We start from the raw sequence: 271,763 nt of genomic DNA, 5'->3' as shown, positions 1-271,763 counted from the left end.
TAGGAGGGAAACTGCTTTGTGTTGTCTTGGGACATTCCAGAGGCTGGGTACTCTTGTGAGTCTGGGTGTTAGCCCAGGACAAATGGTGACGAGTTTTCTCCTTTGCTGACATGTGTTAAATGCAGCAGAACTCATAGAGCAAGACACTGTGAGGCTGAGGTGGTTTCCAATGCTGTAGTTTACGGAGGGCAGGAATCAGCTGTGCCCTTCTATGTTGTAAAGCAAGGGGGTTGGGGAGGGAGTTGGTGTTGGGGTTTTGGAAGCACAGGCAGCATTTTTAAGAGTTGAGGGTGTTTCCTTACTGGAAATAATCTTTGTCATTTTCCTGGTGGTGCAGAATCTGGTACCAGTACCATAAAGTACTGATGGGCTCTTTTAATGAAGTAGTTTGACTCAAAGATCTTTCAGCCATTAACCTTCAATACAACCCAGCCCTTCCTGCCCCTGTGCCCTCCCAACCCCAAAGCAAAACAAACAGAAACAAATAAAAAAAGGAGGAACTTCCTCTCCTGTCAATCAGGGGGCACGGGCAGGTGAGGAAATGGGGACTTCATCTGCCCAAACACACACCTGAGGAATCTCCTGAGGAGCCCAGAAGCAAAGGTAAAGCAGAGGTAAGGCTACTACTTATAAAAACACAGGTGCTACATTTCTACCTAGCAATGATATGTATTTGTGAATGGAAATGCAGTGTTGAATTAATGCCAAATGGAGTTAAAAAGCTATAATTAGTATTCCTGATAGCCTGTTCCCTACATAACAAATTGGTGTCTGTTAACTTACAGTGTTGAAGACTTAAGGCATCAGCACTCCTGCAACTACTGTGGTTTAGACTTTAATCTCTGACGTTAATTAAGCTTTGGACCTGAACCAAGGAGAGGAACATGTGGATATGGGGAGACTTTAGTTTCCAGAGCACATGCGGGTGTCCTCGTGGCCCTTCCCCTCTGCAGGCTGTGGGGTGTGAACAACACGGCAGCACCGGGCGCTTTCTCCCTCAGGATAGGAGCTGCCTTGCAGGATGCGATACGAGTGCAGGCTGAAAGGGAAGGGATTCAGTGTTGGTGCTGTTTGTGCACTGAGATCTTAATCTGATCCCCAAGTATCAGCTTTATGAAATAAGACACTATAAGCATGGATTTTATTTCACAAACCACTCTCCAGTCTGAAAGATAGTGTGATGTTTGAGAGCTGGGTATCAAACCTATGATCTCATTCCCCTCTAAACCATGCTCTGTCTTATCCACCAAAATCCTCTTTGAACTAATAAAAGCAAATGTAATTTCTCATCTTGCTTTTAGTAAACACTAAACAAAATATGCCTGTATGTAAAAACAAACAAGTAAAAAAAACCCCAACCAACCAGCATCCCTCAAACCTGCTGCTGGGGTAGGAGGATTGTTTGCTTTTACTGTAGAAGGGCCAGGGACAGAATTGCTGTAAAATATTAAGGGAACCAGTTTCTGAAGCCATCAAGAGGGGAAATCTTGAGGACAGTAACATGCAGGAGGTCTGAGCTTTTATGAAAGATGGAGAAATCACCTGGAAGTTTCCCTGACTGAAAGGGGAGGTGTTTGCATGCAAGAAGGCTGCAGGCAGCCCAGAAAGGGCAGCAGAGGGCAAGGACTTGGAAGATGGGGAAAAACCATTGATCAGCCCAGGAGTTTACACTGAGATCAGAAAATGGGAGTAGGGAGAGAACTGACACATGTCATGCTGACTGCTGTTCCCAGCTGGAGGTGACGGTGAAGGAGAGCCAGGGGTGTTTGTTTGAATCCAGCTGGGCACTTTCCACTAAGGTAGCTGGGAACAGGAGGAGGTGTGTGGGATGATGGACATAAAATGTGCGTGGGTCAACTGGGAGGAACTTTCCCCATCTGCACACTTTGGGGAAGCAGATATAATTTTTCTGACATGTAGCATATGAAGCTCTATGGCTTAGCAAGTCCTGAATAAGCTTTTAAAATAGCAGATGATAGTATATGACTGACAAAACTGAACTGATTTCAAAAAGAAAATGATGAATAGGAGATCTAGGCAGCAGCAGACTTCTTGATACTGCTTTGCGTATTCAAGGTTTACAATAAATCATTATATAAAGAAGAATTCGGTGAATTAATAAAATAGAAGAATGGGTGCAATGGGTTTGCCAGAGAAAGACTTGTGCCTGACTAGTCAATCCCAAGGTGCGCGATTCATCACAGTGGATACGGATTATCACTGCCCGCGCTCGCTGTCCAGAATCCTTAGAGAGAGGTAAACTTTTCTAAGGTGAGATTAATTTAACCCTAAGCTAAATGTTGAAAACTGATCTAATGTATCACATCCTGTGAAAGAGCTTATTTTTCTTCTTATTATAGATTATAGACCAAGCCTGGAGCTGTAGAGCTGTGGGTTCTGGGGCTGACCCCAGGAGGGGCAAGGACACAGACCCCTCACTGCAGCACTAGGCATCATTGTACTTTCAGGTACAACAACAAGAAATGTTGATGCTGTCATACCAATGCTTTGGAAAGCTCTTCTGGGGTGCTGCCTGCAATCCTGGCTCATCCTCTGGGAGTCAGGTCTGCCCAAACAGATGGGAATGGGCTTGGCTTGCTCGGGCAGGTGGAGGAAGGGCTGGAGGGTTGTGCTTGTTTTGTGTAAGTGGCACCCAGGGGTCATGGGTTCACGTTTGAGGAAAGCTTTGCTGGATTTTAGTCCATAACCTTAGTGAGGTGATTCTTCTACGTTTGGGGACAAATCTCGCCATATAATCGTGAACTCTGAAAGTATGTAAGGGAGGTGCCGTGGTTGCTGAGCTAAACTCTATATGGCAGAAGATTCTTCCCCAGCTCCCTGTTCGTAGAATCAGAGAATCAGTTTGGTTGCAAAAGACCTTTAAGATGATTGAGTCCAACCATTAACCTAACACTGTCAAGTCCACATCTAAACCCTGTCCCTAAGAACCTCATCTACGCACCTTTAAACCCCTCCAGGGGTGGTGACTCCACCACTTCCCTGGACAGGCTGTTCCATTGCCCGACAACCCTTTCTGTGAAGGAATTTTTCTTGGTACAGAGGAGTATTGGGCAAGCTCCTGTTTGCCAGTTGGGTCCACACTTACTGGTCAGCTGGTTTTGTCCTTCCAGCAGCGCAGTGGTGTTGAGTCAGGGGATTTGTACTGTTGGCAGGGCAACAGCTTCTGGTGGAAAGGTGCTCCAGGAGACGTACCTATTTCTGATCGTATCTGTAGTCTTCCCCTGTTCTGGACACGTGGCTGCCTGCAGCTGGCCAGTGCTTTGCAGAGGTGCTGTGAGCGTGTAAGAGTGTGCTGGCTGTGGGTTTAGAGTCTGAGCTTGCACCAGGGTCAAGCTCTGGCTGACAGCTGTGCGGCTGAGAACAGGGAACGGAGGGCTCTCTAGAGCTGTCAGGTCCATGGCTGTGATCTGCGTGCTGCCTGTGGGGTGGGATAAATGGCTTTGGGACAGGGGGACACCAACAGAGATGCCCTTGGCCTAGTGGTGTTGTGGCAATTTGCTCTGCATTTTGTATGTGCTATTGTGGGTATAGAAGCTGGTTTGAAGAAGCCTTGAGTTGCTCCAGCTGCCTTGCCTGCCTTGGACTGCAGCAGTTGGGCCACTTGCCCCCGGGCTGTGGTAACTCCTCATTCTGGAACACAAACTGGAACACAAGAGGTTCCACTTAAATTTGAGAAGAAACTTCTTCTCAGTAAGGGTAACAGAGCATTGGAACAGGCTACCCAGGGGGGTTATGGAGTCTCCTGCTCTGGAGACATTCAAAACCCACCTGGACACCTTCCTCTGTAACCTGATCTGGGTGTTCCTTCTCCAGCAGAAGGATTGGACTGGATGATCTTTCGAGGTCCCTTCCAATTCCTGACATTCTGTGATTAACTCTCCCAGTGCCAGACCCAGCACCTTGCTGGGGGCGCGGGGAGGATTGGGAAGAGCTCTCAGGGAGCACCTGCGTGGCCTCTGCGTGTTCCCGGGGATTCCTGCTGGGGTGGATTGGGGATTTTGTGTCGGTTTTTCCTTTTCCGCATGTAAGATGAAGTGGGTTCCTTATTGCTCAAGACTGGGTTGAAGGATTCTCTTTATTTTAATTTCAGTAGCTACTGGATGTTGAGTTTCTCCAAACTGCAGAATGGCACATCCTGTAGATTTGTCTATCTCCATCATTAATAATTGAATTTCTTGTCCCGCTTTCCTGTAGGAAGGGTCCCTACTCCTGTCCTGTGCTCCTTCCTTGTGAAGGAGGATTAGATCTACTTCCTGCCAAGAGAAATATAGCAGGAAATCTGGGACAGAGCTGGAAACTTCTGGAGGTTCTAAACAAGTCTGTCCTCCTAGAGGTCCCAAATTTTGCGTGTTGAAATGTGCCTCTGATAACAGAACTGGCTCCCCCATGGCTTGGTACCTTTTCAGTACTCTCAAAGTGTACCTGTATTGGGCAGGGGCAATCTCATTGAACCCATTTTCCATTCATTTGGGCCCTGTGTCCCACCTCTCCCAAAGTGACAGCTCAGGCCAGAACTGTCATCATTCATGAAAGCCAAAAATGTTATTTATTTCCTACAATTTTTGGCCTTTCCAGTACAACTTCAGGGACAGCTTTTCTGATGCCAAAAGTAGCTTTGTACCTCTGATCAGCAGCTTTTGCTTTTAATGTTTTCCCTTAAAAAAAAAAAATAAACTATTAAAAAACCAAAATACAACACCAAAGTCAGCTAATTGGATGTTCTATTTAAGCTAATTCCCTTTTGCTGCATGGCTGGTTCTCTCCTCCTTGCATGATCAAGTCTCACTGGTACAAATATTCTGAGAAGATAACTTTTAAGCTTAATCAAATTCTCCTTTAAAAGTATTTGTATAAAGATTCCAGGTTTGGCAATTAGTCACGGGGGGCCCTGGGTTCAGCGCCATGCTGTACTCGGGAAGCAAACAATACCCTATGTCTGTGCTCCATCGCAAGCAGCCTCTTGCTTTGACTTTCAATGAGTGACCCAGAACCACAGTGGGATTTAGCAGCAGAAAAAATAATTTAAGAGAATTATGCTATGCACACAAGGAAGATAAACTAGTCAAGTAATTTGTTACCAACAATGCTTTTAGCCCTAGGCACGGATGGATAACTTCTCTTCCTCCTGGTTTTATTTTTGTTCATTGTTAGCAATGAGTAGTGGGGTCTGTGCAGGGCTCCAGATTTGCCATTCAGAATCCAGTGTCAAAAGAATAGATCCATAACAAATAACTGTGAACTGACTTGCATCTCCACTGCCCTCAAATGTGCGCTGCCTGGAGCCTCCATAATGTGAAATGCATTCGGTCCTCTTCTGCCAGCCTGTCTCTCAAGGAGCAGAGAAAATCTCTTACAATAAGAGGAGAAAACTTAATTTTTATATACATATACCTATATATATATATATATATATATATATATATATATATATATATAAAAATTTACTTGTGACTCCCTGACTTCTGCTGGATTTCCCAAGATATTTTTTTATTAATGCTTTAAATTGCAAGTGCCACATGTGAGGATGCCCCTGCTTTTGGCATTAAATAAATAGTAGGGAGCCTAATCCTAGCCTTGTTAGGTGTTTTTCCATAGTCTGCAGTAAGACTTGGACAAGGTGGATGGTAAATAACTTTATAACGTTATAGCAAATGCAGTTTTAAATGATTACCTGTCAGCTTCTCATTAGTGTCTGGGGCCAAGCAGAAACCTGACAAAGAAAGATGTGCCTTGCTAACAAAGGAACGTGTCAGCATGCTGGGAGAATCAGCAAGATTTTGGCAGTACTTTATCGACTCGAGAGAACATCCAGCACCTCGGAATTGCTTCCTTGTTGGTTGGTGAACCTGTTTTAAGGACTTGGATGAGGGAATTGTTTTGCATTCAGGAAACTCTTTTCTTTTTGCTTTGCCTGCTGGAGACGGCAGTTTCCTGGATCAAACTGGTTAATCTCAAGGATTTCACTAGTAGCGTGTGTTAAGGATAGGGCAGCCCCTTCAGACCTGGATGTGGTCCAGTTTTATGTCCATCTGCAATGTTTTGCTTTTGCTCTGCTACAAAAAGAAAAATCAATCTGTAAAATGAAGCAAAGAGACTTCATATCATTTTTTGTTGCTGTTTTTGCATTTGAAGGTTGCCAAAAGGCAGTGGAGTCATCTCTGCTTTTCTTGTAAAGGTGTGCTTTTTTCATTTAGTAAGTCTGTCTTGTTTCTACAGCCTCCTGAGACAGAGAGGTCACAGTGCTGTATAAATGAAAGCTGAATAATTGAGATAGTTTTCAATCTTCTTACATTTTAGTAAAAAGTTTAATGTTTACTTAATGCCATGAAAACACCCAGGAGAATACATCTTTGTTTAAAAATTCAGAACCTACTAAAGGCTTCAAACAACTGCTGGTCACTTGGGGGGACTCACAGCACTGCTGGGAGTCATTAACATGCTCACAGAGGGGGAGCAAACCTGTAATTTCTGCTAATTTCTGCCAAAACTGCATTGACATTAGCTCACCTGTGAGCTCAGGGTAGAGAGCAGTAATGTCAGTGTGAAGGTGTTGATGTTTCCAGATGGGAAGCATTAGGATGTGTCCTTCCTATGGATAAGTCCTAGAATAATGCCCAGTTAGGGCTTGTATTGCCAACCTGTGGGTACTTGGGAAGCAAAACCCTTAGTTAATGTTGCACAGGAGCAATCATGTACATAAGGAAGAAGGTATTTTCTAATCATTGCGATACATGGCTACTAAAGGCCCCAGAATGTCATTTTTAGACAGTGCACTCCAATAAGGTGTTGTACAAAATGTTTGTGGTAGGTGTTATCTAGTAGCAAAGGGTTATTTTTGCCTTATATAAAAGAAGCCCTGTGAAAATTCGATGCCGGTGGGAAGGGGGCCGACCTGAGGAGCTGTGTGTGGTTGTGAGTGTGACCTTATTGAAGGAACGTTGCAGTGGGTGAGCTTACGTGTTTGAGTAGCAGACTGGAGGGATGGGTCCTTGGTTGGATACAAGAAGCTTCTGGAGAGACATGCTGGTGAGGACTTGCTTTCTGAAGGCCAAAGTTCTCTGATGCTAGGAGGATATTGTCCGTGGTGTTGGGCTTGCTCCTTGGCAATTATAGTATTTATACCAGATTTTTCTGGAAACTCTTAACCAGGGATAATCGAAGTACAGAGGGAAGTTGGAGAGTATAAGAAGAATGTCTTGATATTATACACATCAAAAAGATTGCTGAGCTGTGGTCCAGCTACAGAACAGTGTGGGCATCTGGAATTCAACAAAAGGCACCTTGAACCTATATTGGGAATAGTGGGAGCACCATTGTAGTCTGTGGGGTAGGTGGGGCTTGGAACCTCTGCCATGGTCCCACAACCAAGAGCATTCCTGAGTAACGGATGAACAGTTTGGTTTGTTTTCCACATTGGCTCTGGCTGTACATCACAAGATTCATTTTTCATTACAACCTTTTATAGCAGGTTGTTTTCCTAGAATAGCTGAAGCTTTGGAGAGCACTGTCCAAATTTCTTCAGCGTGCAACTATTCTGATTCTAAATAGGTTGTTTGTAGGAAGACCCCAAGGGCCACTTGCTTGGGTGACTCTTGCTCGGCTTGGTTTATTTTTCCTGTACTAATTATTCCTATGAGATTCACTTTGTGATTTCTGTTCAGCTGTTTAGGTGTCTCTGTTGTGAAGACAAAGTAGCATGTCGTTTAAGTAAATTAGTATGTGAAAACTGCGTGTCCTGAGGTGTTTGATTAATTCCTGCAGAAGTCTCTGGAAGCCATGTGTTTGTGTCTGGAGCTGGGCAGTGCGTACGTGCTGCTGTCTTAAATATTGCCTACAGCAGAAGCTTGGGAAGAATCTGTGGAGCCTACAGGAGGAAGGGGCATGGATATGTCCTGGCATTTCTTTCTCTCCTACCCTCCTTGTAAGGAAAAAGATCTTTTGTGTGGGAAGCTTGGTGTAAGTCCAGATTGCTCCAGCCATGTGAAGGTACTGAAATCTACTGTTAGAAAATCCAGCTCTTGTCTGGCGGTGAAGCTGAGGCTGCAGAGGGGTGACGGCAGGAGGAACGAGGTGCCGGAGGGACAAGGGGCAGGTCCTCGGGGAAGGAGGCACTGGGTGCAGGCTACAACATGGGCGCACGGAGCAGCTCGGATCACTGAACCGACAGCATTTATTTCTGCAGGAGATGGTGAACAGGTGGATGCTTCAGCCAGGCTGTGTGGTAGGGCTAGAAATTAGCTCCTGATGAAGTCCTGGAAACGACGCGGCAAAGGGAATTAATCATTAGCAGAGCTGAGTGACGGATGTGCCGCGTTCTTTATTGCTGTGAAATTTTGAGTTTGGTTGTCTTTCTACACAAACTGTTTCTTGACAGCCTGCTTTCAGTGCAGGAGTGCCAGGTGGCACCTCCAGCCGGCCCTTTGCCAGAGCTGGTAAAGCTCTGAGGAGGACAGGACAGGGAAGGTGTTCCCAGTGACTCTGAAAAGTGATTAATCTTGCCAAATGACAACCTGAGCAATACCTAGTCCAAAGGACTGGAAGCTGCTTGAATAAATCATGAATCACAAATGATTCATTTGGGGGTTTTCTCTGAAGAGAAGTCTAGATGAGTATAATTTGAGGGGGAGGCACAAGCTGTGCTAGAAGGCACGATGGACCCATGTGTCCCATGAGAAATGATCAAGTGGGATGAATTCCTGTGGGTTTTGAAGGCCAGAAAGGCCCACAATCGTGTTTTGTGTGGCTTATCCCACCACTCAGACTTTAATAGCCCTAAAACATCTCACAACCTGCCTGATGATCTCTGCATTGAGACCCCATTTAGACCCTAAGACTGGCCATACTTGCAGCTCTTCTGTGGCTCCTTGGGGACTTCTCTATGTTTTCTGGTGTCTCTGTGCCACACTCATGTCTCTCCAGGGATGGATATTAAACCCACAGTGGCATTCTGATCTACCGTGGTGATTTCCATGTGTTGGATGTCGGCTTGGCCCCCCCCAGCTTTGCTTAGGGCAATAGGGACAGAGGGTCCCACAAAGCAAGTCCAAATGTGGTCAGGTCAGCAGGTGGGAGCAAGTGGTGCACGTGGGGCACATGTTCAGCATTTTGTACTGGAGAGAGGTGGTTCCTCCGAGCCCGGCAGCATTGGTCCAGCCTTCTGAGCCAAGTGGTGCTTTTTTCTTTGGGAGGTGACATCTCAAGAGGACAAGCCACCTATGCAGGCAATTGTGGGAGCTTGCCCTAATGATCGCTTCCTCCCCTTCTCTCTCCCCCACACCTCAGCAGTTCCCATCAGGTATGGAATACCAATTTATTCATAATGACTTCTGCTTGATGTGGCTGTTTCAACGGCCTTTATCATATCTCTGTGCTTCCAGAACATCAGCTCTGTCACACCTGTAATTTATTCTTGAGCTGTAACGTAGCTCTTGGAAAGATGCCCAGGTCTGACTTCAAGCAACAATGAATTTGCAAGGTCCCAAAGCAAGTAGATTCAATAGTAAGTTACCTTTGTTGCCTTAATTTGCCAAGCACTTCCCCCCCACCCCCCCTCAATTTGGTGTATCTCATCGCATCTCCTCCTGCTAGGTTAAAGACTATTATCAGACACTTCTTCCCAATGTGGTACTTGTGGATGAAGAGTTGCCTATATCATAGTCTCATTTTGGATAAACTGAGTAGTATGAGTTTTCTGCTGTTCTCATGAAAGGGCAAAGTTTATAGAGCTGAAATCATTCCTGTTACCCTCCCAAAACCATGTTGTTCGGCACTGGTAACACCTAGAGGTGAATCTCCCTTACCCTTTGTTTCCTGGCATAAATTGTCTGATAGGTACAATGTTAGATAGATTCCTGTTTTATGGTTTCACTGAAGATGCTCTGGAAGTCAGGGAGCCTGTTTAACCTGATCCCATTTACAAGGTTTCTGTCTTACAAAAGGCAATTTTCTCTCTTTGTGCCTGTCCTTGTGTGTTGGCCACAACTTGCATGGGAAATAAATGTATGCGTGTGGCGGTTTTGCCTGTTTGAGAAGCCTGGCAAGAGCCCATCTCCCAGCATGGCAGAGGATGCTGAGTGCAGAAAGTGATTAAATGTTTGTCTAGCAAGCAGAGAAGTGTGTTTGGCTGCCTGGAGGAACAGCAGGCTTGTGGGAATCGAGCTAAGCTCATTCATTTTCTGATACCTGGACTAAGCTAACTGAAAAAATGAAATACAAAATGAGAGCAATTCTGCAGCCTCTGCAACTCTGTCCCTAATTGGCAAAGTCCAGACATGAGGCCCCAGGTGTTCAAAGAAGTCCGTGAGAAAAAAAATAAAGTGCATTTTCCTATCGAGGCCTGTGGGTCACCAGCACCTTGGGGCAAAATTGATCCGTGGGGCAGGGAGCTGGGATCAGGCTCCTCTGGGAAGGGCATGGGGATGGGGGAGGCTCCAATCCCCGTGTCCCTTCCTGAGGATGCTGGGGGGGACAGTGTGGCTGGGGTGCTGCCTCCATCCTGCAGCCAGGAGCTTCCCAGCTGTTCCCTATAACTCAGAGGCTAAGGGGTTTGCATCCTTGCAGGGCTCGACCTTGCCGCCTCTCCACCGCCATGGGGAGACGGTTTGCTGTCGTTAAGTGCGGCAGCACATCAAAGAGCCTCATCAATATGCCGGGCATGTCGGCTTCGCCATTTGATTTGTGTTCCTCCTCCCCTGTTTATCTCTGGTACACACCTGTTGCAAGTTTGATAAAAAAAAAAATAGTGGGGAGTGGGGGGGGCGGGGTGTGGAGATGAGGTTCTCTGTGCCCAGGAAAAGGGAGTGAGAATCCCAGCAAATATTGAGCATGATGTGGGATTAATTATTAAGACCCCCATCATGTAGATTTGCTGGGCAGGGAATGCCAGCTGCAGAAGAGAGTTTAGTGTCACCTTAAGGACAGTTGTCTGTGTGTAGTAACTGTAGTAACTGACTGCACAAACGTAAACATGTTGCTAAATTGCTTGTAAATCTTACCCTGACCATGGGAGGGTGTTGGGTTCCAGCTTAAGCCAAGTTCCATAGGCCCAAGTGGGGAGAAAGCAGCGGGATGCTCGCTTCCCATTGGGAGCAGATGATAGTTCTGGGATTAGTGTTCCTAAAGGTGGCTTTCTACCCAAAGGTGACAGCATTCAAATCTCTCCTCCTGGAGCAATTGCTTTGTACCCAAGTTGAGGAAAGCATCTCCAGCATCAGAAACAATAAAAAAGCTCTGGGATCTGTGGAAGAGGCTAAAGGAAGGATAAATGCAAGTACTGAAATTGCCTCCTGCTAATGCAGTGCCGGCAGTGCTTCAGCCAGTCGGTTAGGAGGAATGATTATGTAGATATTCGATTCTGACCAAGTGGGATTTATCGGAGTCCGTTTGCTGCTGTTCGTCAGCAACCGAGAAAAATTATGTTCTGCACCGGGAGAGGAATTTGCAAACCCTGGTACAAAATGAGTAATAAGAATAAATCAATGGGAGATGTACTGTGCTTATTCTGGGGATGGCGGAGCGAGCAGCACAGCATTTGCTTCGGTTGGTAGTCTTAGATAAAATGCTACATTTCATATGTATGCATTTACTGGTATTTATTTTTAGAAATACTCTTGGCTTTTGTAATTAGGCTTCATTCCGGTGTTGCAACAGTACTACTGGGAAGAGAAATAGCAGTATGGATGCTGGGTTTCTTCTCGAGCACCGTCCCCATGTTTCTCCAGGTCTTGGTGGTAATTAGGGCCCAAAGACCCACCTGATTCGCTGCAGTCTGGTTGGGCTGCTCAGGGGTGAGGTGTCTGCATGCAGCGTTCCTCACCACGGCTGCTGCAGCCGTGACAGGAGCCTCCTGCACGTGCTTTTGAGCCGTCCCTTTGGGAATGTGCCCCTCTCACCATGGGAGCCCCTGGACCTCGCTTTCTGCAGAGAAAACTTGGAGCCACCTTTTTCCCAAGCCTGTCTCTTCACCTCCAGCATATTATTTCTCCCCTGAACTCCTCAAAGAAGCCCAGAAGTGTTGGACCCTCTTGCAGGCAGGTGCAACCAGCAGGTGCCCACAGAGGCACCGGGAGTTTTCTCAAAGTGGGACAATGTGTCTGAGTGCTGTATCATAAGTGCCTTTATATTGGGTTGGAAAAGTTAAGTCTTCCACTTTTCTTCTCTGGGTGCCGCTGTCGCAGGAGCTGCTGTTGGCCCATGGGTTGGTGTCACCCCATCACCTCTCAGCTTCGGTCATCAGCAGTACAGAAAGGAGACTTAAATGCCATGGGGAAGATGCTCTTGCTTTTCCACGCTTGTTGGAGATGGATTAAAATGATTATTGCTGCTTTTTTTTTTCCCCTCTAAGAAAGAACTGTAATTAAATGTCCGTTTCCTTAATGTCTTCTATGGTAATTTGAGAAAACTTATTAAAGGCTCAATGACGGTTGCTGCTGCATAGCACTGCCTCCTCATGCCCAGCACCCCAAGCAAGGTCAGGGGTCTGCTGTGTGAGTTGCTGCACTAATATACAGCAAGATGTGACTCTTGCTTTAATGACCTAATTCTCTGTAGTTAGCTGGGATCTGTGAACCCCTAAAGGAGGCCGTTTTTTTTTTCCCCAGAGATGTTCCCTGAAAAATAAGAACAAGCAGAACTCCATATTTCTCTGTGATTATTTTTAAAGAGGAAGGATAAACCATTGAAAATATTACATGTGCCTTTGCCAATCTGTGCTTGTAGCATGTTGATGTGATGGGCCAAAAGAGAAGCAGCTTTGTTCAGTGACATAGTGTTGCTCAGTAGGAAAGTTCCTATATGAAAATCATCCCAAGTAAGGGCAGCAGCACAGAGATGAAGTGTCAACATGAAGCTTCAGCTGTGGAAAGGAAAATATATCACAGCTCTGAGAAGAAAATGAAAAGAAATCCAGCATGCTTTAACACGCATACTTTGCTAGGACTTCCACACCTCAGTCAGACTTCGTCTCACTTAAAAAAAATAGAAAATTGCAGTCAATTAAAAATCAAACTGTCCCATGGGTATGAGTTCAAGTGACTGGGCTGGTTTTTTTAATGTTTACTTCATGCACTTACACTAATTGAAATGCTAGTTATATTGAATGAGTCTTTAAAAATGCCCTGGCCTCACCGTATCCCAGCAAATGTCACGGGAAAAGGACATTTAATTATAGCCTGCTTCAGGGAAAAAAAAATTAAATTAATACTAATGTCTGTTTGAAAAATATAATAAATGTTAGACTAGGTGAGGAAGCATGAACAATCATCTGCAGCTTTGCAGGATACTGTTTTTGCACATTCATGGAATATTAAAACCCATTAGCATCTGGAGTACTTTGCAGAGGAGTTTTAGCAGAAGTTGTAGCTATTTCCCTGCCCTGCTGGAGAGCCCTGGGTGGCTCAGCCCATGCTGTGAGCTCTGGGCGATGCTGCCCTGGGCTGGGTTAGCTGGAGCCTCCTCCTGACGGAGCCCGGTTGGGTAAGCGGTGGGTTGGCTGCAGCGTGTTGTCCTCTGCGGGGAAGCTGGGCCTTGGTGGAGCTGCTGTGAAGGTGGGTGCTGGGCTGGGGGCCTGGGGCAGCACTGGTGGATCGGCAGGGGATGTAGGGGGATACAGGGGGTCTTAAACCAGTTGAGAGGTGAGGCTGCAGGTTACACATGGCTCTCAGCCACCAGGGACACAAATTTGTTCCCTTCACAAGTGCTGAAGGAATAAAACATACTGAAACAACCAATCCAGCCAACCTGTCAGCCTTTGGATAAGTTTATACAGGAGCTGATACGCAGCCAAGGTAGGAGGACTTTTACTGCCATTAGCAGATGTTGGTGGCTGCCACTCTAAAAATGAGCTCGGCTGTAAATCAGCTTTTCTACCTCTGCAGGATTATTTTTTCCTTTCTCTACTTTTCACTGCGCTAAGAACAGCATCAAATTCTTCTCCATCCCCCTCTCCCTCCTCCATCCAGTCTTGTGCCTCTGCCAAGGGCTAAAAATTCCCAGTTTCTGAATGTGAAGGTCAAGCTTGCAGCAAGCCCCAGAGGTTGCAGAACTCGGGATGCAGAGGAAGCCCCGGCGACCCAGAGGTGGCTATAGCTCTGGCAGTGCTGATCCCACCAGACCAGTCGCTCGGTCACAGAGGTACAGCCAGAGCGCTGGGTGGAGATGTCCAGGTGTTGGTAACAGCTTCTTCACGCAGGCATGCATGTAGGTGGTAGTGGTGGTGGGGCAGTTGCCTGGCTGGGGTCATGACTTGGGTGCATCTCAGTGTGAGAGATAAATTAAGAAATATTCCTGCCAGCTGAAGAACAGCACTGCCTGCTGGTGTCTGGCTGCAAACTCTCTTACTCTTCCCAACACTGCTCTGACTGGGTTGCTCTGGGACACTGTGTTTCAGCCCCACTGTCTTAAAGGAGGTCTTGCAGACCGTGAAAAGGCAACTCAACTGGACCTGGTCATGTTCGGCCCTGGTCTTCTCACTCCTCTGCACCCCGAGTGTCTCTGTGCTGGCCCCACAGTCCCCTCCCTGGTGTGATGAGCCCAGTCCCAGCCAGACCTGCTCTGCAGCTTGGGGAGCTGGAGCTGCCATCTCTTCTTTCTCTGGATGAACATCATGAAGGGTTTGTCATTTCTCTCCGAGGTCTGGTCCCCTCTAATAACCCTTTCAGAGGCATTGGGAAGGCGGAATCACCCCCCAGCACCCAGAATAATATGTTATTATACATTTGTGTGATGGGCTGGGACTGTGAGCATCACTTCCCACGAAGTGGATAAGCTGGAGATCCCAGACAGGGCCAAATCGCTTTGAGCTCACAGGAGTTTCTTCAAAATAATTTCATTTTTCTCTTGAACTGCTTAAATTCCTAACACTCAGGCTGTGGTTTGTTATCTGTTGTTTCCATAGTTGTTGTGCTATGACTGGCAGATGGAGTTTTAGACAGGAGACCACATGGTTACTGGTCTGTAATCTTTAATAATGCTGTTTTTGGATTCTAAGAACAATGATCCAAAATCAATATCTATTTTCCCAGCATAAGAAAGCCTGTGCCAGCCTTGGCCTGTGAATCTGTTTTCCTTCAGTATGTTCAGAAACATTAGCTTAGTAGTTTTTTTAATTATTATTATTTTTTTTTCATTTGAATTTATGGGCATCCCTTTCTGCATTGCCTTCACCTACTACTGCAAACTGGAGTTTCATTTGGGGTTTTCTCCATTCTTTAGTTCTGCCTCTCTTTTTTTTTTCTCTGCAAGTTCCTGTTCAATGATATGAATTTTCATTCAGTAAGGAAAAATGAATCCCACTCTGGTTTAAGACAATGGTGACCAACCAGCTCATGTGTAGGCATTAGTGTTGTAAAGCCTCCCTTCCTATCTGATGGAAAAAAATATCCACTCCTAAGATGTGACTCATCTCCTCCTAAGATAGATCTAAGCTAGATCTCTAAACTAGCTGAGATGACCTGCATCCCAGAGGTGCCCATTCTCCTCCCTTGACCCATGAGGGACTCTGGACAGGCAGTGCAGATGCAGGTTTCCCTACTGGACATCCTGAAAGCTGGGGGAGATGAGCTCCAATGTTGAAGCTCAAGATGTTTTCAGCCCTGGAATAGGAACTCGTTGCTTGAACCAGATATCTTCAATATTTTGTTTTCCTCTAACATCTAGCTTGCTTCTGTCTATGACAGAAATTACTTTCCTACTCCAATAGCAGAGTTCAACAATGAGCACAATTACATTTTCTTTTCAACCCTTTTCTTGAAACCCCATTTACATACTCACAGAAATGTTCAATTTATAAGAGACCTTCATGCTCATGCTGATATTTCACTCGCTGGGTGCCTCGGCTTCTTGAGAAATCCCCGTGAGCGGTTCTCCTCCTCATCTTTGTGCTGAGGCCATCTGCTCCTGCAGGGATGGACCTTTGGGGTTTCTTTCAAGGTACGTTCACAGTATCACAGTATGTTTGGGATTGGAAGGGACCTCAGAAGATCACCTAGTCCAATCCCCCTGCCAGAGCAGGAACACCTAGATGAGGTCACACAGGAACATGTCCAGGTGGGTTTTCAGTGTCTCCAGGGAAGGAGACTCCACAACCTCCCTGGGCAGCCTGTTCCAGTGCTCTGTCACCCTCACTGAGAAGAAGTTTCCTCTCAAATTTAAGTGGAACCTCTTGTGTTCTGTGGGTCCTCACCATGCTCTTGTAAATTCAGCAGATTTGCTCACAGGACAAGCTGCCACAGAGGCCAGCGTGTACCTCCACATTGTACGGAAAACCCTTTGTGCCCCTTCTGCAAATTGGCTTTGCAAATCTTTTCTTGGGTCTTGCAATTCTGACTCTGCATCTCTGGTCCCTGGGCTGGGATTTGCTCATCCAGTCCACTGTGGCTTTCTGGGCAGGGTTTGCAGTTGTGATCTACAACAGCGGTGAATCCTTCCTGCGCTCTTCTAGCGGGCACTTTTCCAGCTTTGTGTCTCTGACAGCCCTTACAATCTAGCCTTAAACTACACATTTCACTGGGCTGTGGGTTTGATGTAAGCCTCCCATCTCAGACCTCAGAAACCTCTGTCTTTACATGAAAGTGATATCCCTCTTTTTTTTTTCTTTTTTTTTTTAAAGACTGCAGTGTTCTTCTATTTTTCTAGTGTTGCCTAATAACCAGCTCTTCCCACTTAGCTGTAGACTATTGAGCAAGACTAATCTTTTTGACTGTGAAAAATTATATTTGTTTTAGAGTCATGCTTTGCTTGTCTTCCTTTTGAACATGTCTTCATAAAAATAAAACCTTGCATGAGCCTTTTTTGATGGTATTTCTGGTGTTAGGCACCTTCCTGTCTCTTAATTTCCAAATTCTCACAGGCAAGAGACAAGTGTTATAATCAATTATTTAATTTCATATCTCGTTTCTCCTTTACTCACCTGCCTGTTTTATCCACTTGATGCCCTGTGCTCTCAAAGCTCCGTGTGTCAGTGGGTAACTTTCCTGCGATAAAGGCAAGATTTTTTTTGAGGAAAAGTAGTGATTTCAGTAAGTCTTATTGCCTTGGTCTTGCCTAAGGCACTGAGCCTTGCAGCCATAATACATCAGTGATACAAATCCTGCTTGCCACATCTGGTGTGGCTTTCTTGTGTCTGGCCCCAAACTGCAGCACAGGGCTTACAAAGGCAATGCTGTGGCTGGAAAAAGATGAGCCTGTGGCACCTTCAGATATTTAGGTGCTTGAGAAGGCCAGAGGATTGCTCTTGACTCAGGAACCTCAGACCCGATTCTGCATTTCCAGAACTACAGGCACACTGTTGTTTTGAAAAGCCCTCTTTTATGGCAACCCCCTTCTTACCTGTCCTACTGAAAACAATATACTTGCAATACTGGTATATGGTTTACCTACTAGATTATTTCTGTGAGCTGTCCTGATGGGAATGCAACGATTCAAGCCTGCAGCTGGATACTCTGGTATACAAAATCCTGAAATGACAAATTAAGCTCTCAGAAACAGGCAGAGTGTAATTCCAGAGCCGCTACAGAGCATTTTGTGTACACGCTGTTCCCCTGCCTGATCACCCATCATGGTTTACGATGCTTTTTCTTCCCCTTCCCTATTATGTGCAGTGAAAAAAATGGATTGTTCTGAGCATTTGAACAGACAGTTGCAGCCCTCCTAATCCACAGGAAAGAGATGCTGTAATATATATTAGTCTGTCAATAAGGATGCCTGGAGAGGAAAAAAAGGAGGTCTGAAATACCAACAGGGAAAACAAACAAACATATATATATCTGATATATACTCCTCACAAGCTAGCAAAGAGGAAGCAAACCAGTGTGTCCATGGGCCGCTACAGTGAAAGCGCTATCACCTAAACCCTCACAAAAACTGCAAATCAACATTTTCTGAGCTGAGCCACTATAAAAGAGGCACCTCTGCATTCCATTTCTAAATTAATTTATGTAAAAGCAAAAAACCCCAACCAACCCCAACCCACACATGCCAAAACCCTGACAAATATCCAGCCAGCTCCAGCTCGTGTTGCAGTTGGAGATCATTGCTAATTTTTCTGTAGAATGACTCGGTGCCAGACTGTTATCCTGATGCTTTTTACTTGGGCTAGAAATGTCCTGCAGCTCCTTTCTTCCCCTCTCCCAGAGTGGGGAGGAGCACTTTCACCCCCTTCCATGATAATTGTTTCACATCCTGGAAATTCCAGCCACTCCAGCCAGTAAGTCAGCTCCACTGGGGGCTCAGTTTAGATGCCTCAATGCAAATACACATAGCACAGCAGGGCTGTGATCTTATTGGCATTATGGAGATGTGGTGGGATGTCTCCTATGCCTGGAATGCTGGAATGGAAGGATACAGGCTCTTTAGGAAGGACAAGCAGGGGAGGCAAAGAGAGGGTGTTGCCCTTCATGTCAATGACTACCTGGAGTGCATGGAGCTCTGCCTGGGGATGGATGAGAAGCTGTGGCTTCACTAAGGGCAAATTGTGCCTGACAAATTTGGTGGCCTTCTATGACAGGGTTACAGCATTGGTGGAAAAGGGAAGAGACACTGACATCAGCTACCTGGACTTGTGCGAGCATTTGACGCCGTCCCACACAACATCCTTGTCTCTAAATTTGAGATACGTGGATTTGATGAATGGACCGCTTGGTAGATAAGGAGTTGACCACACTCAAACTGTTGCGGTCAATAGCCTGATGTTCAATTGGAGACCAGCGATGAGTGGCGCTCCTCGGGGGTTGGTGTTGGGACCAGCCCTGTTTCACGTCTATGTCAGTGACATGGATGAGTGCACCCTCAGCAAGTTTGCTGATGACACCAGGTTGTCTGGTACAGTTGACAACATGCTGGAGGGAAGGGATGCCACCCAGAGGGATCCTGACAGGCTTGAGAGGTAGACCCATGCAAACATCATGAAGTTCAAGAAGGCCAAGTGCAGGGTCCTGCACATGGGGCAGGGCAATCCCAAGCATAGATACAGGCTGGGTGGAGAATGGATTGAGAGTAGCCCGGAGAAGGACTTGCGGGTGTTGGTTATTGAGAAGCTCAACATGACCTGCTAATGTGCACTTGCAGTCCAGAAGGCTGACCAGATCCTGGACTGCATCAAAAGGAGTGTGGCCAGCAGGTCAAGGGAAGTGATTCTCTCCCTCTGCTCCACTCTGGTGAGACACCATCTGGTGTACTGCATCCAGCTCCGGGACCTCCAACATAAGAAGGACATGCCACTGTTGGGGCAAGTCCAGAGGAGGCCACAGAGATGATCAGAGGGCTGGAGCACCTCTCGTGTGAACACAGGCTGAGACAGTTGGGGGTGTTTAGCCTGGAGAAGAGAAGGCTCCAGGGAGACCTTATAGCAGACTTGCAGTACCTAAAGTGGACCTACAAGAAACCTGGAGAGAGACTTTTTGCAAGGGCATGTAGTGATGGGACTGGGCTAACAGCTTTAAACTGAAAGAAGTAGATTGAGATTAGCTACAAGGAAGACATTCTTCCCCATGAGGGTGGTGGGGCACCACAGGCTGCTCAGAGAAGTTGTGGATGCCCCATCCCTGCAAGTGTTCAAGGCCAGGCTGGATGGGGCTTTGAGCAACTTGGTCTAGTGGAAGATGTCCATGTCCATGGCAGGGGGATTGGACTAGATTATATTTAAGGACCCTTCCAACCCAAACCATTCTATGAGAATGGAAGAGAAGATGGCAGGTAAGGGGAAAACAGTAAATCTTTGTGATGCAGGAGACAAGGTAACAGATGCACCAGTGGCCAAGCATTTCCTCTTGTTTGTTAGCAACAAATCTGAATTTGCTGGTGGCTGCATGTTGGATTAATGCTGAGTCTTATGCTGTGTTAGCAGCATGGATAATGTGAGGGGTTTCTGGCAAGGACTTAATGAAAGAAATTATTGCAGTAAACTCAATCTGAAGAGTACCTGCTCACTGTTGCATGGTGAAATGCTGTGAATGAAGGATATAGGCACCTCCAATTGAATCACTGTGAATGCCATGTGATTCTGAGCAAGCGCTGGAGGCAGAGCACATGGTGATGAGGTGAGCAGAGATGCTGGCTTGGCAGGGGAGAACTGAGGGTGCAGACATAAGTGGGTACAGGGACACTCTGTGCCCATGTGCACCCACAAGGAACTCGGGGATTTGGCATTGAAGCTCAGTCACCCACAGTGCTCTGCTCCAGTGACCCAACAAAAGGCTGTCCTCTGCCACGGTGGGTGTCTGCTCCCAGTTTCCAAACCAAACATCACCCAGAGAGCTCATACCCTCTGGGACTGGTGGAGAAAAAGCTGTGGAGAGAAATGGGTGTACAGAGATTAGGGACCAGTTTTGGTGTGGGAGCTGATGTTCCTTCTCTGAAATAAAGCACAGCTTAGTTCAGTGCTGGGGCTGCAAATATCAGAGGCTGAACCCACCTGGCTTTGGTGGGAACCAAGGGAGGATTCATGACCAAGGAGAGAGGAGGAAGAAAGCAGCAGAAAAAGGTAAAGCAGGAAAGAAAGTGATAAAAGGTGAAAAGACAGAACAGAGAGCAAAGCAAAAGAAAGAGCCTCTCTCCTGCCTCTCCTGTGGTCCCCCTGGTTCAGCCCTTTCCCCTGACTGTGGGGCCATGTTCTGCAGCTGGTCTTGTGCTGCAGACGGCAGGGTGGACATGACTGTAGAACTGCTTTCTCTCAGCGGTGACAGCAGAGCACAATCAGTCACTTGAGCAAACACAGCAGTTCAGAGTGGTAAAAAAGAAAATGAGAACATCACATGGGTTTTGGGATTTTTATTTGGGGTCAAGTTGCAGCTCCAGCCTGGAGACCTTGGGCCTGGCAGGTGGCCGGTTCCTGGTGACAGCATGGTGCTTGAAAGAGCATCTCAGGCCACGGCAAGCACAGAGCTCTGTGTCTAACTCAGTAAATTGACCTATTACTTGGAATTTTAACATCCCAAGTTGAGATCCCCTAGGGCAGAAAACCCTCCACTGCTACTAACAGGACACTTACCAGGGCAGGCAGGATCCAGCCAGCTGACCGGTGGCATTAGCCTCCACCCTGCTTGCTTGTCCTTTGTAAGGAAGCCCACGGGGGACTGTGCAGAACAACCCCAGCCAAGAGGCTTTCAGCTGTGACTTGAGATGCAGCCAGATGCACCGGCCACTGCTGCCAACGAGAGTGACTTCGTGACCTGGATCGAGCAGTGCTCACTTTATGGGGGAGAGTGGTGCACAGTGGTCCATAGGTCCTAAGCACACCAGGGTTAGCAAGAGGCAGCCGGGTCTCTTGTTACGAGCTCCTGGACAGCTTGGCAGCTTGCGGGTGAGTCTTCTGCCAAGCAATGATCTACAGCTTATTGCAACGCATGCGGTGCAGAGTGCTATTGTCTGGCCTTCACAGGGAGTGCAAAGTGGGTATTTTAAAGGAACTTCTCCCCTCGTTCATCCAGCACATCCTTTAGGTCCAGGGAACAAGTGCACCTTTTCTACCTAAAGAATCAGTAGAGTTCTATAGATACACCTATAGTAAGTGTACCTACTCTAGTGGAACGGGGTCTGTGACTTGTTTTATAAGAGGACAATGTCAGCTTTACACAGTTAATACAATTCTCTGCAAATAGCAAGTGTCACCACTGTATCTGCAGCTGCACATCATCAGGTACTCTTTGTTATCTGGGTTCTCCAAACATTGCCTACAGTGGAAGAGAATGCAGGTAGTAGGCAGGAAAGGAAAATAAGATTCTTATTATCTGTGAGCCTGGAATGCATAATAGACATACCGGGTTTTTCCCCCTCCTGTATCTTAGCTAAGCCGCTGTTTATTTTTGTGCAACTGTAGAATATCTTTAACTTCTAGAGTGCTCTTAACTTCTGCATGTGTAACAGAAGTTGTGATTTTAAGCGAGGCAGCCCGTTAGTGAAATGCTCAAGCAGTGCTTGAGCTGGCTACATTTCATTTGGGTGTCTTTTGTTTCTCAGTTCTGGACCACCAGCCAACTGTGACCTGGGTTCCAGATAAGCAGCCAGAGACAACAAGCTGGTGCGGGCAGCTTCCCCAGCTCTCATGCTGCAGCTCTCGGATCAGATGGTCCCAATAAATGCATCTAACAATTTCACACGTTAGGGCGCAGTGATCCAAGGAGCTCTGCTCTTTGGGCAGGGCAGGAACCCCTGGCCTGCCATTACCGTCTAGAACCCTGGAAATTATTTCACACATTTTTAACCTAGGTGGCTGTGCTGTGTACAGTCCTGTATAACTCACAAGTAGGAATCAACCTGAGCAGCCTAATTCATAGGCATGATTAGCTGAGGTCGTTAAAGTTTCCTTGGGTTTGAAGCTACTATACAGTGAGCTTTTAGAGGGAAGTTTCAACTCTGCACTATCTAACCAGGCAATGCTCTGTTTTTTTCATACTGAGGTTGGGGTATGATTTTTGTTTTCTTTCATATAAACTTAATCTCTTCATTTTTAGTGATAGTAACTGGAAACAAAACCCGAGCATAACTAAAGGTGGCAGACCTGTTTTCCTCTGAGATTTGGGTAGTGATGGGAACTGGTGAGGGATGGAGATGCCAGGAAAGGCAAGGGCGAGTTTGAGGAGGCCATAGAGTGGTGGGGCAGAGCTGGGAAGTGGCCTGGGTGGGAGAAGGTGGCAAAGGAGCGATGCGACATTTCCTAGGAGGTCACTGTGAAATATTTAGAAAACAAAGAATGTATTGAAGCAGTTCCCAGGCTAGAAAGGAGGCAGGGAAAGCTGCCTGAGGACAGAAAAACAGCCATCCTACTCCCCTATTTTTGATGAAGGGAAACAATACGTGTGCTGAAGCCTTGCAGGCTGGAAGGCGGCGTGTTATGTTTAAGACCAGAGGTAACTTCATTAGAGCTGTTATATTTAGCCTGTCCTATAAAGACTCTTATTTCTGTGCAATATTACATAGAAACTGTTACTATGTACAACACACTAGAAAAATGTGGTTTCTGTCCCACAGAGCTCACAATCTGCCTCTGCAAATTAACTTTGCTGACAAAGGTTAAATGGCAAAAGGTAGAATATTTGAATATCTGAATTATCAAATACGTGGATGGTGAACTCAGAGGGGTGAGCAGGTCTGGCTGAGAGACCGAGTCTCCTGTGCTGATGTGTTCATACTTCTGGGGTGGTGAAGGTTCCCATAGGCATCGAGGAGCAAAACTGGACCAGGGGCCCTGTGAAAGATAGCAGTTTTACACAGAAAAGGAGGAGACCTGGACTGAGGGTGAAGGTCACGAGCTCTGCTCAAGCTTTGATGACATTTTCAGATGTAGACTGAGATTAAATCCTGGCCTGTTTGGATGTTACCAGTCATCAAACATGGGAAGAGGTTACCCAGAGAGGATATAGCATCTCCACTCATGGAGATATACAAAGCCAAGCTGACCCTCACCTTGGGCAGCAAGTGGACAGTCTCCAGAGGTCCCTGCCACCCTCAGCCATCCTGATACCACAAATCACTCAGTCTCATTGTTCCTTTTGCTCCCTCCTCTTGCCTGGAGACACAATTAGTGCATTGTAACTCTGTTGTAGAGCTCAAGGAGGATGTCCTGAGCTCCTGAAACACCAAGGAGAGAAGCACCAGGTTGGCCCAGCGTGTGCTGAGAAGCCAGAGGGTTAATTGTGAGAAGCATGTGCCTTTGAAACTGGCACTGAAACTCATCTCTCACACTCTCTGCTCCCCAGGGAAGGCGTGCAGCTGCACTTCCCCTTGCACCCCAGCCCTGTGCCCTGGGGATGCCCCAGAGCCCACTGCCACCAGCCTGGCCTGCACCCAGACCTCAGATCCTGTTTGCCTGAAGATGGTCCAAACGTGTTGGAGGCACCCATCAGATGAGCTCCAGGCTCAGGCTGGGGCAGAGTCAGCCTTCAGTGACCTGTGCATTCTTGAGGAGGTGGAAGCACTGAAGCATCCATCCATCCGTTCAAACAGGTGCAAAATGCATGCTCTGGGACAGAGGGAAGAGCCTTTTTCCCACCCCAGGGAAAAAGTTTTTTGGGAGAAAACACAAGCTCTTTGGAGGCCTCCTGCAGGGAAGATGCTCTGGGGAAGGTCCATGTCCAGGGGTCAAGTAACCACTTTCTATCCACTAGTGCTTCTGGACTGTGATGTGCCTCCACGCTGTGTGCAGAAAGCAAGAGCTGGGTGACCACCTTCAGTGAGGGCTCAGTGGATGCTGTTGCACATCCCACCTTGCCGGGGAGAGGGCTGTGGGTGGCTTGCTTTTAAAAAGCAAGCAAGCATCACCTGGAGAAGTGCCAGACAGCTGCGAGCTGAAGCAGCACCCCAGTCTGCTCACTGGAGGAAGGCTGGGTGGGTTGGCAGTCTGCCTCACATCCCATTGGAGCCACGCAGGGGTCCCCCAGCCTCTGTGCAGAGGGGATGCAGGCTGCTCTGGTGTCTCTCAGGGGGGATTTTGGGAAGCCTTCTGCACTGATGGGGTTGAGGAGATAGATGTGTGACTCGGAGACTGATTTCTGGGAACTGGGGGCTAAATAAAAGCTAGGTAAAAGTTGCTCCCGTTGCTTGTCCAAGGCAGGAGCACACCGAAGGAAGCATCACTGCTGTCCATTTTGGCAGCATATTGCTGCTCTGTCCATGCAGTGGGTGGGGAGGAGCCATTCAAGGTGTCAAATAACAACAAGGACCTAAGAAAAACTGCAGGGAAATTATTAACCTTGGCTATAAATACCCTGTTAAATTGCCATAAACTGCATGCAGTCATAGCTTAAGATGCTGCAAACAAATGGTCATTCATTCAACTACCAAGCAGGGCTCCTAGACCACAATTAACATTAAAAGGCTCTATCTCAAGAAGCCAGAGTTTTATCCTGTTGTTTTTCTATTCAGAGCAATATTACAAGACTGGAATGTACCTCAGCAGCTTTTTAGCCTTTGCCCATAACAAAGAGCAGGCATTTTCACCCTGTGTAAGAAAGAGCAGCTGCCTGGTTGTGTGTCCCCACCAGAATCTGAATACTGGGGAGGGAAACTCCTCTGCTAGCAGCATACCTATAAATGAGTGCAATCTACTCCAGGTGAACCTGCATTAGCAGGTGGGTTGGACTAGATGATCTCCAGAGGTCCCTTCCAACCCCAACCATTCTGTGATTCTGTGAAGTGGTTTTTGATTTCACTTGCTGAAAGGAAGAGGTTTGGAGAACTAGTTGCACTTTGCTTTCTGTCTGGCACATCTTTGTATTGTGACCCCTAATGAAGGGTAAGCCAGAGGAGGAAAGCCTGGTTAAGAGGGGCTCAGGGCTTTGTTCCTTGTGGAAGCAGAGCAGCAGCACATTAAGCTGTCACCACTGATATGCGTATGCAGCAGTGGGAGGTGTCAGGTATTTCTTAGCTGGTAACCTCAACTCTGGATGACTGATTTTGTTACCCCTCTCAAAAAAATCTGTCTTTTTTCAAGTCTTCCCTACAATCAGTCAGGTTTTGGTCATTGATACCTGGAACATGCTACAGATCACTACAGTTCTCTGCTTGCTCTAGCTTAATACTCTGAGTTTTCTGCTTCCCTGCTGCAGACTGTGGTCACTTACTGATAATTAGAAGGTGAAGCATGGACATTAAACAGAAGCCTCCACAGATTCAGTTTCCTACAGTATGTTTATCCAGTCTACAACTAGATCTGCACAATGAGTGGGATGCCCGCTTGGCTTATTTTATACCGAGAAGCACCTTTTCTGAGAGGAACCTTCTTTGACTGAATTCCAGCAAGTATCCAAACGCACCCAGGTTTGAGGAGGTCTTGATTTATGTGTGTTGACATGTGGTTAGCTGGCAGCTTGGGGCTTTGTGCAGAGAAGCACCTCATCCTAAAAATGATTGTTTTAATTTCATTCTCCTGCTAAAGGTAGAGGATATTAGAAACCGAAGTCTTAATGGCTCACGATAAAATATGGAATAGCAACTACCCATTACATTTGTTATTGTCTCTTTCTTTTGTAAATCAATGTAATTGGATTTCTCCTAACTTCTCCAGTATTGTATGCAGCCGTGTGCAATCACAGGGGACATTGCACAAAGATGAATAAGCACAACGCTATTTTAAATGAGCAAAGCACCAAGTAGCCTCTCCGTAAGATTTGTTTTGTAGCACAGTCACGTTCTCCTCAGCAGGCCTGGCTCTGTCCTAGGGGGAAGACGCCTTTCCCTGCAGCGTCCGGGACTTTCTGCAATATTTAGAAGCAGCACATGGACTTCCCACTGCCAGGATTGTCCCTGTCTCAGAAGTGGACAAGACCCTCTGCTGAAGATGGTTTTCAGTGTTAGTGAATTAATTCCCAACTGAAGCTTGTCTCTGCCTCAGTTTCCCCAGCTGTGTGACTTTGCCGGCTACCTGGCCTCTCACTAGACTTTGTTAATTCTTTTTCTTTGCCCAGGATTCTTGTTTTTTTTTAATCTGAGAAAAATCTGGTGCTAAGGCCAGCTACGCAGCCGGGACATCTACCTGCCCCCTTCCCCTTCTCTCCAGGACAGTGCCTGTGTGATAGCACTCACAGGGCTTCCCCGCCTTGCCTGTCAGAGAGCTTACCAGCAGGGTGGCTGCAAGCCCATTTTACAGAGGGGGAAACTGAGGCACAGAGCCAGATGTCTAGTACAGGATCATTGGCAGGCAAAGGTGGTGCTGGAAGAAGAGACTGTGTTTCCTGAGCTGTAGGTCTGTGCTCTCACCTCTGTTGTGTCTCTCTTGGGTGCCTTTTACCCACGTTAGTGCCGGCCAGAGGCAGGGGAGGTGCAGAGGTTCCCGGTGAGTGCGGCTCCTCCGGGCTGCTGAAAGCCCTTGGTGCAGGACCAGGCTGCCTTGTCTGTCCCAGGGAGAAGCCAGGATTTGTGCTCTGCTGCAGGCATTTGTAATTGCCCAGAAGCTCCTGAGGGACCCCAGGAGAAAGCAAACAGTGTCTGGCATGCTGGGAATTCCCCAAGTGGTGTCCAAAGCTATGAGCTAAAATGCTGGTGTTTCACTTTCCTCACTGTCTTCACAGCAAGGCTGCTGGTCTTTGCCTGTCCCTGCTGCTCCTGCCAGCAGACAGCTCATTTCTTCCTATTGGGACAGTGCACATGTCCCTCAAATAGCAGCTAGAGACCGAACCAGCTTTCCATCCAGAGCTAGTCTTTACTAAGGTGCAGGGCAAATATGTTTGGATCTGGAGCACCGGTCCATGCTCCAGAACTGTGAACCTCTCAAACCAGCTCTGACATGGAGCCTGTAGCTGAGCTCCATCTTTAATCACAGCAGTGGCAAAGATAGGACATCTGCGCTTGGCAAACACGGCTGGAGACTGCAGGAACCTACCCCTGGCTGTGGGGTCAGCCTTGCAGGGCAGTCAGGGGCAGGAGAGGCAGCTATTACACCTGGGACATGACAGCTAAAGCTCAGCTTTGCAGAGTCGCAAGAGAGAATGCAGCCTTGAATTTCGCTGGGCTGCAGTCATGCTAGCTTTTTTTGGGGAGTTAACCATGCTCCTAGGGTATGCACGGTAAAAATCCTGTGTGCATGGCCAGCGACGCTGCTGCCTCCAGATGTCACTGAAACAGGCACATCCCCCAGCTGGGGTGGGTTACAGCCAGTGCCTGTGGAGACGGCTTCCCGGGGACCTGATCCCTACCCGCTGCAGAAAGGCTTTTCTCACTTAGCACACACAGGGAGAGGGCACGAACTCTCCTCCTGGCTCGCTGTGAAGCAGGCTAGTATGCTTATCAGTCATTAACCTCCTCCCTCACCACCAAGAAACCCCCTAAAAATCCAAAACCACCATAAAAATGTGTTGGCAGAATAGGAGCGAGTCATGCAGTGATATTTGGAAAACACGATCTTGTTTTCAAAATAGATTAATGATGGGTTTGGTGCCGAGGAGTCTGCCCTCCCCAGCCTTCCCCTCCCCCCACCCCCAAAAAGCGTTACGGGCAGGTCTGCAGTCCAGCACTACAACTTCCTAAAAAATAAATAAAAGGCTAGCTAATAATAACAGCGCCACTACTATTACTACTAATAGTGCGCTTCTGGCTGGCAGCGTCTGCGCTTTTACGAGCCTGCTGTGAATGAGAGGAGCTGGGGAACGGGGAGGTCACCAGCCCCATACACTGGGCTCCACCCTGGCAGGGGATTGGCGTTGCTTGATGGAAGCTTAATGGTGAGGTTAAACATCTGTCCCCTCGGATCCTGATGCAGTCCACACCACTCTGAGCTGGAGCTATTTTGACAAATCTGAGGCTTTTGACTCACATCTTGCTTGAGACCAGGCTGCATGGGCTGGAGGTTGATGGGGTGCAGTAGGTGCTTGAGAGAGTCATGTTGGAAAAAGCCCCTTGGATATACCTTCAGCAGCTTTTTCTCTACTAGGGCTAGTTTGGGGCAAGGGGAGCAGAGGAGAGGTTGGGTACATTTATCTGGTAGTAATTCAGTTTTGCAGGTGACCAGTGCCTGCACCCAGACCACTTTGCTGGGGGCTGCTCTGGTCTAGTTATCCTGGTAAAACCCCACCAAGCACAACTCCAGCGCCTCCCCAGGATTTTTCTGGCTGCCCCCGCAAGGTTTTGCTCTGCGGCACAATCTGACTGGTCTGAACACAACCGCTACTTGGAGGGATTGATGCTGTGTCTTGCCGTGAAGGATTTCAGCGGCGGTTCCTGGGGACGCAGGGCAGAGCCGGGCTGTCGGCGGCAGCGCGGGGCCAGGGGATTGCAGTCACATGCTGCTACTGCAGGGCTGGAGGAGAATTAGTAAAATTTGCTGCAGGATTCCCACACCCTTGCAGCAGAGACTGGCACTGCATCCTGGGGGCCTCTGATTCAGCTCTTTCTCTCCTTGGTCTCGAGTGCCAGCACTACGGTTTTATCAGATACTATGGACTATAAAGTGATTTTCCTAAAAGCTGCTATTCAGAGCGATTGCCCCCACCCAATGCTATTATTTAATGAAGTCAATATACAGCGTTGTTACGTGTTATGTTGTTTGTAAGCTATAAGCTTTCAAGCTAGGAATTGGATCAACATTATTCAAAGCCTTTTCAATTTGCTGTGCCTGCCAACTTATATGTTGATTGTGGTATTTTGCCCAAACAGCATCAACTTGCTAAACTGTTGGAAGAAATCTATGTACATTAACAAGAAGGATTAGAGTCTGTCATCAGGATTTACCTGCTTGTCAGCAGAGATGTGGCTGCATGCACTCTGTATTTCCTATCTGTTGCTCAGTTTGCTTGCATGCAAGTGTAGCTAAGTCACAGCCTCCTTCAGGCACTGTCAGACTGCACCACACACCGTTTGCTGAAATGAAAGCAAAGGTGGGAGCCTGCAGGGGCACTGGAAGTTGCATTTGGGCTGTGCCAAGTCTCTCTGAGCTCTCTGCTGCACTGAAGCATCGAGATTGAAGCTGTAAAGCTCTCAGTGTTGCCCTTGCCCAGGGAAACCCACCTGGGCCACTGCAGCAAGGCTGGACTACGGCTGCTGCTAAAAGAGCCCCCCCAGCTTCCCCTTTTTGAGCTCTTTTTTAAACCATAATTTTGCAGTTGCGTTAGCACAGAGTTGGGTATTGAACTTCTATTTTCAGAGGCGGAAGGTGGGAGGGCAAATGAGCGTTGCTTAATAACGCTATTGATGAAGCGGTCCCAACTCACCCATGAAGTTCACTGCTCATCACACTGAATGGGCCGCAGCTTTGCTGCTGGCTGTTTGCTCCTTCCAGCAGTGCTCTGCAGACCGAGCGGCAGTGCTGCAGCTCTCATCACTGACACGGTGTCTTCTTTTGTACAAGATCATTCAAACCATTTTCCTTTGAAACAAAAGCTTTGTAGTTAGCAAGGAGATCTGAGGAGACGCTGTCAGGTTAGGGGCTCAATGAGGTGATGAGTGACTGAGTGAATGAATTGATTTGCAGCATATGGTCTGCATCTCCCACAGGCACTTCGGACTTCTTTATGCCAAACACTTTGGCTTTATCTGCGTGAGGACATAGCAATACAACCCTTCACTTCTCAGGCAGACCCAAAACTGGGTGTGTGGAGACCTTTGTGGTGGACCTTTGTGGTGGGAGAAAGTGATGCTGAAGAAGGGGGACAGAGGAGACAGGTGCTATTAGAGATGCAACGGCCCGTGCTTCTGTTTTGCCAGCTTTGTTCTGCTGGTCAGAGCAGTGGCTTTTTTACCCTTCTCTTGCCAAAAACTAGCTGTGCTGGCAAATGTCTCAGTGCTGATGCAGTCGTATCACTTGAAAAGGACTCTGCTGGCATTATTTGCTCTCTCTCCAGAGCCAGTCTGAATTATTCCAGGCAAAGGACATTGCAATAAAGCTTCTGGGAGATGTGACCTGTAGCTGGGGAAGATGGGGTTGCTCAGGAGGGAAAAGATATCCTTTTAAAAATGTGAATCAGCCACTTGTAATTTTATATGCATATCTGTTACAAAAAAAAAATCAAAACAAACAAAAAAAAAAAAACGAACAAAAAAACAAACAAAAAAAACCCACCAGGCTTTTGAGGTGCTCCCCTGCATGCTTTTGGAACCTATACAGTTACTGAGAGACCCAGATAAGCACAAGCAGGAGAAAGGGAGTAGTTTTATCCATATGTGCCACCATATGTGTCCATATGACAACTGCTATGCCATAAAACCCAAAGGCTTGGTCAGAGAAGCTCCAGGAGGTCCCATGTTGGCTGTTTGAAGCCTGATTGTCTCCATCTGACCACCCCAGCCTTTGCAGAATGTTACTGCTCCTGTAGCAGTCCATATCTTGGTTGTGAACAGTCCCCTCGCATTAGTGGTTCATCAGGGAAAAAAATAGTGATGGTTATGTGCCCATGTAGAGGTGTCCCATTCAAGGTGTGTGGCACAAACACATTTTGCTGTGCTCTTGTTCAACACAGAGGAAGATTTCACACAGTAAGAAGATCCAGGTGGCACATGTCCTTCTGCTGTCCTGCCCTCAGTTCCTGCACAGGCCTGGGGAGCTGCACGACAGGAGGATGAGATGTGGGCTAAATGGTTACTATGAAAGTGAGTTTATGTGCTCACTCTGTGTGTGTGTATATGTGTCCCTCTCCCCTGCCCCCCGATTTTGAACTTATTTGACCAAATTGGGCAAAATTTCAGGGACCTCAGAAGTATCAATCTCTTTCAGATCCATGAATATTTAGACAGGTAAGGACAGGTAAGGGGCAGCAACTCATCTTTCCCTGGGTATCTCAGAAGAATCCAGCGTCACCTTTAAGAAGTTGTTTGTAGAAAACAAAACATCATTTATTTTGCTATGCACAGTATTACTTGTTTCTTTGATTGATTGCACTTGTCTGTGGTACAGTATGAAGATCCCAGGTAGTGCTCCATGTTGCTGAGACTCAGGGTTTGTTTAAAGCAGGATGTCTCAATGATGTCTGTGTTGTACACATGGCATTGCACGTTGGAAGGTGAGGGGTGAACAGTGGAACAGCTGCTCTTCAGATGTCCCTTATGGACAAGTCTTTCAAGAGAGCCCTTGGTGTAACCTGAAGATGCTGAGCAGCACTGATGGTCTGCAGCATGAATAATCAGAGGATAAAGATGATGTCCCTGGCAGTCATCAGGTTTGGTTTGGCTTCCTAGGCCAAAATCCAGTGCTGCCACTTTCAGCGAGACCCTCGCCTGGACCTGGACCTGCCGATTTGCTTGGTGAGTAAGTCTGTTGAGCAGAAACGTAACAGCAACCTGGATGTACCTGGGGAAGGACACTAACCAAGTCAAATTTTGATGGTGACAGGGTGGTAGAAATGGGGGTGGTGTCAGACTGTAATTTCCTTCTTGCATTTCAGAAGGAGGATGGGTGCAGGAGCTTGAGACGTGGTTCATGCCAAGTTAGTGAGATACCTCAGGATCTCCATGAGCTGGCACAGTCCGGAGCATGCGTACACTGCATGGGTGGAGCATAACCACATGTACCTGAGCACTCTTCTGTAGGCTCTGAAGATAAAACTTGTTTCTTTCCTTGCTTCAGGATACAGACAAAGGAGAGAGGGACCACAGTATCACAGTATCACAGTATGTTTGGGATTGGAAGGGACCTCAAAAGATCACCTAGTCCAATCCCCCTGCTGGTGCAGGAACGCCTAGGTGAGGTCGCCCAGGAACATGTCCAGGCAGGTTTTGAATGTCTCCAGAGCAGGAGACTCCACAACCCCCCTGGGCAGCCTGTTCCAGTGTTCTGTCACCCTCACTGAGAAGAAGTTTTTTCTCAAATTTAAGTGGAACCTCTTGTGTTCCAGCTTGATCCCATTACCCCTTGTCCTATCATTGTTTGCCACCGAGAAGAGCCTGGCTCCATCCTCGTGGCACTCACCCTTTATATATTTATAAACATTAATAAGGTCACCCCTCAGTCTCCTCCAAGCTCAAGAGACCCAGCTCCCTCAGCCTTTCTTCATAAGGGAGGTGCTCCACTCCCTTCATCATCTTTGTTGCCCTACGCTGGACCCTCTCCAGCAGTTCCCTGTCCTTCTGGAACTGAGGGGCCCAGAACTGGACACAATATTCCAGGTTTGGTCTCACCAGGGCGGAGTAGAGGGGAAGGAGGACCTCTCTCGATCTACTAACCACCCCCCTTCTAATACACCCCAGGATGCCATTGGCCTTCCTGGCCACAAGGGCACAGTGCTGGCTCATGGTCATCCTGTTGTCCACCAGGACCCCCAGGTCCCTTTCCCCTACACTGCTCTCTAATATGTAATTTCCCAACCTATACTGGAACCTGGGGTTGTTCCTGCCCAGATGCAGGACTCTACACTTGCCCTTGTTAAATTTCATCAGGTTATTCCCCGCCCAACTCTCCAGCTTGTCCAGGTCTCGCTGGATGGCAGCACAGCCTTCTGGCGTGTCAGCCACTCCTCCCAGCTTAGTGTCATCAGCAAACTTGCTGATAGTACACTCTATTCCCTCATCTAAATCGTTAATGAATATATTGAATAATACTGGCCCCAGTACTGACCCCTGAGGCACTCCACTAGATACTGGCCTCCAACTAGACTCCACACCATTGACTACCACTCTCTGGCTTCTCTCCTTAAGCCAGTTTGCAACCCACCTCACTACTCTATTGTCTAGACCACACCTCCTCAACTTAGCTGTGAGGATGCTGTGGGAGACTGTCAAAGGCTTTACTGAAGTCAAGGTAGACAACATCCACCGCTCTGCCATCATCCATCCACCTTGTTACATTCTCATAAAAGGCTATGAGGTTGGTCAAGCATGACTTACCCTTGGTGAAGCCATGCTGACTGCCCCTAATAACCCTCTTATCCTTGATATGCCTTGAGATGGCACCAAGGACAAGCTGTTCCATTACTTTCCCAGGGACAGAGGTGAGGCTGACCGGTCTATAATTACCCGGGTCCTCCTTCTTGCCCTTTTTGAAGACTGGAGTGACATTTGCTTTCCTCCAATCCTCGGGCACCTCTCCCGTTTCCCAAGACTTGGCAAAGATGATGGAGAACGGCCCAGCAATGACTTCAGCCAGCTCCCTCAGCACCCGCGGATGCATCCCATCTGGACCCATGGATTTATGGATGTCCAGACTATTTAATTGCTCCCTAACCCAGTCCTCATCGACTAAAGCAAACTCCTCCATTGCCCTGGCTTCATCCGGGGTCTCAGGGGTACAGGGCTCCCCAGGACAGCCTCCGGCAGAGTAGACAGAGACAAAGAAGGCATTCAGTAATTCTGCCTTCTCTGTATCTTCTGCCACCAGGGCACCCACCCCATTCCTCAGTGGGCCTACATTGCCTCTGGTATTAGTTTTATCTGCTATGTATTTGAAAAAGTTCTTTTTGCTGTCCTTGACTCCTCTCGCCAGCTCTCCATGTCCTCTGGATCTTGTAGGAATTGCTTGGCAGATGAGCAATGGGTGAGGTACTCACATGGGAGCATCAGCTCTCAGCTCCTGGCAACAGAGAGAAGGGGAACCAAAGGGAAGGGCTCACCCTGAGGATGCTGGTAAGGGCAAAAGGGATGACTTCCTCTTTAGATATTGAAATTACAGAAGAAAAAAAAAAAAAAGATCTTTCTACACAGCAATTTTAAAGTAAGGAAAAAAAACCCTCTGTTCAAAAAAAACCAAATCCAGACACAAGCCCCAAGGTGGGAATTACAATACAAATGGTTTTCCTTTAGTAACATTCATGGCAGAATTCACTTTACTCACAGCACACAGTACATTGGCACAAATGACATTTTAGACAGAAATAAGATTTGTAGTTTGAATATCTTTTAAATTACTCCTTTGTTTTCATGCCAGGGGTTTTCTAATTTTTTATGTCAACTCCTGCAATCCCTAACAGAAGTAGAAAAAACCCAGCTCAGTGGCAGAGGGAGGTGTATTTACCTTCATTAAATGAGAAAACCCCATTACATAAAGAACTTTCTGACCCCCAGTGCAAACTGTCAGCCTTTGCTAATGCAGAAAGTATCACATGATCACAGTATGTTTGGGATTGGAAGGGACCTCAAAAGATCATCCAGTCCAATCCCCCTGCTGGAGCAGGAACACCTAGGTGAGGTCACACAGGGGCATGTCCAGGCGGGTTTTGAATGTCTCCAGAGAAGGAGACTCCACAACCCCCCTGGGCAGCCTGTTCCAGTGTCTGTCACCCTCACTGAGAAGAAATTTATTCTCAGATTTAAGTGGAACCTCTTGTGTTCCAGCTTGATCCCATTACCCCTTGTTCTATCATAGTTTGCCACCGAGAAGTATGCCGACAACTTTAGTATCACACTGCTTTTACCCCAAATAATTCAGATGTTTCTATCTTTCTGGTGTGTTCACAGGGTAAATTTGAGGATATGCTCTGTATAATCAATTTTGCTGCTATTTCATGTAAAATCAGCTGTTTTGTTTCCGTTGTGGTTCTGGGTGGCTCTTTTCTAGAATAAGAAGGAATCTCAAAAAGAAAGGAAAAAATATAGCCAGAAAAGCATTCAGTGGAGAGAAAAAGGTTGGGTGTGGGACATGATATTGTCTGTTTTTTTCTAATAGTTTCCCAACATCAGGCTGAAAGTATCCCATGGAATTCACAAGCATCTTAAAATGAAAGGCGAAAAAAAACCCATCCCAAACAAACCAACAGCACAACATGATTTTCTTGCCTGTGTTCAGACTCTGGTCAGGTTAGAGAACTGCCCGTTTGCACTATTCGTGTTTATTATTTTCCCTGAAAGAAAACCAGCACAGAACAATGTTGGGATTTTTTCTTCCCTTTTGGGCTGGCTTTTGTGGTGAACACCGTGTTTCCTCTATAGCACATTTTTCCATTTGTTTTCATGTATTATACTTTCATAACTCCTACAAGAAAACCCCAAACTTTTGAAGAATAACTTTGAAAAAGCCTCACTTACTGTAACAGTATTTTTCATGGCACAAGTAATATGCACAGATCATCCACTGATGCAGTCCTGTGGCTTGAAAGGTATTTGTTGTATTATCTCACTTAGATAATTATGTAGGCACTGGTGAACACCACTTCGAAATAGTCAATAAAGTAAGGTGAAAACCTGAACTGTCTTTGTTTTCACACATTTTGGAATGCCGATAGAAAACTCAATTAGCAACCCAAGGAGAAATATTGTTTGTGTGCGTTTAGCCCTAAAGAGTCCTCTCAGTCCAGCTCAATAGATCCCATAGAAGCAGTTATGAGACCAGATGTTTTCCTCATTCATGGCCAGCATATATTTCTGTACAGAAAAAAAAGTTGGGATTGATGTAGATACAAGACCACTTTGTGATCTGAGCTCTGACCTTACACCTGATGCTGCTGTCCGTGTGTGCTGCAGGGCTGCGGAACAGACACTCGAGGTGCGAGCTGTGAAGAAGCCACAAAGCCAAGCGGCACGACTGCTCATACCCATTAGCCACCAGGAGAAAGACGAGTTCCTCATCCTACTGAAGTTGGTAGGAGTTTTCTCATCGACTTTGGTGTGTTTTACTCTGACTGTCTGGTTCTTTGGCTCCAAAACACACATTTTTATCTCCTGAGCAAAATGAGAGTTCCTGCAGCTGTTGGTAGTAATAAGTCTCTTCAAATCAGTCACTGGGGAGGAACTTCACTCATCTGTACACACAAAGCTGGTGTAATGCAGGGATGTCAAAAAGTGACTATAGCCAGCACCTGCAGGCAGGCTGAAAAAGTCACTTCTCATTGACTTCAGAGTGGTAGTTCTGTTTTGACTTCCAAAGAGTTTTCCTTGCATGAGAACGGCGGGGTTTAGCCTGGAAAATGCTGGAGCCAGCTGAAGGAAAGTGCAATTATAGCTGCTGATTAGAGATGAGGAGTGTCTGCTGGGATCCCCCTTCCTTCCCTTTCCAGCCCAGAGGACCAGAGGAGTTGCTTGGACTGGAAAGCAACCAGCATGTGGAGTGTGACATGGCCTTGAACTTCAAGTGTCTTTTAAAGGTGGTCAGTTGTAATACTTCATAGAGAGGTGCCACAAGATCTGTTTGTGGGGCTTTTTTCCTTGTTTGGTTGGTTGTTTTAAGGAAAAAAAGGTGAACTTTACTTTTCTTGGAACAATTGAGTGTGGTAGCTTTTTAAAGGAAATTAAAACCAGGACTTTTTTCTGCATTTTTGAATAATAAGTAAACTAGTGTTGCTGGCAGTGAGAGGGCTACTGCTGAGTCAAAAGATGGCAAAGGTTCCTGTGCTTGCCAGCAAACCTCCTCCAGGCTGAGTCTGCCTTGGCAAAAAGAGTTCCATATGGTCCTGTATGTATGTGTGTATATGTATTTTCTCGTGTGTGTGTGTATACCTGTATGAAGACAGGAGTTTTTAAAAACTAAACTAAAATCAGGGAAATAAACTACCTATCAGATCCAAAAGGGCTCTGCTAATTTTAAAATATTCTTATTTTAAAATATCTACATAGTTTAAAAAGCTATTTTCCATGAGGCCAAGATTCAGAAGCATTGTCCCAATAAACTGTGTCTTCATTAGGAGTGTGAAGGAGATGGAGGGCAAGGCTGAGTTATCAGAAATATCAGCAATATGCTTCATGAGTATCACAGCAAATATCTGAAGAGTGAACTGAATTTTATGCTGAGTTCCTGTTCTGCTGAAGGGTTGGACCAGTACATTTTCACTGGTGCTATGATAGAAATCTGTCCCTCTGGCCATACTTTGAATGTGGGACAGAAAGAGCTCTATGAGCGTTTCTTGTCAATAGGGATAAATTCTGGTCTGAGAATAGAGATTTTTTCCTAGCACATGCTGTAGAAGGGATGGAGAGATAAGTTTACTAGCTTTGTGCACTTTGGCCCTCTTACACATACTTGATAGTAGTTTGAGGATAGTATTAGGATCATCTGTTAGTCAGACTTCGAGTTAATTAACCAGCCAACCCGCTCACACTGGAAGGGGCTCACGTATGATTATGAGTCACCCACTTGGGTAACTGATATTTGTCTATTTTTAGGTAGACTATGAGGCACCCAGACACTACAGCAATGGGTTCCAGATCAGTACTTTAAATATATGAAATATACTGGTGATTTGGACCTTGTGGATGAGAGGAGTGTCTGCTTGCTCACAACCTCTCCCTTTGTAGATGATGAGGTCAGGCTCATCACATGAAGATAAATTCCTTATCCTAAGTATAGTTAAGGCTCATTCCTGAAATATACAGAAAGCATTATTTTGGGATGGATCTGTATGTGCTCTTGCAGCCCTTAATTGGCCCTAAGTGAAAAAGTTGGTCTTATCCATGTAAGAGTATAAATATGTATGGTGCTACATTAGCAACTTCTAAATTTGTTTTGTGCCTTTGTCCTTTATTCTCGAAGCATGGTGCTGCTGGGTCCATGGGAGCAAACCAAGGCGCAGAAAGAACGGTGGGATTTGGGAACAGCGGTGGGGGTCTTTGGGACTGTTGAAATAAGTTGCCTTTCTTTGTAGGTGATCACACTGTATAATCCCTTTAATTAATGCATCAAACTCAATTTCATACTGACTTAAGCTCCTGCTCTTTGCCATCCCAGAGCCACATTTTCCCTGCCACCTTAAACACATTCGTGGGCAGCTCAGACCCATTTGTTTTTGTGCCAGAGTTGACTTTGCTTCAGTAGCTTTTGCTATAAGGCATGTCCCAGTTTGTTCCATCAGGAGCAGAAGGAAAATATTTCTTGTCCATATTTCTGTAAGGGGAATTTGGAAACAGGAGGAGGGCTTTGTCTAACTGGGAGTCTTCCAGGGGTCAGGGCCCCCTCCTCAAGTGGAGTAAGTACTTTTCTTTGTTCCCCCTTCCTTTCCTCAATTTTTGACTCCTCCATGCTTTTCTCTTTCATACATTTCTCCCACCATCCTCCTGTCTTGTTTCCTGTGGCACCTGGTACATGCATTCCCTGTCACTTCTGTCTCCATTTTGCTCCCTTTCATCTCCACTCTCACTTTGATGCTCAGGCCTCCTGGAGATTGGCTCCTTCACCCATGGCAGTTTGGGTTCCCTTTCCAGCTCAGGTCGGGCTCCTTTGCCTCCCAGCCAGGCACTGCTCTATCAAGGGCCAGGCACAACTTTTACAGTGGTGACTGAGAACTTCTATTGCTGGTAGCTCAGGTCAGTGCTCAACCCTTCAACAAGGGTGAGATATCACCCATCATGGCTCTTCAACTCTGTCTCTGTGAAACCATGGTGCTTGGGGTCCTTGGCTCATCCCTTCTCACTTGTTTCTCTCTTCAGGGTCTCCCATGGCGCTGTCATGGTGCATCTCCCATGGGTGGCCTTGCAGAGGGATCAGTGTCCATGTGGCTTTCTAGCTCAGCCATGAACCTTTGCTGTGGGTGGGCAATGAGGAGCCCCTGAGGTAAGGCAGCCACGTGGAGAGAAAGGTATCTCCATTGCTTGCTGTTTGCTTTAGGTTTTGGGGAAAACATGGAGTAGCGGGGCATAATTGTCACTGATTCCCCTGTGGAAGTGACTTTGGACCATGGTGTTGATGGGAAGAGAGACAGCCTCAGTGAAATGCAGTCCTGGTAGCATTGCTGGGTGCCTTGAGCCTCACACATTTATCTGTGAATGTGAGATTTGGAGCGTTACTCAAACTGTGTAAGTAATAGTTTATTCATTCCTAGTTTATGGCCTAATACACAGAAAAAAAATAAGTTGAGAATAAGGGATCTTTCTGGAAAAGTGTCATTTTAAAAATAATTGCATTAGGCAAGGAGCTGACAATTTAGAATTCCCCTTTTTTGGATTTATGTCTTAGTATTGTAATTTTAACATTGTTTTTGTTTAGTGTACTTTGTGTAAGCAGTCACTTAATTTGCAGTGACTTTATTTCATTATTACAAAGCTGATTTCCTTGTTTTCTGGTATTTGTTTTAGCATTGAAACTACCTAAGCACAGTCCTCCCTTCCGTTTCCAGATAGAAACCCCAGCATTTTCATTTTCCTGAAATGGGATCTTTCAAGATTTTTCCTTGAAATTGTTTTGCTGTATACATTTCATGTTTGGTCGCTTATGCAATGAAATGTAATGAGCTTTCCTTATCATAGTTTCCAGTGCGATAGTACTGCAGCACAAGTCCTATGATTTTGGTAAAGGCAGCAAAATGGTTTTTACCTGGAATCTTTCTACATTGTGATTATGATAGGATTTGGAAAACAATTTTCGTCGATAATGGTTAAAATAAAGATGGATCCTTTGTGCGTGAGTTCAGACTCTGAGACAACTTCTCGCAGCATTTTACCCCAGTTGGTGGTTGGGGGAGTGACATTGAGGAGGTTTAGCACTGGGTGATCGGAAAGGGATTTTCTGCAAGCCATGGAGGCCTGGCAGCGGCAGCGTGGCGGGGAGAGTTTTTCTGTGTGCCTTCTGGCTCTTGGCTCAAGCCAATGGCACAGTTCTCATGCTATTACAAACACTCAATTAAATCACCAGTGTATTTAATAAACAATTTAAAAATATCCGACGTAGCAAAACAAACATGGAGATGACAGGATCAGTTTTGTTTTTAGAGGTGGCGGAGAACAGAACGTCCTTTTCTTGGAAATGCTACGTGTCCAGGAGGGAAGCTGCTCCTTTGCAGCGTGTGTCTCAGCTTCTCCAGACGTTGTTTACAAAATCTCAGGCAATACTGGCCCATGGAAACACACGTGCCAATGTTTGTGGTAGCATGGGGTTCTCCATCTCTCCTGGGGATATTCGTTCTATCACTTAAATCAAAATCACTCTTGCAATTCTTGCATATGAGGGCTAAAAAGATTTGGTAAGAACCTAGGAAATAAGTAATTTGGGCAGAGAAAAAGAAGCGCTTTTACTGACCCAGAGCAGCTGTCTGTTTTGAAAACAGCGGCAAAAATCATACCTGGGCTTTGTCTTGAAAGCCGTTATTTCAGCTGATGACCAAGGAGGTAGCTCTCATGCATTCCATCTAGACAACTGCAGCTAAGGGCTGGGTTTGGTTGGCTGATGTGTGAGAAAGACAGACCAACCTCCCACTTTATGTCACAGGTTGTATTCCTGCTTGAGTAGTTTGAAAACATATTAATGGCTCCTTTTTAAATAAAGCAACAGATGGAACCTCACTTCAACATCCCGAATATCCCAAATACAACACAGTATTAAATCGTTTCTCCAAAGTAACCTTCCGAAGTTAAGCTGAAGATGAGTCTTCCTTTGTGTCAGTGTCCTAATACACCTGAAGTTCTCAGAATGTTGCCCGATTTTTGTTCTTTTTGGGTTGAAAGATGCATTTCTGAGCAGATTGGAGGTTTTAATGCAGGTTGCCCTGTTGCTCACATTTCATGCTCATCTATCATGTCTTGAGGAGCCACCGTGCTCCTGTCATTCCCCATTTGTTGGTGTGCTGGTAGAAAGGCTGGCGCAAGGTGAGAAGCTTACAACTGAGATCCTGAGGGTTCATTTAGCACGCAGACTGGATGCAGCAGCTCTGCAAAGCTGCCTTAGCTTGCACAGGTGTTATATCCCTAATGGGTGTTGCAGCAGCAGAGAAGTTACAGGATGCCTCACAGTGGTTTTGCTCCTTATTATTTCTGTGTCTGGCTCTATCAGGTCTCTTTGGGGTACAGATTTTCTCTGCTGGAGTCATCCTCTAGGAAAGCTTGATGTTCCTCCCACCCTGGCTTAGCAACTAAATGTCTTGCAGTACAGGAGAGTCCTGAGGTTTTTACATTTATAAGGTAGGGCTGTTCCTCCTGAATGGACTAGATAACCAGATGGATTAGATAACCTCTCAAGGGACCTTAAATTCCTTTCTTCTGTCATCACACTCCTCAAAGAGATCCTCCAAGTGCTGGGAATGGGACTAAGGGCTGCCTGAGGGGTCAGAAGCAAAGGGACTTGAAATGGGTATTTCCACAGAAGGGTAAAAAATGACCCTGAGGACTAAAATAGACTGGTATCCTTCTGTGAGTGTTTGCAGTTAAACTCCCAGTAACGTGTTGTCTCTGGGACTTGGGGAGAATCTAGAGAGACCAGTACATTTTAACTTCTAGATAACACTCAGTTCTTGGGCTGTATACCTTAAAAAAATTACATTTAAAAAATCTATTAAGATTAGGTTCTACTTCAGTAATGGTTTATTTTTGTCAAGGACTACTGGTTTAATTCTTGGGCCGGTGTGCTCTTTGGATACTTGGGTTCCTTACTTTTAACAATCGTTCGGCTCCTGAGGTTTCTCTTGAAGCAACACCTGGGTTATTAAAAAAAAATAATGGTCCTAAACTGATCCAGCTTGTGAAAATTTACCAGGAGTGAGGGGAAATATCTGTTTAGCTCTGTTTCAGTTTTGTTGGCATAAATTTAAGATGTATAAAATGTCGTGGAGTTTAAGATGTCCGTCCTTCAGGTGACTTCATGCTGGTGGGTCGCTGTGTGATGTGGAAAGCCTGTAGGGCTTGCTTTGCTCCTGTCCCTTCTCCCCACCAGACCCAGCAGCATTCTCTGTTGTCAGCTCCCTCAGCTGGACCCTGGTCTGAACAGGACCCTCCTGCCAAACCAGGGAGGTGTTTTTATCCTCCTTCCTTCATGGGGAAGTAAAGGGAGCAGTGGTAAGAGAAAAATAAAAATCAAAACTCTTCACTGGGGCCTGGACAAACAGTTGACTCTCCTACATCTCCAAGTTATTTTTGTTTAATAAAATGCAGCAGAGCGGCTTTCTCAGGAGACTGTCTTTATTTCACTCTGCACTTCAGGGTCAATATTTTAAAAACTTTTTTTTTCTCATGTTTGTACTTTCACAGCAAATATTTCTGCTGGCATGGATGAGGTGGGACTGGCCCCATTCAAGTGCAGGGAGAAGAGAATTAACAGCCTGTCACACTGCGACAGAATGAACAAAATGCCATAAATACAGGCACCAGGCACAGGCAGCGGCCTCTTTCTTGGGTGCTGCTACAATCACTGTGCAGAGAGAGCACACAGGCAGCGAGGGGCAAATTTGTACATGGGTAAGTGGAAAACTATGACCTTGAAAATCCCTCCTAAGCTAAAGCCTGACAAAAAGAAGCACCTTGGCTTTCAAAATGAAAATTCACTGCATACCTGAAATTTGTGTGCATGTGTGAAGACACTCCAGCCTGAAAGCCAAAAGACTGTGCCCATGCATCTCCCCATGGGGACAGCAGACAGAGGCGTCCAGCCCACCTCCAGCATATCAGCAGACGTGCTCTCTTGCAAATCAAGGTGATGGGACCCCCTTGCTCTCCAACATCTTTCTGGTCCATCCTTCTGCTGGGCCAAGGCTCTGCTCCGACGCAGCCACAGCAGCCTTGTGAGCAGCCCCGTGCCTCAGACCGTCTCCAGGGCTGGGAGAGACTGGGCTGGTTTCTCTCCTGCCTTAGTGCCTGGGCCACTGTGCTGCAGGAGACAGAGGGGAGCTGAGCTGCAGAGGGAGCGTCTGTCCGCCTGCCCTATCGCTGTGCGGGGCAGCTGGCAACAGCAGCCTGCTTTATTTCCTGGGGCCCTGCAACCCCTTCCTTGCTGTTTCTAGGGTAGGTGTTCGCTCGTGCACAGAGCACAGGGCTTCTCCCTCCACATATGGGGGAGAACAGTGGCTGGGGATGGCCATGGTGCCAGCCAGAGCAATAACTCTGTGGAGTCCCTGCCTGAGCCCCTGCGAAAGCGGGAAGCGGGATATGTGCAGTGCATGCTCCCTCCCTGCACGGCGCTCTGCCACAGCCGGGCCCGGCACAAGGAGAGCTCGTCCCATGAGAGGTGCCGGCTCTCTGGGAGCTCGCATGCTGCAGCTGATCAGAGTGTGACGGCTGAATCAGCTTGCCAGCAGCGCTGTGCCCACCCTCTCTCGCATCCCTACAGTGGAGCTCCTGAACTGCAGCACTTGTGATGGTCCGCTGCACTAAACTAAATCAGGACTGATTTTGGTTTAATAAAGCAGGGTGAAAATGTGGAAATCAACACCTTCAAGGTATTTGGGGTTGTACAGGGTTGAACCCAGTCCCTCACACAAGATTTTTTGTAAAACTAAAAGTAATGAAAATATTAAAAATACATGGAATTGATCGGAGAAAAAGGCCTATTGTCACAGGCTCAGGGTTCTGTGGAGTTCATGTGGCAAACTAGAAGGTCATTAGTAAAGGATAAAATGATGAGTGAGTGGGGTTTCTGCCCTTTTGAGGTCTGCAGTGGGCACTAGGTGAGGAGGACAGACCTCTGAGGAAGCTGTTACTGCTGTAGCTGCCCTGCCCAGGCTCTTCTCAAATCCCAGAAATGACTAAGTTATAAGATGGGTATCTTCTACTTGATCTTGGAAAAATTATGTAATCAGGGAAACTGAAGGAAAGGATCAGGCAGAAATCTTCATTTCCACCCAGCTGGGCTTTCTACTTATTTTCTTTCTTCCCTCTCACTGTTTCCCCTTCTCCGTCTGCTCGTGCCCCCATTTCAAAGTCTGGATTAGGCAGCCAAGATTGCATTTTTGTGAGAGTACTGCGAGGGTGCTCAGAAAAGCTGAGCAGTGCCCTGAACAGCTGAATGCTGGTACAAATAATCTCGGAGGAAATGATGAGAGTGTGTGCTGTGCCCTTTCTTTCACAATGAGACAGAGAGGAACAGTCAGCACCACAACAGCCGCTGTGTTTTCTGTCTCCACGGCTCTTCCCTCTCGCTCTCCATTTGCGTGCTCTTGTCTTTTTTTGCCTCTGAAGGAACAAAAGAAAACAACATCTGCTCTGGTCCATTTAAAATAACCTTTTCCCTTCTTGCCGAAATGGACAGTAGTTGTCTCCTCCAGTGCCTTACAAGAGCCAGCCGAAGAGTGGCTTTCCCTGATAGCAGGTCATTCTGCAAGCAGGAAAAATAATGAAGCCTGTTTCTCTGCAGATCTATGTTCCTATCAGGTAAAGGGCAGTATTGACTTTTAAGTTAATTATACTCAGATCTGCTGTTATCTCTGCATAAAGCATAAATGATACCGTGCTTTGCGGCTTCCACGTTCTTCAGCCACTCTGCCTCCCTCGCCTCCCCACAGCTGCTCCGCTGCCGTTAGCTGCCTGGCTTTCCTCCTCCTTTCCATCTTCTCTGCACGTTACAGCTGCTGTGTTTTTCTGCTGCTCCAGGTTTCTCTTGAGATCATCTTGCCATTTCCTCCTTCTTTCTAATCCATCCCTTCCCCTGATTGAACTGTTCTTCTCTTTGCGGGGCCGTGCGAGCTGTCATTGTGGCTGTAAATAACGGGAGGGCTGTGGCCAAGCAGTAAAGGCTCCAAATATGTGAGGAGCTCCAGGGAAGTTGGGGTGACACCTGACCCCACTCCCCCACAGCCAGTGATCTCTCAAGGTCTCTCACATCCCTGTTAACGACAACAGACCCTCCAGAACTAGCTGTGCTCCTGAGGTGGGACCCATCAATGGTCCTTCTCCACTGTTGACCACTGGCCATAATCCAGCTGGGGAATCTCTTTTTCCTGCTGTCCACCATTGCATTACAGGGACTACAGCTCTTTAATGCAGCTCAGGACAGCACAGGGTTCATCCCAGCACTTGGTATGGGGGTGGGACAGTAGTTGTCTTGCTGGTATCAGGGCCCATATGTCACAGAAAACGAAGGTGGAAGAATGGAGCTACAGCTACTCCTCCCTGGTACTCAATCAGCCCTTTGCACTGTGCACCGTACTTTCTCAGTGGCTGCTATCTCCTGTTATACATTTTTAATTGATCAATTTTTCATCCTTATCCCCAGGTCGCACGTTCACGGCAGTCATTGTCAGCACCCCGTGTTCATTTAATGTAAAGCTATATTTAGACATTTCCCGGATGACATATCCCTAATGTACAATATCCTTTTACAGCTCATGTTAAGTCAGGCTTCAGACCTTTAAACTAGGATTTGTTTAGTCCTTGTCTGGACCATAAGCTGTGCTGCTCTGGAGCAGCTTGTCAGTCGCTCTGGTGTGACTGCAGTTACACAGTTACATGAGGTGTTTTGTTTTTTTCATGATTTTTTTGACATTGCATTAGCCTGCCCTCTTCTCTCTACCACCTGCTCTCAGCATGCTCCGCGTCTGGCCAGGAGGGCTCCCATGTTTTGCCTTTACCACAATGGCACTGCAGTGGCTGTTGTGCACAGCATGAGTTGGAGCATCACATGTACTCGCCAGCACACAACGCTGCCCTTTTCCCTTACAACATTGCCTGAGTATTTTAAGGCCAAGTGGTATTCTAGAAATTGGGTAACAGTAGCAAAATCGTCTGAGGTCAATTTGGGAAGGTCCAAACCATGGTTTCTGCTTTCTGGCCACTGTTTTTTATAAATTCCTTGAGAATTTAATTAACTCTGAAGAACTTTACTTTCTCTATTACATTTTGTTGAGATTGGCTAATGGGGGAAAGAAAACAGGGGAGAGAAATGTGCATTAAAAGCTGATCTCATAAGCCTTATTTCTATAGAAAATTAGGGTAAAAGCTGATGGGAAAGGGAATAAGGAGTGTTAAAAATAACAGCCCTACTCAATCCTTTGCATACCCAATGCTTTTAATATTTTCTCTGTCTTTCAGTACGTTAAAGAGGATACAGAGGGCTGAGATGTCTCTGTCTGGAGCCTCAGACTTCATTTACCAAGCTGAAGTTGAGTTAGCACCTCCGAGCCTCTGGGGCTGTGTCTTGCATCAGAAACAACACAGCTTGTTATCATCCCTGAACTCTGCTCCTGTCAGTCGCCGTGCCAGGTGATGCTAGGTGACATGCAGAGGAAAACAGGATCTCTTCCAGAATATGTGAAAAGGTAGGTTTGACATAAGATTAAATCAATAAGAGGAAGATGGATGAGTATTCATTGCCTGTATTTACCGGGGAAACTGTTTTAAAAGAAGGGGAAGTTTATCTTAGGACATTTGTTCACCTCCCTTTTGTTGTACAGCTGCTTGTCTGTCAGCTCTTTGGCTGCCACAGCTGGGAGTATGTGTTTCAAGGTGAACTGTTGCTTTTTTCAGTTTGCCTTAAAATGTTGCTTGGAAAACCAAGGTAGTTCGGGATGTGATTGATGAGCAATGAGACAAGCACGCAGCAGGGACAGGCTGGACAGCTGGGATGACTTCAGTCACAGTCCAGAGCTGATCCCATCATGTAAAGGGCAGGATTGGGTGGAAGGGAAAAGGCATGCTAAGGGACAAAGGATGAATAAGGGAGAGAGAGTTTCAAAGCCTGGGAGACAGGCTGTGATACGGTAGTCACCATAGTGATGACGAGGGAGGAAGACAGGAGACAGGGCAAAACCAAAGTCGGTCGATAGTAAAAACATTCAAGATTCCAAAGGCCGCCTGCTGGATCTGTGCATGTCTGGGGATCCTGAAGATGGAGCAGGGACCAGCTGTCTTCTCTCTGCCTTTCTGCCACTGTTGGTTTTATTTTGCTAAAGGTATCTTTGAAGTTATTCTTTGGACCATCACATAACAGTGACAAGAATGTTTCAGCTAAAGGATATTCTCTTTCGATACAAGTGATTCTTGGCTAAGCTAGACTAACTTTGTGGTAAGATTGATAAGGGAAAAAATTCCTATCAGTTATTGTAAAAATGATATTTGTACACTTCTTTTTGTGGCATCCTTCCTTTTACTAGTGCCTTTGAATTGTTAGTGCATTTATTTGCTGTGAAGGGAGGATTGCCCTACAGATGGGGTAATCAGAACACAGCTACACAGCAGGATCTGCATACCTGTGGCAGACCCCTTGGTCTCCCAGTGCATGAAGATGACAAGGTAACATCAAAAAAGGATCCACAAAAGCTGCTATGCTGAAATGCCAGTTACCAAAAGTAGTCCAAAGGAAGCACCAAAAAGAGGAGACATCCTTGGATATACACTACCACTTTAGAAGAGGCTGCAGGAATTTATTATGATTGTCCTTTCAGATGTTTGAGTTCATTGTGTCTCTGCCTGAGGTTACCATTGTTCCAGCAGAACAGTGCTCCTCACCTGCTCCAGTGCAATGTCTGACCAGTTAGTTCTTGCACTGAAGCCAATGAGTTCAGTCATGAGCAACTCTGCCAGCCTTGCTAAAGAAAAGAGCAACAGTTTTCAGCCCAGGTGTTGTAGCTGAAGGACAAGGAGCCAGTTCCTTATGCTGCCACAGTTACATTTGCAAGAGCCCATCTGACCAAAGCTTTAAATCTGTCCCTTCCCATGACATAGACATCTTACCGCACACCACCAGGCAGTGCCTTTCTCCTTTCAAAATTGAGACTGGAGCTAGATGCCTGAAACTTTGCCTTATTGTGTTAGTCAGTTGTTGTTTTTGTTGTTTCTGTGTCAGCTGCCGGAGATGACACAAGAGGCAGGGGTTGGAGCACTTGACAAAGAGATCCATTCACCTCCCATCTATCAGCAGAGCACTCAGGCATAGCTGGAACTGTGCTGGAAGAGAAGACCCTGCAGACCTTTTGAAGCTTTTCTCTGCTGCCTGAAATAATTAGAGATTCTTTAGTGAGGAGAAAGGGGGAGAATGACTCTGTTTCAGATATGACAGCACCTATCTCTGAGTCTCACCATCCCAGGCCATCCCTAAGAATTTAGCTAGTCATGCCTAGTCTTGTTCTGTCTTTGTCCCCTCAAAACTTTACTCCAGACAGCAGGGTTTCTCTGACCTGTGGGAAGAGACACATACAAGTTTAGAGACAAAAATCAGTCTTATTCCTGTTATTACTGGAATACACCAAGGACATAAAAAATTGACACTGCTATATTAAATGTATTATTGCTATCACTTTGAAGGCTTCAGGATATGCCATATTTACTCTGACCCTTTTACTTTCAAGTGTGTTTCTTCTTAATGCTTCACAGTAAAATCATCTGTGTGGGTATTTTTTCTTTCTTTCTCCAGAAATTAGGTTAATTTTAGATTTCCAAACCTGTTCTCCTTGACCTTCAATGAGGAAAGGCCTTTGACTATGCTGTGAGAAATGTAGTGATTTTGTGATTTCTGCCTATTTTTTTTTTAAGGGTGTAGGATTGACTGAGTCTCTGGATTTACTAAACATTCAATAAGTATCCTCCCCAGATCGCTCCTCCCATTCCATTTGGGTTGTAGGAAAAAGTCTAGCCTTGCAGGGAAGAGGGTGTCAAACCTAATTAGCCCCCTTCCTTTGATCTCTTAAGCAGATCGGAGCACAAATTCAAGTTCTCGATTCTGGGACCCTGCAGTTCTAGACGGCTTTCAGGTTTCCTGGGCCCTCCTATAACTAAAAATGTGCACGTAGCGTGCAGTGTACTGCGTGATGTACTACTGAATTTGTGAACCTGAATTACAGACAAACACGCTGACCCTTACTTCTGCATGTGCTTTTAGGGTATTTCAATACTTTGTGTATATGGCCCTTGTAGCGTTCAAGCAGACTGCAGCATGGCAGTTTTCAATGACCTGTCTATGGGGCTTTGTTTGGCAACGGTTTCACGATGGTACCCTGGTGTATGGCACAGGCCTAGAGGTGAAAGGGAAACCGTATAAGCAACAAGGAAGAGAAATAGGAATTAGCATGATTAAAAGATGGTTGGTCCTTGGTGCAAAGGCATGACAGTGTAGAAAGAGAACAGTACTTGGCTGGAGAACCCAGAGATGGAGGTTACAGCGGGGCCATCAGAGGGGCAGGGGTGAGATCCCTGAGCAACGGAGAGTGAAGTTCAAACAATGGGAGAAGTGAACAGAGTGAGAGGAAGCAGGGATGTGGGAAAGACTGAGATGTAGAAAGGTCCGTTTTAGGGGAATGCCAATCGAAATGTGCGATACCCCCCGTCAGTGCATGGAAAGGCAACCAGGCTGCTGAGCCTCCCTGTTCTGCTGCCAATAAGCAGCAGTGCAGCTGTGATCGCAGGAGAGATGCTCTCCTCTCCACAGTACACAGCATCGTAGTATTCTGAGCAGATACTCCTTTAGATCAAAGTGGTAGAAGTCTGTGGAGTGGATCTAAAGAGTCTCCTCGTTCTGTGCACAACAATATGAATGTTTCCAGATGACACATTAAAAAAAAGTAAGTCTTCACTCTTCTTTCCCTCACCCCAAACTAGAAATCTACTTGTACAAGAGACAGTGAGGTTGAAGTTCAGGTGATTCAGAAATTCAGATGACTCAGAACAACGACAGAGTAGAAGACTGCATTATGATGCAGTCCTTAGTGGGATACTATTCTTTCCAAAGGAATTGAATTTCTTTGGTACACAAGATGGATAGAAGATCCCTTAGTCATTTTGTTTTACCTGCAGTATTTAATGTGTGGTCCTCTACATATTTTATTGTGTGTTATTTGGGCTTGTTTAAAAAGCCAGCTGTTTCCTCCTAAGTAAGGACTGCCATATATTTGGTTTTCTCTGGTACATGCTTCTTTTCTGCCCTTTGAATTCCATCTGAGTGATTTTTTTAAGAGGTAATCAGCATTTTAAAAGAGAGTTTGAGGGATAGGTGTTCTTGGATTTGAAGAGTTTGAGAGTTACTGTGCAAGACCTCTACTGCTTCACTTTTTGTGAGCTACATAATAGGTCAAGTCCTAAAATTTTCTCGAGTGCTCATTACTGCTGTTCTTGAGGGCTTCACAAATACTCAATTCATCTTCATATAAGCCTGGTGAGGGTTTTAATTTTGCTCTGTTGTTTTGGGGAAAAGACCTGTCAACAGCAAGCTAGTAGCACAATGCATAACACCGTCTGGTTATAGCTAGATGACTGCTAGCATGACTCCTGGACCACTTTTCTTTTGTAGGCCATGTGTTTTTCCCTTCTCACACAAGGTGTTTGAAGCAGAGCATGGTAAACTCTCTTTGCAATCTGGAATTCCTTACCAGCTGAGTGCACAAATATCTCATTTTCACCTACTTTTTATAGGACTTGGTTTACGTAGCGTCAAGTCCCTCTTTAAGGTTAAACTGACAGAGCTCTGGAGGGCAGAAGTCTCTCTTACTGCACACTTCATATTTAAACTCCAACAGAGTGATCCATTACTCAGAGAGGTAGAGGATCCTGTGGAAAAAATGAGATCGCATCATTAAAGGTTTCAGAATTAATATTCAGAAGCAGGGCAGAAGGGATATCAGTTACACTGGAGTTGCAGACACTGGCTTAATTTTAGTACTTCCTGGATTCCCCTGTCACATTGCTCTTACTAGATTTTGATATAAATGCTGGAACTGGAAATCAAATGACAGATGCGCTTAGCAGAACTGATATCAATTCACTGCAAAATATATTACTTGTGACCAATAAAGGCAGATTATTTCACTGGATTTACTCTGGGTTTACCCTAGTGTAACCCGGAACAGACTGTGGTCCAGTGGGTATGGGAAAAGTGACACTTTAAAGAAACAAATCTCACCTATTTCAAGTTTTATTAGCTTCTGTTTCTGTTGTGGCTTCCAATTTTTATATTTGTTGTGTACTGGGGCTTGGCTGGATGAAAGCTTTAGTCTTCATTGTGTTACAGAGTTTTTGTAAAGAGTAGATGATGTTTTTAAAAAGCCAAGAATAGACAATATGTGTAACTGTTGATAGTGAACTTACTCTTGGCTCAGTTTAGCCTTTAGTGTGACAAAGAATTTTATCCAAGAGCATAGTTTCTATACAGTATTGCCAAATTGAATAATTTAAAAATAATTAGTCAGATCTTAAAAAAAATACTATGACATGGACAATGTTTAGGACTGAACATATGTTCAATTCATTGTACTTTGCTATCTGATTCCTGAGCTTTTGCAGTGTGCTCAGGTTATATTTTTAAGCTTTCTCGCTACAACTGTGAAAGCAAGAAAATTACTGCCTTTTTGTTTAAATGAAAGAAAAACGAGACTTTCTCACATACAAGAGCTCGTACATTGAGGAAAAAGCCTCAAATATCACTAAACTTATGATAAAAAATGGTGAGAATTGGCAATTGGAATTGGAATTGACACTCAAAGGTGTCCAAGTTTTAGATATGCCCTTCTTACAAATAAAGAACTTCCTCAAGTATATAAAAGATGCAAAGCTATACTTTTGTGGCAATACCATTAGAAATAACTTCTCTTTCTCCAGGGAAAGACACAGGTTGCCACCTTCTCTCCACAACCAGTGAAACAGGGGGCCAAGCTAAAGAGAAAGAAGTTCTGATCTTAGCTGAGTTGACAAACTGTTACCACAGTATGGACTGGGATTGACTCCAGGAAAGTTAGTGCAAATACCACAGCTTTCCACTTCGGATCTAAGATCAGAATGTTTCCTGATACCTCTGTGAAAAGGGAGGAGGGAGGGATGCTGGTTTTGGGGTTTTATGACTGTATATTATCTTGAGCAGCCCAGAAGAGGTTTGGGGCCTTCTTCTGCTCTGGATTGTGTTGGTTCAATTCTGCAGCAATTGCAAAAAGACAAATTAGCATACCTCAGATAAGACTGAGGTTAAAGAAGAATTAAGCTTTTTGCAACTTTTAGTTCAGTACAAAGACGACATGTTTTGTGCATTTTAAATCACATCTGTCTGCAACAGGGGAAAATTTAATTCAGGACATGGAAGCACTTTTCTCAATGGCTAAAGCAGACACCGGAGATTGACCTCATGGAAATGATACAGGATCAGATATGGGTTCTTATCTCTCTGGGATATAATCTACGAAGAATGAAAAAGTGAAGAACTCAGGAACTGCTGTGGTGTGACCTGGTGAATGGTGAAGTCTCATTTTCCCATCTCCCTAGAGATCCTGAGAATTCAGCTATTCCATTTGAGAAAGGACATGTCAGCCCCTTGTTCTCAACCCCAGCTATGACATTTGTCTGCCATTATTAAAGTAAGAGAGTTTCACTCAGGGTATTCTAGGGCTTCTTTAGCTACATCTGCTAAAATTACAAGAGAGCCTAGGCCTGCCTGCAGTTTGCCAGCAGGTTCTGTTCCATTATTATCTGTTTTTATGAACAAATACCTGCTCATCTCTTTTTGCTTTGCAAAGAATCCTTGTTTTCCACACGGGCAGCAGATTACTACATGTGTCCTGTAAGGTGACCAGATGACTTCTCTGTACATCTGCCATTGCTCCAAGGGTTCTTTACAGAGTTGCAGCCTAAGCATCTCTCCTGAATTTCAAAGGAGCTCTTTTTTTTTTTTTGTCATGAGGGCAGCTACTGCAAAGCGTTGTCACCCTCTGTCCACTTTTCTGCAGGAGGATGCCTGTGACTGATATACCATCCCATGGCTACAGGAGATGACCGCTACTGATAGCAGTAGCTTTCTTGTTTCTTGTAGAAAATCTTCAAGCCAGTTTTATCAGACACACTCCTTCCCAGTCATCTGAAAGCTCCAAAGAATTTTTCTAATACTTCTACAACAGGCCTTTCAGCATTTGGAAGAGCAGGAGGGGCTTCTCTGGTGGACGTGGTTCTTGTGTAGGTTGGTGCCAACAGAACTTGTCTGTTGTCCCCTCAATATCAAAACAGCAGCCTCTACAGTGGAATAGTTGAAGACTATATCCAATAGTTGAAGATCCCATGTCCAACAGGTCTGTTTGGCTTCCTCTTGCTGCTTGGGCCTCAGCGTGAGTCAGCACCAGAAGTCTGAACAGTCCTGCATGAATAAGAAGCTCAAGGCAGTTACCCTGCCAGGGCACCCCTCTTCCAAATGCCATACATGAAAGACCCACAGCTTGTTACCACTATCTGGTAGCTGGCTGCAGACCAGGAGGCCTCCTTCCTTCTCATCCCTACATCTCTCAGGTTCATTGGAAGCCTTATCCTGGACAGCCAACTCGCCTTTTTCCTTCTCGGCTTTTCTCCCCAGTCTATGTGCTCTTGAGTCATTACTCCTTTATGCTAATCATCATAGCTGTGTTCTTTCTAGCTCTCTTTAATTACTGTCTAGCTTATATATAACCCCCTCATACTGTAATCATAGAGATAGTAAAGATTATGCAAATGCTGATTAAGGTGTAATGTGGCTTGCAGAACATTCATCATAACTGGTGAGACAGGAGAAGAAAGGAAGCTTGATTCTTAGGGGCTAGGCTGAAGTTGTCCTGAGAGCATTTATATTTTACATTTTTCTAGTTGAAAAGTGAACATATTCGATACTGAGAGTACTGAAACTCAGCAAGGAAAATATTTGAATAGAATCGTGCTTCCCTAAAAATAAATTTAAATTAGATACTTGTTCTTGAGTCTCACCTATGCAATATGTGAGGGTTGCTAAGACAGTTGTTTGCATCCTGAAACAGCCATTATCACCCTGATACCACTTGGAGCACTTTTTGTCACTTTCTTCATATGCAGAGGGCAGAGATCTCCCAAAGCCTGTGATGAAAATTATAGGTAAAGTGGAATTATCCTAAATATGTCAGTGAATGTGCCGATCTTCTTTCCTCTCCTAACTCTGAAGTGGATAAGTAGAATCCAGCTAAGAGGCAACTTCAGATAAACAGCTGGCTAATCATTTTTTCTCTAGAGTTACCACATTTTTATGCATATTATCATGAGGCAGGATGAATGGTGCCTGGAAAACTGTAAATCTGAATTTCCATTTACTATATAAGGTGAGAAAATTGCCAAGAATAACAGGAAAAACTGTTGAGTAACAAGTGGCAGACCAACAAGGAATACAAGCTCTATAGTAAAAGCCAGAGAGACACAAGGATATTATACCTTCACATAGGTGTGCATATGTCTTGGATCCAACACTTGTGGATCCACTAGAGGGCTGGATATATGTTAGACAAAGGCCGGCAGGGAATTGCTAATGCCACGAAGCAAGTCCCAAAACAGTGTCTGTCAGAACTGGATCTGGAGTGGAACATCCCTCAGTAGGACAATAGTATCTCTGTCATAAACACATGGCAAAATCCATGGGATTTAACAAAGGGAATTGGGGTTAGCTGTGTCAGCTATAGCTCCCAAGGGAACAGTGTTGACAACAGCAGTGTTGTTTTCCTCTAGACTTCTAGAACAAGTGTTCTTTAGACGATGATTGCTCCTGACTGGATTGTCTCCAGGAATCTGCTGCCATTACTGTGTAGCAAACACAGAGGTTCCATCTCACGGTGATCTCCTTGGAAGGTCTGCCTGGGTCAAGCTCCTCAAAGGTACAGGAGGTACAGGACAGAGTACTTCAGGGTTCAGAAATACATCTTTTGCAGGCAGTTTACTCATAACAGAAAACACCCAGAGGCTCAAAGAACCTTAAAGAATCCTCTGAAATCTCCCTTTAGAACCTGGTAGAGCAGTGTCAATAAAAGGGAGGGAAAAAAGCCTTGCAGCTGGCACAACTGAAAATAAATCTGTTCTGCTACTCTGGTGGCACTGGAAGCAAGGCACATAGATAACCTGGAAGCCAGGAAAGCGATAAGACTCGACGACTACTTCCCAGTCACCTCAAATGCTCAAATTGTACTTAAGCCTGATCTCACAGGTTGGTTTGTGTGCCCATGACTACATGCAGAAAAGGGGAAAGTAAAAATAGTTGTGTCACCCTGAAGAAACAGCTACTAATGATTACTGCAAAGAGCCAATAACAATTTCTACAATAATGAACAATTTTCAGCATTGAAAGTACACTTATCTGGTCTTTCTGCCAAAACTAGGTGAGGATTTTCCTCTGATATGATTAGATTCTGAGATTCTTGATAGAGAAAAGATCCTGAGGATATTTCCAAAGATAGAGGTATTATCCAGAAAATGAGGGCATCTGGATAAATCAATACAGCTGTTATATATATTCATGTCAACCTTTTACTTTGCCAGGTGTTCAACAGAATCCTTGTGGTTGTTAGTTACAAACTAGTATAATAACTGATGTTCTGTGTCTGGGGAAAACTTTTGGACCAAATCCTCATTCGCGATAAAGCTGCTTTATGCCACTCAAAAAGCACAAAGCAGCCTTTAAGATGCTTTTAGTGGTTATATTCAGACTCAGCTGTCACAGGGGAATCTCCATATGGTGGAGAGCTGGTCTTGCTGAGTCTGCACTCTTCCCATCACAGCTCTGATTTTGGAGCCATGCTGAGAGACAGACGTACAGCTGAAGCATTGCTGTGCTCTAATAATTCCCTGCTGTGGAACTGTATCTTGTCTCTTTCTCCAGGTACAGCTTAAGAGTTCATGTGAACCACTTTATGGGCCTCTTTGGAAATCCACTGACATGCACTCAAAAATTTCATTTGACTCCGAAGTCAGTTTGGCATGGGCACAATGGCAGTCTTGGTGGGAGGGGAGCCTGGGGACCTCAGTATATTTTTAATAGTCTCAACAATAGAGTAAGAAGGCCCTAAGATTACTGAGACACAGTTGCGACATGGCATATTAATATTTCTTGTCAATTGTGAAGCAGGATCTATAAGCTGACTTGGGAATTACAATTAGTTTGAATGAAAGGAAAAATGTCACATAGCATACTCATGAAAGCATGAAAGAGTTCTGAAAGAGTTGGGGAATGTTTCACTTCAAATGCATGTCATTTAGAAAGTCATCACTTTCTAGGAATTTCAAGTAGAAAATCACGGCTTGGGCGGGGGAATTTTTTTTTCCTTAAGCAAATGGTCTATCACATCAGACATTATTGCTTAGTAGCCGACGAAATAAACCCCAGGGAATCTTTATCTCATGTACAGGATGCAGTAAATGAATGTGTATTTCCACAATCCAGGTCCTCTTGGGCTGTGCTTCGGCAATAAAAAGCAAAATGAATGTAATGATTTTATTGTTCTCTTAATAAGCATCTTCAACCCAAAGCATAGGATGAGGAAACTGCAAGTCAAGAAGCTTCCTAAGTGCCAGAAACACAGAAAATGGTTCCTACTAAATCTTGCTCAAATACACAACAGGTATTGATTAGGAACATGACATAACTACCTTCTGCAGAAACTGTAGAGAGGGCACGCATGATGTACAGGAATTACAGCACTTAAAGTTAGCATTATGTACGGAACGAAGGCCAAACTACACCTGAAACAGTAGCACTAATGCAGACATACTGTATCATTACTAATTACAAGTATTCAGCTGAATGACTGTTAATTGCAGTAAGTCAATTTACACAAGAAACAATGGTTTGCTGCCCTCTCCTCCTCTCAGGTTTACTTCCAGCATTAAAAATAACCTGTTGATGCTGCTTCTGGGGAGAGAGGACTGTCAATGATCCCTCTGTATAACTACACAATGGCTGTTTCGTGTAGGAGGTCTCACAGAACACCTTTCCTGCAGCCCTCACTCATCGAGGGTCACAAAATGCCTTTCAGTATCAGGTGATAAGCTTAAGAGCTTCAATAAAAGACCAAACATCTCAAGCACAGTATCACAGAAGACTATAACCAGTACCCCTGCAACAAGTATTTACCAAATAAATCTCCTAGAAGACTCTGAGAAAGTGGGGGGGGGTAGATGGAAGGCAAATCAGGCCTTTGCCGGGCTCACCTGAGGTAAAAGGTTTCGTTGTGACCCAAATCTGGCAATCAATTCAACTGTACGCCTGTGAGAAAGATGTACCACAAACCACCTGACGATTTAATGTCACCAGTGTCCTTTCTACATCCTGTCTCTGACTAATTTCCAGTGCTTCAGAGACAGTTGAAAAAACGCTCAGCAGCCAAATTCAGGTGGGGTGGAGGACCAGAAGAAGCTGTGAAGCTTGGGAATGGTCAAAGTACAACGCCAAAGGTCAGCAGCTCAGTCCCCTTCAAATCCCCCTTGGACACACTGCAGTATCATGCCAAGATTTAAGATCATTCAGGTGCTTGTGCTTAGAGTATTGTTTGCTCCTGGAATGGTTAGAATGCTTTCCAGTCCGTGTCCTGATGACCAACTTAACAACCATATATTCTTGTGCTAGTATAATTCTGTAATTTAAATAGTTCTCCTTCCTTGATACTTACTGTTTGAATGTATTTACAGGGAATCATCACACGGTTTCAGCTTGCTTTGGGTAGCCAAGGGAGCCATGCTTGCTCACTTGCACCTCCTGTTCAAGGGGATCTCTGCTCCCCCGCTACCCCAGTATTCCTCTTCTGCACCTGTGGTGACCTGAGTCAATCTTTTCTGATCATAAGTCACCAGAACTGGACAACTTTCCAAACAAGGGTCCTGAGCTGTGCTGTGTAAAGCCATTTTAATACTTTCCTCTCTCTACTAAAAATACCCTGCTTCATGCATCATACACTCGCATAAGCCTTTTCCACAGCTATTCCCTCTGGCAGCTCTCAGCCATTTTCTCATGGAGGAATTCACCCACATTGTAGGTCAGACAAGTAGGCCTAAGGCCACCAGCATCACCACCTTTCTTCTTCCACTCCAGTGTTCCAGACATGGTGTACCACTTCTAACCTTGGACAAATCTTTGCTTTGGCAACTGTAATTTCCTTTGCCAGCTCCTTTCAATAGTTTTGGCTAAAAATTACCTTTGGCTTCCTCTGTCCTGTCAACCTCATGAATTTCCTCTATTTCTCTAAGTTTGCTGTTCTGCTATCACAAGCCTTAGACGAAGACCTACATTTGTCCCTCTTGCACTTTAATGTAAACTGGATTAGTCCGTGATCACTCAGTTTAAGATTAGTTTCAACATAAGGTCCTTGCTGCTTATTAATCCTAGGCCTAAAACATCTTCTTTCATGGACTCAGTCCCTGTTTGCTTGAGAAATGGAGTTTCTATGACACTTGAGAACATTTAAGCCCTATCAATCATCTCCCAGTGGTATTTTCCAATCTGTATCTGAGAAATTATCATTTCCCATAATCACATGATATTTGCTCTTCTATGTCTTCCCCATAGCTTCTAGAGGTGAGTATTGCTGTCCAAGCTTGTAATGGATTACCCTCCTTCTCTCGGTGGATTTTTAAAAAAATTATTTGTTCTTGTGTAATTTTGCAATGTAATGCCCTATTATTTTATTTCTTCAAACCACTTTACTAGAATATACAGTAACTCCATGGTCTTTGCCATTATTTCTGTCATTCTAAGTAGTTATCCCTGCAACAACTACATTCTGAACACCACTGCTAAGCAGAGGTGTGCAGCATGTAACACCAGCATTGAGACACAAGGTTCCAGGGCTCGGTGAAAGCACATTGCTTATACCATGAAATTCCAAAAACAGTTAAATACAAGACTTTAGAGACATATCTTGCTGTAACAATTGTATCAGAAATCTTTAAAATCTTGTAGTCATGATATGGAAAAAGACAAAACCACCAAATCACTTGAAACAGCAGATATTGCATTAGATTAATGCTTTATCCCTTTGGCTACAGATATTTTTAAATGTGGAAAAGCTTCTGACATCTTTTAGATGGTATAAGAATTTGTTTTCTCTTTTGGGGGAATAATACATTAGTATAGCTGCTGGAGCTACAGGCACTGGAAACCTATTATGTTTTTCCTTCCTTTTTTTTTTTTTTTTCTTTTTTCTTTAGAGGCAAAACAAGAGGACATAAAAAGAGTGGCAAAGAAGGAAATTGCAGGTTTGTCTCTGATGGAAACTTATTGCAGTGCTGCTGCTGGAGAAATCCAGGCTGGGTGCACAGTCCTATCAGCTGGTCCAGAGCTAAGCAAGCGATAGGAACATTTAAGACATTGGTCTTAGATTGTCTTTCTGATCGCAGGTTCAAGGCATCACCTCAAAAGGCGCAGTTGTCTTGACAGCTAAGCCAGCCTCTTACTGGGGACAGCAGGAAAAGGCGGGAGAGATAGAGAGGGGGGGAGAGAGAAAGCAGAGAAGTGGGATGAGGAAAAAACCAGCACACAAGGAGGGAATTAGCAGTGCGAGCCAAGCTTCATATTTTAGGGGCTGGTGAGGACACAGCCCGAGCTAGAGACCTTCGGGTTTGCAGGGCAGGTTGGTGTGGGCGTTACAGAGATCCGGGGGATGAGGACCGAAGAGGGTCACGATGGATTTCGGGACGTGCGGAGATGCTGTAAGCGGCAACTATGACGCAAAGCTTGTCCGTTCAGGATCACGCATCCAACTGTTCCTCCCTAGTGATCCCTCGATAAACAACGTCCAAAAAGGACGGTGACCTCATCCCACTGAAATTAGCCAAACACCACACATTTCTCCGTGTTCAGCTCCGCACATTCCTCACAGCTCCGGCTCTCCCGGCTTCCTGACCTACCAGCCCCACCGCTGCATCCGGAGCTTCGAAGCCCCCGGTGCGGCAATACCTCCCACAGACCCTGGCCCCTGCCGCCGCCGGCTGGGACCCCCGGGCTGCGGCTGAACCCTCTTGGCCCTGGCTGAGCTCCCCCCGGCTCCGGCTGAGCCCCCCCGGCTCCGGCTGAGCCCCCCCGGCTCCGGCTGAGCCCCCCCGGCTCCGGCTGAGCCCCCCCGGCTCCGGCTGACCCCCCGCGCCGCTTCTGCGCCAGAGCCGCCTCTCCCCCTCCCCTCCCGGCAGCCCGGTGGGTCCGCGGGGAGACGGCAAACCGCACAGCGGTGCCGGCCGGTCATCTGCCCTTATCGGGACATGCCGCGATACAAGCGGAGCCCGACGCAGGCATTCGTTTAACCTGGCCGCTCAGAGCGACAGGTTCTATCGGGTGCCAGCGTCGCCATCCTAACCCCGCTGCCGGGAGAGCCGCCTGACGGGGGAGGACGGGTCCCTCTCGCACCTCCAGGAAAGGGAACACACCCCCCGCTCCGCCGGCCGGTGACTCGGGGTTGCCACCTACGGTCGGCTGCTCCCCGCCTGCAGCCGGCCCGAGCCCGCCTGAAGCGATCGGCCTCTCCGGGGGGCGAACGGCCCTGGCTTGCTGCTCTTTTCTGATCTTTTCCAGACTCTTCTCCCCCTCCCCCCTCCCCTTTTTTCCTAGTGACATTTTTTTATTTTTAATAAAGGCTATTGTGTTCAACGCGACCCGTTGTGCGGGGCTGCTCGCACGTCCCTGGGGGCGGAGAGTGGAAGCAGGCGGCTCTTCACCGCGCCGATCCTTCTCCCCCGGCGCCCCGCGTCCCGCCGCCATCCCCGGAGCCCTTCTCCCAGCGCCCCAACGGCCGGGCCGGTGCAGCAACGCCCGCCCTCAGGCCGAGCCCCCGCAGCGGCGGGGCGAGCCTCGGCACGGCTCCCGCAGCGCCAAAACCCGCCCCGAGCGGGACGCTCCGTCTCCCCACAGCCCACCCCGCTCTCTCTTCGCTGCTGGCGGAGGGCAGGCAAGCGCCGGGCGGGACGGGCTCCGTCTGCCGGGCGGGGAACGCGGGGCCCCCTCTCCTCGGGTTGTGCCCGAGGGTGTGTGTGGGGGGGTAACGGCGGCATCAGGTGCAGCCGGGACAGACGGGCAGGGCAGGCCCGGCCCCCCGCTGCCGCCTGCGCGCTGAGCGGCTGGGCCGGGCCCGCCCCTCGGTGTGTGAGGAGGAGCCGGGAGAGCAGCGGGCTTCGCCGGGGATTTCCAGCCTGAGCGGGCGGGAGAGGAAGTGCGGGGCGGGGGGAGACGGTGCTGAGCGGCAGGGACTTTCCGTCGGGCTGGCGGTCGCTTCGCCGGGCTCCAGCTGCCGCCCGCCGCCCCGCTCCTCTCACACGCTCGCAGGTAGGGCGCCGTGGGGCTCGGCGAGCCCCGGGGAGGGGTGAGGTGCGGCGGCGAAGGTGGTTGGGGGGGGCGCGGGTGCTTCACCGCCGCCGTGGCGGCGGCTCCTGCCCAGGGCTCCAGCACCGACCGGGCTCGCCTGCCCGCACTTGGGCTCTCTAGGCAGAGGGACGGGGCCGGGCGGGCGGCGAGAGCCTGGGGGGTGCTCCGGCGGAGCCGGCGGGCGGCAAGGCGGCGGCGGGGCGCTGATACCAGGCATCTGCTACCAGGCAGGGGCCGAGCGCGCTTCACTCGCAGCCTGTTGCCGGGACCTTGGCAGCGGCTGGTGCCCGGGGATAGATCAGCCTCCGGCGGGGGCGGCGTGGACTCTGCCTGCCCGGACGCACTCGCACTCCAGGGCTCTGCAGGTGCCCCCTTTTCACTTACTTATTTCTGCCTCCCCTCTTCCCTTTCCCCCGTCCTCTCCACCCCGCGGTGTGTGTGTGCCTGTGTCGGGGAGGGACGGAGAGGCCAGGCGGGCCGGCAGGCCGGAGCGGAGCCGTGCGGCAAGCGGGCGGCGCGGCGGCGCTTGCGGCGTTTTGATGTGTCGTTTGAATGCAGAAGCCTCGCTCCGCTCCTGGCTCCCTCCATATGCAGTGCTGGGGGCGGGCCGACGGCCTTTAAAGGGGCACTGCCGGCAGCCGCCGCGCCTGGCCGCCGAGCGCCGGGCCCCCCGCAGCCCTGCCCCTCCCGAGCTGCCCTCTGCGGCGGCGCCGCTGCCTGCGCCGGCGGCCGCTCGGCTGCCGTGCCATGGGCACCTCGGCGCTGGGGAGAATCCTCTGCTGCTGGCTCGGAGCTGGCCCTCGTCGGTGCGGAAGGAGTTATATTTTTATAAAGTCTGTCCGCCTCCAACGGCCCTGCGCTATAAGCCTGTCTGCCTGGCGTGAGCGGAAAGAAAAGTGCTTTGTTTTCACGCCATTCATTTGATACAGCGTTTTGCAGCGCCGGGTTTTGATATATTAAATTAATTACTGTGTTGTAGGTTAGAAAAAATAACGAGTGTTTAAAAGTTTATACTGAGTCATTCCTCTGCAGATGAACCTATGACTGACTCATAATCTGAGAACTGCAGTGGCTTGTAAAATAGGAAGGTAAGGCATTTATGTCTTGATTTATTTGTATCTTCAAGTGTCTAAGATCTGAATTATCTATGGAAAAACAAGAGAAATGGTTTTAATGCTAAGAGGTGTAATCTCATGTTCTGCCAATCTGAGCTTGTGTGTGACGTGAGAGACTGTATGTGCACCTCTGTCTGGATCTTTGCTGCGCGTTAGTATTTTTTTTCATCTTTTTCTGTTTCTGTAGTAGTAAAATGTGGGAAGTTCCAGTGATACAATTTGAAATTTTCTGTCTCCTTGGGTCAGCGACTTCTCTAGCTTGTTGAGATCTAACCGAGCCTTGTAGATTGTAATTCGTGCGTTTTTTTCCTTTGGTAGGACTGTGTATTTTTCCTTGTAGGTTTGTCCTGTAGAATGCACGTAGCGTTATTGTGCGCTAATCTGAACTTGCATTCATAGACTGTGTTTAGTGTATGTGCGAAGGCATATTAAAAATATTTAGCCGAGACAAATGAAATAGTATAATTTGAAATAGTTAGCAAAAATACTTACTTGAAATAGCTGCCAACTTGTGTCGAAGCCTGGATTTAAAGGCTACACTTATTGTTAGAGTTGTAACTAAAGAGATCATAACATACACTGTGTGTTGTCCTTTACAATGAGCCATTTGGCTAAAAGTGTCTATAAATGATAATCCATACATTGTGTATGGATTAGCGTAGATGTAAATGTTGTTTATTGTTATTTATTGTTGTTTTTAGGGACAGGGTTTTTGTTTTAAGATGGGAAATACTTGAACATTTGGATGGAATCAGAGGTTTTCTTAAGGCTGGACTGGGAAACCCCTTGTCACAAAGCTTGAGAGCAGAAACATTGATGTATCATGAGTTTGGGCACTGCAAGCGGGCAGCACTATGAGGTTATAAAAGTTGCTTTCTTCCAACGTGAAAACGGTAGGTGTTTTACTGAAATATGACTTGATGAGAAGCTTCTAATAATAGCTGGACATAGAAGGTAAAGTGCATTCAGTAGCAAATAAGATTAATTCTAGTCAAAAGAGGATGCTAAATCACTCAGTCTTTAGGCTTTCCTGAACTCCTTCTGCAATTAAATTTGATGATACCAGTTTTTAGAAGCTGTTCTAGTATGGATTCAGCGAATTTGACCATTGTATAAGCATATTTACTGTTGATACATTGGAAAACTGTGTAAGATGGCAGTAGTTACCATCAGTGACAAAAATTCTTTTTGAAGTCTTACTAGTCCGTGCTGCTACAGTTTGTCTTCTAAATTATATGAAGATATGATATTTTAGATCTTTACATTGTTCTTGTCCATAATGAAAAGTTTAAGTGAGAGAAGAGGAGCATGTTTTTTCAATACTGAAGTTCAGCTGTTGTATTGGTAGATACGGCAATGCTGAAAAGAAGAAAAACCAGAAATCTTAATTTTTAACTTTTGTTGTTAAACCACTGGAACATAAGTGCATTGATAAGTAGATGATCATAATTCTTATGTAGATGAAAAGGCAGTTTAAAAATAGAAATGACTTGAATCAACTCCAGTATCCTAAACTGGCCTTGTATGAATAGATATTGCAAGAATAACATGTTTTGATCTCTGGTATCTTAGATGATGCAATAACTGGATTTCATTAGTTTTTGTAATTATAATAGTGTTTCTTAATTGAAGGTGCTGAATCTTATGATGTCTGAAGACTACTCATTACACATTGGTTTCAGATGTCTGTGCTCTTGTGTACAGTTCCTTTAAAGAATTGCCAAGACTTTTTTTTTGCCTGTGGGCGGGTACTTTCTGAATATGATGCTTGTATTTGAAACCTCCTGGCATTTTTGGCGTATGGCTCAGGAACACCAGAAGTGGTGGGAGATGGTGAAATTGGAGATTTCATGATGTGGTAAGGGTAAAGAAGCCAAAGGATGGAGAGTTGTATATTTTTGTGCAACAGAATAAGGGTGTGATTGTAGCACAAGAGATAATGCTCTAGTCACTCTGAGATTTATCTTATACTTTTTAACCTGTGGTGAGCTAGAATCTACAGCATTGAAGAGCTGGCAAAGGTTGCTGCAAACCCATAGCTTCATAAATGGATAGTTTAAAATCAGTATATGTGTTTGACAAATCATAAACACATTTCAATTTTATGTACCCTTTTTTAAGCTAGAAGGAGAAAGGACTAGAGAATTGGGAGGAAATGGGGGCAACTTGCAATGAAAGATCATTAGGTGTCTGCAAAGTAGGAAGAGGTGATCTCTTCTTCGGTGCTAGTGGCAAATAAGAGAAGAGGAGATAAAGAAAAAAGCCCCTAGAAAATGAGTAAGGAAAGTATACAGTAGAAGATCTTAGAACTTACGGAGAAAATAAGGCAAAATGTTATTGGGAATCATTATGTGTGTGTGTATATATATATTTACGTTGTCTTTTAGGGTGCTTTTCTTCTTGGAGATCTTTTCTACTGGAGCACTGAGAGCAAAATACTGTTGCCACTGTGATTTCAATTGCTACTGACTGTTGGCTTTGTAACTAGGTTAACAAGGTGTCTCTAAAATTATATACCACAACTGTAGGTCACTAATCCTCTCCACCCCCCAAAACATGTTAAGCCTTTGATTTCCATGCTGTTGTTCTTCCCTGCTGCTTTGCTCTGCATGTGTAAAATGTGATTTTTAGTAGAATTCTATGTTCTGCAGTTTATCTAGACAAGGGCAGCATGGCAAGCGAAATCCCAATGTGTTTGTGGATGCAGAAGTTCAGTACAGGAGTTGCATGATGGCCTCCATTCATGGCTCCCTCCTTGTACTGAAAATTGGGGTGTTGTGTACTTTGAATTTTTACAAATTACAGATATTAGAACGTCAGTGGGCCTATCAGGAATACTTTAAATTCCAGCACTCTTTTACATAGTATCATTAAATGATCATTTATGAAATAGAGGTCTCTGATGTATAGAGGAAACATACTGTAGATTACTTAAAATGCTAAAAATTGCTAGTAATTCTGAAGTATAGCTTAAATGCTCTGAACATGTCCTTTCACAGACAGTATGCGTAGCAAATGCTTAGTATAAAACATTAGTGAAAGAAGTAATGAAACTTGTATTTTATGTGCTTTGATGATGACTATGTGGAAGCTTATAATTAGAAATATTTAACATTTGGAGTAATATGGAACTTTTGTCTGACTTTGTGGTTTCTGCATTAACATGAAAAACATATTTTTGTAAATAAAGTAAGAAATGCCTACTCGAGACAAACTTGAAATGCCACAAGTCTTTACAGCTTTCTTGGGTGTCTAGCAAAAAGAGCTATTTTGATTTGGTCTGACTTGAAAAGCATGTTGCAGATGCTACTGTAAGATAAGAAGTGCCTTCCTGGCTGCCGATTCATTCCTGCAAGCTTTGCCGTCTATCAAGAAAGAGAAGATGGTCTATTGAAGATGCCTGCATAAAATCTAGGAGACCTGGAGGCCGCATTTCTCTTTTGTTGTTCCTGTAGCTGTATGTACCGTAAGTCATTCCGTTAGGGCTAAACGGACAAGGGGCTTTGATGTTGCAGTGCTGAGTGATGTGACATCGTGCCCAAGTCCCCAGGGCAGAAGGGGGATTCCAGTCCAAGTTTCTCACTTCCCTGGGGAGTATTCTCATCAGCGAGCCACAGGCCAGTCAAGAGTGGTGTCACTTCCTTCTCTTGAAACTCTTCTGCTATGCCAGGAATAATCAAAACCCAGTGTGTCTAAGAACCAGAGCAAGAGGAAGCATGATGTCTCAGTCAAGTGCTTGGGACAATTGCCGGGATGAGGAAAGACGGTCTGCTGATGCTTCTTCCACTGCTGTTTTGTTTATTGTTTTCTGGTGCGGTTGAACTTGATGTTGAGATGCTTGGAGAGGTGATCAGCCTTGTCAAGACAGACATTTCCTTAAGCGTGGAAGATGTCTTTAAGATGCTGGGGAAGAAAAAGGTTCTGATCCTTGGCTTCCTCTTAGGTTAGGTAGTAGCTGACTGGGAGTTCTGAGATTAACTTTGATGCAGCTAGTGGCTTATGTGTCTCTGGCTTCTGGCTCTGTGGTGATGCTTTTCCTGGCCTGTAAAATGAGAATAGTGGCACTTTCCTACCATCTGAGGACCTCAAAAAGGATGAAGTGCTGAGACCCAGCAGGGCAGTACAGGTGTCATCTGTCGATAAATGAAATGAATTGCAAGTGCTGTGTAGAGGCATCCTGTTGTGTGTCCTCTGCAGGGCTGCACCGTTCTGCACCGTCAGCATCGTGGGACAGGAAGCTGTGTTTGTTTCACACTCTTCCATTGTTGCATACAGCAAACATGCAGGGCTATGGGAAGCTGAGCGTACGTGGCAGAATTTGTCAGCGGTAGCTGTTCTGGTGCTTGTTCCCAACTTTTTGCTTTAGACATTCTAGAAAAGTAAACAAGTTTTTCATATTCTGTGGAACCAGCTTACTCACACAATAAATGTGCTTTAAGTAACTTTCTAAGCCCAGCTCATAAACCAAATTTTGGCAATGTGAATGGATTTTGTTTTGTAAGCTTGTCCATGTACTTGATGGAGGAAGATAATTAGAACAATGATTAGAGGTTTTTTTAATGGAGATGTCTACTGTACCAGTTTGACTACAGCTTCTCTCTGTCTTTCCAGAGAGGAACCTTCTGAGAGTAGGTAATCTTGGCATTAAGTCTTGAATTTGCATAGAAAGTATAGCCTTACAATTTTCATTGAACTTGTTTTAATCTCCTTTAAACCATCCCAAGTGACTCCTCTTTTGGCATTTTATGTTCTTCTACTAATGCAATGCTGTTGTCCATGCTGTGCTTCTCTTCCATCTTAAGTTGTTTGACCGAACAGTATAAATGCTCTTAATTTCTGAAGCTGGTTCCTCTGATTCTTAGAAGTGACTTGTTTTGAGCTGCTTTCGATCAGATCTCTTGTCATTTTAGAGTTGTTAAGGGATGACTTTTATTGCAAGGTAGTTTCATCCTTGCACTTGAGCGAAGTGACTGTATTTTCCCCTTTGCTTGCATTTACATCACTTTTCTCTTGAAATACTTGTTTCCAGGCTTGTACTTACTTTCACACGTCTGTCTAATTTTTTTTTTTTCTGCAAATCCACTTTTCTTTGACCTCTTTGTAGCTATCTGGTGCTTTGATTTCCGCTCACTCCACCTCCCACTCCAGGCGAATTAACAGGCTCTCCTCTTCCAGGCCACTAAAGATGGTCCACAATGTACCCTACTATTGTCTGAAGTACGCGTCTTATATCTACCCTTGCTTTCTTATTTCTTCCTTTTCACTGTCACCTTTTCTGTTCAGCACAACATCCTTGAGAGAGGAGCATTGTGCTTTTGCCTGGGAATGTTTTTATTGCTATGACTGTTGTGGTTGAGCCTGATTAGGATACCAGTTCTACATTCAATAGGTGCCAAAGGTAAAGCGCTTGTAGTTGTAAAATGACTTGTTCTCAAAATGCTACCATTTGGTTGATGGTTTGAGTAGGGGGAAGTTGGATACCTAAATAAATGAAGACTGCTGATTTGCATATGCACATCTCTAGCAGTTTTAGAACCTTTTGATGCAGTAGGGCTTTCATTGCCTTCTAAAACTCAGCATTTTTGGTGGGGAAAAAATAAAGGATTCAGGCTAACTTCATTTGAAGTTAATAATGCATAGTATCACCTGAAGTCAGCAGTATCTGCTCCTTCTGTTTTCCATCAGGAGTTTAAACACGTTTCTTTCTATAGACTCTGAGCATTCAATTTTTCAGATTAGCAAATGTCTTACTACTCACCCATGGTGTTGAGATGCAGTGGAAATACCAATGGATCCTATGTTGTAGTTCCGCTGGAGGATATTGCTGTTGTGCTGCTTATACTGTTTGGCAGGGTTTTTTTTTTGTATCTGTATTACAGCAAGGTATTTTGGCTTTTTTTGAGCACGTGCAGAAGAATGCTCTGGGCAATCTCTAGGAAGATGTTTTAAAACAAGTTTATTGTTATTTGTGTGTTAACTTCATAAGCTATTTTTCAGTATCTGGGACCATACATTTCTCTTATTCCTCTTTCTTTCTTACAAATTCTTGAAAACTTCGCTTTCATTTTGAAAAGGTTTATTTAGACATGCAACTTTCAGTATTATAGCCAGTAAGATTTTTGAGGGAGTTTTGGGGGATTTACTCGGTTGGTTGGTTGTGTGGGTTGTGGTGGTTCTTTTTGTTGTTGTTGTTTGCCTTTTTAAAAAAAAAAAAATATGGCAAGCAAATAAGTATCTGCCCACTGCATTCTGTATATTTTTGCTGAGGAGATTCTCTCAAAATAAATAAGGAAGAAGCTTGGGATTGTTCTGTTTGTGTAAACAGAGCTGTTAATACATATAGTCAAAATATGATGCTGTAATTTTGCAGATTTTTTTACTAATACTTTTTTTTAAATATGACTATACATAAAAAAGCAGTTATTCCAGAACTAGAGTGTCCATATGCTGAGTTAATCGGAAAAGTTCAAAGTAGCTGAACCCTTACTTGCAATGTTGTGATATATATAAGGAACAATGAGGACAAAATACTCCTTATAGATCCTTTCTGTGTGCAAGTTCTGTCATGTTTGTTTGTGTGAGAAAATGTTAATGAGATAAACAGTGGAAGACGACAACAGTCATCATGCTACGTGCTTTATTGATGCTTATGATAATTTGCTACCTATCTCCCATACTATGTTTTGCAGCAGAAGTGCAACCTGAAGATGTCTTGGAATGCTTAACTTCATCTCAAGCAGGTGTAGGTAGTGACTTCTGTTGCTGTGGTTCCTTACACTTTAGAGGTGCTGACATATCTCTGGTTTGCTTTCGGAAGGAAAGTTTAAATATGCTTAAGGTCACTGTGTTTTTAAGCTGGCATTGCTGCTTCACAATTACTTTTTTTTTAAGTATTTATAACTAAAATCTCCTGATTAAACAAACATCTTGTTGTACTTAATAAATTTGCATCTGAATGTAATGTTTGTGGGGGGGAAAAAAACTGAATGTTGTCTATGGAGAAATGATTTGGCTTCTCAAGTAGCTAATCAGGTTTTTTTATAGAGTATTAAATGGGCCATGTGTTAAAGTATCAGTTGTTGACACGTCCAAAATAAAATGTTTGTCATGTTAAAGAACAGGAAAAATTGGTGAGCTCTCCATTAGATGGTGCTGCTGGGACTGAAATTATTATATACGTAAAGGAAGCAGGCTTCTGCCTAGAACTGTTTTTATGACTGTGGTTTTTATTTTTTTAAAGGACTTCTCTTTATTAAAATACTTTTTAAAGGCAGAGATACTCGCTCAGATTTTTTTTCCAGTTTGAAATGAATAGATAAGATACTAAAAGGTCTGTCTCCATGGGCAGGAGGTATGGAAGAAATAAATCATATGTTTTTTGCATGGGTGATTTAGATTTTAACAGCTGCCTCTCTTGTAGCTCTCATCTGTTTAAGTGTTAACTGTGTGTTACGTTCATGCTTTGCCATCAAGTAGATGGGGATACTGCAGTATTAAAGGAATTCAGTGTCAAGAAATACTTGATTTATAAAACCTAGAAATGAAGTAGGCTGACTATTGCAGCAATAACACCCTCATTAATCTAGTATTTGGGTTCCTGTCTTCTTGTTGACCCCTGTCCACTAGCATTTATTTTTTAAGAGCAGTGTTTTAACTTAAACACTTAATGGTAATGTACCTTTGCCTGAGCCCTGACCGACTAGTGATTTTAGAAGAACTTTGGGGAACAAAGATGATGCCTACACAAAGAGGCACCGAGTACCATCTTAAATACTGTAGGTCAGAGCTGTTAAACTCCTAAACACACATGACTGGACATCTGACTCACTGCAATAGAGTTGAGATACATATTAAATAAAAAAAATTGTGCCTTAGCAAGTGTGTTAAATAATCCTCGCTGTTAGGACTTCTTCAAAGATAGCAAGGCAAGGTTGCTGATGTCTTTGAATTCTCTCAGACTGCAGGCCTGTAAGTAGAAAAAATCCCTCACTTTTAGAGATGATGTTGCTCAAGAGCGATAGAAGTTAGTCAGGTCGAGTCCATGAAGCCGCAGCCCTCTTCTCATTATAGGTAGAAGTATTGTTAATGTGATTTAAAGAATCAAGGTAATTGTGACCAGCTAGCAAAAAAAGTTTAGTAGCATTAAATAACACTGAGCAAGAAATGCAAGAGGCAAAATCATTCTTAAGAAACTAAGTGTTTTTTTTTTTTTTCCTTTTTTCTGTTGAAGTAGTTGAGCAAAAATCTACTTCTTGGTGTTAGAAAGTTTAAATAATTTCAGATCCAGCAGCTGGAAGCCTAGCTCAACAGACTTGGCCTGAGTTTAACAGCTGTTAAAGTCATGTGCAGCAGCCACTGCTCTTCACATGTAATTTTTTGTTTAAAAAAAAAAATCAAATGGAGAAGTTTGCGAAAATCGTTGTTGACTTTCTAACGTTGGCCAGGGTTGAAATGTGTGGTTGGCAAGTACTGTTAGGTCCCTGAAATCTAGCAGGTTGAAGTAATATGCAGAGGGATCATTCTGTCTGGTCTTAATGATCCATTTTGGAATAATACAAATAGGAAAAGTTATCAGTTATCTGATAACTGGAGAAATGAGCAAGCTGCGGTGTGAGCGATCTTGACAATTAATGTTTTTATCAGTTTGCTTATAATAACTTATAGCTTTCCAATAATAAACCTCAAAGGAACAATTAAAAGATAGCTGTTAGAGTGTCATCCAGCCAGACAACTTCACATCAGATATGAACTTTCTGTTCCTCAGTTGTGTGATTGGCTTGCTCGGTGAGGCTTAAACCAAAGGTGGAAACTAATCGGGCACAAAGTAAGTTGTGCTTGGTCACCTTGAATAGAAAGTCTTGATTCTAACATTGCATAGGATAGTGTACAGACAGAAAGGTGATAGTATCATGGACTGTATTAGTAGATGCTACCTTGACTTCCAACTGGTTAGGATGCTGCCTTTGTGTTTACAGGCTAAGACTTGGCAATTAACAGGATTTGTCATTGTATGTTGCTGTGCTTAGACTCCAGGTCGAGAAATAGATATTGTTCCTACAGCCAAAATGGCATCAACAGCATATTACACAGGAACGTTGATCAGAGGGGGCATAGTAAGGACAGTGAGGGAAGAAGTGACAACGTATTGTAATGCATTAAGGATGTGTATGTTTATTTTTAGGTGAATAAGGTGATGGGGGGACATCTAAAAAGGTCTAAAAGCAGTATTGTGGTGGACTCACCAAAAATGGCTGGTAAAACTTCTGTTTTAAAAAAATGCCACATCAACAAATAATCAAACATAAGATTTGGCATAAATGAAGGATTTTATTTGCACAGGTATCTTTCGAGAAAGGATTATGGGACATGCTCTTCTGTGTAACAATTTATTGTGTGCAGGAAGGCTCTTGATAATAAATGTGGATGCTTGTCTTGATTTAATATTGACCAACAGAGGAAGGAGCTGATTAAGAAGATGGAAGGAAACAGCTTGTGAAAGATTGACTTGGACTGATAAAATTCAGTATTTCTAGGAAGTGAAGGAGGAAGAACAGTAAAATAGAGAACAACAAAATAAAGACAATAGTGGGAATTCAGAGAATGTGTAGTTAAGACACCATAGAAACACGTTAGAGGCTAAGTGGAATTCACTGAAGTTATTTGCTTTTTAGGGAACAAGTGTGAATTACTAATTTTACTTTCTTTTCCACCGACATATGACAACAAGCAGCTTTGGCTACATCAGTACATTGCTAATGATCTGAAATCTGAGAAGAAATTGTATGAAATAAGTTGACAGTGTTTAAGATGTGTAAGAAAGAATGGCACAAGTGTTAACTCATTCGCATCTATTTGGGATACCTGAAGTTAAATGCAATTCAAGAGAGTTTTTGTATCTTGTGTTTTCTGTGGTATGAGTGATATGAAACTGAGTAATAAAATTCATTTTCCAAAAAAATTAGGGTAAATATTTTGTTTATAAATATTTGCAAGATAACAGCAGGATGGCAAGGGCCATTAGAAATTTCTCAGAAGTATTTTATCACAGTTCTTTCTGTGTCCTTGTTTAAGGTCTGGGCAACTGAGGAGAAACAGTCTGGTTTAAAGGACATGGCTGCAAAGGTAGCATGCAATGGAGTGCAAAAGTGAGCAGGAAGATGCAAGTAACTGTTGTCGTCTTGGGTAATATTGGCTAGGCATCTTTTTTTGGCTCCTGAGATACTTAAAATTTTCCAACAGTGACTTTAAGGACTGAATAACGAAGAACAATTTTAGTACTGTTTAGTAACCATTTAGTGCAAGTGGATACCAAACCAGGAACCCATGTAGGTATTCTGGTGAACAGAACTCTTGTTCAAAGTGAACAGGTCTTGATGGGGTCAGTGGCATTGGGTACCTCACTGCTTTTAAGTTTCATGTGGTCTACATTTTTCTTGCAACCCAGGATGTAGGTTTAGTTTCTCTTGTTCTCCTGATTTCAAATACTGAATCCAATTCAAGATGTCATTGAGCTTAAAAGTACTTGGCCTACGGCCTCCTGTGTTATCTTAGATGAAATGCTGGATGTTAAGACTAAATGCAACATGTCAGTCTTGATGCTGTTACCAATGCTGAAATGAAATAATGTACTTCTCTCACTCTTAGAGTAGATGTGGAGCTGCAGTGTGCTGGAACTCACTTTGTACCTTGGGTAGTGTTTAAACCACTAGTGAACATGAGTTTTATGTTGTTTTATGTTGTGAAGTGAACTGTAAAAATCATGTGTAGTAAATTCTAAGGAAGAGGTGAGAAGGCCAAATAAAGATGTACCAATATCTTAATGGCTGTGGTTAGTCACCAGCGCTAAGGCATCAGAGCCTATTGCAAAGTATTACACACAGTAAGTAGAAAGAGGAGTATTTAGAGAGTGTTTTAATAATACATATTTGAATACGGCCTTATTCCCTGTTAGAGCTCCCTGAGCCCATATGATCACAGAATCATTTAGGTTGGAAAAGACCTTTAAGATCATAGAGTCCAACTGCTAATCCTGCCAAGTCCCACTAAACCATGTCTCTAAGCATCACATCTACACTTTTTTAAAAGGGGTGGTGCTCAGCCACTTCCCTGGGCAGCCTGTTCCAATGCCTGACAACCCTTTTGGTGGAGAATTTTTTTTTCCTAATATCCAGTCTAAACCTCCCCTGGTGTAACTTGAGGCTGTTTGCTCTTGTCCTATCACTTGTTACTTGGGTAGTTGTAGGCAGTGATAAGGTCTCCCCTCAGCCTCCTGTTCTCCAGGCTAAACAGCCCCAGTTCCCTCAGCCGTTCCTCATCAGACTTGTGCTCCAGGTCCCTCACCAGCTTTGTTGCCTTCCTCTACACTCTCTCCAGTATTTCAATGTCCTTCTTATGATGAGGTAGAGTCTTGCATCTAGGCAGGAACAACCCCAGGTTCCAGTATAAGTTGGGGAAAGGGACCTGGGGGTCCTGGTGGACAGCAGGATGACCATGAGCCAGCACTGTGCCCTTGTGGCCAAGAAAGCCAATGGCATCCTGGGGTGTATTAGGTGGTTAGGAGGTCGAGAGAGGTTCTCCTCCCCCTCTACTTTGCCCCGGTGAGACCACATCTGGAATATTGTGTCCAGTTCTGGGCCCCTCAGTGCAAGAAGGACAGGGAACTGCTGGAGAGAGTCCAGCACAGGGCAATGAAGATGATTAGGGAGTGGAGCATCTCCCTTATGAGGAAAGGCTGAGGGAGCTGGGTCTCTTTAGCTTGGAGGAGACTGCGGGGTGACCTCATTAATGTTTATAAATATATGAAGGGTGAGTGTCAGGGGGATGGAGTCAGGCTCTTCTTGGTGGCAACCAATGATAGGACAAGGGGTACAAACTAGAACACAAGAGGTTCCACTTAAATATGAGAAGAAACTTCTGCACAGTGAGGGGACAGAGCACTGGAACAGGCTGCCCAGGGAGGTTGTGGAGTCTCCTTCTCTGGAGACATTCAAAACCCACCTGGACACATTCCTGTGTAACCTCATCTGGGTGCTCCTGCTCTGGTGGGGGAATTGGACTAGATGATCTTTTGAGGTCCCTTCCAATCCCTAACATTCTGTGATTCTGTGAAAACTGAACACAGGATTCAAGGTGGGGCCTCACCAGTGCCAAGTACAGTGGCACAATCACTTCTCTAGTCCTGCTGACCACACTATTCCTGACACAAGCCAGGGTGCTGTTGGCCTTTTTGGCCACCTGGGCACACTGCTGACTCATGTTCACCTGGCTGTTGATCCAGACCCCCAGAGCCACTCTTCCCCGAGCCTGTAGCGCTGCCTGGGGTTGTTGTGACCCAAGCACATCACCCGGGACTTGACCTTGTTAAACCTCATATAGCTGGCCTTGGCCCATTGATCCAGCGGGTACAGATCTCTGTATGACCTTCCTCCTCTTGAGCAAATCAACACTCCCACCCAGCTTGGAGTCATCTGCAAACTTACTGAGAGTGTGCCCAATCCCCTTGTCCAGATCATTGATAAAGAGATTAAACTGAACTGTGCCCAGTACTGAGCCCTGGGGAGCACCACTCATGACTGGCCACCAACTGGATTTAACTTCATTCACTACAACTCTTTGGGCCTGGCCATCCAGCCAATTTTTTACCCAGTGAAGCGTATGCCCATCCTAGCCATGAGTGGCCAGTTTCTCCAGGAGAATGCTTGTAAAGATGGTGTCAAAGGCTTTACTAAAGTGTAGGTAGACAATATCCACAGCCTTTCCCTCATGATACTCTCCTGAAACTGCTGTTGGCACTTTGTTCTTTTGGTCTCTACTCGTTTTCCTGTAAACAGAAATGTTTTTAAGAAACTTTTAATGTTTGCATATGAGTGACTTCTGAGGTGGTGTTTCTAAATGGACTGTGATTAAACCACCTTACATATCCAAATGTTCACTGAAAGAATAAAGAGGCAAGGATATAATGGCTGTAAATTAGTATAGAAGACTTCATCTTCCATTGTCCTGAGCTAATGCAGGATATTAGTCTGTTTTCAATAAGTAGGATGAGACTAAGTGGCGACTGTGTCATTCTTTCCACGGATACTCAGTGATCACTGCTCTTAGTGACAGTGTTACAGCTTTACCATGACTCTGACAGAACTAGTTAGACAGCCCAAATTAGCTAATTTTGGAAAAGCAAGCAGGATCATATTGATGTGAGGATGATGTCTTTTCAGGATGATGTTAACTGGTAAAACTGACCTACTACTGATATTGACCAGGGCAGAAATGCAGAGAGAAATAGAATATTACGCATTTTAAATTGGTAATACTATTGCCTGCAATTTGTTGCAATGTAATTGTTTCTGGTGGTTCCCAAAACACAGAAAGCTTCAGGGTTGTCTCTGGTTTGTACTCGGACTTGCGGATAGTTGAAATGGAGGTATGTGGTCAGAGAAGTCCATGTGTCAGCTATTAGAGTTCTTAAACAGTTATATGGGGGACTTTATCTTATGCCCACAAGCAGAGCCATGTAGAGGGACAGAAGTCTCCATTACAGAAAAAATGGAGTCTTTCAGGTGAGTAGTTTCGTTCTGTCAGCCTTCTTCCTCTCATTTTTTCCTTTCAATAGAGGTAAAAGGTCAGGGGCTGGACTACAGGCTGGAATGCAGCTGTTTGTTGCTGCTGCAAGGATTCCCTTCTTTGATCCATCCTTTGCCTATGGTCAAGTTTTTTGGTGGTGGTTGGTGTTGGTTTGTTATCTATCTATCTATCTCTTTATTTATTTATTTACTTATAATTTGCATTGTGCGTTTTGTGTTTTGGATTACTATACTGAGGTCCTTCCCTGAACCACATGGAGATACATTGTTAGACAAGGACAACTGAAACTTAGATAGCATTATGTTCCTATCTGAATTAAGGAAATTGTTTTCATGACGTGACCCTGGCTTAAAACAGTAGATTCGAGGTTTCTGATCTCTGTAGGGCCACCTTGAAAACCTGCAGATTAAGCTTGTGTGATTTCCAGATGTCTAACGCTCTAGGAAGAGCTGTGCTTATTCTTGTGATTTGAATTGCAGCAATTGCCTTAGGCAGACCACAAAACCAATATTGTTCTGGCTGTGGTTTTTTGATAAGGCATCCAGGTAGTGCAGCCTACCGGTGCATAGGGGGTGAGGACTGGTATTTGGTATGTGGATAAAGATGATGAAGCCCATGGGAGGACAGTGCTGTCAAGACTGATGGGAAAGCTGGCAGCCTGGTTGCAGGTGAGGAGGAGCGTTTACCTGTCTTGGGGAGCTTAAGAAGTTGTGCTTTCTGTGCAATCTGGTGGACACCCGTGAGTCCTGAGGATGGTTCCCATAGATTGCTTTGGTCATTGCAACACAGGGATGTTGCTGGTTACTCGTGCGGTGCAGCCGTATCACAGGTGTTGGTCTGTATGTTCTAGTGGTAGAATTTAGGCTTTCAAATGAATGAGTGCATCACCAGATAACACAAAGAAACATACTTTCAGTTTTCTGTTTTCCATGTGTGCTTTTTTCTGTTTCTTTCCTTTTCTTCCCACCCCCCCCTGCTCCATCATTATCAAGTTAGTTCTGTTGCGCAGGGGAGGCAGCCCCCTTAACTAAGTTTCAGTTTAAAATAAAGGCATATCATTATTGCAGTCAGAAGGCCTTTTTCATTCATTCTTCTGTTATCATCAACTAAGATAAGACTCGCATAATCACAAATGTGGCTTTTGCTGTCAAATACATAGGTGAATTGTCTATGAGAAGAAAAGTGAGATAGGATGTCTTAATGAACTGTGGGGTGCAAAGAACATTTCAGTAGGACAGAATGTTTATAAAGGATTTGCATCACCTAAAATAAAAAAAGTAAGGATCACAGAAACAGTTGTTCATATATTGCATTATGTACCCTTAACACCAGAGACTGGCAAGAGATGATGAATTTGACCCTTTGAATTTGGACTTCTAAATTTTATTATATATTTTTTTTTTCCCCTGAATGCATTGTGGCCTGTTAGCAAAGTTGTATTACACTGTCATGGTAACAGAGTTCTGTAATTTAAAGTCTGTTTTAGAGCTTGAATCCTCATACTTGTGCATTTATGATCTACAACGTTAGTTCAAAATATGTAGTCAATGTCCAACTTTCAAAAAGTTGTGTAATTAAAATAGACTTACCTGTATCACTAAAAATATGTTTAAACCAGCAAATAAAGTATAATCTGAACAACCTGTATTTTTAAATTTATCATTCTTAGCAGAATAAGGGGAATAATATTTGAGCTGTGGAATGTTTTGAATTTACTCTTTGATTTTAAATATAATCCTTAAGCTGTTATCAACCCTCTAAAAACTGAGGAAAGATTCCTTCACTCAAGCTACTTTACTTTCAGTGAACTGGATTTTATACCGTAGTTGTGTTGCTGCATATTTTCATTGCTAAAAGAAGGAAAGAACACCTTTCGGTTCTTTACTGTCTCTCTTGTTAGCTTTTATTTCACTGTGAAGTGAAAATGGAAGAAATAAGATGGCATCGAGCTTTCTTGTAAATCCATTCCAACTGTTTCACTAGTACTATTTTTCTACAAGAATAAAATCAGTAGCTGAAAAAAACTACTTCAAGTCTCAGTATCACCGTTCAGAAATGGCGACAATGTGCTGGCCAATATGTTTTAATACCATCTGGTGGTAGTATTAAAACTACCTGTGTTTTCAATGCTCATATTTCCTTCGTTTTATATCGGAGTGTAAATCTTTCCTATGCTGAATAGGTTGAAGTACAGTAGCTGTGTTGTGAAATGGAGCATGCATCTCGGATAGTTTCTTTTCTTGGTTTTGGTTTAGGTTAACACAAGTATCTTTACATCTGCAGTTTCTGGAAATTTTAAAACACTGTGAACCTCTGGCCAATAAAAATTTTCCCATTATGTAAAAGATTCTTGCAGATGAGCTTGACTCACTAAGCGGTGGCAGTGGTGACTTCCTACATGGAGTAAATAGACTTTTACAATGAATTTTCTAGTGAACTAATAAACCTCAGTGCAGCTTTTTGATTTGCTATGGTTTGCTATGGTTTTGTGCAACATTACCCTACTATTTATCTTTTCTGCCTTCAGGCCTATGAGAATTGTCTCTGTATATTAATAGGAGATGCTCGCAACCGACTTTACTTGTTTGTTTCCCAGCAGGAAAGCCTGAGTGCTTGGGCTTTAACTGAATCAAGACCAGCTCTCAGCAGTGGGAGACAATATATTAATCCATTGAAGCACAGACTGCAGTCTTGTGTGTCACTGTGGTTTGTGTTGTGGTTTTTTTTTCATGTAAACAGGTAGGTAGCGTCAATTCTTCTGCTGCATGTATTTTTGTGATAGGTACATGTAGAAACCTCATGACGGTTGTGTGAGTTGGGGTTTTTTTGTTGGTGATTTTTTTTTTTTTTTGGTAGAAGTAGTATTTGTACCATTGCATGAAACTGTAAAGTACCCTGTTCTCCTTTGTGTTTTCACATCTTCAACTTGATGGTATCAATTTTACTAATATTCTTCAGTGCTTGGACTTGCTTCAGTTATGAATGAAGGCGTTACCTCAAAAGTCAAACAGGTTTCATTCTTATTTCTGTAAGAAAACACTCTTGTTCTGTGTCTGCTACACAAACAGAACGGACTATTTAGCAAGTTCTTCTGCAATCCTTGCTTGATGGAATTAAGTTGCGTGATAGTGCATGGAGGCTTGTTTATTTATACATTTTATTTTAGTATTATCAGTTCTGTTGTATTTACAAGGGAGGTAAGCAAATTATTATCTCCATTTCATTAAACATGTGAAGGAGGGTTTATTTGTTTTCAAATAACTTAAAAATATGATTAGCACTGATAGGTGGTAGCCAGCTTCCTCAATCAGACACAGCCTAATTTGCAAAACTGCGTTATAGCTTAGTTGCAAGAGGAGAAAACATCCTGAATCTTTTAGAACAGTATATTAAATGTGTTTGAGGTTGTGCTTTCTTTCCTTGTTCCACTGTACTTTTTCTGGAATTTGAGAAGAAATTAGGCTTCTGCAAAAAAGTTAGTTCTGTTTGCCTTCAGTCCAAGCTGTAAGTTGGGAATGGGTTAAAAAAAGCGAAATGTGCTCCTAAACACAGGAAATTCCTCAATCCTTTGGGTGAGTGACAGGGGTTGTGTCTTTAGGGAGCAGCAGCAGGTGATGCTCTGGGACTGCTCTGTGGCCTATTCCCCAGAGCAGCTACAGATTTATGATATAGGTGGAAGGTAGAGAGGGTCCTTCTAAATTTTGAGTGGAAAAGGGGTAAAAATAAGCTTTTTTGCTACAAAGACACTAGGTAATATGTTAAGCTTTATGACTAAGAACTTTTGTAAGTAATAGATTATGCAAAGTAATAATGCTGTTTATACACAGAAGTTCACGTTCTTGTCACAAAAAAGTTCTTTTTATATGTTCATGTAACAGTGGAAGAAGTAATTTCTAGGCTGTGATGCAGATGGAGCGCCTGAAGTGTGCAGGAGGAGGAAATAGACCGCTGGAATGATTGGAGACTGTCTTGGCCTTTTCTCTGTCTGTCTTGCCCTCCCACCAAGAACACATGGGACCTCGAACAATTTATGAAGCAGACTTGTTATCTTTCTGTAAGATCTTCTTCCTTGGTCCTGTTCTAATTTATTACTAGGTGGTTTTTTTTTCCCGTAAAAAATGCTGTGTGTATACTTGATAGTGTGTGAGTCCCAGCCAGAGAGCAACTGGGCTGCATGTGGCTGTCTTCAAGTTATTCTCAGTATCCTGAAGCAAAACAGGTTAAAAACTGTCACTAAGGTGCTAGTTTTAGACTAACTGCAGGAACTGAAAAATATTTTAAGATCTCATTTTACCATTTATATTTTGGTTTTAGGGGAAAGGGATATTTTTGGTCCCCCTTTCCCCCAGCTTTACCAAAATATAATTGTTTCTGTGTTCCTTATTTCTAGTTGTTTTTCCACTTTGGGCAATTCTCAGCCTAAGACTGAAGTCCTATTATACAAGGTGATACATATACAAGTATGTAAAGAGATGGGAACTTGGTGGGTGTCCAGGTAAGATCAGAGAAAGGAGGCATTATATCTCTTCCTCAGCAAAGGAGAACAGAAATGTACAGATGTGCTCTAAGTTATGCAGAAAGTCTCTGATAGCTCTTCTGATTTTTTATTTTTTATTTTTTTTTCTGTTTCAGAGCCAACAGGCCTTTCCCCTTTTCAAATCCATTTCCATATTGTTTTTTAAATGTCGTATATGATGTTTGGTCTACAAACCAGGGAAGAGATTTGAAACTGAGGATAACCTTTAGTGCTAAATAAGTTATTTTTAGTACAGACAAGCTTAAAATAAAAGTAACTAAAACTTTGGGAGCCCAAACTGAGTATATGTTGTCCATCACAGGAATTTCAATTTTAACTAAGCCGTGTTAGAAAGGAAAAGTAAATAATTGTAATACTGCTGTTTAAGTGCATATGAAGTCAGTAACCCCTGTGAAGAGTAAGCAAAGGACTTGTTCACAGCTGTGAGAAATTACGCTTTCTGCAGTCTGTGGGTGGGGGAGCAGGTAGTAGATAAGTTCGTTAGATCTGTGAGTCTATACCTATGTTGCTCATTACCTTTTCTTTAAAAGGCCAAGGTAAACCTCAATGAAAGATGCCACTAAAACCAACCTTTTCACTGCTGTGAACCAAAAGGATGCACCCATCTCCAAATACTCTCATTTCCTTTCTACTCATCCCCACATAACATGCCCTGAATGCTGACTGTGGCCTCTTCTCCTGGGGGGCTGCAGCAGAAGGTGGGGAGGAGCTGCTGAGGGTTTCTGGACTTTCCATGGCACTGTCAGCATGTGTTCAGCCCTGCCTCATGTTCCAGTGAGCCCAAACCAGGAAAAAAATGGACAGGATCTCCCCCAAGGTGCACATGGATCTCAAGGAATAATAGGTTGCTGATGGTAGGCAGCTGGGCTGCCATGGGCTGAGAGATCTGGCCTTGAGCTTTGCTCTGCAGGATGCAGAGGGCAGGAGGTGATGAGCCTATTGTTGCTAATGAGCCAACACCTGGTGGGTTGTCACTGAGTGCTCAGGGTTCCTCCCTGTGCTCTGAAATGCAGCTGTGGAGAATGAAGAATAGGGGGGAGGGTGTGTGGGTGTGTGTGTGAAAAAGACAAACCCAAGGATAAATTAGACTTTTCATGTCCAAAGAGGCAATGGGCATAAATTAAAAACCAACAAGCAAACAAAAAGCACACCCCCAAAAAACTCTTAAAAAAACCCCAAACCAACCAAACAAAAAAACCCAACAAAAAGCCAAACCTAACCCCCCAAAAACACAAAACTAAACCAAACCAACCAACCACAAACCCCAAACCATAAAATTCTATCTGAACACAAAGGAAACTTTTGACTGAGGGGGTGCTCTAACACTATTACTTGCCCAGCGAGCGGTAGCAGAATCGGTCTCTGTGCAGAAATTTGGAAGCCCATGGGATGCTGACCCTGTCTGAGCAGGGGGGGTTGGACTAGGTGGTCTCCAAATGTCCCTTCCAACCTCAGCCCTTCTGTGAAAGCTTCTTTAATATTCGGCTGTATTCCTTTGCTGCTGTTGTGGAACACTTGGGGAATAATTACAAATGCCCCTGCTGGGTGTTACTCTCACAAATGCCGCTGCTGTGTAATCACTGCGGTTTTAATTGTGTAGGGAACGCATCCAAGTGTTAAAATAGTTAATTGACTAAACTCCCTGATTTAAGCAGCAAAAGCAAAACCCCCCTGCACCACTGCAAACCCCCAGAAAACCCCCAAACACCCCAAACCTTAAAAGACCTTTTTATGTCTTTAGTTTTTTAACCTCTTAAAATATTAGTGGTTATGAGAATAAAAAGTAGCTTTAATGTAACTTACAAACAATGAAGTCACTCAATGTAAGAAACAACTTATAAGTTTAAAATATTATCTTTTTACCCCCAATTCCCTCTGGTTTTGTCAGAAAGTAAAATCCCAATGAAGGAGGAGGAAGGCGGGAGCATGGAGAAGGAGCAGCAGGGAGAATCCTAAGAGATCCCACCAAACTCCGCAGTTTGTTCTGTTCAGCGGACAACTGATAAGACATTAGATGATTTGAACAAACTTTTTTGCAACTGTGTTTCTTTCTGGGGCTGTTTCAATCCTCTGTGCATTTTGCACAGCCCTCAGAAGGACTGCAGTGCAGTATTTGGCAAGGAAGGCATTATTGGGGGGAAGATCGAGCTCTGGTGGTGGCTCTTGCTGTGTTGTGCTGCTGAGATCTGCACTTTGGAGCAGGAGGCAACGAGCGGCTGCCTTCAGGTTTCCAATTCAGCCACCTGACTACTTCAAAAAAAAAGGATGTGGATAAGTTTTTATTAAGTGTCCCCAGTGTGCGTGTGGCATGCTAGACAGCCATTAAGTTTATTGATGCAGTGGTTTGGTTATTTCTTGATATGAAACACTTGCAATTTCTGCCTGATGCTTTGTTTTTAATCCTCCGTGCTCAGACAGTGGAGAATAAGGTAAGGTGCTTTTTTGTTGCCTAACATATAAAGGATAATAGAAGTAATTTTTGCATGTTGTACTATGCAACAGTAACTGCATTCAGTTGGGAAGTAAAAGTTTTGATTACCTTTTTTATTGCTTGTAAGTCATTGAAATTCATTGTAACAAATTCCCTGAATTATCTGGTATATTAAAGTTGAAAACCAGTTATTAGTACTTCATATGTACTAAAATATTTTTTTTTGAGTCAGTTTTCACTTTGTTTATCCAATATAATACAGAATTGTTTTCAAGAACAGTGTTCTGGGAATGCTCCTCTTTTATGTTAATCTTCAGAGCTAAAAACCCATTTCTTTCTATATCTTATCCATGTCTTTGGATTTTTTCTTTTTAAAGCCAGAATTTTAAGGGTATGGCATTGTCATAATGCTGCTGTTCAGCTGTGGAGTTTATTTGTTCAGTAAGAATGAAGCCTTGGAGTCGCCTCAGTTCTCTGTGAATTGGAAGGAGTTGGTTGGTATGTTTGGAGAGAAGGAAGAGGCTGGAAATGCAGAACTCCCTGCGCTAAGTTCAGCTTTAGAGCTAAGAATATGAATGGGCAGTGACCAGGACAATCATAATTGGTGTCGGAACTCAGGATAGGAGCTTAAAAGAGCTATAGGACTTAAATTTCTTGCTGAGTTACTCTATAAATGTTTAGTACAGAAATTTGTACTTCATTTGTGACATCTGTAAGAATTATGGGCTCATTTGCAATTTGTATACTGTCTTGGTTGGGAAAGTGTTGTGCAGTTGCAGATCTTTTTGTACGAGCAAGAGTTTATGCCCTCAGTTTTCTGTAAATCTCGGCTCTGGACTATTCTTCCAGCTACTGTGTTTCTAGAATGAGCTGGCTTGGGTCTGTGTTTCTCTTGCCAGAGTCTGCAACCACTTGCTAGCTTGTTACTTACTATGATTCTTGTAACAGAGTAGCAGTAATGCTACTTTGGACTAGTGGTAGCGTTTCCTTTCCACCTCCTGAGGACCAAAGGTGAATTGTAGCATGTGACAAACATTCCGAAAGCCCCCAAGAAAGACTCATAGCCGTGAAAGTTTGTGGCATTCCTCCTGACTAGATAAATGTTCATAGAATGATAGAATCATTTCGGTTGGAAGAGGCCCTCAAGATCATAGAGTCCAACTATAACCTAACCTAACTCTAGCACTAAACCATGTCCCTAAGAACCTTGTCTAAACACCCTTTAAACCCCTCCAGGGATGATGACTGCACCACTTCCCTGGGCAGCCTGTTCCAGTGCCTGACAGCCCTTTCAGTGAAGAATTTTTCCTAATATCCAATCTGAACCTCCCCTGGCACAACTTGAGGCCATTTCCCTTTGTCCTATCACTTGCTACTTGTGAGAAGACACCAACACCCTCCATCCTACAGCCTCCTTTCAGGTAGTTATCTTGCTCTGGTGTTACAAAGTCACTTACATTAGGCATGGTAATGGTAATAAGAGCCTCACACATCTAATGGTTGCTGTGCAATTCTGCGAGTGTTTGAGTTTTCATAACCAGCTGTGTGTAACTGCTGGGGTTGATCCATCTTCACAGTGTTGTGTGCAGGATGAGAGCTGGGAACGTGCTGCCGTGGTGGGCCCTGGGTGCTGGCCCACTTGGTGCCGTCTGGGACCGTCGCTGCTCTGGCACTGCCGAACAGCTGCTCAGGCCTGACACAGTTCCCTGGTGCTGGACCCTGGGGTAGGTGGATGCAAACGTCACTGACAAGAGTTGAGAAATTAATATTCTTGCAAAAAATATGGCTTGACTATATTGTAAGTGGTCAGGTGAGGCTACTGCAATGTGGCCACATAATGGTGTTCTTGAAGAGTAAATGAGAGACTCTGGGGACTTCAGATGTAGTGGATGTGGTGGCTTGGGCATTGATGTAGCATTTGTTTGGTCTAAACTTTACTATCAACATTTAGGAGTGCACATAGATAATTAATACAAATCTCTATCATTATCTATGTTTTCAGACTTTTTCTGTGCCTGTAAAATTTCCAGGATGAAACAGGCTTTGCCGAACCAGATTACTTTCTTCTAATGATCTGTTTGAATATCATCATAGGGTGGGGTTTTTTTTGTTTGTTTTGTTTTTAAAGGAACACTCTGCAGAACAATTAGTTACTGTCCCAGAATTGGCCTGATGTTTCCAAATGGAATTTAACAGACTGTTACAAGAGAATGGCACTGCTCTGAAGATTTTGTACAGTCTGTAATGACACATGATGCATCTGGATGGAAAAGTTTGTGTGTGTGTGAAGGCAGGAAAAATTAGCTGTGATTTCTACTTTGTGCATGGCCTTCTGTAATGTGGTTTTCTTGAGATAGTGGAGGAGAGGAAAACAATGATTTAAATTGTTTAAAAACTGTATGTCAGTATGTTACCTATAACATTCTTTATGCTATTTTAAAAATGTATCGTTAAAAATTAGTTTGATGCTTGCTTAGTTTCCTTAGACTGTCTTTACAGATGCTGAGAAGCCTGTTGTAGAGTTTTTGAATGAAGGTAACATAATTTAAACTTTTTTTTCTTTAAAGCAAAGAAGGAAAGCAGGCAGACTGTAGTAAAACTCCCCTTATTGGCAAGAGTAAAGAGAACCCTAACAGAGCATTGAGAAAGCCTTTTCTCCTTTCTCTTCAAGCTGCTGATCAAATGAGATTCAAATAAAACAAATGAAATGTAAGCAATCGAAGAGTCTTCCAAATCTGGGGGAAGGGAGGGGTATAAGTGTGTGAAGAAGTATATAGATCTGATTAAGAAAACTGTTGCATGAACTTTGGAAATGAAGAGCTTTCTTAAGCTAAGAATTCACCTTTTAATATTGTAGTCTCTTCAGGTGTCTTTCAGGGAAGGAGTATGTAATTTCCAGACTGATACAGTGTTTACCTGGTAGCAGATAGTGAAGAGGTGAGAAGAAGCAGTGAGTAAGAGCAAAGGTTGGGCTGGAAAGAAGACAAGGGCTATCAAGGATTTCAACCTTCATGCTGCTCTGACAGCAGCTGTGATACTGATGAGCTATTTAAATGGAAAAGGGTCTTGTAACCTGTTCTTAAGGTGAACCTGTTGTAAAGAATAGATTCTAAGAAAATACATCTATTTTATGGAACCGTGTTACTGCTCGTTTGGAGACTCATCTTTAGTCTCCTAATGCTTGTAACTTGACTTGAGGACTGACTGAAACTGTATTCACATCTGTGTCACATTCTTTGGTGACGCTGCCACTAATTTGTGTGGCTGTGACACGGTGAAATTCTTTCTTGATGCTTTTGTTTTTAATATAACTTTATTGACTGCTGGAAAAATCTCACGTTTGTCAAGCATGAAAATTCCGATAGTGTTAGATAAGCTTTGAAGGAGAAAGATTTATTTGGAATTACAGGTTGATGTATTTTCTCTCATATGCTTCTCTTGCCTTTTGTTTGAGTGCATGGCCAAACCGGGCTGTACTCAATCCAGACTTCACGAGCTTGTTAGTTAATGGTTAGGATACAACTTGCACTAATTGGCAAGGAGTCTGTGATTTTTTTTTTTTTTTTTTAAATTTTATTTTTCCTACTGAAGCAAGAGTATTTGTATAGAGAAGAACATTTTATCTGAGCAGTCTTTTTACTGCATTGAAGTAGGTGGTTCGGACTCGTGGAATATTTATTACTTACCTGCCATCTCAAACTGTACTGGAAATCTCCATTTTGCCATGTTTTTAATTCAGCTTCTAGTGATACGCATAATATTTCTTCCTTACATCAAAAATGTAATACAGCTTTTTGTGAGGATGAGCATTTAGATGACTTTGATCTGAATGTGGAATGCTTGGTTTCCATTGCACTGTTGCTATGATGAAAAATAGACGCCAAGAAAATATATTGCGAAAATATGTGGTGTTGTTTTCTGTTGTGCTTCAAGGTAAAACTCGAATGTGGTAGTGGAAAGCCTGAGTGAAACTACTGGTCAAAACTTGGCACATGACAGCAAAAGGGGGCTGCATAAAGGATTGTATATGAGTACAAAAAGTTTGTATTAATAGAGATGAGCTCTTACTTGCATATTATATTAAGCTTCGACCACTTTAAATATTATCTGGAAATGATTTAAAAATATCATTAAAGGTTTAAAATTTTCATGTGGGAAGACAGAAAATTGGGCTTGTACACATTCAGCTGAATTTAAGATACTGTGGATTTGCCTTAATTACAGCTGTTGTTGGCCCTCTGTCCTGTAAGAGTACGAATGAAATCCCTTACTTAGTGAGACACAGAAGCTGTTTGCACTGATAATAAAATGTATCCTTGTTCCAAAATGGGATAACCTTCACTTATACTTATTTGCCGACAGCTATGCGGATGGTAGCTGTGATTAGAAGAACTCTGGTGCAGCCAGTACCCAGGAGAACAAATTACTAAAACTATATAAAGAAAAAAGTACAGTGTGAGTTTACATATACCTGGTTTCATAATTCTTGTTTTCACTGGATAACTGCCTTGAAAAATAGATTTTTATTTTTTTTTAAAAAAAAGGTCAACCCAATTTTTGACACTGAATAATTAACGTACAGACCTCACTGATCTGAAATAACACTAGGAAATTTCTGCTCTAAGCCTCAAATTAATTGCTTCTAGGGTTAGCAGAGGAACAGAGGAAACAGGAATGATGCTTAACATGCTTTGGAGCTACCTTTTTTTGTTTTCTTTTCTTTTTTCTCCAGCTGTTGTATGTTGCTAGAAAACTTGGAGCTATGTCTGCTGAAGGCAAATATTCCAGGCTTGAAAGAAATTGTGACGGGATGTCTGTCTGTGCTGTAGGCTGTGTGGAGTAGAGGCAGTTTAATGATGGAAGAAAATCCCAGGAGCTGGATTGTGCCTGACTTCATCCATCTATGTTATGGCATTTTTGATGTATTTCAGGACTTTGTGCTGTATTGTAGGAAGTGCATTTATTTATCTTCTTAATTGGATTCAATTTGACACTTTTTTGAAATCCTCTGAAGGCAACAGTACAAGAGCTTCCAGAACAATGTGAAGCAGTTAGAAGAAAGGATTCTTCACAGAAGGCTTTATAATTTTACCGTGGTATTTCTGCTTCTGTATAGAGACGAGGGTTCATTGCCCTCTCTGGCTGTTTGTCTATAGTATTATACCTCATGTTTTCAGATCCTGAAGTTGTTTCATATTGATCATAAAGCATCAGCCTGCAGTTTAATTGCAAAGTATTATGGGGGGGAAAAAAAAGCTTATTTTTTTCAGACAAAGAAGGGTGGGCGGGTGATTTCTTCTTATCCAGACTTCTAGGAGGATTTAGACTGGTGGCAAATCTCTATGAGAAGAAGAGTTTAAAAATAATACTTCATACTTATGTAGAACACGTCAGGCTGGGGGTGCTATAAAGGTAAGCAATATTGTGTTTGTTTTACGGTTTAGAGGGAAACAAAGCGGTAAAGTCTGAAAATCATGTAGCCATTCAGTAGAATTGGTGGAAAAAAATTCCAAACCGCTGCCGTAATATTGGAAACTTCACTTCATTGCCTAGATAAAAGTTGTTTGCAAAAAGTGGGGAATCAGCAATGTCTGTCCTCTGTGAATACTCATTAGTGGTACAGCATCCTTTAAAACTCTAATCTTAGGACTTAAGCCCCTTGCTTGATCTCCAAGTGTCCTTTGCATACTTTTAAATCTGGAATTTGCTGCAATTGGAAGTTGTTCTTTGCATTCTGCCTATCTAGACTCTGCATGCATGGATCTTTACAATGCAAGCGGTCTTTTATCAGCATAAATTCTCCAAGGAATATCTGAGTATTCTCATTTAGTTTCTAGTGCAACACCTGGAGGCTTTCAGGTTTGAATTTTCAGAAATAAAAATGCACATTTAAATGTCAGATTGCCATTAATACATTAAACAAAATTGCTGTTCGGTATTTATTTGCTAGAGGTTAACACAATTTCATTAATATTAACTAGAAGAGCCCTCTGGCTTTAAGCATGCAAAAAGAATTTTCAACTAAACCTGGCAACTTCTTATTTCAAATCTGAAGACAAAAACCTTTCTAAGGCCTTGTAGATGGTGTGGACAGCACCAGTTTTTAACATACCTCTTCAGCAGCAGCAGCACTGTACTGTTTTACCAGAGGTTTCTTTGAAACATTTCTATTTCTGGTTTTAAACTTTTTGGCTGTGTAATGGTGATAAACATTTGCTTTTGGGTAGTGATGTGAAATTTAATCAGAAAAATTTGTAAAGTATTCTTTTTTAATCTTCACATTAGGTATATTGTAGAAGGACAACATCCTCATTGATTTTTTTTTTTTCTTAAATTCTTCAAATCCAGTGCAAGAGAGAAACATTCAAAAGGAGCTTTTTTGTTGTTGTTGTCCTTCGTGTAGTATCTTGTCTGAACTGATACTGTAGAGGTGTCTTATTCTTAAGATGTCAACGATATCTATTGATCTGAAACCTCCAGCACAAGAGTTAATACAAACCTGCAGGCAGCAAATACAAGACTTAAGGTTGACAAGGCAAAATAATGAAACAGTTTGATATATGGGAAAGTAACCACAATCTGAGAGAGAAACCAGGGAATTGCATGCAGGTTCCATGCAAAAGAATCTTTTAATGTGACTTTGTAGCTGGAAGGACAAATACTGTCATACACCAGAAGGAATTTGTCTAATACAGACTTTGCCTTCAATGGTATATTCCCAGAGCCTACGTTTACTACAAGAGGAAGCAACAAGTTCCTTCATTCTTACATTGCTGGGAAACATGTTTTCTGAATCTAGATCTTCAGTTACAAAAACCCAGCTTCTTCCATGAACACCGTTATAATGGTAAGAAGTGCTTTAGATAGCAGTGAATGTAAATTTCTGATTCTGAATATTCTGACAAAACTGACTTAAGGGTCTCTGACTTTTCCCAAACCATGTTTTTTGCTCTTGAAAACTCAATTTCTGTAATACTTTTTACTAGAGATGTAGAAACTGGAATGCACTTTAGTATAACTAGAAATACTAGCACAAGTGGTTTGGTGTTTTTTTTTTTTTTTTAATTATTTTCCTGATTTTTTTTTTTTTCCTTCAAGATTCTGTTTACAATGTGCTTCAATAGGTTTTTTCCCTTCTGCCAAACTCCAAGGTGTTGGTCATAGAAATACAATATAATATAAACAATATAAACAGTGAAGTGTGTACAGTGTGAACACTGAAATCACTGGAGTTGAACCTGCTGTCACTTCATGAAGAAGTGGACAATGTTTTTGTCTTCCCCAACATTCTAATAAATAATAAAATATAGACAAATGACGAGAGAGTTGCCCTTACGCCTTTTTTCTTTTTTTCTGCCTGAATAAGAAGCAACGATTTTAGACAAAGCTAAAGGTGTCATTGAGAATGGTAGAAAAAAATCCCCTTAAGATTAATGAGAGGTTGAGATCTATGCACGAATGAATGTCTTCCAGGCAGTTTAATGTTAAATATTCTGATGATGTCACTTGCTTTTCTTATTTTCTAGAATTTGATTAGTATTTGGGGCAGGAATTCTCTCTTACCTGGGTGTATAGTATGTGGTGGTCAGCTGGATAAAGTGAAAGAGCAGGAGGTGTTCTATGTGGCTGAGTTAGGTTCCATAGGAGACACGATAGATACGAGTTTTGAGCTTTGGATGTAGGCATAGAAAACTTACTTTAAGAGTTAGAGTGGAAAGAATTTCTTGTGGAAATGAGACACCATGATCTCAATTTTCTGGGACAGCCATTTCTAGAGTCATAGTACTTCATTTCCATACTGAATTCCAGAAGTGCAGAGCCACACGTGAAGTTGCGTTCTGTTTCCTTTACCAGCTTCCTCCTCCTCTGCTGTGTTCAGAATTCCCTGGGAGGATTATTTTGTTAAAGATGAGCTGCATTTTGAAATTAGATTAACTAATATTTTGGGGATTCTCGAGAAGGCATTTTTCCTGTAATTATTTATAATAAGCCTCTTGAAGTGCTTTGGGTTTATTTTTTTTATTTGCTGGTCTATGACACCTTTGCCTTCAGATACTTTCCTCTAATAATTGCAGAAGATGAGTTAAAGAATTGTGAGGCAGGTAGTACCTGCTTAGATTTGTATCTGCGTAGATTTCAAGGCTGGTTAAGAGTCAGCACAGATGCACTTTGCCACAAATTGGCAATGCAGAAAGTATTCTTCATGCACTAAAAGACTGACAATAACTTTAAAAGATGTTTTTTATTCCTACTTGATGATTTCAAAGGTGAAGAGACTTTGTCTTAAGTTGATGTAATTTAAAAGCAAGTTGTTTCAGATAAATTACGCAGCAGATTTTTCTTGAAGGCACATCTTGGGAGGAAAAGGAGACTTTTTTAGGTCACTAGGGGATGAGACATCTTTTTCTAGGACTGTATAGTCTGACCAGAATGCTTTGGACATGTCTGACTTAACCCTTGTTGATCCTTGTTAGGACTGGTCATGGGTAGATCAAATTTACTGCCTCCTGGCCACAGCAGACACAAGTAGTGGAAATGTAGTGGAAAGCTTCTCTTTTGGGTGCGTGTGATTTGACATTACCACTTGTAACTTGTGAACCAATGGAATATTAGTCTTGCTGTAACACGAGAAGTGGAGGAAATCTGGTCTGATGGAAGTAGCTTTCCATAGAAACAGAGTATTCAGAATGCAAATATGAACTGGTTTTGCTAGTTCTCTCTTCAAAGCATACATAAACCAATTTTGTAAAGGGGTAGTACCTTAAACTTGAAATATTATGATTATCACAACATTTCCAATAATATTTGATCTGAATATTTTTCCTCTGTGGTAGATAGAACTTTTCCTTTGTAAACAGAGCCAGGAGTTATAAAAAATACAGAGTGTTGATCCCCTTTGACATACAAACACCAGCCCACACGTGGACAGTCATGGACTCCCCTCCACAGCAGGGGAAGAGATTAAAGTACACTTTGTCCTGTGATCATCTGATCGTCTTTTGATCTTTCCTATTATTTAAATGCCTCTACTAAAAACCTCACATAGAAATAGGGATCCCAACTGGGGGTTAATTTCATATGTGAAATGTGGTAACCTTGTATGTTTTGTCTCCTGCACCCATAGACAAGAACCCAAATTGTAATTCAAAATGCAGAAGAAAGTACAGAGGGCAAGCTTGGACAGGGTGTCTCTTCTCTGTTGTCTTGTGACACAGGCTTTCAAAGCTTCAGAGGTCTTTTGATTTCTAAAAGAGGCTTTTGATTTCTTGCACTTCAAATGACTTTATACTGTGTTTTGGTAGCCCGTTGAGATCATGAAGTAATTATTGAGAGCTGTAGATAGCTAGTGTAAGTCAAAATACAAACACTTGGTTTTTACTACTGCCTCAGGCTGAATGTTAAAGCTGTTTTGCCAGCCCAAGTGTCATGATTCAAAAGAATGCTGTTAACTTTCAAAGAAATAGTAGTTGAACATAGTGTCACATAAAAATCAGCTTTCCTAAATTGCACTGAGTTGAATTTTTTTTTTAATAGTTAAAACTGGATCACTTTTAAAGTTCTTCTTCTCATCAGTGCAGTATGTTAGACTGAAAGTTATTTCTATTCAACATACAATATTATTGGGTAGTTATTAAACGTGTCAGTCTCTGGGCTTTTGGATACTCCAGAAGAAATGGATACTATATTATTATTTATAAATATTCCTATTCTCTTAACACTGATGTAATTATTTTGCACATCTATCCAATGCTTTTTCTGTTTAGAATCTAGAAATTTGTTTCATGCAGGAGGAAGTATATATGAGAACTGTTTTCATGAATGCATAATCTAGCAGGCTTGCTAAATTAAGTTGCCTGTACTGGGATGCTGGTTTGTTTAATCCTGTAAGACATTTCACATGAATGTGTAGACTCTTTGCTGAAAGAAATAGAGCCAAGGAAAGTGACGAAAAGTTAAAAGTATGAAACAGTGTAAAACTTGGCTCACCATTCATTTTCTGCTTTTCAGTGTATAGAAAATACACGTTTGTGATTATATGTGACATGCATGGTTGTTCTTTGGCAAGAATATCAAGATATCATTTCTGGTTATGCATCTGATTTTCTAGTTCAGATAGGAAAAGAAGGAATAGCCTGTACCATCCAAGCCAAAAACAGTTTGTTCAATAAATTTTACAGAAAAGAGACCTTAAAGATTATGATGAAATCTGGTTTAGTTGCTTGAGAACATAGCACTTCATGCACTGGAACAGGCCTTTTTTCTATGTGAGAATATCACGCCATGATTGCTACGATCAAAACTCTATACAGAGGGTGTTAGACGCTGGAACAGGTTACTTGGAGAGGCTGTGGAATCGTCATGGTTGCAGTTTGTGAAAACTCAGCCTTGATCTAACTTTGAAGTTGGCCTTACTCTGAACAGGAGGTTGGGCTCGAGAACCTCCAGAGGTGCCTTCCAACCTCTGTGTCTCGGGGGTACGGCATTAGTAAGTGACTGTGAAGAGCCTGCAAATGGCAGAAGCGTCTTGTGCAGAGGATACTCAATATCTTCTGTGTTTTCAAATGCTCTGTTCTACTTGCTTATATCTAGGTAGTTATATTTTCTATCGATCTTAATCTTTTTTGTGATGTGTATCTCAAGGTCTTCTTCACAGTTGGTTTGCATTAGCTTATGCAAGGGAGGCGGGTGCTTATGGAACTGTAGGACAAAGTTTATAGTAGTTCAAATACACTATTTTAAAACAAGGAAAAATAAGTTTTAAATATCAATGCTACTTTTATTTTCATACAGGAATTAGACTTAGTATTTGAAAGTTTTGCATGAAAGAAGATAAGGAGTGGTCTTGTCATCTTAACTGTGTGAAGTTACATCTAGTGTTGGTGACCAGCAACCCGTCCTCCCATATCCCTCTCAGAATTTTCTCTTAAAGTGTATGCTGGAAGTACCTCAGCACTGGTTAGTTGATCTGATATCTGCTGTATAGAAACAGAGAATAGTGCTTCAAGTATGACAAGTGCATGGAGGGAAATAAAATCAGTAGTTCCCCTGTACAAACAAGAGGAGTGAAAGTGAGAAGACTTCCGACCTCACACAAGGCAAAATGGATGGATGGCCCTTGGCTTTCAAACCTGCCACTCCAGTGCTGCCTCAGCCACTGTCTAGCTGTTTTTGTGGAGTGTTTCAAGCTATTTGCATTTTATTTATCAGTTGTTCTTCTGTGCCCCTGTCCAGACTCAACGGTGGGGCTTTTACCAGGATGCCAGGCTGAGGGCTGGCTGGATGCTGTGAGAAGGGGCCTCTGCAGTAAGACACTTCATGCTTAAGGGCTCCAGAGTCCAGATTCCCGTGGCAGCTTCCCTGCTCAGCTTTAATTTTTTTTGACATGTGTGCACTGAATAAATTGATAATATGTTGTCACCATTATACTGCTTTCAGCTTGCGTTATTTTTTAACCAGTCATCGTGGGATGACAGTATATGTTGTGTATTGTAATCACACTCAGAAGTAGCAGCAGAACCAAGTCAGAAGCCTTGTCTAAAGGATGCTGAAAGAAAGATGTATTTTTTTTTTCAGTAAGTATGTGCTAGGAATTTATTAGAAGCTATAACATACTCAAATAAAAGAAAGGAAAAGTTCGCATTGTATTAAGAATTTAATTTTAAGATAAAGATTTCTGTGTGATAGCTTGAAGCAATAGTTCTTGCTGATGGAAAGCACATGGGCTAGGAAGACTGAAGAGCTGGAAACACCGCTCCAGGTACCTGGTTACTTGGCTCTCTCAGGGTATCCTGTAAAGTACTGAAGAAAATTCTGTGAAGAGTGAAACTGATGAAGTCTAGTTTCCTACTAATCTGTGCTCTACGTCCCTTTTTCACCCCTACTCCCCCATCCTCAATTAAAAAAAAAAAAATTAAAAAGACCTCCAGCCCACCCCCTGCCATTATAATGTCAGAGGAGACTAAGACCACGACGTTTGCCCAGACAAGAGAGGGTGGGTGGTCTTGGCTGGTGTGAGTTCAATTCTGTACGGACTGGCCAGGTGATAGAGCACACCGAGGTGCTGATGATTGAGGTTGCACCTATACAGCCTCTTGCTCACTGGAAGACTACATTAAGTTTCTCTTTCTATTCCCCACGCAGCTGCTCATTTTCATGAAACCTATCTGTCCAGTTGGTTCCCAAGTGTTTCTGAGAGGCTGGGAGAAGAGGCACAGCAATCAGAAGCCCTATCTCATTAAAGGCTAGAATTAAAAAATGTACCCCGTGCTACTGAAGAAATGACCTACTTACGATGAAACACTGAAGTTTGTGTGGATTTACACTTTTTAGATAAAAAATATATAAACTGTTTTTTGAAGAAAGTTTGAATCATCTCATTGGTCACTTTTCTGCTGTGATCCTCAGCTCCCTGCCCAGATCCAGGTTTCTTTTTCAGAGCTTCATGTAGATTTTGTGCATGCAGCGCTGTTCTGTTTGAGTAACTTCTGTTCTCCATGCGAACTGCAACTTGATCGAAAAGCTTTTCTGTCCTAAGTAGTAACTACACTAGGTTGTGTCTTCTGTTACCTTTTTCTCTGGTAGTGTTACAAAAACATTTATTTCAAATAACTTCTTGACCTTTTGAATTTTAAAACTTTAGCAAAAGCTTATTTGCTTTGTATTATCGATATATTGAAATTGTCTTTGTGCAGACGTTGCTAGTTGCCAAATCCTGTGGTCCCTTTTGCAATCGATTTTTTTGGGGGGGGTATTTTGGATTACATAAGAGTTAAATTTTTTTTCTTTTTTATTTTTTTTTTTTTAGATGCAAATTTATTTTGAATTTTTATAGAAACTTTATGGTATTTGTATATTGCAAATTGGCTTTGTTCCCAAAAAGCAAATGATTTCTAGGACGTTTGCTTTCTCTGTGGTGAAAACAGCATCCTTGTTTAAACATCCTTGCTTAAACAAGGAAAGACCAAAATGCTTCTTGTTTGGGAACTCCCAAGCTTTCTAATTCTCGGAACATATTTTTCGGTAAATTCACTTTTGCTTCCAGTTTCTAACTCTCTGTACTAATGTTAATATGAGTTAAGTAACAACAAAATGCTTTAACCTTTATTACAGCATTAGCAGGCTGAGATATTACCTGAGGTCCAGCCTCAGATACTTGAGTACCACTTGTGTTGAATAAGAGTAGTGACAAAAATGAAGCTCAGTGAGACATGACAGACCTGGAGCAAAATGTGTCACCTGTATGATGACCAGAACAATCTCTGCTTCTGTCCTTCTGCAGGAGCAGGAATATAAGCATGTATGGGCTGCAGGACAGGTGGCTAAAGTTTGTAATCAGCAGTGGACAGAACTAACTTTGATGAACAGACCTCTTTGTGTGTGTTTGTTTGTCCTGAAAGGTGATCATCCAAGATTTAACAGTCTCAAAAGACATCTAAAAGTCGTATTATTTTATTGTGATTTGTCCCAGGAATGAGAAACTGAAGCTTAAGAAATATGGTAGTGAATTAGGAGTTAAGATTTAGCTTGCTGAAGAAGAACCAGAGTGTTTGACTTGCTGGCAGCTGGCCGTGCTTTTGGGACCACAGGCCCCAGCAGGACTAGCCCATCTCGGATGTTTTAGCCAGACTCCTCTCCCTGCTTTCTGGAAGTGTGTTATCTTCATTGCTCTAAGTGCGTAGGATCTTACCGAGGTGTGACTTCAAAATTGCATCTTGTTGGCAGTTTGAAACATGGTTATGGGGCTATAATCCAAGTCCTGCTGTTAAAGGTTCCTGAAAAGGAAAAGGAGACCTTGCAGATGACACCTTGTAGTGGTATGTAAACCATAACAGAAAGCCGTTTGCAAAAGGGTGGCTGCTGAAATGTTTGTAATATTTGCACTTGTGTTCACCACTGATCTCATACACAGGTGTAAGAGCCTGTTACTCATGCATGAGGCTCTATAGCTACAGATTTGTGGGTGCAGTTTGATAGTCATAATGTCTCCCCACCCCTTTGTTATATGCAGCCCTGTCATTGTAATAAGGAGATTTTGGTGTTCTTTTAAGCTCAGTTCTCTCTTGTGTTTTGCTGCAGTACTTCATGAATGGCTTCCTAGTTTTGCTGCATAAGAAACTCCTGGCATTTCAGAGTTTTGTGGAGGAGAATTCCTCACTAAGCTGGCTACTCTGGTGCTGCGCTTGTTTAGCTTTTCTGGTCTGATGTACTTCTTCATAAAACAGAAATATAAAAGCTGTGGCACACAAATCTGGCTGTTAGGCATATTGCATAGTAAATTTTATTTATCAGTGTGCTTTCTGGTAGTCTTCTGTGACAAGATATCCAATATGTCAATTTGAAAAGTGGAGCCCTGTGCACTTCATTTGGGTATGAAATCTCTCTCACCAGCTGACAGTCCCAGCCCCTGAGCAGTTTCATGTCTCTATGAAACTCTCACCTGCTGCTCATTTGGCATTCGGTACTCTTTCGCAGTTAAATCTTGAATATTCTCCTTCTCACCCCTGCTTGCCTCTTTGTGACTAATTATTCGGTTTCCATGAAGAAATGGTGCTGTGGGAAGACTTCACATCTCTGATCATTAGCTCCTTTTTGTTTGGAAGAAACTTAAAGGGAAAACAGATGTTCAGTAGTTGCGTTGTATGACTTAGAAGTTCAGGAACTTTGTGCTCTTTTGACTTGCCAATTCTCCCTTCAGAATATCTTTTAGTGCCTCTTCTTCTGAATTTCTTATGTGGGTCAGAATCAGGCCATGCCTTGTTTTATTCTGGCTTTTTAAAGAAAATCACATGCCCCATTTTCTTACCAGACAACACGCTTGGAATTTGGCTTGACTTCAAGAGCCAACAGAATAGCAGAGGTCTCGATTATGATATTAAAAAATTTCAGTTGCAGAGGGAAAAGAGGCATTAGTATGTGTTATAAAATTCCTAAACTGCGGGATCCAAATGAAGCTTCTCCCACAGTTGCACACAGGGAGCAAATCCATAGATTTCACCAGTCTGGATCCTTATGGAGTTGCACTTTTTATCCTCTATTGCTAAGATCTTTTTATCTTAAAACTACAATAAAGTGCCAGGTCCTGAGCTCATGCCCGGGTTCCCCTGTGCAGCCACAGATGTTCAGCAATGGCAGTTGTGTCTTGGGCAATCTCTGAAGCCGTACGGCTTTCGTCAGCTGTGTTCCTTTCTCACTCCTGGCACTTCTCTTAACCTCCTTATCTCTCAGACTCTTCTTCTCAGCGTCACATCTAATTTCTTGTGTGCTGGTTACAGTCTCCTGAATGACCTCTTCAGTGTCATGATTATATATATATAAAATAAATTATGCTTGCTGCTGAAACTCTAGCTCAGGCTTTGCTTACTTTCCTAGTCTGAAATAATCTGAATTTCCTCATTAATGAGAAGTGCGAGTTACTTTCAGTTCAGCCTTCATTTTTCTGTTTGTTTGTGTGTTTGTTTGTTTGTTTTTTAAGATATTATTCTACCAAAACATCAGACTCTGCAGTCTTTAAAGAGTGCACAAGGAACAGGCAGACATTAATGCAAATTATGGGCCAGTATTTTTATTTCCCTTTCAGTTACTGTAGATATTTTTTTTTGGGGGGGGGGGTTGGGGGGTGGTTTTGAGTAAGACCAAATAATTGGATCTATGTACCAAGTTACGAGGATGGTTTCCTCGGGCTCTCTGTGTATTTGATGGAGATACAGAGAGGCTTTCCCTTGGGGCAAGGGGTCAATGAAGTGTGGATTTGTCTTTCAGCATCACTACCCTTGCTCAGCTGGTGTTGGTAACAACATGAAATGGTATCAGCAGCGGGTTGTAATGATTTTGTCTTTTGTTTCTAGAAATAACAGTTGGCATCAGAAATGAAAGAAATTTCCTTGTCTGTTTAGTCTCCATGGAGAATTCTATACCAAAGCTATAGATGCCAAAATGATCTACAAGATAATACATTTAATTACAAGTACTTGTTTTGGGCTCAGCAAGGGAAGACAAGATCACAAAACCCGTGTACAAGAAGGTTTGCCTACTTGGGATGTGAGGCGTTTGACTCCATTTGTGGTATTGGTGGACATCCTTTTATAATTGAGAAATGAACTGAGCCTCACTTCTTCATTCTGCTGCTTAAAGCTGAACTATAACTGCAGCAGCTGAGGCAACTGTAGAGCAGTGGAACACTTTTATATTTCCAGAATCGGTTAGCATGGAGGGAGAATTCAAGTATGCCTTTCTCTTGTAAGTATCAAGGCATTTCTCTTACGCAAATAGCTGTTGTGTCTTCCCACTGTGCATTCTCCTTCATGTGCTGAGGTTTTTTAAGACCACTTAGGCTTATTTGACTACAAGACAAGCAAGGAAATGATTGAAGAAAGTTTTAAAATTTAACCTGGCGTATTCTTCTTCTGTTGCTCTACTACTGCTTTGCATGCTGACTTAGAAGAATCATAGTCCAATATAATATGTACTATAATTCAGTCTTCAACTGCGTTAATTATTTTCTCGGCTGCCTGTCAGTTGTGCTTAGTCCTAGTGAATTATTCAAGTGGCCGTGTTATGTAGGCATTTCTCCTCTGTCAGTCAGACTTGTATCACCCATTCTCGTCATGTGGGGATGTATCCAAAAAGACTGGAAAGCATTTAATAAGTCAAAATCTGTTGTTTTGTTCTAAACCTGACTTATACTTTGCACAGCACAGAGAGGAAAAGTAGGCAGTGGACCTGTGTAGACTCCAGATATCATGTATAGGACACTGATGGTTGTGTGCTTTTTACAGTAGCATCTGAGTAGTGTCCTGCGGTACTGTACCTGTGCGCCTTCTCCACACCCCTTGCTGCTTCCTCCAATGATATAACTTCAATATTAAGGACATTTTTCAGAAAGAGAGAGAAAATTATGGAAGAATGCAAGCTCTGTTTTTATTTGTTCCTAAGCTGAAGCCCATAATTAACTAACACTTTGCTTACAGGATTAGGTTTTAGTTGTTGACCTGCTTGGCCTTTGAAAAATGTATTTTACAGATATGCTACACATAATATATCACACAGTTATGTATGTATTATGTTCACATAATGTGTGAACACACACCTCTTAGTGCTTTCTTTTTTTTCACATGGTCTCTCAGAGGTGCTCCATTTATTTCATTTAAATGGAAAAAGAGATTTAATTTCTCAGAGGTTTTCTTGTTTTTCCTTCACAGAAACTATCATAGAGCATGGACACCAGTAAGAAGACAGAACCACCTTTATCTGTAGAAATGGTACAACAAAGGGCCAATCCTGATCGCAGTCCTTCAGCATCAATTTATGTTCCAGAGCAAGGTGGCTACAAAGAGAAATTTGTGAATGCTGTAGAAGATAAGTATAAATGTGAAAAATGTCACCTCATCTTATGCAATCCTAAACAGACTGAATGTGGACACAGATTCTGTGAAACCTGCATGAATGCCTTGCTGAGGTATGTCTTTTGTTATGATAAAACATGTTGATACCTTTAAATCTTGTGAACTGCTGAAAATAGTGTGGACACTTGTAGTTTTAGGAATAGCTTAAGCTGCTTCCCTGGCTCAAAGCAGCCTTCTGCTTGTTGCTTACTTGTTTATTTGTTATCCATATGCTGGTGCAAACATTTGTGTTCTACTCTGGGTCAGGATGAGATAACTAAGCTTTCCAACAATGCTGTTGGAAACAGCAACATTGTTGAAGTGTTTTAATCCCATGTAGTGACATTTTAAGTAAGAATTTAATTGCCTGTGGAGCCTAAATGGAGTAACTATTTCATGTGACTGCTCACATGGCTATTTTGGTGTAAAATAGACTCAGTAAATCGTGGCTGTGCGAGGAAGTGACCCTGCAGAGGCAGCTTAGAGTGATAGTACCTCACCCAGCTGCGTACACAGTCTTGCAGTTGAGTGGTGAGACCCTTGCGTAAACGTAACTGCTTGTGGAGCTCCCTTTCCCCATAACCCTTCCAGCTGTATGTCCTGGGTCTTTCTGTTGTGTGGCTCCAGCAGGGTCAGGAAGGACGGCTGGCTTCTCTGTTACCGAGATGTTTGGGCCAGAGTGCAGAGTGGGCGAGTGAATCTTATAGACGTAAAATGAATGCTGACAGATCCAATCTTTCCCAGTCTATGTGAGAATAAAAGTGCAATCACTCAAGGGGTATCTAGCTATTAATAAATATCTGTGCATCAGCAGAAGTACATTTCTTTGCCTCTCAGCTTTGATGCATTGCTACTGATTGTGTTCAGCAGCGCAATTTCAAAACTTGGTCTAATGACTGGAGGCCATTCTCCAAGCTTTAATCTCCTGGGGTAAATAAGCAGTCAATACTTCCACTTACTAGTGGGAAAGCAGAAGTACAGAAGAGACTGAGCTCACTGGATGTTGACGCTGGACTAACAGAGGTTTTGACTTTGGAAGGTCTCGGTGATATGTTTTCTTTTTGTGACCATCCTGACTCCAGGTATTCCTTTATATTTCACTTGGAAATACTGTAATCTCAGGTAGATATAAATCAAGACTACATGCTGCATGGCAAAAGAGATTGGAGGATGTTACACTACTCTGTCTCATGATAAAGAGTAATCTCTGTGCTGTGCAAATACAAGGGCTCATAGCTCACTAATCCACTCTTGTAGGTTGCGTCCTACAGCATGTCAAATTTAAAACAACAAAAAACCACCCACCAACTCTTCTTTCAATACACGTTTTCAAGTGAAGTGTAGTTTATATTTAAGAAATGCAGTTATTTCTTTCTGAATATATGTTTTTGGAAGACTCTTACATGGTTAATAACAGTGACTGCAGAAAAGCAAACAGCTGCCATGCTTGTATGTGTGCAGATGGACAGAGCAGATCCTTAACAATCTAAGCAGTAACAATTCTGGCATTGCTGGAATTTGGGCAGTTTTTCTTCCCTGCTGTGAGACGTGCACATATGCTTATTATGATGCAGCTAGAATACACATAATTTTGCCTTTTTCGACTTTCCAACCAGTCTGTTATTTAAAAGGACACATGGGTAAGACCATCTACCACACTGCTCTTTCATTTGAGTTATTTCACTATGTTTAAGTGCCTGTTGCAAACAAATCCTTTATTAAAATTAAATTTATGATTCCTTCTTTTGAGAAATAAAAAGCATGCCATAAAACTGGAAGCAAAATAAGTTTACATTGTTTCTGTAGTTGGCACAAAAATTTTTCATTCAGTGTTGAAATGCTGCTGCACACACGCACTGATGACATACTAGCAGGTTCTGTTCCAGGGTTATTTGAGGACAAAGAATTGTTAGTCAGGGTAGATAATGCAGTTAAGATGTCTGCTTAGTATGCAGCAGTAGTTTAAAAGAATGAGTGGGATGCTTGAGTGAATTCAGTATAAGCAAGGAAAGCATGACATTGTTTCAAACACTATATGCCCTCAAGTAGATTAGTTTCCTCTCTGTGAGTGTGGTGGGGTTTTTTTTTACTTAAGAAAAATATTACAGATATTGAAGTTGCAAGGTAAGATGCTCAGAAATATGATGAGGCACAGAATGGCCCGTTCAAGGAGCAGAAGCAAGTGAGATGGTTTGAAATAACCATACTGATTGTATAACATCATTGAACTTATTTGGCCCTTCACATTGATTTGCACTGCTGCTAGCAACCACAACTTACGTAGCCTGTCAATTAGTTGCTTTACAAAAGAATTTACCTAGCTTTTACCTACTGCTTTTCATCCATAGATCTCAGTGCTTTACAAGGAAGATCAGTATGATTATCCCCATTTTACATGGGGAAAAGGAACTCAAAAGGAATGAAGGTATTTACAACTACAACAGCTGGTCAGAGCCAAAAATGGCTGTAGGAACCCAGGTTTCCTACACTCAGTTCAGTTCTGTTTCTATTCACAGGCTGTTCTGCTCCTCAACCTACCTCTTGTCTAAGAGATCACAAGTTTGGTAATTAGATTACCAAAACAGCTGCAGGGCAACAGTTCTGGTAAAGGAGAGAGCAAGGGTTTGTAACAGATGCTCAAACCAGAATAGACTTGCAGGAGACAGATATAAATACTTTTTTTTACCCTAAGATGATGTATAATTGACTGTCAGAGAAAGTAAAGTTTAATTAGGTGGTGTTTGAAAAAGGACTGGATAACTAAATAGACAATATTTTGCCTATTGAAGTGGCGAAAATTGCGGATCAAGTGCAGACTGTGAAACAGGGAAAGAAATTTACCACCTCGAAGAAGACCACTGTGCAGTTGGATGGAGGCATTGGGGGGGTCTTCTTTCCTTAGGAATGCCAGACTGTCCACTGAAAACTCAGTGCTCAAGTTTTTTGAAATAACATCATGTTATTCATGATAATGAACTGCATCCACTTTTAATGATTTTAAAATATATCGAATAATCATAATTAAGTGCCTCATACATGGAAAGTTTTGTACTACAGAAGTTCAGATGAGTTAAAATATTTTTTTCTTTTTCTTTTCTCTCCAGTTCTTCTAGTCCAAAATGTACAGCCTGTCAAGAAAGCATAGTAAAAGACAAGGTATTGTTAACATCGTTTCTTATTCAAGAGTATTTGGTTGTGTGGCATACATAAGATGTATTATTGCTCCATGGTGATTATTTCATAAGCCTAATAAGCTACCTGAGGAAGATAGTTTTATAACAAAACTCTAAACCGTGTATTTTATATAGGAAGACAGCTCATTTGTCGTGAAAACAGCATGTCACCTTCATCCCTAATGGTCCAGCCAGGTGTCACATCTTGTTTTCATAGCTGGGAGCTGCAGCAACACAGTGCAGTTGTCCTCCTATCAAGTGGGAGGATGATAAGAGATATTGCATCTCCTGTAAATGCAGAGATGTGACAGATCTAGGCAAACCTTGCTCCTGAATTGGCTCCGAACCAGTGTCTACTGTTTTCACTAATCTGTTTTTACAGTGTGTTGTTATGTGAACCACACTGGAACCAGAACAATGTGGAGTTACAGTGTGACTGTAATAGAATCAGATTCTTATTATATGGTTATTTCACCGATGTCCTTTTCACTGTTTTTCACAGCAAAACTTCGTGTTGCCTTTGAAGGGTTGAGGGTAGAGAAGATTCTTTTTGACTTAGTGTACACAGTTTATGCAGTTTTTACATCAGATTTTCCAGTGTTTAGTAAATTATTTGTGTTAATAGTCTTTTGTCCCTAAGTAAATATTTGTAATAGTAACCATTTCAAGAAAATGTTGGTGGGTACGTTAATCACTCCTTAAATCAAAATAGTTCCCTGAACAGTGCAGAGCATGATTCAGTTTTGACATTGATGAGCTCTCCAAGACCTCAGAGAAACAGTCATGATGTCTACTTTATTTGTCATTATGACTCTGACTTTCTGGCTCCCAATATACATAAATATGTGCATTTGTTATGAAATTTTAGATATATCTAAAACAGGAGAAGGACGGTGTATATTAAATATGTGTTAGACTTAACTGTGCAAGTGTGTGATTTCATGAAGCTGGAGGCCTCTCTCTTCCCATAGAATGCCAGTGTCCAAAACTGCTGGAGGGCTTTTGGACAGTCTTTGGAAAACGGTTTAAAAGTTGTCTTCTTACCTTGATTTCAGTCAGCAAAACTGTACTGAGTAACCCTGTGAATTACTTTGGAAAAAATATTATGGTAGCAGCAAATTATTCAAATGAGATTTCTTGATTCATTAAACTTCTCATATGCATCTGAAAAGTAAAAAGAAATCGGTGACCTGTGTCAGATGAGATCAGATGAGAATGGCTGCAGCATTTCCTTCTTCACTGGTACTGGGGATAGATTCATAGTCACTGTGGACATACCTGAACATAATTCTTAAATGTTAGCATGTAGAACTGTTCTGTAATTACAGTATCCCTGTAGCGTACACAGTATCACAGAACTCTTGTCAGAGAAGTAGTCACAGGTTGGGCTTGGTTCTTCAATATTTCTTAATGGTCACGAAAGCAATTGCAAAATAACCGGTCCCTTTGTTTTGGAATTCAAAATAGCAATAATGGTCTTCAGTCCTCATCCCCAGTTCCTGCCCTTAGCAATGGGGCTTCCTGAGAGTGCAGCTACGTTGTCTCTTTATCTTCAATGGGGTATCGCCCATAAAAGTTGAAAAATCCAAACCCTGAGCTCTCTAAATTCTTGTGGTTCTATTATAGACAAAAAATGCTGGAGAGGCTTATCAACAATAAAATGGAGAGATGGTTAAAGCCTGATTATCTGTGAAATAATAAACCTCCTCCAGTCTATGACCTTAGGACGTCTTTAATTATGTGTTACCACTGAAATGCAAGTAGGTGTTCCAGCTAACCAGTCTAGTCATCATGGGACTACCTTCCATGAAATCCTTCCTCTCTGAACCACGGCGCTTTGACTCTTTTTTTATCTTATGGTTTTGTCCCTAATACACCAGTTTCCCAAACAATGCAGAGAGTTCAACCTTATGCATGCCTGTTACTGTCAAGCAAATAGCAAAGAATGTATTCCTTTCTTGTACCTGTCTCTTTATTGTATTTATAGCAAAAGTGAAACAGTAATAGAGCATCTGTCCAAATATTCTCTTTCACTGGGCTGCTTTGTAGTGGAGGAATCTCAGTGATGTGCACACTCAAGAATAATTGAATTGTAGGATTTTATTTCTGACACATAAAACTAGAATTAAATGACACTGCTGTAGCCAAATTGCATAGCTTCTATTTTTTTTTGAACTTGGTTTTAAATTTCTAAAATGAAGTGATTTTTTTTTTTCAGGTATTTAAAGATAATTGTTGCAGGAGAGAACTGCTTGCCCTTCAAATATACTGCAGAAATGAAAACAAGGGCTGTAAAGAACAACTATCTTTGGGTCAATTACTGGTAAGTAATCTAGCATAGTCAATAAGCTTCATTTTGAGTTAAAGAATGAGAAGAAATCTTGCAAGTTGACCCCCCAGTCCATTTCTTGACTTGCTCATGGTAGTGTTTAATGTTATTTATAAATGTTGGAATAGAGTTAAATGTTTTAAAAACTTGGCTTTTCAATGAGTCAGGAGGAATTATAGTCAAAAGTCTTATGACTGTGTAGGACCAAAGTTCAGAAATATAAATGCATGAAGCAAATGAAAAGTGGAGGGAGAAGTGAAATTCAGGAAGATCTTAATGTGTACTTTACAAACGCGAGAAATTTGAATTCCTTTTTGGTATATTTTTATTTACCACTCTTAGTCCTCTCATGTAAGTGGTGGTTTATGCATGGAGTTAAACCTTTGGCTTCTCCAGACTTGAACCATATAGCTTTTAGCTTTGTGGCATGATGGCATAACATAGCAGTAATCCAGTAATTTAACAGTTGGAAGGGGTTGCTGCACAGCAGTCTGCAGTGAGATGTGTAGGTATTTAAACTTGCTTTGAGTGAGCAAGCTCAGGTTCTTAAACAACTTAAAGCAGCATCTATGTTTGTGGGGAATAATATACCTTGACAAAGAAGGCTCACCTTTTGTTTAAATAGCCTATGTGGAATTCTGGACTGTGATAGAATGCTTTTTAGCATAAAATTAGCTTGCATACATCTATAATACAGTGAAATCTGCTGCCTAGGTAAAGCAAATGTAAAGTCAGAAATGATTCCTGAGTATGTTTGTTAGTGTTTGCTCTTGCAGAACTGAGTGCACAAAATAAATTTACTTACTTTGGTTCTGGAGTTATTTAACGTGGGATGGCTCAAGGGCTAAGAAGACATGCACAAAACTTAGTTGGCTTGACTGTTTTCTCTTTTTGATCTTTCAGATGCATTTGAAAACTGATTGTCAATTTGAAGAACTCTCGTGTCCTCGTGCTGATTGCAAAGAAAAAATACTGAGAAAAGATTTGCCAGACCATGTAGAGAAGACCTGTAAATACCGAGAGACAACCTGTAAATACTGTAAAAGCCAAGTCCCAATGATTATGTTGCAGGTGCAGTATTTTCATACTTTAATGTGGAACAATAACTCTTGTGCTTCTGTGTAGCTGCCAGTAGAGCCTTGGCTTCTCAGCCAGGATTAGTAAGTCTAAAAAGAAAATAAGCTGACTTTCAAAACATTTTTTTTCTGCAGAAACATCAACTACTGCACTGACATTTTCTTTTTTCTGATGTTTAGATACCGCATTAAAACAAATTCACACCCACTGCAAAATATTGATACTAAAGTATTTTTTGCTATGCTTTTTATTTTGCTTAAATTGATATAATAAATGCAGCTACCATCATAATGATTAAATGTGCAGGAAAAGCATAAGCATAGCAATTGACTGGGGAAACAGCATCTTTCTACATAATCCTTCTTGGGATCTGTTAATGAGAGGAAAGCAGGAAACTGTGTAAAAACACATTGTGTCTTGGCATAGCCAGCAATGGTACATGACAGGCCCAGACAGAGTTACTGCTGTTCTTCACATGCGAGTAGTTTGTCTGACAGGCAGCATGTTGTAAGTTAGAAACATAGACCAGAGGTTGAGAAAATCATATTTAGTTTACATGTTGAATTGTAGCTTGACTGTATTTGCATTATTTCACACTGAACTCTATTATGCCATATGTCTCTTGCTGTAATTTTCACATTTAAAAAAAAATTCTGTTTACATGGTTTCCATAGTCTGACAGTCTTGGATTTTGGACCTTCTTAGTCTAGTAAGAGTGATGTGAGACTTCATCTGACACACAATACACAAGAACACAAGTGAAAAATAAGTTTTCAATGTTGAGAAACATTCTTTGCTCAGAGAAATCATTACAAAAAAGCAGAGGTAGAATCTCACCAAGTTCTGATTTGGATTTGGCTTTCAGTTGTCTGAGTGTATACTTGCAAAGGCAAGTACTTCAATAATTGTGCATGACGTAGCGTAGTGTGGCTGAAATGTGAAAATACACAGAGAAAATTAAGTTTGCACTGTATTTATCCTTGCACATTCTGATATGTAGGTGAAAATGGATTTAGTTAGATTATGGGTTCACTTCTCACAGAATTTTCTTTAGGCTGGGAATTGATGTGAAGCAAAGAGTGACATTAAAAAATGTGTAATGTCTTAACAGATGAAATCAGTGAGTATTAAACATGTCGTCTTGTACAAACTGGATTTCCATATCTAAGCAACATGCCCACATATTCCTTGTAGGCAGTTTCTTTTTATAGGAGAATGTGGTTAAATTTTTTGCGGGAGTCTGAAATACCCTTACATTTTGAGGAACAGAGAACAATGTTTTAGTTTGAGAACAGCATCTTTTATCAGATGTTGATGAATTTAACGTTTATGAATCTTTGAACCTAGCGGTAGCTTTCAAGATACTCAGAAGGTGAGACAAATTTTAGTCTGTCAGATTTTTAATTCACAGCGAAACCTATTTTAGACAGATGTGTTGGAAACAGGAATGGCGTATTCCTCTGACATACAGAAAACAGTGTTTGTAAATAAAGTAATTGTTCTCCAGAATCTTAAGTGGTGGAATTCTGAGTTGCTTTAAGAGGTAATAGAATGGGCTTATTCAGAGAGCCAAAGAGGTTTGTTAAAATGTAGTTTTGTGTTGAGATGTCACTGTTTGGATTGTATTAAAGTTGGTACCGCTATTCACCTGCCGTTAAAAGTTCTAAACAAATCTGCATTTGTAAATCAGAACATTTCCAAGGAGTGTTACATTATTTTATATTGTTATTGGCTTATATGTTGCAGTACATAGAAAAAGGACAGTTTTGCTTCCATGCTGTTTTAAAGATACAGAAAGCTCCATGAGTAGAAGATTACCAATTGACTGCTACTTTTAATTTTTTTTTTGCCTAGATTTTTAAAATTTCAGTCATTATAGAAATACAGATGGTTTTATTTGTTGTGGCCTGATACCTCATTGCACTTTGGTAATGAGAATCAGAAGCTTAATGAGACTGTAAGTTTGAATGACAGGCTCCTTTTGAATTCTCATTTGAGCCTTGTCACCCACAGCTTGAGTTCATCTTGAGCTTCTGTAGCCTAAAATTTTCTCTAATGTAATAATGACTGAAGCAGGCCTCACTGACTTGAACTGAAAATGCAGATAGAGGGAGCGTACCGAGAAAAAAGGTATGCAAATGGAAACAAAAATAATTTTACCGGACTACGTGTATGGTTCATGTCTTCATAGAATCCCATGACCTGTGGGGTAGGAAATCCCCGTTGTTGGAGGCAGACTCTTCAGTTGACAATGTTAGTACACATTTTTTTTAGATTTCGTTTTTCTTGCCTGTACTGTCACTAAGTCAGTTAACTTCTTAATTCCTTTTCTTTTGTTTAAACCATCTAAAAAGTTGCAGGTTTTTTTTGGTCACAAAGCTACCTTTCCCATCCTGTAACTCCTGGCAGATAAAGATGGTGCATTGTTAGAACAGGAATTAATAGCCTGAGATGCTTCTGAGTTATTGCCTTTTTCTGTGGATTATCCACAAAACTACTTGGAAGTGCTGCTTCTAGAGAGCTGATATGTGAATGGTAGTAGTATGATACAGATGTGGAAGGAGAGCATTAGTGTCTGGGCTTTTCACTGCCACCCCATCCCAGGCAGACCCTGCCAAGGCAGTCTGGACTCACTCGTCTGAAAGGCCGCCGAGCTGGCTGGGCCAGCCACTGGGGAAGACAGGAGACATTGTTATCTTGCTCCCTTGTCACTGCTCTGGAACCAAAAGCGTTCCCAGTGTGGTACTGGATTCACTGGGGAGCCATGTTAACATCCTTCCTTCCCCCAGTTGTGCCAGGTGCCCTGCATGTGGTGTTACCCGTGTTATGTGCTGCCTTCAGCTTTGGGGTTTCTGTGCTCGGCTGTGCGAATTGAGCTGGTTGGCAGGGAGAGGATTTTGCCACTGGAATGAGATTACTCTGGTATATAGTGAAGTAATTGGAAAGACTCCCTTTGGTTTCAGTGAGTGAGCTCTGGGATGAGGAGTGAGGAGGAGGACTGGAGAGAAGGCTCACAAGAAGTTGTATGTTGCCTTTTTATCATGAACCAGGAGTCAATGTCATAGCCTTTGCCAGATAGTTTGGGTAGGTTAGAAAAGAGAGTAAGTTAAAATTAGGGAATGAATGTCAGAAGGGAGTATTAGTTTTCTAGTTGATAAACCATTAAAGAGGTTTGTAGGGCAGTAGGCTCCCGAAGCTGTGTGGTAACGTGTGATATCTCTCCTCAACATGATTATAGATGTGTTCAGAATGAGGTGTCCCAGGTCAAGTTCTGGAGCCTGAGCAGAAGTGGTTCTATGGGCCAATGCTTATCAGAATCATAGAACTATTTGGATTGGAAGGGACCTTCAAAGCTCATCCAGTCCAACCCCCCTGCAATGAGCAGGGACATCTTCACCCAAATCAGGTTGCTCAGAGCCCCGTCCAGCCTGGCCTTGAATTGTCTCCAGGGATGGGGCATCCACCATCTCTCTGGGCAACCTGGGCCAGTGTTTCACCACCCTCATTGTAAAAATTTTCTTCCTCATGTCCAGCCTCCTTGAGTTTAAAACCATTACCCCTTGTCCTTTTGTAACAGGTTCTGCTAAAAGGTCTGTCCCCAAGCAGAGTACCACAGTCACCCTGAGAGGGAGAGACGTTGTCAGTCTCTTGGCATTGCTCCTGGTTGGGTGTCTGTGTCCTGATGGGGAGGGGCTGAAGCTGGCTCCTCACCCCCACATTTTGGGAGGCTGTCCCAGCTCTGTGACTCAGGAACACCTGAGACTTCCTTGCTTTCTGTCACTGTGACTGTCTACACATGCTGCGCTGGGTGAACTAGTGCAAATAAGAAGGATGGCAAGATAGACTTTAGAACAGCGTACCTGATGATCTGTTTTTAACAGTGAGGAGGTATAAATGCTCAAATATTTGCAGGTTTATGACAGTTCTGGACCAAGGCCTTTCACATCTAAAAGCTTGGGTCTCCTTTACATCTTGATTTTGTTTCAGAAAAATAGACATCATTAGTGGGCAAAAAGAGCAGGCTGTTTGTCCTCCTTTTCTAACAGACTTATCTGTCTAGACCTTCATTTCGTTTTATTAAGTGACAGAAATGAAACAGTTTGTTTCAAGTTGAATGGGACATGTCACTTGATATGAAACAAATTATTTTTTCCAGATTTTTCTTTTTGTTGAGAAAAGCTGAGAAGTCGTGTAAATTCAATTAGTTTGGGCCTGGTTTTCTTCCTGCCCTATGGTGATGTGGTTTGATACCTGTACTGAAGTATCTGTCATCATGTGGGTTCAGATCAATATACCTGCCCAGCGTCACGATAAAATTTCAACATCTTTTTGACCCTCGGGTATATGACAGTGAGACTTGGCATCAGATGTTTGGGAATCAAAATTATAAGATTATTTGGAAGGGCAATATCTGTACAAAGGAAAGAGAGATTCTCTGAGAGTGGGCAAAGTGTATTTCTGAAGAGCTTTTCCATGCGCTGTGTGCCTGTACTAAAAAGGACACCTGCAGTGGTTCTGCTTGCTCTTAAAGATGCCCATTTTTAGAGTAATTCTTGGGGAAGAAAACTTGACTTTTATTATTGTTTCATTGCTCTAAGTAAAAAGAATAAAATGGGAAGAAAATATATCTTCTCTTTGTGGGAAAACACTGGAAAACCCTTATTTTTGCTTTGCAATATCAACACGTCTCTCAAAAGCCTAAACTGACGTTTGAGCAATTGCAGTTCTGTAACTCTGCACAATTGGGATAAACATTGAAAAAATCTTGTGTGTGTGTGTGTTTTGGTTTTGTTTTTGTTTCTCTAAATAATTGTAGGATGGTTTCTTTGCAGGTAAGTCCATTCTTTAATTTCAGAGTAAGAGCTGATTTGTGGTTTGTTTGCTTTTTCCTCTGTAGAAACATGAAGATACAGACTGCCCGTGTGTCATGGTTTCATGTCCTCATAAATGTAGTGTTAAAACACTGATGAGGAGCGAGGTAAGAAGTCATGCCCAGTGTTGTGCTGAAAAATGAAATGATTTTTTTAGTAAGATCTCGCAAGAATTTTGCCAGAAGCCATTTCTTTATTAAAATGTGAGATCTAAAGAAAAGCTTTTTCTACCACACAGTTAAGTGTGATAACACTTGTATCTTTAATGATTTGCTGAAAAACTATCTAAAAACAATTAATTTCTTAGTTTTGTGTCATTCTTACACTTGGCTTGCCCAAGATTAGCGCATGTCTTTCCTGCTTTCATTTTTACTAGCGCTCCCCCTACCCTTCCCCCATTTGAAGTGTTTGTTGAGCACAATAGAGCAGCATCTTGAGGTAATTAACTTATATTAAAATAAAAAGAGAGGATTAAAATGTAGTGCACATTAGCAGGAGTCAATAAAGACTAGAAAAATCATATAAATGTGTAGAAACTTAAATTATAATTAAATCTGTTAAATTTGAGAAAAAAATAATAACTGATGCTTAAAGAATTAGTGTAAGATACAGGATAATAGGAGTACAACATTCCAACAGCCAAATGCAACAATGCATAAAAATTTCTCTTAATTTATAGAAGCTGGGAGTAATATATAGACCAGATTAAAAGAAAAAAATTAAAACCTGTTGTGTTTGAACAGACCCATGTTCGTGTGCACTGAAAGATATAAGTAGCATCTGTCAAAGCTGATGTGCGTTATTTTTTCCTAAAAAAAGAATTTACTCACCGAGGATGGAAAGAGCCTATTTAAGTCTTCAGCACTCTGTAAGCCTCAGTTAAGAAAAGTGCAGTTTCTGAGGATAAGCTTTTCTCTTTTCACTGGTACTTATTGCCTGAGTTGGATTTGTCCTATTTCTCAGTTACACTTGTAAATTATTAATTATGTTGTAGTGCACAAGGCAGATAAAGCATCTGCCCAGCACAGGGGCAGCCTTCTCCCCAAGGATATACATGATAGATACTGTAGCTATTAAGAGAAATTGAGCTGCTAAGAGAAGAGAAAATATGAGCCAGTTCTATAAGTGCGTGCTTCTGAGTTTAGATCCTGGTTCTGGAGCACTTAGGCATATTCTTGAATCTTAAATCTTGGCTTCAGCAGTTACTTTGAGAAGAGGTGTATCTGAGTGCTAACAAGAATCGACCCGTTAAAGCCTGGGTCCTTGCACATCTAGTCAGAATTGGGTTCTGAAACCACTGGTAGAAACAGCACTTTAAATAGTCATCTTGCCCTGCATCATCTGTTGCTGTATGTTGCTTAATTTTTTTCTGATACTGTGAAAATGTATGTATTACTTAGCTGCATGGTTAGGGACAACGACTCTAATGCAGACAATGGGGAAATGCCTGCCTAACAGTTTGAGAAAATTCTGTAGCGTGAATATCATATTTCTATCTTACCTAGAATAAAAGGCAATTTTTGGTGTTTAATTTGTAACTCTTTGGCAGACTTCTAGTTTTGAGAAGTTAAAAATGTGGCTTTCTTGTAAAACCTGTTATGCCACCTGTCTCTTATTTGATCTGAATTTTTTTCTGAGCCACGTGTCTTTTGAAACTACACCGCGAATTTCTGCAGATAGTGTTTAGAACGTAATAGGCGTATATCAGAGCAGAATTGGTTCAGCTCTTCTTTACGTGGAGGTGGATGAGCTGAGTCACGTGGGGCTTATGGGGTGGGAATTTCAAATGCGATTTTGAAGCCTGAAAGAGGGATGCCAGCTGAGGAGCTGGATTCCGGCTCCTTTCTGCTTTGTGGGAAATAAACACTGCAGATCCCCTTTTTGAAGAGAGAGTGTTGTTGCGCTATCCTTCCCAAAAATGGCTCTTTGCTCCAACTTTTAGGCAGTTTGCATCCAGCTGCTGCCCTCTGTGCTGCAATGGCTGCTGTCTGTATATATGTATATGCTTCTGTGAACTGGTTTATTTTTAAATGAAAAGTGGTTTGTGCTCATAATAATCCAAGATACTGGAATAAATCTCAATCTGTGAAAAATGCAGGCATTTTACTAATGAGTTTTAATTCTGTGTACTGCATTTTTTAAAGTTACTTAACTGTACTTATTCTAAAATTCTCTGTCTGTTTCATGCAGTACTTGTTTAGTCTTTTTTGTGTAATATAACCGTTAAATTTGGGCCCAGGGAATTGCATGTTATGTTTTGAAAAATTGGTTCTTCATGAAATTAGAATTAGAAAAAATGTACTTTACTACAGTGAAACCGATCTTAAGACTTGCTCAGAACACTGGTAAAAAATCACTTGTTGGAAAAAAATCAGTTGTTCACTGAAGTCAAATTAAATAATATAAATAATTGTAGATTGTGTTCTTTTTGTTTGCTTTTTTTTTAATTGGATTGCCTATTGAAACAGTCTTTAGTAGAAGTTTCACTGTATATTAAGTGTATCACACTGTATACTGTATTGGCATGTGCGTGTGGTTTACATATGTGTATATATAGTATTTGCACTTTAGGTCAGGCTGGAGAAAATATACACACATGTATTGTATGTTCTGCAAGTGGCACACGATACAAACCTGATAACCTGTGCCCTTTATGTTTTGAGCATTATCATGCAAACGTCTTGCCAAAACTCACATTTTTTTCCTATTGCAGTTGAATGCACATTTGTCAGAATGTATTAATGCCCCAAGTACCTGTAGTTTTAAGCGTTATGGCTGCACTTTTCAGGTCAGTATATAACAATTATACTTCCCAATTGATGAAAGTCTGCAAATAGAACCTAACTCTTTGACATAAAAGTTCTGGACTTCTCTAGTCTTGGTTAAGAAAACGTCATCCAGATGCATCAAGTGATTATGCAGCAGATGTTTGGTTTTGCATTTTAAAATAAACAATATAAAAATCCCACACATTCCTGCAGTGGTTTGGGAGTTCAGTTATTAGGTACATCTTGTTGAAATAGAAAGATGATACATTTGAAGAACTTTTTAACTTAAAGAAAGAGGAAAGTTACTTTTGTTCTCCAGAAGACAGGGTAGTAACTTTAGTTGTTTCTATGAAAGTATTTAATTTCTTGAGCTAAATATGTTTATATTTTCTCTCATTTGTGTGTCTTAATATTTTTATTAAGGTTAAGCATAGGTTACCGCACTTAAAACATGTATTTTTATGTGCATTCATATGTCTGCGTGCACATAGGTGTATAATCAAGGCATAGCATGAAATTTACTTCTGAAAAAAAAGATTTAGATTTTAATCTTGGCAATTCCTGCAATATTTTAAAAAATTAAACCCAGCCAAACCTCAGAGTGTAGTTTCAGTAGTGTTATTCCAGTCTCTTCCAATATTCTGCTTCCCTTACCCTATATCTTGGGGAATTTGGATGCTTATATAATGAAGAGATTAGTCAGGAAATTTCAGAAACTGCTGACAGGAAAAAATGGAGTTTATCAAGTAGTGTGATTCATTAGTTAGCCCGTGATAACTTAAAGAGACAAGAACTGTAAGCAGCAACACTTCTCAGTAAACTCCTTCCTGCGGGTGTTTGCAGGTTCTTAAATAAGGAGCATTTATCACTTAAAGTGTTAACAGTAATGCTCTTAGCGGTAGAACTGATCAATGCTGTAACCCTGCCCGCTGTTATGTCGTATGTATTGCCATTCATTTTATGTATGTATATGTGTGCATATATGTACATATATCCACATATATATTTTTAGTATTTTATATAGAGTACATACCTTGAGGATCATTGAAACCCTTGCAGTTGCTTTGCAGCGTATCTACCATCAAAGCTAATATACTCTGCATTGCAAAACACTTACTGAAGTAGGTGTAATGCAACACAATACAAATAAAGTAAGTAACGTGGTCTGCATCTTATGTACTCTGTATATGATCTATGTGTGTTCTGTAAACTTTTGATATAGTGGTTATTTGTAACAGCATTTATAGGTTGTGCAGAGGCAGCAAATCTGAATACCAGCAATCATGATAAGAAAATGACAAATTAGGCATTGTAATATCTCTCAGGGTGGTTTGTAAAGCTGGTAGTTTCAATGATGATAAATTGATCTTAAATATTTGTCTTTAATACTTGACAGAGGGAAAATTTAGTGCTTATGAAGCTGTTCGTGAAATACAACCAAAGTTTTAAATTATGGTTTGGGGAATTGGACATTTTAGATTTTGTACGACTCAAGAGTTTTATTGTGCTTTGTTTACTGTAAAGCTACACAGAAGACTCTAAAATACAATTCATTTCATAAATCTTGTTCATCTTTATTGCCTCTGATGTATCTGACACACTGGATGGAGATACATAGCAGTTGTATAAAACACTTGCTGTATTAAATGTATTCCTGACTTTTGTAAATTCCCAAGTAGATTTCCCTTCTCTCTACAGTTCTGCAACATGCATCCGTGAACCAAAATATGTAGTGTTGGTTCGATGTCTTGATATACTCTTTCTTTGTAGGTTTAAAAGAAGTGGAATTGGCTAAAATGTATAAATTCTTTGTTGTCACAGGGAACAAACCAACAAATTAAAGCACATGAAGCCAGCTCAGCAGTGCAGCATGTTAACTTATTGAAAGAGTGGAGCAATGCTCTAGAAAATAAGGTATATCTTCTACTCACTTCTAATTTTCATTGATTTCTTTAAATCATATAGAAGTACTGGAAGAAGCGCTTTTTTTGCCTGTTCAACAGCTGTTCAACAGTACAGCTAAAGCACTTGTAGGCTTCAAAAGCAATCAAGCCATTTAGTATATCTGGTACCTTTGTTATAACAAAATGCTGTGAGAAACTTGGCTTCGCAACTCCATATACAATTTTCTTCATTGGTAACCTAATTAAAATATTTTCCTCGCATAGATAAAAGGTCCAGTATTAAAGTTCCTCTCTGAGCTGTCTTCTTACAAAAGGGAGGGTTTGGAAAGCTATGGCAGAGCTATGAGCTGTATTTTTGCTACCTCGATATTTTTCCAGAGATAACATTATTAGAAGTACAATGTAATAAACTAGTTATTTACTTTATTTATTTTTGTTCTTGCTTCCCAAACTTAATGACCTACAAAAATTAATTAAATTAAACATATGGTAATTCATTGGCATGATGATTTCTGCTTTAGTGCTAGACCAGAATGAAGTTCATGTTGCAGGGCTTCCTTGGGACGTCTGGTTTTAGATTGATTGGGATTCGGGAGATGCTGGAAATCGTATCGGTATTAGCTACAATCTTGTGAATCGTTTGAATGACTTAACCATCTGTTCTGCAAATAAAACTTAAGGCTTTGATTTAAAAAGAGAAATTTTTAAAAAATCACTGTTTTCTTTAATACTTTTGATAAAATTGTACATAGCCATTAAAATGATGCTGCTGCTTTTGGGGGGCGTTGAAACAAATCCCAGAATTACTAAACTGTTCTACAGATGCAGGCAGAAGAACCAGGAGCTCCTTCAGATTTTTCTAGAATGAGCAAAATAAGAGCAACAATTCCAGTGTAAGCTTAGGGGCAGTTAAGATACTTGTGGCTTGTGACTTCTGTCACCTCTCAGCAGATCACTAGCTCGAGTTTAACAAACTCGGTCTAGAAAGCGAATTCCCTTCTGGGCCTACAGTGACCGCTCATGTGTGGCTTTCCAGCAGGTCCTGTGGCCGCAGGACGCAGAGTTTTAAAGCAGAATTAAGAGGAACAGCAAAATATGATTTTTGTCCCCAGCAGATTTGTCCCTGGACTACTTGGTTTTGAACTTGAAGCCCCATAAGGAAACCATGGAACCTAGGAGAGGTCTAGTGTAGTTTTTTTAGATAGAATTTTTACTACCTGTGTAAGTTTGATTATCAATAACAATACTTAATTTTGCTTTTGCACTAGAATTTCTTGGTTAATGTAGGAACTGTATTATTTTTTTATTTTAACAGTTACAAGTTCATATCCTCACTTTTTTCATTAGGCTGATTGAAATTTACAATTTCTTTTACATCGTAGGACAAAAGCATGTTCCCTGTGACTTCCAGAATAGATCATGTTCTGCCTTTTGTCAGTGTCCTGAGAGGTGCTTTGTCTCTAAAAAATGCCCAGCAGTTCAATGTTCATCTCCTATAGAGCTAAGACAATATGCACTTTACTACTCTTTTATGTTCAGTTTTTGGTTTAACTTTCATTTAGGACTGCTTATCATTGCTTGTCCATTTTCTTTTCTTTTCACTTCCTGCTTTGTAGCCTTCTTCCTATTCATAATAAAGAGTTGAATCACTGGAAATCCCAAGGCCATGCCACGTTACCAGAATAGCTAACCGCATATCATATGTCAGTGACTTTATTCTAGAGAAGGGTAGCAAAATGATTTGTAACTTCACATTGTTCTCTTTCTTTGAAGAGCAAAGATAATTGATGCACTGAAGAGCAATGGTGTGAAGTTAACTTAGTTGTTGAATATCACAGAAATCTTGGCCCTGCAGAAGTCACTAGAAATGTTCTCATTGGCTTCTGTCAGGTCAAGATTTCATCAGAAACACTCCCTGTGATGTGGATGGAGGGGAAAGGAGGTTTTTCTTCTCCCCGTCACCACGTTCTTTAACAGTGCTGGTGGAGTGTGCACCCTGAAAGTCTCGGAGCTGCAAAGCTTGTGCCAAGTTATGGGTTTGGTATTTGAATGGTGCTGCTGGCAAAGAGTAGTAAGAGAAGGTCAGATGTAAAATTTTGAATCAAAACTTTGTGGGGTGAATTAAAATCCAGAGTTTCGTTCACTGTGTGATGGGACAGACTTGCAGACTGAGCTCCCACAGGTTTTGTGATGTTGGAAACAGTGACTTCAATGTAATTTTGTACCTTCGTCACATTTCTAAAGAAATCTGATATAAACTCATTTTGCTTTTTTAATATGTGACTTAAATATGGGACCTGTCTATTTTAATGCAGTTCTTTGTGGCATAAGAGGGTCTCTTCCTTTCTCTTTTAGTAAGCAATAAGAAGTAGTAGCTTAATTTGAAAAACTGTTGAATATAAGAGCATGCATTGTTCTAGTAATATTTCAAATATGACAAGGAAGTAAAGGAACTGATCGATGTAGTTTGTAAATAGATGCTGTGTTTTCTTTACCTTTTTTAACTCAAATTCCAGAGATTTATGCCACATGCAATTAGGAAACTATATTTAGTGTTCAAGATTTCTTATTCACAGATTACCTCTGAACTACTACAATTACGAACTTAGCAGTGACAGTTCTGTATGATTAAGGGCTGCAGGACATAATTCCATTTTTCTTGTCTTCTGTAGAACTGCGTGGAAAATCTCAGTACAAGATAGGCCCACGTATCCTAACTTGTAGAAAAATGGAAAAGTGATGCTAGTGACACAGAGTGTAACTCCCTTGTGATTGGGAGGCCTGGGGAGGAAACAATGAGAAAATGGGAATGTAAAGATCACAATTAATTAAAGAACTCTGACTCATTAACGAAAAGGAGGATGCAAGGAATTAAAGTGGCTACCCGGTGGATCTGGAATCTGTGGGAGGCAGGGGTACTAGTTTAAATTTAAACTTGTTTTTGAAAATTTTCTCTATTACCTAGACATGTGTTCCCTCAGCCTCGAGATTGTTTCTCTCTCTGCACTGGCAAAATTATCTTTGTCTCATTTTTCCTGAGCCTCTTCTGCCAGTTTTTCATATATAAAATGCAGAACTAATGTAGGTGTGTATATGCACACATTCTATGTTGTATTGAAAAGCAGATAAGCACATATTTAATGGTATATTTTTGGGCTCCTCTGCAATGAATGTGCTGAATGCCTGTAGACTTTGGCAGGCCTGTGTCTAGTTTAGGCTAGTATAGAAATGGAAATTATTTACTGTTTTAAAGAGGCTGACTTCTTGAGTCTGGGAATGCAGTGACATGTAAATGATTCAACTATGTCTGATCAGAGGGCAGTTAAGGGGGTGGAATTCTACAGACGTAGCCGTATCGGAGGTAAAAATACCTTCACCTGAAACCAGCATCTCTATTGGGATGTTGGTGTAGATTTTTGAGGGAGAATATGAGGCATCCAAGTAATTTGTCTTAATGTGGAATGTTTATCAAAAGATTTTTTGTGGGTCAGAAATGGTGCTGCTTCTAATCCATATAAAGATCTATCTGTGGAATTAGGGCATGTCCAAATGTTGTTTTGTGTCAAGTATTTGTTTTCTACGTTTTTGCCACTGAATAATCTTGCCTAGAGAAAAGTGAGGGGTTTGTTTTGTTTTTTTAAAAAGCAACCCACCAACACAAAGCAACCCCCTTCCTCGAACCACATTAATGAACAGAGCACAAAATAGTGTGACGGAGAACATTTACTGTATTACTTTCATCTCCAAAGAGATATATTATATGATATTCTTCCAACAAGGCTCATGTTTGAAAGTCAGAATGAGTCACTAATGAATGAACTCATAAGATGTCAATACAGAGAGAGAATATAATCTGCAGTTCCTTAGTCTTTGCTACTTGTAGGCACCATTGGGTTTTCCTTCCAATGCATGGATCCCTTCTGCATTCACTCATTTCAGGAGTCTCCATCACCATCACATCCTGTGAAGCCAAGCCAATCCCATGCAGATGTTCTTCCTTAAACTTGCTCTAGGTCAGTTTAGATGGGAGTAGGTGAGGAAGATGAACGTTTCCCTTTCCTGAGCAGCTTTTCAGCTGCTCGACTTTCCTCTGCTGTCCTTTCTCCGTGGGGTTTGAGATCTTAGCGCTGATCTAGAGCTAAATAGGTTGTTTCTTCCAGACTCCAAGCAACTCCCAAGTCACTTAGTGGAAACCAGGGAACCAAGCCACTAAATAACAAGCTGAATAAAGAAAAGATTACGCTTAGACACAAGTTCTTTTGCTGTTTGTGTATCCCATCTGCACTTTCATTAGCCAAACTTGTACCAATACCACGATGTGGAAGTGCAACAGTAGCTCTCAGAAGGTTGGGGTTTATTTATTTGTTTGCAAGACGTGGATAGGGATTTTACTAGGATCTCATCCCTTTCATATGTGTAAGATAGCTTAAAACTAATTAAGTTATAGGTATTTTTAATAAACTTTGGCAGGAGTAATTGTAGAATTTTTTCCAGGTGGCCTTGCTCCAGAATGAAAGTTTGGAAAAGAACAAGAGTATACAAACTTTACATAATCAGATTTGTAGCTTTGAAATAGAAATTGAAAGACAGAAGGAAATGCTGCGGAATAATGAATCTAAAATACTTCATTTACAGGTAAGAAATTTAGAATCTCCCCATTAAAGCAGAAATGGCAGTAGCTTCTGTTCTGTGCCTTTACACTTGTGAAGTGAGGTGTTCTAATTAGAAAGGGGGGGAGAAAGTTTACTTTATTATAAAGCTATTTTGGTTTTTTTCACTTCCCTAAAGCACTGCAGTTGCCCAGCCTGTGTTAAAACAAAAACCCTGTTTAAAAAGGGAAAAGTTTGAAAACAAAATCACAGATCTTATCTCAAGAATAATCCATTATTTTTTTTCTTCTCTGCAAAAAATTAACTGCTTAAGGAACTGCTGTCAAACTGGAGGACAAGATTAGCACCTTCAAACTGTCATGTGTATGATGTATATTTCTTTTCTACTTGCTGGTATTTTTAAAAACATTAAGCATGGGTGAGATCAGTCTGGTGTGTAACTAATTCAAACGTAGTACATTGCATTTGAATGCACTTTTTAGATCCGTGTTTCTGTTATCCTTCTGAGGAATATGTATCTAAATATTCCTTTGCCAGTAGGTTTGAGTTTCTTAGTCTGTGGTCTGATTCACCTGGCCACTCGCCAGTGTCGAACCAGAAATCCTCTGGATGCTCCAGCATGGTGCGTAAGCCCAAGCTGGAATTCTTTGCTTTGGAGTCAGAGCTGACTTGGAAAGTGGATGCCAGGAATTTGTGTTAGCTTGCGTGATACTGGCCACAATTAGGGAACCCTCAGGACATGTTTAGCAAGCTGTTGTGAAGGTGTTGTTTACACATTACTTAAGTATGTCTTCTGCTAGAATATCGCATACCTGCTTTAGTGACCAGCTTAAAGGGATGTAGATAAAATCAGTTTTTTTCACTTCCTGTTCACTTCACATATTAAATTGCAAATGTGGATACTCAAGAAAGATAAAAGTATCCAAACTAGAGTATGGCTAAAATTCAAAGGGTAGGACATTCAAGAGCTCAAAGCCTTGAGACCCTCAATGTTGGTTTATAAGGAAACCTTTAAGTTTGGCTGCACCAACGTTTCTCCTTATAGTGCTTGTTTCTTGCCATGTTCTGCCCACATAGTAACCAGTTTAGCCTGCCTTAGTCATTGTTATTTGGTCTGATGATAGTCTGGGATATGGCTGCATGCTTACAATATTGCATTCTGACACTGGGGAGATAATCCTTGTATGTACTGATATTGCTGATTGAATCTACCGGGAGGTAAGTTAATTTGTAAGCCTGGGGTTTTTACACATGCTGTCTCAATAACCAGTGATGAGAGGGGAAATGGAAAAGACCTAGAGCAAAGTTTCTGATGATTGTCTTGAAAACAGATTGCAATATCTTTGATTTCCTCAAGCTGTAAGTGTTAGCAAAATCAATTTTCAAATGGTTTATGTTTAGAAAAAAAAGAACAAAACAAAACAAAACAATGTGGTTGGCAGATTTCAACAGGTGGCTTTTTGGTGGTAGTAAGTACTGGAGGATATGTTTTGCCTTTTAAATTATTTTTTTTTTCTCTCCTTTTTTGCTTCTACTTGCCAGCTACTTTAGTTATTTTAAGCCAAACTGTATTTTGCAGCTATTTTAACCCGATTCCTTCTGCTTACTGGAACCTCCTGGTTCACCCAAGCTGTTAAGGGCATCCTGGAAACACACCTCAACTTGGTTTTCCCTGGACAATGTTATTACTCTTCTTCTGGTGGCTACTGGGCGTTGAAGGAATGAGTTACCTGTTGCGAGCTGTTCTTTTTCTGGGTTGCACTGGGCAGCCGTGGCTGTACAAGAGCCACAGATGTTTCCAGTGTAGAACTACCCAATTCGGGTCTGGCCAAGTGTTATTTGATTAGTCCCCTAAGTCCTATACATGGTAGTAATTTCTAGTACAGTTTCAATATTAGTTGTTGTGTAGCCGCCTTTGGCTTGAGAAGAGCTGTTTCTGGCATCATCCGTGCTATGAAGGGTTTAGCACACCTGCTGGAAATGCATCAAAGGTGGCTGGGAACTGTCAGGAACCTCAACCTTGAGATGTTTTGATTCCGATTAATTGTCTATATGCTGGTCTCTAGGGAAAGTGTTTTTACCATGAGAGTATGTGATACTTTTTTGTCTGCTGTCTTGTGGAAAGGAACTTTTACATCCAGTATTCAATCATTCTTAGGAGTATATGCAAGCATGTGAGGAAGCCAATTCTTAAACTGAGTGTGGACATGAGGTACTTAAAGACAAAAGAGACAATGACCTTGTGAATATAAAATGATTTGATTGGCAACACATTCCTTCAAAGGAGAAAGATGTATGGTTTGTTTTTCTAGTCAAGTAGTGCATTTGGTTCCTTTTCTAGTTTGTGCTACAGCTTTTCAGTTTTGCTCTATCAGTTGCAATGGAAAGGTCCATTAGGAGCACCTGAAAGAGAGAGAACTGCAAATATAACTTTCTTCAGTTCCTCATGACATTTTCTGAATTCTTTTAGTAATAACAATGCTAAAATTCTGGAAAGTGTTTATTAGAAATACCAAACAAAACCTAGATGAAAATTAACATCAAGAAGGGCCCTCAGTGATTTGCCAGGCATATAACTCTGGATTAATGATCTGGAGAGGTCAGCTGCTGGAATGAAAAGTGCAGGCAGAAAATTGATATCTGCTTGAAAATTTATGAATACAGTGTGAGACATCTGTGTGCTTTCTAATGGAATAATTAGAGAGAGTGAAATTCTCCACTGCTGCATTAAATTCAGGTTTAGTACATCAGTGTCTCCCAGCACGAGGGAGGTTGACTCTCTGTAGGTTAAAAAGATAGAGATCCCACTGCTTTTTAAAAACAGAATACAAGTCTATTTTTGATTATTCTGTCTCTCTTGAATTCTCATGAAGAGGTACAGGAGATAAAACACTATATGTTTGACAGCATGTAGTAGAAGCAGCTAAAACCCAGGATTGGTTGTACATGTACAAAGATAGAATATTGCACACAGGTTGATGGAGAAAAGCTGGTCCCTAGTAACAACTTCTACTAAACTTCTCCCAAAAGAAGAATAACTTTAAATTCTTCTGCATCTTTACCACTTTCCCAATTCATTTAAAAATGTATTTATTCTTTTGGTTTGATACTGTGTTAGTGCTAAGAGGTCCCGGTTGGAAATCAGAGCATCTCTGTGTGATGCCCTGTACAAACCCACAACCACGTTATTGTTCTTGCCTTGGAGAGTTCGTGTTTTGTGTGAGTAGAGGAAAAAGATCAGACTTGGTGCACCTTGAGTTTCCTTCTGCATGTTAACTGTGAACTAATGGCCAAATCTTTTGGCTCTGCTCTTACAACATTAATTCAGGCCATTTCATGGTGTGCTTCCTTCTATATGTATAGCTAACAGCCCTTCCCTATTTTATATTCTGATTAGCATCAGTCCAAGTGAGACTGTGGTTGTAGCTGATGATCAGTATGTCCAGGCAAGTTGCTTAATCTGTTTAATGGGACCGTGCCCCTGCATTTGTGATTCAGTACACAGCTTTTCTTCACAAAGTCATAATTTTGCAAGTGAGGTATATAAGCTTGTTTTAAAACACCAGCATATAAAAATAAATAGTTAATCTTGAAATATGTTAGATCACTCGGTGGTTTTGAGACGCATCAAAATAAAAGACTCCTAGAATGTCATTTTGCTAGCTGGCTTATCGAATTGACAGCCTTCAATTAATTGTTACAGACTTTCAGTATATGTGAAACCATGTGATTAAAAGCAAATGCCTAAAAGGGGAAATGAAGGTTGAATGATACAGAGGGGTTTTCCCCATCAGTGGGGAAAATTGAATCCACATGGCTAACCAGAAGCCAAATGTGAAATAACTTTATTTTCTTGTTTTGTACTCAACTGCTACATTTTTTTTTAAGAAGTGAAAAAAATCATTTTTACGTGTATTGGTGCTATATGATGATAAATTATAAAGTTAGATTTGGAATTTAACTGTAGGTGGTAGCAAAAGTAGTTTCTTGTCTAAAATACTTATGTTACCATTTGAACTTCACAACTGATTATGGGGTTCTGGCTAAAATTCCTGCTAGTCTGATGTAGCTGCGATAACGTGAAGTGCTATCTATGTATTTCTTGCATCAGATTTGAGGTAGGCTGGGAAATATGTTTTTCTTTATATTTGTAATATGCTAAGGTGCTTGCAATGTCCCTCTTTCAGAGAATACCAGCTTTTCTATATATTTTTAGTGTTATATTATATGCCTTTCCAAAATCAGCTGGGTTTTTTTCTTTGTTTTCTTAAGAAGACTCAACCAGCAAGCACCTTCAGGACACGTGGCTTATTCAATTTAGGAAGTAAGAGTAGGAATCTTAAAAGTGCTGAAGGGATCAGAAGTGGTAGTTTTGCTCAGACTCTTGAGGGCTTCTGCGATGGGTATGGGCACATAATAACTTCAGCTTTGATTTTATGTGAGCTTGGAGCTTGTTAATGCCGCTGTATGTGCACATACGTGTACCCCTGCTCCATGTGTGCAAGTGTACCGATGTTTTTCTGGAGGGGTGAGGTAATTTGCTGTTACCTCATGAAAAATGTGTGTGCATGAGCAGCCGCTTCATTCACACCATAGTAAGTTGTTGTGCCCATACTTGGTCGCTTACGTACTCTGATACAAACCCCAACAAGTATCAGCCCATAGTATCAATGTAGAGCCATTCAGAATATTTTTCTTGCATAAGAAAGGTTTGTTTTTAAAAAAAAAAAATAAATCAGATGAGCACACGAACAATTCCTTAATTAAAAAATCGTGTTGATAATTCTCATAGTGCTCTAATATTAATACATATGCAGCACTAAAGATTTTTTTAAGTGTTTTATAAATACTCAGGCTATTCCTCTAAAGTTTCAAAGTTTGTTTTATTAAAATATTTGATGTAAGTGAAACTTGTTTATATTGGAAAAGTATCTTATTGTTGATATATAATCCTTGTTTAATTTGCATAAATCAATGTCTCTTTGTTATTTTAACTCATACTTTATTGTTTTATAAAGCGAGTGATAGACAGTCAAGCAGAGAAACTGAAAGAACTGGACAAAGAAATCCGTCCCTTCCGCCAGAACTGGGAGGAGGCTGACAGCATGAAGAGCAGCGTGGAGTCCCTCCAGAACAGGGTGACTGAGCTGGAAAGTGTTGATAAAACTTCAGGGCAAGGAGCTCGAAATACAAGTAAGTGTGAGCACAATGGGCTGAAGTACTCAACAGCGCTGGCAAGAGAAGAATGGTGTCCTTTGAATGGCACTCCATTGAGACTTTCATGTGGAAGCATCAAGAATGCTGATTCTTCTGCTTTTTCAATAGGAAACTGTGTAATCCCTTTGAAGATGTGGCATTGCTTCCGTGCTGTTTCATGGGCTTGATTCTTCTGTTTTGTTTTCTTGACCCTTTCCTCGATTACAGTGTTAGTTCATTATAAATACTGTCTCAATTGATCTTTGACAGCGAATAGTTTTCAGCAGCTTCTTTAAATAGTCTTGGTGTATTGACAAGTCTTCTTTGATTACTCTTCTTCCCCATGAGCAGATCAACAGTGTCATTATCCACCTGAAACCACCCGCCCTGATATCTGTTACAGAGGTATATTTGATCCAAAGAAAACAGTGAGACCTGTTTGGCAATAAGGTTATTGTTGTGCTTGCTGAATAAACTGAAAATGGGAGTTTAGCAAGAGGTAGTGTAGATCATATGTGTTTAAATGATTGGGACAAATAACTTAATATTTAAATACAACTGTATAAAACAAATGTACCTTATGAATTTAGCTGCTTCTCAGTATTTTATGTTGCCCAATTTTGCCAGTGTGCAAAGACAAAGAGTAGCATTGTCATGTGAGGGTAAGAGGACATAAAAACAGCTCTCCTTCCAAGCTGCGTAAGTGGCCGTATAATGCAGAGCCAGGCTTGAATTTCCTGTTCTTTTATGCTGAACTTTAGACATAGTAACAACGCTACACTTCTGAGACAGGTAGTGGCTGAGAAGAATGTTTTGAGTGATTAGTGGTGCTTTGGAATTACAGGGGGATTATATAGGATGTGTGACCACTTCCAAGGTCTGCACTGCTAATAGCAACCTATAGATAATGCTACCAACACTCAAAAAATTGAAGCCTCTGTAGTTATATTGCTTAGTGACCGGTCAACATTTACGTTAGATGATTTGAATATTGGACTTTTGCTGCATGTGTGGTTAACATCCATGTTTATAAAAGCCTAGTAAACTAGATACTAGCTGGCAAACTCTTGGCTGTGGAAATTCCTTCAGGAATGCAGCTAGGTTCTTGGGGAACAAGGTGTTTTCATATACAGTATCAGCCTTAGTGATTGAGTTTTACAGTCTTTAGGAAAAAAACAAAACCCTTTTCTCACCCTTATCCTTTGTGTTGTTTCCTAGGCCTGCTAGAGACACAGCTGAGCAGACACGATCAGATGCTGAGTGTTCATGATATTCGGCTGGCTGACATGGACCTCCGATTCCAGGTTTTGGAAACTGCCAGTTACAACGGAGTATTAATTTGGAAGATCCGAGATTATAAACGTCGGAAGCAAGAGGCAGTCATGGGGAAGACTCTGTCCTTGTACAGCCAGCCCTTTTATACTGGATACTTTGGCTACAAGATGTGTGCCAGAGTTTACCTTAACGGAGACGGCATGGGAAAGGGGACACACTTGTCGCTGTTTTTTGTCATAATGCGTGGAGAATACGATGCGTTGCTTCCTTGGCCATTTAAACAGAAAGTGACTCTCATGCTAATGGATCAGGGACCGTCTCGTCGCCACTTAGGAGATGCTTTCAAGCCAGATCCAAACAGCAGCAGTTTCAAGAAGCCAACTGGAGAAATGAACATTGCATCTGGCTGCCCGGTCTTCGTGGCTCAAACTGTTCTAGAGAATGGAACGTATATTAAAGATGATACTATTTTTATTAAAGTCATAGTGGATACATCGGATCTACCAGACCCCTGACATACAATGGGGGAGGCCGATTAAACAGAAGACAACTCCGTTTGGGGGTTTTATATCAGTTTGTCTTCAATCAGAGGTCCTAAAGCTCACAGAACCACCTTGTGGAACAGACGGAAGAGTTTGAAGGCATAACTGCATAGGGTCCAATTGCAAAAGTAGCAACACATTAAGAAATCATACCATGAAATATTTTTTAATAGAACTAGCAACACTTAAGCTCTGAAGAATCACTTATCCCTCATGAGGATAATGATTATGGTCAGAGAGGATTTTTTTTTTTTAACTTATTAATGATCTAGTCAATTGGAGGTGAAAAGACATATACAGTATGTGCTGAATAAATTACTGACTTTTATTTCTTTAAGCTAGAATACAAAAACAAACAAAAAAAACTTCACACGTGGGCTAGCTGGAAATTGTCAGCATGTTAAAAGAAGAAATGATGACGTAATGTTGCAATTATGATATTATTTGAAAAACTGAGGTGCAATCTTGTCTGAAATATAGTATATTGTCTTTTTAAGGCCTCATCTGGTCTCTGTTTTAATAATTACTTTGTCAGAAGATCTTGGAAAAGTATCCATGTCTTCTCAAAAGTATCTGAATCAAAATCATATTTTTATTTAAAGTTCTATTGTTACAGAAAACATTTTATTTTAAAACTGTTGATAGACTGATATTTCTTGGAAGAAAAATAGAAGATATCAAACACTGGTTATCACTTGTGATAGGAAAAAAAACTATTCAATTCTGTTATTTCTCTTTAGAAATGTAAACCTACAATATATGTCGTAGTTAATGACACTATTTCAAAATTAAGGAAAAATCACTCATGGATGCTGTGCATCATTATCAGATTTATAATTGTTTTCACCCTAAAATAGGGCATTTGTTGAACTTTGGAGTTCTAAACGGAATCCTGTACATTTTTTAAAGTTCTGCCCCATGCTTTCCAATCAAGCTATATATGTTGCACATTATGCTGCCAGCAGTATATAGTATTTTCAGTATTGGGGAGGAGGATTAGTGCTGAAAAAAGCCTGTATGTTTGTTCTGTACTAGCAGCCATTGCTTCTTAAGGACAACTCAGCAATGTCTTAATGCAGTGATGGTGGCTTGCATGCATACATGTGCCTTAGATGTGCTGTGCTGCTTATAAACCATAGCTTTTTATTCAGATGAATTCTGATATCTGAAATGGTAGTTTAATTGGACTTCAGGCATAATGTTTAGCCTTGTCTTCAAAGCCCTTAGGTACCTTGCGATGTACGAAATAGAAGCCAAACCCCGTTTCTTTGGCTTCTGGAGCTTCTATGACTTGGCCGTGGTGGAATCCATCTTATTCAGGTGCCAAAACGTTATGCTGGGTGCTCCTGTGGAGCTTGGATTAGACAGTCTCCATGGCCACTGTGAAGGCAGGTGACATTTTTCCTCTAATGCCTGTGGTTGTAAGGGGGCATCGCTTGAAATGCGCCCGTCTGAGAACTCCGTGGGGCTGGGAATGTCTGCGCTCATGGCAGCTTTTCATAGCAGACAAGCATCCTACCAGGGAATGCACGGGCTTCTTTATATCTTACAACAGCCTGAACTGCAGTGGAAAGCGTTTGCTGGCACTGAAACATGCTGATTGCAGCCTGCCGTGTTCATCTGCTTCTATTTAATAGCCTGTGACAAGCCAGTCTAGAGACACAGCCTGACTGTGGTGCTCTTTAAACTCCAAGAACCGCTTAAGCAGAGCGGACTTGCACCACTGCGTTTCTTGCCTTTGTGGGCTTGAAAGAAAACGTTGTATCTCAGCCTTTCATGTCAGGTTGTATCAGTTTTTCTGCTTTTTGAGGCATCGCCACCATTTTTGTCCAAGGTGCGGTTGAATTCATGCCTTTGTATTTCAGCTTGTCTTTGCCGCTGTCTTTTTTGGCTGTGCCTTCACACACAGTGCCTGCAAGGAGTTATTTATGAATATACAATGCATGCTAAGTGGTCTTCATGGGTTTTCCAGGCACCTGCTACAATACTGCCTGCTGCTGACTGTCAACTCCGTCGGCAGCAACTTGTCTTCCTGTTCTTGCCTTCCATTCTCCTGGTACTGTACTCCCTTTATGGTACACAGCTGTCAACGGGTGCAAGCTCAACTATGGAGGCATGTGCTAGTGTTTAATTTCTAGCACGGAAGGAGGATGTTCTGCACAAGAGATAAATATCTATAGATATACCCGCATCTATATCTCTAGATATAATTATATACGGCACTTGCAGTTTTATGCAGGCTGCGTAAGCAAACCCATCACTTAACGCTTTGGGGCGAAGGTTCGCTCGACTCGTGTCATTTTAATAATTGTGAATGTAGGCAGCTGAGCTTTTGTGTTTGTGCATCACAGAATTTTACTGAAAACAGGATTCCCAAGTGGAAATGTCCAAAGGACTCTCCTCCCATTGCTAATGCATGTCTTGTAAACTTAAATGAAACCGTTTGGCCATCTCAAAACAGTTTATATCCTGTTTCAATCTGGGACTTGGAGGAGATTTCTAGTGTAAGCAGGGCCCAGCATATTCTGCAGATTTGTGACTACAGTTTCCAACTCCTGTGACAGAATTGCGCTTCTAAATCCAGGCTCTCTAAAAGAGGAGGAAAAAAGAGTTTCCAGCCTTTGTGATTGAAAGAGGACTTTGAAACATGCGAAAAGTGTAAACTAATAGGGAAGTCTTCCTGAGTCTGCACACAGCCTAAACTAGTAGCTTTAAGAGATCTGAATATCTCCTCTTAGTGGGATATTGACTCAGAAACTTCGTAGAGAAGTTTAAATATGAACACTGCTAACTATATTAATGCCGATCACTGTAGCAGAAACATCAGTCACTGTTGTATTTCACAGATCTCTATGCTGCTTTCCACATCTCCCAAGTGCCAAATGCACCAGCTGCCAAAATCTTCAGCTTCACTTGGGCAGCTTTTATAATGCAGTAATGTGCTATCGATATGAAAATATTTTTGCATAAATGCTTTTTATCACAGTTAATAAAACGGAGGCCTACTGCACTTATTTTTTAAAACTACATGAAGCTGCCAGAGAATTTCCAGTTTGCCAACCCTGCGTACTGTGAAATCCAGGATCTTGCTACACAAACGCAGACACCGCCTGCTGTGGGATACCTGAAGCCTTGACTGTAACACCCCTTTCTCCGCAGAACTCGTGGGCCATCTCTGTAGAGTTCTTACTGTGTACATAGAAATCGGTTTCCTCTGCTTTCCAGCAAGGAGTATGTAGCATTTTGTGAAAACAAGGCCACTGTATATTCTCTAAATTGAAAGGAAAAGATACCTGGTGCTTTACTCAACACTTTAAATTATTTAACTTTTTCTCTCATCATTGAAACGCCCTTTGTCCTTTTTTCTCTATGTTCCTGACCCAGATATCCAAAGTTTTCTAGGGACTGTCTGTTTAAAGTGATTGATGGGGCAGCAGTCTGCCCCTGCATATCCTCTGGAACCCCGGCCAAGTCCCGTGGTGTGCCGCTATCGCAAGGGGCTCCCAGAGTATCTGCATTACTTTGAACAGAGTTTCTTCAGTGGAACCTTTTTTTCCTCTGCTTAGTAGTTCTGAGCAGCACACAGCTGAAGTCTCTTGCTGGTGTTCTTTCTTAACAATGATGCTCCAAGTTGTGTACAAGCCTCTTCTGTTTCCAGCTCTCTCTAGGGAGATTCCGGTGTGTGACCATATGGATGTTGCCCTTTTTGTACACTCTTCAGCACGGGGGTGAGTGCATCTGTTACCTAGAAAGTCTTGAATTCTAAACAGGATGAAACTATTTGGGTGTTTAAAGACCAACCTGCGATTATGATGCATGACCATATCTGCATTATGTCTCCGATCTAATTAAAGGGGTCTTATTTCAGTTACTGTCTACATGGTACACCTTCAACTGCTGACTTACAATATGCAATGTTGATTTCAGCCTTGTACTGTAAATGTTGTTCTTCACAAAGAGAATGTGCAATAGGAAAAAGAGATGATGGGTGACATAATTTTGACGGGAAAAAATATGTGGTTAACATGCTAGCTTTCTTATAAATATGAAATACAGTTTATTTCCTTTTCCCGTGGGTTTTCCTGCTTGGAAGAGGAAAGTGGAAGATTTGTGCCTGTTTCTGTGCCTGGTGAATTTCTCAAATGCAAAGGTAAATAGAGATTTGTGTTTAGCTGTAATTCAAGTGTTGAACCCATGAATGTTAGGTTGTGATTGTATTGCTCTTGTTTCTCGACTTGCCACGCTTATGGCTTGTTGAGATGGAGTTTAAAAGCTACCACCTGTTTGTATCTGTATTCCATCATGTGGGATAGGCATTTCACCAACAATGCAGGGTTTCTGTTGTTGTTTTGTTTCGTTGTTTAAAACACTGGTGTTGTTTGGTCCAAGACAGAGAAACGTGTAGGGAGCGACAAGAAATGTTGCCTGCACCACAGAAGAGTGAAAAATGTGACTGCAGTATTGATGCCTTGATATGATTTTAACTATGCAAATATACAAATAGGTGAGGGGGAAAAATTCTTGGGTTGCGTACCTAATGGCTTAGTTTTTGCTCTGTAAATTGCTTGTACGTGTGTAGGTACATACATATCCAGACATGCATGCACATATATATGCAAAGTCTTCTTTACATAGAAGTGATGAAACGAAACACTTTCCTCCAAGTTATACTTGATCAATTGGTGCAAATGTACCTTGCTGCTGCTAAGGGAGGATCTGGGCTAAGGGCAAACTTTGGATTCACATCTTCCAGGTTTGAAGACCTATATATGACAGTTTGTTTAGCCTTTCTGAAGACCTTGGAATGTCATCTAGGACACATGTCCTTCCTCATACTCTGCTAATTTGCTAATGTTTGAAACAAACATAGTGATGGGCAACTTGTTTATTGAAAATTCTTTAATTTGAGAACAAAAGAATAAAAAGCAGCTGGACCTATTCCTGGAATTCCTGTCCTGTTCAGTCAATACCTCTATGTTCTGGTTGACCTAGAAATCATAGCTACTGCAATAAAAAGGATTGATTTGGGAATTCATTCTCTCTGAGAGCAGTTTTTAGTGCTATGTCCAGCATAGGAAGCACTTTGCATCTGCAAACCTGTTCTTCTTATAGCAAGTGCTATTTGTCTTTTCTGGAAAAAGGAAATCAGGACGAGATATGAAGCGACTTGCCCAGAGTCACAAAAGGAATCTTCTGGAGCCGGGACGGAATGAGAGGTACCAGTTCCCTAGTGTTGCCTTCAAATCACTAGGTTTTATTCTTTTAATACATTTGTCTGTTGAAAGAACTGAAAAGTTGACATACCTTAAAGACCCCCATCAGGACAGTAAGGGCTAAAATTAAACATACAAGCTGTCGTGATTTGGGGTTGTACGTGTGTGGTAGCCCAGGCTTTGCTCACTACTTGGCGGTGCTTCGCGGAGTGGAAGGTCAGCACAATGTGTCGTCGTAAATAATAGCAGCAAACATGTGTCCTGCTCTAGTTTTTTCACAATCACCCAACAAAATAAGTCTCATTTGATGCTCCAGACTCTTGACTGAGGAGGGAGAATATCATTTTAAAGTGAAGTGTTTCATCTTCGCTCTACCAGCCTGTAGCGTGACTGACCATTTCTTTCTTGTGGGGCTTTCTCCCTTTTTCTTTAAACTGAAATACGGAGGGCTTAATTGTTCTTTCCTGCCTCTTAATCCAGGCCTTTGCTTGAGAAGCACCAGGTAGGAAGGTTGTGGAAAACTTTGGACTGCTGATTCAGGGACATCCTCTTAAGATTTAGAAGAGTAGAGATATACAACATATAAGGGATTTGACTATTCCTAATTCTCTTCTAATTTATGGTCAAGACTGCAGCTTCTGTCTTCCATTTCATGATCTTAGTGTAGATACTAGGCTGTGTTTGTTTAGTTTTTTTCCCTCCCAAGTTAGGATTAGTTCCTTAGGGTTCAAATAAGTTCTAAATTTCACAGAGAAGCACCTGAACCAAAATCCTGGATCCAAACATCCCAGATGTGATGTGGAGTTCAAACCTGGATCCCGACTCTGTGGCTTACTAACCTACCCGTTTAGGGAAGGGTTTGTTGTCTCTACGTGGTGTCTGTGTTTTTGGTCCTTTGGAACTAAGCTTTTAATTTGGTTGCCAGTTCTGCAAGGACTTTTTAACTTCTTAGCAATGCCGGTGTTCACACGCTCCATTGCTGGCAGTGTGATGCGTAGTGATAAAATTTGACTCTGTCTAAGGGTTACTGAGATAAACCAGCATTATCATTCGTAAAGGTCATTTTCTTGCGTAGTGTTCTGAGCTTTGGATTTGAATACAGCTCACATCTGAGAGGACACCTCTTCCAACTATGACCTGCGTCACTGGCAGAGAGTTGAATAATCTGTACTTGTGGAATGGGAAGGTACAAGCTTCCATTGTTGCAGATGCATCATGTGATCCACCTGTTTTATTTTTCTTATAGTTGTTGTTTGGTTTATATTTTTTTTTTTCAGTTTTATAGAAAACAAAAAACAACGGGGAAGTTCAGGATTTTTTCTACAAGGTATAAAACTCCAATGATTTAGTGGTGACTAAAAGAGCTGTGAAAAATATCCCATTAGGAGATGGTGGGCTAACTTAGGTCCATTTCTCATAGACAAGTAGGATAACCTTTAAGACGCATGGAACAACGTAATAATCGGGAAAACTAACGCTGACATTTGTTTCCAAGAAATTCTGTAAGAAATATCTATGGAAAAGACATCAGTGATCAAGAATAATGTATAAACTAACGTGTTTGAAACTTGTGTATCCATTTCTTTAATCTCATACTCTTCAGTGAACGGTACACTTGTGTTCAGTTTTATGATCAAAAACAAAGACCAAAGAAGGCCAACCTCATTTGATTGTGTATATTCTGCCTGTCTTAAGTATCAATAGCTGTAAGGATACCGTGCAAGTGATCTGGTAACCAGTGGTTCTCGTCCTTTTCTTTTAGGGGGAAAAACAACTTCAAAATGTATAATTTATTGCTCAGCAATAACCATGTTGTTAAAATAATAATAATTAAAAAAAAAAAGGAATTAGCAACATGTCTTAATTTCCCAATAGCATTATTATATGTTGTATTTCAGTTTATTGTATATTGTGTTTTTGTATTTATTTGTGTTTGGAGGTCTTGCTATGTCTTTTTGTGTTTAAATGCTAATAAACAAGGACAGTGTGTAAGAGTGTAGAATGCAAAACTCTGAAATGCTAAACTGTGTTATTAAAGGAAAAAATAAATCTAAGTAGGAAATAATATTTTTTAAAAAAACCTGGTGTGTTGAATTTGAATGACGGCTGTTGACTTGCAAATGGCCACGGTGCATCCTCTCTCCTCTCTGAACCCACAGTGTGTCGGCTGCTCAGCGCTTTACACTTCTGCGCCTCAGAGACCTTTATTGTGGCGTTTCCCTTACTCTTCACAGGAAATTTGCCATAATTTCTTTTCAGAGTCCTGTTTTCCATGGGATAACTCTGCTAAAATAAAGGCAATGGTGTTCACCCTAACATCAGTGTCAAGAGTGCTCATGCAAAGCGAGTAGAAAATAATTGAAAGGGTTCTTTGTGCATTTGTGGTACACCGCTTTCCCAAAAAGGGGTGGGAAAGGAGAGAGACAGTGTGGCTTGAGTGGCTGAAAATGGGGATATATATATATATATTTTTTTTTTCTTCTTCTCCAGTGCCATTAATAACTCTTCTCAACTCAGCAGTGGATTTCAGGTGTGTGTTTGAAATCATGGCACACTGCAATCTGTAAAAGCAGCGTGCCGTTTTGAAATGAGTGAAGCAATAATATTTCCACCACGTTTCAGGTTCAGCCTGGTGATGCAACCCTGATCCCCTGGGGCGGTGTGTGAAGCACGCCGCTTCTACCGAGCACTGTGCTGATCTGTCTGTCCTGTTTCTTCTTCCCTCACGCCCCTTTCGTATCAAAATTCCCATGTCACTGTGGGGCTAATTCTGGGTGTAGCAATGCGGGGATGTCCTGCCTGTGCTCGGAGGTGAGTCTGTGGTGTCTCAGCAGAAGCCATCACCATGCTGCTGGCACCCGAACCCACCGTCTGCTGCAGGTTGTCTACAAGTGCTGGGTGGCCGAGTGTCTTTCGTTGACACAACGGGGTCACCAGAGGAGAGGCAAACTCAGGAAGGTGGACACGGTGAGCGGGAGGGATGGCTGAGAAATGCCGTCCCTGCCACATGCAGGATGTGCTGAGGTGGCTGTTCCCTTCTGCTGCCAAGAGCAGTCGCTGGTAAGTGACACCTGGTGCTCTGGCATCCACTGCCCTGCTCATCACACTTTCCACTGGTGCTCCCACGGCCGGCGCTCGAGGCTGCTCCACCTAAAGCTCTTCACATCTCCCTGCTGTGGAGTGTGAAAAGACAGCCAAATTCCTTGTCTTCTTAATGAAGTCAGTTCCCATCAAGCAGAGCCCTCTAAAGGAAGAGCAGCCTTTGCTATCCACAGAGCAACTCCTCCTTGCAAATATTTTTTGTTTGGTGCTGCTCAGACATGACACTTGTGTCATTATGGTGACACAGGGCAGGTGGAGAGGAAACAAATTGCTTTAAACATGAAGGCAAACACTGATTCTTTGCTCACCTCCCCACTCCTCCTCCCCCAGCAATGAATCATCACTGAAATGATTCGTGATGCTGTTCCTGGCAAGAAGGAGGCTTTATCTGTTTCTTCTTTGCGACAGGTCACAGAAGGCACCTGGCAGCTTTGCAGCGTGCTTTGCCCCAGCAGGATGCTGTGCTGAGGATGGGGAGAGGAGCTCCTGGGTTGACAGAGGGTGTTGTGCAGGCATGTGCATTTCCTGAGCCTTGACCTGCTGCTGGGACCGTGTCTCACAAGAATTGCAAGGGGATTTTTATTTTATTTTATTTTATTTTATTTTATTTTATTTTATTTTATTTTTATTTTATTTTATTTTATTTTTTGGAAGTTTTCTAGTGTTTCAGGCCTTGGGTTTTCTTGCTACCTGGAAAGGAGAAGCGTTTTCAAAACCTGTGACTTCTTGATCCTGTAGATGGATCTGTCTTCCGCTCCCTGGGATAGCCTGCTTTGGTGTGACCAAGCCCTGGAATTGTTTCAGGAAGGGCCAGATATGTGGTGGTCAAAACAAGTGTCGAAAGAGGTGATTTCCCCCATCCTTCCCCAAAGCCGGTTTTCCATGAGTCAGTTGTGCAGTTCCTTCCCACACGCCTGGCCCGAGCCCTGGGGGCTGTCACCACCAAGTCTGGCTTGTTCTCGTTGTTTGACCTCGTTGTGATAGCCTGAGGGTCTTCCCCTGGCCCCTCTGCGAACATGGCACCTGGGGAGGGTGAGCCCACCCAGCTCTTCGCTCCTTCGGGGTAACCTCTGGCACTGGTGAACGCTGGATCCCAAGGTGTCCTCTCATGTGTCCCATGGGCTCTGGAGAATGGGAAATGGCGCAAGCCAGGAGCTGAATTCCAACTGTCTGGGCTGGCAAACACAGAAAAGACCCTGAGGCCTGACTTGCACCCCATGGGCTGCAGGCTGGGTGAAGCCATGTTTGGCCACAGCTTGTGGCACTGGTTGCAGCGGGTGGCAATGTGTGTTCTGGCACCGTCGCTGTGCTGACTAGAGGTAGGAGCTGTTCGCAGACATTGCTATGGACGCTTGGCGGCTGCTGTGTGCCAAGACAGAAGCTCCCGCAGAGGAGATTGTTTGGATCAGCTCTGGCTGGTAGAAATGGTATTTGTTTCAGCATACCCTGCGCCACCAGCCAGCGCGGAGGCAGGCGAGGTGTGAGCCTGTCCCCGGCCATTGCCCCTGTACCAGCTGTCCTGGGGATGGACAGTGAAGGCTGGTGAGTGGCACTCAGTCCTCCAAGGATAAGTAGAAATCTTACCCCACACAAACGTAGCTCTGTAGCTGCTGCTTATGGCTATTCCCAACAGGAAGCCTTTTTTCTGCTTCGGACTGCGAGGTAAGAAGTGAGTTGGAGCGCAGCTTCTGGATAGTTCTAAGATCAAATGAGATCCCCTCTGGTGGCTTCTCCTGTCTTGCTGCTCCTAGGAGACCGTGACCGTGTGGCTGCTGAAGGCCTGTGAGCACCAGGTGAATTCCTCTTGCTGAGCTGGTGCAAAGTCACAAAGAGGGTTTAGCTCCATGGGTGGATGGAATATGTCGCTTTAGCCCCCAGCTGGCCCCGACGGGGGGCTGTGCCTCTCCTGGCAGTGCACACAGCTCCTCTGCCACTAGGGATTGGTTGTGGCAGCACAGATCGTGCTATTGCACCTGAGACTTCAACATTTCATTAAATAAAAGGAAATCCCAAGTGGGTTCTTACTCTGCTCTCTCTGATGGCTGCCAGGGACTGCCTGCTTTGAGGGCAGCTGTGACATGTAGCAGTCAGAGGCACTGTCACCTGGCAGGGCGTTCCTCTCCACTTATTTAGGATTAGCTTCATGTCCAAACCTTGAGCAATGATGTGCCATGCCAAGGAGATTGGTAAATACCATGTGCCTGGGTGCAGTGTGGCCTGTCAGTGTGCCCAGGGGCAGCTTCAGCACTGGGAGGGTTGGAGTCAGTGGGTTTTGTCATGCTTCTGCCCTCTTTGTTTGAGGCCAAGGGGCTGATTGTGTTACAGAATAATTTGTCCATCCATGTGCTTAGTGACTCTCTGGGGACAGGGGGAGGAGGAGGGGCAGGTGCCAGACTCTTCTCTTTAGTGACCAATGACAGAACCCAAGGGGATGGCAGGAAGATGTGCCAGGAGAGGTTTAAGTTGGACATTCAGAAAAGGTTCTTCACCCAGAGGGTGCTGGAGCACCAGAACTGGATGTCTTCTTGCCACTTAAAACAGTTGCAACCTGCAACAGCAGGGATGTCTCCTCCTGGTGAAACCCTCAGTCCTGCACCTTTGTGGCTGCAAAGGGAGCCCAGTGCTGAGCTCCCCGGGGAGGTGTCACAGCCCCAAGCCTGACAGTGTTCAAGAAGAGACTGTACAACACCCTCAGACACATGGTGTGAACTGTGGGGTTGTCATATGCAGGGACAGGAGTTTGACTCAATGATCCTCGTGGGTCCCTTCCAACTCAACACATTCTATGATTCTATATTGGAGGCGATCACTCACCCCAGAGACTGGTGCTCACACTGAGGGGCTCAGCACTGGGCTCCCTTTGCAGCCACAAAGGGCCAGGACTGAGGGTTTCACCAGGAGGAGACATCCCTGCTGTTGCAGGTTGCAACTGTTTTAAGTGGCAAGAAGAGATCCAGGTGCACAACAGAGAGATTTGGAGAGTTAGTGAATGTCCTTGATGGGCTTTAGGCAGTGGCTTTCCTGACTGGCTAAGGAGAACAGTGTTTCTGGCTTTGATACCGGTTTATAACTCAGTGCTGGGAAGGTCGAGCATCCGCTGTGTGCTGTTTCCCCCCTCCGCGGCAGTGATGTGCTGGCCCTGCCCAGGGGCATCACCAGCAGCCAGCACCGTGGGATCAGGCTGGGGAGCAGAATGGGTAAGATGTGCTGATATCTGTGTTACGACAGCCGCTTTAATTTCTGGGCATTAATTTCTGCTTCCTTTCATCTTTGTTTCTCCCTGTGTCTGCCTGATCCAATCTTGCTCCCATGCAGCCGCCCGTTGTGCTGCCTGTTCCCAGGGCGCAGCCACATCTTGGAGTGGTGGCAATGACAAAAGGTGGGTTGGAGAAGACCGTGTTCAGCCCCAGGGAGAGACCTGGAGCAAATGCCAGTTGTTCTGTCCCTCTGCTCCCCGCAGTAACGCTGCAGCGAGCAGCCAGCCCCAGTAACGTGGGTTTTGCTGGGATTCCTGTAATTGTCCTGTCCTACCCTAATGCTAGAGTGGTGTGACCAGGACCTGTCCCTTCATGGGCAGGATTTCACAAGCCCTTTGGTGAACACAAGGCAGATTGGGTGTTTTAGATTTTGTTGCTTGTCAAATGAATCCTGAGTCCCTTAATACCTAACAAATCTCAGCTTCATTGGGACTAGAGCTGCCGAGCAGCTGAAATCAGCAGTGCTGAAAGGCAGCAGCAGCTGTAGGGAATAAAAAGTAAAAAAAAATAAGTGTGTGCAGCACCTGTGAAACTCTGTGTTTCAGAGGCCACGGCATGTCTTGCTGCACAGAGCCCCATAAGCAGTTTCTCCCCTTCTGACCACCTCAGCCCTGCTGTGGGATGCTGAAGCCAGACAGGTATGAACCCTGCCCTCTGTACACTGCAGCACATTTTCCAAGGTGTTATTACTGAGTATCCATGATATACTTTTTCTCTCCCTATTAAAATATAGAAGACTTCACTGCAGCCAGCGTTCACCCCAAGAGTCCCCCTAGGAGAGATCTGAGAGCGGTAATGAGAGCGCGGGAGCCTTTCACCTCAAGGGCATCTCTTGGCATCCCACTCCCCGTGCAGAAAGTGCTGACTGTGTTTTGGCTTATTCCCAGGCTGGGAGCTGCTGCTCTGAAGGTTTTTCTCTTGGCAATTCATGGGCCACGCTCATGGCACCCGTAGGGACAGGGCTGCAGGCAGGGACACCTCTGTCATTCTTCCCAGGGCACAGTGTATCGCCCAGGGCTGCGCTTCTCACTCCTGCGCTTGCAGCAAAGGTGGGAAATGACACCAAGTAGGTTAAGGCTTTTGGGAGACTGAAAGAAGATTTCCAAAGAGTAATGGATCCCCGGTCCACATTTCCCCCCTCCCAGGTCTGCCTTTTTGGAAGCTGTGAAATGGTGGGAGCATGAAGGGTGGGATGGAGGTAGCCTGTTCCCCTTCCTGCATTCCCAAATCCTCACTGATGTCAGGTCTGAGCTTCCTGTGGTTTGTGACCCCTCCATTAATGTCCCTTCCAAGCACTTCTCCAGTTTCCTCGTGGGCCACTGTAAACCCCTGCATTCACAAATCTTCTGCCCTTGTTCTTCCCTGCTTGTACCAGTGTCAGCCAAAGGGATCCTGCTGGAGGGGTGCTGAGTACCCCCAGCGATCTCCATGGCATGGGCCTCTGTCACTGTCCTTATGCTGTCCCTTCCCAGGCTGTCGTTGCTTTCATCCCATCCTTTTCTGTTCCTAACATGCCCTTGTAAAGACGTGGGCGTGGACCTGCATGTAGCATCACTCCGCACTGGGGCATAGGAAGAGGTGGTGGGCTCCTTCCTCCTCCTCATCCTCCTCCTCCTCCTGCAGGCATGTATGCTGGTGCCACTGCCAGGTGCCTCCTTCAGCCCCTGGCAGCCTCAACAAAAGCAGCGTGGGGCTGCGCCAGCACCGCCGCAACGTGCGCCGGGTAATGAACGAATCAGCTGGTGGGCAAAGTACAATTACAAGTCGTCGCTGGGAGCTTCTCTCTTCCAAGAGAGCTAATTACAAATACATTGAGACTATTATTAGTAATTACAAGGTAGCCAGCGTTCTGCAGGGGAGAGTGGTGTGGGACATGCACGTGGTGAGTTTGTGCTCATCCCCCTTTAGTGAGACCTGGATGGGTGGAGGGGGTATGGATGGTGAGGTCCGGTGAGCAGAACTTTGGGGCACCGCTGGTCTTGCCTCCTCGCCTTCTTGCTCAGTGGCTTTCCCAGTCTCCCCCGGATACCGAGGAAGCGGGGGGGCTTGGGAAAGGAGCTGAGTAAAGCTCTGGTTCATGCCATGGGAAACCTGCCTCCCATACTGATTTACTCCCTTCTCCCTACGGCCTCCTCTGGGCTGAGCCCATCACGTGCCCCCGAGGAGGGTCCAAGGTCCAGCCGGGCAGGGGCTGTGGAGGTGAGGGCTGGCAGCCTGCTGCACAATGAAGCACCTGCTCTTTCTCCTGGGTGTCTTGCAGCTCCTTGGTGAGTATGCCCAGGGCCTGGCCACCATGGCAAGCAGGGGTGACCGCTGGATGACTTCCTCATTTGCACTTAGGGCAATCCTGCTTCAGAGCAGAGCTGCAGGCTCTTGGCACTTCAGGTGTATCTGTAACGTAAATACAAAAAGGCATTTCCAACAGGACAGAGAGAAGGTGGGGAAATGAGGCTGGGATTAGAGTATTGTGCCTGCTGCACCTCTGCAGTTCTGGTTTTCCTGCTCTTTTTGAAGCCAGCAGCTCTGCACTGCAGGACACATTCTCTATTGAATATGCATGTCGCTTCGATGTTCAAGGACTGCGCTTCCCTGGAGACAAGGCTGATTAAACAGCACGCTGATGTTTCTAGGGCTGTGGAGAGTGCAGGAATGCATCAGAGCAGCTACTTGGGGGAAAAGGCTTTGCCACAGAAGATTAACCTCCGTGGCACCAGAGCCCCTGGCCAGAGGAGATGCTGCTGGAGCTGGGGAGGCACCCTGAGCCAGCTCTGCGCTGTGGTGTGCCCTGAGCTCTCTTCACCCAACGCCTTGCGGCTGCGGGAATGTGAGGTGTGTGTGCAATGTGGCCAGCTGAGCCTTTCTGCTGGATGGAGCTTTAACCTCTCTGTTCCCCAGCTTCTTAGGATGGGAGGGACACACATCAGCCTCAGCAGGGACAGAACAACTTGCAATTGCCATCTGTGGGCTTTCTCCTGTCTTAAGCTCTTTTCAAATCTAAGCCAGCAAGGTGTTTGTGCCCACAACACTGGAAACAGCTGCTCGAGTTCTGTTCTTATCACTGGCGCCCTTTGGCTTCTCAGTGGGTTTTAAAGTGGATTTGGGGCAGGGAGATGTTTGCTGAGCCTGAGCGCTCCTTTGGGCAGCTGACAGCAGTGGCTGCAGCCTGGTGTGGGGCTGGGGGAGCCCCTCTGCACCTTGCACCTGGGCTCCAGTGCCTGTTCCTACATTAGGACTTTCATTCTGGTTAAAAATACATCGTTTCCTCTTTGCCCTGACGTGGCTATGTACAGCAAATGGTCTCAGCAGAGCCTCTGGCAGAGCCAGACAGTGCAAATTACGCTCCGATGCGATCGTTTGAGCTGATAAAGACTCTGCAGAACCTGTTTAGCACAACCAGCCACGTCCCTCCCCATGATTTGGACTAGCAGGGCCCAGGCTTTCTGCAGTGGACCTCCCTTTATCAGCTGGAGTCATCCAGACCCTCTCCTTCCCCAGGCCAGGCTCTGGGGTTCTTGCACCCCCCTGCCCTCTCTTCATCTGACTTCCATTGCCCAAGCCCCACTCCACTGTCTGGTCCCCTCCACCACTGGTTTTCTATGTATTTTTTAGTTTGGTGGGGCTTTCCTCTAAAGAAAATATTATCTATATTAAGAGCATGGTGTTGGTTTTGTTTGTTTGTTTGTTTGTTTTTCCTCTTTTCAGTCTCATAACTCACTCGCCTGAAACCATTTAATTCAGGCTGCTGGAGATTCATCTTCAGCTGAACGTGCATCTCCCAGCCAAGCCTGGGAAATCTCAGGCCAGGAAATCTCCGTCACACTCATGCAAACAGAGCAGGTCAGAATGGAAACCCACCTCTGCCATGGCCTGTCCTTGGCCAGTGGGCTCGTCCCTGCGGGGACCCATGCACAGGACCACCACCATCCTGGCAAACCCCATGGGGACCTGTTTCCCCACCAGCCAGTGTGTCCATCTGCAGGACACAGCTGAATCCTGCCCCTCCAGCCCAGAAAACATGCCACGAGCCTGTGTTTTGCGTTACATGTCCCATAGCAAATGCCCATTCTCCTCTGGCCCTGTCCTTGTGGTCCTGCCAACTCTGCATGCCAACTCCATACCTACTGGAAACACCACATTTGAGTCGTCTCTGCACATTTGATTAATCTGAGTGGCAGCAAAACCCACTGCAATGAATGCTCAGGTACCAGGTGCATGTTATTCCTGCTTACTGCCTGCAGGACTTTCCTGCTTCTCTCTGCCTTCCATGTATTTGTCCCTTACTCCCCTTCAAACCTGGGTGGGTAAAAAGCATAATCCAGCCAAAAAGATCCCTCATGCAGAAGAGGACTGTGACTGCTCAACTGGGAACAGGCAGGGACTGCTCTTGGGTGGAAAATAGCCAACTCTGGCCCAAAAAGGCCAAGCCATATCGTAGAGCATCCTGGAGAGGGTTCCCAGTACCTCCCACAGGTTGGGTTATACTGCTTTCTGTGTTCTTCCCAGCTGCCACTGCTGCTGTGTACAAGCAATGGATCCCCAACACCAATTTCGAAACTGCCTCCAACTGGGATAAAGGCAGAGTCCCCTGTGCCAGTGATGTGGTTCATTTTGAGAAGAACAAGGTATTGGACATTTTTATTGTATTTTTATTTCACTTTTTGTAAAATGCCATCGGGCATTGGAAAAGCCTTTACCTGCTGAGGGAAAGCTCACTTTTACTTTTGCTTTTCTTACAGGTCGTCTCAGTCTTTGTCAGGTCTCCCCACGCATTGACAGACATGGTAAGGCAGTGTGCAGTGGCTCCGGGAGGGCAGTGAGGGTGGGACCTGATGGGTGGCATGTCCCCCTGTGCCCCTCTCCAGGGACTTTGACATTTTGCTCTGTGCTCTGGCCAAAATGAGGATGTCTCAGCTGGGGTGGGGGACAAGAGTCACAGCAGCTGCTCTCTGCACCATTGAGCCACAAAGCACATTTCTGGGATTTTTATCTTTTTTTTTTTTTTTTTTCATTAAGGGAGTGGGGGAAAGCATCCCAAAATCCACTTTCATTTGGAATAAATTAATTCTTCCTCCCCAAAGGAAGGATAAAAGCCCCTCTATGGTACTGAGACCTTGACAGTGGTTTGCTGAGGAACACCAGTCCCTCACGTTACTGATGTGAAGCAGGCTCTAGCCCCAGGCAGAGGCTAAGTGAAGCTGACATCACAATATTTTGAAATGAAAACAAACCATTCTGGGAAATCCCAAAATGTTGGTCAAGAAATTTTCTTTCAACAGTCATTGGGGTTTATATTTTTCTGGCTGTGGCAGGACAAGCACAATGCTCTACTGAAATGCACGTGTAAGGCAAGATCATGGTGGGGGGGTCCCACCTCAGAGGGGTTTCTGAGCAAGCTGGTGTCCCCCAGAAAGAGGAGCCCTGCCAGGAGCTGACTGATAGGCAGCTATGAAAGAACAGGGTCTCGATCCCCACAGTTTGGAGTGTCAAATTTAATAGGGAGGAACTAAAGGGAAAAGCAAACCTGCTGCCCCAACATGCCTGTGCAGGACAGGCCACCGGTGAGCCCCATCCCAGCACTGAGATGGCACAAAATGGGCTGGGTCCTGTCTGTAAATCCTCCTCCTCTGGATGGGATGAGCTGGTGGCCAAGTTTTCTCTCTCAGTTTTAGGGCAGCTTTGCTGTTTATTCAGCCATTAGATCTGAACAAGCCCTTGAAATTTATGTGATGTAATTTGTTCAGACTGTCTATACCACTAATAGTTTTGATGCTTTAATAACACCATGTGCCACATTTAATCCCTCTACAAATATTTGGAGGAGTTACTTTATTTATATGGCATTTTAAATATGAATTTTAGAAGGAAAGAATGTACTGGGGAAATACGTACAAATATAATGTAATAAATGATGTGGAATTTACCTAGAGAAGAAAAGAGCAAAATATCACTCCAGTAGATTTTATTTTACTTACAGCTGGATGTATAATATTTCTAAAGTGCTTTCATCAGAGGCCTGCAAAGTGCATAATTGCAAAGCAGCGTCATTCATTATGGCATGAGCCTTTCACAACCAAGCTAAAGAGCTGGGCTTTGCACAGCTAATTACACCTGTGGCTGTGCTGCTGTGCTGACCGTCCTCCAGCTACTCGGGGGGACATTTCCCATTGTGGCTCAGTGACATGGTCAGGGTGCTGGCTCTCAACTCATCCCAGTCAAAAGATTCTGGTGGGAGCCCCCAGGGACCTTCTGCTGCCCCGGGGTTTCTCTGGGGCCCCGCTGCTGGCAAGCGGCCATGCGAGCTCCAGGGTTACAGTGAATATTATAATCCCAGCACTGTGCAGGAGGGGAGGGCTGGGGGGACCTAAGAATGAATGAATCATCATGGCAGCAGCTGTTCCCCTCTGGTCAAGGGTTTCCCCCACCGCTGCAACAAATTGCACCTCTTGTGAGCAACCAAGCTCTTACCGGGCTATAACTCAAACCGCAGCTTGTACCTTCCTTCTGAGCATCACTGCCACAACACTTTGGAATGAACTGTCCCAGCAAGATTCCTAGCGTGGTGGGTAATATTTCTAATTTCAGCTCAGCCACCTTCCTCCTGTGCATTGCTGTGCTTTGTTGTCACCGGGTGATAAGGAAACTGCCAAGATCAGGGATGAAAAAGGAAAGAAACCCAGCACCTGGGCTGGTCTGCCACTTGTGGGAATGGCGTGAAATTTGGCAACTGGGGGGTTAGAAAATGAATTAGTTGTGAGGCTTTTTGCAGCGAGGCTGGGCTGCACCTGTTCGGCTGCCGACCGTGTCGCGCCAGAGCATTAATCACTTATATCAGCAGGAATACATTAAGCTTTAGAGTCGCCATGGAGATGTTACACAGGCTTTGGCCACAAAAAAAAAAAAGGAGCGTGTTGCTTGCTGTAGTAACACAAAAGGAAATTCATGGCTGGGTAAGGGGCTGGGGTGTCATTGCCTTTTCAGTGCCCTCTGCAGTGGGTGTATGGGGGGATGCTCAGTGCTGGTACCCTGTTGGTGGAGGGGATGCATGAGACCTCCCGTCTGTATTCTCCAGCTGAGTGGAGAGAGACCTAGCGTGCCAAGGGGTCCTCATGTGCCACTGTCAGCTCCCCGTAGACATTTGTATTAAACAAGACACTTCCATTCAGTGTGCCCTCCAGCTTCCCTCCATATCCGTCCCAGGAGGGCACCAGCCGAGTGCCGGGACCTGCTTTCTCGGGAGGAGGCCGGGGTTGTTGGGGCAGGCAGCCCACCTCCCCTCTCAAAGGAAACCCATTTATCATGCAGCTCAGAGGTTATTATTTGGTCTGAAGTTTGGAGTGGGTCCCTAATTCAGCCACACATTGAATCCAAATCCAGCTTAAGCGTAAGTGACTTTGAAGCACAAGTGTTGTGATTAGGTTGGATTTTCTATGGTGTTTAGCTGCCTAAAGATGCAGATCAGTATTTAGCCAGCTTTCAGAGGCACCCGGGGCTTAATCTGCGAAAAAGATGAAGGTCCTCATGGTGGTGGTGCATGACGTAGGTTCTTGAGGGCAAGGCGGGCTTTGGCTTTACTTGTCTTCCAGCTGGGGGAGCACACTTCTCCCTGAGGATTGGGACACTCTGGCTGTGGCTACGCTCACAAAGGCAGCCAGGCCAGGACACAGCTGTGGCTGCCAGCCCTTTGTTTGCCTTGATAGCACCAGCCCTGGCGCAGTCTGTGCCGGAGCCGGCCAGCACCACCGTACGGCCCAGGGATGGGTGATGCCACTTGCTATTTTTGGGATGGCAGGAGTCAGATTCAGCCACGTGGGCAGAGCAGCCTTGCTCAGCCCTCGCCGTGCCAGGGTCAGGGCACTGGCCTGGGGTTATTCGGCAGCGCCAGTATCACCTTTCCAGCTCTGCCTCTTCACTGAACCCTGCCATGGTGGCAGCAGCTGCCTGCACCCCCTCCCTGCCTGCACCCCCTCCCTGCCCGCCTGGTGAGGGGTTGCAAAGGCTGGGTGAGGGTCGGGAGCGTGTGGGGCACTGCAGTCTAACCAGGGACATCTCACCCAGCCTTATATTTTTAGCTGCCTAATTGCGAGAGCAGAATGTACTCGGCTTTGCTGCAGGATGCTCCCGCTCGCTCGGTTCCTGGCAGAGATTGATCTCGAAATGCCAATTGCTCTCCAGGGGCTCTGGCTCTAATGAATTGCCAGGGTTTGCACTCGTCCCAGGCACTGGCACTCCCTCCCCCCCTGTTTCCCAAACAGCAGGGTAACGAGACATCCAGAAAACAGAATATTTTTCCTTCTGAGATGAAGGTAGAAATTTCACGGGTGTGAGTGTGTACGTGTGCATGTGCCAGCACTTCATTACAAGCCCGAATCCTGCAGGCTTTTCTCATGCAGCGTTCCCGCTGAAGGTTTGCCCTAGGAAAGGAGTGCAGAAAACAGCCTTTTGCAGTCACCTCCCTGGGTTTATTTGCTCCTTGCAGGCTAATTTCCAGCAGAAGGAGCTATTAAAGCCTATGATGAGCAGAGCAGCTTGCCGGCTTCCCAGGCTGGGGCAGGTCTGGCTGGGCAGCCGCTCCATGCACCAGCTGTCATCCCTCAGTGCCAGGTACGGCTCCCCTGCCTGCACCTCCAGCCACTTTCTGGCTCCCCCTGAGCTTGTCTGTGGAGGGAAGTTTGTGAAAATGAGCTAATCATCTAACCTGAAATGGGTATGGGCAAATGGCTTTAAGCATCTGTGTGCCTTCTGCATCCAATAACTCAAGTGTCTCGGTCTGGTTTACCTTACTATGCTCCTGAGGTCCTGCTGATGTCCCCATGTCCCCTGGAACACCCTGCTCGGACTTGTTTAGCTTTGCATCTGGAGGTGTGCACTGTGGGCCTGCAGTGAAATTAATGACCCTTTGGGGCCTGTTGCTTTATTTTATCTCCTGATGGCTTTTATGGGGCTCTGTGGGCTGATCTGGGAGGGGGGTGTGCCAGGCAGAACCTGCACAGAAAGGCCAGGAGCTACAGCTCCTTTGCAGGGGTGGGCAGGATTGTGGTGTTGCAGGAACCTGGTGTGTTGGGTCACCCAATGCCAGGAGATGTGGTGGCAAGGCCAGCTTGGGCAAGTGGTGCAGGGAACCTGTGCCCTGAAATGTAACATAAAATGTGACAAGCAGACACAGCAGAGGAACCAGCTCCTGCATTAATGAGATTGCGGACGCACTGCTACCAGAGGACCCTGCCTTCCAGGAGGGGGAGGCAGGGACACCGGCAGGGGAGGGCAGCCAAGTGCCTCGTTAGCTTGCAGAGGATGGCACTGAAATGATGACATCCCGCTGGCGTGCTGCTCCTTTGCCTGTGCCACCACCTGCTCCGGGAGGCAAAAGCAGAGGGGCGAGTTATTGCTGGGAGCAGAGGAGGCGATTGGGGGATTGGACTAGATGATCTTTTGAGGTCCCTTCCAATCCCAAACATACTGTGATACTGTGAGGGCTGGTGGGCATCTTCTGCCCACCATAATGGGTTCTGTGGAGAGGAGCACTACCTTCTGTGCCACACTGCACCAACCTGCCTGAGCGTGGGCTTCACGGGGATAAAGACTGTGTTTCTTGCCTGGTTTTCTTGGGATGGTAAAGCCCCGTTCCTCACAGGGGCATGTGCCTGGGCAGGGAGCTCTTTGGGCAGCAAGGTCCTAGTCCAGCAGCAAGTAACCCTCCTCAGCTGACCCAGAGGTGCCAGGGTGGTCCCAGGTCACCCTGCCTCACCAGCCTCTCTCGCAGGGGATCTGCAATAGCTGTGCTGGGATCAGGGGCCGTAGCGGGGACAGGCCAGAGCCGGTGGTGAGCACAGAGTGGTGTGTGTGTTTAGGGGAAGGACAGTGGCCCAAGGATGCTGATGGGAGCTTCATCCAGGCAGGAAAGCGAACAAACAAACCCAAGAGAGAATTTGACGAGTGAGCCCCTGGCAACATTCTAGCGCTGCCAGAGGGATTCACCTGTGGATGGATCTGGCCCTGTGCCTTCCTGTGGCCTGCACCCAGCAGCTGGATCCTACCCAAGCACCTGCATACCTGTCTGTGCTCAGAGCCCCCTGGCCCACATGGGTGTTGGGAAAACTCCCACCTGCAGGCAGCACAAAGAATTTTCCCTGAGCATGAATGCCTGTGGTGGGTTACAGCACTCCATGTTGAAGAAATAACACACTCACATCCTATCCCAGCCATGTTTTCCGATGGGGTGCCACCGGCACTAGCTCCTGAGCTGCTCCCTGGCTGGGTGCTGGGCGAGGGAAGGTACCTGGCAGCCGTGTGCATCTCTGGGTACCAGCCTGCTCACTGGTGCACCCATAGGTGCAGTGCTGCAGAGCCCAGCGTGCTCGTGCAGTCTTGGTGTTGGGTGATGGGGATGGTGGCACCATCTCACCTGAGCAAGGCATTCAGATGTGTTGATGCTGAGAATTAAAACAAGGCTGGGGGAAGAGCTGGCTGCAATCAAGAGCATTGTTCACCTGGGTTCAGAGCAGAAGTGCTGCGTTGTTTCCTGTGCTGATGATGGTGACAGGTCAGTCACACTGCTGCTGTCAGTTATCTCAGCCTGATGCTCATGAATCCAGCAGAGTCAGGATGTGCCCCGGAGGCTGGTTCAAAGCCACTCAGTACAAAAGCCACCTCTCAGGCCTTTGCTGTTTTTTTCTTTTGCATTTCAGAGGTTAGTTTCATTTTCATTTATGCATTGGGGCAGTGGGATTTCTTCTCAGTGGTGCAATGCTGTGGTTGCAAATGTGGTGACTCTGGGCTAAGAGCCACATGGGGTCTTTCCTCTTTTTTTTTTTTTTTCTGACTTTGATGAGAAAAATGATGACTGTGTTTCAGTTGTCATTACACACGATAACAATGATCGAGGAGATGTCATTTACCAGTAACAGGGATGGGAAATGACTAATGGGACTCTAAGCTGGCTGTATTAATGGTCCTGAAGTACATGTTGGCAGGAGCAAGGGAAAGCAGATGAAACGGCCAGCTTTTTGGCTCTGGTCCTTTGGTACATGTCATTTATTGGTTCAAAATGTACTTGGAAAGTGGCCCAGCCTGTATGCATTTTCTATACTAAGCTCCAAAATGCAGAAAGCCACTGCCCAACCAGAATCTCCATTTGTCCTCTGCAGTGGGCTGAGATGCTTAACTTATGTTAGGAAAAAAGAAAGGGCAAATTATTTACAAATGAAGCTCCACTGGACAACAGAGCCACTTCTGAAATGTTGCCCAGTGGCGTGCATCTTGGAGAGGGCTGGTGGCAGATGGGCAACATGTCCACCTTGATAGGCAAGGAGATGTAGCTGCAGGGACCAGCCTCAGAGACTCCTGCTGTGAAGGCCCTTCTTGCATTTTGTCTTTGTGGACATAAGCTGACTCTGTTCCCTGGCTCACATCGTGTCGCCTTGCGTGTTAATTCCAGTGCTGGTGCTAATAGTGTTTGGGCAGTCCTAGAGTGTGAAGGGGTCAGTGGCTGGGACACCACGTGTGCTGTGGGACTCTTATTGCCCTGCCACACTCAAACTCACGTGGACAGTTTCCTCTGGGCTTGAGAAGTCCAACCAGCCTGGAGTTTTGGCCTCAGTGGTGGAGTGGGATCTCCAGTGGTAGCTGGAGAAGCTGCTTCCTCTCCAGAAAGCCCAGAGGCCAGTGTCTCCAGAGCCCTGCATAGATGCTGCAGGTGTGAGGCAAGTCTAGCATGAGACATGTTGTTCTACCTCTCCCCACGGGCAGGATTGGTGCTGTGAACACTTGGTATGCACTGCTGACTCTGCATTTGCTCCACACCCCATCCAGACCCTGCTGACCTGGGCCCTCCCAGGCACAGGAGGACGAGACTTTGGTTGGTCATTGGACCAGCATCTGTGCATCTGTATGTGCACATGCGTGTGCACCTCTAACCAACCAAGCCCACCTCATCCATGTTCTTGCCACACTGAACTCAGCCACGCTGTGTGAATCCTTACCAGGTTTTCCTTGCTTTCCTTTGTGCATAGTGTGTGCACAAAATGCTTTTGTGTTGCTCTCTAGAGCAGTGTGAGTGACGCAGCTTACAAATGTAGGCACATATTTGCCTAAGTGTTGTAGGCACATGTTTGCCTAAGTGCCTTTTTTCTCCCCCTAGTTAATTTGTGAAGATCTAAATGAACAGCTCCCCTGGACAGGAAAGCTCATTGTGTCCTGCATGGTCCCTGCAGGGTGTCTGGGAAACTGTGACCCACAGCTATAGCCAAAGAATTCGGTAACTCTGTAGGGGAAGGAGCTGTCAGTCAGACAGGCATCAGAGCAGGGACTTCCCAACCCAGTGGTGTGGATCCAGCTCAACACTCACAAATGCCAACTCCTGCAGCCTGGGAAAGCTAATAGAGTCCAGCCAGTCATGGCCCAGCTGCACCAACCGTCCCTGTCACCCGCAGCTGATCTCTCATTTTAATTCCTCCACCCAAAGATCCCTGGAGCTACAGGCCCAAGTGGCCACATGTGACTGCTGAGAAGAGCAGTTTCATGCTGCGGTGGTGAAACAATCACTGCTTCCCATCCAAAACCCATCCTGAGCAGCTCAGGACCCCAGCAGCCAGCTGGCCACACTCCCTGCTTGGCTCCATCAGCAGGCTGCAGGGTGGCAACCCGCAAACAAGGCAAGAGGCAGCGGTGAGGGGCTCCAGCTTGAGATAGACCAGCCAGTTTGGGACAGCAACACTGGTGATACCTGCCCTGGATACTGGTGGTAGCCATCTGCCCCAAAGTGTCCTACTTCCTTGGGACAAGTGTCCCAATTCTTGTGTGGGTTTACAGAAAACAAGCCATGGCACTTCTGAAGTGAAACACCTTGTGAAAGCTGTTGGTGACATAGACCTCATCCAGCTCAAAGCAGGCTAAGTCCTGAGCCTCAAAACGTCACTAGGCACAGCTTTTATATCTGCAGCTAAAGGGCATGTTGCCATTCTTATCCTGGCAGACCTTTCAGCCTCTTTCAGTGCTTTAGTATTGGAAAAATTTGCTTTAGTCAAGAGTAAGACAGATTCAGAGAACATGATTGCACCGTTTCCAGTTAGGCACTGAACACGCTATGGTCTGATGGAGAGGTTTCTACAGGCAAAGGCTTCTGCCAGACCCATGGGGCAGATGGCACCCACACCTCAGCTATTCACCTTATTATCGTCTCTTCTCCAGTCCAACGTGTGGAAGTACAAGGTCTGAAGTGGGTGGTGCACAGCAGCACTGTGGGGCTCTTCTCGGTAGCAGCCACCCTCTGCTCTCTGCCCTGGCTTTTCATGGTTCCTGAACCAAGAAGGGGACTAAGGCTATGGCCTTCAAAGCATGGCACCAAACTTCTAAACAGCTGCCTATGGCTTTGGGATGAGGAGCTTTTCGCCATGTCCACCCCTCCAGCCAAGGTGGTACCTGTATGGGACAGTGCATCCTCAAGCAAGACTGCCCAAGGACAGAGAGCTATCGCAGCCACCCGCAGCAGTCATTCACAAGACTTGCTTTCTCTAACCTAAATGCTTATTTAAAGAGCAATTAAGTAGATGAAACCTTAAAATCTCATATAACGTGCACAGGCCCCAGTGCATTGGCATAACACAGCCCTCGAAAGCTTCCAGATACTGTCTGGAGAGCAATGCTAAAACCCTGGATAAGGTTAGAGGAGAAGGGAGCACTGAACATCACTTCTTGACGTGAAAATACTGGGGCGAAAACCTGACTTTCTCCTTGGAAGTTTCTAAGTGGAAAATAAGATGAGATGGGCTGAATAACCCATGTGCTGTGAACGAGTCGCCTGACTCGGTTGTTTGCCAAGGCCAGTCCCAGAGTCAGCAGTGGTGGCTGGTGACCCAGGAGGCCACAGCTCCTGGCTGAAAGGACCCTGTGGTGAAGTTCCACTCGTTGAGGTGGGCAGAGGTCATCCTCACGCTCTGCAGCAGAAGCCTGGCCAGGCTGAAGCCAGGCAAACATGTTGACACCAACTGCCTGCTGGTGATGTCCTACCCAGTGGGTACAAGAAGAGGGTATAGTTATGTTAAACCGCACCAAACACCACTGTTTGCTTTCCTTAGCTCCAGCGAGCATGAATCCACTAGCTGATACCCCCTGAGCATCACTTGGGCTCCTGAGTTGTTTTTCTGAGGGGCAAGCACAGCCCCTGCAGATGGGAACCCATTAAGCAAGGGGACCTCTGGGCCTTTGCAGAGTAAGGTTGGATTTTTCTTGTCATACCAATGTGTAAAGCCATTTCTGAGCTGATGGGAGTGTGTGTGCAAGAAAAGGAAGGAGCTGTTGAAAGAGCTTATTTTGCTTTTTCCTTGTTCTTGCTTCCCTGAAGGCTTCATGCTTTTCTGTGTTACTGGAAGATAATGTCAAACTGTCTCTCCACATCACAGTGTCCCCATCTGTAAAAATGGGAGATGATACTTTCCCATTAACGTGGGGCACGGCGAGGGTAACATCTAATGACTGTAAAGTGCCTCGAAGACAGCAAGTGTAATAGGCAGCCTAATAATTAGCACTGTTATTTGATTACAAGCCTGGGTGGCTGGCAGCGGGACCGCACAGTAACACTCAGAATCTCTTCATCTAGTACCTGCCCCTGAACGGAGAATTCATGCTGGCATCTGGCGCAGGATTTGCAGCTTTTGATGGCAGCTGGGATCCAGGCTGTGACTCAGGTATTTTGTGCTCAGACCAGTCAGCCCATCAGCCCATGATTAATCATGTAAATTCAGCCCAAACGCTTCTACAAAGGTCTTTGCTGTCCCACCTCAGACCACAGTGAGTCACTCCTGTTTTAATACCTACTTTTCCTTTCTTGACCTCCCTAACACCAGATCTTTTTTTCCTGCTAGATCACCTGTCTTCTAAAAAACTAATTATAGCAGAGAAGCCTTTGAAGTAGTAGCATAGAGGCAAATATTGTTTGTATTTTACCCTGTCTATTAAGCATGTAGCCACATCAAAGCACTCGTTTTATTTGCCATGGTATTTCTAAAGAAAACTGGTTAGGAATTACACACAGGTGAGCTGAACTGCAGCCATCACAGGCATTTTGGTGCAAGCTCATCCTTCCCTCCCCGCTCAGCCTCCAGCCCAGGTTTGCAGTGACTGGGGCAGTGGGTTTGTTAGTCTGAAAGCTGTTTGCTAGGAGATGTATTTTGGGTATTTAAGAGCTACCTGATGCTTTCAGTGGCAAGCAACTTTTTAGTTTGGCTACAGGAAAGGAAAAGTCCAAGAGAAGCACCTGTGCCTGTGCTCTGACTGGCAAAAAAACCAAACCAAAACAAAACAGAGATAAAGCCCAAACAGGTCTTTCCAGAGGAAGGACTGTAGCATCAGGCTACCTGGAACCACTCCGAAATCTCTCACTCTGTTTTTCTGCTTTGGGGCTGTCTGCCTCCCATCAGGGACGCTCTGGCAGCTATGCTTCGCACTGGGCTTTTCCTGCTGCTCTCCTGAAATCAACAGTTGTTTCTGGGGCAACTTTCACAAATTGATTCTTTTAAAGCATGGTTTTAAAGCAAATGCAAATAGTTCAGTCAATAAATGTCTGCACGCTAACTGAATCGGTAAGGATTCAACCCTTGGGGAAGGGTGAGAAGGAAGCAGGGCACTGTGTGGTGGTACTGACTGTGACCAAAGGGAGATGGTTAATGGTTAAATAATTAATGGCTTACTGGTTTTGAGGTTACCTTCTCAGGGGAACAGGGCTGGTCATGTTTCCGCAGGCCTCCCAGGCTGCTTGGAAATGGATGTGAATTATCATACCCATTTTTATCTTTTATTTTAGCTGTTACGCAGCATTTGGGCTCTGTGGCTGTTTTTCTCCCTAACCATAAGGGTCAGCTTTGAAGAAGGGGTGGGAAAATGTCCTGTGGGATCTGGGGCTGCGTGTCTGCAGCCAGGAGTGGGGTCTGGGCTGATTTGCAGAGACCCCAGCCCTGAGCACCAGAAAGCTGTGCCAAGCACCCACTGGGCTTCAGGAGGTGCCTGCAGCAGCCACTGGGAAGGTGATGCCATGGTCAGCCCTTCACTCCCTGCACACGGGGTGGCCTCCTCTGCTTTGGACAAAGCAGCGCCTGGTTGTATCAGCCCATATGCCTCCAGTGAGCCTGAAGATTTGGGTCTGGGTCACTCTCAACCTCTCCTGTTGCTTTCCCAGGTGTAACAGTGAGGTTTGTCAATGCCGAGGACCACGCGTGGTTTGACCCCACACTGTGGCAGGTTGTGTCTCCCAGCAGGGAGCTTGAGCCAAGTGGACGCATTTTTTCCATGGATGAGGAACGTGTCCCATGCCACTATGACGATGTTATCTTCCAGCCCCAAACATCCTTCCGGGTAAACATCGACTCATCACAGCAAGTGATTCATCTCCGCAGTATCTCTCTCATGGGCCAGGTAATGCAGGGATGCTGAGAAATGGTCGTGACACCTCCTTGCCACAGCCCCAGAGCAGGTCAGGAGAGGAAGGACCAGCCGGGGATGGAGGAGCAGTGCTGCACGGGGGGATGGGGTGCTCCCACAGCCCTGCAGCTCCATGGGCCCCTGCTGCTGCACATTGTCTCGATGATTTTTTTTTTTTTTCCTCTACTGCTTTGTTATCACCTCCCTCCCTGTGCTGTGGGAGCACAGACCACCTCAGTATTCACATTAAAAAAAAGCCAATGTGCCTGGGTCAAAAAGCTGAGAAACAGCATCTTTTTGAGTGCCCAGGAGCTGCTCCTTTCCCAGGCACGTGTCTGCAACCACTTTGCTCAGGGACCCTCTAAGGACACCTCCCTCCCACCCCCAACCTTAACACAGCCCATGGCCTGGCCTCCCAGTTTTGCTTCGCTACTGCTCCTTAATTGATCTGAGGAATAATTATAGAAATGCTGGCAGCCTGCTGTGCCTCAGCCCGGGAATCAGGCACACGACAAGCCCCTTCCATCGCTGGTCGGAGGAGTGAAAGATCACAGGCAGCAGTAAACATACGCTCCTTCCAGGAGTGGGAGATGCAGCAGACATTTCATAAGTTATTTATTATTTCTATGACTGCACTGCCTGGGATCCACCACTTCGGGGCCAATCATCAGGCAACTGGGTTTTGACCTCAGCTGGTGTCCAGGCAGATGCAGGTGAGTCTGGACAAGGCAAGACCCCGATGGAGCTCAGTGGGAGCGCACGCAGCCCTGGGGATGCAGAAGTGGGTGGTCCTGGGTGCTCAAAGTCATGCCAGTCCCGATGATGCCCATGGACCACCCCACAGCACGTTATCCCTCACAAATCCACCCCACCAGGAACTGCAGCTGGGGCAGAGGCTGCTGCTGAATGGTGAGATGGAAGGAGAAAATGCTTTTTTTTTTTTTCGTGATTATAGCATATTCCCTAAAAACTGACCTTATAGGTTACTTTGTGTAGCCAGCCCACTCCTTACTCTCTGTGTGATATTTTCACCTCAGGGCATGAGAAATCCTGCTGTCCCAGTGCATGGAGAAGCCTCCCATGGAAGGCAGTGGGTGAGACATTTAACCATTGGCTTGGTAGGACAAGGCTGGTCAGTCCAGCTCAGTCTTTGCTAATGCCGAGCCCACTGAAATGCTTCCCAGATTGAAGGAAAACACCACAGATCCAGTCCCTTCCTCCCAGACTTAAAAGCTGATAAACTGAATTCTGTGGTCCAGCTGAAAGAGGGAAAACAAGAAGAAGAAAAGCCCAGATATCTCATGATTTATTTGTGGTCCTTTTTTTTAGTTTTAAATCAGAAAGGGTTTTCCTGTTGGCCTCTTAGAAAAGCCCAAATGATTGTAGTGGCAGAATTTTCTTGATGCACTCACCACCTGTGGTGGGGCTGCCTCAGCTGGCCATCAGATGTGACATTGCACATCCAGGTGTCACAGCCGGGTGCCTGGGGACAGCACTGGGACCTGGTTGGGGACACTAACCCGCTTTGCTGCTCTTTCCCACTCAGGAGTTCAGCAGCCCTGAGGCCTGGGCTGAGTACCTGAGGGGCCCCTCTGCCCCGCTGCACTTTCATGGCAATGGCACCCTCCAGGTGACGGGCACCGGCTGTCCCGACAAGTCCGGCTGTGTCTGCGGGAACACCCTGGTGAGTCCTTCCATTATAACTTAAGGGGAGTGCCACTGCAAGTTTGGGGGACAAGATGGAGCGAGGGACTGATGCTGCCCTGTTCTCCTTTAGGATGGCCACCGCATCTGCACAGCCCTGCTCAGGGCATCAGGCAGGCAGTGCCCAGCGCTGACATGCCAGAGCCCTTTGCAGCCCCTTGGCCACTGCTGTGGGGTCTGTGGTGAGTGGGGGCATGTCCCTATTCCTCCTCCCTATTGCACCAGCCCCCTTCCTCTGGCTCTGCAGGGGAAAACTGGGTGTAGGGGTTGTTGCTGGTTTGGGTGCTCGTGGGCTGAAGTTTTGCTGTGGCACTGCTCCCATGGGTTCCATCCACAGGTCCCATCTGCATCCCACTTGCCACCATCCCAGGGCATCTCTCTGAAACATCAGCCTGGACTTTGGGAGCCTGTTCTGACTTGCAGCCCTTCGTCCCTGTCTCTGGTTTATCCTGTCAGGATGTCACATCTTGTCAAGCTAATAGGGCTCTGCTGAGTTTATGCAGCGGAAAACATTCAGAAGAAATGCACCTTTTCCACCGTAATGTCAGCTTTCCAACAGCGAGTTTGTTTCATTTCATTTAAAATAAAAACATGCAGATTGACAATGTTCCCTCTGCTATGGGCACTTCTCCATTAATCTACCTAGAAGGTTGTTAAGGGGAATTTTTCATGAACAACTGGTACCCAGATAGTATATTACACCAAATTCGTTGAAATGGCACCATATTTTTCTCTCATGTGCTCTTAAAAGCAGAGCCTCTTAAAGATTTTAGGACAATTTAATATTTCAACAAATACTTACCTGCATCTTTCCCAAGGAAAATCTTTGACCCAATGACTGCAGTGCAATGGCACAGGGAGTGCAGGTGTCCCCTCCTCTTCATCCTCCTTCCAAAGCCAGGGCAGTGTTGCTGAGTCACAGCCTCCCAGCCCCAAAACCAGGTACATGCAGAGCTTCCCGAGGGGGGATGTACAGGAGAAACTCTCCAGTGCAAGCCTCTCTCTGGAATACGGTGGAAACCAAAAGCCTTTGACCAAACCCAGCCAGACCAGTTGCACAAAGGTACCGGAGGGACCTTTCGTGGTAGTTGGAGCTGTGCTACCACAGCAGATCTCTGTCCAGGCTCAGTGATAATGTCTTGTCTGTTTTTGAGCTGCAGGAGCTACTGTTAGCCTGGATTTCACTCCTGATTTTGACTTGCAGAAGTATCGGGACAGACTGGTCCAAACCTTGCTGAACGAGGTATGTCAGCCTGACAGATCAGTGCGGGCTAATGAAACTGCAAACCACCAGCTGTGTCTGCTGGTGACTTGATGCTGGTGTGGCTATCTGGGGGGACATGTGGTCCCAGAGATGCAGGGGCTTCAGCTTCTCTTCCCAACAGCCTGCTGGGCTCACGCCCCATGTTTGGCCTCTTGGATGTGTCAACTTGCCGTGTGGGTTGGTGCAGTCTCCCTTGCTCCCCCCCCAGCCATGGGCCACCTCTCACTGTGCAGCAGGAGCAACTTCTGGTGTGCACACGGGGAAGGATGCGGCACGGCTTGCTGGAAACCCTGGTCTAGAAAACATGGAAGGGTCAGCCAGGAGGTCAGGTGGAGATAACATGGGAGGTCAGCCCATGCTGTTGGGATCATGCATACTTTCTGCAGCACATCCCACAGATTCTGGGAGATCATTCCCAATGCTCAACTGCTTTTTATTCCGCAGTGGGAAAGCACTGGGTGGGTTATCAGCACTGGTCAGCACTCAGATACATGCTCTACAAGTCATCACTCCATGCTGCTACTTGTCAGACGCAGCGTGACATCCTTCCTCCTGGCTGGGAGCTGCCAGGAGGTGGAGGTGTGCCCTGAGTTACCCTGGGAGGATCGATATCAGAGTATTGCTCTATTGATCCCGAGCTGAAAGCCTGCTGCCTGCCCTCCTTCCAGCTGCACGTCTTAATACAGTATTTAATGGGTGTGCTGCATGAAATTGCTTTCTCGGTGCACTTGCTTCTGCAGGGGGATGCTGAGTGCTGAGTGCTGGTCACAGCTTGGAAGGGAGGGAAGATATGAACCACTTATTTGGGCAACCAAACAGCACTGCGGTAACAGGGATGGCAGCCCTGTGATGGAACTTACATGAAGATTTATAGGTGGGCGTTGCTGGTGCATCCGTCATGGCTGTCTGTAGAGGTGACTGATTTCTGCCTATTGCTCTCATGGGCTTTACGTGTTGCCTTGTGTTTTGAAAAGCCCAAGTACGCCGGTGTGCAGATGGCCATATCCAAGGTGCACAAAGCGCAGACCTTCCTGGGACTCATACCCCGAAGCTCCACTCCCCTCATCCAAATCGTGCTGATCGATGACAGGGAGGGAGCACAGACCGGCGCTGCTGCGGCGCAGCTGGCAGCAGATGTCATGGAGGACGTAGCACAGCACGGTAACACTGCCATCCTCCTCAGCGGGTCCCCTGTGGGTGCACCTAAAGCCACTGCTGTCCAGAGCTCTTGTCCCCAGCCAGCAGCCCACACGACAGCCCCATGTCCCTGCTCTTTTACCAGGGATTCACAGGGGAATTAAGTGGCAGCTTGATTGAGGCTCCCTGAGTTGAACACTCCTAAGGTCCTTGTCCTCATCAGTCTAGTCTGGCACAGCTCTAAGCCCTCCTAGCACACACACTCTGTGTTTCTGATGATTTTAGCAGTGAACTTTGCTTACCCAGAAATTTTACTGTTTTAATTATAGTAGTACCGTGGTGTGAGCAGAGCAGAACTGCAGGATCAGAATTATCAAGGTTGGCAGGGAACTCTCGAGACGATCTTTCGTACAGCCCCCTGAGAGCAGGTTGTCCAGGGCTGTGTCTAGTTGTGTTTTGAATCTGCTCAAGGATGGAGACTCCACAACACCTCCAGGCAACCTGTCCCCACAACCGGTCACCTTTGCAGTAAAACTTTTTTTTCTTATGTTTAAGTGGAATTTCCTCTATTTCAGTTTGTGCCCATTGCCTCTTGCCCTGTCAATGGGCACCACTGAGAAGAGCCTGGCTCAGCACTCCAGCTGTGTCTTGCCAGGGCAGAGCAGAGGGGAAGGGTTACCTCCCTTGACCTGCTGGCCACCCATCCTCCTCACGCAGCCCAGAATACTGTTGCCCTTCCATGCCATGTCTGGCCGTGGTTGGCTTGGTACCCACCAGGACCCCAAAGCCCCTCTCTGTAGAGCTGCTTTCCAACCAGAACGCTGTGTGTGGAGGTGGCTGTGCAAGCTGGGGGATGCTGATGAGCGTGCAGACCACAGACAAGGGACCTGGTGGTCTTTGTGTGGGTAGCAGACCCTCATGGGCTTGTCCCAGTTGAGTCGAACCAGCTGTGTATCCCACCCCTGTCCCCAGGAAAAGGTGATCAACTAGGTGAGCAGTGCCAGACCCAGCTGCAGGCTCCCTCTGCCCTGTGTGTGAGTTGGGGTGATGTGCGGGTGTGGGGATGTGTTGCTCTATCTGCTCCTCACCTTGTCTCTTCCTGCCCTTTCCCAGGTGAAGCACTTGGCATTTCAAATGGGAAAATGGAGGTGGCCACTGGCAGCACTTTCAGCGGACAAGTGGAGAGCCATGAATTGAGCAGGACCACAGCAGGGACTGTCTTTGGGCTGCTCTTCGGTCTCCTGTTGCTTGGAGGGATCCTCTTTATCTACAAAAAGGGAAAGCTAAGGTATGGATGGGGCTTCTGCTGGCAGCATGTGGTCAGGCTTCTCCTGCTGAGGGGCAGCTGTCACCCCAAGCTGTCCTTCCAGCTAGCCTGGTGGCACAGGGACATGCAGTGCTGCCCAGAGCTCCCATGGTGGTGGGCATGGCCAGGCAGTCTGCTATACCCAACATTACTGGTTCATAGAGTCGCAGAATGGTTTGGGTTAGAAGGAACCTTTGAAGATCATCTAGTCCAACCCCCCTGCAAGGGGCAGGGACACCTTCCACTAGACCAGGTTGCTCAAACCCCCATCCAACCTGGCCTTGAACACTTCCAATGATGGGGCAGCCACAGCTTTTCTGGGCAGCCTGTTCCAGTGTGTCACGACCCTCATAGTGAAGAATTCCTTCCTTATACATAATGTCAATCTACTCCCTTTTAATTCAAAACTGTTACTCTTTTTCCTCCTGGCTTATTGGAGGTGAGGTCACAGCAAAACACTCTTATATTCTTGGACTGCTACTTCAGCCTCCTCTGTGGCCAGGAGGAGCTGCTTCTTGGCATGGTGCAGGGCTGCTGTAGCTCAGTTGGAGTTCTGCACAGCCTGGTCATGCTGCCCAGTGAAATCTTTTGTTCCTTGTAACCACTGGTTTGCAGCCCTGCCCAGGGATGGAGGACTGAAACTGCCAGCTGCTAAAGAGAAATGCATCAAAATAATTCAAAGCACTCATCCTGTAGCTTTGTAGCCATGAAAGGCCTGACAGCACACAGAAGAAAATGTAACTTCTGGTGCACTAGTTGCTCACGCTGTGCAGAGATCAGTCTGCAGGTCCCAGGGGAGGGATGTCAGGGGACACAGAACCTGACTGCAGGTGGGATCTGGTCAGAAATGTCCCTTCTCCATCGCCTTTTCCCCTCACAGCTCAGACATTGGCTCCAGTAGTGAATAGGGCATGGCAGCAGTGCCAACCTTTGCTCCTTGATCAGGCACCCACATTCATGTGGAGGGTTTTGCAGGGTTTATTGGTGGATGTCTTTGTGCGTGGGGCACTCTGCTGAGCTCATCTCACCTACCCGACTGCGGGCAAATGGGGTGGACCCTCACGATTTATAACCAGTGGGAGGGAATTGCTTAAGTTTGCCTATGCAAAGTTCACTGATATCTGCCAGGGGATGCTGAGCTCCCCAGTGCTTGGGCTGGCTGTATCACAGGCTCACAACCCAGGTGGTTTCTCCCTTCCCGGTTTCTCTGTGGGGCTTACTCGCCATGCAGCAGTGGCCGTGGCTAGGGACGTTTGCCCTGCCACTCGGCACATGCTGACATGACATTTCCTAGCAATAAACCTGCGCCTTCATTTAATTTCTAAATAAAACTCCCAACCCATAATTGCTACCTAATGATTTATCTTCCACTGACACTTCTTTGGATGCCGGACAGGCCTTTGGAACCAGCTCTGTCAGCAGCAGGAGGGAAGTTCGTGTAGCTACAGGAGACGGAGCTGAACCTGAGCCCAGGACATGTCCCCGGCTGACCCGTTCCTGCTGTGCGTCCCTGGGCAGCTCCACGGCAGGTGTCCTTTTAGGAAGTGCTGCCGAGCATCTAGGAGGCATCCGACGCTGGCAGGGATGCTGCAAATTGGGCAGGTGGCTCCGGGAGCCTACAGAGTCTGTCTGCATGCAGCAGAGCCATCCTGCCACCAGCAAAACAGGGAATTCAGCTTATTGCCAGTGAAAAGGGACAGGCACAGACTCCCTGCAGATAATCATAGAATCATAGAATGGTTTAGGCTGGAAAGGACCTTCAAAGGTCTATGTAGTCCAACACCCCTGCAATGAGCAGGGGCATCTTCAACCAGATCAGGTTGCTCAGAGCCCCATCCAGCCTGGCCTTGAATGTTCTCAGGGATGGGGCATCCACCACCTCTCTGGGCAACCTGGGCCAGGGTTTTACCCACCTTAATTGTAAAAAATTTCTTCCTCATGTCTGGCCTGAATCTTCCCTCTTTTAGTTTAAAACCATTACCCCTTGTCCTATCACAACAGGCCCTGCTGAAAAATCTGTCCCCATCTTTCTTACAGGCCCCTTTTAAGTACTGAAAGGCTGTAATAAGGTCTCCCTAGAGTCTTCTCTTTGCCAGGCTGAACAACCTCAACTCTCAGCCTGTCCTCACAGCAGAGCTGTTCCAGCCTTCTGATCTTTTTTGTCGCCTCCTCTGGCCCCCCTCCAACAGGTCCATGTCTATCCTGTACCAAGGGCTCCAGAGCTGGACACAGAACTCCAGCTCCTGCAATTACACTAGCGCAGCTCAAGCCTGTGCCACCGCTGTCACACTGACCAAGTATCGGTGGGCTCTCAGGACCTGTGGTGATGTGTGTGGACCCACTGCTGAGCCTGCTGGCACCAGGGGATGATGCTCAGTGAATGGGAACCTTAGCATAGGAATAATGAAGAAAATAATAAAAGTCATGATGGTGATAAAGGTGATAAAAGGATAACATGATAAAAGTAATGATAAAAGTAATTAGTCCTTGTTGAGATTGCAGTGGGAACAGGTGTGAGCTCTGTGGCAATTCATTTTAGGCCATGCGGGGAAGAGTGATGGCTCTGAAGCAAAATCTGTGCTGCCTCTGAGAAACTCTTCACTCCAGGATACAGGTCCCAGCCCTCCAGGTTTACTGGTTTCTGCTGGATAGGGCAGCTTTTTCCTGGGAAAGGGTAGAAACATCCTGTTTCAAAGCAAGCCCAAAATGTTGTCCCCATGTTTTCCCATCCAGCTCCTGAAGATGCAGTGTTTTAGCTCGGGCTGCTACTGGAATGGGTGGGATGTGGATGGATGATGCCCAGGTCTCTCCCCAGGCTGCCCACCCTGCACATCCCCCGGCCCTGGGACAGAGCGGAGTACCCAGTGTCGCCTGAGCCAGCTGGTGACAAAGGCTTCGACAACCCCATGTTTGATGTGGTGAGTCGCTAATGCTCGGGGACATGAGGTTGCTCGGGGATGTGGGCAGGAGGTGGCAGGGCCCCAGTCAGGGGGGCACCCAGCAGGGCTCCTTCCTCCTTCTCCCAGGCCAGGAGGGGTTTGTCCGATGGTCCCACCTTCCCACAGCTCACCAGCTCCTCGACTGCCACAGGGACTCAGCTCTGGGTGGATTTTGCCAAGGGTTTTGCTTCACTTTCCCATCAGCTGCTTTTCCCTCCCTCACTGCTGCAGGAGCCACCAAGTGCTGACCCTGGAGAGGAGAAGCCACAGGAAATGGCTCCCAAAGACTACCAGGTCTTCTACATCAACCCTCTGTACGATACAAGCGAGACGGAGACCTGACGGCATGGCCTCGTGCCAGAGGCAGCCACCTCCCTGGGGACATCGCTGTCTCTCCAGCCCTCACAGTCCCTCTCATCACTCCTGGTAGGATCTAAATCACAGTCAAGCAGATCCTACCTGAATAAAAGTGTCCATGTGGTGAAGGAAACCACAGCAAACCTTTGCTGTAAGAGTTCAGCTGCGTAGGCACGGCCTCCCGGTGATGCTTCTGTTTTTTAAACTGCATTTTGTAGCTATCAGTCTTTTTTACACAGTTCAACATTGAGATTTGGGTCTCGCGTGACACCTGGGGATGCTGTGGTCTAAAACTCAGCAGTCTGTGCTTTAGCCAGCACCATGCTGGATATGCCCAGGGCACACAGCAGATTGAAAGATGGATCCCTGAATGTGATGAAAATTCAGTGCTCAAACACATTTCAAACTGCAGCCAGAAGCCTTCAGAGTTTGGACCCATTAGCTGGGTTTAAAAGGAGATTATTTTGCATTCCAGCAAGCGCGCTTGGTGCAGGGACATCTCTGCTCAGGGTCCCCGGTTCCTCTTCTCAGGGACCTCACTCCTGTCCCCTGGGCACTGTCACGAGGCGCAGTCCTGAGCAAACAGCTCCCCATCCCCTCTGCTGAGCTGTCTGAGCTTTCTCCTCCCACCTGTGCCCGTCTGACAGTTGTGAGACCCTCTTGGACCTACCTGAGGATTTATCATGTTATTCCCTGCAGTGAGAGAGCATTTCTTCTAGAGGCACAAGGGGAAAGAGGTTCAGTGCCAATGTGGGAGGTCCCTGGGGAGGGGATCAGGCAGGAACCCGATGGCTGGGGAGTCGCGCTGGTCCACTGCTAAGGAGAGTCGGCAGTTGGCACCAAGGGGCCTCGTTAGCAGTGGCGTTTGCAGCCTGGCGTGTGTCAAATATCCTCAGCTGCCTACAACGTCAGGCGGCACTTCATTACGGGAGCAGGTCTGATGGGTGAGGCTGAAATTATGGAGATGTATGCTAATTTATGCAAATTTACACTCTACTGGGTTTTCAGTAGGGCTTGTTGGCATATTCCATAAGGAAGCAGCTATTTTAAGTTTATTATGTTTTGTTCTAGTCTCTGGAAGACATAATCCCTTCTCAAAGGCCTGGGAATTCATCATTAGGTGCATCAGAGCCCTGACAAAGGGTGATGGGCCCTGCTGCCCCCTCCCCTTAGAGAGGCCTCCAGTAACGGGCAGGGCAAGCAGGTAGGACACAAAACATGAACCTGGCAGGGAACAAGACTATCTCCATGACCCTGGTTCTGCGACCGCTTTGCAAGCAGGGCAGAGCCAGGGCTGGCAGAAGGTCCGTGCTTGCGGGTTTCATCCACGCGCATCTCTGCTGAGGGTGTCTCTCTGGCAGCGCTGGGATGAAAAGCAACTTTCCAGGGCAGGAGCATCTGCTGCAGCTGTCAGGCACTTGGTACCAAGTGAAGCAGCCACCAGCACGGTTGAAATGCAGAGGAAGCCATCAGCTGCTGCAGGTGGTGGCTGACACTGGCAAGTTGGGAATAACCATGTCCCACCATCCTGTGGTCCTGCTACAAGCGCATCTCTGTGGAGCGCAGTGACCTAGGGCTGGGCCCCCCAAACTTACCCCACAGCACACAGAGCACTCCAGTGATGCGAACCCAAGCAATAAACCCTGACTCCAAGCCCTCTTATGGACCCTACAAGGCCGGACAACTCCCCACAGCCCAGGGGCCAGTGTGTACATGGTGCAGCAACATCTGTGATGTTCCCATGGTGCTGCGAGAGCAGCTGCAATGTCCGCTGGCCCCGCAGAGCCGCTGGGCCTCGCTGCCAAGGGGGCGTTTGTATCTGTACGTGTGTTTTACTTGCTCCTTGTGAGAGCCTTTTGTGCTCTTTTTCCCTTTCAAATCAGTTCATTGCAAGTGACTGAGTCCCCTCTAGCCTACAAGCCTTTGACTAAACATGACTGATTTTCCCCGCTGCTGCAGCACTGCATGCTGGAGGCTGTTGCACAGAGCAGCCCCTCACCCCAGCCCTGCCTTGTGCCAGGAGAGGGCTTGGGGCCATTCCCCCAGGAGCTGCTCATCCTGGAGCGAAACGCTTCCCTCCCGCTGCTGTTTATTGGGCCTCTCGCTCCAGGATCATGAGGCATCTTCATGGCAGCATCTCCCACAACATACGGAGAAGGTGAGAGACAAGAGCACCCCGTGGCCATGTTCCGGGGGAGGTAACAACCTTGTGGCAAAAGGGACCAGCGCACAAGATGGTGTCAGGATGGCGTTTATCCCCTGTGAGCAGCTCTGTGACTCACTTGGGCATGTGGGGATGTCGGCGTGGGCCGCGGGCAGGCGTGTGCCCATGAGATGGGATGGTCCCAGGGGACAGAGGGACACCGGGCACCCTGCGGCACGGCTCACCGCCCGGTAACACTTCCGTACTGCGGTGTATGGATTTACTGCTGGCGAGGCTTCGTTTTTAAAATGCATTAGCTGCTCGAGGTCACTTACAATAGAGGCTTTAATTAAAGTAGAGATCAATTTTTGTCAGTGTGCTAGCAGAGCACAGTCTGTACTTTTCCTTCAGGAGCCACATTCGCCTGCTCGTACAGAAAGCGTCACGGGGAGGGGGGAGCGCTGCAGAAATATGGCAGCGCCAGAGTCAGTTTGCGATGCCGGGGGCCAACAGCTGCTGGAAAGCAGCGGTATCCACAATCACTGCCCTGCGCACAAGCGCACGCAGACAGCCCGTGGTGCAGACAGGGTAACACCACGGGTTTCGATGCGTAAAGGTCTCTCCTGGGATCCTGCCTAAGCAAGGAATTTAATTCACAGACACCTTTGGTAAGCAGCGCATGAGATGGGTGGTTTATGTCACTGAGGCTGTGCGCCGCTCGGCTGGGCACCTGATGGCTTTGTTTTGCTCTTGGTCCTGAGAGTCAGGGGTCCCTGCTGTGACAGACTAATGCAAAATGCATTAGTGTTAATGGCAAGATCTCAGGAGTCATTGTTTCCCGCAGTCTTAAAAGAAAAAGCAACTTGCACAGTATTAACGGACACAGACTCATATCATTGTTCCTTCCCTCCACGTGTTACAGCTGCTCACAGAAGTTGCGCAAATCCAGATTCAGACAGTGCAGCAGGCAGCAGTGCTCAAAATACCACAGAGCCTGCAAACAGACTGGGACAGATGCTTTTTTTGTGGTTGTTTGTGGCAGGAGGCAGCAGCAGCGAACCGTGGGCTTTGGCAGGGGCTGGCCGAGGCGCTGCAGGGTGGCAGTGGCCACCTCCTCCACCAGCATGCAGGGCTCTGCACTGCTCTTCCGCACGGGACCGCAGAGCAGGGACTGCGTAAGAAACTGGAAAGCAGGCGATGCTGCAAAAAAATCCGAGTGCTTTATCTGTGAGGAACCAACCAATAAAGCTGCATAAACGTGCGTAGTCAGGTGACAAAAAAAAGTGCTGCAGCTTATTGGGGAGCAGGGAAAATATTTGCTGCAAGGATGGGGAACCAGCTGATTCCTGAGTTCATGTTCCTCCTCTGGCTGGAGCGCAGCACTGCAGCTCCCGCTCGCTGAGCACGTCCTGCTGTTTTCTGCTCCTGTCCTCAGCTAACCCCGCCGGAACGCAGGTCTGAGCATCGTTCACAACTGGGACATGCTCTGCCAACGTTTGGCTTTCCCTGGCGCCCCGCGACAGACGTGCAGCTGATGTCCACTCTTGTCATCAGCCCCTGCGCACAGAAACGCGTCTAGGGGGGCTCTGCCAGGGAGCACTGGGGTGGTGCTGGCTCTTCCCAAGCACTGTGCCTTCCCTCCTGCCGCCCTGGTCCTCATGGCCCCTCCTGCGAACCAGAGCTCGCTGGCCCTGTGCTGCCGCTGGGAAAGGGCTGTAGTGGCTGCAGCTCTTGAGCTGTGAGGAGCACAAGGCTGCTGAGGAGGGGTGTCAAGGGAAATGGAGACGGGAGCCACGTTTACGGGGGCGCAAGCAGACAAGGCATTCCAGACCTGCTGCAAGGGCTGAGCAGGTGAACGGTACTCTCATTCCTGCCTCCTGGAGCTGCTTCGTGCAGGGCAGGCGGGGTGCACACCTGAACATGAGATGCTCCAGTAGCGCAGCATGCAAGAATACCATCTCTCTTTTTTTTCTTTTCCTTTTAAAATAGGCTGAACTCAGCAGCAAGAGAAAGTTTGTGGGTATGACGTGAAACCTTTCACTGTTTCTTTGCTTAACTCTCCTAAGGGCACAGTTCAGTCCCCACAGTCACCTCTTCCCTCAAATGCTTCCCTGCTTCTCAGTGCTTTATTTAGATTACCACTGCCAGCCCTTACGATTTTTATGTGCTGCTTTCTCCTGAGGGTGCCTAATTTGGCGCTGTGGAGAACAATGAGGGTGCCTGGACATCAAGCATTTCCACACTGAGGTCCCCTCCCTGTGTTTTGGCTGGGTCAAGCACTTCCTCTGCAAACATGAAGCGAGTGCTTACCCCCCCTCCCAGCAGATCGCATCTATTTTGGAAGCTGTTTGCTCTCAGCACATCTGTGCTACAGCCAGAGGTGGTGGCAGATGGGTTTAGCTTTTGGGTAGCAAGTGACAACAGGATGCGTTTCAAAATCCACAGCCTTTGGGGGTGAAGATGCGTGCTGGAAGTGATCAACACGTTCTGGTGAGCCGTACGCCCATCACCCTGGCTTTGGGACATGGTGTAATGTCTGTGTGGGGTAGGCAGGCCAAATTATCCTCATTCCTTGCATAACTCAATTCCTCTCTTGTGATATCAGACTGGTAGCCTGCACGGAAAAGAAAGTGCACTGTCAGAGGAACATGTCACACTGAGTCTTGAATTTCTGCATTTCTGAAAGTTCTCCTGAGGGCTTAGGAAGATTCTTTAGGCAACCAGCATCAGAAGCCTTACGGGAATGGAAGATTTGCAAAGGGCTGTGGTGGAGGACTTGGGGAGGAATTCTGCTCGGCCAGACTGGAGGGGAAAAAAAATAAAGAATAATGTATTCATACTGAGCAATTAATTTATTTTTCTAGAAACGTTCTCCTGCTTAAATTATAACCAAGCCCTGGCATTGCTGAGTGCTATGATTTAATACCCTCATAATTAAAGACTTTGTTGTCATCCGAAGTCCTCACTGTGCAGAGAAAAATCAGCTCAAGAGCAGTAGAAATGCTTTTTAAAAGTCAAATGCTGATTAGCATGAATACTTGTGAGAAGGCTTCCGGCACACAGCCCTCAAAGCTCCCGCCAGCCGTCACCCCCATCCCCAGGGCACCTTCCCAAGCTGCCCCATCCCAGCCTGGTGGCCTTGCCCAGGAAGGTTTGGTCGAGCAAGAACAGCCAGGTCCAAAATATCCACCTGGGCCTGCCCCACTAAGAGAACCTGGAGTAAGAGGGGCGAGACAAACACAGGAGGGATCCAGGAGGAGCTGGGTGCTCCGTCAGGGATGAGGGACACTTACGCAGGACACACTAGTGAAGATGTTGGCTCTGTTATAGCTACAGAGAGCTCTGTGGTGCTCAAACACTGAGCGTGAGAGGAGCTTTAAAAAAATCCTCTCTTAGGGGCTGCACCACTCACACGACAATGACGGAGATGCCTCTAGGTGTTTCTTTGGGACCACTGCTTTGACAGCAAGTCAAAAGTCTTTATTGTTTCATCACACTTCAGATGCCTGAATAGATCCTGCGGCCTCCTCACTATGCTTCAGCCATAAGGAAACAGTCAGATACATAATTTAAAAACTAATTAATCGGGCCAGTGACTTGATGAAAAGACAACTCTAACACAAACCAAGGGCACAAAATTTCAACACTGTATTCCCCCAAAAGGACTTCCATTGCTCCTGAACATGCATTTACGTGCAGAGACAGACACCTTTCTTTTGGCATTCAGGTACGGAGCTTCAAAGTATCTTTCGGTTTATGTAAAACAGCCATGTGAACAAAGTGAATTTACCAGGAGACTAAAGCAAGTGTCAGCGGTATACTGTTTTCACATGTCAAGACAGACAACTATGAACTTTAAAACCTCCCTCTTCTGCTTTATTGACAGGTAAATTGTTCAAAAATGTTCTCACAATTCAATAATTACAAAGACTTAGACTTACATTAAAAAAGTAAAAACCAGAAAACCCCCAAAGCAGTAGTGTCCAGCTCTAACTGAGCCCCTTTATCAAGAATCTGAGAAAAAGAGCAAGTACTGTCGAACACTTAACGTAACAGGATTAAATGTTGACTAGAACACTCAGTTTAAACTAAAGATAAGTGCACGTCCTATACAGTGTTTCAGAAAAGAACATTAGCCACTGGTATATCATTAGCCCATTTAAACGAAATTTTAAATAAGTGACATCCAACTGTCATAAAATTGGCACAGAAGGCACACTAGTGTGACAATGACAAATTGGATATGCCAGCCACTGAATTAATTACAAGCTTTTAATGAAACATGGTCACAAATCTTTGATTACTAAATGTATAGTACATGGAAGCATGAGATTAAATATACACGCAAAACATCACCACTGCACGTGGGCCATAGCAAAATATACAGGAGTGTGTTGTGCATTTTTCTACATGATCAATACTTGATTAATAATCATGGGGTCTTCATGCAGGTGAGGATACAATTAATGAGAAAAGCAGCACCCCCAGTTACACATCCTTCACGTTCCACTTTGGTAACCAGTAAAACAGATTGATGCTTTAGTGTGATATAGTCCCTTAGGTCAAGCAGACTTTGAGGGCAACACGTCCATGAGAAGGCTTGCTAGCTAAACAATGTAGTGTGTCCTTACACCAAAAACCCTGGAGAAACAACTTCTCAGAAGGAGATAGGCAGGAACTAGGAGTAAAATTCTTTTCACAGCAGTAATTACCAAGATTTTAAAAGCCCTGACTAATGACTGACTGATGAGGACTAAAAAGCAGGGTACGGGTAAAAGATAACCGGTAGTAGTCCTATGTACAAGACTAAAAAGTTGGTAGAAAGATAGAAATACAGTTATGTAGCTGTATATGTAATGGCTAAATGAATTAAAAGGCCACAAAACTATAACCAACTTTTATTTGACTTCCTGGTGATTCTATTGATGTTGGAAACAACCTACAGCTTCCTAGCATTCTCCTTAGGATTTAGGAAACAGTTATGGGAAAAAAGGGAAAAGTGTATTCATTTGAGGATGTAACTAGACCCGCTCGCATTTCCTATTTAGAGGTCCAAATTGTGTCTAAAAGGATTTCCTGCTAATGAGACATTACATCATTCTATAGAAAAATAATATTCCCGATATTGTAGCAACATTATCAGTATCTGTATTTCTTTTTCAGCATAAGAATAAGACTATTTACTGGTGGCCTTAAATGCTCCTATGCAATAAAACTGTGTCACAGCTGTGCAGAAAGGAATCAACCGTAACTGAGCAGTGAACAATTCTGCATAAAAAGCTCAAACGCTATTTAGTAAAGAATTTTCTTCATTTCAATAGTTTGTATCTACAATCTGGATATATAATTATTCTTGTACAACACTAGAGATTCAGTGTCAGTCTTGGCACTAGCATCTGAGACAGCCTTGCCCTGCTCGAGCGCTCCGCGGAGCAGCGGATGATCGAAGCCAGAATGGTGTGAGTGTCAGCGTTACGCGTCACAGGTTGACTGGTCCAGTCCATCTAGTGTAAGTTGATTCCTATGAGGAGAGTTGGGACTCGGGGGACCACTCGGATTTGAGCTGTTGGATGGAGTAGAGTGTTTGGTGGAGTCTGAATCAGGCTGTTAACGAGAAACATTAAAAAAAAAAAATTGCTTACTTAAAATCAATTCTTTACACTCAAAAGCTCTCAAAGGCACTCAAAAATCAGAGTGAGCAACACATATGAAGCAGTGTGTATTAGATTCATTTCATAGCTAAACATTCATGCAAATACTTCCAGTATCATCAATAGGCTGTGATGCAGTCCTGAAGGTGAGCTGATGCAACAGGAATGATGGCAAAGTACGTGGAAATTGCTACATCTCAGGCTCCTCTCCCTTAGCTGCTGCAAAGCTTTCCTGATGGAATGCATCTATCTGTCCACTGTTGTTCTGGATTTACCAGCCTGCATTTTTAAAGCAATTTTTATAGCTCGGGAGTAGATTTATCTGCCCATATAAACATGTAAACAATTACAGTCATAGCATCTTCAGTCTGGTGAGAAGGAAGGAAACAGGCACATGAACTGTTTACAAAATAGCAACAGCTTCAAGCGTGTGAAGTGCCTGACAAAAGAGTGAAGGTTGCCAAGTATCAGGCTGGAGATCTGGAAACAGAATTTACTTACTGCAGACGCCCTACGTCAATATCTAGTAAAGACAGTCTATCCACAGTTATTTCCCCAGCGTTAGGTTGGCTGTTGGATATTTGCCTTGACAGACTGGTCTCGCTTCAACAGGATGGCTGGCAAGTTTCCCACTGTTTTGGTGAGTTACTGCACACATTCCCAGCTAATGAAATACAGCACAGGAAAAACTGGTACCATCGCAGCAAGTTATTTTCAAGAAAGGGACTATGTATTTAGGAAACAGAACAAAAGGTAGCATCCTTCAAGAATGCTGTTCACACGGTTTTGCATGGCTCAAACAATAAGAAGATAACCTGTAACAAGATTATCCTAACAGGATCCAGTTCAGGCTGCGATAAAGCCAAAAGACATGGGAAAAATAGTATAAAGCCAAAAGTTGGTATTAAAGCCTCCTTTTTCAAGTTTCAAACTACTATTTTTTAAATTTCAGACGCTACAAGAAATTGTAAGGTCTACCTAAAAAGAAAACATCGTAAAAACATTAGAATCCACCACTACTTGTGCCTACAAACAGCAATTATCATTAGAGCATGGAATGTAATGGAGTTTGGGAAGGATGCGGCAGAATAACTAAGTCAACTGACATAGTCTGTCATCAGCACCTTTGAAAATGAAGACCATTTCAAAATCACCTGTGTTTAAAGAGCCCTATTTCCACATGCTTCCAATGGGTTATTCAAGGTGACAAAGGAAATCAGAGCATGGCTGTGATCAGAACACTGGACAAATACTTTGGCTGAGGGTCTGTAGTTGGGTACCACAAAGCACTAATAAGATGCAAAGATCCTGATGCAGGAGTTTGCCTCCCAGCGATGATTCCTAACACCTTCCTTGCAGAGGCAGAGCTTGAGCAAAGCTTGGAAGAAGCTACACCCGTGATAAATCAAGGAAACAAAAGTCTTACATCTCCTCTCCTTAGATTCAGGGACACCAGTTTAGTACAGCCAGGACATTTTCCATTTGGTGGCTACTGGCACATACCTTAACTCTTGCTAAAAGCAGCTTTAAGTATTTTAAATTATGATTCCTTCTCAAGTTACAAGACAAAAAGTCTTCCTTAAGGCAGCACAGAAAATTACTTAACTAGTTGTATCATTATGCTATTCTATGCTAATAGCCCAGAGAACATTTTTAGGATCTTTGAGGACATTACATCAATTAGTCAAATTTCCCTTGTCTACAAAGCTTAATCCAAGACATAATACTTCTTAAAATATCACCATAAAAATATCTTTTCACAGCTTTGCTTTTGTGCTGGCGTATCTAACTTGCAATCATATATTACAAGCTGGAGAAAACATTTGTGGAAGGAAACCTCTCCATAGAGAACACAGTGTTTACAAAGTATTTCCTCAGAAATTTAATTTATTGGAAAAACAACCTATAGCAACAGGATATAATAAGTCTCCATTTAATAAAAAAAAAAGCTACTTTACCTCTTTGTCAAACTCCTGGTCAGGATCGGACATGCTTCGGGAAGGCACGGCTCCTCCCGCATCACTGCCGCCTGCAGAGAACCAAGGAAAATAGGGAGGTTTACACCTCTTGTCAAAGCCCTAAATCATAGCTCAGAACTGACAAGCTTGCTTCCAGCCTTACTTGACGAGGGCCATGAAATATAGGTTTTGTTTCTCTGCTGCTGTCGTGCGAGGTTAGCTGAAGATGGACATGGTTTTTCATCCTGTGCAGCAGGTAGGACACTCTGCAGTCGAAATGAAACACCTTTGTTAGCCAGTAACAAAAGCTATCCAACCAGGAGTTGTTACTCATGAAAACTTTACTGTGCTTTTGAAGATATTACAACCCAGTGTTGGTAGAAAAACTCTCAACTTACTTGACCACATCCACATATTTTCAGTAACAGACACAAACCCTGAGAAAGACAGAGAAAGAACTAAGCCCCACAGCAGCCACGGGAACCTGTCAGCCAGCAAACCCTCTCTCAAGGGGCAGGGACTCTGCTTTCCTTCCTCCTCCTGCGGAAAGGACAAACTCATCACCCTCACCTAGGCTGGTGGAGAAGGACAAGAGAAAGCCTGACTAGCAGCTGCAAAACGCAGGGTACAGAACACAGAAGTGTACCTTTGTGCCTTCCTCTCGTGGATTTACCACTAAAATAGCTCACAAAATGCTGTATTTGTTAAATGCAAAATAAAAAAAAAAAATATGATGCTACAAAGCACTGCAACTTACATGCATTTTAGTTACCTGCACAGCGTTAGTTTTTTTCCCCCTTGTTTTTGCTCTAGAATTGGCAAAGTGCCACAAGCACACCATTCCATCTCCTAACAGTTTGTAGCTACTCCTACCCTTGCTAGGGAGGCAGAGGAGGGGCAGGAAGAGGAAGAAAGCAGAGGGGAGCCTTGCAGTGAGGAATGGTCACTCTGGAGAAAGATTTCAGCAGAGTCAGGGCTCATGTCACAGACGTGCTCAAAGCCTGTTGGAGGTGATATCAGAGCAGAATGTTGAGAGGATGAAGGGGAAGGAAATTCGTTCTGTTATTTTAAGAAGACAAACAAGAAAAAGGAAGGAGGAGAGACTGATTATTTGGAAAACTACTAACAAGCTCCTGGCAGTGTTACCTATTTCTTTCAGTCTATCATTTATACGTCAGCTAGCAGTATTTCCTTGCACAGGATTTACAAGCATTGCACAATAGGAAGGTTCACCTTTCTCAAAATGATTAGAAGAAATTGCAGAGAGATAATACTTGAACCCTATACAGCTCATCTTCACAGTTTTTCTGAGCAAGAACAAATACACATATAACCCCACCCTTTTAAATGTATTTTACCAGTGGGAGGTCCATGAGAACCTGCATTCCATCTCCTGGTCCCATATGAGCCACGTGGTTGAAATTCGTTGGGTTAGAAATCATCTTTGACCTTAGCTCAGGGTCTCTAAGCATTTCCCTAAAAGAGAGTGATTTTTGCTATTAGCATTCCCAGTCTTTGCAAGTCATCATGGATATTAAGTTACATGCCACAATTAAATTCTTACCGCCTCTGCTGTAATCGCTCTTCCTCGGGAACCTTAAATACAAATCTTCTTTTGCTCCTAGTTCGAAGCATTTGCTTCTTGCTATTGTCAGATGTTTCCGGGACACTGAGGGCAGCTCCTGCTGTAATATCACAACGCAATTTCACATACATAGGTACACGTTGACCCAGACGCACCCAATACAAGTTTCATCTCATGCAAAGGTAACGTTGCTTAAAATTACCCAGTTAGCTTCGCGTCATTTTCCTGTTTCTCCCCTTGCTCAGTACTCACCTGCAAACTTGTTCTTGAAATATATTAGTCTTGGTGGCTCGCAGTTAAGAAGATTCAGCGTGCCGTCCGTGTTTAATGGTCTGATCTGTTTTGAGGAAGGAGGCAGAGTATTAACTGAAGCCTAGCGTACACTGTGAAGAAACATCTCATTTGGAATTAGCCCAATTAAGTTCTATATTCAAAGAAAATTACTTACCCTTCGCAGGCCGATGGTCTGGACCCATTCCATAGTGTTAACATCAAATACATCAACACCATACTCGCTATACACTGTTACATATGAAGAATTGCAACCTGCATAGATTAAAAACAAACAGAAAACCCTAATGTGCTTTCAGTAGTCTGGAACTGACGTATATTTGAGCAAATTTCAATAGTTACAAATTTTCCACCATGTGCAAGATGCATTTTAAAACACTTCTTCCCAGCCCACTTTCAAACAGATATTCTTGTGATAATAGATTTGCTAACGACAACTGCCAGCATCATGGAAAGATTTAAATTTGACCCTTTCAGTATTTTTAAACTTCAAATTATGATTTCATGAAATTGCACAATGACATCTGAAGTTTTCAGATGCATACAGATTTGCTGCTTGGTGGGAACTGAGCAGCTAGCTTTTCTACAGATGCAGATTACTTCATTTCGGAAGCGGCAAACTAACTATACATCTGCTGTGTGAAGAGGAAAAGAGAGGGCCACCATCTGCGAGGTGGGTCATGAAGTCATGATGCGAATCTGTTCTCAATTTCCTTCCTCTTTTGCTAACAATTATCTAGCTTTAGATATTCATGTATGGGTTGCTTTCATCAGGTTAACAGAAAAATGTCACAAGGCTTAAAGCCCACAACTCGCCTTCTCTTTTCATTTTTTTTTTTTTTCAAAAAAAGCATAAAAGGTATCAGCAGACAAGTTTATTTTAGGTCAAATGAAAAGCAGAGGTCCCTAGAGCTTCATATCAGCATGCTTCTGCTCATATAAAAACTGTGTCCTGATATAAAGAGCAGTTACTAGAAATTTATGGGATTTAATAGAGAAAAGAGCTGCTTCAATAAACAAAAGGAAAATAACCCAGTAGGACACTAAACAAATCACAGAATCTTCTTAGAAGAACTGAAGTAACAGTTGTGGTGCTATTTTTTTAAACTTGTTCCCAGAAAGCCTTGGACAGGTCTCAGAAATACATATCCCAAAAGTGACTTTTGGTCAAGTATTTATTGTATGAGGTCATGGTTGACTTGGATGTCCACATCAAGGGAGGCCACTGAGCACCAGAGAGAAACACCAACTGCTTCTGCTTGGCCTCTCCCAGCATGAGGGGGCTGAATCCCCCCAAGAGAAATTCTCCATTGTATCCTACAACCTCTCCTCAACATGGTCCTTCACCACAGCAGAAACTGCAACAGGGAGAGAACTATTTCCACTATGATGATCTCCTGATGGGACAGTTAAAAAAAAAAAAGCCACCAACACCAGTGACAGCCACCAGGACTGAGGAGGGAGGAAAAGGCTAATGAAAAGAAAAGCAACGCAGTTTCCTTTGGTAGCAGACAAAGTTGCTCTTTCTACAAAAACAGGCCTAGGCCAACGCCACTCAGAGCTGCACATACTAGAATGCTATAAAATAGTTTACAGTAAGAACAGCTTCTAATAATAACAGACAAAACAATTAACTAGCATGCCTAGTTTGCTAAAATGCAAAATAACTGTAAAGCTGATAAAGGAAAAGGAAATATTAGCTTTAGCTAATGGCATTTTAAAGTAAATTCACAACCACAGTACTTCCTTGGGCCTTTGCTTTAGACTGCTGTACAGAACTAGGTCAGAGTAAAGCAAGCAAACAATTTCAGTTCAAGACAATTAAAACTAAACAAACCACTGTTAGGGCCTGGCCTGATCAAACCGACTGCTAGATCTACTATTTAAACAAAAAGCTATTTCTTGCTTTCAATCATTCAAAACACTTTAATTGCTATTTGAGCTCCAAACAGAAATCCTGGTTTTATCAGGAACTTTATCATTGACTACGGAATACCGAAAAATGCTCCACATGTGCTTCCATTCTAACTAGCTGATAAAACAATGTGCCTGAAAAGAGCAGAGCAGTTCAGTTGAAAAATTACCTTCTACCTGCCTATGTTATTATTGGAAATTCTTCCCCTAAAAATAAAACCGATACGAGAAAAATTGCAACCACTTCTGCCAAAAGCAGTATTTTTACCTCTTATTTTGTTACCTCTATGAACCTTTAGAGTTGCAGTTACATTTCAACTTTCTATTGTAATTTGAGTCCAGGACCCAGAAGATGCCCTACAAACTGGACGTTTACACTCTCTAGGGGAGCAAAAATCTTTACAGAATTTCACAGCCCAGTTGTCTTGCACTGTCCTGCCTCCAGGACTACTCTCCATAAAAAATATTTTCCATTCCATTACTTGTTCTTCTGTGTCCTGTAACAAGACAGAGCTTCTTTTCTTGCAGCATCCAGGATCTCAGCCCAGGAGATCGCCAAGTCCAAAACTACCACCAGGAAGAATTGTGTATGCTGTTAACTCATCAAAACTTAAACTGTAGATATTGAAAGACAAACCGAAGCAAAATAGAATACAATGCTGATTATTTTTTAGACAAGTAAAGCAGCAACAGGGATATGGCAACAGAAAAACATATACATACTACAGGCAACAGGAGTTGCAGGCCACATTAGTTCCTGCATGCGTGACCTTCGACCTTGCGAATCGACGTATACTCCCATATGGCTGAAGCAAAGCAGGTATTCCTCATTACTGAGCTCCACAGCACAAAGGGCGTCAAAAGACTGCTGTGAGAGGAAGATAAGCGAGGGGTCATTAGGATTTACCAGGCTTATAGATTGTCCATCTCCCTGGATGGTCAACAGAGAGAACCCAGACTGGTAGCCAACACAGAGCTTGTCCTTGAACACTGTCATCCACTGCACAGTTCCTGGAGCCTGAATTTCACTGACTTTTTTGTGGAAGGGTTTAGTTCTGTGAATTTCATAGCAAAAAACCTGTCGTTTGACAGCCACAAACAAACAAGTCGCAGAATTCTTCTTTAGTGTTCCAGTTGTAATCAATTGGCAGCCTTTAGTTTCTGCAAGCTTAATGTCAAAGTTTCCTTCCGACCCATCCAGAGAGGCCCAGGGGTAAAGGTGAACGTGGTGGTTCCGACCGCAGATGAGGATGATGATTTTCTCTTTGGGAGCAAGCTCTATCTGGTACACCTTCTTGCAGTCAGCAGCTCGGACTATCACTGCGAAGAAAACGAGAACTGCCGTAAGTTACACAAGAAAACCATTGGGCCTGGAAACGCCGCAGCGTTAAACACCGACGTCTGAAAACAAATCTAAACACAGACATGTACCAGAGAGGAAAGAGCACTTATTACACACATTCAGCGCTCCGTTATTAATTGTCAGAACAAATAATGAAACAAAGCATTCCTGTAACTCTCTCTATGGATATAAAGTCTCGCTTCAGTGACACTTTGTAGGGAAAGGCTGCCTAACATCTGGGATAAATGGAGAAAAGAAATTATATAATAATATCTCTACTATCTGTTCACTGCAAGATGGTACACGTTCTGAAACTGGTCCCACCTTCAAAAAAACATCAGCATCTTCGGTAAATTATGGAGGAAGATCAAATTAGCAGAACGCAAAGAGAAGGAAACACAGAGTATTTAATGCTGAGAACTGGGGATATAAAAGGCCGTACTGCTGGCAAACACAAAAGCAGTACATTAATTGGATGTTAACCAACTATAGCGAAAAGCAAAAAATGCCGTGTGTGCTGGGGAAAGGGTAAGTAGGAATGGGCCTAAGCTGTAGGAAGAGAAGTTTCAGACAGGCACCAGGAAAAGCCTTCTCGCAGTAAAGACTACTTAGGTTACCTGTGGAAGCTGGGGAGTCTTCATCGTTGAAAGGTTTTTTTAAAACTGGGTTAGACTGAGACAGTTAATGGGGTCAGGTATAATGTGTTCTGCTTTGGGGAACGTGGGTGTATTGGCACTTTCAAGAAAGCAGTGAGTATTTATTTCACGGGGTACAAACAGAAGAGACAAAGCTACTCCAAACTAGGAAACATAATATATCATATGCATAAGCCAATTATATAAAAATATCACTTTCATTTTTTGTTAGCAGAATGCATTCAAAAGATTTGTGAATGATAATAAAAAAAAGAAACATTAACTGGAAATTACATGCATTTTTTTCAGTAATAGTTGAGTAGCCTAGCCAAGTTAGCAAATCCTATAAACCTATAAGAAATACTTCAGCTGTTTAGTGTTTTTGTGGCGTTTGCCCAGTCACACAAAGAGACGATACATCTGAAGAAATATCCTATGGAACAACCAGCTGTTGGAATTTTGCCACAAACAGATCCTTTTTCTTCCTTAGCTCCAGCCTACAGTTGAGTTTATTTGTCAGGAACTAAGTAACATTCTGACCAAAGATCTTCGGTATAAACAGCTGGCAGTTAATTAACACTGAATATTACAACTGCCATAAAATGAAAAAGACGGTATGATTTATAAAAATACTATTAACACACAGAACTGGCCATAGAAAAATGTAAAACCTCTTTTAACTTAAAACCAAAATTGATAATTCATTTTCACATTTACATATGATACAGTGATGCAGATAATTGTTCCTTTATGAAACGAATGTTTAAATTAAATTTATAATTTGCTTTTGTGCAAGAAGCTGTCCTGGAATGTCTGGAATTACTTGCATCTAAAGTTATGTTTATATCTAAGTACTTAAAGAATAGTGACCACTGGAAGTTTACTCAAAGGAATGGAATTTATTGCTGCTAAAAGGAATTTCAAATATCTGCTGTGTCCATGTATAAAGCAGTTTCTCCTGGAACTGGGCACTGGTTTATTCTATGGAAGAGGAAGCGATAACATTTAACTGCTTTATTTTACATTGAAATGGAAGTTTTAGCATGACTGCAATTAAATTTAAAATAGCCACAAACTAAATTGCATTGAAAAAGGAAATTAAAATTCTTCCTTCAAGTCTTAAATTTACAGATTTTTTTAAAAAATTTGAATAACAATGACTAAAAACAGGCAAAGGGACATTTCAAGAGTGCCCTGGTAATTTTTCCAAAGTAGGCACCACTGACCTCAATATCCTCAACTCCCAGATAGTCAAAGATATCAGAAGAACAGAAGCTCAGAGGTTATAAACCGAATAAAACATTAGGCGTTTTGTTAGAAACAATCCTATCAGATGGGTAAGGCTGTTACCTCTTATACCACAAAAAAGTATGGAATCAGTGTGTTGTCTAAACTTATTAGTGCCTTAGGAGTTATAAGAATGTTATGAAAAGGCATGGAATTCATGAGCATATGTTTGGCGCTTTTGAAATCAGAGAGAAAGAAAAAACTAATACTTCCTACGGTAACCTGAAAGAGGATAAACAGTAGCAGATAATTGTATTTCAAATCTGCATTGCTTCTTAGAAATCGATTATTTAACTTCTAGAAATTCAGTTTAACTCAGCTAGTTGTTTCATTTTTTTGTTTGTTTGTTAAGAGTATCTTATCTTGGAAGAAGATGGCAAAATTAGCCAGACTTGTTATTTGCGTTTCCATGGTTAAAACTGCATTTTGTATGGATTGACCCAAACCAATCCCCATGTTCATGTGCTAGTAATCCTTTCGGCCTCCACACTTCCCCTACCATACCGAGACACATCTCCCATTGCTATTTGTATTTGTGCTCACTATAACAGGTCAAAAGGAAAGGCCTTAGCTGTGATGCCTAATAATTCAGTGATAGAGGAATTACGCCTGCCTTGCCCAGTGAATGCAGCACGCTTTGCTGTGGTACCTGGAGGATGCTCTGTGTGAATTTCTGGCAAGGGCATGAGAAGTCTTCAGAAAGAACAGGCTAAACTGATCCCACTCTTCCCAATGCAGAGGGCAGAGTGGATTAAGAAGAGAAAGGAAAAAGCAGGTTCAGGAGGAAGCGTGGGGTCAGGGAAATAATGAAAAGGGGCAAGCAAGGCTTTTGCTTTGGCCACCACTGGTCTGAAACAATACGGGTGATTGTCAAATTTCTGGAAGAAACAGACAATGATACATGGTAGCTTTAATGGAAAGTCTATAAACTCTTGCGTTGCTTGTGCTGGCTGTCTAACTTGTAATTCATGCCAGTTTAAGTCCCTGATGGTGCAGTTCGGAGCAAGCCTGTTCCCATGTCAAGTTTTTCTCACTCAATTCAAGTGCCATTTAGTAAGTGCCTGATAATTCACTATGCATTAACTTCTGCTGTGCGTGCCGTGCGTGCTCTGTGTGCTGAAGCATTTTGCTGCCTGCTGTGGGAACACAGTTAAGGTGCAAACGTTTCAGAATATGCCCAGTAACCCATCCCTTTAATTTCAGCCAGTCAACTGAATGTAGTGATAATGACCAAATTAGTGCCCATATCTCACATTCACTTTTCCTTCTTATCAATTAACTGAGTGCTTAATACTTACTATACATGAAGGGCTGTTGTGTAACCTATATTATAACAGCAATAAATGTTATGGAGCTCATTATTCTGTATGTAATTGCTGCATGCATTACGGTCTGACTCACCATCACGGGTCACCTCAATCACATACAGTCCTTCTTCTGAACCAATTGCTATTCTATCTCGATCTAAACCAAGAAGAAAATAAAAGGTTATTAATTCTGCTATAATTAATCTTACCTTTAAAACAGACTGTTTGAACAACTAGAAAAATTTCTGGACAAACAGATTTTCAACAGTGAATCAATTTTGATTAAGTTCACACAGTCTGTCAAAAGCATACTATATATCCTACTGCAAAAAAAAACTGTTAAACAACTAAACAGTATTATTTACTCTCAGTAGATGAAGAGATTTGAATATCAGTGCAAGATTAGCATTCCCCCCCCCACCCCCCGCCCTGTTATTAAATTCCTGTGAAGGAATTTAGCTGAGGAATTTATTTCAAGGTGTCAGTGCTCTCATTACAGAAGCCTATCTAAAAGTTCCAGCAACTCTCACACAGTTTTAAGTCAAAAAAAACATACCTACAATAGCAGCAGCTAAACTTGCTTTAATAAGAGGCAGTGTACTGTCATAGGCTTCTTGTGGAATATGCACAACCTGGTTTTTCAGTCTGTTTTTGTGCAGGATAGACTGCAGCCCTTCTAGGATTCCAACCCACTTTCTCTTCTCATTCTCATTTTCTGTCAGGATCAGTAGAGAACAAGACTTTGAAGGCAAACCTAAGAGAGAGGCTGTCACCTTTTAAAAGACAGAGAAAAATAAATGAGTAAGAGAATAAAAGTCCTTTTGGTCAGTATTACATACTTCGCAAAACTGTGAAAGCAAACTGTACTTTTTCATAACAATGTGATCATGTACCTGAGTGGTGTGCACGGAAGTAATATGGCCACAGTGCTTTGAAAAAATGCACAAGCCTCTGGTTTTGTTTAAAAATACTCAGTTTTCCTTAGTCATTCTGAATCCTAAAATATGGGCAAGGAACACTACATTCCTTTCCTACAATAACCAATATATGCCAGCAAAGGGCTCCTTCCTGCTCTGAACTGGAATTTCAGTAGCATTCTGTGATGTGTCCTGATCCCTCCCCCACCATCTTGTAATAACTTATTGAAAATGCCACATGTGCTTTCCGAGTCAGATGCATTTAAACTCAATGGCATTGCTACAATCAGGTCTAGATTTTGATTTTGCTACTTAATTTTCAAAATATTTGTCCAGGGGGAAAAGCACATCATATCTGCATTCAAAGCTCTGGAGGAACATATTTTGAGACCTGCATTCTCCCGCTTCCCCAAGTTAAAAGAAAATTGCAATGGCTTCACTTAATTTTCAGGGAAATTGTCTCATAGATCTCAAAGTAGAACATATTCTGAATGGAAAAATGACCCAGGAACTTTCTGTTGGCCAAAGTATGCACTTAGTAGTTCTGAATATTAGTGCTGTAGTCTGTCTGGAGAGATTGTAGGAAGCAAGAGATCATGGAATTTTGCTTTCAGCCACAAACAGGCCCCCAGCCAGTATCATCCCTCACAACAGACCCTTAGAATAACAACAGTTAAACAGAAAAAAGGAGCAAAGGTAGAAATGCGCAAAACTGAAGGCTATGACTATTCATACACGGAATAACACATCTTCAGCTTACGTGCCTTGATAAGAAAATCACCATAAAGATGGATGATGTGGTTACACAACATACACTTCCTGAAAGAGTGAATTAAGCAAGAATATTCATCTTAAAGAAAAAAAAAAAAACAACAACCAACCAAAACAAACAACAGAACCAAAACCACACAACTGAAAGTAAGCTTTCAACAACAGGATGCCAAAGACAGACTCCAGAAGTAAGGCAAAAGTGAAGAGCAGTAGGAAAAGAATGGAATAGTTTGCAACTGTTCGTAGCTCACTATTATTCTGCATCAAGCTCTGCTCTAAACTCTAACTAAGCATTCATATTTTAAAGATGGATTGATGCATAATGGATAATATTTCTATATCTGTAAACAAAACCAAACCAGACTTCAGCTATGGTTTTCTCTTTGAAGTACCATGATGTATTACTCCTCAGTCTTTTGAAGGTGGCATCTTACAAGCAGTCAAATGCAGGAAAAAAAACAGGAGAAGTTGGTTATAATTTACCTAGCATAATCCATCATACCAAAATCCAGCATTTTCTATGAAACTCGAGGCTTCTTAACTCAAACTGCGAGGCAGTGGAAGGACTCCGCTAAAGATACTCTCACGCTATTATTAAAAATGTATTGATGGCAGCACTTAGACTGCAGTGTCTGGATGCCAGGACGGCCTGACACGCAGCTTTAAGGACTGGTTACCAAGGAGAGATGTTTGAGTTTGAGACATGTTCTTCCTCTTCTTGATTTCATGGGGGGAGGCGGGGTTAGAGCTGGGAATATTTTAGCGTCTGGCAGCATTCTGGTGTTGCTTTCTGTCGGTGGAAGATCCAAAACAAACGAAAATCTGTCTTTGGTGGGCCATCAATATCATTATGTGTTACATGAAATAATATACATGAAAGAAGGACCACATTTTTACACAGATGATGAAAAGTAAGAGCTTTAACTCTTGCACAGAAGCCACTCTATGTCATTATGTCAGCAGGATGCAAATCTAGAATTAAATGAAATGCAGAAAATAGACTGTCTTGCATCAGATATCACTGATTTCCAGTTTCAGGAATTCCTTCCTTTGAAGGACATAAAGCTGAGAAAAGAGGTGGACTTTGTCAGCACCTTCTCTGGTCCCTGTCAGCAGGGTATCTAAATAGATATAACCCCACAGCAGGCTTCTAGTTAATTTATCAAATCTCTTTAGCATCTGGATCAAACCGTGCAGCCACTTGGTCATGTCTATCCAAACAAGTATTCTTACATGGGGATATCTGACAGAAGCTTTTTTCTTAGGTACCTTTTCAGTTCAAAACTGCAGGCAGAGATTAGAGAAGCAAGTCAAGCAGGCTAAACCGTATGGATGCCGTGTTCGTAAATGAATCAACCACCATTCTACATAGCTCGTTTTCTCTCCTTGGAAGCCCTTTCCCATAGTATTCCACATTCACTCATTTGAGAAGAGAGCAGACAGATGGGAATAAAACAAAACATTTAGAAACAAGAGAAAAATGAAAGAAAAAGTAGTAGTAAACTAAAGGATGAAAATCCACTGCAGAAAACATTTCTACAGAAAAAGCAGAAAAGCAAAGCCACAGCAGCATTCAAGCAGCCAAGACATTTCCTATATGTAGAACTCTGAAGGACCAAATGACTGGGATCACATGTGACTGTCAGCTCTTTGGCTTCTGTGTTCCACTGATTTGATTCTAAAAGACTGAGGATCAGGATGCTGAGAACAGTTTCTGTATTCAAATGCAAGGGATTATAGATATTGGCTACTAATGTACTCTTCTCTGTATTTTAAAATTTCAAATTAAATATAATTCACATAACAACAGGAACTTCCTTGCTAGGTTTTAAAAACTAAATACAGCATTCAGATAGAACATATATCAAAGATAATATTAGAACTAAGCTAATTATTTTCTCTCTTTTTTTTTTTTTCTTCTACTATACTTAAATACAAAGTTAAGGAAACTGAAACATCAGCTGTATGTTTTTATACAAGACAATACATGGCAAACTAGAATCAGTGAACACAACCCAGCTTCAGCCTACTCTGATGTTACAGCATCAGTTACTAAGCAAGAGTCCTCCAAAGCCAAGAAAGAAAGAACAGGATCTGGTAAGACCAATGGAAGGGGAGATGAAAATATACTGAATTATAATCAAGAAAATAAAAATAAGCCAAACTTTATACACAAGGAAGCAGCAAGATAAGGATAACTTTGTTCTTTATAGTTCAGTTGTAAGAAAAGTATTATATTGTTTTTCTACACATTGCAGTATGCCTTGTAAATTCTTATACTTCTGCATAAATTAATAAACATTAAATATAGATAACATATTTCACTACCAACACAAACCACTTGTATTTTCTCTAAGAGTAAATTGGCAGCCATACCCTGAATATACAAGGGATGTCTTTGCGAGTTGCATGTATTACATCCGACGCCAGGACAGAGCTCACACAAAAATCTTCATCTCTAGTAAGAAAGAGAGCAAGAGAATCACAGACAGGCACACACTAATGTTAATCAGCAAAATCTAACCCATATCACAACTGTTTCGATAGGCTGCAATCTCCTAACACCGCACAGAGGCCACAAATGCCGTCACCGCTTTGTTATGCTCTAACCGTCCTCAACTCAAACAACTCACAAGCTTTAGTTATGTTTCTACAGCATCCAGTACGTGTAACTCAGTCCACCTGAAGCTAAGTGGGGTGGCTTTCTGTAGTTTTGGTTTACCGACCACACCTATTCTACAATTAGCAGCAAGAATATTGCTCTTCCAGCCCAGCAGACACATTAGAAATGAATAATTCATACCTCAATGTGTAGCAAGAGAGGGGCCTTTGGAAAAAAAGAAAAATCACATAAAAAGCTCTTGGCAACATAATTATAGTCTGTGGGATTCAAATAAGGGTTTTCAAAACAGATAGATTTTATTCTCTATTACAGTAAAATAAACAGACATCAGAATAACTTTTGCATTTCAGAGTGCTCCACCCCAGAGGGCTTGTCTACACAAGCCTTTTGAAACTGAATTTGACCAAGTTGATCACCATAATTGCCAATGTTAGTGTAAAGATGACATTAATGTCTGAAACTTGTCCATGCTAGAATTCATAGCTGTGGTGGTGAACGTCTATTAAAACATTGAAGAATCCTCAGAAGACAGACTCAAAGAGGCAGCTACAATAAGCAGATAAAGCATGGGACAGTTGGTAGAATATCTGGCTGAGCTGCTCCAAGCAACGTACTGATGGGAATGTTGTTATCTGCAATACTCCCAATGCTTCTGCTCCCACTGCCAGCGTGTCAGAGAGAGCTGACACTGATGGGTCTCAGAAAATAAGTGTGAGAACAGAGTACCAGTAATGGTGCAACCCCATGGTAGTGCTGTCTGGAAAAAATATAAACCAAGGTGCTTGTGAATGCAAGCTTTATGTTCAACAGAGACAGAAGGTGCTGTAACATCAAAAGGTATTATATTGTCTTGGTATTTCCATAAATCGAAATTTAAAAAAAAACAACCTTTTTGGTTACTCAGATCAATGTAAGTCTCAGATCTTTTGTAGACATTGTTTGGTGGTTCAAATGGTTCACCAAGAAAAAATGACTCCTGTGAAAAGGCAGGGTCAGAGCCACTTGCACTGTAAATTAGTCAGTGTTTTTCCGCAGATTACTTCAGTTTTTCTACTGTTCCTGAAACTACTGGTTAGGGGATGATCTGTGAATCAGTGTTCAGGTCAGAGTGCAGGGAGGTGAAAAACCAATCCACCAAAGTCTATTTGTTTTCCATGTCTGCGCATGGAATTCTAGGAAGGAGGATGCTAATACTGTAAATATTAGTGACTGTAGTATAAATGACTATAAAGTCACTAAAGTGACTTCTTGTTGAGCCAACTTGTTCAGCCTAAACTTAGCTGCAGTCTATATACAGAACACACAGGTCTTCTCAGAACAGAGCTCTCATGAGCTTCATGTTTCTTACGTACTATAAATACATATTCCTGTTAGGAAAAAAATACAGAGGATTTCTACTCTGTCATAATAATACAAACCTGAGATCCAAGACTTGACTTGCAACAACTCCAGGCTGGGTGGATTTTCCTTCAGGCACATCATATAAGAACAGTTTACAGTCACAGACAACTGCGTAAGCCCTCTGCCACCCTTTCTTAACTCCTGTAGGCTTTGGGACCTGCGTAAAAATAACTGATTGCTTATTAAATGTAAGCACATGTAGTAGACACAGAAAGCCGAGACATTTAGAAAAGCATACACTCAGATCAATGGAATTAGAACACGTTCTGCTTGCCCTTCAAAACGGAGTGAAAATGTCAAGCAATCAAGAAATAATTTTTCCCTTAAGTTCAACCATTCCCTGTTACAGTTTAATAAATATATTAACTAGTATTAGGACAAACAACAGGGCTTGTATATTCCAGAAATGCCAAAATGGTAGGACAGTTCACCTTTTATATTATGCTTACATCAACGATAGAAATTCTTCCTTAAAGCACGCTTTTCCCCCCTTGCTGCTTATGAACATCGTAGCTGCTAATCCACTAACCTTTAGCTCTTGCAGTAAAACCAACCGTTTCTCCCACATCTAAAGCAACGAAGGTTAAATAAGTTACATAGATGGCACAAAAAGCCTTAAGGCTTTAGCACAATTTAGAAGATTTGTTTAAACATACTTAGAGGTTCTAAGCTGCAAGGCTGTAAGTGAGGTTTAGTATTCTTCTCTTGTCCAAGAACAAAAGACTATTACCTTGACATAACCTTTATAGGCGGTTCCTATTCCTCTTTGCACATCTACTCCGAGAGGCCTTTTGGCTTGCTCAGGGGGTATGGGGCAGACCTGAGGTGCACTATCCTTGCAGGAAACATGGCATGCAAATGAACACACTAAGTACAAAAGAGAAAATTCACAGTGAAATGCGTGTATGAGTCAATTGTAACAGGAGATCAACGTAGTCTGCCCTTAGGCTCAGCAAATTAATCAATCACACCGAAACTGGCAGTCAAATATTGCAACAGACCACTATGCTAACAGAGTGAACACACCTAGGTATTGTATGAGACTCTTCTAAGTCTTTTTATTTTCTATTTGAAGCCTATTACTTCCATGAAGGGATGGAACTGAATCCACATTTCAAGGTAACTCATGAAACAGCTTTCCAGGAGAAAGGAGTTGGACAGTGTCATTGGTGTTAAGCAGCAACTAACCCCGTCACAGAAGAGAAAAAGTATTAATAAAGGAGGAATAAAAATATTAGGGCACTGATAGGATACAAGATAAATATAGTAGTTTAATTTGATCCAACTATGCAAGAATACTGCAAAGACAAAGTAAAACTAAACTGACCAAAAAAAATAGAAAGGGTTAAACTGTTAAACACCCGCAACAGACTTGAACGCAAAATAAAGTAGAAACCAGGGAACAAGGACTGAAATGCTGTGTGGTGAAAGGGGCATATATACGCCTCAGAGTTCAAATAAGGAGCAAACATGAATACTAATCATTGCATCCTTTCTTGCCATTTATACCACTTTGTGCTGTACGAGAGGCACAGAGGTCTCTAGGTCTCTCATCTATAGAGCACTTTGCACAGAAGCCATACACAGAAAAAACCCAGAATATACACCCCTTCACATGGGACATACTGCAAGAACTGCAGAATGAACTAACCATGTTATATCGAGGCATTTGACCCCCAGAGATTTTGCCTGCTTTGTCCCAGCTGCCCTGTTCCTACCAACACTTTGGTAAGGCGGTGGGAGAGCAGCCTGGCACTGTCACCTGTCCTATGCGTCCTCCTCACCATGTTCTCATCTGGCAGATACCTCATGCACATTGTCCTGGTTTTGTTAAAAACAAGTTTCTCTTTTAGTGAATTTGCCTGTCAGCTAAAGCTTTCATATTAGCTGCATTTTACTGGAGAACCAGACACATGTTTTGGTAAACATAGCAATGGAATGCAAGGTTATTGATAAGGATGGATGTACCTCTTGCGAGAGGGGCAATGAGAAAACAGGTGACCAAGAAACTGACCCACTGAGTATAGCATCCCATTCATGTGAATACTTCATATAAAAGTGGGAGATCATGAGGATTTCATCCCTTTTTCCTTATGGTCGACATAGGGAGAGGACCTTGCTAGTCGTCCCTGCGAGCTGAGGCCTAGTGACAGATTGAATCCAGCTCCGGTTGGCTGCAGAGTCCAGTCCAGGATTTCAGGTGCCGGCTCTGCAGTTGCTGGGACTTTCAAGATTGGTTTTGTATGTTTTGTATAATTTTCTCTATTCTTACTAGTAGCATTAGTAAAACATTTTTAATTTTTCCAACTCTCTTCTCTCTGTCCTTCTTTCCCTCCCGATCGCCTGCCCTGAGTGGGAAGGGGGGAGAGGGAGGTGCTGAAGAGGCAAGCAGGGGGAGAGAGGGTTAACAATACATCTGCCACGGTTTTATTGTCACCCTGCAATCAAACCCTTGACACACATCTAGTCCCATAATTACAAAGGGTCAAAGCATTCCAGAAAATCTGGAAACTGCCTGCCTCTGCCAGAGCCATGGACTGGGCTACAAACCTCCTCCTCCTCCTGAGGCCGAGGGAGCAGCCAGCAGGAGAGCAGCCCAGAGCAGCCTGCCTGGCTCATTCTTCGAGCTGCAGGCTGCTCCCAGGAGGACAGAGGTACCAACAAGTCATACATGTCAAGTACTGTAGGTGCTCCCCAAGACCAGATAATAAATTCAGTTCTTTCAGAAAACATCACTATTATTTGGGACTGTGTGTATCAAGGCACATCGGTTGCAGAATTGGGAAAATCCACAGGATATCACCAGTTCCACGGGCCTCTGGAACTGCAGCTGTATTTTAGCTACTCTCCATCATTACAAAGAGGAGAAATTGAGAAAAGCAAGTGATTAGGAGTAGAACATGGCAAAGGTTTGTTCTGCTGGAATCATCTCTATTCTTATGTCGATGTGATTCTATTTTTTTTCTGTAGCTATCAAGATCTGGAGTAGAAGAGGCAAACTGGAAAATTAATGATGCAGAGCTCAATCAAAATACATGAGAAAAAAAAAAAGAGCAAAATTGATAGCTACACTAGGGGAAAAAGACCATTTCAAACTTGCAGGAAGAGACACAAAGCTAGAGTTCAGAACTGTCAGCAGCAGGAAACAAAAGGCAGCCCCGGGGCAGGTGCTGGCAGAGCGATAGGTGCTCCTGGGGAAGAACTGTCACCAGGAGATCTGCCAGGAAAAAAGCCCTGAAGGGCAAATGAGCCAATCTGAAAATGATACTGAAGGTGTCAGTGGAGAGGGCGTCACTAGCTAGAACTGAGCTGGGCACAGAAATACAATAAGGTTATTTATACTGTAGTGTCTCCAACAGAGTTGTGGGCTACTTCCCGAGTTCATGTGTCTAATCAAGACACAGGTAAGTTATGTGCAAAGAAAAATACCTCCATATAGTCAAACGAGGAATTCAATAGGGACACATGCATCAGAAAAAGCATTTTAAATAAAACTAAAGGACAGCGAGACAGGCTACAGGCTGAAAAAAACAAGCAAATGGTCCTCCCAACCTATATGATCAAGATTGCACAAAATAGGTAGACTTGGATCCATGTTACCAGAGCATTCCAGAGTCTTTCACAAAACAGAGACAGAAGAGTCCTGCCTTGCCTGCCTCCCCAACTCACACTATTAACACCGCTAATGGTAGCAGAATTAATTAGCAATATGAAAAGAAACCATGAGGGCTTATATTAATTCTTTGACTTCAGAACTCTCATGATGATGCAAAAGAAAGGGGAACCACTCCCTCTCCAAAGAAATGGTTGCCTTAAAATACATTAGTGTTTTGGGATGACTTTTTCAGGGACTTGCTGACAATATAAAAAGTTTAACTGACTCACCGTCACAGGCATAACCTTGTCGAACTAATCCCACCATAAGAGAGGTGCAATGACTACACTGAGTAGGGCTCGTGAATGACTTGATATTGAGCTGGTGAGCTTTAGGCTGAAAGATACATTCAGGACAAAAAATAACTTTTCACTTTCTGTACTTATGCAATGCAAACGTCTCCCTTCACCACCCTCCAGATATCAGAGTGTACGTTATGAAACCTGGGCTTCTTCCAAGTAAGTGCAGCTTGTAAATGGTGCTGCAAGACAACAGTAACAGTTTCATTTCCAACTGCGTAAGAGGGTCAAACCTAAACATTTGACCAACTGTTTGTTGTTATCCCTTCTGACAAATCAAACCCCATCCACTTGCATTTGGAAACTTTTCATTAAAAACACAGACCTAACAAACAAACACGTGACAAACCCAAACAGGACAAGAACAAACATGGAGGGCTAATTTATAATATATGCTATTTTTTCCTTTGTTCTTTAGAATAAGGTTAGTACAGTCCCCCTACCTTTGGTACAGCTAGAGAAATGGATTGAATGGTGGGGGAAGGAGCAGCAGGCATCCTCTGAAGCCGAATTGGTTCCTGAATCACAAAAAACTGTAATTGAGCAAAATGAGGCTTCAAGAATTTGTTTCAAGATTGGGGTGGCAAAGCTTATTGTTTTCTGATTTTTTTTTTAATTATAAAAATTTTAATCATCATAAACATTGCCATTCTGATTTAATAGAAACAGATTGTGTTTTAAAGCACTCACAGGAAAGCCTGCACACTAACAAACAAGCAGCAATACAGAAAACATGTGAAGATGAGGAACATCAACATACACAGAGCCAGCGAAAAGGTTTCATTTGCAATTGTCTTTAAAGCAGGTGCAATTAACACTGACACATTGCAAACAAGCAACATTCAATCCTGCTTCTTCATAACAAATGCTGCAATATGTCTTCATCATGAACAAGACAGAGAGACTTTCTAGTGAATTACTCTTCAGGGTAAAATAAGGGCTCTCTTACTTCTTGTTGTTGCTCTGCTGTTACAACTGAAGTAGATGGTGAAACTTCGGACTTGGGACATTGTGTTTCCTGCTCACTAACAGAACTGGTCTGCAAAAGTGACAGCAAATATGTTAGATTAGACAGTACAGATCTGACAAAGTGTTCTCACATCAACAAAATGGAAACAAAGCCCAGGGCTGATTCCAATATGCAGGACACATACATCTGACAACTCTCCACTCTGGAAAAGCTGAAAGTACTGAAATGCAACCCCCTACAGTACACAGCATTAATGCTGTAACAGCCTCTTTCTGCCAGTAAAGTTGTGCCTAATCTCCTGCATGCACATATGGAATGATGTTTGAGAAGCCTGGCAATCATCCACAAAACACCTTATTTCTCATGGTATTTCACATGGCAAAATAGCTTATTTCTCCTTACTACACTAGGATTTTTCTAGGACACAGCAGCCAGCAATTCTGTCAGAAGAAAAATTCTTGAAGTAGTACTACACAATCTTTTAAAAAGTTGTTCAAAGATATCTGGCCTTTGTCATTAGAAGAATGATGTCTACTTAATCACATTGTCTAATATTTCACTAAAATTTAAGAGACAAGCATCCATTACAAGCCTTCTATTAATTTCACACTTAAATTAGCAACTACTAATCACCAGCACAAGGGGGAAGTATGCTACAATTCCAGAGCTAAAGAAGCTGGGTGTGGAAGCAGGATACTGCATCACTGTACTCTGCAGACATCATGAAAATCATGACTAACAAACAGCAGATTAGACTTCACAACAATGATGTAATTAGCACTAAAGGCAACAAGTAATGAATCATTCACTTCCCAGCCAGTTTAGACAGGAAGATGGCTCAAGCTCAGTTAGCTCACTAAATATGTTCAGATATTTGTTATTTTTTTTTGTTTTGATTTGATTGGTAGGGATGGGCCATTTAAGATCAAATTGTGCATTATGTAACATGAACTATTTAAAAATGCTGTGTGTTTCAGCTTTAGCCATATAGATAATGAAAATATAAGCCTGTAAAGAGGTATCAAAACAAAACTAAACTAGCTCTATTTAGTGGATTAAGTTATAGAAAAGTTAAGGAAGCACAATATCTAGTTTTAGAAGGGCATTTTTACTATAACAGGTCACGATAAAATAAGGAGACAAAACTACTAGCAAAAACTTACTTCTTCCCAAAAGGCTAGCAGAGAAGATGTAGACGAAGAAGAAACAGAATCCTTTGTTGTAACGGATATGAGGGATAAAAATGATCACTTATCACCCACAGGAAAACTTCGGATAGAATATTAGTAGGCTAGCTAAATAAAATGTTTTATATGGCCAAATGATATTTATTCAAACTAAATTAACCCAGAGCAGATGACCTGGACTATCTTTAAAAGTGCACATGAAAAAAAATTGTTCATGGAAGTCATTAGGTATGATATCAGCAATTTTAATGTAATTCATTAGAAAATGGCACCTGCATTTCCATAGTGACTACATATTTATTGCAGGACCTGTAGAATGGAATCTTGATTAGTTACGGGCTTGATATTCTACACGTCACTGTTTTAAGTATATCTGGTGCTTTTTAAAGCAATGTTGTAAAATATCAAGGTCGGTAGACAGAAATTATTATTCAGATAGTAGCATATATCATGTTTCTTTCTCTTCTCTCCACCTCACCCATATTGCACATCTTGCTGCTTCAGCAAGAAAGCCAGCATGGACATTTTGTGAGCAGGAACAGCACATATACTATGTATATGCAAATATCAGAGCATGTCCATAGGCTTCCTTTTTAGCAACAGTGACAATTTGGAAAATAAAAAAGAGACTACACATTTCCAATATAAAATCTAACCAGACTGATGATGTTTTAACCTGAGCCCCTTTAACGCAGCTCCATAAATGTAACAGATTATTCCTTCCAGTTCAAGCTCTTGATTTTATTCTAAACTGTCTATATGTTTTGGGAAAAAAAAAGATTAAAAAAAGAAAAAAAAAGAAACATAGAAAATCTTCAGGGAGAGACAAGAGATCATGAAGTAAGGACGTGTGATTCAATGTTGCATTTAATAGCTGCTTCCTCAGGGAACGCACAAACCTTTTCAAGTAAAACGCCCACTTGGAGCTGTGATTTGTATGACGAGTTTTCTAAGGATCAGAGGGTGTGTCATGATAAACTTATTACACCAAAATCTTATGGGTCCTCTGATTCTCTTCCCAGTTCTTTCTACTGTAACCATTCCATTAAGATCTGAAGCCAACAATTTTACATATCTGTTTAAACACTCCTTGAATTGTGTGAATACTTTTCCTGGTATTAACCAGCATCTTCCAGCTGCAAAGCATTTAATCCCTTATTTGTAACAGGGTGTGCCACTTTCTCCAAATATCCCTGAATATATATTATTTAGCCAAATATTTGAGATTAGCCTAAATAAAGAAGCTAAAATGGGAATTAATTCATGTGAACTTCTGGGAATATTTCCCGAAGGTGCCAAGCAATCTGACATTGACTGGGCATTGAATTCTGTGTCACGCTAATTGGGCTAATATGCCAGAGAGTGCCCAAATGCTACTTTTAAATAATAAAAATACAATTAAGTTATCACATTTTTATAGTTATTTTATGTAATAACTCACTCTGAAAGTCAGATCACGTGCAAGAGGAGAGGTGTTGAAATATTCAAAAATGGAATCTTGAAAGTCTGGAAGTTTGAGACCTAAAACCCAAAGCAGAACAGGCTTAGCTAAAAGGCAACATTGCAGGTACCATCAGAAATATCTTGAAACACAGTAACTTTAATTACCTGAATCTGTTCTGTATTTTTCTTCCAGTTTTTTCTTCAAACTCTCCATCTCTTCCAAAAGTTCCCTATTTTTTGCTTCCGATTCCTTTAATTTACTAAAATAACACAATATGATCAAAATGCAATCTGAAATATCTCAAAGGCAGGAATACCAATGCACAAGTTTGCTCATTTCTTGTCTTACATCTCAGAGTTTTGGAAAATGCCTTTTTATTTTCTTTCTTTTGAGGAATGGTGGTGTTTTTTTAAAATAATTTTTTAAGGCTAATTAATTCTATCTTTCCCCTGAATAGGCACCTCACTACTTGACTGGATGGTGAAAACTGTACTTGAGACTCCTGCTATCATTACAGATATCTGCCAAAGGAAATTATTCTAATAGTAGTTTTGCTTTTAATTCCCAAGAATTCCAGTTAGCCCAAGAAAAGGTATTGAATTTGCTTTGAATTTGCCTTTGCCCCCTGCCCCCGGCCAGGCACCCGAGATTTGTATCTTATCACCGAGCTACTCACAGCAGTGAAATGTTTCCCTGAAGAAATTTTTACAGTTCTCATTTGACTATGTAAGAAACGTGTAGCCTGTAGAATGGGATCTTTCTGGCAAAGTCCAACATCCCAGGCACAAGGGGCCATTTTAAGAAAAATGTTACTTTTCTAATCAGTAGTTTAGAGCCGTACATTAAAAATCAAACAGAACCAAAGCCTTTTATTACCTTTCAAAAGATATGTTTGCATCTTTAACTTTTCGTAGCTCTTCTTGAACCAGTTGTTTGGCACGAATTTCTGCATCAAGGGCAGACTGTAATTCCAGCCGAGCTGACATATCCAACTTCTGGCTGCGTCGCACTTTCCAAAGTGGATCCTGTTGCAGTAAGTTACTGAATATTAATAAACTGTCTAACGAGGTTTCTTTTCTTGTTCAAAGACATAAATTATCTTTCACACTGGTTCAGAGAATGCTCTTTTAATTAGTTACGGACAGTATAGCTGCTGCACGGAAATCAGTTGACAGTCAGACTTTGTTACACAAAAATTAAGTAATGAGCTATTTTTACACAGGTTAAACCCCTAACACAATATGCTTGAAATGGAAATGCTGGATCACTGAGCATGGAAGTCGAATGGAGAGAACCCAGTGAAAACAGCTCATTTTCAATGTCCAATCTAGAAAAGAATATAAGACTTGCACAGTGATGTACTGGTCTTTTCAAACATGAGAAAAAGGTAAATATTTCATGTAAAACATACTAATTTAAAACATATGGAGAGCGACAAAAATGTGAAAAAATGAAACAATCTGGGTCTTGAGATACCCAAGATACCTGCTTCCTAAACAATTCTTACACTGGCTAAGCAGCATACACTACACTTCAGCACACACAATGCAATTCTGCCCTACTATCCCCAAAAGTTAATTTCCCAAGCTTTTCCAAGCTTTTTTCATTGTGGAGTACATTTCTGATATTCCCTAATGGATACCTCTCAAGTCACACATGAACTGGCAAATAATAGTAATGAAAATGAGAGGCATTTTTTAATGTTAAGAAGCAATTGCCTTGGATCAGGTTCTGCTGAAGTTACAAACCCAGATATAACACAAAGAACAGACAGTGTTCTTTACTTCAGCAGTAGCTAAGAAGAAAATGCCAACTGCATTTGATCCCATCTTTCTTCCTATTAAACCTCTCAATATTATAATAGTCTCTTGATGATGTAGGCAAATGTTAGCTCATAGGAAGTCATAACTTTCTCTTATTCTCTCCTATTCATAGGTTTGGAAGGGGTGAGTAACTTCTTATCTGAATAAACCAGCAGCACTGCCTGGCAGTGCTGGGGACATGAGGTTCCACGTCTATCTGCAAATGGCTCTCCCTTCCCCTATGTAGGTATTTAGTACCTGTTAACACAAAACAGTGTTTTTGTCTTTGAAACCATATTCCTTCATGAGAGCTCTTCTATTTGGCAGATGTTTTTGGGAATTCATGTTACTGCTGTATAGGAAAATTATGGCATAAAGTTTCATTGTTCTGCATGTGAATAAAGCTTCATGCTCTCGGTGTGTCACGAGTTTGCAACAACATCAACCAGCTAATACTTGTTCATAAGAGAAAACTTTTTTACTTCACTGTAATGGCACTTAAAATTATTCACTTCCACCTAAAGTGGTGAAGTACATTTCTGTACCCCCCTTTAGTAGTTTAAATTACTATTTCTTCTCCCCACTATACCGTGTAAAGCAGTTTGTGATGGCAGATATTAGTATGAAGCAACCGCTCCCCATGATTATAAAATTCTGATCAGATTACCTAGATGAATCTCACAAGCAACAAACAAAAACTAGAAAGCAGAGCAGAGCATTTATTAGAAAAGAATTCAGATAGCTGAAACTAAAAATGTAACTCCGTGCACATACCCAGGACAGGCTGAACACTTGCTATTTTCTTACCAGTGTTCGTGACCCCAGACTGGAACTTCTCAATGATTCCAGTTCTTCTGTCATCTTGGAAGCTAATGCTTGGAGATAGCCACGAGCATCCTTCTCGTCACTTACCCTGTTGCGCAATTACAAAAAGCTGTTACTCAACAGTTTCGTGGCTTATAGCACCAAATACTGTACCACCAAATAATCAGAGTGTCTGCACTGGATTTAGGGACATAACAGAAATGGACAGAGCAGGGAAAACTCTCCCAGCAATAGAAAACTGCTTTAGGTTTTTCTTTTCTCTGATTCTCTTGATTGTGGCAGTTGCCAGGGAAACTGAAGTTTCCCTTCTGCCATCAGTGAGAGTTCTGTAGACATTCACTGTTATTGTATGGAACATGATCTGCATATTGCTTGCTCAATTTTTATAGGGGCTACCTTCAAGTCCTCCTTGTCTTGCATGATGAAAATACTTGCACACAGCTTGCTACAACAGCAAGTAACAGAGGAAAGAACTCACTGTGAATTAAGTGCAAGTGCTTATCTAGTACAGCTAGGAAGGTTCTATATGTTAATATGAACCTTCTAAATCATGACCATCTTCCCAAATGAATATATCAACATATTCCAAATAGGGTGATTTAATGATTGCTTTAGAGACTGAAGTAAGCTGACACCAAAACCCTCTCCTTTGTACTTACTGTGTTTGACAATTTAACTTGGTGCTACTATTCAGAAATACTAGAAAGCAGAAGAAAACCAATTAACCAACACTGAGAAGTACCATGCTGTTGTTGATCCCAGACACAGAGAAAGGGATTAGCTATACATTAAGTAAAAAGCCAATGAATATCTCAAAAGTTGAAAGTGGCCATCTGGATCTCCTAACAGCACATACCATTGAATAATTTCTGCAATCTGAGCTTCCCAGTGAGCAACAGATTCCTTCTTTGCTGCTAGGTCCTGGAGCTCATCTTCCAGCTGTCTGTTCTGTGCTGTTAATTTGTCCACAAAAGAGCAGAGCTGAAACAAAAGATTAATTTCACTTGTGACTTATGTCAGTTTCAGGCTTTTTAGACATGTGTATGTCTACACATCTACAGAATCTGGACAAACGAGACCACCCTGGGCTATCTGGAAGTACTAACACAGACCAAAGAACTGGTAGGGGTTGTTTTTTTGTGGAACTGGGGACCAGATCCTGAGCATAGAAGAACACACTGTCAGTTCAAATAAAACAATCCAAAACAAAGGAAAAGTAAGCGTAAAGGTCATCCAGAGGAATGGAGTTGAACTGTAAGCCATCAGGAAGACAGGAAGTCTTTGTAAATGCTTCCCTCTCTGTGTGGCGTGCATGAAGAAATCAGAAGGTGATGCCCTCTGAGTTGTGTGAATCAACCCCACAAAGAGCATTATTGAGATGCTGAAGTTACTATTTAGCCAGATCTGGCATTTGTATGGTGAAACAGATAATGCCTAAACATTCACAGATCTGTTCTGATCAATGAGCAGACTACTGCAACATCAGTAACAAAGTCAGAATTATACTTGTACATATATATATATATGTTTCACAAAATAATTACCCTCTCATTTTCTGTTGTTAGCTTTTTGTTATCTTCCAAGAGCATAGATCTTTCACGCTCATATTTCTCTTTCATTGTTCCTACTGCTTCCTCCATTTCACTGTGCCTAAGGAGAAGGACAAGAAATAGAATGACATTGTAACATTGCTGAACCTGTAGACTGGGATTTTCAAAAGGAATAAACAGAGTTAAGGTGACGTACCATCCTTCACAGATACCTATGCAATGCAACACACAAAAAAAATCAATCCATACTTAAAGAATCATGCCCAAAAGCTTACCTCTCTCGCTTTGTTTTCTCTAATTTGTCCTTTAATATCATGATCTCTTTCTGCAGTGCAAGCTGGTGGCTCTCTGAATCATGTACTTCCTTTTTCACATTTTTTACTTCCAAAACGTGTGATGCTTCTCGTCGGACCAGCTCCTCTTCATAAAACAAGATTTTCTTTTCCAGCTCAGACTTAATTTTGGAAAGCTCCTGCTGATGCTCTAGTGTGGCACCTGCTGCCCGGCCTCCCTGCTTCAGCTGCAGAAGAAGAGAAACCATCAGGAAAAGACTATGATCTTTGTATTTGGGGAACATTATTTAAACTTGGAATTGTCAAATTGGTGGCACTTTGGAAAAAAATTTATCTGGGCACTGAGAGATTTAAAAAGTGCCTGCCTCCAAGTATTAAGCCCTCTGACTCCTCTCATTATATGACTCTAATAGGGTGTTCAAATAGGTTGCAGAGATAATAAATTTGGATCATATTGGTTTAGTATCTGCTTAGAATTCATAAACTGGGGATTTTCAAGACGTTAGTGTCCAATGAGATATTAAAGCTCTTCAAGAAAAAAAAATCTGAACAGGTTAGGTCAGGCTTCTAGTAATGCTGTAGTTTCTAATCTCCCACAGGTATTAACAGTTGAGTAAGAAAAACTATTGCAGCTCCTGTGTCATGAGTAAAAATTTGCCAAAAAACGTAACCTTTAGAGCTTCCAGTTCATTTTCCAGTTGCTTGGAGAAGACCTCACTGTGCTCACGAAGCTTGCGTTCTTTTGATGCTTCTGCTACAACTTCTTCAAGTTGGGCTTCCAGCTGCAACAAGAGTAATTGTAAGACATTTCAACGCAAAACAGTGCTATCTGTATTATTCATTTCCTTTCCTCCATACAGAGGAGCAGCAAGGTTTTCCTTATTTCTGTTTTACATTACACCACTATAACAACCATTTCAGAATGTTATAATTGCTTTGCTTTCATTGATTCAGGCATCCATGTCACACAATAGAACAATTACTATATGAATTTTTGTACTTATATGAACTATAACATGTGTATGTAGGGATGGCTGCACAGCTTTTATTAATGCTAAGAGAAGGAAATGGCACTAGGAAGTTATTGCAGCTGTGAAAGAACAAAGTCTGTCTGCCACATTTACAGGTCAGCTCCATGCCTCAGTATCTACTTAGACAGCTTAAAAATCCCAACCTTTGAGCCAAATTATTGCAAAGTACTCCAAATATGAACACTGAACACTTTCACCTCGCAATTATAGAACAAAATAAGCTTGATCATTCATTTATTGAATTCAGAAAGCTTATCAGAAAGACACTTTAGTGGCAAGTAAAGCAACTGTTGCAATTCAAGCAGTAGCGGCACAATTTTAAAACCTGACAGGAAGAGTAAGATTTGTTTTTCTGTATTCAAATGCAACTAGCAAAGTTGTTTTTCAAAGGAACGTGTTTAGAATTGTTGGCCAAGATAATGAACTTATAGACTATGTTCTGAATAGAAGATTGATACAGCTGTTAGGAAAGGGAGAACAGAGGAATTTGTAAGAACAAAGACCGGATGATTAGAAAGCCCTGCATGGAAATATTTAACTGAATAAGGAACAACACTTGAATGCCTGCTGCACCCTGCTCTGGAGATGAGGTGACACAGCCCTGCGCATCAAACACAGTGCACAGACACCTTTGCCTCTCCCAGTTAACTGCTACTTCTTATTCATGGATAAAAATCTCAGGAACTTCATCTCTTACTACGTTTTCATTGACTACCCTTCAATTTGCTATAAGTTTTCTAGCACCGTTTATAAGGCTCTTGAATTTCTCTTCTACACCTCACCCACAGAACACATAAAATTTGATGACTTTTCAGTGATTAAAGTACTCCAGGTTAACCACAACAGCTGTTTCTTATGCCCTCTTCTGGTTATCTACTTCATCTTATGTAAAACTATAAGTTGCCTAGAATACTAATTGGGAATTAACTTGCTTAAAGATATTACAGATTTTCTCTACAATTACTAACTACAGAGGAATGAAACCATCTATTTAGTCTGTATCATTATTCCTCCCTCCAGCTGAAGAAAAAAATTCAGTTGAAAAAAAAATGAAGTCAGAATACTCCAACCTTAAGGCACGTAAGACATTAAGCTTTCTAGGTTACAAGCTGACTTTTGAGTCAGAGTCTACAAGAATCAAAACACAAGAACTGGGCATATAGCAAGAATAACTTCCTCCAGATTAAAATCAGCCTGAGTACAAACATAAAAAAAAAGACTTGGTTTGTTTTCTGATATATCAGTTGTCCTGGTTTTGTTAAAAACAAGTTTCTCTTTCAGTGAACTTTGCCTGTCAGCTAAAGCCTTCATATTAACTGCATTTTCCTGGAGAACCAGACACGTTTTGGTAAACCTAGCAATGGAATGCAAACTTATTGATAAGCATGGATGGACATCTCGCGAGAGGGGCAATGAGAAACCCGTGACCAAGAAATTGACCAACTGTGTATAACATTCCATTCACGTGAATACTTCATATAAAAGTGGGAGATCACGAGGATCTCGTCTCTTTTCCCTTTTGCCTTTTTGCCTTTTCCCTTCTGCTTATGGCCGACATTGGGAGAGGACCTTGCTAGTCGTCCCTGCAAACTGAGGCCTAGTGACAGACTGAATCCAGCTCCGGTTGGCTGCAGAGTCCAATCCAGGACTTCGGGTGCCGGCTCTGCAGTTGCTGAGATTTTCAAGATTGGTTTTGTATATTTTGTATTATCTTCTCTATTCTTATTAGTAGCATTAGTAAAACATTGTTAATTTTTCCAACTCTCTTCTCTCTGTCCTTCTTTTCCTCCCGATTGCCTGTCCTGAGTGGGAAGGGGGGAGAGGGAGGGGCAAAAAGGGGGAAGTAGGGGGGAGAGGGGATTAACAATACATCTGCCAGGGCTTTATTGTCACCCTGCAATCTTAACCCTTGACAATCAGTAAAACATTTAGAAACAAAATCAAGATCTATTTTGTGATCTGTAGGCAAAGCTATATGGAAGATGTACCAGGGTAATTTCTTATACATGGTACATGGGCAAAGTGAATTATCACTAACAGTCCCAATTTTTCAATACAGTCACACATGAGATACTGGATAAGCAGTAGCTAAAACACGTTATTGTTAGCTATTTTATCAAGCTACCTCTTTTCTGATCTTCTCCGATTTACGGATGTCCTGCCGCATTGCATCAATTTTCTGCATGCTCATTTCCACCTCTTCTTCTTTGTCGCGAAGTTGCCGGGACAGCTTCTGCTTTTGGGCCCGCAGGTCTCCCATCCTCTCGCTGAGCTCAGAGAACTCCTGCACAGCCAGCTTCCTCTGCTGGTGGGCATCCCGCAGTTCTTTGGATTGTGTCTTTAATCTCTCTGAGGCTTCTACAAGTTGCTGGTTAAAATGAAAAATACAATAATTAAAAAAAAAAAAAAAAGCAATTGGAATTCCATATATCCTTTGCAAGAAGAAAGAAGAGGACCTACATAAGCATGACTTGAAAGATCAACCACGTCACAGAACTCTGAAATATTATTGCTAATACTTAATTTACAGAAAATGTTGTTGGGTCTTTTTTGCTTGTTTGTTTGTTTTCTGGGTAAGCTTCAAGAGTGCCTTTACTGTTTCAGGAGTCTTTCTTATAAATCTGACTACACAGGCCACCTCATGGCTAAATAACTTAATTTCAGGTTACCATTATGTACCTCCACAATAGTAATCATTTTTAAAGGCATGTTTTAGCAGATAGCATATTCAGGGGAGACATCAAATACACTGCACCAGCACTGAGACACTGCAGCAAATCTTGTGAAATTCTTCAGAAAACTGAGGAAGATTCCTTACAACAAACTAGGAAGCTCCAATATTTTAATTTGAAGTATAAAAGCTGCTTCCTTTACAGCAAGTCGTTAACAAAGATTAATAAGATGAAAATACAAATTGAATGTTCTACATAAAATCATTTGAGAGTAGGAAATGAAATAAGAACAAACAAGGAAAAGAGCAGAACTAGTCAACAGAATAAATGCGTACTGGCCAAAGGACTTCTAAACAATTCTGCCGTTAGTAGGAGTGTGGCAGGAGCATTCATTAACCTTCCCAAAGACACGTGTTCAAACAGGAGGAGCAGATTTACCTTCTCTGCTACTTACATGCTCTGGTAAATAACCCTTACCAGAAGAGACAGAAGAGAAACTGCTCAATTCTAGTGGACAAAAACCCAAGAGATTTTGGCCCATGGATTACTTTTGGGTCCATCCAAATGCCACATAAACAATTTTTCCAAAACTAGCTGTCTGTATTCAGATATCAAAATATTTTTTGATATTACTGGAAGTTGTATGTAGTATATGCATCCCACTATTTACTTTACTGCAAAATATTTTGATGACTCTAACTAAGATACTGTTACATTTTAGGAAGCAAACAAAGATGTAATTTACACAGCGGTAAATAAACTCATCAATTACATAAAAGTCATCCTCAGCCTTAAGCAATAATCAACCTTTTGGTATTACAAAGAGTAAGTGGGCTCAAGCTGGAGCAGTGATGTAGCTCTATTAACTAATTATATATCTCTCTATATATAGATATATATATATATTTTATATTTTTATATATATATATGCTTTTTGGTATCTACAGGACTGATGACTAGTCATAGGTCTGTGTATATTGAAACAGCTGAGAATTGTTAAACTAAAACCATCCATCTAGTGGATAAATAAGAAGCATGCTATTTCATAAAACTACTGTATCGCTAATGAAATCAACAGGTTCACTAACATCTCAGTATAGTTTTAAAATGCAGCATTTAAACCACTAAAATTTGCAATCCCAACAAAACTATTCTATAATTACTTTACATGACCATTTTTAAGTGTATCTATCTTTGGATCAATACCTTGTGGAGGTCCTCCTTTTCTTGACGCAGTACTCTGCACTGTTTTTCTAGTCCTTTCAACTTGTGTATAGAGTCTTCATGTTCTTGCCGAAAAGCCACTGCATCTGCAAGCTGTCCTTCCAGTTTACTTATATCTGTAGATTAATATATATTTAAGGTAACTGGTCCCAAATTTGCAGCAATAAAGCAAGTAACATTACTCAAGCAAACTGGCATCACTTTGCTTGGAAAATCAACATTTTTCATGTTTCCACCATTTTAGACTGTTTACAGTCATTTTGGGGCATTTACATCTCCAAATAATTTCAATTTTCTTAGTCTATTAAAGCAATCCTCCCAAAGACTATGATCACTTTAAGTGAAAAAGCCGTAGCACAGGGCTTTGCTTTGTTTTGGAGGAATGCAACCGCTAGCCCTTGAAAGCACTGAAATAAACCTGAGTTGTTCTGATTTCAGTTCTAGTAACTGGTCTCCTATATAGTTTTCATTGTATGACAAGCAAGGCTACACAGTCATAAGTGTGTCCAGCAAGACAGGAAAGGACTATTTATTTCCTACAGTAGGTAGGAACTAACAATCTGAGAAGGAAATACCATCTTGCACAAGGCGGGCTGGAGACCCAACTGCCTGTATTCCTGGCAGTATGTTCTCCTGGTAGTTCTCTCTTTACTCTCTAAGAAACTTAAACAAATTTGATTTGAAATTATCACCTTTAAGTGCAACAAACTAACAACCTTTACATATTTCTGCTCAGTCTTAGAGCTGGTAAGAAAATGAACTACCATTCTCCATGTGGTTTTACTTAAGACTGCCTTTAAACAAATCAATATGGAATTGCACAGGCAACAACTGCCTCACTCAAGTTCCACTGATTTCTGCGGCAGAACAGGATATTGGACCTATGTATTCAGCGATCCCAAGCACTGCCGTAACGATTAAAGTATTATTCTTTTTCTCACTTCAGCACAAACCTCCTTCCATCCTATACAAACCAACAGTGCTTCTTTTTAAACCAGACCATACTGCTAGTTTTTGTAATTAACAGGACACCATTGGCTGAAGAGCTAAATAGATCTGAACCATTTGCACAAGCAGCACCTTAATCTAGCTATTTTGACTCAAACCTAATTCCAGAATACACAAGAAGGATAATTTATTGTAGGAGGACTGAGCTGATTTTTGCAATGCATGCACCTACAAAAGGGGTATATTGCCAATATGCATGAAAAGAAAATCAGCATCAGCAACTCAGCATCTGAACTCACTTATGACATACTACAGGCACCTAAAAACCTCAGCCAAGTCATTAGGATTCAAAACTACCATTTCGTTAATCACTGATTCTCACCTAAAAATTAGATTCTAACAGGAGGTTTGTATGGATAAACTAGCATTTGTCAAGCAACAGATTTTCAGTGATATGGATGAGTCAGTCTTCTCTCAGGACAGATGCCAGTATTTGTTTTTCTGCAAAGCTCAGTGCTTCCTAATTAATGCATCATGAGACAGAAACACAAAGGGAGCTGGAGCTCAGAAATATTTAAATGCAAACTATTATTATACATTCCCCACCTATCCCCTTATGTTACTGAAGAGCAACCCATTTTCTCTTCACACTGTCTCCTACACCTGCCTCTAAGTAAAACCCCTGCAAAACAATACTCACCCCAAAAAGGAGGAGTAAGAGAACAGGATCTCCTGAGATTTTTAGGGATACAAACATCACAAAATATTTAACTCAACCCATCCGCATAATTCATTGTACTCAAGACTCCCCATGCTAGCATATGCTATGAGGCCAACCAAGTGGAAGAAAAATTTAAGTGCTCATCTGGAGAAAATAACATGCCTCTTAATATTAAATGAGACTTTAAATAACCCTTTGTTTTTTTTCAGCACCTCAAGAACATTAATTCTACTTATTATTGAAACACAGTACATAATGTTACTATCAGTAGCAAAATAAATTGCATTACTCTAATTACCATGCCAGAGGCTTACCTGTTAATTTGTTCTTCAACCGTTCAATTTCTTCATTTAATTTTTTAATCTCCTTATCACGGCTTGTATTTACTGAAACACACACTGGACCCTGGAGGTTCTGCATTGTCTGTGTCGATTCTTAAAACAGGAAAAGAAAGGAAAAGGTTGACAATAAAATACATTGCAATTCTTCCGAATGAGCAGAACTAAGAATCCAAAGAAATATAAACCACTAACCTTGCAGCTTTCTATTCAAATCCTGCTTTTCCTGCTCTAATTTCCGTATTTTCTTTTCATAGCCTTCTATTTGTGAAGTGTTCTTTAAGTCACGCTGTACATCCATATCTTTGGTTACAGTGTCAGACTGCATCGCACTCTTTAAAGTGCCTCTATCAGATAAAGAGCTGAAAACAAATACATAAGTTAGAACACTTTCATAAATATTCGCAGCAGTCTATAGCACTGACATGCTGGGATTTCAGCAAATACACACCTTACATTTAAAAGAACAATTAGTGCAGTAATTGTTACTGGTGAGACAACTGTCAGGGTAGATAAAGTTATTATTCCCTAGCTACTGTGTATGAGGCTGTAGAATTAAGATACCTGCATTCAGGACTTTTCTGATGCAGACATATACTCACCTTGCAAACTGTTTAAATGATTGAAAAAGTTAATTCTCTTATGCCAAAGGTTACTACAACCTGACAGTGAAATAAGCAGGTAAGTGTAACTGCACTGAGAGAGCTGAGAAACAAACCCAAAAGTAGAGTTTAAAGTGTGACAAAGATGGATTTAAGTTAAGCCACATGATTCACCTGAAAAGGATGAGTGTGTGTACTGTTTCTTTCTGAAACAGTATTGCATGGGGTAACAAACCCCAAAGGGAAATTAATGGAATAACAAACAGTGCTGAAAAACCTTAAGATCAGAGACAAGTATATGTTTGAGGGATCTCTGAAGTAAGGTGGAGGCCATTTCAAACAAGTGCAAAGTGAGGCACTTTGTCCATGCTCAGAACCATCTATGTTAATTTAACCTACCTGCAGGAGTTTGGAGCAATGAGCTAATCCTGGCAGACATGCAATACGGGTAAGACTTGCCCTCAGCCTCTCAATACAGGAACAGCAACTTTATACCCCATTGGAAGCAGCACATGTAGTCCCTTAAACTTCATTCATTTCAAATAGAAATATTAAAACCAAAAGCATCTCCTCTTGGTAAGCATGATCAAAATATGTTCAGACACTTGGGGAAAAAAAAGGATACATGTTTATCCACAGGTATACCTATGGATATCAACCTTTCTACATGTTTACAAAAATGAGATTTTCCTAGAATTAGCGGCATCTGGGAAATAAGTTTAATGAACAACATATCCTTTGCTTACCTATCAGTCGTGTATGTAAACCCAACGAATGGTAAATGCAATCCAGAAAAGCCTGAATGAGAACTTGGTGGCAACACTTCCTGCATGAAAACAACACGCATGAAAACCCGAAAGAGAACCCACACAGAGCTGAAGACATTTGATTTACCCTCAACAGTTAAAGAAAGACAGCTAACGGACGGGCTTCCCTCAGTGCATAACAACTGACAACTGGCAGTTGTGCTTCATTGTAGAGCCTGCCATTGTCCCTGGATGAACTTCATTTCAGATTAGGTCACATAATGTAATGACCTGAATCTAGGAGCCTCTTGAACCAGCACTTGAAAGGGCAGCATTTCAAAGCACAATGCAACCAATAAAAGAAAACTCAAAATTTCAAGCTCCTAATTAAAAGTGAGCTGGCACCAAAATGCATGCTGTTAGTTTTAGTATACTAGTTATGGTTAGATACATAATCAAAAAACATGCCAAAAGCTCTTCATTTCCTGCAATACAAGCTGATGAACAAATTACCACAGAAGCCCTCTGCTCCTCCTCACCTGACTTTGTAAACTACTACACAACAGAAATGGGAGGAGGGGAACACCTGTGTCCACACTCCAAAAACCAACCTCCTGGTTCCCAAGTGAGTGGAGAAGGAGCAGGGTGAGCTCTCTCCCCTGGACAGCTGGGACTGCATGGAGAATGTATGTGTATTTCTGAAGATACTTTTTTTTTTTCCCATTTTTGAAAGGGAATAAATCCCAATACTAGCATGTTGTAAGGGTAAACTAAAAAGGCAACTAAGGTTTTTTTTTCCCACCTAAATATGTTTTAACTTTGACTGACAGTCTAAGAGTAGTCCATTTTGGCAAGTGCTACCATTTAGAAAAATCATGATTTCCGATAACCCAAAATGCCAAAGAGATGAAAAACTTGAATTTTTCACATTTGAAATGACTTATTTTTCATCTCTTTCATTATTTATTTTGAAATAAGTTCTCAGTACTACCTTATAGTGCGGCAAGTTTGCATACTTGCATTAATAATAATTAAAAATAAAGACTCACTGGATTTCTTAATACATCATCATCTACATCAAAGTTTGAGGTGTCAGAAGGACTGCTGACTTCTGGAATGTAAGGTGCTTCTAGGTTTCGGATGTTATCCCAATTAAGTCCTTCAAAAAATGCATGAGACTTAAAATCCTCTATTCCATTCTGTCCCAGTCTACGCTCCCTACTGCAGATAAGTCGCTGAATAAGATCTTTTGCTTCTTCAGATACATCTGTAACGTGGGATGGAAACTGAAACCGTTCCTAGAAAACAAAACAAATACAGAAATTTTTAGAGAAGGAATCAATTCCATAACTTTCAACAGTAGTTTCAAAAAGAATGTGCTAAGTTACATCAATAAAACTGGAAATCAATAGTCAAATATTGTTCTAGTTCCAGCGAGCAGTGGCAGAGCACAATGCAATACATTCAGTGATAGACTTTTTGTCCTGAAATTGACTTCTAAGACAAGTAATCATTTCTCAACTTTTTACATACAGATCTGTTTGAAACTAACTCCAATTACAGTAACTCTATTAGGAAAAGCAAATTTTTTTTAAAAGACATAGAGGAATTTTGACACACTACAATATATTAAATATCATATAATAAAAGCAGACTCTCACTGGTATTCTTAGTCACAGATCCACTGATAGCCTGAAGATGTACTCCTTGAGATTTTATCTATTTCAACTCTTAAAAACCTACAATGGTAGTAAATTCTTTACAAAACATTATATTTAATGATGTATTTTCCTAATTTATAGTTTAAATAGCTCTTTTTCCTGCCAAAATATAATCTACATTTTACAAAGGTTTATAATATCACAAACGAACAGAAGATCTAAAAATTGTACTTATCACTAAACATCTGAAATTACTCTAGATAAAAATCAGGAAAAGTTTTCTGTATTTTAGCTTGCTAGTTCTACTACATAGTCAAGAAGGGGTTTTTTTTCCAATAAAGGACAATAGCATATACATATCTTTTTATAATACAACTTTTAAAGTTTAATAAAATAAGATCATTAGGGACCAGATCAGCGTAACTGAAATTAAACTTTAAAACTTCTGGCTACCTGAGTATGCACGTAAACACATCCTCCTGATACAGCTCTTGAAAGGACACTATAAACCGGTTTATTGTCACTAATGTTCGAAATGCATCCGGAAGCTCCAACTCTTCTCTACCACTTTGACCCTGGACATATCCCCAACTTCATGTTCTTCATGCAGGTCAAGTTCATGTTTTTCTACCACTTCCACTCTAGGCAACTCCCCCTGACCTCATGTACTTCATGCAGCTCATGCCTATACTGGTTGACTTGCCTATTCCCCTTTTTGTACTGTTATCAGTGTGACAGAAATGTGCACAGCTGTGTAAATAATGCATTAGTTCATTCCTCCTGCACAGGCCAGAGGAAACTTTCAATGGGCCTAACATGAGAGTTGGTTTTCATTTCGATTTCATGATGACTGCTTAGATTTTCCAACAGGAACAACATCAGCATTTAGAGAAAAATTTCAATTTGACAAAGAATTCAATTTCTGCAGTTCAGAGAAGCAAGCATTCCTAAAACCTGAACCAACAAAATGTAAACATGATGATTCTAAACCATCATGAAAAAGCAAAGAACTACCATCACTTCAATATCTTTAAGTGGCAAGTTTCTCTGTAAACATTATAATCTCAGTGAATACAGAAAGATTTAATACAGCTCTCACTTCATGATTCATAATCTTCCCATAGGTTTCCACTAATGATTCGGCATAAAAGGGTGTTTCGCCGTACAGCATTTCATACATGCAGACACCCAGTGACCACCAGTCACACTCAGGCCCGTATTTTCCCATTCCATCTTCCATCGCTTGCAGTATCTCAGGGGAGATGTAGTCAGGTGTACCCACTGCTACTGATGACTGTACCTTAAAAATAAAGCAAACACAATTCTTGTATATTTTTGGATTCTCTCAGCAACCTGCTCACTCACACATGACTATTTCTGACAATTAGAGACACCAGAACATGATTATTGGAAGGGACTTATAAAATCACAGCAACAAAATAACGAAAGTATTAAGAAAGTAACAACCACTGCAAAAATTAAGTTTCAGTCTACTTCTGCATAAAATCATTTGATACGTTTTATTCTGAACACAGTAGGAATCCAAAATAATCACAGTTATTGTCAACGGAGAAAGACTAGAGGACAATATATTTTGCCTTTCTGTCTGTTTATACCTTAAAATTGTAATTGGCTGCCAGAAAATGAAATGAAAAATGAATAAGTAGGGAGTTCAAGTCCTATGCCAAGTTTAATTTAAAGATCACAAAACAAGGTCCTCCTGTAAGCAGTATCCTATATTTATTATGTCAGAAATTGGTTTGATGCTCAGTGCATGATGTGCAACTGGATGCAATACCTGGGTAAGGTGGGGAATTGCCCTGCGCCCAAGTGTTAGGGAAGCTCTGACCACCAGGGCAGTGGCAGTGCAGCTCTAATCTCTGGGAATATGTTCTCATGTTTCACAGAGTTATAATGGCTCTTTCCAACCTGTTTTGCATTTTAGTGTGGTAAATCCTTGGCAGGCATTTTATGACTACAGGATGTCACCAACAACTGGGTTTGTGCTAAAATCGGTTGCATGTCATACCGTGGCAGCACTGGCACCCCTGGAAACAGCCTAAACTAGACAAAACAAACAAAAACATCACAGGTGATTTAGCTTTTAGGGGTGTATCCAATCTGGTGCACAAGACAGCCAATTACCATGATATTGCTGTTTCATTTGTAAAAAGCATATTAAAAAACCTGCTTACTCATTACAGAATCATAGAATCATTTAGGTTGGAAAGGACCTTTAAGATCATCGAGTCCAACCGTTAACCTAACACTGCTAAGTCCCCCTCTAAACCACATCCCTAAGTGCCGCATCTAAACGCCCTCTAAACCCCTCCAGGGATGGTGACTCCAGCACCTCCCTGGGCAGCCTGTTCCAATGCCTGACAACCCTTTTGATGAAGAAACTCCCTAACGTCCAGTCTAAAACTCCTCTGGTTCAACTTAAGGCCATTTCCTCCTTTCAGGCAGTTGCAGAGAGAGATAAGGTCTCCCCTCAGCCTGCTCCAGGCTAAACAGCCCCAGCTCCCTCAGCCGCTCCTCCTTGTGCACTCAATCCCCTCATGCAGATCACTGATAAAGATATTAAACAGAACTGGCCCCAGTACTGAGCCCTTGGGGAACACCACTTGTGACCAGTTGCCAACTGGATTTGACTCCATTCACCTGGCCATCTAGCCAGACTTTTACCCAGGAAAGCGAATGCCTGTCCAAGCCATGAGCTGCCAGTTTCTCCAGGACAATGGTGTCGAAGGCTTTACTAAACTCTGGGTACATAATATCCACAACCTTTCCCTCATCCACTAAGTGGATCATCTTGTCATAGAATGACATCAGGTTGGTCAAGCAGGATCTGCCTTTCATAAACCCATGTTGACTGGGCCTGTTCATATGGTTTTCTTGTATGTGCTGTGTGATGTCACTCAGGATGTTCTGCTCCATAACCTTCCCAGCACTGAGGTCAGACTGACAGACCTTTAGTTCCCCAGATCCTCCTTCTGGCTCTTCTCCTAGATGGGCATCACATTTGCCAACCTCGGGTCAACTGGGACTTCCCCAGTTGACCAGGATTGCTGATACGTGATGGAAAGTGGCTTGGTGAGCAACTCTGTCAGGTCCCTAAATACCCTTGGGTAAATCCCATCCAGTCCCACAGACCTGGGGAAAAGTCTCACCCTTTTCCTCATCCTTTATCACTATGTTTCCCACTGCATCCAATGAAGGATAGAGATTCTCTTTAGCCTTCCTTTTGTTGCTCATGTATTTATAGAAACATTTTTAACTGTCTCTTATGGCAGTAGTCAGATTAATTTCTAGATGGACTTAGTTATGTCCTCATTTTGGATGACATACTGCAAGCCTGTCATGGCTTCTAGGTTCCTGTTCACCTGTGATTCCAACGTATAAATAATATCAAATTCCTTTCCTTTTTTAACAAAGGGTCTTTGGACAGTTCATAAAAATCTCATGAGAACTCAAATAGCCAGTAGGAGAAAAGGTGAAAGACAGAAAAACATAGCAAAGGATAATTTTAAAAGGTAGCAGCCTTTAAAACGAGGAAATGAAGAGGTCAATTTTTTTTTTTTTAAAGTACACTGAGTTACACTCTTCCCTCAATTTTTAGCATGTCAATAAGCTTACAATCTATCAACTGCCTGATGCACATTGACAATGTCTGATAGCTTTAAGAGCAGCAACTCACTCAAAAGGTCCCACTACCAATGACCCAATTTCACTTCATACATACTGTGCCATCTTCACTCATTTTCAGACAGGATCCAAAGTCTGCCAGTCGTATGTGGCCGTTCATGTCCAAAAGAACATTATCAGGCTTTATGTCCCTGTTACAAGAGAAAGAGGTGAACAGGTTATATGTATAGTATTAGCTGTGCTTGCAAGGACTGACCTTGCATCAGAGTAACGATTTTATGTTGGATACCCACTGATGCAAACTCTTCTTATTGCACTACTTACGACCCTTTCCTCCTGCCCAACTTAAAACTTTGCCTGCAACACTGAAGCCCTGGATTACATCAGATTTTCAAGCTCATTGAAGTTGAGCTCTGAATAGTCAAATAACCAAGCAGAACAATTATAGTGAATCACACTGACTGTAACAGGCAGTTTAGCTCATCAACATACTTTAAAAATTACATGTATCACAATATATTTTTTTGAGACAAGAAAACTATAAGACAAAAGTCAATCATTTAATCTCATCGTTTTTGTCAAGACTTACAGCTAACTTTTAACTTCTTATCTAGGAAGCTTTTTTTACTGCTTCTCTCAATTTTGTCCAGCATTTCTGTTGGCCAGTATTTTTCATTTGCTATTCAAGACTTTCTACACGCTATTGCACAGGACATTTGCTGCTATGGATATCTAAAGACCTTTGCATCCCATGTACCTGCAGCAGTTCCTCTATACGCCACTGAATTCCCCCAGCTCTGGGATCAGGGCGATACCATTTCAACACGATCTGTAACATTAGAAAGTCTTCAATATCAAACTGTGTCCTTCCTATTCTTACGTATAAAACGATATACAGCATGCTAAGCTACTAAATGACATGGAACTGAGATTCCAATTTCATTCTATCTCATTACTTGATATTCTTTTTGATATCAGGAAGGTAGCTAAATAGGATTTACTGAAGAGCATGTTAGTTGAATCTAGTCCACCAATTAACTACATTTTATTTCACTACTTTGTACTCAAAGTCACACAAAGTACCAGTAAAAGGTCAATCATCCAGACGACTTAATATGACAGTCCTGATACATACTATGCTGTTACATATATTTTTTAATTAATAGTGTCAAAATATCCCAAATGGTTTTAAGAGCACCCAGACAATATGTTGGGAAGGTTGTGAGAAAGAAAGATAGACGAGCAAGTGCAGAGAGCAAAACCAACTCAGTTATGCACCAATTTTGCAGGCTAAAAAGGAGAACGTCCATGTCTCCCAAGGTAACGTATACCAGTCACCTTCCCTTTGGGCCAGCTCCCCACATGCTAGCATATCATCACACCATTTTAAAATAGTATCAGTTATCTGAGCTAGCAAAAAATATAACCAAACCAATGTGTTGATTTTTTATATCGTATTTATTCAAATAATACTATCTATTAATAACAAATAAAACCACGTGTGTTTTACTTTAAACCCACCAGTCTTATTGCACCATAAAATCCTGTATTTCTTTTAAAATGCCACTACATGTGCTCAAAAACTTAAAAATTGTACAATAGCTTCAGTTTAATTTTTAAGTAAGAGATTAGCACTACTAGGAACAAGGGAAAAAATATGCTCTAATAAACCTTGCTACATAGATGTGGAAGATGATAATGTCTGATTGTTAAGGTGCTGAATTCCACAGTTTCACATTTGAGGAGAATTAGGAGAAACCACAACAGGTTTAACAAAGGGTCCTCATATGTGTACAAATCCTGCCAATCTGATAAATTTTTCTAACACAAGATTGAATTAACACTTTTTAACCAAAGGCTAATGCTTTGAAATTAATTACTGACATTTCACTATTACTGCTGCTCATTAGCAGTATTAAGACAAAACTAATCTATGCCTGTCAACATAAATTAAATGCATACTTACTTGTCACAATACAGAAAAATAAGTGCTAACCCAGAAAATTAGACAATCTCACTATGCTTACCCAATAAACTCATGAGTAATTTTCTATTGTATAACTTATTCCATACATTCCCATTCCAGATATTGTCAACACTCCCTTACAGTCCCATAACCACAAGTCAAGCTCAGGAGGTGCAGAGGACTATTAAAGCTTGTGTACAACCATACATCAGGTTTCTTTGTTTCCTCTTTAAAGAACGCTGCTCACAGCACCATTTGAAGCAGGAGCCAATCTCGCCCAACACATCTCTGCTTTTCTGCTTCGCATGCAGATCTCGCTCGCCTAAGGGAACGCTGCTTCCGTGCAGAAAAGCTTAAAGCCTCATCCCTGAGCCCCGCCGCTTCCTATCTACAGCTAACAGGTCATATAAGCCCTTAAGGGGTCCTTGAAATCCTCTCCAGAGCAATCGTGCTTCATCCTAATCCATTCCAGTTGCCAAGTAGTAATTTCTTGGGCATTCATACCTCTCCTATTCAAAGCCCACATTCTGGCCTCAGAGTCATTCATTGCCACAACTGACGTTCATTCAGTCCCATGCAAAGATGTGGCTGCTCAGTTCGTCAGGCCACCTTCCTCGGAAACGGACGCAATGGTGTCTCTGGTGAACTTCTCTGAGCCCACAACTGTTTTAAGTCCCCACATATTGTCCACATTTTCCCACTGCAGTATTACAGAGTTCATGTACCTTTTCTCTCTTTCATTTTTGAAACAGGGATCGAAGTCCAAACAGAAGAGTTCAAAGTGTTATAGTCTGAGAATTCCCTGTGTCTTTGAAATACTAATTGTAAATAAAAATCACCTCACCTAGCAGTTTTCACCCATAAATTTCGTAAAAGAGACAGTAAAACTGTCCTTATTTTACAGACTAAGATATAAACGCGTGAAGAGGCAAATGGATCTGGCCAAGATGTACCTGCCAGGTCACATACAATGCTAGGATGAAGTGCACTTCCGAGTCGGGACTTTCAGTGACCTATCATGAACCTACTCATATGGCCATAAGCAGTCTTCAGTTAACTGAAAAACCTCACTACTCTCACACTCCATATTTTCTAACTTCTCTGTTTACTGAAGTGAAGCTATAAAGCCAGCACATAAAGAGACAACTGCAAAGGTTTCCAGAATTAGCATAATTTTGCTTTCTCATTGACATATCACAGATGTTAAATCTGAAAAAAAAAAAGAAGGACAGAAATTCTCACTTGGTCAACCCTCTTGCAATGATGAAACAAAATATTTATCAAATGCGTCCCTTGCACTACGCACAGCTCCTCTAAAACAGTTCTCCAAGAGGAAGCCAAAAAAGAAGCAAAAAAGGTGTACTCCACCTTCCTGACTTGTTTCCTCTGACAGAGAATGAGGAATATTATATATTCTTAACTACTACAGAACACAACCTAAGTTAACGCAATGGTAGGCATGGATCCAGGATGTATATCCTGTGTGCAGAAACAATTAGACTGGCACATGCTCACTCATTACAAAAAACATTCGAGAATGACCTCAGGTAAATAGATGCACTGATGTTATCATGGGCTTACTGTGCATAAATTTTGCAGGATGTCTAAACATTTCCAGAGAAGCCAAACTGCCTCAAACTTCTCAGTTGGATTGGACCAAGGCAGATAAATATTCTTAAAGTGAACTGAGAATAAGTCAAGAAGTCTGATTAAAAATAAAAGCTATAGTAAAAGGTTAGTCAGATAAATGTCGTTGCTTCTAATATCAATCCACCAAAACTTGATTTTAAAATATAATACTTTATACAGCTATTATACAGTATATAGTAAAGAAGCACCCACAGTAGTTTGCCTGTGTATACATAGCAATAACTTTAGGATTAACTTCATATAACTGTACATGTCTTTCTTGCCAAGTGAGATGGTATTTTACCTGTGCACATAATGCAGCTCATGTATGGAATGTATAGCAAGCACCATTTCACCAATGTAGAACCTAGCCATATCTTCAGGAAGCTTGTCTTCAAACTTACTGAGAAGTGTCAGTAAGTCACCACCAACATAGTAGTCCATCACTAGATACTGAAAAGGGAGAAATAAAACAGTCAAGTACTGAGAGACAGCTGGTGAGAAAAAAAAAAGTTCATCAGTTAATCCCTGAAAAATACCCCTTCCACTAATTTTTTTCTGTGCCTGGGGAAAGCAGTAAAAATTGGTAATCTTTTGCATTTATTTGCTTATTTAGTGCAAAAAGATATCGCATTCCTTTAATAATCACAATAAGGATAACAACTGCATTCAGTTATTACCATTAAAAAAACCCAACAAGATACAGCAGCAACCAACAAATAAATTAGTGTGAGTTTATTTCTGTCTTAACTACAGTGCAGCTTAGTTTAAAATATGCATTTCATTACTGCTTTTAGTTTTGGTACCATTTCAATACTCCTAGTGGTTCCAAAAGCAGGACTTGTCACATCAAGCATTTCAAATACTCAATCCTGGCACATGCTACATCAGGGCTGCATAACGTAGCTGGCAGGAGCCTGATGACACCGTGCATTAGGGATGCCCAGGACAAGCCAGCAGCACTGTCAAGTCAGGGGCACCACAGTGGGGAATTTAAAAAGAAAACATCCATGTTCTTTTGAATATATTTCAATGAAAAAGTAAAGAGCCTCCTAGGCAAATCAGCCACTATCCTGTCCATGGAGAGGCCCAACACATAGGGCAACATGAAAGAAAAGGACTCAGACTTGCTATTTGTTTCTCCTATCACGAAACAATTATGCTTTAGTTATTTCCTAGCAGTATCCACCTAAATCCAGACCATCACCTCAAGTATAATGACTTTACCTATGACCACCAGTCTTGAGCCATTTTGTTCAACGATTCCCAAGATGACTTGAGATGTGGTTTTAGGAATAACTTTGTTTATTCTGAAATTAACTTTTCAAAGCAGTTATTTTATTTTCCTCCTCAAGTTAAAGCAACCTACAATCCACTGTCCCTGCCACAGACTCGTCTTCCACAAGGGAAGCAAACTAAAGATCGGAACCCAAAGGAACATAAAGTGCAACACTAACCATCTCCACACTATCTTTTGGCTTAAAAGAGCAACTCCGAAAGGCATAGGTTTTGATATTTTTCTCCACCTTATTCAAATGATAGCTTAATCTGATAGGCAAATTTTGTCACTTATGTTGAAATCAATCAGTCTGGATTGCACAACCCATAAAGGAGCTTTAAACATGTGTTGGAACACTGTCCGCATGCAACAATTATGTTCGAAAACAAAATGCTACAGGCAAGAACCAGCAATCTTTTAAAAGGAATGTTGCATTAAATCATTTTTTCTCAAATTCAAGGCTAAGAAAGCTTATAGAGCTTTCTGTGGGAGGGGAAATATCCTGCCTGTCCAAGAGACAAGGCACTGCACTTCCCTTGGCTCCCAGTGTTCATAGCTCAGCAAGAACTCAGCTGACCCATGAAATGAAGCACTTGGATGAGAGGAAGATGGTGAGACCTCTTCTGTAAGAAAGTCAAATTTTATTCATCTTCCAATTCACAACGATCTTCTTGCCAGGAGGCACTTCTCCCTTAACACGGGGTTAAAATAAAGGCTGTTCTGATGCTGAAATCTAGAGGTATTGCATTTCTTCCAGGGAAGTGGCTACATCAAATGGGTGGAGAGTAGTGGGAAATCAAATTAAAAAAAAAACCATCAAAATACTCTCATGAATACTCAGAAACCTTTAAGAGGCTGACAGCAGACAAACACACCTTTGCCCTTCTTCATGAATGAGACTAGGAAAGAAAATTTTTTGGTAAATCACAAAAAAACCCAACAGATTGAACCTGGAAGAGATTAAGAACTTCCAGGTCCCATACACATTTCTAATATTCATGGACTATGCTCCACCTACACCATATCTGCTTCAGCAACATCACCAAGGGCTTAGTTAACCCTTCTTGACTCAAATTGTCTCTACAAAAGCTTTCTAAGAACCAGAAGAAAGCTATGCCAGCATTTCTGTGGAATGTCATTTAAGAGTCAGCTGGTTAGAAAACACTACCACATGGTGTATTTGCCTCTAAAACATTATAAAACTACAGGAGCAGAAACAGAAAATGAACTCCAGAACATACACATTTTGCGGAATTTTGTGTTTTGTGCTTATATTTAAGTTCTGCATCATCACATGCTGTACTAATATTAAATAGAGGGACTAAGCCCCCAATTACTTCCAGACTCTTCAAGGGCAGCTACTACTTTTCTACCTTAACATCTTACCTTCTCTTTATTTGTCTCATTCTGAACCCTTTCTCATGCAGCCAGAGGAGGATGGCAAAGGCCCACAGGTGGGAAGAAACCAAAGTTCTCTCTCTGCTTCAGGGTTATCTTATTTAAGAATCACTAACTATAATGCACAAACATCACTGGGAGTAGCTACCAGAACCTGGAGCTTTCGCTTTCAAAGGATTGATGTCCACTCCAGGTGGGAGAACCAAGCTCTGTTGCCCGTTCTTTTTTCGTTCTCAGCTTTGCATTCCATTCTACAAGGATCAAGGATCAACAGCACAGCTAAAAAGTAAACCAAACCTGCCCAGGTTGTGTAACATTGCAGAACTCTCCCAAGATGTGGGAAAACATGGCTATAAACTTCTTCAAGCTGAGCAGAAAACAGAACAGAGATAATTTAGGGAGCCACTACGATGGTATGGAAGAGAATCTCCTGTCCAGATTTCTGGAATGAAGTAACTTTCTGATGTGTTTCATCCTGTGCAATCTGTCGTAGGTGAACCTGCTTTAGCAGGTGGGTTGGACTAGCTGATCTCCAGAGGTCCCTTCCAACCCCAATCATGCTGTGATTCTGTGATCTTTGCTTCATGCACCATTTCCAATGGAGTGACAGAGATGCAGGTCCACTCAATCTGTGAGCACCAGACATTTACACAAGGTGCATGCTGAGTAACAAACCAAATTGGAAGGCAGCATCTCCGCACATGCAGAACCAGACCTCAGGCAAGCAGGGAATCTGCTGACTTTGGCTGACAGGCAGAGTTGTTGCTTTCTTGGATACTGGATCTTAAATTAGATGCTAGATGTCTAAATTCTGCTGGCAAGTGAAACTTCAACATCTCATGTCTTTGGCAACTTGGGGAAAAGAAATGTATTATAGTGCTATAGTTTGCTTGGAACAGATTTGTATGAAATGGTACTAACAACACTAGATCCCTCTCTGTAGTGTCCTTACTACTGCCTGCTATCTTGCCCAGCTGACCATTTGTTCTTAGGTAGCCCCTTTTTTAGAAGCTACTTGGAAATACCACATTATAAGATGCCTTAGGTTACTTTTATGCAAGTCTGAAAGCTGTTTGGTTCTGAGGGAATTTGAAATTATGAGCTATCTTCACAAGGCAGTGCCAGAGGCAACTAAACTTTCAGAGTTTGAAATCTGGATTTATCACAAAGCATTCAATAGAAATAGCCTGTAAATTAGGGTCCAGGAGCCAACTACTTATTTGCTCACAATATGCTTGTTACTCTGAAAATACTTTTAACATGACAGTCAAAATAATCTGTTTCATTTCAGCACCTGTAAAAAAGTTTGAGTATTTTCTGACTCTTTCATAACCTTAGTTTCTGAATTCATTGGCAGCCTTTTATCAATACATTTTTTTCTTATTTATAATTGTGACTTGCTACTGTGGTACTATTTAAGAAGTATTAAGAAGGTGAAAACTTTGACATTATAACCATGTCAGGTGCTACAGAAATAGCAGGTTTGCAAACCCGGCCTTAAGCAGCCACATGGAAGTTGTGTGGTTCGGATGTTTCAGTACGTTGGGGCTTTAGCGCCTTTGCTCCTGACCAGCACTCTCCTGACTTCTGTGACTAAAGTAAGTGTAGCTTATATGTTACAGTTCTAGCAACCCATCATCAAAAAATGTAACAGGAGTAACGACTTCCTTTATAAACAGTTGCTAGAGTCTCTCAAACCAGTTAGATGACCAATCTGCTGATCTAAAAACATATTTTATTTAAATGTTTTTAAGAAATAGGCTATTTTTTCTGATGCTTTTAAAATATTGTTTTTTAAAATAAAATTTTCAATTACTTTTGTCATTTTTAAACTAAATCTTGCTTCAAAAGATATTCTGAAAGTTTAAAATAAAATGTAAATATTTCTTATTTTCACAGAGTTAACACCTCTCAAATTATTTAATTGCAATGTTATCCAAAACATTAAATGTAGGTGGGATATATTTTATACTAGGGCAGATAAGTTAATTTAAGGTGCTTAACTATATACACTATAGTACTACACGACTTTCTCAGTCTCCTGGAGTTACGGTCAGTCCTTTGAAGTTTTTCTTCAAGGAAAAAAAAAACAAGAGTGTTGTAACACTGCTGCAAGGCATGAGATGGACTGTTTTATTGCATTAATATCCTTATATGTACCAAAAATGAAGTTCTTCCATAACCTAAAGCTTTTATTTGCTGATGAATCAAACATACCAAATAGTTCTCATCTTGAAAGGCATAGTGCAATGTAGTGATCCACTGACAATCTCCATTCACCAAGACATTTCTCTCTTCTCGGAAGCAAGCTGTCTAAAGGAAGAGAGGGGGAAAAAGCCATTGTCAACATCAACAAGTAGTTTTCACAGGACGGATATATATGGATGCTTTATGGGATTATTTAAAATTACGGAACAGAGGTCTCTATTCATTGGAATTCAGTCAGCACAAGTGACAAGCCAGGGAATCTCTGCAGGCTTGTAGTCAGGCATTCAGTCACTCTAATCCTGACTGAGACCTTAAAAAAAGAAAAACGAAAACAAAAAAAAAAGCTACCAACACACAACACACACCTCTCAAAACACTAAACAGTCCACAAACCCATTCAAGCAACCTTGAATCTTTGTTCTGTAATGTATTTTTAAAAGCCAGAAAAATTACAACTTGTGACTGCAATCTGTAGCAGAAAGATAATGGCTCTAGGAAAGTAAGTCTGGATCTTCTGAAAAAGACCTTTGTTAAACCAGAGTTTCATGTACACTTTCCTTACATTACAGTTCCAGACACTGCCAACACACTGTAAGAAATAAGCAGATTTTATTGTTACTGTCTTATCTTTATTCTGTACAGTACATTTTCATTTTCAGTAATCTTTCCTCTACTTCAAATAGCACACCGCAACATTTCAGAGAAACAAGCTCTGTGTAACAGGTCTTCTCAGCATCTTTACATAAAAACAACTTTCATAAACTTCAAACTAGTCCTCCTTAATAAAAATATATTAACATTTTTATTGGATCAGAACCATTAAGATGCAGACCTTGGGACTCTTCCACTACTCTCAATTCAAAGAGCCATTATTAGGATTTTAGGAAGCCGCAGATTCAAGTGTTTGCGTTCTAGATAATAACTGTTTGTTTGTTGGGGTTTTTTTTCCATTATCCCTTGTCCAGATGTTTTACAAAATGTACTATGGAAGGAACATGCCTGGGAAGCCCCAACCTTACCATGTACTAATTGCATCTTATAAAGGTATCTCAACCATTTTTTCCCCTAAGGAAGCAAAAGTCAACCTACATTTCTACTGAAGACAACCATACTGTGGCCACGTTGTAAAGTTAGTAATTATTGGTGCAAAGAGATGTAAATTGTAATTAAATGTTAACTGAGAGTGGCTTAACGGTTTATGAATGCAAGGCCAAAGTATCACTCTACAAAAAGTTTGGCAACAACAGCAGCTCCAAGTAATCCTACCCCCTGCCCGCAGCACCAGAGCACAGCACTTCTCCGCTCTTCTGGCACCGGGACGTGAGGAGGCTGCCAACACACTAAGCTAGTTTGTTTATTTTCAAAGACATCAGCTCCGTGATCCAGTTCACTGTGCAACCTCAAATAGCGAGGGAATGTTACGAGCACTTCAAAACCAGTAATGCTGCTGAACACTTTGCATCATGAATGCAATGTTTAAAACTCTCCTCCTCTGCTTACGCCAGCTTAAAAGGCCTTGAGATGTGTTTTGGAAACACATCGGCCAGTCAGGACTCATTTGGAACTGTCAACAGTAAAACACTAATGACTATGTGTTTTGCTGTCAGAACAATGAATACAAATGGTCCACCTTATCAACATAAATGGTGTGCCTATTTTTGTTTGCAACCCATATACAGATGTCAGTTGATATTCACTAATTTTTCCTGTACTTTAGTGGCTTCCGACCATATGTTTTTTTTCCTGCAGCCAGGACACAAATAAGCAGTATTTAGATAACTTTTTATTATGTTTAGTAGTCACATAAAACAGACAGAAACCACTATAACAAGTGCTTCTCAGACCACTCATACAGTGGATAATAAAACACCTGAACTCTGCTTTTCATGGGAACTGCCCACTTCAGAGGCTACTGTATTCTTAGACACTTCATTTTAAAAACTAACTAGTTTTACCACAGTCAGGAAATTTTAACACCCAGATGTTTTATGAACTTGATACGCAGGTTATAAATTCTTGCTTATCCAGAAAAACCAAATCAAGCGAGCAAACCGAACAGGAAAAGACAAAGGACAAAGGAGACAAGACAGTTCCTTTACCACCCTTTGCAGATGGGGAAAATCAGTGGAAAGAGAACTTCGCTGGACTGTTACTTGTCCTAAGTGTGTACTGGGAAAACTATTGCTCATTATACATCTTACTTGGTGGATACCCCCTGGGGCAGGCGAGAAGTGGATGAGGGTTAAGAGGAGTTAGTCGCATAATTTGAAGATAATTTGTAAACACCTGTCTTCTCAGGACACCTCTACATGTAAAAGTTTCAGCTACTTAGGTAGGCCATTTAATTAAGTCACTTGAAAAATGAATGAAGTAAGCCAGCATGGCTGTATTTCCATTAGAGTCTGGGAGGCCCCCGCAAGCATTTGGGTTTAAAATAATTCTACACTGACCAACAAATTAACATAACTGAAATCTGTGTAGAAAGGACGCTAAATTTCCCCCGTGCAGGGGAAGGTTTAATGCAGAACCGCTGATGCAGCATGGCTAAGAGTGTGAACTTTCGTGACGGCTCGAAGAACAGCAGAGTGGCCGTGGCTGCTGCCGCTTGTCAAGAGCAGGGACGGATGGAAGGAGAGTGGCTAAATTAGGCAGAAGCAGGGGCGAAGAGGGGCTTAGCGAGAGGCAGGAGATGTATTCACAGGAAAAGAGCTGGCACTGACTCACTGCAAGGAAGGGAGGGACTAGGAAGGGCAGACTGAGGGGAGGAGGTGTCAGGAAGGGGACAGCGGAATGGGACAGGAAAGGGCAGCAGGCTCAGCCCTCAGCGAGCAGCCAGCCTTTGCCCCACATCACCACAGCTGCAAGTGTGGATGCACTGCATGTTATTTTACCCTGAAATCTATTGCTAAATACCTGCTGACTTGTGTAATATTACACTTGTCGTAAGATTTTCCTCTACCGTGCAAGAGTAGGTATCCCAAGAATGTCTCACTTCCCATAGCACATTCTTAGTAGGTCTGTCCTTAATCTGTGAAGTAACCATTCACATTTACATAATCTGTTGTGACAATGTACATCTCCTTTCATCAAAAATACCCTTCTTAAACAGATTTACCTTCTTAACACACTTTGGTTTACAATCTGAATCTGTGATTCCAAAATATTTAGTTATAGATTCAACAGTTATATAAATCCTGTTACAAACTGTAGGATGCAAAGCTCCTTAATGTATGCTTTCTGAATGCAGTTATGTTTTTGTATACAGCTGTGAATGTCACAGTAGCACCAATCTCAGCTTTCATGTAGGCTTCAGCTTGCCTTTATTGTAAACAAAAATCTGGCCAATAAATTCAGGGTAAGAACTAGGGCAGACGGTCTGGTAAACGAACACACAGTAATGCTGAGAACAACAGATGCCTGGAAGGGACTGTCAGACTTGATTGCATTAAAACAGCTTAAGAAAAAAAAAAAGGAAAAAAAAAGAATGAAGCTCCTATGGTCATCAAATCATTCTTCCTAATCTGGAAGACCTTCAATGTAATTTTCCTAATGCCATTTAAAAAATTCTCTGTGTTAAAGAACCATATTACTTACCTCTGCCCTTTTAAGCATTTCCCATTTATTTAGAATTTTCATGGCATAAATGCGCTCTGTACACTTCATTTTAACAACCGCAACCTGAAATAATAAGGTATCTTTATTTAACAAAAGTACGGTCAGAGATATACAATATTTAAGTAGCTTAATATTCACAAAAAAGCACAGTCAGAAAAATACAATTTCCAAACAGCCTAACGTTCACAAATGAATAAAAGAAGATACTAAGGAGTCATCAGCGATCAGCTCACACATTGATAGGTTGAGTCTTTGCTCCTTCTATATTCCTCCTACATTACTATGTGCACAACACGCCATGTGTGGTCAAGTACTCATGATCAAGTACACGGGGATGATATAGGAGGAGTATGAAGCCTTTCATATGAAGATGCATAGTAAAGCTGCATTGTTTGCCAAGAACAAGAGATGCTTGTCCCCAGTGCATTCAGCCAATGAGGCAACATTTAAAAGGGCAGCCTGAGAAAACAAGAAAGACTGCCGTCAATAGAAATACACTACATTTGACTAATTTGTTTTCACATTTCAGGGTTCAGAAACTTGAAAGATATTTGCAAATTAACATGCTTTTGTGTACTGTATGCAGATAGTTAAAAAGAAGAAAAACTAGTATGCATGTACTTATTCATTGTTTTGCTTGAAGCATTTTACAATGCATCCTGTGCATTAGACTTGCTTAGACTGGTCTATTATGAACAGTAGCTGTGCACATAGCTGGACAGTGGAAAAAAACCCAAAAGAATACAAAAACTTCAAGGCTTAGGAATGCAAAGACTTTATTTTGACCGAGACTTGTATTCTCCAAGAGCAAAACTAATTCTTCTTGTAGTAAAGCAATAATTTCCACAAAATTCTTCCAGTTGGCAAAATAAAAGCAGGCATTACAACTAAGACAGCAACATTTTCACTATACATGGACTGCTTGAATATTTCTGCTGCTTCTCAGCTTGTCTCTATTTCAGAAGTAGAAAACCAACCAGCTTTCATTGCTTCCAACAGAGCTCTGAATAGCAGTGAGAAAAATAACAGGAATCATATCAGCTCATCTCTTCTATTGCTTTAAAACTCTTATCTATAAGGGATTCGGGAGCTACAGCAGCTCTAAGAAGACACAGACTATAAAACAAGGTTGGAATAGTGTGTCAAGCAGAGCAATACTATATAAAATCAGAAGTCCTGAGGAGTGAAGAAGGAAATACAAAACCTCCCTGTGCCTCGCCAGTAAAGAAGCTCCAGGTAAGGGGCAGGGGGATGACTGCTCCTCCAGCAACACAAAAAATGGATATTCACATTTAGATGGACACCTTACTTTGCAGATGCACACCTAAGCCTTCCACCCTTTGGTGCAGGCAGCTCCACCAGGTCACGTAAGGGGTGAGGGACACCTGGTACACACCTGCACGCAGGGTCATGTAACAGAAACGTGTCTTAAGGAAAGGATGAGCAGGCACCCATCAGTGGAAAGACAAAGGAATCCGGCCTTAAATGCAGCTGGGAAAGACACAGCCCCAAGAAGCTTCTGCCCACAATGTAGAATATCCACAGCTACATTACATCCCAGTGTCTCCTGGCCTACAAACACCTACACAGACACTGCTCGTGCTGTGGGGGAAGGATGGGTAAGACGAGAAAGTCTGAACCAAACACACGAGGTTGCTTGGCAGATACAAAACTGTTCAACACTGACCTTCAGTAACGGCTTAAAAGGCTTAGCCTTGCTCCCAGCCTCATCGCGGCCTTGCAGCTAAAAGCCATTGTAACAACCTCTCTCTGTACACTTAATGGAACCATTACCCTGATACAGCCGAAGGCACACTCTAAGTCAAACGGCACATTAAAAGCTTGGAGGGACTGCAAGATGTTGACATTACCTGCTACACATTTTAAACTCTGTTCCATACAGAACATGATGACTCAGGAAATACCACCATTTCAGTGAAGGGACAGACCAGAACTGAGCACAATTACCTGCTGCAGATGAACAAAAGCTTTGGGGCAGAAGCAATTTGCAAGCGCAACTCTGCGAGCCCTGAAGAAGCAACACTCGAGTTTCATTACACTGCAACACTAGAACTGCTCAGCCATTAAGTACAAATATAGTGCACAAACCAGAACCCAGATGAGCATCTACTGCACTTTATCCAAGGCCATTGCTGTCTGAAAGCACTGCAGGATGGCCAAAGTTTGAAGCTTGCTGAACCACTGAGGAATGACGTGAGTGTGGCACTGCAGAGGACATGCACAGCTGAGGGCTGTGCAAATGTTAGAACACAGTAGTAAATGAGAACAGGCCTGGAAAAAGAAAAAAGGAAGCCAGATCTGTAGGACCTATTTAGCAATTCCCCAGTTGCTATCTATATTGGTACTATTTATTTTCAACTGAAAGGACTGCTTGAAAGAGCCCAATTTAAACTTTCTGGAGGAAGATAACTGTCTTCTGTGGAAGAAAAAGCAGAATTAATAAAAGGAAAGTTGACTCATATTTTCACATTAAGTGGTTATTTAGTTATGGCACCAGTAAACACACTGCTGCTTTAGTTGTAAGGGCAACGGTGGGACAGCTTCTTGTGCCAGCAGAAAAATGAATGCAAGCATACAGCAATATAGGTAATTCCCCAAGAATTTTATCTCTGAAAATAAACCTGAAAGGTACAGAAGATGCCTTACAGAAGTAACAGAATTTTGACCTGACTAGACCTGACTCCTCAAGCAGCTCTAATCGTTATGATTATTTTTAAGGAAACAAAGAAAGAGAAATGCAAAACCCAAACTTCACCGACGTCTGAACTGAAACAGGGAAGCACAAACTAAATTATGCCTTGATAAACTCAATACTATTATAAACAAGAATACTGATGCAATAATGCAAAGAATTGTGCACCCTTTGTTCCATAAAACACCTCAGTGTTTCCTTGCGTTAGCTTTCCTTCATGTTCTTCATCAGGTGGCAGTATTTCTAAGTTTACATTTGTCACGTAATGCTTTGGCTGCTTCTGAGATCCTGTGGTGTAGTTGTTGTTTCTTGCTTTTGTATTAATTCCTCTTCCTCTGGCATACCTCAAATTCAATTGCAATAACCACACTGATGACCACTTTGCAAGATGAAACAGAAACTCTCCTACTGCAGTTGTGCTAACCATGCAAGATGCCAGGTTTTAAATATGACGGCTCCTATACTACATACCAGTCCACCACATCTACTAACGTAAGAAAAAAATAGCTGGTGTTCACAGGTATTTCAAAGGATGCGGATTTGTCAACTGCTGTAGATGTCTACTTTAAGAACAAAAGCACTGCTTTTATTTTCAAAGTTTAAAAGTAAAAGATCAGGATGTAATTTTGATGCTCACTCTTCATTTCCAAAGCTATTACAACTTACACTGTAATGAAAGTTAAAAAAAAGTATGTTAAGGATAATGAAAGGAAAAAAGACACAAGCAGAGGTATAAAACAGTTTCTGAAAAAGAAAATTTAATAACCTAAAATATTGCAGGCCTGGAAGAGATAACAACTCTGACAGGCACACAAAACCACAAATGTTGCAGACAAAATGAACAGAGAACAACTCTTTGACATTTCTCATAATACACAAATTGAAAAGCATCAAACAAAATAAAAAGGTAGTAAGATTAAGGAAGTCTTATTGTTGCACCACAGTTTTGGAACTCAGCTGCAGGCTGCTGTGAACACCTAAATATTCAGAAAGTATTTGAGTACATGCTTAATACCTGAGTAACACAGATAGAAATCTCAGCGACTACTGACCACTGGTTACAGGTGTGGTCAGGGGGCCCCTGAACCCTCACCCAATGGAAGCTGGGAGGGTTCAGCTTTGCTCTGTCCTTGCATTATTTTCCTGTACCTCTCCAGGTGTGGCCAGAGGGATGGGATGTGGGCTAACTAATCCACACACCTCTGACCCCGAACAACTACCTTTGATACCTGTGTCAAATTAGTGAAATCAAAACTTAGCCAACTTGTATCTCGTTACACTAGGTTGGAATGGAGAATCAGGGGTTCCAAATACTCAACAATCACAGAGTGGTTTGTTAAAGAGATTTAGGTGATTCTGTTTTACCAAGTCTTAAAACACTGACAAGGAAAAACTCCAGATCCAGGGGCTCCTCCGCCACCGCACCCCCCTTACAGGGAATCCTGTAGGGGTCTAAGCTGTCACCAGCTGATTTGATAACTGTCACTGTGACTCATCATACTCAAGAGTCACAGGAACAGGGACACTGCAATAAAGTATGTTGCTTCAAGGACCTCTGAAAGCCTAATGAATCCTGGTGCCTACACTTCAGTCAACTTTAGACATATTTATGTCAAAAAAATGTATGATGACTGGGGCTAAAGCATAAGCGAGAGCCAGCTGTGGTAACTACACGCCACAACACCCTAACTATCATATTTTTGTTACTTCTGCCATCCATTTCAAAGCTCTGTTTCACTTGTACTGCAATAAAATTAAAAAGAGAACCAATACTTGTAGACTTTGGCAAGAGCTAGTATTTTGCTTCTTGAATTGTTTTGTAGAAGTATTTTGCTGCATTTTGATCTTCAAGACCCGCTTGATATTGTCACGGCTGCAATGTCCAAAGCCATCTGAGGCCAAGTTCTGCCTTTCCTCATGCCCTGATAAAACCTACACGGTGGGAATCTGAGTCAAATCAGCCTCTGCAAACACAACAGAACTTCCCACCACTGTACTCTGCCCTTCGAGTGACATGACCAGCATTAATAAGCAGCATCAGATTACAAATTTTCTTTAATGTAAATGGTAAGTGTGGTGTAAGAAAGTGCAGAATTCATTGAAATCCAAGACTGAATTTCCAGAAAACAATTATCATAGTTAACAAAAAAGACTTACTGGAAACCACGCTGGCATTAATTTCAAAGCAAAGATTAAAAAAGCTAACTAGAATGCTACTCATGCTCACAGCATGTTAAACTTCCAGGTAAAAATTATCCTCAAGGACTAGACTTTCAGGAACAAAGTGAAACTCAAATGCAAAGAGTTCTTAGCTGAAAAGAAGAGGAACACAGACACAGAGGCGATAATCCTCATGCAATCAGGCAGGTAGATAAGAAAAAGACAAACAGGACTCTGGAATTCATAGGGAGATACACACCACTAGGGACGGGTAAACATTACTACCTTGTAGAAACAGACTGGAAACCCCCCCCCACAGCCACACCTCAGAGAAATAAACTTTATCTGAAGCAGGTGTGAAGGAGGACTATTGAGACCATCAAGGAACTAAAGAGCCTCTCATACTATCCTGGGAACAAAAAAAGCTTTACTTGTTCAAAGAAAAAAAGAAAGTCAAAAAGTGGATATGATCACTACCTACACATAAAATTGGAAGGAAGGACATCAGTAATAAGGATGATAAATTATAAGATATCTGCTTAGGCTAATGGACAATAAAATTACATGGATAAAAGAGTGTAAAATTACCATGAATTAACCATTGGCAGGAATTTGGAATGACTTTAGACATTTGAGCAGAGATTTTAGACAAGCTTTTCAACAGGGAGAAGAGACAACATGTTATTTCAGATGTAAACAATTTACCCGTAATGTCTTATTACCAGATTCATAATCAAATATTACAGCCATTTCCCTCAGTTAAAGCTTGTATATATGCCATTTTTACTCTACTATTTCTGTCTCATGCTATTGATACCTGGGACACTAGCTACTGAAAAACAACTGCAGGAACTGCCTTATCCTCCTGATACTCTTGGATGTGAAAAATCTTTGAAATATAGCTCATCAGTTAACGGTTTTAATACTGCATCTTTGAGGAAAAACTGGTCTGGACTGCTCTATCAGGATTTTAAGTCTGTTTTACATTTAAAATGAGCAACCAGAGTGTCTTTTGGTAGGGTTCATACGCCACGGTGCACATTTTCAAAGCAAAATCTTTTTTTTTCTTGAACACACGGTATTGATCTCCATGTTGTGTAAATAAGAAAGCACTTACAAGTGCCAGCCAGAAAGGTTCTGCAAAAGAAGAATAAAGGCGCCGAATAACACCCAAGCTCTTCCTCAGCAGTCGGGGGGTGGCAGAGACAAGTGGCTGGTCTGGCAGCAGCACCACAATGAACTGCGTCTCTCCAGCCCCTTCCAACCTGCTTGTCACCATAGTAACTCGGTGCTGCCATACAAACAGAGAGTGGGGAGGACTGAGATAGCAACCAGCTCTTTTGAAGCATTTTCAAAACAAAGCAGCTTCTTTCTTTGTCCATTTCCACAGCAGAAAATAGCCTGCTTTGATTTTTTTTTGGTGAAGAGCATAGTGTAGAAAAGCAAAGCTAATACGTCTTCTGCATCGTATTCTGAATGCTTTGATTCTTTGAATAGCTCAATGAAAATGTCATATGTTTTGTGCAATACTTACGCATTCTGTTAACATACAACTTAGGAAGGTACAGTCCCTGCTGGGTACCTAATACCATTCACCAAAGCTGCTGAATAGGTGAAACAGCCTTAATTACAGTCTGTAGGCTCACTGTGCCCCAGGTTCATTTCTAGAAGTATATAAAAACATTAAACTCGGTACTCTACAGCTGCGAGGTGGAAAAGGCACAGACACCTCTGCATGTCACTGCCAAGGACAACTGTCTGCAGGAAGCTTAGGTTTTGCATATTCACTCTGGGTCTCACTTCACCCCTAGCCAGTATACTCCTCATCAGGAACCACATAATTTATCAGAAACCTGTGCTACACAGGGGATCAGCCCTGTTGTCTCAACCAGTATTTATTTTCTTCTCAAAACACATTTTTACGTCTTTTGATTCCAGCTAAGATTCTGACTAAGCAACCTGAGTTGAGGTGACGTACTATTTCTAAACACTACACAGATCAAGTCCGTACACAACAAGTGTTTATATGAAAAGCTACTTTTAATCCATCCAGAGCAGTAATGCTTAGGTGGGGCACATTAAGAGTTTTAGTTATTTCTGTGCTAAGCAAGACCAAGCAGTTCCACCCTTCCGCTGGAACCACAGTGAGTGTTGCTCATTCGAGAAATCCTTGCTAACAAACAAGGGAAGGAAAACAATTGTTCAGCCTCATGCTGCCAAATTTCCAAGAGGTGTCAGCCACATCATACAATCAGGTTCTCAAACAAGGTACATCTTGACACGGCTCTTCCTTCAACAACTGCTCTTCATCGAAACGTGCTGATCTACAGCAGCGTGTCTAAACGATCCTTTACACAAAATGAGGAAAAGTGATCTTAAAGACTTATAAGTACATTACCAAGAAGTCAGATGAAGCTTGCAAAGCAACAAGTGCAAATATATAGAGCCAGAGAGTCCCCACAGAGAGGATGCTCATGCTGTCCCTCTCAGCACACTGCAGCAATAGTGCTCCCAGCTCCCCGGTGTGCAGGGGCAAACACCGAGCACCCGGCAGGCGCTGCTTGGGCTGGCCTAAGTCTCTCAGGTAATCACAATCCCACCAAGCACAGGTTCTCAGGACATTATTTCATTTCAAATAATGGTCCAGGGTGTTTCTATACAGAAGGAGTAGTCAGGCACATGCAAACTTCAAGCCACAGGTGGGACTGGGTGTTTTTGGTTTGGTGTGGTTTTTTTAAAGGTCTAAAAGCAGGAGTTTTCCATTCTGTACTCATATTCTTTAAATCTTCTTCTAAAGAAAGTGTATTTTCACTAGTTAACCAAAACTTCACCCTAGAAAACATTCTTGTCTACAAAGACATTAATTCTACATTAATTTTATTAATAGAAACCAGAATTAAGATTACAGAAACCCATTTTAGTTCTGATTTTATTTCAGGAGGCTTTTTAATTATCAGTTTTATTCCTCATGGAGGTTGCACCTCTGCACATGAGCTATCTGCCTATACGACCCACAAAAAAGAAAGACTGAAAGTAACCGAACTACTTAGGAAAAGTATTCCACCCAGCTAGGAATGCACCCAGGTGAATACAACACCCTGGGAGATGGAGAAGAACCACAAGCAGTTCTTACAGCTAGCATTTCAATTTATATGCTATTCTAGCTGTCATGCACTCAAAGAACATGTCAACATTTTCTTCATGACTATGAAACTTCTGAAAAAATTAAATTATATTCTCAAGCCAGTGACTCCAGGAGTCAGAGCCTTAAATATTGCTGTAAAGGATATTCAGACATTCAGTTTAACCTGCATGCAAAGCAGCTGGCTTAGTTTATGAGAAAAAGGAGAACTGCATGTTTTGGCAGGTGGCTGGAGAAGAAATCTCCAGGTTCTGAGCTGGGCTATTTCTGTCTTACCATAATAATGTGAACTTTACAAAATTTTTTTTCTCTTGCTTTCTCAAATCTCCCATGCTATAAGAACTTTCAGTTAGGCGGTTTTGGATTACCAGTTGGGTTTTGTTTTCATATTACTTGAAAACTTGTAAAGAACCAGGCTGAGTTCTGCCAGTTTGAAAAGGAAAAAGGAAGAAAATGCTTTGACAAGCCAGTAAAGATATGTGCTGGTGGTTATATCAATCTACCTTAAATCAGATACTGATTTTGCAGTTGTGTTCACAAGGACAAACCCACATCTGGTCTCAGTCCTCTCTCTGGTCAAAGACCATGTTTCCTTGGTTTACATGTTGTGTGGCAAAAATTGGCCACTGATCCTGACTAATAGCTAATATCATGCCTTTATTTTATTTATCTTTCTTCAAAGCTCCCGATCTATGAAAAACTTCTTTGGTAAGACTAAAGCCCCTGGCATTCTCTAAAAAGTCCAAAGTAGCTGAACTGAGAAGAATGGAAAGTAGTTTTCATCCTTTTTGAAGTCTCGCTTGTTTAGCTGTTTAGCGTTTAATTCAAACTACTTAATTCTAACACGAATATGTTTAGTTTAATTCTGATTAATTTCTTTATGCGGTCTAACAAATATTTTACAGGTATTTCAAAAATTTATTCCTAGCAGATAGTTATGGGGCTTTTTGTTTGCTTTTTTGTTAAACAAGAACTAATAACCACTAGAATTCCATCACCTAATTTCTAACATAGTTCCTACGTATGTATGAACGTACCATGGAAAAATTACTTACAGCTCCTCTATTCAGTTTTCTGAAGTGCTTTATCCAAGTCACTCTCCAGAAACTCGATTTTATTTTCTTATTATGAAATTTCAACCTTTATGTAATTACTATTTTATAATGCCAGTAATATTTGGCAGTGTAATATACACAAGGGTCAAAGGATTCATTCATAAGCGAAACGCATGACATATTCTCTGGCAAGTGGGATTAAAGTATGATGAACTTAAAATCAATGATTTCTGCAAAATTTAAACTGATCAAAACATTTCAAGCTGCTACAACTATAAACCAAAACTTCTATAATTAAAAGAACAAAACTGTGATATTGAGAGATCACTAACACCACTGACTTTGTGAGTATTCCAAGCTCTAACAGAAGGATGAAATTAAGATACTTTCTCATTTTACTTCTGTGAAATTTCATTTCCACTGGAGAGGATGAGATGTAAAAATTGCTTTGGTTAAGTTTGATGCTTTTCCAAATGAAAGAATATGAAAGACATTGTATAAAAGATACAAGTTCTGGATGGAAACTTGTATTAATAGTGTTTGGAGTGCCTGAATCAACACTTTAAGACTCTTGATCCAAAGCTAAGAAATATCATCCTAGATGCCCTAGCAAGTATAAACTGAAGACTCTTGAAGTTCATATAAATACTTCATCTGCTGTCTGATTTCCAGTTGGTCAATTCCTTAAGTGGAGAAGAGCATCTTTTTGAAAAAGAACAGAGCAAGAACTATGGAAAACAGCCCGCCCTTAAAGTTATGCTGTGTGAAGGCATTCCCAACACTGACTCCATCTGCTATAAAGGGTTCCCTTGACCTGAAACTATTTTTGATAGCTATAGCATTCACCAGTCTAGTTCTGAAAAGATCCAGAAACCACGTCTAATCCCACCAAAAGACAAACTGCCAAAACACTAATCCAAAATTCTTTAGGTATCAGTGGTCACAGCCACTACAGCAAGTAATTTGGCACAGCAAGACCAGAACAACAGAAGAAAGTAGCCTGTGCTGAGCCTTCTCATCTATACTGTGTGCACTTCAGGAATTGTGCTTCACACTGTACCTCATCTGGTCAAGTCAAACCCAGTGATTCTAATGTATTGTTTGGGGCCAGAAGCACATTTGGTGCACACCTGGAACAGAGGTTCTGGTTCAGTTTCCTCCATAAGAAATCCAGCTTATGCGCATCAAAATGGTTCTGCAGTAAGTGGGGGAACTCTCTTCAAAATGAACCTCTCTGCTCAGACCTCTTTTTGAGACTTTTGTAGCTTTCAGCCCTTCCTTAGACTTACCATTTTATTTCCCATTTCTGCTTTTTCCTGACAAACTCTATGCAGTATCTTTTCTAAAAGCCATGTTCAAATAATACACATCAGCTAAAAACACTCAAGTGAAATAAGCAACTGATCCGCATGCAGTATTTCCACTACCCTGAGATAACACTTCCTTTTTTGTAACAAATGTTGCAACTCAAGTTCAATATCCACTAGATAGTGAACTTTTGTCTTACACGTCAAGATTTTACCACTTATCTGGACATTTTACTTAAAATGCTCAAGTACCTTCAGCAGATATGCTCACAATGATTTCACATGAGCTACATGTTACTTCATCACATCATTAGATGATGGCACAGATGAAGAGATGTTCTCGAAACACTTATTTTTGTCTCAGGTATCCACTTTCCTCAAAAGACGTCTTGGAAGTAGCTTAAAATGACATGCATATGAAGCTATTACTTCATCCACCACCACACACATATGCACATAGAAACCTCGTTGCTTTCTGAACATGGGTCGAGTAGGTTCCTGGCATTTTTCTAGCTTTGTTTCTGGTCTGCCTATGGTATCTCTGTCCCACAATCAAACCCTATGTGGAAGAGTCCAGGGCATGCCATGCTTGGAAGGAAAGCCCTGCACAGCACACAGTCCTGCTCTGTGCAGAGACAAGAAGAGATGAAGATAAGGAAGCCCAGCCTTAGCCACCGGCAGCAGCAGCTGTAACCAAGTGATAATGAGTTGAAGTGAGCCACTAATGGCTTTCACTACATTTTACTTTACTGCGGCACAACTTAAAAGAAGCTTCCTGAAAGAAATGTAAGGGATTTTTAATTTTGAAAATTCTCTTGTTAATAACTTCTTTTGCTGGCAGCTATGGCTTTAGTCACGCGTACTTAAATGCTGGAAGGGCTGTGTCTGAGGTTTTCCAGAAGTCTCAGGTATGCTGTGCCTACTGGAGGGGACATGTTCATGAATGCTTTTGCCAGTGGAAAGCCCTATCACACTTCTATGACTGACGAGACTTTCATCAAGCACGTTAAGAAGCAAAGCTTCAGTCCAGGGTCCTGGGACTAGCAAGTCCTCAAAACACAAGGCGTTCCTATCATCCCAGCATGATTCAACTTGCTGTCCGAAAAACAGATCCAGCAGCCTTTGATCTTCAAAGATGACAGGGAAGAGCCTTTGAGGCAGCCAAATGCGTCTTTTTGCATTACCAGATTGCTACAGAGAAGAGCAGATGGGTGGAGCAGCCTCTGCGTTCCTGCCATAGAAGCAGCCCAGTTCTGTGTTAAATTACAGCAGCACAGAAGAGTACATATGGCAAGTGGGAGAAGAGATCCCAAATTCAGCTGTGCAGCTGTTAGGTGGGACCACCCTGCCCATATGCACACCAAGGAGACACTTGTTTTGCTACACTGAAGTCAGAAGGAGCCAGCCACAGAAACAGCAGAACCGGACACTAAATTCCCTGCTTCAAAGGGACCTTTCACTAGTAGTACCTTGCTACATCCCACATTTTGAAGTATTTTAATACATCTGTGCGAATCTTTTCTCTTTAGGACTAGCACAGGTCAACTGCAGTAAAAAAATCAGATGCACAAGCAATGAAAGTTACGTTAGTACAACGAAGTAAAATCTCTTACCTCACCAAATGCACCTCTTCCAATCACTTTTATAATTTCAAAGTCATCTCGATGGAGTTGCATTTCCTTTACCAATTTTGTAAATGGCTTTGCTGTTTAAGAAAAAAAAAAAAAAGATAATTCAATTACGAAGAGAAATATTGCAAGCCAAAAATAATCCATAAACCAGAGGTACTCATTGCATACCCAGTGCAATAGGAGTTTTTCAACTACTATTAGACCCATAGAAGGAAAAAAAAATAATTACACTACTTAATTAACACTTAGAATTTTTTTAAAAGTTCAGTCCTATGATTGGTGCTGCCTTGATGCCAGTGAGTAAAGAGCAAAGTTGTCTTTCAGAAGGATTCCCCCCCGTCTTCTTTAGGGTTTTGTGAATCAATGAAGGACCGAGTGGAGGGGAGGGAGCTGATTCATTACTGGTAAACTCTGGAGAAAATCTGCCTTATCCTTCAGCCACCAGAATAATTCTCTTCTTAAGCAGAGTTCAGCTTTACTTTTTATTATTTCATCTAGTACGAGCTAAACCTTTAACAACTCGCTCTCAAGAGAGCTGTCTCTACTCAAAAGCAATGAAACCATTTCCTACGAGATCCGTGGCTAATTTAAGATTTTTACTTTGAACTATCTCTGCTGTGAAGCAACATTTACCAGATCTGAACTAGACCAAGTATTGAAGGGCTGCATCCTAAAAGATGCCCAGCAACTAACCAACCTCCACCTACTTCGTTCTCGTAGTCCCACTGGACTCAAGATATTTTTCAAAATATCTGATTGATGAGTTCCACTGTACCTGCAGATCACATCAATTTTCTCCTCTCTAGTTCCCATTCAGAATATTTTATTTCCAGCATATCATAAGATGAAGATCACTGTTTAGATACATTTGTTACAATTCAGTGCTCTGATTATGAAGGCCAAATCAATCAGGAAACACAGTGGCGCAAGCTAAACTGCACAAGATCAAGTATGGTGTCTGCGAAGATGCTTATGCTTCCAAGCACACAAAAAATTGCTCTTCTCCACCTAATCACAAACATTATTATACTAAAATTTCTGAAGTTTTTGAACAGTTTTATTTTTTCCATTTGTAACTGAATAAAACATCACAGAACTATTCGTTGTAAATCAGCCCACACTCCCCCTTTTACCTCATCTTACATTATGATTAAGCTAATGAGTTATAAGCCAGACAGAATTCTTACAAGCGGGGTCACTGCCTTAGCGATGTATTTCAGATGCTAACACAAACAAACCAAACCTCACAGACACACAGAAGATACAGAAATCCGAACTAGAGATTACAGACTGCAGCAAGAAAGCCTGAAAACCTCTCAGCAAAAAAAAAAATCACTTAACAGCTAATAAAATGAAGAAATAGCTGTACTGGACAATAGCCAATGCGGCTTCTTTGTACTTAGCGGAGGTGTTACTGAAAAGGTTTCCTCCACAAGTAACACCTCTACCAATGGATGTTTCTTGTCTGTCCAAAGGATGAAATTTAAGAATGAGACCCTACTAGATTTTCTGCTTGATTCTGTCTTTCAGCTGGGCAGAAATGCCCACCATGGTGTCCCCCACCACAAGGCCATTGAGATCATCATGCCCCCAAAAACCCAAATTGTTTCTAACAAACTTACCCAGCAACACCAACTCATATGATTTATGAGACCTACACCAGTCCAATCAGACACGTATACAACTAAACACCACTGCCGACAGCCGTCATACGCACTGGTTATTTTGCAAGCTTCTCCTGCCTCCTTCCCTTCAAACCAGGACAGACTGAGGAAATACAACTACAGGTAAGAAATGAATGTGAAAGTTCTGTTATCAAGTTATGGATCACTACTACAGAATGCAGGTCATTAGATTAATTTTGCCAAACACCAGATTTTATTATTATAATTCAAGGAGAGGGTAAATGAAACCTAGTCATTTTACTTCTGGCAGATATCACTACCCCAAGTATAAGACCTTTTTATTTTTCTTAAGAAATAACCAATTTTACCAATAATGTTACTTAGTAAACAGAATACCAAAATTGGTTAAGTATTTATAAAAAACCCTGCTGCTGTAAATTGATCCCAAGCAACTTCCAAAGCAGAAAGACACAAATCCATGTGAGTTTAAGCCATCTTGTACGCTAAAAAAAAAACCAAAAAACCTTATTTCTAACATTTTTCTTGCTTTGTAAACTGGTGACAAAATATTTTATTATTTTGTCTACAGTTCTCCTCGCTTTGAAGTATATCAAACTTCACCTCGCTAAAACTGGGATTCGGTTTAGAAGTGCATTAAGTTCTATTAAAGCAAGTGAATTCAATTAGCTTTATATTTTAAAAGACAATAAATATAACATATCAAGCGGAGCATGCACTTAGATTTGAATAAACAGAAGGACATTAATGCTACCTTTCTTGGAACTGTGTCCTTCAGAAAGGAAGTATCAGCAGACCTCATTACCACCACTTCAATTCAACAACTGCAAGAATCCTAGGTTGGTCCTGCTCCTTCCATTTCAATTGGTCAACTGAAGTACTACCTATTAAAATGAATTGTTTTAATACTGGTAAACGAAAAAAGTATTCCCTCCTAAAAATAAGTTACTTTTTAACTAATGTTGGCTTTTAGTATTCAGCAAGTGTTGGTGTTTGGAAAACCCACGACTTGAGTGCTTTGTCTCTTGGAAAGCTCAGCAATAAACATGAAAAAGTAAATGTACAGAAAAAACACTTAAATTGGATAGGACTTCCCCCAAAATAGAAAAATTCAGGTCTTTGTCAAGACATCTAAGATTCCTTAAAAATAAATAAAATTGGAAGATAAAACCTAATATCCACAGAAGCTCATAATCACAGAGACTATCACAGAGGCTACGCAGCAAATCATTGCACAGGGGAAGCAAGAAACCAATAATTTGTTTAAATTGACACTTAATGTGTCATCATTTTAGAGTAGAACCCTGTTTGCACCACGTTGTAACCTGCTGTTTCTAAGTACTGGATTGCACAATTTTTACCTCTTAGTAAGTTAAATCAAAAAATATTTCCAATTTGCTTTCCTGCTCCCCCAGGAGCTGCTTGTCCCTCAACCCTCCGACATCCAGATCAGCAGCACGCACACAACTGGCAAAACTGAGAGAGCAGAAACTTGCACCAAAAATCATCAGGGAACTGTGTTTGCTGTGCTTGCCAGAACAATGCCAAGTGATATACCCACCACTATATACTGGTAAAAAGCTCCAGTTTCTTGTTTCACATATCACTCTTTTATGAATAGGGAACTCAAAGCAAACTTCTCTCCAGATACTGGAAAGAATAATTACACTTTACCGATTAGTTTTGATCCTAACATTAAAAGCAGAACTTATGATTTGGAGTTGATTTAATACTTAATGAAAGCATTTCATCCTGGCAAACAGAAGCATTAGCTGTACTGGGGGTTTTGTTGGCAGAGGTTACTGAATTTTGTTATATATACTGTTGTCAGGGTAACATTAGCTGAGAGTAATTGCGAGAATTTCTTTATTCATGACTGTGAGGCAGTAATCAGAATTTGGGATAGGCGTTGTATGTGCAATACATTCGTATGCATCACTGCCTTTCCTCTCAAGCTGATTTTGCATTATTGTACTCAGACTTGTTTGGAAGAAGGGTGTATTCCATAAGGCCACACAATAAAAAAAAACAAACACGAAAACACAAAACTCCCCACAAAATCACTATTTTTAAGGAGCCAAGAAATGTATGCTCTCAGGAATATAATATAAAACAGTAACAATCAACGTTTTGATCAATATTCATAAGGAAAAGTGAAATGCCAGCATTTATTTCTTCACCAAAACAGGGTATGTATGAAAGCCATAATTCTCCGCCCACAAACTAATTCTATTCCAATCATATTCTCCTCTTCCCCTGATAGATGGGACGGGTATATTTTGTTTGCGCAAAAAGAAAGCATCAATTTGAATAATTTGAAAACATAATTTGAAGCCTAGTCATAGGTAAATAGGTTTATGATTTAGGTTTGCAAGCTAGTGCATCTACACTGCAGCCGATTTATGTTACCTGATGAAAGATATTTGCAGACTGCTTCAGAATGACTAAAAGCGGTAGGGAACGCCAGCAGAGAGGATGTGACACGGCAGGCTGGGGACCCTGCGCTGCCACCAGGAGTGGGTGCGTGTGGCCTCTGCTGAGGTCGGAAGCACACGGCAAATTTCCTGTCATTCCTGAGAGCAGGTCAGGGAAGGATGGCACTATTGTCAACACCACTCTCCACAGAAACAACAGGACAACTTTTCCCAAGACAGAATGTTGTTAAAAATGAGAAGAGTTGAGGTATGTTTTGGATTTTAACCTTCTGTTCAGATTCTGAACCATTCCATTTACGTCAATAATTTACTCTCTGGAATCACAAAAGCTGGCACCTTTATTTGGACCACCTTTGGACAAAAGACCACCCGCTGGGTTTACGATAACTACTGCTTCAGTGGTGGAGTTACCCAATGGCTCTAATTTGAGGACTCCTGTGTATTTTGTTAGCCAGTGCAAGTTTCCAGAAATTCAGAGTCACTGAGTCACACTGCCAAACATTCAAGAACGTCTGATGTTTTGAATCATTGGCAGTTTCAAGTTTTAAATAAATGTGAGGACTGGAAGAAAATAATACACAGACTTAGAGGTCTCTTTCAACAATTCAGGTTGAAAGGGACCTTGGTAGGTCCCTAGTCCAACCTCCTGCTCAAATCACAGTCACTATTGATTGCAGACCAGGTTATTCAGGGTTTTTCCTGGTCAGGCCTCAAAAACTTCCAAGGCCTCTCTGGACAACCTCTTCATATCCTGGACTGCCCTGCACCAGGCAGTTTCAGAGTTGATAACTGATACTGTAAGTGATTTGGGCTTTAAGCCATTATATACCATGACGATAACTTTCAGGTAGGTCTACCCAGAAGGTATGTCCAAACTGTCTGGTCATACAGAAATTCATCTGCCACCACATTCTCTTTATCTACTCATCCTCTTTATAAAACATTGTGGTAGGAAACTATGTGAATTGCAAAATATTCATGTCAGGGAAACAACAAAATGACGCAGATAATTGTCTGTGGAGCCATACTCCCAGCAGGCAGATCCAATATTTTATTTAAGATGTTTTCTTTGGAGGAAGAACATGAAAGAGCAGTGAGTTTTACCATTTCCCTCAACCATCCCTCTTCACTTACATTCTAGAAATCAAGTAACTTGTTTGCCCTTTGTGCACCCTTTTCAAAGAAACAGCATTCCTGTGATATTGCTGCTAAAACAGCAGGCTGACAGGTTTAACAAGTTTGTGCTTGTATACATGTCTTGGGAGATACCCACACCCAGGTAGCCCCAACCTACTTACTAGGGTGATAAATACCTGTTACAACCCACACTTGAGGTTTAAAGAAGGACAATGCTCTTGCTACCTGATTGTGAAATTTTCCCTGTATTTTAGAAATGTAAATTTTTGTTATTTTTTCCATCCTTTGTTGACTCTAGTCTTAATATTTCCAGTTATAGATCTTTGCCTCCCTTTTCCTCTGCTGGCCTGTTTCCTCTCGCTGCCCACCCCTGTGACTGCTTTTTTTCAGTCTGGTTTCCTACGGAAATAAGGTACATGTGATCATACTCCTTGGCAGTCAGAGTTCATTCCTCCTACCCAGTATATTAATATTTTGATCCCAGTGAAGGCCCTTTAACAAATTTCACTGAAGATGTCCAAAGATACCAAGTTGCTACAGGTTTTATAACAGGCACACAGAAGCATGCACTTCATTTGCCCTGTCTGCCTCTTGCTCAATGATCTGATTTTTCATTATTCATCAACATCCATTAGACAAATAGATGCAGTGGTGCAAGACTGGTAACCATTACAATGATATAAGCTCCACTGGGCTAAAAACCTGAGAAGCACAACCTGGTTATGCCCTGCAAAGTGCTCACAGCCCTTGCAGAACAGCCTCTTGACACAGGACGCCGCTTCACACACTGTCAGAGTCCCCTTTGTCCCCTGAGCAAGGCCAGCGAGCTTCAGAGCGCCGGGTTGTCCGTACTTCCTAATTTTAAGATGTTCTCTTCCAACAGTATTTATCTGAACTGAAATGCCAGTAGCAACAGGCATATATACTAATACAACATCAAGAAAGTCTGAACCTTCTTGAGGCTGATTGCCAGCATTTTTCAAGAGAATAAGTTTTAAATATTATTAAATTAAATATTGTATTGTGATGCTTAATCTGGTATACAAATATTTTAAAAAAAAACAAACCCTCAAACTTTTTTTTTAAGTAGCACTCAAAGATAACCGTTTGCAACCATGATTATGGATTTTGCTTCATTTTATGAAAGCCTTCTGACGTGTAGAGTACCTGACCAGTTTCAATCACATACCGCACTGGCACTTAACAGAACCATAGGCTTGGACAAGATTTAGATAATTACATGCAAAATCCTCAAAGGTTTAAAAGGATAAATCCATCATTACTTTTAGGCGCAAACCAAGACTGAGTGCTTATGGCTTCTGCATTTTGCTCCACCAGCTGCTTTATCAGTTACAGATGAACTGATCCTGGCACTTAGAATTTGTATACTAGTTTGCGATAACTGCACGAAAAATTTGTCACCATGCTAAAGGGTAATGGCATTGGGAAATGTTTTGAAGAAAAATATCGAGCAGTAGTTCTGGTGTTGATCCTATCAGTATTGGTAAATTTGCCAGCAGAGGAGCAAGGCATTTACTTTGAAATATCACCCTTGTTCACTGTTATTCAGTAAGCACACTTTTGGTGTGGCAAGCCCAGAAAGCAAGTACCACATAGAAGGACAGGATTTGCTGCAATAGGCTACCATTTGCCAGCTTGCTGACGAATGTTACCACAAGCACTTAATAGCTGGCTATCTGCCTGACTAGCCCATTCACTGCTTTTCATGCTTACAATGAAACGACACCAAAGATAATACTCAATATTGGCACAGACAAGTACAGAGGAACACACAGATGATTCTGAGTAGTCCAAGTGACAAAACATGTTGCCAAAACTCCGGTAAAAGCCACTGTACTTCTCTTTGAGAACTAGATGGCAACATGGTTCTAGTGGGAGAGATAAAATGTGGCTTATATATCTGAGAACAACCACCAAATTACTATTTGCTGTACTCGTATATATATGCGACAGTAGCTTACCTATGGAAAAGTAATGGTCAGGTAAAATAAAACCCACACACTAATCAGACCTAAAGGTAATGGCATCTGCTAATGCTACAAGGGATGCAAGTACAAGGCAGAAGAAGCTTACAACTGAGATCTAGCAGAGAAGGGAGCTCACTGCCCAACTTCTCATCTTCATGTTGTGTTACTGTTAGGGAATGAGCCATAACTTGGGAAAATACAACTTGGTCTCTAAAACCAATTAATGCAGAGTTTTTGGTTTGGTGGGTTTGTATGTTTGTTTTACTTATTGGGGGGGGGGGGGGGAATGTGTATGTGTGTTTTTCTGTTTTGTGGTGGGTTTTCTTGGTTGTGGTGTTTTGTTTTGTTTTTGTGATTGTTTGTTTGTTTAATGTATTGAGGTTGACCTTGGAAGATGGAACTGTTAGTACTAAGACTGAAAACATGACTCTGAAGAGCATTTAGTTTGGAAAACCCAGAAGTGACTTCCCATCCACACAAGCTTGACAGCTTCACAATATATAACATTTTAGCATACAGCTATCATGACACAGACGTTTTCAAACAGCATGACACATTCTGAACAAGAAAACCTGCACCTTTATGAGTACTAATCAGGGCATTTCAAAAAACACTCAGCAGTTTGAGATTAAGTTCTAGTCCAACTCTCATGGGAGAATTAAGAAAGCTCCTAGAGAAACTGTGTTCCTGAGTGCAGTTTGTAGCCCAGTTGTCATACCTCTTTCCAACTTGTCACACTTGTTTAGGAGAGGGAAAGCTGCCAAGCCTCTCCGACGTTTCCCTAAGATTCTTAGCTCTTTCAGCAGACGATGCACCCTCATGGACTCCCTAGTGGTCTATCAGCCTCTTCAGCGATAGAGACTTCACCAATGAATATATTCTGCAGAAGTCAAATAACATCTGCAAGTTGTGACTTTCTGAAGAAACTGAAATACCAAATCTTGCTTCTACTTCAATTACCTACAGTTTTCAAAGGTGGTACTTTCTTTCTTAAGCCTTGCTAAAAGAAAATGCAAAGAAAAGATTACTATTCCACAATAAAGACATTTTCTGCTTTTGAGTAACTGTCGATACACAATGGCTTCTTAAGCTTCATCTTCAGTTCTTTTATTTTCTTCAAGACGACCATACCCAGCCCAGAAGACACATGCACAATAAGCCATATACAGGCTCTTTGAATTACAGGTTTTCCCTGGGACTGTCTGACATCCCAGACATTTGGGACAACCGACAGTGGAACTACAAGAGCACGTTAATCCAGGAAATACATCCTGCTGCCTCCTTGTTCCTTCCCACCACACTTTGAAGAGAAGCTGCCAAATTCATGTAACCAATTGACATGATAAATGCTTTCTGATCACCTGCAAAATGAGGGGATATTTTTCAGGTTTTAGATCCTTCTGCATGACAAGAGGGAGACAGAAGTTTACAAGATACATTGTTTAGAAGCAGAGTGCTTAGCTTATATTTAACTAATAATTAATAGATGTAGTGTAAGTAAGAAGCTAAACAATTATACCTAACATCATCATTTATTTCTTAGTATAGATATACTATATGTAAAAATTTTCAAAAATTGTAATCCATATGTAATAATTATGTGAATATAAGCAAAGCAAGAGCATCCAATCACTGGAGCACTTATGGAGGATGATCCCCAGTGTTCCCCAGCGTTGATAAAATAAAGAATGCCGCTTAACAGTATCATTGACTCTGCTCTTAAGCTTATTTCTTCATTTCAACTCCACTCTATTCTCTGTATCATCATCAGCGTTGACGTGGTATGTCAAACCAGGAAATATTGCCAGGCGAAAGCAAACGTGTCTGTCCCATCCCTTTCCATCGAACCACTCGCCCAGTGTGACTCACAGACAGCTGTGACACTGGAGCCCAAGGCAGGCAGCAGGACCGGGGTGGAGAAGGGCAAAATGGCCTGTTTTGGAATTGATGTGGATCTGCCTCAGAGTGCAGTGAGTGTGGAAGTGCCACGCAAGAGTCTGTTTCTAGTCAACCTACAGCACGTTAGGACAGGATCTTCCAAGATACATGTCAAATCATTGTAAGAAATGCATGACAAGAAACACCATAGGATACAATCTCTGTTTAATGTCATCTTATTGGCACCCAAATTTTTCTGTACTCCTAACTCCAGGGCCACATTTTGCATGTATTGGAGAAATCACTTAAGCCACAGCAAATGGAGATCACATACTGAACCATGTCAGTAATGGAAAAATGGTTTCATTTTTCTACATGAATTAGCAGTTCCAAACAGTAGAATTTCAATGATTCAATTTATTTCATTCCATAACAAAGTTGTAAATATTGCTAAAATCCACTTATTTTACTGCATGATGAATAATCTAAAAAGCAGATTTAATTTGTTTTCATAGAATAGTTTGAGAATTATGACTCCTTAGAAAAACTCTTCAATATTGAAACTATCTGAAAAATAAGTGGCAAACTAGAGATTAAGAAAACCTCAAATTTGACCTCACTCAAATTTCATGAACATATGCGTGAATCTGAATTTCATCACACCCAGCATATCTTGCACACCTTGCTAAGAAATAAAATAATTCCAATCTGATGACCATACTGTGCTGATATAAGCTTACAGACATTTACATTAATTAAGAAGCTACAACTTACATCAATGTACGAGAAAAGTTCTGGTTTTCTAACTGCACGCCTTATTTCATCTTAAAAGTAAAACCTAGCAAGACGAGCAGCATAACCATTTTATCCATTATTTACAGTAAACACACATCTTTTGTTTTCTCCAGATATATGAAGGTGTTCTCTCAAGTTACTAAAAACTTAATACATGCATTATGTAACAGAACAACTCATATTTTACATTGGTGCTATATTTACCACATGCCACCCCCTTTATTTCAAAGGTTAGGGGTTTCTATTAATAACAAAGCACCTACACAAATGCACTTAGAGTTGTAGGAGAGAAATCCACATTGTAAGGTAACCCTTTTCTCTGTTTACAAATTCAGAGTGAAGATGTGGTTGAGTGACACAAATGGAGTGGATCGCTGTGACCAGAGGGGCAGTTTGACAGAACCGCTCCCTTCCTTCAATCGGCTGTAACAAATCCAGCTGGTCTCACCTCATGGATCCAATTCTGCTCACTAAACCAACAAAAACTAACCAACCAAGATACATAATGAAACTACCATCCTGTAGTTTATCAAATCGAATCATCGGCACTGAAGGGTCAGAAGTGGCTGATAAACCAGCACTAGCAAGCAGGGTAAGGGAGTGCAGCTCTTGTTCAGCAGTCGTCATCTTCAGTAGCGCAGCCCAAGGTGGGACGAGCTGCCCATGCAAAGGCCATCACAGCATCCCGGGTGCTGCAGAGGTTCCTGCCATAGTGCTGATGTCCAGGCAGCTGCCAGGTGAGCTGGGCAAAGGAAACAAGCCAAACAACATCCTTTTTTTCCTGATACTTCAGTTCTCAGCCATCTACATCTGTTCATCTACATCGTGAATCGGGAAGTGTAAGACCAAGGTACAGGTCTTACACATCAGCTTACAGTGCTACTGAACTGCATCCAATTTCAATTTTTTTTTATTGATGGCTCAAGGCTGCAAGACTATGCATATAAATATCTTGAGCTGTTTTTCAATTTCAAGAGTTCAGATAGCAGCAACTACTTTAAGCACAGGTGTGGCACGTTCTTTTGTTCACTGCACTTCCTTTTAAATGGCAGTGGGCAGGAGGACATTTTCTCAGACATTACTCACCCCCTTTCAGAACTTCCTTGGAGCTCCAGATCTATTAAAAGGTCAATGAAAGTCAGATTTTTGCTGTAGGAAAAGGCCACAAAGACATGCAACAAGCAATTACTGTAACCAGGCACTAGAATGTTTGGAGTAACTCAAAGTTACTCGGAAGCAGTGAAGAGGGGAATTGTCTTTGTATTTGTGGAGAACCCTAACAAGTCCCATGCTAAGATTTGCTACATATTATAGTGGCAGGCTCAGAGAGGCTTCTTTATTATTATACACACTTTCACTTCTTCAGTTCCCTCTTTAGACCAGGAACTCCAGAGCCAAAGCCACTGTGCCTTGCTCTGCTCCTTCCAGTGCCCCTGGCTGGGAGCGAGGAAAGGGAAGATCATTTACAGCAACACTATTTTCACCAACCCAGAGTGCTGAAAGTAATTCCAAACACAATACAGGGCAAGTGGGGCATAAGGGGCATGTGCAGCCATCTGTAGGAGAAAAATCCCTGGTTTCAGGGCTATTCAGAGGGCAAGTGCATCTCCAGAGGGCAGGATGCTTCCCAACACTTACTTGCTCAAAAAGGATCTGAGTAGAAAGGGAAAAGAAAGAGAAATATATCTCTTAGCCTTCAAAAGTGTGATGAAAACTTCAGCCAGATAAAGCAAGTTGCTTCTAATTTCACTATGCAACTTTTCCTCAATGTCTGACACTGACTCAAGCACATTTCCAAATTTGTCTCTCATTATTCCAAGGCTTTCCAAATATATTAATTTAAATTGAAAAGGGAAAGTTAGATTGTGCAGGACAAGGTGAAAAGGGTGGGGGGGAAAGGGGTGGAATCTACTGGAAGCCTATGAGGAGATCTTAAATCTCAACTTAGATGTAGATTTCTAGTCCACTGTGGTACATGGATCACTAGCAGTACAGACAATTTTTTTCTAAAGTTCTCATGGCTCAAAAAAAGCCCCAAATTGTCCTTATTAAGAAGTAAACTAAGAAGTCTGGAGAATTCCACTCTAGAATATTGTCCTTAAATCACCTGTTGCTAAATAGCAACAACTAATTATTCTGAAGTTTCAAACTGACCAAGATCATAACACCTGCTATTAAATAAGTATAAAAATCAACCTAAAGCTTGCTTGGAAGCAGGGGATTTTTTGAATATACATTAAATAGCCCTGACTAAAACATTTTGGATAAACGATAATTTGGAATATTAGACACAATAGTTTATACATGTTCAAATTTTCAGTTCGTTTAAATCAAATAGCCATCCTTAGGGAAGTCAAATGCTGGAATATGCAACGAATTTAGAGCACAACTAAAGAGCTGTAACATCGCATGTATATGTAAAGCATATGGAACAAGAATCTAAAAATGGAAGAACATCATGCCTTTTCCTAGAGACATTTCAAAGTCGCCAAGCATTATAAATTCAGCTTTCCCTGGTACAGTCAGGATGGAGTTCTTCCTTCTTGTATCCTCCTCATTTTATATTTTTGTCACCCTTTCTCACAAAACTTTTTGCTAATTTATATAGAGTATACTGAATAAGCTCTTTCACCTTATCTCAATATTTTGTGTATCAAAAAAAATCCGCATTTTGGTTTGGTTTTGTATTTTTAGCCCATTTTTTCTTATCATCTTTACCATGCTAACTTTCAGAAATTCTTAATCCAGTTTCTGGTTTGTCATTTTAGACAGCAAGCTCTGAACAGACAGTCAGCCCACATACCACACAGTTAAATGGACATGCTTCTGTGCTTTCCCAATCTCCTGGGGGCTCCTGGAAGCCTCTACCCTCCACAGCACCATTCCAAACCAGAACGTACCCCCCGTTACTGTGCACCCCAGTGTGACCAGCAGCAGCCCAAGCTCCCCGGGTTCCAGCTTCTCCCTCCTTCTTGCATATGTTTGAAGCCAGCAGGAAAGAAAAATCTGTTTGCTGTCCTTAGCTGATACCAAAATTACTGCTATTAAAATATGAAAATCATTGCAATCATCACGCTCACAGTTGTAAATACCACACCTTTACACCTCACCCCTCAGATTTTCAAGGTAGGCATATCAAGTGGGGATCCTCCCAACAAGATTTTTATATCAGATGCAGAATCAGAGAGAACCTTCCACTTCTAGGCTTATCATTTTAACACAACTTTTCAGCTCTCTTTACTTGAATTCAAGAGTAAAATTATCCACATGCCACCTTTGTTCAATAAACATTACATTCATAATCTTTTCACCCTAAGATTTATTTCCACACATTTAAGTAAAGAACTCCTTTTCCTTCCTCATATGCAGCCCATCTAGACAGGTGTTTTGGTTTGGAAAGAGAAAATCAAATACCAGTACATTCAGAACAAGCTTGTAGTAGGCTGGCAATCTCAAATCTTCATCTATACCTCGGGCTCCATTCTGTTGGCTTCCAACCTTTTCCTTTCCTCATACTTAGAAATAACCAAAGGTTTGGATGCTCCAGTGCAACACGCGGGTGAGCACCTACAAGCCAGTACAGATGCTGTTGGAAAACCTTACCAGCACAAATGTGCTTTTAAAATTCTGCCCTTCCAGAGTAGGAACCAACAAAAATGCATTAACTTCCACAAACCTTCTGACACAGTACATGGCCTCTGAGGAGACCACAAGCAGAACAAGGAATTTCTGCCAATTTTCAAAATACTTTAGGCTGTTGCAATGTAACTGCAAACTAGTATAGACACTGAAGTCGACGATTTACAGAGAAAGGTCAAATGACTGCCCTTCTACTTCCTTATACAACATTTTAGCTATACGCCATTTGTCTCTCCTCTTTTTCCACACAGAATTTAGTGTTTTCCTTTACTAATTTATCTCCAGTGTCATCTAAGTGAACCTTGGCTAGTTTGCCTATTCAGCGATTGGTTTAGCTCTTAAGTAATATTTTCCATTTGCACTTACTTCAAAAAACCAGTCAGTCCCAAACCACGGTCTTTTAAAGACTGTCAAACTTTTCATCCTTGGCACTGTAGTTCAGATGCACTGGTTCCATTTTTGATGCTAGTATTGTGGAGCTGAGGCTACGCAATCCTTTTGTTCCATAAACTTCTTTGGAATTTTCTAATGGAAAGAAATCTGGAAGAGATGTCATCTCCTCTTCTTCATCTCTAAAGATTCTCAGTATTTATGCCACTCATGGCCTTTTTCCCTTTTTTTTTATTAACCTACATGAAAAAGGTGCTCAGGACTGCTTGTTTAGTAACACATCATTCTATCTTTGGATTGCCACTGTGAATCCAGCAAGGACATGGATTTTTAAATCTCTCAGTAGTTTCATGGCCTTTTAAGTAACATGTAGGCTTCAATCTGGTTCAACACAAACCTGTGACAACGGTCTCTAGGACAGAGACACCATGCAGCACTCAGGGGAAGGAAGTATGGTCTTATAAAGCTTGCATTTTTATTGTTCAGCTCTTCCATAAGGGAGTTGAAAGTCCTGAAGACTGTTCTTCTGGGAACCATCCTAATGCTTATACCCTAACAGACAGGCAATTTCACTTCTATCATTATTTCTTGAAGTTTAACTCTTGTTTCCTGTATAATTTGAATTCTAAAACAAAATTCATAGCATCACTCTAAAAAAAAATCTAATTCCACAAAATCTTTGAAAAAAAGTATCAGGAACAGCTATGTGTTGAACTACTCACTGTATGATTTGTATGAGCAGCAAGTGTCACTTTGTCACGATTTCTATTACAGTGCTCACACTGTACCAGTAGCTACTCTTACATAGGAACAAAAATGTACTAAATTATTTTAAGATATCTTACAATACTTGAGTAGTTTGTGCAGTTGCTGGCCCTGTCTCTTCACCTTTATTTTAAAGGAAGTAAAAAGAACATTTACAACTGTATTGCATGAAATCAAAACTTAAGTTTGCCTTTTCAGAACAACCATTCTATATGAAATGCATTTTCAAATAACTAAGTCAATTTGGAGTCTCATCTGTCCTACATGAACATATTTTAACACATCAACCCCCTGAAAAGTCTAGTAAGAATCTTTCAGTTATCACTTATGAATATTTTTTCTTCAAGTATAATCAGTTCTATCTCTTCTTCAAAATCTTACTTAACAAACATTTTGGTACACAGGCTCAACTCAGGGTTTTCTTTAAAGTACAGGCTACCCGGTACTTCCAGAAGTGATAAAGATGTCTGGCCTGATCAATATTTAGGACTTTAAGTGATGTTTTTTCCAGTCCTTTCTAATTGGTGTACCTGCTTATTTTTTTTATTCCAATATTGCAAATTTTAATTCAAATACTATGACTCCTCAACAATCTATTTCTGGGCAAGTGTTAAAAGATTACAAGTAGACAGTGTTGATTTCCTCTTCCATGAATTGTTATGCACAGATAAACTTATTTCCTTGCCAATTAATCTTTTTGTTTTTTTGAACACAGAAGTGCTAGCTAACAGTCTCCACCTAAGTCCCCAGAAAACGTAGAGGACAGGTTCTTAAGTGTTATATGGGACATGAGGGGGGAGGGAGAGATGAGGGTGAGGAGATTGAAGTAAGAAGTAGGTCTTGCCCATGCTTCTCTCCTGCAGAAAGATAATCCATTATCTTCTACCAGCTGTCACCCATTTCAGAGTCCCCATACAGCTCTGACGGTAAATTACTGGAGCACATTTTTCAGTAAAGTCTCTGTATTATTTATTCTGTAGCTATCAAGCATATACTTGAAGTAAAAGCTATTATTACCAATGCGCACAATGACATATTACAGCCACTGACGCAAAAGATCATCGCAGCAACGTGTGCACAAGCTTGAATTGCTGTTCTGAAGACATTGCTGCAAAATGCCTTCTCTAAATACAAATAGGAAATAAGAAGTAAAAAGTCTGAACGATGAAATCAAAGAGGAAATTACACACATGAGAGGAAGGGGATGATGTTTCTCAGTAGTTTTAGGCAGCAAGACTTAATCCAAAGAAAGAAGTTATTACCATTACTTCACTCTCTGTTTTTCCCCCAAGGTAGTTGCACAGTGCACAGGTACCTCCCAAGAGGGAAGCAATACACCGAAACTAGAACACAGCGTGAACAACCTCCATACCCCAATCACAAACAAAGCTGAGGCCTCACAACCACAGCATCTGAAACAACTGCGCAACACTTTGATCAGTTTATTCTGAAAAATCAACGTTATGAATTCCCTACATACACACAGTCTTTGCCCCAGAAGGGCAATGGACCATCACATGATATAGTTCTGTCAATGAATATCTTCATGACATAGCTGACGGTGTATGTGCTCTGACAAGGATGTCTACCAGACTTCCAGGCATTCAGGAATCATGAGAACTCTGAAAAATCTTCTTATTTTCTCAGGAGTTTGCTGCAAGCAGCGTGCTCAAAAACACAGATATAAATTCATCGTATGGAAAGTCAAGGCTCACTTAGGATATCATATTAACAATTACAACACACCACTAACAAGGGGATCAGTTCTTGGTTTTTTGTCCCATTCGTATATTGTTACCCTTATTATTGATAGCACTTCCTATGCTATTTTCCATATATCAATATGATTTTGAAACACTGCATTTGTTGTGGGTTTCGGTTTGCTAAGTGCACTACTATCGAGAAAGAATATCAGCACTAAAACCATGTTGCAAGTCCAACTTCATGTAAGTCATACGACCTCTTATTTTACAAATGAAACAAAAATCGACAGTATCTCCCATTAGATCTTTACAACCATGAGGAAGATTTGTTTCACTCTGTTGTTAGCAACTGCTTAGTCAGGCTCCTTATATCATTGCATATAAGGACATTAGGAAGCCTACAAGTTAGAGATCCCTTTGTGACATGAGAACATCTCTAGCAGAACAGCTAAACCTGTATTTTTCATAAGGGATGATTCAGGCTCGCAGTCATGCAGGGATTGCAGGCTGTTCTGACAGCTCCATGGAACTAAAGCTTTAAAATACTTCAACTGCTGTCAAGGTTAACAACTAGACATAAGGAAACCACACTTGGGAAAGAGCACTAGACATAAAACATAGGTTCAAAGTTCTTGAAACCTGTTCTGGCAATTCTCATCCAGGAACAAGGAAACTGGTGCTTTTATTAAATACATGGCAGAAGAACATGAACAAAATTTAGTTTCCCATCATTTACAAGCCTAAAATTTACTTAAAGGCTTGTCAATACTTACATTCAGACTACGTGGTAAAATGCCAACCAATCAGTATAAACACCTGAGATGAGCAAAAACCAATAAAATTACAGAAGTTATGTCAACTACTTCATCTACAAGAAGAAGATTCTATTTCACATCTTTTCATTCTGAGAAGTAGGAAGAACAACTTTTCTATTAAAAGAATTGTGATGTTAAATAAATTGCTAACATAGAAAAAAAAAAAAAAGAATCACAGAATAATTTTAGTTTGGAAGGGACCTCTGTAGATCAGAGTCCAACCTCAAAGCTGAGATAACATCAAAGTTCAATCAGGTCACCCGAGGCCTTTCCCAGGTGAGGTTTATCTCCTGGGATGGAGAGACTATCAGCTCTCTGGGTGTCTCTTCCAGTGCCTGGCCACCCTTAGTAGGAATACTTTTTGCCCTTACACATAGTCAGAATGCTCCTTGCCTGTGTCCATTGCCTCTCCATGGCAGTGCACCTGAGAAGCATCTGCCTCTGTGTTCTCCCTAACCCAGTATCTGGCAGTTGAGGATCATGACCTGGTTCCCCTCCTCCCTGCTTACCAACCCCAGGTATCTCTGGCTTATCTTGCACAGCATGTGCTGCAGGCCCCCAACCACACCACTGCTCCTCTGCTGGACTCACTTCAGTTTCTCAGTGTTTTTTCTGTACTGGAAGGCCGAGAACTCCAGAAATGGCCTCACAAGTGCTGTGAAGAGCAGAATAACCACTTCCCTCAACCTGCTGGCTATTTTCTTGCTGATGCAGTCCAGTACACGGGCAGCCTCTGTTTCTACAATGATGTACTATGGACTTTTTCAACTAATTGTTTACCAGGATCCCCAAATCTTTTTCTGCAAGGCTGCTGTCTAGCTGGCCATTCCCCAACTTACATAACTCCACAGTGCAAGGCTTTGCACTTGTCATGCTGAACTTCGTGAGGCTTTATGGTGTGAAGAAAAAATAATGCTGGTATGCAAAAGGTAAAGTACAGAATGCAATCTTTGCTATCCCCACCCTCAAAAAGTGGCTGAAACAGTAAACAGTAAATCTTTACAATGGTTAATATGACCGGTAAGAACAGGAAGTATATAACCAGATTACCTGTAGCTCCAATTCTGTCAAAATCAACCAGGGCACTTCTGCTCCTGGCTTGAGCCGCTCAAATACATGCACACCTTTAACGTTGAGGATAATCACTGCAAAGCCCTTTCCTCAGAGCACTAAAAGCTGCTCCGTCACTGAAATGTTTTAAAATTAAATCTGCCCTCCTCCCCCTTTTCAAAGTGTCAGGTCTTTTGCCTTTGCATTTCACATCAGGTAGTCAGCTTCAGGATGCACAAGCATTGGTAACTTCTAGCCACAGCCATAGACATGACTGGGTTTTGACTCCCTGGGTCATGCCTGACCAGCCCAAGACTGCTGGTACAGCACTATACCCAATGCAGTAAATCCTGCTGGTCTGCAATAACACGCACAGAGCGATAACCACAGCTCAGTTTCCTTAATAACTAGTAAATACTTCTAGGGGTAAGATAAAGACAGTCTGCGGGCCAGATACTCCCTCTAGTTAGGTATCTCCACTGTATGTTTTCCTCTATTGTTTTATCTGGAGTACCAGGCCACAGTTTAAAAACAGCTGTTTGATATTGTCATTGTTCCCAAAATAAATAATAGCTGTTGAGGAGACCAAAGGCTGAACTTACTAGCAATGGAAATATACAGTTACATAAGAGAGTAAGTTAAAACAAACTTAATTCTTCCATGCAGCAACACCATGCTACAGGACTACAGCATTTTGCTACAACTAGTTAAAGCTGGTCTGGAAGAAAAATGTTTGTGCTTCTTCCCTGTGATACAACAGACGAATTCATCTGCAACTTCTCAGAAAGCCTGCTCTGAAAGATGAAGTGTCATGCGTTTCAGAAAAATACCATATTACCCATAAAAGGCAGAAAGATTAAATACCACAGACTCCAGCTTTCAATCTGCATTTACAGCTCAATATCTAGAAGTTACTAGTTACCAGTTATTCCATTAGGACCTTTAGATCACTTTTAGCCATTTGTACATTTAAAAATTTTTTTCTCCCAGCCTCCAGCAATAAGTCATATAGTGTGAGGTTCTCAATCACAAAAAATGTAGTTTCCTTTTTATCAGGCGAGTAACTTGAGAGGGTTGCAGGGCAAAAAAGTCATCCTAAAAGGAACCACTGATAGCGAGTGCTCAGTGAGATCTCACCCTTGCCTTAAGGAACACACAAACTAAAAAGAAAGCACGGGCTGATATTACATTGCAGTTTCACTCAGACACAGCACAAATGATCACAGACTAGATAACAAAAACACAACTCCTTAATTTAAAATTTTCAGTACAAACTTATTACTCAAGTATATATAGCCACAGAAAAAAATAAATAAACTTGCTACTCTTCTTCAGACCCACAGCCCAAGAACAGCCAGAGGCTGCAGAACAAAGTCTGCAGAGCACACACACATGCTGGGCATCATCTCTCAGCACTAGTAATGGACAAGAAGCTAAATTTAAAGACTAAACATGCATCTTAAAAAGCAAACCTTTGGGAACATATTTCAAAATGGTAATAGGATCTTCACGCCTAAAGTCACCCTCCTGCTGTTTCTACTCTGCCTTAATTACAGTAAAATAAAAGACACTGGGAACATTCCAGCTTTCAGTATTGATAATCCAAGTCACGCGGGCAGCAATAAAGCTGGCAGCGGACAGAAAAAAAAACTCTGTGAAGAAGCCAACTTGAGGAAGGATGTGCAAAATTAAGGTTGTAGAAGTCATGCTGCAACAGCAGCAGAATTTCAAAGGCATACAGACAATGGGGATGACCCCTGTCGTGGGGGAGTGACAGGTACACGTGGATCTCTGGAAGAGGAGGGGAATCAGGGACAGAGTGGGATGAAGGTTTCAGATGCCCCAGAAGTATTACCATGCAATTACAAGAAACATCATCCTTCCTCAGGTCACAGAATAGTTTGGGTTGGAAGGGACCTTCAAAGGTCATCTAGTCCAACCCTGCAATGAGCAGGGACATCTTCACCCAGATCAGGTTGCTCAGAGCCCCATCCAGCCTGGCCTTGAATGTCTCCAGGGATGGGGCATCCACCACCTCTCTGGGCAACCTGGGTCAGGGTCTCGGCACCCTCATTGTAAAAAAATTTCTTCCTCATGTCTGCCCTGCATCTCCCCTACTTTAGTTTAAAACCATCACCCCCTGTCCTATGGCAACATGCCCTGCTAAAAAGTCTGTCCCCTTCTTTCTTACAGGCTCCTTTTAAGTACTGAAAGGCCACAATATGGTGTCCCTGGAGCTTTCTATTCTCCAGGCTGAACAACCCCAACTCTCTCAGCATGTCCTTATAGGAGGGGTGTTCCAGCCCTCTCATCATTTCTGTGGCCTCCTCTGGCCCCTCTCCAACAGGTCTCTGTCTTTCCTGTGCTGAGGCTCCAGAGCTGGACACAGAACTCCAGGTGGGGTTTCACCAGAGCAGAGTAGAGGGGCAGAATCACCTCCTTCAATGGCACTGCACTTAAGCAAATTAAGAACTATACCTTAGCCTTAATTAACACACACCTGATTAATAAACAAAGCTCAGACTCCTTTATAGAGGTCTCAGATTGGGCACGCAGAGCTACTAGTGACACTTGAAGCTTTGGGCCATCGTTAAGTAATAATAGGTTTCAGCATTAAGACCCTGATGACATGAATGACAGAAATTAAGATCTCAGGCACTTCAGGGTGCCTAAGGCCTCAGCTGGCCATGATGGATGCACGCACTTAATCTGAATGCACTCTAAGTATATCTACAGACATGATTACTGAGGTCTATGCAAAATCAGGGCTTAAGAAAACAGTGTGTAGTTTCCTACTGAAGAAAGCTACATTCATTATAGCGAACAAAGATCCTTATAAATGAAAGCTTGCACTCTGGCAATCTGCATACACTGATGAGAAAAATAGAGTGGAATATTTTAGCATAGGAGACAGCTAAAATGAACAGATCACACTGAACTACAGACCAAATGTACTTAGAAATTCTTAGACCTGGAAAAGCTTTTAAAATTAAATCCCTATTCTTAAAAAGTAAAAAAAATACTAGAGCTTCAGTGTGATATATTAGTGCACATGATACAAGTTCTTTGGTAACTACATCAAGAATATATTGGAATTCTCAAGCGTACCATATGAAAGGCTTAGAAAATGAATCTCAACTCTATTTAAAGCATTATCAAAGGCAAAAATACAGTAAAAAGCTTTAACAAGGCCTTCTATTTTTCTAAACAGATTTGCTTGTGGTCCATCATCCTATTAATCTTTTCAGACATGGGTAATGAAAAAGATGAACCTATAAATTTTTTTCCTAATCCTAGGCACTGTATTCTGTTAACAGCTGAGATAAATTCGTGATTGTTTAGGTAAGCATTATAATTCTTGCTTTGTAATACCCATCTAAAAACAGCTTACTTGATTTGCCTCAAATTACAAGCAAGGGAAAAAATGTAAGTTTCATAAATTTGAAGAAACTGTAGTGGTTTAACATTCCCAACTAATCTCAGCTACAGATCCACATTTCTAAAACCCCAAACATTAATATATAACCATAAAGTAAAAGCAACTTGCTATAAAAAAGCTAATGAAACAAGTCTCTTCAGTTCTGACTCACACAGTTAAAATCACTTGTTTCTAGTAGGTGTAGAAAAAAACTGACTCACTCTCACATGTGAGTTATTTGCAAAAAAAGGTTAGTTCAACTTCATCTGATAAAAAAAGCGCATTGCACTGAATCTGCTGACTAAACCAAGCCATTTCCACTGATAATGTATAACTGTGTCAACCACAGAAGTTTTATGGAGTAAAATAAGGTGTTCGTTTGTTTTTCCAAAATATTACATCTTAATATTACGTAAGAAAAAGCAACATGAAAATAATTTAGATTTAGTGAAATAAGTCAGAAAAAATGGCAGATTTATGGATAGTTATGAAACCTTACTTCTGCATTCTATACCTTATCATGTACTGTGGGAAACTACTAGATGCACACTTTTTTCCTATATGAATGCAAATATATCAATGACTTATTTATCCCTTTCTGAGTTTTCATAAATTAAAAAAATTAAAATACAAATTATAGGTCCCAGCCTTTAACATACCACATAAATCCTCAAGCCCTCAGTGAAGACTGTTTATTAGTAACTTCATCCACAGGAGAAAAGCAATACCGATTTCCTTCTACAGGACAACAGACAAGCTTCACCCCGGACAGCTGTCATTTTCATACCACACGCCAATGTATCTCCCATCCTCCAGACCACATTAGCTTCCCACTGTCAAAACACGACTGCGGCATTCAGCGAAAATGTTTCATAGCATGAAGTTTTACAGAAAAAGTCATCAAAAGATACTGCCTCATCCTAAAAATAACAGATTAGAACAGATGTACTGTAAAGGGTCCACCATACATACAGCATCAAGCTTTGGACTGCACACCTGCAGACCAACAGCCCTGACTACGATGCTATAATATCAAAGCTAACATGGCAGTGTGGGCTACTCCAACATTAATTAATCCTAATATATATATATATTTTTCAAAAGAACAAAACCAGTTTATGTGACAGCAAGGAATGCTGGGAACCAGAATCCAGCAGCCATGCTTGCACACTTCTGCCAGATGACTGAAGACTTCATTAGCAAGGGCAACCCAAGCTACAGTGCCCCATCTCTGACCACAGGAAAGCCTTCAGAGAGCAGGTCTCCAGCTGCATCCACACTGCACCGTGCACAAAGAAACCATGGCCACCACCAGCATTTCCAGAACTTCTGCAAGGCACCTGTGGCTTCACCCTGCCCCAGTGGGTCCTCATCCCCACCCTCCTGCCACTAGCTCTAGTATAAGGGATTGTAACAGGCTTTGGTGGATAGAGGATGAGAGCAGAGGAACTCAGGCCAGAAGCTGAAATTCAGTTCTCTTATTCGGCTATCTTCATTACCCAACCATGCTCACTTTGCACACGTGCCCAACAGGCTTATCACTCACTGCATAGAGGACATTATACAAGCTAGCAGAGCTCGAGGTCCCTTTTGGGCTTTCTGCATGTACTTCTGCAAGAAGGGAGAGGAGTACCAAAAGGAAAGAAGGGAAGAACATAAGCCCTCAAGTAAAGAGATATGACATGTTATCAAGGGACAGTTTTTCCTGGTGTAACCCAAAAAGGTCAAAGAAAAGATCCTCATAAGCAAGCCTTAAAGCCTAACAACTCTACGGTCATCTCAAAAATACTTAATGACAGTTTCTGTTTCCTATCCAAGCAGCACTCCCAGCCACACATCATGCCCCCACCCTTACATAGCACATACTCTAGTATATCAGTCTGAGGACTAGGTCTACCCTGCAGCTAGCTTCAACAATGCTCTAATGCAGGTTGGTAAGACCTCTCCTCAGGTTCACATCCACACTTCTGAATACAACTGCTTTCAGGCCATGAGAACAGGCTCTACACTCTTCTGACAGAGGCCATTCTTCAGGGTTCTTACTTCCCTCATTAGATATTTGTATGTGGAAGGTTAAGGTGCTTCTTTAAGTAGAACTGGAAGGAGGAGAAAGCAGGTCTGGGAGTATACTCACAAAGTTCACATAGCTCCCCCCCCAACCCCAACAGCAAGATGCAAAACTTGAAGTACCAGTCTTTACAGCGCCTCAAATTTGTGAATCACTGCACCAGCACAACAGCGACCTTTCTGGTGAACTGTCTGCCCATATTTTCATTTATGGTCCATCCTCAAGTATAACAGATACATACCCAAAAGCAAGCAGCTTGAGGCTAGAGAGGTTGCTTTGAGTTCTCTGCATGCACATTTTCCCCTCCTCTAGCTCACAGTGAGAACGTATTGCTGTTACTACAACAGCATCCAGTGCCTGTTATGCCAGACCATCTTCAAGGGCTTGGTAGCAGCTTCCCAGCCAGTCTATTTGTGCTAATCATCTGCAATCTTTCTTCTCCCCACAGCTTCACTCCCCACTTAAAGCTCTTCTCAAGACAAAAACCACCAACACCCAAACAAAAAACCCACCACCCAAAAGCAGAACACCAGTCCAGCTGAGCAGCAAACCTTGCACAAATAAAGAATGCAGAAGATAAGCCAACACTCAGATGGCTCATAACTCATCAGGAGGAACAGTCCACAGAAGTACCCCTGCACCTGCTTCAAGGAAATAAGCACTGCATTTCACATCAGTCTAAACTACTCTGACATGGGTTTTGAAGTGTTCCCACAGCAAGGACTAGCCAGTACACAGTCCAGGAGTGAGACAACACTGAATGAACTATGTGGGGACATGTGCCATCTTGCCCTCTGTAGCATGCCAGCAGTACTAAACAGGGTCAGAGGAAAAAAAGGCTGAAGCGAGAGAGTCTACGCAGCACCAAAAGCCCTTTGAATACAAATAAAAGCAATTCCTGTTAGACTTTTCTCTGAACATACTTGCCTACTGGCTGCACACTATGCCAAGCAGCTGTTCAAAAATGGAGCAGCCGGTTACGTGAGTCCCTGCTGACTTTAAGTAAGGGGCAGTGAGCACCAGCCACAGCCAAATGAGGTAACTCCTGAAAAACAAGGTGATGTCAGATGAGCGTGAATGCAGTGCCAGCCAGCAAGGTGCCCTGCAAGCAGCCATACTAGCACAGGATTAGGAACAACTCAGATCTCTCACTACGACAAAACAAGGGGCTCTGCTCTGTAAAGAGGAACACGCTGTACCTGAGAGCCAAAGGACAGGTGATGCATGGACACCTGAGCTGCAGCAATGCTGTTTCGGTGCTCCTGTACTTGTCTCCTCATCACATGAAACAAAAGACAGCACACATTTTTTGCAGGAAGAGTCTCTTAAGACTCTTAAGACTCTGCAGTGCACAGACAATATCACCCAACACCACCCAAGCACTGGTGAACACCATGGTCCACTGTTTAAATCCAAGTAGCCGCCTCTGTGCATGCTGATAGCTTTAGGTGGTCTTCACTAGTGGCCTGGGTCAGCTTTACCAAAGAAAGGACCTTCACAGACTTCTAGGGCCATACAGACTGTTTTACAGGCTTTCTCAGGACTGTCCAGTTCCAACATCTCCCAGGATGCCAGATGCTCTCCTGACAGCCCTAGTGTGCTGGAAGGACTAGCAGAGATGGTCACGCAATTTGACCTCAAAGGCACAAGGGCTGCAGCATCCCAGTTTCCCTGATGACTTTCAGGGAGGAATAACCACGTATAACTGGAATAAATGGGACTCCTCACTCTTAGGATTCCTCTCTATTTCTCACTCTAGGGGCACCATACATAGGAATAGCTTAAAAGACACTAAGAACAGAGTTGGGAAATTCTCTCTGAATGTGTAGAGATGGATCTGCAACCTAACAGACTTGGATTAAATTCCCACTAAGAATGCTGAGCATTATTTCAAAATCTAACATATAAACAACACAGTGGTAACCAATTAGGCGAGACCTTATTCAACAGGAGTTATAAATAAAAAAAAATAGAAGAAAAGGACTTTTGAACTCTTTGCTTGCAGCTCAGCTAGCTCTTCTCCAAAGACACATGGCGTAAAGATAAGTGTATTATACTTTCAGTGGAGGCAAAATATATAGCCTATTTGAAAGCTCCATTCACCATGGGAAAGATACAATTGCCAAGGTTAAAATGGCAGATTCTTACAACATTTCTAATGTGATGGAAGCCACAAGCCGCCCCAAGGCGAAGGGCCACACCCTACGCTCTTCTATGGTTAGCAAATAGGAAGAAGATTTTGAAGAAATAAGCCTGTGGCAGGACTGCCAGGAAGCAGCAGTGGGATTCATTGGGCAGAAGTGATGAGATTCACCATCTGGGGCTCGCCAGCCTCTGCAGGTGAGCCACGAGGCTTCTACAGATGTCGAACAGCAAGAAGTCTCATGGGATAAACATGGGACAATTTCCTGGACTCCTCACTTCGCCCCTCCCACAATCAGCCGCTCCAGAATACAAGTGCTGCTATCAGAGAGCAGAGATATCGACATCCAGCAGCTACACCGCACAACTCAGCATCTCCTCTGCACCCCACAGCCAGGAATAAACTGCATCAACTACCACGTCTGAACCCTGTTTTCTCTTGGCAAATAAGAATGCAAGCAAGTCCATTAGCCACGCTGAGTCATTTTAAGGGAATTTTACATGTGTGATACCCCACACACAGTTTTAAATCCAAAATAGTAAAGAAACGCTTGTTACTTAGCTCGGCTTAATTTAACCTTAATACCTAGGCAGCTTATTTCCATTGTCAGTGATAAGTCTTCATTTTGTCAAAAAGGAATTCCTTCTGTTTCCAGTTGATAAAGAAACAGTGATCTTCAAAGTATATCCCAGATATTTAACTATGCTCTCATGCTGCTACAGACACACAACAGCACACAAAACTTGTGCACATCAATCCAGAATACCTTCTAACAGAGAACCAGGCTGTAATTAAGACTGCATATCATGACATGAGGAAGATCAGTGTGTTTGGCGTGATATTTTCCTGATTAGCTGGTGGCAGAAACAAGTTCCTTGTCAGTGAAAACACACTGTGAGGGCATTAGAACACAGACAAAAGGTGTCCCGTTGTTGGCATTTATTTGTTTTTAAAAGCTTGAAGGAAAAGGAAGAACACAAGAGTATCAACTGTAATAGGTTTTAACGGTATTCCTTGTTGATGGAAGACAAATATATAGCAGTCCAGACTTAGGCCCATCCCCTTACCATCAAGAGCTTGGATTATAAACTTTTATCCCTTCTCTGCAGCACCAGATGGTAGCTCACATACATTTCAATTATTTATTGAATAGGCACTTTGTTATACTAGGGTAATCCCACACTGCAGTAAGAACTACACACTGTTTTTATTGCAAGCTATACTTTTCATCAAGTCAGTAACCTTTTCACATTCAGTGAAAACAATAAATAGAATTAAAACAAGTGATTTTATAAACAATTGGATAATCGGCCTCTCCATCACACAGAAAATGACAACAGAGGGATCAATCAGTATGACACAACCACCAGCAGTGCTATAGAAAAAGTGTATCATTCTCTGGCCTGCCCCAAATCCTTTCCTTTAGTGCTCTAAGTACCATCATAGTCCAGTCTATCACATTTAACAGTTTGTAGGTGCACACTCGTTCAAGCCATCAGCTTGAAAACAAGAGTATAAAACCAGATTGCACTTTGCAGAAGACATACAAAGCTCCCACCACAAAACAAATAATCAATATTCCCCAGGCTGCAGCCTCGCGGGGCAGATGTGATAAAGTGGGTAATTATTCAGTTGGCAATCGCATTACTGACGTCAATAGAAGAGTCCAGGAAGTGAATCCTCTTAGTTTGTTAGTGTAGGACAAAGAGTGGTGGTCCCCACAGAAATTAAGGAGAAACAGCTGTCCCTACATGTTGGTGCTCTGGTCTGTAGGACTAAAGACACACATTTGCATCTACTGAAGTAAATCGGCCCCTCCCCCTCCCTTAGGAAATCCTTTGTTTTGCTTTTTTTTAAGAGGGCTCTTTAAAAGCCTAATTAACTGTACATGCATGGAACAGCTGATAAACGGGACAATATACTCGTGAGCAATGACTTCGCCTCCCTTCCCCTCCAATTCTTATTCCATGGAGAAGTTAAGTCACCTCCATCACACATTATTATTCATAACTTACTCAGCTGAATAAACCAGTCAGCCACCATGGCCATTTTAACATAAACTCATTTAAGCATGCAGCAGAGAAGGATCTCTAGTACCTGCATACCTGTAGTCGGTAGTCTTAACTAAAGAACACTGGATAGAAAACTTTTATCCTAAGCGTTATCACAAGTATCCATGTTTTCTTTTGTCACCACACTCCAGACTATTGGAGGTTTCTCATTATCAGGCTGCTTAACAGTAGGAAACCATTAAACAAAGCTGCTGTAAAGGCTGTCTGGGATTGCTCTGTCCTTCGGGGGCATGCCCAAATTAAAAAGGCTGCACGATGAACGGGAACTGTTGTTCCTTCAAGACACACGCCCTCTCTAACAGCAACAAACCCGGCACAAGATCAGCGTTTCAAAGCCTGAGCCTGCTGCTCTCCCCCAGGTAGGAAACCCCCCAAGGAGCGCTGGATTAGCCTGACATTTCGGGTTAAGCCGAGCAGGGTTTCAGGCCAAGGACACTCCGGTGCTGCTCCTGCCAAGCGGTTCGCTCGGGGCCGAGCGGCGCTCGGAGCAGCCCCGCAGGGGTCAAGGCCCGGCTGGCGGCGGGTGTTTCCCCAGGGAGGCTCCGCATCCAGGGGCGGCGTCTCCCCACCCCGCCCGGCTGCAGCCGGGAGCAGCGGCGGCGAGCGCACCCCTGGGGCCGGGCCGCCTTCCCGGCCCGGGGACCCCACACACAACCCCCCACAGGCCGGGCCACGTCCGTCCCCTCATGGCCCCAGCCGGCCCCCGGCCTCCCCATCCCCGCGGCCCGTCCCCGTCCTCCCACCCGGGCTCACCCCACTCGAGGAAGTCAGACACGTATCGGTCGCGGCGGAGCGGCGAGTCGCGGCTGCACTCGGTGTAGACGCCGACCAGGAGGTCGAGCAGGGTCTCCACGCTCAGCACGCTGTCGTGCCGCTGCGGCCCGTCCAGCACCAGCTGCTCCAGCCGCTTCAGCCGCACCTTGGCCGACATGGTGCCGCGGCGGCGGGCGCAGGGCAGGGCCGGGGCCGCTCAGGAGGCGGCGAAGCCGGCGGGCGGCGGTGCGCAAAGGCCCGGGGCGCCGCGCTCAACCGCGTCGCACCGCCCGCTCCCCGAGCCGCCTCACGGCCGCGCCGGGGCCGAGCGGCTCCTTCCACGGGCTCCGCCTCAGACCCGGACGGTCCATGGGCCGGACCCGGCCACTCCTCCCGCTACGGCCTCCCCCGGCGGCGGGGCAGCGCTGCTCCCGTTCCTGCTCCCGTTCCTGCTCCTCCTCCCTCGGCAGCGGCGGCCCCGGCGAGCGCGGCCCGGCGAGTCCCACCAGCGGCCCCGCCGGCACCCGGACACGCCCACCACGCAGCGTCCGCGCGCTCCGACGTGGGCAGGGCCGCGCGAAGCGGTGCAGGAAGATTGGGCCGCGCGGCGCGCTGTAGCGGGGGGAGAAGGAGGGTGCGCCTGGCCGCTCCCTGCAGGGCTTCGGCAGATTCGCCGCCGAGGGTGCGAGGGGTGGAGGCGACCTCAGCTGTGCGTTCCCCGCCGCACTTTCGTCTCCTGGCCTGTGCTTTCCAAGGGGGTTTTGGGGGCGAAGGCCCCTCCATACCGATCAGGCGGGGCCTGCGGTGTTCTGGAGGCCGCGCAGCTCGCCCCGAGGCCCCAGGCTGTGCCAGGCCGCGGCTTCCCTTGAAGGACGGGGTGAGAGGAGACTGAGGGGTGACCTCGTTCATATTTATAAATATGTAAAGGTTGAGTGTCAGGAGGATGGAGCCAGGCTCTTCTGGGTGACAACCGGTGATAGGACAAGGGGCAGTGGGTATAAACTGGAACACAGGAGGTTCCAGTTAAACGTGAGAAGAAACTTCTTCACAGTGAGGGTGACAGACACTGGAACAGGCTGCCCAGGGGGGTTGTGGAGTCTCCTTCTCTGGAGACATTCAAAACCCGCCTGGATGCCTTCCTGTGCGACCTCATCTGGGTGTTCCTGCTCCGGCAGAGGGATTGGACTGGATGATCTTTCGAGGTCCCTTCCGATCCTTGACATTCTGTGATTCTGTGACCCTGGAGCCACCATCCCCACAGGCCACCATGAACACTGCCCACCCAGAGCTGATGTCGGGCTCAGGAGGAGGATCAGGCACGGCTGGAGTGCGGCCTTTGTTTCCCCTACCTCAGCCACAGTTCCCTGCCCTGCGGCCGCACTTGCCTCAGTGCAGCCTCCAGCCACAGGCCTGGGGCTGGCAGGTGAGCAAGGCCCCGCAGCAGGACACGGCATTGGGAAGCTGTGGCTTTCTGTGCCTTTCAGAACCAGGGAGGTGATTGTCCTGCTCTGCTCTGCACTGGTGCAGCCTCACCTGGGGCACTGCGTGCAGTTCTGGGCGGCACAGGATAAAAAAGATATTAAGCTCCTAGAGAGTGTCCAGAAGAGGCTATGAAGTTGGTGAAGGGTTTGGAGAGGAAGCCGTATGAGGAGCAGCTAAAGTTACTTGGTTTATTCAGCTGGGAGGAGACTGAGACCTCATCATGGTCTGCAGCTTCCTCACAAGGGGAGGAGGAGGAGCAGGTGCTGATCTCTTCTCTTTAGTGACCAATGACAGAACCCGAGGGAATGGCAGGAAAATGTACCAGGGGAGGTTTAGGTTGGACATTAGGAAAAGGTTCTTTACCCAGAGGGTGCAGGAGCACTGGAACAGGCTCCCCAGGGAGGTGTCACAACCCCAAGCCTGACAGTGTTCAAGAAGAGACTGGACAACGTCCTCAGACACATGGTGTGAACTGTGGGGTTGTCATATGCAGGGACAGGAGGTGGACTCGATCCTTGTGGATCCCTTCCAACTCAGTACATTCTATGATTCTATGAAACCTACCTGTTGATAGGGCTTTATTTCAAAGCAGCAGCATCTAGCCTGGGCACAAGAGCCCTGCATCTTAACAGCTACTGTCCACACTCCCTTGAAGGAGAAGGGAGTTTGGTGTAAGGCACTCAAACTTTCTGCACTGCTTTTTTTCTGCTTTGCAACTTATTCTGAGAACTGTTCTCAATGGAGGCTGCAGCACCTTAAGGCAAGATGCTGAGTAGCTTGAGATGGGAGTTTACATCTCTAGGAATGCAGCCAGTCAGGTCCTGATGCAAAGCTGAACTGGGAAGGATGCCTTTTCCTTGCTTATCTCCCCTGGCAAGTAGATGGAGTGCTGTGTGCTTTCTGAGAATCACCTCACCAGAAAGAGGCAGCTGAGTTCTGGTTCTGTCAGGGCTGGGAAACCCCCCTGCCTCCAGGAGCTGGAGCTAGACAGGGGTTTGCACTGTGGTGGCTGCAGTTGCCAGGGGCCCTTCAAGGTCAGACATGACGTTGGTCGTCGTTGGAAGACCTGAATGTTCTCAGCTGTCACCTTCAGTGCCAATGGCTAGGCCAAACCCAACCAGTGCTGCGTACAGGGCGCTGCCCTTTCCGAGGGTCAGGGGCATCAGCAGACAGAGCTAGATGGAGTACTGTATAGTGGAAAGTATTGCTGCCACGTGACAGAGAGGTCCAGCAGATGATTACAGAAATACTTATTTCTAGGAGCCCTTTCCCCTCGGGCATGTCTGATATACATATATCTCTTTGACACCAAGTACATTATATCTGAGAGCTATTCAGGTCATAATAATACTGCGCTGTTCTTTGGGACCTACTGCCTGGATCAAGAAGGTACAGGCATGTTGGGGCGTGTTAATAGTAAAAAGTGCAATTTGAAAATAGGTCCCATGAATCATACTTCTATACGGAGAACCTATAATTTTAAAACAAAGAAAAAACACAGGGACTAAAATAGTTTGGTTTAGTTTTCGTAAATGACTTCTATTTCTTTGTACTTCCTTCTGCAAACATCCACTTGAAAAAATATTTCAGAGCATATATAGAAGTTTTCATTGTTCTCTCTTGATGTTCCTCCCTGGCTACAGTTGTTTCACCTGACTTTGAAATATTTAATATCATAGATACATTAATTTGCAGGATCCTTAGCATTTTAACAATTCCAGTTGTATTTCTGGTGCGTTGCCGTATTTAAAAGGAGAGTTAAACATTTTTGGCTTGTTACCACTTTGGAGGCTCATTTTTGGGCAGTTGATCAGAGTAATGGCTTGGGAGAACAGAGTTTTAAAGATCTTGTTACAATATCTGTCTTTCCCTTTCTTATCTGTTCTTGCAGATGGTGATTATCACAACCTCCTTCAGCAAGAAGAGATTATAAAGGAAACTGTAGCTAGGTGAAGAAATAGCCATTTTCTGCCTACCAGTTGCTCTAATGTTTCCACTGTTTGTCGGGCTGTTTCACATTAGTAGAAGTCAGGGATTTCAAGAGCTGTTCCTGACTTCCACGAGTCACAGGGAAGGATCAGGTCCTGTGCTGGGAAGACAACAGATGGGTGACAGATGATATTGTAGCTTGCTTTAACAACTACAGAAGGTTTAGTGTATCAGACCAGCACATGCAGGATTATTTATGAGTTATACTGTAGGTATTCCAGGATTAGTTGAAAGATTTCAAAACATATTGTGAAGAGTTAAAAAGCCTTGTGTATTGTAAACAATACTGGGTTTTCACAGCAAAGGTTGCAGTTACAAGGAACCTACCTTGCTGAAAAGTGGCATTCAGTATAGTTACTAAAAAATGTGTGTAAGCTTGAAAATATGGCTGAAGGCATTCTGCTTCTGTTACTCATCTGTGCCAATTCCATATACTAAAAATAAATGTGATCTGGCTAAAATGAATTAAATGATCCATCTTACCAGTTCCTTTTTCCTGTGGTATATTTCAGTGGAAAAATACTGCGCCTTCTTCTAGGGCTGATCTGATTTTTAAAATTCTCTCTTTTTTGTGACAAAAAATTTAAGTGAATGTGTTCTCACATATATTTTCTAGAATCATTGTAGACGCACAGAACTGAAGGCATGAAGTCCATATGGCTACTGAAGTGGGTTTTTTTGTTCAGATCAAATCAACTTAGAGTGTTTGTTTTTTGTTTTTTGGGGTTTTTTTTTGTATTTTTTTTTGGCTGTACTCCAAGTAACTTAGTAACTAGTAGAGGGAGAAATGCTGTTACAGGGTTTTGATGGCAACAGGAAATAGCTGTGTCACCGCTTTACGACTTCAGGAAAATCCACCCACAGATCATTTTGGAATTGAGAAGAATGAAGAAATATAAGGAGTATGGACAGAAATTGCAAATATAGCTCATTAACAATGAAAATGAAGACCCTCATTAAAAAAAAAAAAAAAGTGAAGAAGACATAATTCTAGAAAAAGAAGACAAAGCATCAAGTTGCAATCTTTTGTTTGCTTTTTGTTTTAATTGTTTTTACATTAATAGGCAAAGGGGTGACTCTGAACAGCTAGAAAACCTATCTAGAAGATCTAAATATGTTCTACTCATTAAGGAAATTAGATGGAATTCCTAACTGAGGGAGAAGTTGACTGATGTGGAGGAATGGAGGAGTTTTCTAAGGATTCAGAATGCAAAATATAGTTAAATTGAAATTGGAAAAAGCTCCTAGTAATGAATTCCAAAGGTAGAATATAAGAAAGAGTTAAACATGCCTAAAAGCAACACAACTGGTTTATATCTTCTTGTTATCATAGACTTTACTTCCTGGAATTATTTTATAGGAAACTGTCGCCTTTCCAGCTCTGTTTGTGTTTGGCAATATTCTAAAAAATTCATCCTTGCCAAAAGCAGTGTAAATCTACAGCTGTCATCCATACTGGGAGCCAAAAATAGTGTCTCGGTGAGGACTGGTTTTGATGACACTGCATCACGTAAGCCTGAACATTGAGCTAATGTCCTCAGAACCAGCAGCAGCTAAGTCACCACTGCTGTGGTGTTAGCTGTGGT

The 271,763-nt window shown here is 42.7% G+C and overlaps 3 protein-coding genes across 19 annotated transcripts; 2 read left to right on the top strand and 1 right to left on the bottom strand.

Annotated features, from left to right (window-relative positions):
• Nucleotides 1-60,833: 60,833 nt before the first annotated feature.
• TRAF3 (TNF receptor associated factor 3) lies at nucleotides 60,834-135,227 on the top strand. 9 transcript variants are annotated; one of them, XM_082057844.1, is made up of 13 exons: nucleotides 60,840-60,955; nucleotides 61,222-61,359; nucleotides 62,027-62,082; nucleotides 99,857-100,113; nucleotides 103,144-103,195; nucleotides 105,431-105,535; nucleotides 106,445-106,612; nucleotides 111,516-111,596; nucleotides 114,203-114,277; nucleotides 116,079-116,171; nucleotides 120,656-120,796; nucleotides 125,790-125,964; nucleotides 127,186-135,227. In XM_082057844.1, exons 4-13 carry the CDS (start codon nucleotides 99,872-99,874, stop codon nucleotides 127,755-127,757), a joined length of 1,704 nt encoding a protein of 567 aa, XP_081913970.1. In that variant the 5' UTR covers nucleotides 60,840-60,955; nucleotides 61,222-61,359; nucleotides 62,027-62,082; nucleotides 99,857-99,871; the 3' UTR covers nucleotides 127,758-135,227. The 9 variants fall into 9 exon arrangements, with proteins under 9 accessions (XP_081913972.1, XP_081913970.1, XP_081913973.1 ...); XM_082057847.1 differs by lacking the exon at nucleotides 61,222-61,359; XM_082057845.1 differs by lacking the exon at nucleotides 62,027-62,082.
• Nucleotides 135,228-141,580: 6,353 nt separating this feature from the next.
• AMN (amnion associated transmembrane protein) lies at nucleotides 141,581-164,458 on the top strand (the record flags this gene model as incomplete). Its single annotated transcript, XM_082058735.1, has 12 exons — nucleotides 141,581-141,623; nucleotides 143,860-143,978; nucleotides 144,093-144,137; nucleotides 153,950-154,037; nucleotides 155,525-155,760; nucleotides 157,313-157,450; nucleotides 157,544-157,652; nucleotides 158,631-158,713; nucleotides 159,709-159,895; nucleotides 160,985-161,159; nucleotides 163,993-164,095; nucleotides 164,348-164,458. 12 exons carry the CDS (start codon nucleotides 141,581-141,583, stop codon nucleotides 164,456-164,458), a joined length of 1,437 nt encoding a protein of 478 aa, XP_081914861.1.
• Nucleotides 164,459-170,467: 6,009 nt separating this feature from the next.
• Nucleotides 170,468-267,237, bottom strand: CDC42BPB (CDC42 binding protein kinase beta). 9 transcript variants are annotated; one of them, XM_082059454.1, is made up of 39 exons: nucleotides 266,707-267,236; nucleotides 237,997-238,088; nucleotides 225,986-226,069; nucleotides 222,401-222,496; nucleotides 217,811-217,959; nucleotides 214,009-214,102; nucleotides 211,366-211,566; nucleotides 209,655-209,903; nucleotides 208,606-208,685; nucleotides 207,453-207,619; nucleotides 207,234-207,353; nucleotides 205,233-205,366; nucleotides 203,480-203,722; nucleotides 200,995-201,105; nucleotides 200,306-200,550; nucleotides 200,025-200,130; nucleotides 199,337-199,461; nucleotides 198,463-198,568; nucleotides 196,730-196,878; nucleotides 196,018-196,112; nucleotides 195,851-195,930; nucleotides 193,202-193,291; nucleotides 192,696-192,770; nucleotides 192,184-192,289; nucleotides 189,029-189,165; nucleotides 188,828-188,866; nucleotides 188,316-188,455; nucleotides 186,651-186,732; nucleotides 183,143-183,359; nucleotides 182,681-182,743; nucleotides 178,739-179,335; nucleotides 176,259-176,356; nucleotides 176,063-176,147; nucleotides 175,790-175,910; nucleotides 175,584-175,701; nucleotides 174,624-174,662; nucleotides 174,389-174,491; nucleotides 174,226-174,296; nucleotides 170,468-172,220 (listed from the first exon to the last, which is right to left on the bottom strand). In XM_082059454.1, the coding sequence occupies exons 1-39, from the start codon at nucleotides 266,882-266,884 to the stop codon at nucleotides 172,089-172,091; spliced, it is 5,217 nt and encodes a 1,738-aa protein (XP_081915580.1). In that variant the 5' UTR covers nucleotides 266,885-267,236; the 3' UTR covers nucleotides 170,468-172,088. The 9 variants fall into 9 exon arrangements, 8 of the variants coding, with proteins under 8 accessions (XP_081915580.1, XP_081915581.1, XP_081915584.1 ...); XM_082059455.1 differs by having other exon boundaries at nucleotides 175,790-175,907; XM_082059458.1 differs by lacking the exon at nucleotides 192,696-192,770.
• Between the last annotated feature and the right edge of the window lie 4,526 nt (nucleotides 267,238-271,763).

Source organism: Streptopelia decaocto (genome assembly GCF_964273445.1).
Source record: "Streptopelia decaocto genome assembly, chromosome: 7".
NCBI lineage: Eukaryota > Metazoa > Chordata > Aves > Columbiformes > Columbidae > Streptopelia > Streptopelia decaocto.
The sequence above is the reverse complement of the archived record's forward strand: the minus strand, read 5'-3'. Positions and strand labels throughout refer to the sequence as shown.

Excerpts from the sequence above, each read along its gene's own strand:
- CDC42BPB (XM_082059454.1), bottom strand. The coding sequence starts at position 266,884 with ATGTCGGCCAAGGTGCGGCTGAAGCGGCTGGAGCAGCTGGTGCTGGAC. Across the intron at positions 217,960-222,400 it reads TTCAAGATGAGAACTATTTG|TATCTAGTGATGGACTACTA; the intron begins GTATGTTTGATT and ends CTCCCTTTTCAG. Across the intron at positions 186,733-188,315 it reads AGTCAAGTCTTGGATCTCAG|AGATGAAGATTTTTGTGTGA; the intron begins GTTTGTATTATT and ends CTTTCTTACTAG.
- TRAF3 (XM_082057846.1), top strand. The coding sequence starts at position 99,872 with ATGGACACCAGTAAGAAGACAGAACCACCTTTATCTGTAGAAATGGTA. Across the intron at positions 100,114-103,143 it reads TGCATGAATGCCTTGCTGAG|TTCTTCTAGTCCAAAATGTA; the intron begins GTATGTCTTTTG and ends TTTTCTCTCCAG. Across the intron at positions 125,965-127,185 it reads GCAAGGAGCTCGAAATACAA|GCCTGCTAGAGACACAGCTG; the intron begins GTAAGTGTGAGC and ends GTTGTTTCCTAG.